We start from the raw sequence: 267385 nt of genomic DNA, 5'->3' as shown, positions 1-267385 counted from the left end.
AAGGGTATCAAAACCACCCTTTCCCTTGGGAAAGGGTATTTCCTTTGCGAAAGGGTATTAAAACTATCCTTTCCCCTGGGAAAGGATATTAAAACAATTCTTTCCCCTGGGAAAGGGTATTAAAACTACCCTTTCCCTTGGAAAAGGGTATTAAAACTACCCTTTCCCCTGGAAAAGGGTATTAAAACTACCCTTTCCCTTCAAATTTTTATAACATTTTTCCTAAAAATTAAATTTTGACCGATTTTCCTATAGGAATGAAATTTTGACAAAATTTCTTCTAAAAATGCAATTTTGATAAAGTTTCCCCCAGAAATGGATTTTTTACAAAATTTCCCCCAAAAGTCAAATTTTTACAAAATTTTCCCTAAAATTAAATTTCGACAACATTTCCTAAAGCAATGAAATTTTGATAAAATTTCCTATAGAAACGAAATTTTGACAAAGTTCCCCACAGTAATGAAAATTTGCCAAAATTTCCTACAGAAATGGAATTTTGACAAGATGTCTTTTCATTTTAGTCAAAATTTCATTCATTTGTTACAACGATGACTGTGGGGGTCAGGTACTTGGCACTCTTCAAACTTAGTTCATTCATTTGTTATGTTGGGTGATGGCGATAAGGTATAACGGCATGCTGTATGCGGTGTGACCGATTATTTATGGGATCAGTCCTTCCTGCTCATCTCTCGGGGCACTCCTGCTTGCTCCAGAGATCACCACCGTCCAATACTGATAACTTGTCGATAATCCTGCGGAGGGCACAGTTATCCAGAGCCCGACACCACTCTAGACATCCTTGGTTGAAAATCAGTCGATCCACTGGCGTAAACATTAACTGTAACCCCAACACCTTGCTATCGAATTGGGACAGTAGTAGAGCTATTTTACACACCTTTTTAACCCTTTCCTCAAAGTTCCTGCACCAGTCTTGTCTCTGGTATTGAGAGTGGAGGTTCTGTTCCCTGCAAACACCCATTTATCGAGCCCAGGTGAAAGCTATCACATCAACCTTCTGGGGTTTATGCGAAACCCGTCGGACCTCGCCCATCCAGATAACGTCCTCTGCCTACGCCCTACTTTGCTATTGTCTGGAACATTTTTTTACCGCTCAGATCAACAGATAAATAGTTGTGGACTTATTTCCCATTTTTTCGCCGTTTGGTCCACAATGCGGCGTCATTAACACAATCGACCTGTTCGCTGAAAAACTTACAGAAGGTACGTTTTCCCAACCTTGAAAGAGACAGCCTAGCTCACGTAGTGCGCCATGCCTTTAGTCTTAGCCAAACTTGTCACGGAGAATTGATCAATGCCAACTCCCACTTTTCTGCGACCAATCCTTGGTTTTGATTTTTCAAGAATCCCGACATGCGTTCCGTCGCAAAATTACTGCCCCATCCCCCGATGAAGACCGTCGTCTTTGTGAACTGGGGGATGGTCGTCTTTCTCACCATGTTCGTTGGGCGGTATTGAGACACCTGCCACTACACGGCCTGATGTCTCAATATCAGGATTTTTGCCTATTCTAGTCTTCCCAACCTTGAAAGAGACAGCCTAGCTCACGTAGTGCACCATGCCTTTAGTCTAGCCAAACTTGTCACGGAGACTTGAACAATGTCAACCACAAGAAAAGTTCCTTCCTCATTTTCCTTCATTTTAAAGACCTCCTATTTCTCTGCGACCAAACCTTGGTTTTGATTTTTCAAGAATCCCGACATGCGTTCCATCGCAAATTTACTGCCCCATCCCCCGATGAAGATCGTCGCCTTTGTGAACTGGGGGATGTTCGTCTTTCTCATCATGTCGAGCTTTGCGCCCTCGCAGGGAACGTGAATACCTCTGACGAGCTGTTTGACGGTATCAATACATTCCGTCAAAGCAAAACGCAGCGTAAAGATGACCCCTCTACATTACTGCCCCATCCCCCGATGAAGACCGTCGCCTTTGTGAACTGGATGATGTTCGTCTTTCTCACCAGGTCGAGCTTTGCGCCCTCACAGGGAGCATGAATACCTCCGACGAGCTGTTTCGATATTCAGCCGACGCAAAACGCAGCGTAAAGATGTCCCCTCTATACTCGCAGCTCATCATTTGTATGGGTAGACCCTCTACAGAGTTCCACACATGTTCGAAAATACGCTCGTTAACCAGATCCTCTACTTGGGATCGATGATCTGATGGAATCCTACCGGATGCACTACCGATATTCATGAATGCATAAGTCAGCTCATCTCTGTTGTGCTTCCTTGCCACTCTGACGTAAGAAGGCGGCTCCTTACCATTTCCGGCAATCATCTTCCCCTTCGGTGATGGCTGTGGCCTCAGTTTGGAAGTCACAGTCCTCCATGAAGACTCAGGGGCCGTGCGCGCTTACATCGTTCCTGACCCCCTGACTTTGTCTTCCTCCACAGAACACTGTCCGGAGTCTCCATTGCGGGAGGGTTGACTTAGTTTTCCCACAGTATTTGAAAGCGAGAAACTCTTTTTCTTCTTCAGCATTTTAGCAGTGTTATGCTCTTCAGGAGGTCTGATTCTCTATCCAGCTTCCAAGAAGTGCTTTGAATGTCAGTTTCATCCCTTCCAGCTTCCAGTATCCTGCAAATGCAAATTTTTTGCATTTTTGCAGGGGCAAACTTCTCACATGTCAATGAGTGCAGTCCGATTTAAGTTTAAGCTCAATGATAAGGGGCCACCTATAGCCGAGTCCGAACGGCGTGTCGCAGTGCGACACCTCTTTGGGGTGAAGTTTTACATGGCATAGTATCTCACAAATGTTGGCAACATTAGGAGGGGAAACCCGTGGTGATGGATTCCCAAGATTAGGCCCGGCAGATCTTAGCTCGTTCTCTCTCTTTTTTTTTGATCTTTTGTTTTTTTTTTTAAGAAAACACATAAACAAAGCGTTTTTGGTTTTTGTGTGTTGTTTTTGTGAAAGTTTTAACCTTTTTATTATTTTTCCTTTATTTGATCATTTATTGAGTTCTTCTACAAGCAGAGCTTTACAGACTTACTGACTAGTACATAAACAAACTGAATGAAAGTAAAATATGCCGCTTTCTTTTTGTGTTGTTGTTGTTGGGTTTTTTCTCAATATATATTTTTGGTTGCTGGTTTAAGGTTTGGTTGTATTGGTTGGAAAGTTTATCTGTTTTTTTTTTAAGTTCTGCTATGTTGTTATGTTTGTGTGTTGTGGAATGGTAACTTCCGGCTGTGTCCGCCTGCTTTTGTATGGTTTTTTGTTATTGTGTGATAAACTTAATAAACAGTTACAAGAGAAAAGCTTTCGTTAAGTTTTTGTTTATGTTTTGTAGTATTTAGTTGTAGTAGAGGAATTTTGGTGTAGATTTTTTTATTTTTTTTTTTTTTTTTGTTTGATAAAAACTTAATGTCATTTGTTTATTGTTTGTAATTTGTTTTTAACCAAAAATAAAACTTTTTTTTGGTTTAGCAGTGTTTTGTTTTATTTTATTTTTTTTTCGGGAAGGTATTTTTGAAATAATCACTTATGCCAAGGATGTCTTTGGGTTTGTGTTATGGTTTTGATTATTGCATTTTGTTTTTGTCGATGATGATGATTTTCGTTCTCTTTTCTTTTTTGACCAAAAATTTTCTTTTAAGCAAAGCTCATGATATGGTTTTACGCATTATGTTTTGTTGTTGTTTTTGTTTATTAGTGGGAGAGCGAGAGAACTCTCTCTCTCTCTCTCTCCATAGTGTTTCTTTGCGTTAAACATTATGCGTAAATACTGGTTTTTTGAATGTTTTGACATTTGGGGCGGAGTGGGTGAAATGATTCAAGCGTGTTCAGTTACACGTAAATATTGAATTTTTAAAATGATTTTTGTTTCTTTTTGGTAATTTAATTTAATATTCTCTTTTGTTTTTAACTCATTGCTGTTAATAATAAGTTTTTGTTTTGGGGGGGAGGAGGGGTTTTTATATTATCTAGTTTGAATTTTTTTATATCGATCTGTTTTATTATTTTTTTAGTATTATTTATTAGTTTATTCGATTTATTAAAGAACATTTTTGTTTTTCTTGTCTATCGATTTAACTTTAATTTTTTGTTTTCTTCTTACTTAAATTTATAAATATGAGATTTTTCTTTTTTTTTTGGTTTCTTTATTTGTTAATTTCGGCTAGTGTTTAAATTTTTTTATGTTTGTTTTTTTATTTTTAACATAATTTATTTTGTTCTCTTTAATGTTTGTTTTAATTTTATTTACTAAAAATTAAATAGATTATCTACAATTTAATGAAGTTGTTGTTGTTATACATATTTAAATTTCGCCATTGTTTGACATCCCCTTCGATTTATTTATTGATTTATTAAATCTTTTTTTATATTTGTTCTAAATTTGTAATAGTTTTCTTTGTTTTGTTTTTGCTTGTTTATTGTGTGTCATTTAAAATATGTATGTATGTATGTTATTTGTGTATCAGTGTTATTTACTTGTAAGACAGGCCATTAACAAACAATACATATTTTCCCAATGAGTATTAAATTTTGTGGGTATTTCTTATATACTCGGATATTTTTATATGTGGCAAGTGTGTTGTTTTTTTAGGTTTGCTTTTTACTTTTTTTTTCTTCTTGTATTCTTAGTTTTTAGCTAGCGAAAATAATAATATAGCATTTCTTGTCAATGGCAGCAATGTTAATAAACTAAACGAACATAAAAAACCCAATTTTTTTAAATAAATTGGACTCTGTTATAACATGGAACAGCAAGAAATTAAAAAAAGAAATCACATTGTGTAAAGGGACTTTTATGTTACGGTCATATGGCAAACCAAATACCGTTATAACAAATAAAAGTCCAAAAAAGACAAGATCGCCTTGCACGTTATATGATACGGCATTACCACACTACACAACAACTAAAACCAATTACCGTTATAAACGATTATAGTATTTGTAGTCATGTGCCATGTGTAGCCATATGGCAAGACTCTCGAAAAGAGATAACCAATTACAGTTATAATCGATAACTATGTAAAAAACAACAAGATCGGTATACACCAATTGGTTTTAATGATAAAGCTTTATCGCAATAACTAAAACCAACTTCCCTTATAGTCAATAAATATTTAAAAAAAAATTTAGCTTTACACGTTAAGATTTTTATAATAAATCTTTTAAATATGGCACTTATTAGGAAAACTTTGGGAAAAAGAAAACGAATCACCATTATAATCGATAAATGTCTACACAAGATCGCTTAACACGTTATGCTTTTAATGATAAGCCTTTATAGCAACTACGAAATTCATATGCTACAAAAGGACTTTCATTTTTTTTTTTTTTGCATTGAGTTATTTAAGCGCCATGTGGGAAACCTTTGAAAAAGAAAACAAAATACCGTTATTATCGACAAATGTATAAAATACATGGCCGCTTTACACGTTAAGTTTTCGGTTACCAAACTAGCACGCTACATAAACACAAGATCGCTTAACACGTTATGCTTATAATGATAAGCCTTTACAGCAACTAATAAATTCATAAGATAGAAAAAAGGACTTTCATTTTGTTTGCTTTGAGTTATTTAAGCGCCATGTGGAAAACCTTTGAAAAAGAAAATAAAATACAGTTATTATCGACAAATGTATAAAATACATGGCCGCCTAACACGTTAAGTTTTCGATAACAAAACTAGCACGCTAGATGGAAACATATATGTCTATTGCAGCAGCTTTTAAATATGACACTAATTATTCATGCAAATATCTAAAACACAAGATCGCTTAACACGATAAAGTTTAAATGATAAGCCTTAAGCGCGCCACACAACAATTAAATTAGTTCATTCATCAAGCACCATATGGCTAGTCTTTTAAAAACGAAAAACCATATACCGTTGTAATTGATAAATATATAAAATATAAGGTCGCTTCACACGATACAGTTTAAATAGAAAAGAGGAAAGTTCAAAGGAAAGCTATGGTGTCGACTAGTAATGTCTCCCTTAAGCACCGTGGGAATGTAGGCAGCTTGGTTCTATCTCATCAAAAGTTCTGTAGCGTAGTGTATTCTTCGTAGGCACACCCAATTAAAGTTAATGCTTTTCTTAATAAATTCACAACTGTTGTGATTTCCCCTACGCCCCGATTTTTCATGCACCCTTCTTATTGTTAGCACATAACACAAAAAGGACACCAGCTAAATCGAGTATAAAAAACTAAACATTTAACCTTTTTTCTGTTTCATGACTAGCACAAAGTAATCGGTCGCCACACGCAAACTTCAAAGACAATTGGTTTGTTTGCTATTTTAGTTTACGTATCCAATGGTGAAAATATCCTAAAAATTTATGTGCTTCGTTATCGTTATTAGCAATGCCAAATACATAATGTTTATTTTTTGTGGATGAAATTTATCCTGGATAAGTTATGAAACACCAATAAAGTTTGAAGAAACTGTAGCCGAAGATTTGTATACAATGCCGCCGAACAAAAATTTAATCAGCTAATTGCTGACCTTCAAAAACTGTCTTAAATACATCTGACTTCCATTCGCTATAGTTATTGTCTTTCAAAAAATAGCTATTGCTTATAATAAAAACAAAAAATATTTGAAAAATCTAACACCGGTATTCACAAAACTTAATGCAGCTCTAAACTAGGTTTATTTGGCAGTTCAATAAAGGAAATCTGACAAATAGACCTACTTTAAGCATTAAGTTTTGTGAATACCGATATAAGTAGATGCAAATTTGTTTTATAAATTTTGCCGATGAACATTCCGCTAATTGCCTTTAACGTTTTCTTGCAACTCACTCTCAGAAACTATTGTGAATTATATTGCAAACATTGTCATAAACTTAACTCTCCGAAACTATTGTGAATTGCATATGGTTATATTGCCTTTAAAGTTTTAATGCTTTTCACTCTCTGAAAGTATTATACATTATATTGACAAAACTATGAATCTTCTGTGATTTATATTGACAACTGCTGTGTTTTATTTTATTACTTTCATTTCGTTAAATTCATTTCAATATTTTCTTATTCAGCTTTATTCATTTCAGCTTCGATATTAATATAACGGTATATAAATGCAAACGATTATGCATACCCATATCTATTGTGATCGACAATTTATAGTTCCAGAAGACATCAATCCATCGTCACTTGGGTTAAATGTTCATTACAAATTATTTATAATTAAAATCATGTATACAAGATATGATTTCTTGTTATTTTTCCAATTGTTAAAATGGTATTCGACCAAATTCTCTTTATTACATAATAGTATTTGTCTTTCCCAGAGACGGCAGTTATGAATTCCTCAAATTACTATACCAAAACATCTGGCTGCATAAGGGGTATGCACATAATAAAAAGCGCTAATGGGATATTTACACTTAAAATGTAAATATTGGAATTTGAGAGTCTAATGACAAATTTATCATGTTTAATGATATATATTGCCACGAGTAACAATTAGCCTCTTCAGTTGAATTAATAATATCACTGATTTCTATATTTTGATCATTTTGTTTGTTTTAAATATCCATAAACTCTTAAAAACCAAAGTTCAAAGTTTATTTTTCTTAAAAATTTATGTATATATCATATATATGGAATGTTTGATGAGGGCAGTGTACGGCGATCACCTTGAAGATGGAAGCTTTAAAATATCTACGTTCAAGTGCCTCAGGTTTTACAGCAAACATATTTTCTTTAAAAAATACATGCAGTATTTGACAAAGGCAGTGTACAGAGATCAGCTGATTTGTGTCATTTGTCATTTAGAATTTTTGAAGTGGAAACTATGAAATATTGTCAACGTTTGTAATATCTGTTGTTTATTCACATGTCGTTTTGAAAATTCATGAAATTTTCAATGTCCTTTAAAAAAGAATTGCTTTACGAAAAGAGGTATATGAGAAAAAGGGCAATGAATAGTGAACCGGGTGTAACGATTAGCTAATTTATAGTATTTTTCTTTGGTAATAGCATGGTTAACACCTTTAATTTTTCATAATCTAAATTATTTCATTGGTAACATTGTTCATAGTGGAAAATTTTTAATTCGAGCTGCATTGAACCATGTTATATTTTTCAGAGTTGCATTTATAATAAATTTATATTTTTTTGTATTTCTTCATTAAATGGCAGAACATTGGTTTTCCTTTGTTTTTTTTGTTACTTTGGGGATAATAATTATAAATATTGAGGAATACTGTTCAATTTTTTGAGAATTATGAAAGTTTTCAATTATACATCTTACATTCTCTTACAATTTCTTTTTTAAATAAAATAAGGAAAGGATTTTTTGTTTAACAACTAACTGAAGGAAAACGCAAAAATTAAATCCTAATGTTAACTTAAATTTAAAAATACTTTTCATATATATAATTGCACTTATAAATTTTCGAGAAAACATTTAACTATATCTTTTTAATTTTTTATTCTCCTTTTTTTATTTTTATATCTCTCTTTCATTCCTTGTTGTTAAGTAGGCATACATATGTAAAATATGAATATGAGTCTATGTTATAATGCATGCATGACAAATACAAGCAAATAATGTGTTAAAAAAAACTGTAATTATTGTTTTTTGTTTTCCTGGCTGATTTAACAAATAAACATATAAACTATGACATTTAACATATTATATATGCATGTATACTTTTGTTGCTGAGTGTTTGTGGTGTGGTATATGCTATCGACGTTATAGGAAGATATTTTATTTTTTTGTATAATTTTTGTTTTTATTGTTGTTGATAATTTTTATATATTTTTGTCTATTTATATAGGTATGTATGTATGTATAAGTTTAAATTTATTTTATATTTCATAGAAATTTGAATGTTATGTAGAGAGAGTACAAGAAATGATTTAGTTTTTCAAATTTATGATTTAGTTTTATACTTCCTTGTCCTTTTTTATACAAAATATTAAGTGAAAGAATTGTTTTATAGTTCTGAAATGATTGATTAATTCCTTTTTATTGAAACTTCTTGCAGGGAATTACAAACATAGTTTATGGAAATTTATGAAAATAATGTTATGGTGTGGATGGTTTCTGTTTAAGTTTACTTTTTTGCTTCTTAGAAAGTTTATACTAAATTTACATTTAGTTTACAATTATGCTTATTTTTTTCATTTCCAGTTGTTCTTTAAGGGGCCATCATCATATATGTACTAAGGGGATATTATTATGCCATCATTTAGTTTTGTTTTTTCCTAATTTTTATATCTTATAAAAATTTCAAATTTTCATAACCTTAGATTTTTTTACCCATACCCACCCTTTTTTTCTATTTATTTAATTAAAGTCCCCCATATTTAGAGTTTATATGGTTTTCGGGGAGTCATTTTTGGAACTTTGGTATGTTTATTATTTTTATTTATTTATGTGGCTTCTTCTAGAGTCATGCTAGAAATATTAGAATGTATGCATGTACGTTATGTATGTATGAGAAAATGCTTAAAAAAGTTTTGTTGGTTAGAGCACAGCAAGAAAAATAAATCCCAAGTTAAAAAAAAATCTTGTTTTGAAAGAAATTGGAAAAAATCTTCAAAAAAATGTCAATACCTCTGGGTATAATACTATTTAATACCAAACGGTATTAAACAAGTAATCATCCGTTTCATCCATAGCATACCGTCAGGATTCACTAATAGAAGAATAACTGACTTGCCAAAACATAAAGTGGACAGGCCCCATGAACATCATTAAGATTGTCAAAATCTGCATATTTTGAATGTTAACAAATGTCAGTAAAAATGTTTTTCTATGACAAAATGCAGCTTATTGCACAGGGCGTATTTAAAAAGGTGGTCTCACGCTAACAGCTGTTAACAGCCGGCCACGTTTGACGGTATTAAGATGACAGATTTTTGTTTACATTCTCTATGTTGTTATTTTCTTTCTCGCATATTCTCTGCTCATGTACGCACACGTACACACACGCACACAAATTTCTTTGTGTGTGTTGGCAAAACGTCGATCAGCTTGATGACAGTTAGCGGATTGCACCATATGATTTGTGGTTGTTGTACAACCTATAATTTTTTTCGCCATGCCAATGTTATTTCTTTTAAAATAAAAAATTGCAAATATGCCCATCAACATTCCATTAAGCAACAGAGGCAAGTAGGGCTTGAAATGCTTCAATTTTGTATATTTTATTAATTCAATTCGAATTTGAATGTGAGCGTGAGCGTGAACAAAAAACAAGGAAGAAAAACGTTAACAACAAAAAGTTTGACAAGCTGGAAATTTAAAAATTGTATATTGGCCGATCGCTTGACGTTACCGTGTGAATAGAATCCTGACATACGGCATTGTTTAAAATCAAAATCTATTCACTATTTATGCCGTATGGCGATAAAAACCCATTTAATAATAATTTTCTTTCGGTGTATCATTTCTCCGGCTTTATATAATAAAGGGTGGTTAAATTTGAAGAGACGATATCGAATGCGAATCGCACCTAAACGTCAAGTTTTGTTTTTGTCATTCCATTTTGGCATTTCTCAACTTCAGACCAACTCAATTTAAACTATTGGAAAATGCATAATCACACAACGCATTTAAGCTATTCAAAATCAATATCGGCATTTAAAATTTAACCACTCTTTATTAAAATCATCCAAAACTTTGTACACTGATAGAAAAAAAAAGAAAAAAGGCGGTATGTCATCAATACCTGTTGGTATTATATTTTTCAATAACTGTCGCTATTATATAATTCAATACCAAATGGTATAATGGATTGCAACATGCATGCGGTGTTGTTTAATTTATTGTTTGTGCCATAAGGTATTGATAAAATCACATTTGGTATTAATTTTTCTTTCGGTGTACCATTTCTCAAACCTTTTAAAATAAATTCGATAAATATCATTAGTTTGATATGTCACCGAAATGATAGATTGTGGGAAGGTCCCATTATCTATTTCAAAGAGATCATATAAAGCCAGAGATGGGACACACTATAGCATATTAGTGTGAATGTACACAAGACGTAAGCCCTCAGTCTTGGGAAGAATTTGTAAATGTGTGTGTAAGCATACGGCCAAAACTGTTTGCTTTTTCCCTGTGCCCCTTATAACCAACATTTGTGAACTTTTATCAAAGTGGCTGTGGATAACACTTTAACAAACTTATTGCTTTAAAATGATTACAAATTTATATGAGGATGTCAATATAGGCTTAAATTGTACAACCACATTTACCACATCTCATAATTTCAATTGAATTTTCTGCCCTCTTTTAACAATCATAACATTGTATAATTTTACTTAATTTAAAACGAAATTATTATTTAATTGTAAATGTAATAAACTGAACAATGGAGAATGCATGTAAGTACATACGATACAAATTAATTAATATTACTTAAGGTGTTTGTTTCATTTAAATTTCAGGCAGTTTTCTATTGTTATTCTTGTTGTTTTTTCATTACTTTTAATGGAAAGAAAACCTTAATGGGTTGTTTAGAACACATACACATACACACTCCCACACACACACGGCTTACACAAATCAACTTGCATAATCGAAACAAAGATAAGCAGAAATGAGAGACTCTCACTGGCAATTTACGGCTGAGTAGAAAGTGTTACGTCTTAAATGACTGACTGACTGACTGACCGACTGAATGTCTGACACTTAATATAAAACTGATAAAAAGAAGAAGAACTAAATATCCCCAGAAAATTAAAATTCTTCAAAATTAACTAATTATTTAATTAATTGTTTTTTTTTTTTTCATTAAAGACCCAAAACTAAAAAAATTTATAGTTCGTTTGTTGTTGTTTGTTAAGAATTTCTTTGTGGTTTGGTTTTATATCCTCTTTCAGATAATCAATATCCTATTATATTCTTATCTTTGGTTTTGCAACTTATTACTTTTCATTTGCTCTTCTTCTTTTTGTCTTTTTCTATCATTGTATGTTTTTTCTTATAATTTTGTTTTATCGTCAAGCGTAAATTTTCTCTTATGGTTTTTTGTTTTTTTTTGTTAGCTGTGTTTTTGGTTTGGTTTTATTTTGGTTTTTGTTTTTATAGATTCGATTTAATGTTTACCTCTTATGCGCCCCTCATTCTTGACTTTCTTTAGCAATGTACTATATATGTAACTCCCTTTCCTTCTAACTGGTTGATTCACACTTCTTCCTTATTTGCTATATATGTAACTGCTTGCAGTGGTGTTGCTGCTTCTGCTGCTGTCCGTGTTTTCTTTCTATATTTATGAGGAGGAGGAGGAGATGAGTTGAAGATTGATACGTTTACATGAGAACATTATGAAGAGGGCAGCTAGTGTATAGGGCATTAAGTGTATCAAATAGTTGTTGTTGTTCAGTGTTGAGGTGGCATGATTACACAAATCTGTAGTGCAGGCACAATAGATAGCCTGTACATCGTGAGTACCCGAACGTTTTAGGCACGTACCATCATCGGTGCTATTATCGCGTATATAACCGCATCCACGTACAATGCGTACCTTGCCATAAACTATAAAAGTACAAAGAAAACGTTTTTTTATAAGAATATTGAAAATCTAAAATTAATCAATGATTAACAGTAGCTTAATATGTTAATAATGTTTGGTTGAGTTGGCACGACATAATTTTTGGCACCTACCCTTCTGTACGGTTTTGCGGCATAAAACTGGCACCTTATCCTTAAGATGTTCACGTGGTTCCTGTTTGCTGCAGTTAACTTCACCTATCGAATAAGGATCGAAGGGATCACCGCAACGGCGATCATATTCACTGTTGCAATCGTAACACATCAAAGCCGTTGAAACTAAAATTGAGAAAAAAATTTAATCAATTTAAGAGAATGGAATAGTTTTTGTAAATACTATCAATGGCAATGAATTAAGTATATACAGAAACAAAAACAAGCAAAGACATTGATTAGCAGCTAAGCAGAGACAAACAAAAAATAATATACAAAAATTAAATGTTCTCTGTATACAGCTTCCCCTTATGGTCCCCTCACTTCTTCTTATATATAAAAATCAATTTGTGTTTGTTTGTAGGTTGGTTTGATTGTTTGTTTGTATGTTCCTTGTAGACTCAGAAACGACTGAACCGTTTTCTTGAAATTTTCATTGACGGTGCATAATCATTCCGTGGTGAAAATGGGGTACTACATTTGATATCTGAAGGGGGAGCGGACCCTCCCTTACCCTAATTTACAGAAACGCCAGATTTCGGAGATGGGTGGTGCGAAATTATGTGTACTCTCTTATAGTAAGCTACGAACAAAAATTTGGTATTCAAATTTTGGATGGGGTACCTAGGGGGGGCGCCCTTGGCGTGCGGCGCCTACGAAATATATATATACACCAATTACGACAATATGTGACTCAAATAAAAGGTATTTCAGATTAGAAAACGTATCTGATATCCTATTATCCGTCCAAGTGTTTGGGGGACCTCCCCAACCCCCAAAACACCCCTAAATCGGACATATTTACCGACCATGGCAATATTTGACTAATGTGTGAAAATATTTGCGAGTAAAATAAGAATCTGATATCCAAATTTGAGACAAAGTTTCTGGGGGTCCACCCCTTTCCCAAAACACCCCCCCAACAGGGCTTATTTACTGACCATGGCAATACAGGGCTTAAATAAAAGGTATTTGAGTGTAGAATACGAATCTGATATCCAAATGTGGGACCAAGTGTTTGGGGGGCCTCACCATCCCCGAGAACATACCCCAAAGAAGACAAAATTTACGACCATAGCAATATGGGACTCAAATGAAAGGTCTTTGGGAGTAAAGCACGAATCTGATATCAATATTCGGGAAAAGTGTCAATGGGGCCACCCCACCCCCGTGACACCACCCAAATAGGAAGCGTTTGCTGACCATTGCAATATGAGGCTCAAATAATAGGTATTTTAGAGTTGAACACGAATCTGATATATATTTTCAAAGCCAAGTCACTGAGTGGCTGCCCATCCCCCAAAACAGCCCCAAACCGATCATGTTTGCCGATAATGGAAAAATGGAGCACAAATGAAGGGTATTTGGGAGTAGACCATGAATCTGATATTAAACTTCTGGACCAACTCTCTAGGGGACGTCCCACCACCATAATAGGACGTATTTGCTCACCAAGACAATTTGGGTCATCAAGACAGTGGAGCTCGATATTCATAGTTTCTAGGGCCCATACCCCAAACCGGACATATTTGCTGGCTTTTTCAATAAGAGGTTTAGATGAATGGTATTCGAGATTAGAGAACGCGTTTGATATCCAATTTTGAGGCCAATGGCAATATGGGGTTCAAATATATGAGAATAGAGCACGTTGCTGATATATTTTCAGGGCTTAGTGTTTGGGGGACCACCCCACTCCCCAAAACACCCCTAAATCGGGCATATTTACCGACCATGTCAATGTGGGGCTTAAATGAAAGGAATTGATATCCACTTTCGGGACCAATTTTCTGGGGGTCTACCCCTTTCCCAAAATACCCCACAAACAGCAATTTTTTACTGACCATCGCAATATGCGGCTCAAATAAAGGTATTTGGGAATAGAATACGAATTTGATATCCAAATGTAGGACCATGTATTTTAGGCACCACGCCTTCCCCAAAACACCCCCCAATGGGTAACAATTTTTCGACCATGCCAATATGTGGCACAAATTAAAGGTATTTGAGATAAGAAAACGAATTTGATAACCAATCTTGGGGTCGTGTTTTTGGGGGACGCTTTATCCTGTAAACTCCCCTCAAAACCAATTGCAATATGGGGTTTAAAAAATGCTATTTGAGAGAAGAGCACGATGCTGATATTGTTTGAGGGCCAAGTGCCTGGGGGACCACCTCAATCCCGAAAAAACCCCTAAATCAGTCATCATGGGAATATCAGGCTAAAATAAAGTATTTTAAGAATGGAGTACACCTTACATCCAAACTTAAATGCGTAGACCAATAAAGATGGGATTCAAATAAAGGCACTTATATTGTTAACCTGTTTGTCGAGCTATATACTATTTTCGTAGCATGGTATTTCACTAGAAGCTCTTTAACTGTCGAAAATAAATATTCCAAGGAAAAATTTTGTTTCATATAAATTAAAAGAGGTCGATGTAGCCATGTCCGCCTGCCTAAAGCACGCTAACATCCGACGGAGTAAAGGTAGGCGCTTGAAATTTTTGGGATTTATTGGTTGCCCAAAAAGTAATTGCGGATTTTTCAGGCCGGCCAAATGAAGTTGATGATGACCAAATCAAAGCATTAATCGAATTGGATCGTCATGTAACTGAGCGTGAGATAGGAGAGAAGTTAAATATACCAAAATCAACCGTTCATTATCACATAAAAAGTCTTGGACTGGCGAAAAAGCTTGATATTTGGGTACCACATGCATTGAAAGAAATTCATTTAGCAAACCGAATCAACGCTTGTGATATGCACCTTAAACGCAATGAATTCGATCCGTTTTTAAAACGAATCATAACTGGAGATGAAAAATGGATTGTTTACAACAACTTTAGTCGAAAACAATCATGGTCCAAGCATGGTGAACCAGCTCAAACCACTTCAAAGGCTGATATCCACTAAAAGAAGGTTATGCTGTCTGTTTGGTGGGATTGGAAGGGTGTGGTATTTTTTCAGCTGCTTCCAAGGAACCAAACGATTAATTCGGATGTTTACTGTCAACAATTGGACAAATTGAATACAGCCATCAAGGAGAAGCGACCAGAATTGGTCAATCGTAAAGGTGTCGTATTCGACCAGGACAACGCTAGACCGCGCACATCTTTGGTCACTCGCCAAAAACTGAGTGAGCTTGGCTTTTGATGCATCCACCATATAGCCCTGACCTTGCACTATCAGACTACCATTTATTTCGATCTTTGCAGAACTCCTTAAATGGTAAAACTTTCGGCAATGATGAGGCTATAAAATCGCACTTGGTTCAGTTTTTTGCAGATAAAGGCCAGAAGTTCTATGAGCGTGGAATACTAAATTTGCCAGGAAGATGGCAAAAGGTTATCGAACAAAATGGCAATTAAATATTTGATTAAAGTTCATTCTAAGTTTTATTAAAAATGCATTTACTTTCTTTTAAAAAATCCGCAATTACTTTTTGAGCAACCCAATAAATGGACCAAATCGGTCCATGTTTTGATATAGCTGCCACATAAACAGATCGTGGGTCTTGAATTCTTGAGCTTCTAGAAGGCGCAATTATTTCCGACTTGGCTAAAATTTTGCACAATTGTGCCAAGTATGGTCTAAATCGGTCCATAACCTGATATAACTGCCACATCATCCGATCGCGGATCTTGACTTCTTCAGTTTCTAGAAGGCGCAATTCTTATTCGATTTGACTGAATAACTGTGCCAAGTATAGTCTAAATCAGTCCATAAACTGATATAGCCGCCATATAAACAGATCTCCCGATAAGACTTCTTGAGCCTCTAGAGGGCGCAATTCCTATGAAATTTTGCATTGTTATAACTTCCAACGACTGTGCTAAGTATGGTTGAAATCGGTTCATAATCTGATATAGCTGCCATATAAACCGATTTTGGGTCTTGATTTCCTGAGTTCTAAAGGGAGCAATTCTTATCCGATTTGGCCGAAATTTTGCGTGAAGAATTTAATGTTGACTTCCAACGACTGTGTCAAGTATGGCCTAATTCAGTCCATATGATATAGCCGCCATATATACCGATCTTCCGATTAGACTTCTTGGGCTTCTAGAGGGCACAACTCTTATCCAATATGGTTGAAATTTTCCATATGTCATTTTGGTATGACTTCCAACAACTGTTCCAAGTATGGTATAGACGTTTCCTTCTCTCCTTTTCTCCCCATACCTCTCATTTATTTGGTGCGTTACTATTGTTTGCTTTTTATATTGCATTCTTGCCTTCAGTAGCATTGCGACACTCTTAGTCGAACCATGGGTTTCTCGGAAGGAGGCTTCTGGTACCTAAGGTCGGATTGCGAGATATTTTCTATGAAGTGGGCAATGGATTGCCATTGCAGCGTTATATCATTAGGACAAGGAGTGCTTTCATCAACGGTTCGATCAGTCGAGTGGAGTTTGTTGTTGTCATCTGTTGCGTTTACAGCTTTTCAATGTCCAGCTTCTATGCAGTGTCAGATCGTACTTTTTTCGCCATGCTCAAACAGGTGCAAACCTCGCCATGCTTAACGCCATGCAAACACGCTGGATGAATACCTTCCATCTGCAAATTTGCAAATTTTGCCCATGAACATTCCACTAAAGAACAGGGGCAAACTTCTCACATATCAATGAGTGCAGTCCGATTCAAGTTTAAGCTCAATGATAAGGGGCCTCCTTTTTATAGCCGAATCCGAACGACGTGCCGAAGTGCGACACCTCTTTGGAGAGAAGTTTTACATGACATAGTAACTCACAAATGTTCCCAGCATTAGGAGGGGAAAACCACCGCTGAAAATTTTTTCTGATGGTCTCGCCAGGATTCGAACCCAGGCGTTCAGCGTCATAGGCGGACATGCTAACCTCTGCGCTACGGTGGCCTCCATACCTTCCATCTACCACAACGTAGTCAAGTTGGTTACTTCCTACATGATCTGCAGACAACCATGTAGTGCTGCTCACTACCATGTATTTAGCCGCGACGAAATCTATAATCCGACCTTATCTCGTAGAGGCAAAATTTTCCGACTGTTGGACCAAAAATATTTTCCTTCCCGAAACAATTTTAATATAATGGTCGCGGCAGCAGTCAAATTCTCTCTCTAGGCGCTCGTATAAAATATCTTTGGTTGGCTCGTCCTTGTCTTCCGTCGGGGCATGGACACAAACAAGGCTGAAATTGAAACATGTGGGTTTTATGCGGATTGTGGCTAACCCCTCTTTCACCGGAGTGAAACTGGAGACAAGGCGTTTCAGTCCACGTCTAACCACAATTCCACAGCCAAATTCATGTCTCATGTCATGGCTAAACTATAGCTAGTTCGTCACCGTTTGCTGCTATTGTGACGCCATGCCCGGTCCATCGCACATCCTTGCTTTTCGATACACATAATCTCTCAAAATGTAAGTATGTGCTATTCAAAATTGAAGGAGCCTGTGATCTAATCAGGTTCTTTACAATTTATATTACCCAAATTGTTTTTGTGTTTTACAGCAATGCCACAGATTTATACCAGCAACACATCACCATACACACAAACTAATTTTCTGGAAAAATATTATGAAACAACAAGGGGATACATTATGAATGCCAACTCGATTTACCAGTAAAACAATCACATTTTATACTTTTAATTAAATAACAAGTTGTTGGACGCTCCGCTTTCCCAAGTTCGTTCTCCTCGTATGCATGTTTTTGATTGCAGTTACTGACTAAAGCAACGTATACGTAATCTTCTCAAATTCAAAACGTTATTCATACGCACCCCTGTGTTGGCAGAGGCTCCATAAGGATTGCTATTGAAAGAGTTCCACACAAAGTGGCTATGACAAGCGGCAAATACACATTCAACCCTAACATATAAGACATTTCAGTGGAACTCATCGCTTTGTTTGATTGGAAGTTTCCTTTTATTCTTTCAGGTGGCTTTATGGAAATCGTTTGATTAGCTGTTTTACCGTTATGCTATCACAACAACTCAAACACACCAACACACGAACACACACATACATATACACAAAAGTCACTGACACACATTTCAAGTGGGTCAATTGAAGTCAATAGAATACAAAAATTTTTCTTCTAAGCGTGTTGTGAGTGTGTGCGGTTTCAAAGGAAACAATAGTCAGATGGCTTCTAACGTGAATGTAAACATAAATTTAGATGCCTTCCCGTTGAACACAATACACATTCAAACAATTGTGTATTTGTATGTAGATATGTGAGTATGCAACATAAATCAATGTGTATATATGTGGACATACAAAATGGAATATATCGATACAACACGTTGTTGGATAACATCATGTCATACAACGTTTCTCATTCTTTTCTCGGTATACTTGAGAAGTGCTCAATACAAGCATTTGTGTTTAATTACAGACATATATATTGAAATGCTACCCATTGCCATAATTCGATTTTAGTTAGCAGCTTGTGTTGCCACGAGAAGAGGATAAACGACTTATAAATGTTTTTTTTTTTTTTTTTTTTTTGTAATATTTTTGGCCGAAATAAATGTCAAAAGTCTAAAATAATAATTGTCTTCTTTTTAGGATTCCATTTTCCCTTAGATACAAACTTGGTGGACGAATTTCTCTTGAAAACTCGGTTTCACTCACTCAAGCTTTTTCATATTGGTGGCGTCGTTAACACTATCGACCTGTTGGCTGAAAAGCTTTCAGGAAACACGTTTTACTTTGGTAGTCTTATTGTATTCCTTGAGCCGTGTGTAATACACGTCCTCTTTCCTAATTTTGCGAATCTCCCCAGTCATCCAGGGTTTTTCTTGGGCTGCTTTCCTTTCTCGAAGAGGACAAATATCTAACTGCAAATTTTGCCCATGAAAATTCCACTAAGGAACAGGGGCAAACTTCTCACATATCAATGAGTGCAATTTAAGCTCACAGATAAGGGGCCTCCTTCTTATAGCTGAGTCCGAACGATGTGCCGAAGTGCGACACCTCTTTGGAGAGAAGTTTTACATGACATAGTAACTCACAAATGTTCCCAGCATTAGGAGGGGAAAACCACCGCTGAAAATTTTTTCTGATGGTCTCGCCAGGATTCGAACCCAGGCGTTCAGCGTCATAGGCGGACATGCTAACCTCTGCGCTACGGTGGCCTCCATACCTTCCATCTACCACAACGTAGTCAAGTTGGTTACTTCCTACATGATCTGCAGACAACCATGTAGTGCTGCTCACTACCATGTATTTAGCCGCGACGAAATCTATAATCCGACCTTATCTCGTAGAGGCAAAATTTTCCGACTGTTGGACCAAAAATATTTTCCTTCCCGAAACAATTTTAATATAATGGTCGCGGCAGCAGTCAAATTCTCTCTCTAGGCGCTCGTATAAAATATCTTTGGTTGGCTCGTCCTTGTCTTCCGTCGGGGCATGGACACAAACAAGGCTGAAATTGAAACATGTGGGTTTTATGCGGATTGTGGCTAACCCCTCTTTCACCGGAGTGAAACTGGAGACAAGGCGTTTCAGTCCACGTCTAACCACAATTCCACAGCCAAATTCATGTCTCATGTCATGGCTAAACTATAGCTAGTTCGTCACCGTTTGCTGCTATTGTGACGCCATGCCCGGTCCATCGCACATCCTTGCTTTTCGATACACATAATCTCTCAAAATGTAAGTATGTGCTATTCAAAATTGAAGGAGCCTGTGATCTAATCAGGTTCTTTACAATTTATATTACCCAAATTGTTTTTGTGTTTTACAGCAATGCCACAGATTTATACCAGCAACACATCACCATACACACAAACTAATTTTCTGGAAAAATATTATGAAACAACAAGGGGATACATTATGAATGCCAACTCGATTTACCAGTAAAACAATCACATTTTATACTTTTAATTAAATAACAAGTTGTTGGACGCTCCGCTTTCCCAAGTTCGTTCTCCTCGTATGCATGTTTTTGATTGCAGTTACTGACTAAAGCAACGTATACGTAATCTTCTCAAATTCAAAACGTTATTCATACGCACCCCTGTGTTGGCAGAGGCTCCATAAGGATTGCTATTGAAAGAGTTCCACACAAAGTGGCTATGACAAGCGGCAAATACACATTCAACCCTAACATATAAGACATTTCAGTGGAACTCATCGCTTTGTTTGATTGGAAGTTTCCTTTTATTCTTTCAGGTGGCTTTATGGAAATCGTTTGATTAGCTGTTTTACCGTTATGCTATCACAACAACTCAAACACACCAACACACGAACACACACATACATATACACAAAAGTCACTGACACACATTTCAAGTGGGTCAATTGAAGTCAATAGAATACAAAAATTTTTCTTCTAAGCGTGTTGTGAGTGTGTGCGGTTTCAAAGGAAACAATAGTCAGATGGCTTCTAACGTGAATGTAAACATAAATTTAGATGCCTTCCCGTTGAACACAATACACATTCAAACAATTGTGTATTTGTATGTAGATATGTGAGTATGCAACATAAATCAATGTGTATATATGTGGACATACAAAATGGAATATATCGATACAACACGTTGTTGGATAACATCATGTCATACAACGTTTCTCATTCTTTTCTCGGTATACTTGAGAAGTGCTCAATACAAGCATTTGTGTTTAATTACAGACATATATATTGAAATGCTACCCATTGCCATAATTCGATTTTAGTTAGCAGCTTGTGTTGCCACGAGAAGAGGATAAACGACTTATAAATGTTTTTTTTTTTTTTTTTTTTTTGTAATATTTTTGGCCGAAATAAATGTCAAAAGTCTAAAATAATAATTGTCTTCTTTTTAGGATTCCATTTTCCCTTAGATACAAACTTGGTGGACGAATTTCTCTTGAAAACTCGGTTTCACTCACTCAAGCTTTTTCATATTGGTGGCGTCGTTAACACTATCGACCTGTTGGCTGAAAAGCTTTCAGGAAACACGTTTTACTTTGGTAGTCTTATTGTATTCCTTGAGCCGTGTGTAATACACGTCCTCTTTCCTAATTTTGCGAATCTCCCCAGTCATCCAGGGTTTTTCTTGGGCTGCTTTCCTTTCTCGAAGAGGACAAATATCTAACTGCAAATTTTGCCCATGAAAATTCCACTAAGGAACAGGGGCAAACTTCTCACATATCAATGAGTGCAATTTAAGCTCACAGATAAGGGGCCTCCTTCTTATAGCTGAGTCCGAACGATGTGCCGCAGTGTGACACCTCTTTGGAGAGAAGTTTTACATGGCATAGTACCTCATAATTGTTGCCAGCATTAGGAGGGGAAAACCACCGCTAAAAATTTTATTCTGATGGTCTCACCAGGATTCGAATCCATGCGTTCAGCGTCATAGGCGGACATGCTAATCTTTGCGCTCCGGTGGCTCACTAGTGCAGTCGCAATCCTTTTGACATTGTCTTCAATGTCTTCTATGCTTGGAAAATCTAAATTATCTTGCCCAAGTCTTTGTCTGAGTAGACTTCCGAATTTTGGTTTATGGAAACTTATCGAATTCGGCACTGGCTGTGCTTTTCTTAACCTAATGTAGCAATGGCCTGAGAAGCAATGCTCCTTGAAGATCCTCCAATCCTGAAACTCATCGATCACCTGTCTGTCGCAAGCACGCTAACTTTCGAAGAAGTAAAGCTTGACGCTTTATATTTTGCATAAAGACCTTCTATTAGCGTAGGTCGGTGGGGATTGTAAATGGGCCAAATCGGTCTTTGTTTTGATATACCTGTCATATAAACCGATCTTGGGTCTTGTTTTCTTAAGCCTCTAGAGGGCGCAATTCTAGTCCGATTTGACTGAAATTTCGCATGTGGTGTTTTGATGGTGTTTCAATAACTGTGGTAAGTATGGTTCAAATCGATCTTGGGTCTTGACTTCTTGAGCTTTTAGAGGGAGCAATTCTTATCCTATTTGGCAATAATTTTGCACGTGATGTTTTGGTATCACTTCCAACAACTGTACTAAGTATGGTTTGAATCGGTCCATGTTTTGATATATTGTAGCTGCCATATAAACCGATCTTGGGTTTTGACTTATTGAGACTCTAGAGGGCGCAATTATCATTCTATTTGGCAGTAACTTGGCACGTGGTGTTTTGGTATCACTTCCAATAACTGTGCGAAGTATGGTCGAAATCGGTCTACAACCTGGTATAGTTGCCATACAAACCGATCTTGGATATTGATTTCTTAAGCCGCTAGAGGGCGCAATTCTTATCTGATTTGGCTGAAATTTTGGGCAAGGTGTTTTGTTATGACTTCCAACAACTGTGCTATGTATGACACAAATCGATACATAACCTGGTATAGCTGCCATATAAACAGATCTGGGAACTTGACTTCTTGAGCCTCTACAGGGCGCAATTCTCATCTGACTTGGCAGAAATTTTGTACCACGGCTTCTCCCATGACATTCAATATACGTATCCAATATGGTCTGAATCTATCGATCAATCGAGCCGTATTGATACGACTCCAATATAAACCGATCTCCCGATTTTGCTTGTTGAGCCCCTACAAGGCGCAATTTTTATCCGAATGGACTGAAATATTACACAATAACTCGTACAATGTTCAGCATTCAATTAATTTATGGTCCGAATCGGATTACAACTTGATATAGCTCCAATAGCATCAAGTTCTTATTAATTATTCTTGATTTGACTTTATTTTGCCTAAAAATTTTGCACAGGTATTTAATATTGATGTAGGTCATTGGGTATAGCAAAATGGGCCATACCGCTTCAGATTTGGTTATAGCTCCCATATAAACCGACCTCCAGATTTGACTTCTTGAGCGCGTGGAAGCCACAATTTTTATCCGATTTGGTTGAAATTGTGTACATGGTGTTCTGTTATGACTTCCAAAAACTGTATTGAGTACGGTCTAAATTGGTGAAAAACCTAATATAGCTCCCATATAAACCGATCTCCTGATTTGACTTCTTGAGCCCTTACAAGCCGCAATTTTCGTCCGATTTGGCTGAAATTTTGCATTTGATATTCCGTTATGACTACCAACAACGGAGCCAGGTATGTTTGAAATCGGTCTATAACCTGATATAGCTCCCATATATACCGAACTCCCGATTTGACTTTTTGAGCCCCTACAAGCGCAGTTTTAGTCCGATTGGGCTGAAATTTTGCATGTGGTATTTTGTCATGACTTTCAACAACTGAGCCAAGTACGGTCTAAATCGGTCTTTAACCTGATGAGTCCAGGGAAGCAACAATTTTTGTCCGATTTGGCTGAGATGTTGTACATGTTGTTCTGTTACTGTGCCAAGTACGGTTGAAATCGGTACGGTTCAAATCGGTTTATAACCTGATGTAGTTCCCATGTAAACCGATATCAAGATTATGCTTCTTGAACACTTTCAAGCTGCAATTTGGTCCGATTGGATTGAAATTTTGCATGAGATGTTTTGTTAAGACTTCCAACAACTGTGCCAAGTACGGTCAAAATCAGTCTATATCCCATATAGCTCCCAAGTATATTGGGCTCTCGATCATGTTCGGTTCATAGAAGCTTTATTTTTTGTTGGTTTGACAGAAGTTTGGTATGTAGAATAAAATTATACCCCACAACTTAATTTATTTTGTATAAATTTTTAGCATGGTGGTGGGTTTCCAAGATTCGACCTGGCTGAACTTAACACTTGTTTTTTGATAAATTTTCCTCTTAAACTTGGCATCTTAATCTAAAAAAATTAAATATTTAAGTACGCTCTTATTTGTAAGGGTACTTTGTGTCTTTAATTACGGTTTACCGTTGTCTTGTCTCATGGTCAATTTCCTTCATTTAAAATGTTTGTCTTTAATAACAAGAGGCAAAGTTAGAGATTTATTTAACTACCATTTAAAATAAAAAAAAATCCTTTATATAAAGGAAATTATTTTTCTCCAAAGGGTATGTTTCCTTAAAGAGTTCGAAAATTGATCATCTTTAAATTGGGTTTGCAAATCTTTGGCTCAAATCTTTAAAATTAGGACAAAATTTTTTTCAGTTTATGGTGAAGGGTATACAAATGCCAGTATGGATGAGCTGCAGGAAACCACTCAACCAAAAGATGGTCATATCGAGCAAAAAATAACGGATTTTGGAAATGTAGGTTACTTCCACACATTTATGTCATTTGAATCGAATAAAAAATATTTTAACACTTTGTGTCAGCCAACCTGCAATAATAATTAAAACTCAGCTTCACAACTAAAGTAAAACTTAAGTGTGCCAATTTAGCTTTTAATTATCACATGATTTCCCCTTGACATCTTCTATGTAATGTATTCAGTTAAATGACTGTTAGTATTTGTATCAGCCCCATGAGACTTAACTCTTTTTCACAGGCCACTGATGTTGTAATCAACACTAATCACAATTCTCCCCATTGTGTTCAACACAAATCAAAAGTGTCCACTTACAAACTAGCAAACATACATACGCAAGTAAATGGTGAATAAGTGTTGGGTTATTTTTAAGTCTTAAGTTATATGTTGAAATTGTAAGAGTACTCACCATGCAGGCATGCCAAGAAGGCAACCAAAAGTAATGTTCTTTCCATAAATGGTGACATTGTTAACTAATTGTTTTGTGGTTTTGTTTTATTTGTTGCTTGGTGTTGTTGTAGTTTTGTTCTTTTTAATTTTTTTTTTGGATTATGCCAAAGGGTAAAATCCACCAAATATCAGCTACTCCACACACTAACAAACGCGAATGACAAATCAATGAACCAGCCAACCGCGAGCAGAGCGAACAATCCAACGGACACAAGCCAACACACTAAGGCTTACGATGTGATTTTTGTGGGGGTGTGGGTATATGTATGTGTGTGTGTGTGTGTTATGTGTTCACCACTTCCCTTTTTTGCTTTGTATATATCCAGATATCTGCAGATGAATGGTGGTCGTTCGTTTCAGCCAACAGCAACAATTAAATCAATATACAACACAAAAACACGCAATGATATCCTTCGTCCCGTTTTGTTTCGTTTCGTCTCGCTTTCGTTTTACTCTTTTATTTCGTTTTGTATTTCGATTGCCACACAAATAACGAACGAAAGAAACCCAAACTGTTAATGTCGAATGTTAAATCAACAACAACATATCGCACAGCCGCTGGTAGATAGAACTGTAAAACCATGCGAGAGAGAGAGAGAGAGTGAGATAAAAAGAGAGAGAAAGAGAAGAGAAAAGGTAACGGTTATTAATGTTGTTATGTGATTGACCAAACTAAGTAAATGTTTCATAACAAAAATTTTTTGGTTGAGAATATAAGCTAGGCAATTCAAAAAAAAAATCAAAAAACTTACAAATATATAAATAACGGTAACTCTTCGTTTGTCAAATTACAAAAAAAAAACTATTGATAACACTCTCAAAAGTTTTTGAAATTAATTTCATTATACTATGCTGCTTTCAGCATTGATGTTGTGTATGCCGGCAGATTTCTATGGTTAACTAAATGTCAAGAGTCCAAATCTTTTCGTAGATATTCTCCAACTAATTAACCCACCTTCTATGTGTATGAACCACAAAAGCAAAATGACAAGCTCAAATAAAGAAATGTAGAATAAGCTAAGGAAACGAAGAAATACCAATTCATTACCCAACGGGTGTGCCTACCAAAATTGTTTGGCCTTGCGAGTATTAATTTGTCAATAAAATTTAATGAGCCTCATTGTCCACTCGGGATATATACACTCTTGCAACGATACTTTTAAACAGACGTATACACTTTTGATATATACAATACATGTATGTGTATATGTAACACCTTAAACAGAATAATATATTCGACATAAGGGTCAATTTTTCACTATTAATTATTTTGTTTTATTTAGGCGTAGTCTAGCAGGATTGGCAATAGCCGAGCCCCAAGTGCCTGGCCAACAATGCCAAATATAGGGATTTATCAGAATTAATAAGCATACCTAATTAAATTTCACTGTATGAATCTTCAATAAAATTTAATTAAACAGAAAACTTCTTGAAATTGTTTATGCATCACGCTAAGCGATAATCTTTGTAAATGAAATTTTACAAATTTTATACTTTTGAATATGGGTAAAAAACTGCAGAGTATTTAATATCTCTACAGGCAGATTGCTTAGCATCATCATGTGCAGAAAAAAAATTTGTGAAAAATTTATTTCTATAGAAAATTTTATGAAACAACAAATTTTTCTAAGCAATTTTTAACTATAAAATATTTTGTGAAAATTTTAACTTTTATTTTTTATAAGTTTTTAATTTAATTTCTTCAAATTAGAAAATTTTAAAATTTTGCCAAATTTTTCTTTCTAACGAAAATTTTGTCAAAATTTTAATTGTATAGAAAATGTTGCAAAATTTAATTTTGTTCCTAAACCTATCAAATCTAAAAGCTATCGAAAATCTTTCTATAAAAATTTAAAAAAATATATATTTCTATAAGTGGGTTCGCTCAGAGACCAGTCCGGCCCATTGTTACTCCCTAGTAAAAACAAGTAAAAGCGTGCTAAGTTTGGCCGGGCCGAATTTTGGGAACCCACCACCATTGATTCTGCTTAAATATGGGAGCTATTCGACTTGGCACAGCTGTTTGGAGTCATAACAGAACACTGTATGCAAAATTTCAGCCAAATCGGATGAAAATTGCAGCTTATAAGGGCTCAAGAAGTCAAATCGGGAGATCGGTTTATATGGAAGCTATTTCTGGTTCTTGACCAATTTGGATCGTACTTGACACAGTTGTTGGAAGTTATAACAAAATATCATGTACAAAATTTTAGCCAAATCGGATGAAAATTGAGGCTTCCAGGGGCCCAAGAAGTCAATTGGGGAGATCGGTTTATATGGGAGCTATATCACGTTCTTGGCCGATTTAAACCGTAATGGACACAGTTGTTGGGAGTCATAACAGAACCCAACGTTCAAAATTTCAGCTAAATCGGATAAAAATTGCGGCTTGTAAGGTCTCACGAAATCAAATCGGGAGATCGGTTTATATGGGAGCTATATCACGTTCTTGACCGATTTAAACCGTAATGGACACAGTTGTTGGGAGTCATAACAGAACCCAACGTTCAAAATTTCAGCTAAATCGGATAACAATTGCGGCTTGAAAGGGCTCAAGAATTCGAATCGGGAGATCGGTTTATATGGGAGCTATATCAGGTTAAAGACCGATTTGTATCGTACTTGACACAGTTGTTGGAAGTTATAACAAACACTACGTACAAAATTTTAGCCAAATCGGATGAAAATCGAGGCTTCCAGGGGCCCAAGAAGTCAATTGGGGAGATCGGTTTATATAGGAGCTATATCAGGATAAAGACCAATTTGGATCATACTTGACACAGTTGTAGGAGTTTATAACAAAACACCACGTTCAAAATTTCTGCCAAATCGGATAAAAATTGCGGCTTGTAAGGACTCAAAAATTCGAATCGGGAGATCAGTTTATATAGGAGCTATATCAGGTTCTTCACCGATTTGGACCGTACTTGGCTCAGTAGTTGGAATACTATGTGCAAAATGCAAATGCAAAAGGCCAAATCGGATGAAAATTGAGGCTTCCAGGGGCTCAAGAAGTCAATTGGGAGATCGGTTTAAATGGAAGCTTTATCAGTTTAAGGACCGATTTATATTGTACTTGGCTCAGTTGTTTGAATTCCTAACAGAACACTATGTGCAAAATTTCAGCCAAATCGGACAAAAATTGCGGCTTCCAGGGACTCAAGACGTCAAATCGGAAGATCTTTTTATATGGGAGGTATAAAGTATCTGTGCAAAATTTCAAGCACCTAGCTCTACGCTTTCGACCGCTAACGTAACTTCGACAGGTGGACGGGCGGACGGACGGACATGGCTAGTTCGACTCAGAATGTCGAGGCGATCAAGAATATATATACTTTATGGGGTCCTAGATCAATATTTCGAGGTGTTACAAACGGAATAACAAGATTATTATACCCCCATCCTATGGTGGTGGGTATAAAAAGAAGAAAAGGAACAAGTAAAACCGCATTAATTTCGGCCGGGCCGAATCTTATATACCCTCCTGCTAGAGCTGATAAACTATCGATAATCGCAACATTCGATATTTTCAATATTTCCAATAAAAAATATCGATAGTATCGTTAATTTCCCATCACCTTTATATCAAAAGAAAATGAGAAGTAACAAGTAAAAGCGTGCTTAGTTCGTTCGGGCCGAATCTTATATACCCTCCACCATGGATCGCATTTGTCAAGTTCTTTGCCCAGTATATCTTTATAGGCAAACAAAGGATAATGGATAAAAATTTTCATGCTATTGGAGCCATTTCAGATTATGAACCGATTCGGAAAATACTTGGTTGGGGACCATAGTAGAAGTCATTGCGCAAAATTTCACCCAAATTGGATAAGAATTGCCCCCTAAACGAGCTCAGGAAGTAAGATCGGTTAATATGAAAGCTATATCAGATTATATGTCGATTCAGATCATATTTGGTATGCATGTTGAAGGTCTTGGGAGAAGTTTTTGCTCAAAATTTCAACCAAATTGGATAAGAACTGCGACCTCTAGAGGCTCAAGAAGTATAATCGGGACATAGGTTTGCATGGGGGCTTTATCATGTAATGAACCGATGTGGACCATACTTGGCATAGTTGTTGGAAGTCAAAGCAAAGGACTTCATGCTAAATTTTAGCCAAATCGGATAATAATTGCGATCTCTAGAGGCTCAGGAAATCAAGATCCGAGATCGGCTATATCAATTTATAAACCGAATTCCACCATACTAGACTCAGATTTTTGGAAGTCATAACAAAACTCCTCATACAAAATTTTAGCCAAATCGGAGAAGAATTGCGCCCTCTATAGGCTCAAGAAGTATAATCGGGAGATCGGTTTATATGGGGGCTATATCAGGTTATGAATCGATTTTTACCATACTTAGCACAGTTATTGGAAGTCATAACAAACTCCCTCATACAAAATTTAAGCTAAATCGGATAAGAATTTCACCGTTTAGAGGCTCAAGAAATCAAGTTCCGTTTTATATTTCAGCTATATCAAAACATGGGCCGATATGGCACATTTACAATCGCAACCGACCTACACTGAAAGGAAGTGTGTGTGCAAAATTTCAAGCGCCTAACTTTACTCCTTCGACAGTTATCGTGCTGTCCACAGACAGACGGACAAACGGAAACACAAGGCTAGATCGACTTAAAATGGCATGGCGATCAAGAATTTATATACATTATGGGGTCTTAGACCAATATTTCGATGTGTTACAAACGGAATGGCAAAGTTAGTAAACCCCCATCCTATGGCAGAGGGTATAAAACTCAGGAGATGGATTTAATGCGCAGACCGAATAAAACCAAATGTAGAAAAGTTAGTTGGATGTCTGAAGAGAAATCATTGCACAAAATTTTATCCCAATCGAATAAAAATAGCGCCCCCTATAGGCGCAATACGCACAAATACTTTTGATTAGTGTAGTTCGGTTGGGATTGTAAATGGGCCAAATCGGTCCATGTTTTGATATAGCTGCCATATAAACCGATTTTGGGTCTTGACTTCTTGAGCCTCTAGAGGGCGCAATTCTAGTCCGATTTGATTAAAATTTTGCACGTGGTGTTTTGGTACGATTTCCAACAACTATGCGAAGTATGGTTCAAATCGGTTTATAACCTGATGTAGCTGCCATACACACCGGTCTTGGATCTTGGCTTCTTGAGCCGATAGAGGGCGCAGTTCTAGTCCAATTTGACAGAAAATTTGCATGAGGTGTTCTAATTTTATGGTTTAAATCGGTTTATAACCTGATATAGCTGCCATATAAACCGATCTTGGGTCTTGACGTCTTCACCTTTTAGAAGGCGCAATTCTTATCCGATTTGGCTGCAATTTTGCATGTGGTGTTTTGGTATTACTTTTTTTGGTATTACAACTATGCTAAGTATGGTTCAAATCGGTTCATAATCTGGTGCCATATAAACCGATCTTAGATCTTGACTTCTTGAGCCGCTGGAGGGCGCAGTTCTCATCCGATTTGGCTGAAATTTTGCATGAGGTGTTTTGCTATGACTTCTAACAACTGCGCTTAGTATGGTTGAAATCGGATCATAACCTGATGTAGCTGCCATATTAACCGATCTTGGGCCTTGATTTCTTGAGACTCTAGATGGCGCAATTTTAGTCCGATTTGGCAATTGGTTGAGTTCAGCCAGGTTGATATGTGGTTTCAACAAGACGGTAACACATGTTACACAGCTCATTAAACAATGGATACATTGAAGAAAGAATTTGGTGATCAGTTTATCTCATGGGATTTGAGCCCTCTTGAATATTTTCCTATTGGAGTTATCTGAAGTCGGTCATAGGTCTATATGGACAAGCCAAACATGATGGAAGCATTTAAGTATAATATTACACGTGTTATTCGTGGACCGAAATGCCCGAAAAAGTGATGCAAAATTGGACCTTACAAATGAACCGTTTGAACCAGAGCCCCGGACAGCTTTTACAGAAATTTATATTGAAAAAGTATATGACAAACACCAATTTGTAATCCAATAAAAATGGTTAAATTTTTGGTTTCATTGTCTTTGAAGTCGAGCTTAATGACCAAGCGAATGCAACATCCAACATCTTGAAGAAAAGAAATTGCCAGTTCCTCAGACAAGGCAGGACACATGTCACCCCACTGGTGGACGCGTTTTGATAATTGGGTTTCATTATCTCATCGGCACCATCGTGAACTATGTCCGTCCGTCTGACCGGCCTACAGTTCACAGCCTGTTGTTCGTAGTACTTATAGTTGAGATCATAAGCACAAATCCTATATGTGGGTATGCCTCTAGCGACTTGCAAGCTAAGTTTTCAGGACCAGGCCCGAAGGACAACGAATGGTAGATGGTCACAAAGAGGGGGTTGTGATCAATCCAAAACTATGTGGCTTCATCTAGACTTGAAAAGGACTACTGCTTTGCCGTCATTGGCTAGAGCAGACGTCTCAGTCATTGTGTCCGTCATGACAGATCACTGTCTAATCGGAAAACATGCTGACAGACTGAAAGTTGCCAGCAACGACTTTTGCAGAAGCTGTGAGGACATCAAAGAAGAAGAGACTATAGAACACCTTCTGTGTGTATGTACCACACTAGCAGTTACAAGGAGTTCCACTTTACGTTCTCATTTCTTTGAGAACCTGTTTGACTTAGCGGATGGGAACATTCGCAAGTTATTGGGCTTTTTAAAGAGATCTAGATGGTTCAACGGTAGGAACTAGAAGGCATCTTCATTTTTCTGTTCCTGTGTTATCACAATATCTAAGTGAGTCTGATGGCAGACTGCCACTGAAACCTAACCTAACCTAACTTATTTTTGTGACACTCTAATGCGCTCTACTCTTTGAGTGCCAACCAGTGGTCCTGCTCGTCTATGCATGCTTGACCGCATGTGCAGGATTTCATCACGTCCCCCGTGAATACCATCCTATCTTATCCAATACAATAGGAAAAATAGAACAAGGTCGTATGCGTATGGGACCTTGCCTGGATAGCGGCAAGTTAGGGTGTTTTCATCCCGAAAACGAGATAAACCACACCCAGCGCAAGGACTACTGTCCAAGTAGTATCTTTTAAACTTTGGCATGCTATATGCGGAGCAAGATTATTTACCAGAGGACTACTTCTTTGTTGGAAGATACGATGTTGTTTTCTTGAGGAGAAATCTCTGGGCTGGTACCCGCATTCCCCTATATATGCAAAATGCAAATTTGTCCAAGATTATTCCAATAAGAATTGGAGGCAAACTTCGGTCCGATTCAAGTTTAAGCTCAATGATAAGGGACCTACTTTTTATAGACGAGTCCGAAGAGAGAAGTTTTTAAATGGCAAAACTCATAAATGTCGCCAGCATTGCGAATTTTGCAAATGGAAATTTGCCCATGAACATTCCATTAAAGAACCAAAGCAAACTTCTCACCTATAAATGAGTGCTGTCCGATTTAAGTTCAAGATCCTTGTGTTAGCAAAGTTTGAACTTCGGGCAGCAGTGCAACACCTTTTTGGGGAAGAGGTTTTTGCATGGCTGCCATACCATTTTCTTTTTCAAATGGCATAGTACCTCACAAATGTCGCCAGCATTAGCAGGGGAATGTTCTCGTCAGGATTAGAACCTATGCGTTCATCGTCATTGGTAGACATGCTAACCTCTGCGCTACAGTGTCGCCAGCAATAGGAGGGGATAACCACCGTTGGAAATTTTTCTGATGTTCACACCAGATTCAAATTTAGGCGTTCAACATCATAGGCGTACATGCTAACCTCTGCGCTACGGTAGCCTCCATCTCCTATATATAGTACATATGGCCTAAATAGCATGGGGCACCGGGACAGTAGTCTACAATGAGTTTTTTCAAATAAGGGACTAATATAAGCTTCTGTAAGGGTGTAGCGCCTATCAGGAGGAGGTCCTTGTAGATTCATTGCAGGGGATTTAGGTTCAGGAGTGACTACTTGATTGGACTGTCACCACATGCGTGGACAGTAGTCAGTTGACACAGATGGCTCCGCCGTCGGGCCATGTGAAGGCGAAACTATTTAGGAAATACAAAGTACTTTGCGGAGTACTGTCAGGCTGTGCTGCTTACCAGACAGTCAAGAGGGGGACGACGGCGGAATCAGACGGCTGTTCAACTAGCTAATAACGAATCGCTAATGAATGCCTATTATGCTACTGAATCATTGAAATATGCGCTGTGCAAGCTTCTTGGTACAGTGTACCCATGGAAAAAGTGCAAATGGGGTGGTTGGCGGGTGCCGTGGGTTGCATGGTGGAGGGTTTCAAGGAATGTAGGTCAATTATCATGGGCCTGAGGAAGCATGACCACGGACTGCTGATAGGAGTCCTCACTGATCAGGCCTTTAACGACGCGTTTAACACAGACAGAGACATCTAGCATGTCGAAAGGTGTTGTAGATGGTTGAGCATCTTTTGTGTTTTCGACTTTTAATTGCAAGGAGAAGGGTCAGGGATATAGATGAACACCCTTTTTCCATGGCCTCATGTCATTCTGAACTACTGTAGAAATTTGAGGTATCTGACTGTGAGAAATTCGCATCTATAAGAGCTCCTCTCTGGTTTGGCTGGTTTCTTTCGCTTTGGTTTTTTGTTCGCTGGTTCCTCCTTTCCTTTCTTTGCTTTTAGTAAAATTTCCTATAGAAGAATATTTTTGATAAAATTTCCCATAAAGGGAAATTTTGATCAAATTTCCCATAAAAGGGAAGTTTTGATTAATTTCATCATAGAAGGGAAATTTTGATCAAATTTCCCATAGAAGAGAAATTTTAATGGAGGCCACCGTAGCGCAGAAGTTAGCATGTCCGCCTGTGACGCTGAACGCCTGGGTTCAAATCCTGGCGAGACCATCAGCAAAAATTTCCAGTAGTGGTTTTCCCCTCCTACAAAAAAAATTCCCATAGCAGGGAAATTTTGATAAAATTTCCCACAGAAGAGAAATTTTAATCAAATTTTCAACGAAGAAAAATGTTGACAAAATTTCCCATAGAAGGGAAATTGTCATAAAATTTCCCATAGACGAGAAATTTTGATAAAATTTCTTATAAAAGGGAAATTTTAATAAAATTTACCTTAGAAACGAAATTTTGACATATTTTCCTGCAGAGGGTGCAATTCTTATTCAATTTATTGACTTTTGTACAACGACTTCCACTAGCACCTTCATTCATAGCCTGATATAGTCCCCATATAAACCCGTCTCCTGATTTTACTACTTGAGCCCTATAACACGCTCTTCTTTTAGGATTTGGCTGAAATTTTGCACCATGATTTTTGCCTCCAACATCCAAACCAAGTATGGACTGAATCGGTCAAGTATGGACTGAATCGGTCACTATAGCTCCAATAGCATATCAATTCATATCCTTTCCCTATAAAAAGATACTGAGCAAGGAACTTGACAAATGCGGTCCATGGTAGAGGGTATATAAGATTCGGCCCGGCTGAACATAGCTCGCTTTTACTTGTTTCTCCTTTATCCTCTTCTAAGGCGTACACCATAAACCTAAGGGTCTCCGAGTGTTGCGGCTAGCAACCGATTATGCAAGTTGCGAACCTAGCATTGGTTAGACTTGTTGCATATCCATGTGTGCTATGCAATTCAAGATGTAGTACAATAATTAAGTGACCTAATTTTAATGGCCTATTCTGAACAGTGTGCCATCTAGCGATACTTCTTTGTCGAGAAGTTTTGAAGCCTGTCGCTAATGCCGGTTGTCACTTGTAAGGTATAAGGCCATGTAAAACATTTTGTTTCAAAAAATAATTAAGTCAATTAAATTTCAATTAAAATTAATTTTTGACAAAATTTTAGAAAAACATTTGACAATATATTTTATCTTTATAAAATGCTGAATAATGATTCTATAGAAATTCAATTTTTACAACATTTTTCTAAAAATATAATTTTTTTATTTTTCTAAAAAAAATTAAATTTTGATAAAATTTTTCTTTAAAAAAAAGTTTTGAGAAAAAATTCCATAGAAAAATATTTTGATACAAATAGCATCAAAACGATCTTAATTCAATTTTCCTTCTTTAATAGTAAGCGGAGGGTGAAAAAGATTGGATTTGGAACAGCTTCTTATGTTTTTCGGAAATAGTGAGGTAATAAACCGGAAGTTCTAAGTATAAAAGTTAACGTCTACATATCCATGACCCCAGCATGAAAAAACGAATATTTAAAATATTCATCACATTCAATTAATGCCAAACAAATAGCTTATTGATAAGTGTGACCCAGTCAAGTTTTTCATTTAAAAACTTGCCATTATACCTTTAAAAAAAACGCCTAAAAGAACACTTTGCATAAAAGTTTTTTGTATACACTACGATTACGTATAGCTTTCGATTGACACTTTCTGACACGCACACACAAACATACACTCCATCAATCAAAAAAGACCTCCAATTGTAATACTCCTTTGTTCTTCGTTACGAGTATCTATGGTCCGATTCAGGAATTGCGTATACCTTTTATCTATATTTTAATAACGTATACGTCACGTATACGGCACCATTAGCTAAGTCAAATTGAATTGTTTCGTTGTCGTATTTCCCGAAACACTGTGCGTGTCCTTATTTTCCGATATCACTTGAAGTTATGCATGATAGAATTTGTATAAGAATTTACATTTACACATGGGAGTGTGTCAGTTTTTATTTCTTTGTTGGCTCTTTCTCTCTCTCTCTCTCTCTCTCGCTGACTCCCTTGCTCTCGGCACCTCTGTTGACGACCTATTGAGTGGTTGGCTTGATTTCTTGCTTTTGTGGTATGATTTACTGGTTAGTTAGTTAATACTTTGTAGTTTTAGGTGTTTGCTTAGCTTTTTGTGCATTTGTGGTGTTTTTTTTTTTTGCTTTTTTTCTGTTATATAGTAAGTTGTCTTTTCCACGAGTGTTTTTTCTGTGCTTTTTTGTGCTGCAGTTGTAGTAGCGACTTTCATCTTACTCGATACCACGATGACGATATAAACGACCTAATTACATGCAACAACAACAACACGAAAAGAAAGAAATAATAGCAACGGCATCGACAGCAAACAGAACGAACGAACAAGACGAATGACAATAACAATAGAAAAGCTACAAGAATGTTGGTTGGTGGCGCAACAAAAAGAAATGGTCTTTAAAAACCATGTGAAATTTTATTGTTAAGAGCATACAACCAGCTCATGTACACACACACACATGTACAAACACGCAGGCCCACTCTCATTCACAAGTGAGTTGGTTGAGAGGGTCTTTTTTGACAGTTATGTCTTGTCAGCAGAATTTCTATATTCTATTCTATAGAGTAGGCGATATGGCACAAGTACTGGCGCTGCTTGGTGCTGGTGGTGATGGTGATGGCCGTAGGAAAAGAACAATTTAATTGGATTGGAATGTTAGCTTTTTAACTACACTTGCCTACTTGGCTAGTGTTTGCCACAAAACACGTATGTGTATTTATGTGTATGTATGCATCTCACATTCTCAGGCACATGTTCAAAACCTCTCAAGGCATGCCAGTTTGTGGGTATGTTGATTGTATTTTCAACTTTCACCTCCTTTCTAATGTCCCCTTGTCAACCTCTTAACTAGGTTGCCTTTATTTTTACATAGCAACGTATATGTGTGTGTGTGTGTATGCGAAAGAGAGAATATATGTTTTTGTGTATCGTAATCACTGGAAAAAGGTATGAAAACATTGATTTTTTTATTTTATTTCATACTTCTTTTTTCTACACCCAAAAACTCGAAGGAAAAATAGCGGCAGCAGCAATGACATAATTGTTGGTTAATATAAATCATAAGTTAATAATGCTCTTTTGCTTTTTTATTTCTAGTTTAGCAAATTTGAGTTATCCTTTTTTTCAATTGTAATGGGGTTCTGGTCATCAATTTTATCTTCATTTCCTGTTTTTAGCAATAAATGCCTTCCGTCTTCAAAATAAAAGCTTTAGTTTTATAATTTTCTCTTTTCCTACTGCAAATTTACTAAAGCTTTATAGGTCTCGCTTACTCTAAAGCTTCTTCATGGGGCTTTCATCACTGGTCATCCTTTTCTCACGAGAAATTTTATGTGAGTACTCATACACAGCACTGGAAAGAAGGACTCCTTTTTTGACATAGCTTCATTTTTTTCATTTTGATGATTTGTTGTTGCTGCTGTTTTATTTAAGCTTTACTCTTCTCCATGGAAATGTAGAAGAGTTGCGGAGAGTGAGGCAGAGAGAGAGAGAGAAAGAGTAGCTGTGTAACGCGGAGCTATCCTGAGTCGAGTTAGGCAGAGTTGCAGTTGTTGTGATTATTGAAAATTCAATAACTGACCTAGTTAAGTCAATTCAAAGAAACATGACTCTGATGTTCCACTTTATCTTCTTTGTTTCTCTTAGCACTCCTTTTGCCAAAAGCAACCAAAGCAAAATTAGTCAAAATTTGCACTCCTTGTTTTGGAATTTCAAGTGAATTTCTGCCGAAAAGAAAATTCTTCTTCAATTTTCATTTTCGTAACCATACATAACACATACACACACATCATACACTCACTCACTACCACTGCTGTGGTTAAATATTTTCTTTCGAAAGAAAAACTTATGTAATCATTAGTCAGTCTTGGATTTTCATTTTCTTACTTCACATATAATATGTTTTTTCTTTCTTCATATCTTGGTTTGCATAACATTTTATTAAGCCTTAGGCTTTTGAAAGGAAATAATTTCCATAAAAAAAACTATTAAGGCCTTTTACAAACTTCTTTGACAATTTTTTCTAGTTCGCTTCTCAGTTTTTTTTGTAGAAAATGTAATTTCTTGTTTCTAGATTTTTATTGTTTTATACATATTTTTTTTTTTATTTTTTATAGATATTTACGTAAGAGCTCTCTATGTATATAAATTCTTATACCCGAACAAGGTTTAAGTAGAAAAAGTTGTAGATCTTTTCTTATTTTCCAGAGATACGATGACAACAGCCTAACGTTAAACACCGTTATTTCTTCTTGTGTCTTTTTTTCGCAATGAATAACAAAACTGTGAAAAACCAGCAAGGACGTCTATAGCTGACTGACTGCTGTTAACACACAAAACAATAAAAGTCTGGCTCACTCGAATTCTCAACGAAGCAACCCTCCCATCTAGTTATCTCTTTCGCACATTGAATCAATAAAAGGAAGAAAACCGTTATATATTTCTGTACTAATTTGTCTTTGCAGAGTTGCTTCGTACTGGTTTTGGTGTGGTAACTCAACGAAAATAGAGTTGCCAGCTGTCTGACAATAATGCAAGAATACTTATGTCCGCTTTACATGGTTAAATTGATTTAAAATGCCAAATCCTAGACCTGGTGTAATGTAATTCAAAAACTGATCAATTGAAAATTATAAAATTAAAAACATCCACAATATTTGCCACTTTTATTTTACTTTGTAGTGCAAAAGTGTAGCTCATAACAGAACACTATGTGCAAAATTTCAGCTAATGCGACAAAAATTACGGCTTCCAGGGGCTCAAGCAGTCAAATTGGTAGATCGGTTTATATGGGAGCTATATTCTTTACCGATTTGGACCGTACTTGGCACAGTTGTTAGGATTCATAACGAAACACAATGTAAAAAATCGGATGAAAATTGAGGCTTACAAGCCCTCAAGAAGTCAAATCGGGAGATCGGTGTATATGGGAGCTACATCAGGTTATGGACCGATTTAGACCGTACTTTAAATTGGTTTATATGGAGTTATTCACAAATCTGAATCGATATAGGTCATTTGCAATCCCCACGACTTACATCAATATAAAGAATCTGTGCAAATTTTCAAGCGTTCGCGCTCAATTCCTATCGTGATTTCGACAGACGGACGGACGGGCGGACATGGCTAGTTCTACTCAGAGTGTTGAGACGATCAAGAATATATATATCTTAATGGGGTCCTAGATCAATATTTCGAGGTGTTACACGCGGAATGACTAGATTAGTATTCCAATGGTTTTGGGCAAAAAATGAAGCGTCAGTCCAGTTAAAATAATTATTTACGCAACTCTGCACTATGCTTTTTTGATATTTGTTTGCAGATTTACATTTTTCAACGCAACGCTCCTGAACTTTCTTCATTTTAATGCGTTCTGAGCGCAAAGCATATGATGCATCTACCGATTATGTCCACCAATACATAACCAAGGACATGCATGAGTACCAATTCGACCACATGTTGTTTAGACGTGTTCTACCCTTTGCTTAGGATCGGAGCGCTATTTACTCGCGATTTGGGTCTAAACCACTGCCTGAATGTAGCCCCCTGCTGGGTCTCACCATAGTTAGCGTGAGAACGAGTTCGCAGAAGCTTCCGAATATCGTAGTACCATATTAAGGACTTCGGTCAGACACTGTCGCCGAAAATACTATAAATTGAACCTCAAGCAGTTCCGGGCTGGTCACCTAGTGGAATGTTCAACTAAACTCCTCGCAGCCGAGAGAAAGAGTTGAAGAAGATAATAAAAAAGCTATATCGAAATAAAAGAATCAATTCCAGCGCTAAATCGGCGGCCACTGTTATGAGCCGTTGGTTTCCAATAAAAGGGCGTGAACAATGTGGCCGGTCAGCTAATGCTACTTTTGCTGTGTTTTACTTCAATTTCATCCAGTGCAAATCAGATTTTCTGGATAAAATTTGAGTGTTAAATTATACTGGTAACAAATTAAAATAGACGAGTAATCGTTATTTTCACTATGCTTCACATTGATTTTCATGTTATGGCCGTATTTTGAATAAGTTTTTGCCTTAAGATGCATAAATGCTTCAGTTCCTTATAGTGTTTTATTTTAGTACTATATAGTAGAGCTGGCAAACTATCGATATTCGCAACATTCGATATTTTTAATAAAAAATATCGATACTATCGTTAATTTGCCATCACCTATATTTCTACCGAAAATGAGAAGAAAAAATCAAGAGATCGATTTATATAGAAGCTATATCAATGCACAGACTGAATAAAACCAAATTTAATAAAGACAGTTCGAAGTCATGGGAGGAAATATTTTACAAAATTTAAGCCCATCGGATGAAAATAGCGCCCTCTATAGACGCAATGTGTCTTATAGGATCAACTCTGTGTCGGATCGCTTATTTTTGTTAAATTTTGCAAAAAATTTAACCTTGCCGATGGTGTCGATATTCAGGCTAAAATTAAATATCGATAGTGACATCGATACCTATAACTTACTGGTACAACTTTGCAACTCAAATAAAAGATATCATATTCGTGATTTGCAGTGTATCATACATTTCCCGATTACTTTTTTCAAACATTGCAAATTCTCAATGATAACATAATCCTTTTATTAAAATGTTATCTTTAGTAATGAGGGAATGGCCTTCTGAATGAAATCAGCAATTTTTATTTTGCTTCAATATCTATTAATCGGGGAAAAAATCGTGACATTCGAACATAGTATGTACCATTGACGCTTACTGCAGAAGCTTTGGTTGGGCATAACTAGAGTTATCAGTCGGTGCGAAAAATCAAAGTCAGAGTTGGTAAAAAGTTTGATTCCAAAATCGATTATTCGATTTTTTTATCCACTGAAAGTTGACTTGGACTTTCTAAACAAAAATCGAAAATCGACTTTTAGATCCTCTTCATTACAAGGTTTCATTCTCAGCAGAAAACAATAACATTTTTATTCTGAATTTTGGTTTTAAACAAGAGAGACTGCTTCTTCACAAACTTTAAACGAACGTTTCGTAAAAACTACTGTGAAATTAATTATTTAAATAAAAGAGAATTGAAATACCACCAAATCGAGGTAAGTGTCTCTTAATTACAATCTCAACAAAGTGCGTCAATTATATTCCAATAACCTGCTGACATACTGCATAAAAAAACAACAAAAGTCATATAACTTGCGCCATTATGGGCTTCTGATGTTTGCGTTTTTTTTTTTTTTGTTCGTTGTTCACTCATCTGAAATTGTTGATTCCTTGTTTGGTCAATAGACTAAGTCTATATATATTTAATAAATAAAATTTAACTTTTATATGCATGGACAAAACAATTTTTCTTAAAATAAATTTCTAACCGTTCATTCCTGGTGTTTTTTTATGCCGTTAGTGTAAGTGTTGCCAAAGAAAAGGATTCTCTTGAGTGCGAGAAAAAGTCGCCAAATTTTAATTATTTTTTTATGCATATTTCAAGTACAGTTGAAATGTAATATTTATTCTTTTTTTTCTGCGCGACATTTGCTTTTGTTTCAAACTCTTTGTGTGTCATTGCGCTGTTTTTTTGTTGTTGTTTTAACAAATTTGTTGTATATGGTAGATAACAAAATGACGATTTTCGATGAAAAATGAACTACGTCGGGAGAGAGAAAAAGAGTGAAAAAAACACGACTGACGAAATAAACAACAAAATTATCATCTGATATTATATTTTTGTATTTTCTGTTGCTTTTTATTCTTTGTTACTGCAAACCTGTTTTTGCGATGCTTTCACTATTTCAATGGATTTTGTTATAATGCTTCTTTTTTGGGTTATTCATTTATATTGCTTTACGGATAAAGCCGGGATTTCTATTTTTCAAAGTTCTTATCATTTTGTAAATAAAAAAATAATAATTAACATAGTCTTGCTACATGACGTATGCATATTATCAATAATGAGCATATACATATGTATAATGCCATAGGTCCAGGTTAATTTCCGTATGTTTTTACATTAGACAAAGCTTATATAGAATATAAATTTTTTTATGTGGATTTGTTTGGTTTATGTGTATTGATTAGCAATGCGGCTCATGACTCCGTTTAACATATTTTGTGTACCAGTCACATAAGGTGGTGGATTTCGCGAAGTGCTCAAGATCAATTTTGGCAAGGTTAGATTAGGTTGTATTATGACAGCCTGCAATCCGACCAGGGTTGCCGTTGACATTTTTTGAAAGAAGTCCAAAAAAAGTATTTTTTTTGAAAATTTTTCACAAAGCGTTTGTTTTTAAAAACGGGTCAAAGCTGTATTTTAGTTTAATCATCTTGTTTGGCCTTTGTATACTGAAGTTGGTGGGGCCACCGCAGTTGAGATGTAAGCATGTCCGCCGTTGTCGCTGAACGCCTGGGCTCAAATCCCAACGAGAACATCAACAAATGCGGTCTTTGTTCCTTCTTAGTGCTGGCGACTCTTGTGAGGTATTTACATTAGTAAATAAGCCATGTTAACTTCTCTACTAAGTGTTGTCATTGATATGAGAAGTATCCTCGCTTTTTCCTAATGGAATGTTCATGGACAAATTCGCATGCTGACATTAGGTTTGCTTACTTTTCCAGCAAAAATTTGCAGCAGAGTAAGAAGAACTTTTAGTCTCTAGCTTTTTATTTGAATTATGAAAACAAGCTGTTCCATGCTGCAAATTTTTACTGGGAAAAAACCTCCAGTAAAAATTTGCAAGCTCTTAATGTCAAATTCAAATTTAGCTTATTCTCACGTACCCTCCCGCTGTCTTCTGCTGGCAAATAAAGTACGCGGACCACTTCTAGTAACAATTTGTGCAAGTTTGCACAAATTATTGTCTACACGAACACATTTATTGATATTCTTTGTAGAAGGGGAAACAGGGAAATTATTTTTACGGGTAATTGCGATATACTTTGCCACGCATAGAAGCCATGTAAAAACTTCTCCCCAAAAATATGTCGCGGTACGCCGTTCGGACTTGTCTTGTCATTGAGCTTAAACTTTATCGAATGGCTTCTCTTCTACCTCCTTTCTATCATTTTTGTTGACACATCAGGACCAGTGCTTGCAGCTAAGAAATTATTTCCTACCAAAATTTAAAAAAAATCTACCAAAGCCGGCAAAAACCTACCATGTTTTACAAGCCAAAAATGCGGTATTGGTTTTTATACCCATCACGGAAGAGTTGGTCTACAGCCCATACTCTACACACTCTACACACACTCTACAGCCCATAATTCAAAGATGGCCTGTATTTTGATATAGCACCCTTTGTTCAGATCTACGGATAAGAAATTTTCAGTAAAAAGTCGTATTTTTGCCCCAATTTCAACAAACAATCGAATCGAGTTTGGATAAAAGGGATCTCCCGACCCTATTTTCAATGATTTGAATGGACCCCTCAATATTAAAACATTATGGATCTAACCATATTTATATACAGCTGTCATTTCCTTTTGAAGGCATTGGACGCACAAAATCCGAAGTTTATACCCAGAATTTACGAAATTTGGAAGAGATCCCTTAACACCCGTATCAGTAACAGTCAAGATCAAAACTTACCTGCTTTTTCCTGAAATTGTAACCAGTGAGACCACTTTGGCCCCTCGACACCCACGGTTTTTTCTGCATTTTTTCAAGATTATACCATAACCACAAGAAGTGTTGTTTTGTTGTTTTGAGTTATACCCGGAAAGTCATTGGAAAAACTTACCAAAATATGAGGGCAGCCTACCAATCTACCAAGAGAAAAAAACCTACCAGTTTTGGTATGAACTTACCAAAAACGCCAGCACTGATCAGGATGACTGGATGCAAATCCAGACTCGAACATAAAAAAAATTTTCAGCGTTGGATATTCCATCACAAATGCTGACGAAATTTGTCCGGTATTTAACCATCTTAAAATTCGAACCGAAGAGGTTTCGCCTAGCGATCATTGAGCTAAAACTTTAATAGGACTCTGTTCATTGGTATGAACGAAGGATTGTTTGGGAGAAAATTAAAAACATTTTTTTATATAAAATGCTCCCCGTGGTAAAAAGCAACAAAAAATTGTGATTTTGATTGAAAAATTCAAATTAAAAAAATTGTAAAATCACTTACTGAGATTGCAAAAATCGTCCAATTAGTGCCTTTTTTCATTTGGCTCTAGGTGATACCTTTTCGTGTTTTGCGTTTTCTAAAAAGTACCATATTTAGTGCGAAAAAAATAAGTTGGCATCCCTAGCAGCAACTCTTCAAAGAGCATGAAATAACAGAAAATTTTGTGCTCTCAAAATTTGACATCAAATGTCAAGCTTTAGGTGTCGGTGATTATTTTTTGTGTCGAACATTCAGCTGCTAAGTAAATTGTAAAAAAGTATGCAATTCAAAAAGAAATGGAAATTTTTATTATTGTACAAATTTGTCCGTTGGCAACGAAACTGAAGTTGGGTTGCTATCCAATATCGAGCCCTTATTTTTTCAAAGAAAAAAGCTCTCCCAAAAAAGTTTGACTGGGCCGAATCTTGGGAACGTGGGTTCCCAAGATTCTGCTAAAATATGGGAGCTATATCTAGTTGTACATCGAATTGGACCGCATTTGGCGCAGTGGTTGAGAGTCATAACAGAACACTATGCAAAATTTCAGCCAAATCGTGTAAAAATCACGGCTTGAATAGGCTCAAGAATTCAAATCGGGAGATCGGTTTATGTGGGAGCTAAATCATGTTCTTGACCGGTTCGGACCATACTTATCACAGTTGTTGGGTGCCATAACAGAACACTACGTGCAAAATTTCAGACAAATCGGATGAAAATTGAGGCTTCCAGAGGCTCAAGAAATCAAATCGGGAGATTGGTTTACATGGAAGCTATATCAGGTTCTTCACCGATTTGAACCGTACTTGGCAAGTTGTTGGGAGTCATAATAGAAAACTATGTGCAAAATTTCAGCCAAATCGGACAACTATTGTGGCTTCCATGGGCTCAAGAAGTCAAATCGGGAGATCGGTTTATATGGGAGCTATATCCAAATCTAAACCGATATGGCCTATTTACAATCCCCAACGACTTACATTAATATTAAGTGTTTGTACAAAATTTCAAGCGGCTAGCTCTACGCGTTCGACCGCTATCGTGATTTCGACAGACGGACGGACATAGCTAGTTCGAATCAGAATTTTAATACGATCAAGTATATGGGGTCCTAGATCAATATTTCGAGGTGTTAGCTAAGACTGTTAAAACCCTTTATGCATATTTAGAAAATGCAAACGATGCTAACGTGTATGCCATTGAGACCAACATTTTGCTTGCGGCATGTTCTTAGATAATTCTTATTTATCTTTATTCACAAGCGCCATTAAATAGTCTAAGTGCGAACTCCAAATTCTTTATCTATATAGAATTTATCTATGTTCCTTTGCAATAAAACAAATATCATGTAGTTTGACAGATATATCACTATAATAACACTCCGTACCAACTACCCTGCATTATATATTCGATAAGTAGCTAACATCTGAATTTTCCCATCTAAAAACGCTGTATAGATGTTGTTTTTTTTTTTAATATTGAAATTTGACACCCCTTTGTTTAAATGTAGGGCGTATTTGATAAACATTTGGAATTAGAAACAATATTTGTAAACGGGTGGCTGCTCATATGAGAGAGAAAGGAAAGTTATTTCTATTGTCCAACTGGAATTTATGGTGTTTATAAAAATATGTACTGAAAAAATACGAGATAACGGCCCTTAGTGTGTCTAATCCAATCTCGTCTTTACTCTTGATCATCAATAAACAAAATAGGAAATATGGCGATCGGTTAACGATTATCTCCTTCGACCCATCATACAAAGTTGGATTTTAGATTTTGATACAAAATTCGTAAATAAAATTTACATTTATAAGGGTTTTATGGTAAAAATATGTACTCTATCCTGCGCCACTACAGTGGCTATGATGCAGCGACCGGTTTGACTTAGAAATTCTTTCTAATTCGGTTTACCCATGTCCGTCTGTCCGGTTATCCTATTTGTCTGAATTTTTTTATAGTCGAGATCTCATCTGTTACTCAATAATCACGAATTTTCCACATATTAATTTTTTAACCCAAAAACTTAGCCGTTCAAGAATAGAACTGTAGCAGAAAAATTCAAGCTTGAGTAAGGAAAGTTGTAACACAACTGGTCGAAAGTCAGTAAATTTTTAAAGCTCAAAAATTCAACAAAAAAATTTCTGAAAATTCTAGGAAGTGTGATTTCTGGAAACCGTTCAAGAGTCTTGTTGCATTTGATGGTTTCTATATTAATAATATTTTCTTTTTGTGATGAAACTGCTGCTTTTGCCGCCAAAATTTGGGACAGTGAGTTGTGTTAGGCCCTTCGGCATCCTCCTTCTCTTTGGCCCAGATCGCACCAAATTTAGATATATTGTAGCCCCATAAAAACGATCTCTCGATTTTAAGTTTTGGGCCAATAAAATGGGCATTTATTGTCCGATGTCTTCGAAATTTGGGACAATGAGTTTAGTTAGGCCCCTCGATATCTTTCTTCAATATGGCCCAGATCAGTTCAGATTTGGATGTAGCTACCATATAGACCTATCTCTCGATTTAAGGTCTTGGGCCCATTAAAGTCGTTGTCCGATTTCGTGATTTGTGCTAAGCACTTCAACATTATTCTTCAATTTGGCTCAGATCGGTCCAGATTTGCATATAGCTGTCATATAGACCGATCTCTTGATATAAGGTTTTTGGCCCATGAACGGCGCATTTATTGTCTGATTTCTTCGAAATTTGGGACAGTGAGTTGTGTTAGGCTCTTCGGCAACTTTCTGCATTTTGGCCCAGATCGGTCCAGATTTGGATATAGCTGTCATATATTGGGTTGCCCAAAAAGTAATTGCGGATTTTTTAAAAGAAAGTAAATGCATTTTTAATAAAACTTAGAATGAACTTTAATCAAATATACTTTTTTTACACTTTTTTTCTAAAGCAAGCTAAAAGTAACAGCTGATAACTGACAGAAGAAAGAATGCAATTACAGAGTCACAAGGTGTGAAAAAATTTGTCAGCGCCGACTATATGAAAAATCCACAATTACTTTTTGGGTAACCCAATAGACCGATATCTCGATTTAAGGTTTTGGGTTCTTAAAAGGGACATTTTTTTCCGATTGCGTTGAAATTTGGGACATGGAGTTGTGTTAGGGCCTTCGATTTGGCTCAGATCGGTTCAGATTTGGATATAGCTGCCATATAGACCAATTTCTCGATTTAAAGTCTTGGCCCCATAAAAGGCACTTTTATAATCCGATTTCGTTCAAATTTGACACAGTGACTTATGTTGGGCTTTTCGACATCTTTATATGGTTCAGATCGGTCTATATTTCGATATGGCTACCAAACAGACCAATATATTGTTCTGCGAAATTGAACAATGACTTGTACTTATTAGACCACTCAATATCCGTGTCGAATTTGGTCCCAATCGGACCCTATTTCGATAAAGCTGCTATGGGGGCATAAATTATGATGTTTTACCAATATACCCGAGGCGGCCCGGCCGAACTTAACTCCTTTTTACTTGTTTTTTTTTTTTTTTTTTTGTTTGCTGGAGCCTAAAAATACATGAAAATAAGAAAGTATTTGCAAATAATGAAAAGTTCTTTTTAGGAGATAAAGTGTTTTTGCATGGCAAAATCACTTGTTCAAATTTATCGCAAATCATGAGACTAATGTTTAGTTTTAACATACATTATTTATTACTCCACCCAATATAAACATGACTCACAAAGTAAAGTACAGTGAACTGCATGGCTGAAGCAGACTGCATAACATGATAAGGAAAAGTCAGTAAAAAAGGAAATCGAACAAAACCATCTGAGGGCTTCTATCTAGAAATGCAATAAAGCGGTTAACAGTGAAAGAGATTTTTTTACCTATCCGAATAATTGGCTCTTACTTTACTCTAGGCTTTATAGGCAAAGATAAGCAATTGGTAAGACTCCAAGTATTGGGTGGGGTATATATACCCAAACTCTGCAATTAAAAACATAAAGAGAAAATTTAAACGTTTTTATTGGGTTGCCCAAAAAGTAATTGCGGATTTTTCATATAGTCGGCGTTGACAAATTTTTTCACAGCTTGTGACTCTGTAATTGCATTCTTTCTTCTGTCAGTTATCAGCTGTTACTTTTACCTTGCTTTAGAAAAAAAGTGTAAAAAATGTATATTTGATTAAAGCTCATTCTAAGTTTTATTAAAAATGCATTTACTTTCTTTTAAAAGATCTGCAATTACTTTTTGGGCAACCCAATACATTGAAAAATAGGCGCCCCGGTAGCCGAGTTGGTAGCGTGCTCGTATTGCCATTGCGGGGTCGTGGGTTCGATTCCCACCAGAGGCCTAGGTCTGTCGCTACTGTGGTATCACAATGAACTTAAAATTGTCTAAGTGAGTCTGTAAAGGATTGCCAATCTAACCTAACTTAACCTATATCGAAATATATAATAATAACTTTTGCTTTTAATTTGCTCTTTTCAGCTATAATTTCTTCAACACTTTCCCAAAATGCATTCTGTGCTAGCCTTATTGGCGTTGGTGGCTTTTGCTCAAGCCATATCATTTTCCGATATCATTAAAGAAGAATGGGTTGCTTTTAAGGTAAGTTTGTTCAATTAAATTATTTATTTATGTTATATTAAATTAATGATAATTGAAAATGAATGGCGGTAAAATTTTTCTATATATGAGATGTTAGTGCTGTATTGGCAACTATTATTATTTTTTTTTTTGAAAATTTATGTTTGATTCGGAAGGGGGCGGACCCTCCCCCTTACCCCAAATGTACCACCCAAAAATAAAAGTGTACCGATCGGGACAATATGGGATTCAAATGAAAGGTATTCAGAAGTAGCGTACGAATTTCATATTAAAAAATTGGTCTAAATAACTGGGGGCCCAACACCAAAACCCCCTAAAATAGGTTTATTGGACGAGCATGACAAAATGGGACTCAAATTAAAGGTATTCGGGAATAGATAATGAATATTGTCAGGAAGAAGGAATATGCTTTATAATTTGTTGATATCGGATGGTGGCGGTCCCTCTCCCGTTACCTCAAAAACGCCAACCAAATCCAAAAGTCGAGCGCTGGGCACAATATGGATATCAAATGAAAGGTATTGCAGACGAATATCGTTTTAAAATTTGGGTAAATTTGGGTCCAAATAGTCATCGGGCCGCCCCAACCCCAAATCTTCTCTAAACACCTCATGGAATTGTATGGCACACGGTCCTGCTGTTTTTAACACAGCAGTGTCTCAGCAGGAGAGAGGAGATCCTCATTTCCACAAAAGTCATGCATAGACTCTAATTTTACATTTTAAAATCCCTTCTACTCCCACCTACACCGTATGGAGCATTCCACTATCTGCAACCTGTAGAAAGGCACGGTAGCTCCCACCAAAGCTTTGCGTGTTAACCACGAACTCCACAAGGATTGGAGCTAAAAGTTCCAGCCTGTGTGATGCTCATAGTTATCTCGGGCCGTGTAAGTATGTTGGTTTCTCTCGACCCTTCCAGCATATTGAAGCGAAATACTAAAATATTTATTGGCCTGTAGTCCCTGGGCGGGCAAAGTATAAAACCATTAACATTTAGTATAAAAACCACACTAACCTCCCGCCATCTAGTCGGTATGTAGTCTAGCTAAACGCAGCTCCTAAAAATCAGCTCAAGTAGTCATTTTGCACACGGTCCAGCCTTATGTTTTTGTTGTTGTTGTAGCAGTGTGTTGTATACTGAGGCGGTAGTCCTTGCCATTGAAGGAATCCAATCCGGTACGTACAACAGGCTGCCATGGGATTGGGCCTTTTGTAACATAGCAGACAGTATGCCATTCGATCTAAGGCCCATTGCCTTGTAGGGTTTAAACGCATTCACCGCCCAGATTATCTTTACCTCCACTATCATGTTCTCAACCACCGCCAGTGACTCAGCACTGTGTGTTAAATCCAAGAGAAGTCGATACAGTCCTGGGTCATCGACCTTAGCTGGTTATGTCTCAGCAACCAAAGAAGTGCGTTGCAGACTGTTGTACGATTGTGATTGTAGACGACAACTTTAACCCTTTAACGTCTGACCATTTTAACCCATTAATGCCTGTCCGATTTTGATGAAATTTCATATATTCATTGTTTTAGTGAATTGATATTGACACTGAATTTTTTAACAATTTTTTTTTTTAAATTTGTCAAAAATTTTAATAAAAATTAAAAAATCTTTTTTTCCTGAGCCACATTTAGCGAATGTTAAAATATAGCGAAGAAAAGTGGTTTTAATGACTTTAACATAGCAGGCTTATCGCAATAACTATTGTTATACGATACATCACCACTGTGGTACAGGGTATTAAAGGTTTGTGCATTTGTTTGCAACGCTAAGAAGGAGAAGATCTAGACCCATCGATTAAGTATATCGATCGGCTTAGAATCACTTCCTGATTCGATTATGCAATGTCCGTCTCTCTGTCCATGTATTCTTGTGATCAAGTTACAGGTCGCATTTATTGTCCGATTGTCATGAAATTTTGCGCGGGTTTCGTTTTTGGCCCAAGGACAAACGCTATTGATTTTAAATAAAATCAGTTCAGATTTAGATATAGCTCCCGTATATATCTTTCATCCGATATGGCCTTTTAAGGCTGTAGAAGCCACAATTTTGGTCCAACCTTAACAAAATTTGCATATATGAACGTCCTCATATATGTGCAAAATTTCGTCAAAATCGGCCCAGATCTAGATATAGCTCCCATATATTAACTTTCATCCGATTTGGAATTTTATGGCTATAGCAGCCACAATTTTTACAAAATGTTGCACGAAGTGTTTTCTTTAAAGTTTCACTGCAAAATTTCATAAAAATCGGATCAGATTTAGATATACCCCCCTTATATATCTTTCATTCGATTTGGACTTTAAAGGCTGTAGTAGGCACAATTTTGGCCCGATTTCTACAAAATTTAGCGTGAATGGTTTTATTAAGTCCCAATCCAAGTGCAATGTTTCATATAAATCGGTCTAGATTAAGACATAGCTCCCATATAAATCTTCTGTCCGATATGGTCTTTTAAAGCTGTAGAAGCCTCCATTTTAGTCCGATCTTTACAAGATGTTGTACGAGGTGTTTTATTTGACTCTTAATACGTGTGCAAAATGAAATTCGGTTTAGATGTAGGTCCCCGATTTATCTTTCATCCGAAATAGACTTTAGCCTGTAGAAACCACAATTTTCGTAGGATTTAGCATGAGACGTTTTATTTGACGTTCCAATACGTGCGCAAAATTTTATTAAAATCGGCGCTAATTTAGATATAGCTCCAATGTATATATATATCTTCCGATATGAATTTTTAAGGCAGTAAGACTCACAATTTTGGTCACATGTTTACAATATAGGGCGTGAGATGTTCTATTTGTCGTCCCAGTGTGTGCCATCAAAATTGGCACAGATTTCGATATAACTCCCATATAAACTTTTATCCGATATGGCCTTTTAAGGATATGGAAATTCAAATTTGTTGTCCTATCGTAGGAAAATCTAACAAGGTTCTATTTCATATTTCAATAGATATCCAAATTAAAGTCTGAGTAGATTTCGAGATAAGTTCTACATATAAAAAGTACTACGTACACCAGGTGATGTAGGGTATTATATAGTGGGCTCCGCCCGACTTTTGCCTTTTCTTACTGGTCACCTGTTTAACTGCCCGGCCAGACCCACATCCCTGTGGACGCACCCCATCTTAGTCGCAGAGTTCCTGGGTCTTGACACTCAACAGAATCAAGCAGACGAAAGATAGAACACAATAAACTGCTACAACAACAACCGACTTTCGAAATCCAATTTTTCCACAGAACATGATTTTAGACGGGAATTTTTTTAAACTTTTCCGCTTTACGCAAATCCAAATTTTATTAGGATACCTCTTTCCTAATTCGCGCTAGAATTTTTCGAAGATAGCTCTATTCTTGAGTATTCTTCTACCCGTCCGCTTAACCGCTTATCAATATAAGACCCCCTTCATAGTGTTTGCTTTTATATACTTGTTTATTTTATTTTTTGTCTTTTTATTATAAATATTTGTTTTATCCATTCAATAAAATTATTCTACTGAATAATGCTTCCATTTTTATTTTGCAAAACTGTTTTGTTATCATATTTGCAGAGTGTTTGTTTAGGGTATTCATTGTTTTTGTTTAGTAATTAGTCATATTGGAGGGTTTCGAATTGCTATCCATATCGTACTAATCAAAGTCTGAGCAATTAAAAAGAACTTCAATGTATAATAAAAGCAAATAAACAAAACAGATACTGAGAGAGAGAGAGAGAGATAACTTCAATATAATGGCAATAAATTATTCACAGTTTCAATCTCTCCCAGAATTCTAAACCTAAATATTATGATAAATAATTAACAGGTTTCTGGTTACCGAAATCATTGTCCCGAATTCATGAACACTTACATATACATACATACATATTTATGCACTTACATATCTGCAATATGAATCCTATTATTATTAATATATTGAAGCATTTGACTGTGTGGCATCAATTGTCTGTCATTGTCATAAACCCCACATAACAATCACATGTAAATATCACGTGTTATGACTTACCGAACTACTTACATACATATAAACAACGCACAATAATACAAAGCATTATCTAAAATTTTTTCCCCAACAAAACAGAGTTGCAAGATTCCATTGCAATGTGTAAAGCAACAGTATTTTATTAACAAAAGATTACATTGCTTCGCTTGTAAAGTGAGGAATGTATGGGCATTCTAATTTCTTATATTTCATACATATTGAAGTCTTTGTTTCATTTCCGATAAGAGTATACTACATGAATGCTTGGTCTTTCTTGTTCCTTAGGGTTCATATGTCCATTTTGGATTAATAACATTTCAAAAGAGATATAGTTGGGTTGAATGGCTGGCTTTATATGAGTGTCATGTTTTCATTGCTTTGTTTTTCAAATTTCATCATAAAATATTTGCAGTTTATATGCGACTTGTTTTTCCTCTCTTTTATTTCCTTTTCCCTCATGTTTCTGTTATTATCACAAATATTGCGCGTTTTAAATTCTTATTATTGTATATTATTAACTACATGCATACATATGCATATGTGTTTCCAAACAATTTGTTTTCCAATCTTAAGCGTAAAATGGGTCAATCTACTTGTTCTTCTCCCCTTTGATAATTTTTGCACTTCTTATCTGTTATTGCCTGTTTTAGGTATACTCGTGTAGCATACTTTAAGGCGTTATTATAATTTGCAAATGGTGAAATGCGATATTATTCTAAACGAGTTATTAAAAATAAAATGAAAGAAAAGGCAAATGTAGAGTTAAGTCAACTTTGGTTTTAAACCCTTCTTATTTCGGTATGTTCGCCCCAGAAGAGAATAAAATAGTAATATAGTTAGATAACCATCTAAGCACTGCAAGCAAGTATAACGAAAAGAACAATGTAAATTTGCCCATGAACATTTCATTAGAAAAAAGGGGCAAATTTCTCACATATCAATGAGTACTGTCCGAATCAAGTTTAAGCTCAATGATAATGGGTCTACTTTTTATAGCCGAGTCGGAACATCGTGCAGCAGTGCGACACCTCTTTGGGGAGAATTTTTTTTACCTACCTACCATGTAGGTAGTGCCTTACAAATGTCACCAGCATTAGGGTGGGGGACCCTACCGTTGATTTTTTCTGTGCTACGGTGCGCATCTCCCAGGGCAGGGCATTGACGCAAAAGATGCTCGAACGTCGCCAACTCCTCCTCAGAGTTCACCTATACTCCTACGTCTTCTCCTAACAATTGCAGTAGATATACGGAGCTCGACTTTCACCACAAACCTTACAGAAGTCTGCCTCCTACAGTGTCCAGAACTCCCATTAGCAGTTTAAAGTAATGCTACGTGAAATACTCGGCCACAGGGTCATCAAGAGTCCTATTTGTCGGTTTAACGTAGAAAGCAGATATAATTTTAGGCAGCGGTCTCGAGTGTAGGGTTTCTGTGAGAGGTTGGGTGGCATGGGATCTTGCTTAAAAACTTGGTGCCTTTGTTGCTCAACGCGAGTTATTTGCGCTTTTAAAAACTAAAGGCTATCACGTTTCCGCGGCGATCGGTTTGGAGATGGAAGAGAACGAGCTATAGATGCTTGACGATGATAGCTCCCCCCGCTTGCAAATGTGGCTACAACAACAACTAAATTATGCCAGTTTTTTTATTGGTTTTTATTATTCATTTTATATTTTATTATTTATTCTATTTTTTATTATTTTATTTCTTATTGTTTTATTTTTTATTATTTTATTTTTTATTATTTCATTATTTATTTTTTATTATTTATTTTATTTTTTATTATTTATTTTATTTTTTATTATTTATTTTATTTTTTATTATTTATTTTATTTTTTATTATTTGTTTTATTTTTTATTATTTATTTTATTTTTTATTACTTATTTTATTTTTTATTATTTATTTTATTTTTTATTATTTATTTTATTTTTTATTATTTATTTTATTTTTTATTATTTGTTTTATTTTTTATTATTTATTTTATTTTTTATTATTTATTTTATTTTTTATTATTTATTTTATTATTTATTATTTATTATTTATTTTTTTTTATTATTTATTATTTATTTTATTTTTTATTATTTATTTTCTTTTTTATTATTTTTTTATTTTTTATTATTTATTTTATTTTTTATTATTTATTTTATTTTTTATTATTTATTTTATTTTCTATTTCTTATTATTTGTTATATTTTTGATTATTTATTATACTTTATATTTTTTATTATGTCTTTTATTTATTATAATTTTTTTAGTTTTTATTATTTATTTATTTTTATTTTTTACTTTTTGTTTTTTATTGTTTTTATTTATTTGTTATTTTTTTATTTATTTGTTATTTTTTTATTTATTTGTTATTTTTTTATTTATTTGTTATTTTTTTATTTATTTATTATTTTTTATTTATTTGTTATTTTTTTATTTATTTGTTATTTTTTTATTTATTTGTTATTTTTTTATTTATTTGTTATTTATTTATTTATTTTTTTTTTTCATCTAGTTTCTTTTTTTTGATATAATTTTTTAATGTTTTTTCATTTAGTTTTTATATAATTTTTTTAATGTTTTTGCATTTAGCTTTTTTTATATTTTTTTTTCATTTAGTTATATTTTATTATTTATTTTTATTTGGTTATATTTAAACGTCTATTTTTTCAGTTATTTTGATTCTTAAGAGCAAGTAATGGCAACTCTAGCCATGAACTTAAGTGGGTTAGGCTAATCCGTTCTCATTTAATATTGCATATTTTTAGGTCGCACATAAAAATTATAGCCAAGTTGGAAGCGGGGGTCGTGGGTTCAATTCCCATCAGAGGACCAGTCTGTCGCTACTGTGGTATCACAATGCACTAATGTCAACTAAGTGAGTCGGTTTGAAAAATATAGAATGCCACTCTACGATTTCGTCATTAAGGGAATTGCCTCAATTTTCTACTGCAATCATTTTGCGGTTCAATTTTTGTACATTTTTTATGCCTTTGCCAACTTGTTTCTTCCCTTGAAGACAAAATTACGGATTTGCAATAGCTGACTTTAAGATTCAATTATATAAAGAAGTTTTTCCAATACATATTTAAATTTTCTGTTAACCTTCGTTAATAATAGTAGTGAGTTGATGTACGATATTGATTAAGGACAAAAAGAAAATTTGATCGCTAATCTGAAGGATGTTTACTTATGTGGCAGGTAAAATTCAACTTAAATTACCCTTATCAGGTAATATTATTGTAAGGAAATCTCTAGCTATAAAATATTTAAAATTTTAAGCATACAGACGCTTGTTTTTGTCAATAGCAATAAAAATATGTGTAAACATCTGTTCATTTTTCTGCTACGTGTTTTCTGCCTAATTTGTTATCTTGAAATGCAGTTCGAATGCTTTGGAATACAAACAATGATTTTATTTTTATGGCGAAAAAATGAGTTTATGGTGGTGTTATGGCGAAACATAACACCACCGCGCTTATAAATAACGCGCAACATTCGTATTATCATAATAATAAATATAATAAGCAAGCGTTACATCATAGCACGTTCTACGAACTGTATGGGCTCACTAAATTCTGAAGTGTTTCATTGATTTCCAGGCCCAGATGTTATTAGCTATTAAATATTTGTAAAGGGTGATTTTTTTGAGGTTAGGATTTTCATGCATTAGTATTTGACAGATCACGTGGGATTTCAGACATGGTGTCAAAGAGAAAGATGCTCAGTATGCTTTGACATTTCATCATGAATAGACTTACTAACGAGCAACGCTTGCAAATCATTGAATTTTATTACCAAAATCAGTGTTCGGTTCGAAATGTGTTCATTCACCGTAACGTTGCGTCCAACAGCATCTTTGAAAAAATACGGTCCAATGATTCCACCAGCGTACAAACCACACCAAACAGTGCATTTTTCGGGATGCATGGGCAGTTCTTGAACGGCTTCTAGTTGCTCTTCACTCCAAATGCGGCAATTTTGCTTATTTACGTAGCCATTCAACCAGAAATGAGCCTCATCGCTGAACAAAATTTGTCAAAATTTGAACACATTTCGAACCGAACACTGATTCTGGTAATAAAATTCAATGATTTGCAAGCGTTGCTCGTTAGTAAGTCTATTCATGATGAAATGTCAAAGCATACTGAGCATCTTTCTCTTTGACACCATGTCTGAAATCCCACGCGATCTGTCAAATACTAATGCATGAAAATCCTAACCTCAAAAAAATCACCCTTTATTAATATATTTTAAAAATCACTCAATTCGCATTATGCTGGTCTATTCTTTTTTGCATAAGTATACTGTCTGCTATAAGTAAAACAATAATGATTCTTGTTAGAAAATAAAACCATATATACAGCGGTCAAAAAAAGTATTCATCATTCAATGTTTTTTTTTTAATAAGTCTACAAAAGACAATTGGAATAAAAACATATTAAACTAATGATGCAGTAGTGCTTGTGTGATATATATGTACACAATTTCATTGTTTTTAAAGAAAAAAATAGTATTTATTGGAACAAAAAGGGCCATTTTACAGCTGAACACAAAAAATTAAACAAAAAAAGTATTCATCATTGCAAAAAAACAAAAAAATAAATAACATAATTTAAAAAAATTAATACTTTGTTATTCGACCACCGCGTCTTATAACTTCTTCTAAACGGTTTGACATCGATTGGACTAATTTAGCGGTTATATTTTGGTCTATATTAGTCCATTCCTCCATTATCACCTGTTGCATTTGACTCTTGCTCGAAAAATTGCGCGTTCTCAATTTGCGTTCGAGATGTTCCCAAAGATGTTCAATTGGGTTCAAGTCGGGACTTTGAGGAGGAGTTTTAATGACTTTGGGGCAGTTATACAACATCCACATCTTGGTATTTAAAGCAGAATGTTTGGGGTCATTATCTTGATAATATTGAAAGTTATTACCAAGCCCAAGTTTTACAGCACTATCTTTTAAATTCCTCTTTAAAATGTCAATGTAATACTTATGATCCATTACTCCATTAATAATTTCAAGATTTCCCGCTCCTGAAGCCGCCATACACCCCCAAACCATTAAACCACCTCCACCATGTTTTACAGTAGCAACTGTGTTTCGTTCTTCAAGCTCTGTATTTGGTTTTCTGTACACTATGACCTTTCCATCGCACCCAAAAAGATTAAACTTGCTCTCGTCTGCAAAAATAACTGTTTTCCAAAATGATTCCGGCTGTTTTACATACATTTTTGCGAAGTTTAGCCTTTTCACTCGGTTTATTTTATTTATAAAGGGCTTCTTACGTGCAGTTCTTCCTCTGTAACTATGCCTTTTGAGTGTATTTCGAATTGTTTGTGTAGTAACTTCCTTCCCTAAATATTCCATAGTGTTTTTACGAAGAATGGTCGCATTTGTCTTCGGAGTTTTCTGAACTTGCCGCACTAGCCAACGCACATCTCCAACTGAAAGTGCTTTTGGTCGACCAGATCTTGGTTTATTGTCAACAGTTTTCGTTTCTGTCCACTTTCTGATGATGGATTGTATAGTAGATCGTGGTCTATTTAATATTCCACTGATAGTTTTTTGAGTTAAACCATTCCTGTGGTGTTTTATTATCAAAACTTTTACCTCATCAGAAACCTCGTTTTGCTTACGACCCATTTTGACAAAAACTATATTTTCAATGAAATTAAATATTTGCTGTCAAGGGCAAAGCCTCCTTTACTAAATAAAACAGAAAAGGGGGATTCCCAAATAATATTTGAATTTGACTTTGATGATAGCACATCAATGATGAATACTTTTTTTGTTCTGTTTTTGGTGTTATTATATAAAATTGCATTTTTTGCGCTAATTAAATTTATTTTTTGAATTTATTTTAAAACATATTACGAAAAATAAACTATTGCATAAAACTGCATTATTTGTTTACTTTAAATTTTCTTCAATTACCCAAAATAAGTGAATTTATTATCAATTTTGCTAATGATGAATACTTTTTTTGACCGCTGTATATGTATATAGAAAAGGATGAATTTGAGCAAACCGGCATCGCTTGCCCACAGATTTATTCGTTCGCCAGCACCATAACGTAATGCTAAATTATTACTTACTGCTCCTTTATGTGCACAATTCTTTAGAATTTATGCTCCGAAACTCATATTTTGTTTGATGTGGAGCGAGAGCAACAATGACGGCAATTTCAACAGCGTATACACCACGCGCATAACATTCGGACATACATATACATATACTTAAGCTTGGTAAAAGAAGAAATACAAAAAAAAAAAACACCGGCGGAAATTGCAAGGAAGTATGGTCGTATGGTATGGACGTACATAAAATGTCTCCTTTCTGAAGATTAATGATTATATGCAAAACTTAATGCAGCTTTAAGGTTGGTTTATTTGACATTTCTACAAAGGAAATCTGTCAAATAAACCTACTTTAAAGTTGCACCAGGTTTTATAAATATGAGCATAATAATTTTATTAATGTATATGTCCTTTATTTACAATCGAAGTATATTAAATATATTACAAAAAAAAAGACTAATAGAAAAAAGTTTAGTGTGAATACAGGCATCAACAAGTTCTCTCCATCGTTGGCCAAAGCCATGGTTTAATGCCACGATATATGGGTTGATTCCAACTCTTTTCACAAAGCGGTCCCATGTGTTTCGCGGGCGTCCTCTCCTTCGCTGTCTTTGCGGATTTCAGTTTAGGACATTTTTCGCTATATCATCGCGCTGTCGGCGTAGGATATGATCCAACCAAGTCCATTTTTTCTTCCGGATTTCTACATCAACAAGGGTAGTGTTTGTTCTTATTTGCAATTCTTCAGAGTATTTGTTCAGAAGTATTTGTCGTAGGCAGGGATTTATAGCGATATATGTACCTATATATTAAAAAAAATAAATTAAACCATTTTCTTTATCGTTAAAGTTGATTAACACATGGGAGAATGTCCGAGCTAATAACCTCAAGAATATTATTAGAAAGTAAAGATTGTTTTTAAAACCCTTCATATAAATAAAAAAATAAGCTTAAAATAATGTAAGATTCACTGAAAAAACAAGCTGGCAATGAAATTATAATTGGAACAGCAAAAGAAACTAGATTTTACAGCTTAGTTAAGAATAATAAAAAGAAAATTAAGAAAATAACAATAACAAAATAACAAAACAGAAAATAAAAAAAAATAATAAAAAAAATAAATAAATAAAAAAAAAGAATTAAAAAAAATAAAAAATAGGAAAAAAATTAAAAAAAATAAAGTAAAAAATAAAATAAAAAAAGAGAAAAAAAAGAGAAAAATTAAAAAATAAAAAAAGAGAAAAAAAAGAGAAAAATTAAAAAATAAAAAAATAAAGAAAAAAAATAATATAACAAACAAATAATAGAAAAAACAAATAAATGAAAAGAAAAACAAAAAATAAATAAATATATAATATATAAAACAAAAAACAATTAATAAAAAGATAGAAAAAAATAAAAATATATTAAAAACGTAATAAATAATATATATATAAAAAATTAAATAAATATAAAAAAATATAAAAGAAATAAGTAAAATAAATAAATATGAAAAAAGACATATAAAATAATTAAAAAAAAAATAATATAATATCTTTATATTACATTATTTTTAATAATAATGTATGTATGTAAATATGTATGTAAAATTAAAAATATATTAAATAAAGAAAATTATATTAAAAACGTAACAAATAATATAATTTTAAAAAAATTATATAAATATAAAAAAATAAAATAAATATAAAAAATAAAATAATAAAATAAATAAATATATGTGAAAAACAAGACAAATAAAATAATAAAAAAATAATATATATTTATTTTGTATTATTTATAATAATAATGTATAAATATAAAATATAATGTAAAAAATTAGAAAAATATAAAAAAGTAACATGAAACAAAAAAAATATATATAAAAAACAAAACAAAAAATAACAAAGAAAACAAAAAAATGATGAAATTGATTAATGGAAAAAAAAGTAAAAAAACGCAGAAAATTAAAAAAAAAACAATAAAATAATAGTAAATAAAACAAAAAGTATATACAAAATAAATTCAAAATAGATATATATTATAGAATAAAAATATGTAAAAAAAAATAATATAAAAAAAATATAATATAAAAAAATAAAAATAAACAAATAAAAAATCAATAAAATAAATAAATGTATAAAAAATAAATATATAGGGGCAATAAAATTAATAAGATAATAAAAAAATAATATAAAACAAAAAAAAAAAAAACAAAAAAATAAAAACCAAAAAAAATAACAAAAATAAAACAAAATAAAAAAATAATAGAAAAACTAAAAAACCAATTATAAATAAAAAAAAAAATAAAATATTAAACAACAAATAACTACACAATTAAAAAGAATAAATATATATTAAAGAATAATTAAAAATGTAACAAATTAAAATATTTGTATAAAAATACATAAAAAATTAATATATGTAAAATTTTTTTTTAAGTTTTTTGCCAGTTAGGGCGATATCATTAATTTTTTCAATTTTTGTTTGTTTCTCTTTCGAGACGAACTCAATAATCGGAGATGCAAATGGAAAAAGAAAAAAATATGTAAAAAATAATATATAAAAAAACAAAAATATATAAAGAAATCAATAAAATATGAGTATAAGAAATATATTTATAAAATTATATAAAAATATACAAAAAATAAAATAAAAATAAGTTTAAAAAACCAAATAGAATAAATATGTATAAAAATAGAATAAATATTAAAAAAAAAAACAAAAAATAAAAGAAAAACAAAAATTAATAGAAAAACAAAAACTTAAACAAAAAAACCCATAACAGATAAAAAAAAATAACTACAAAATTAAAAAGAATAAAAATATAAAATAGAATAATTAAAAAAAAAGTTTAAATATTTGTATAATAATATATAAAAAAATAAAAGTATGTAAATAATAATAATATATAAGAAACTAAAATGTATAAAAAAATCAATAAAATAAAAATATATTTAAAATTATATATAAAAATATATAAAAAAATTTAATAAAATAATACTAAAAGTAAATAAAAAATAACAAAGAATAAATCACCAAAATAAAAAAATATAACAGAAGAACAAAAACTAAAAAATTTAACAAAAATTTAGAAGAATAAAAATATTTATATTGGAGAATAATTAAATAATAAATTAAAATATTTGTATAATAATACATAAAAAATAAAATATATTTAAAAAAAAATTAATAAAATAAAAATATATTAAAAGTAAATAAAAAAATAAATTGATTAAAAATATATAAAAAATAAAAATATGTAAAATATAAATAAAAATTATAAAAAATAAGTAGAATAAAAATATATATAAAAACAAAAAATTAAAAAATAACAAATAAAAAATTAAACAAAATAAAATGAAACAAAAGATAAAAAACAATAGAAAAACAATAATGGTAAAAATAAATAAATAAATAAAAAATTAAACAAAATTTAAATATTTGTATAAAAATATATAAAAAAAATAAAAATATGTAAAACATAATAAAATATGAAAAATTTAAAAAAAAAAAAAACAAAAACATATAGAAAAACAAAAATATATAAAAAATAACAATATATATAAAAAAAATCAATAAAATATAAAAAAAAAATATTTATAAAATTATATGAAAATATATATGAAAAGAAAAACAAACAAAAATAAAAATATATAAAAAAATAACAAATAAAAAACAACAATATAATAAAATAATAGAAAAACAAAATCTAGAAAAAAAACAATTACGGGTAAAAAACAAGATCTAAAAAAAAACAATTACGGGTAAAAAACAAAAAAATTAAAAAAAAAAATAAAAATATATTAAAAACATATTAAAGATTAATTAAAAATGAAAAAAATTAAAATATTTGTAAAAGTATATATATAAAATAAAAATAATACAAAAAAATAATTAAACAAAAATCTATAAAAAAATCAATAAAATAAAAATATAAAAAATATATTGGGTTGCCCAAAAAGTAATTGCGGATTTTTCATATAGTCGGCGTTGACAAATTTTTTCACAGCTTGTGACTCAGTAATTGCTTTCTTTCTTCTGTCAGTTATCAGCTGTTAATTTTAGCTTGCTTTAGAAAAAAAGTGTAAAAAAAGTATATTTGATTAAAGTTCATTCTAAGTTTTATTAAAAATGCATTTACTTTCTTTTAAAAAATCCGCAATTACTTTTTGGGCAACCCAATATAACAAATAAAAATATAAAAAATGTATATTAAAATATATAACAAATAAAAATATATAAAAAATAAGTAGAATAAAAATATAAAATAAAAAACAAAAAATAAAAAAATATAAAAAATTAAAAAATAAGTAAACAAATATAAAAATAATTGAAATGTGAAATAAAATTGACTCCGAATGATAAGTAAATGTTTAGGGGGATGTCATAACAAGACCCCTGTGTGTTTGGCGCATTTTCGTAATTATTAGTCTAAGTATATATAAAAAAAATGGAAAAATTTTTTTACATAAAAAAAAAAATTAAGGTAACTGTAAACTGATTATTAAAAAGGGAAGTTTAATTTTGTTTAACTTTTTTTATAGGAAAATTAGACAATTTTTTGATTTTTTTTGTAATCCCATAAAAAAATTATGTTTTAATAGAAAATTTTGTCAAAATTTTATTTCTATAGAAAGTTTGGTCAAAATTCCAAATTTCTTACGAAATGTTAACACAAAATGTTTAATTTAATCGATATATAATTAAAAAAAATTTGCTACTTTTTTTCCAAAAAATTCCCACCAGACCCTATTTCTTTGTTTGTCCTTTTTCTCAACTCCTGCTGTTCTTATTCTTATTCTTTCCACTGTTGTGCTGGTTGTGTTGTTTTTGTTAATGGTTCTCTGTTTTGTTTTTAGTTTTGTGTATTGTTTCTTTCGTTGTTGAGCATGGTTCTCTGCTTGGCCTCTCGTTGTATTTATATGCCTTCTGCCGCTAGCATGCGAGAGCTGAATATTCTGCCTGGCTGGTTGTTAGTATTTATGATAATACAACCTACCCTCAGTAGTATTGTAGACACATACAAGTTTGGTTGGTCGTTACGCGTTGTTTCGTTTTTAATTTTTGGAAAAATCGGGAGAAGCAGTAGCAGGCACCACAACATAAAGAAATGAATGACTAAAAGAACGTAAAAGAAAATCAAACCAACAACAAAACTAAAAGCAAACATAAAATTTTTGTGGACAAAACGAAAAAAAAAATATTGCAAAAATCGTCTAACCACCGAAAACGTGAAGAAAGTTCGAATTAGAAGTAAACCAACCACCCTATTTCCAAAGAAAAAGCCATGCCTAAACAAATAGAACCCCTTGATATGGTGACGGATGTTTATGTGCCAGCCGCTATAGTTGCTTTACTATTTGCTATTAACGGAATCATACTATTTTTTATATTCCAAAAACGAAAATACGTTGTCTACGAGGACATAAACGATGATATAGTCAACAATGGGCAACAACAAGCCGAAGATACCAATACCATAGAACTGGGATCGCTCTGAGACCAAATCAAATCCTGTCCCCATTGCTGCTGTTGCTGTTGTGGGACAGGAGGAGCAGGAGTCATTGCCTTCTTTAATAAAATTAGATGTAGTTTGACTAGGCATTTTCATTTGTATTAAACTTCATTTTCGACGAGTACGCCCAGAAAGTTGTTCTCCAACAGAATTCCCCACTGTTTTAGTATGGTAATTTTAAGCTTTGACTATGAATAAATGCTAATTTTGATTATCATTTTTTTTTCAACAAATATGGCTGTTATAGTCAATAATAATGCAAAACAAAGAGTTTTTATGTGTGAGATTCAAAAATAACAATTAAATAAATAATAATACAAAAAAAAAAAGATAAAATAAAATGTGTCATATGTTTTTAAAGCAGAAGTATTTTTTTTGATTTTTTTTTCCAATGGTGTGAGTGGGCGAGAGAAAGAAAATGGAAAAATCAATACTTGTTCTTGTTTGTGAAGACTTGTTATTCCATGGGCAAACACGATAAACAGATATCGATAGACTATGTGTGTTGTCGTTTGTTGATCAATAACTGCCCATAAAATATGACTTTTGCATGCCTTTTTCCATAATAGTTGCCCATAATTAATAGTTTCCTTTTGAAAAGTGTAATAAGCATTTTGCTATGCATGGGGTGTTTTTTGGCTTGAAATGATTGACAATAGGATGAGGGGAGCCCCTAGTGGTGTACACTACACTTGACACTTGTCTGACAACTTGCTTGTATGTCGCGTTTTGTGCAGTTGTAGTCTCAATTGACCCCCCAAAGCAATTTCGTTGTTTAGCACATGTTTTTGCATTTTTGCTTTTGCAGGCATTCATTGAAACGGGTTTCCTTTTCTTATTTTGGGTTCTCTTTTTTAGTTTCTCATTTCCTGTTGGAAATCACATCAACCACATCGATGGCTGTTGCCGATGGCAGCAGGCGAACCATCTATCCTACGAATTCTTAGATTATGCCTCTTAAAAAACGCATGCGGTTTTATTTATATATATTTCCTATATAATTCAAAAAATTTTTTGTTTTTTTATAGCCACCACCGTAGGATAGGGGGTATAGTCATTTAGTCATTCAGTTTGCAACACATCGTAATATCAATTTCCGACCCTACAAAGTATATATATTTCGGATCGTCGTAAAATTCTAAGACGATTTAACGATGTCCGAGTCTGCCGTCTGTTGCTATCACTCTACAGCCTTCAAAAATTGAGATATTGAGCTGAAATTTGTTACAGATACTTCTTTTTGATGCACGCTGGTTAAGTTCTTGAACGGGTCAAATCGGATCATATTTGGATATAGCTGCCATATAGACCGATCTCCCGATTAAGGGTCTGAAACCCATAAAAGCTTTATTTTTTAACCGACTTCGTTGAAATTTGAAACAGTAAGTAGTTTTCGGCCTCCTAACATAGGACCCAAATATGCTTTAGATCGGACTATTTTTAGGTATAGCTGCCATATAGACCGATCTCCTGATTAATGGTCTAATGCGAATAAAAGCTTTTTTTATTACCCGATTTCGCTGAAATTTGAAACAGCGAGTAGTTTTATGCTTCCTAACATAGGACCCAAATATGCTTCTGATCGGACTATACTTAGGTATAGCTACCATATAGATCGATCTCCCGATTAAGGGTCTGAAGCCCATAACAGCTTTATTTTTTAACCGATTTCGCTAAAATTTGAAACAGTGAGTAGTTTTACGCCTCTTAACATAGGACCCAAGTATGGTTAAGATCGCAATATATTTAGATATAGCTGTCATATTGACCGATATCCCGATAAAGGGTCTGAAGCCCATAAGAGCTTTATTTTTTACCCGATTTCGCTAAACTTTGAAACAGTGGGTAGTTTTAGTTCTCCCGACATACGTCCCAAATATGGTTCGAATCGGACTATATTTAGATATAGCTGTCATATAGACCGATCTGCCGATAAGGGGACTGAAGCGCATAAAATATTTATTTATTACCCTATTTTGCTAAAATTTGAAACGGTGGTTAATTTTAGTTCTCCCGACATACGTCCCAAATAAGGTTCGAATCGGACTATATTTAGATATAGCTGTCATATAGACCTATGTGCCGATTTTGATTACCTGATTTTGTTGAAATTTGAAATAGAAATTTCAACAGTGACATATATATTAGACCACTCAATATCCGTTTTGAATTTGGGTGCATAAGTTATCCAATTTTCACCGGATTGTGATGAAAGGGGGTTTTCATATATATACCCGAGGTGGTGGGTATCCAAAGTTCGGCCCGGCCGAACTTAATGCCTTTTTACTTGTTTTTTTTTTTCACTAGCACGGCTGCCTTGCCAAGAGCTTTGATGTTTTTTTTATTTTTGTCATTTACTTGGCGATGCCACTGATTTGTCCATCCTCACCTGCCTGTTGTCACACCCATCCATCCATACCATGGCTAGCGGACAATATAACAGCCCACTGAAATTTTCTTGGGTTAAAGGTGCCAATGTAGTGTAAGAAAACAACAACAACAAAAAAAAACATTCCAAGAAAATTTCTTAAAACGAAATTTTTAAAATTTATAAAATTGCTCCACTGGCAGCTGGATAGGTGTTATAATTTAAAATCAAACATTTTAAATGGATTTGGGTCACATTAGTTTTAAGGGGAAATGTTTTTAGGTTATTAAAATTATAGAAATCAAATCAAAAAGATCTGGCAAAGATCCAATAAAAGAGAAGCGAAAAACAATAACTCTTTGACATAATCTTCAAAATATTAAAATTAAAAATCTACCAGATGGGAACGTCTCGGGAGCCTATCACAAAGACCACGATAGACTTGGTGCTTCCGCTAGATACTTTGACATTTCCTACAAAAATGAAATTTTGGCAAAATTACTATAGAAATGAAATTTTGCCAAAAAATTTCCTATAGAAATTAAATTTTGCCAAAAATTTCCTATAGAAATGAAATTTTGACAAAATTTCCTAAAGAAATGAAATTTTGACAAAATTTCCTATAGAAATGAAATTTTGTCAAAATTTCCTATAGATATGAAATTTTGACAAAATTTCCTATAGCTAAAGAAATTTTGACAAAATTTCCTATAGAAATGAAATTTTGCCAAAAATTTCCCATAGAAATGAAATTTTGCCAAAAATTTCCCATAGAAATGAAATTTTGACAAAATTTCCTATAGAAATGAAATTTTGACAAAATTTCCTATAGAAATGAAATTTTGACAAAATTTCCTATAGAAATGGAATTTTGACAAAATTTCCTATAGAAATGGAATTTTGACAAAATTTCCTATAGAAATGAAATTTTGACAAAATTCCTATAGAAATGAAATTTTGACAAAATTTCCTATAGAAATGAAATTTTGACAAAATTTCCTATAGAAATGAAATTTTGACAAAATTTCCTATAGAAATGGAATTTTGCCAAAAATTTCCTATAGAAATGGAATTTTGCCAAAAATTTCCTATAGAAATGGAATTTTGCCAAAAATTTCCTATAGAAATGGAATTTTGCCAAAAATTTCCTATTGAAATGAAATTTTGACCGAATTTTCTATAGAAATAAAATTTTGACAAAATTTCCTATAGTTAAAGAAATTTTGACAAAATTTCCTATAGAAATAGCAAATTTTGACAATATTTTACAGACCCTAATAAACAAAAAATGAATAGAATCATTAATTCCCAATAATCAATGTAAGACAGACGTAGCCCATTCTTTAATAAATCAAATTAATATCGAAAATAAAGTTGATTGTTTAATGGTTTCTGAAGTTTGTTGACAGTTTTTTGGTTACACAATCCTTTATGCAAGCAAGGACATTGTCGTATGTCCACATTATTAGGGTGGTATCGAAGTCAACACGTTTTTATTTGTTCGTGAACATGCAATTATCCCATTGAAACAAATTAATAGAATTGCTATTAACATTTCTTTAACCTCCTGGCCGTCAAAGTGTCAATCGACCGAACATCAGAACCAGACTAGTATATTGACAAACAAAAATTACATTAATTTAGCGAAAAATGTGTTATGGGCAGGGGTCTTCTGTTTATTTATTTCTGGTGGGTATGCATGGGTGTGAATCCATGGGAACAAAAATCAGTCATAGATACATGCTGGCTGGTGTGAGTGCGTATGAATTTTATGACGGCAGAGGCTTTGTGAATTACTTTAATTAAAATCAATTGACAAAAAGATAATTTTCAAAAAAAATGCACAAAATTTGTGCATCTGTTACATATCTGCCGCATTTCATTTCACATGTGTGCACGTTTGTCTGTCTTAAATAGTTTTGTGGAAGAAACGAGGGTTGCTACGAAAAAAGTTCAATGTACGAACTTCTGTCGCGTTTGTTATTTATAGAGATTGTATTCTTCTTCTTTTTCTTGACGAAAAGTAAATTTGTCTTCCATATATTTGTGTTCTAAATGATGCACAGAGAAATCGATTTAATCTAATAAGACTTAATTGGCTTTATGGGATATTTTGGGCAACATGTTAGTTGGCCAAGCACGCAATGAAAAAGAATTCAATTCTATTTCTCGAACCTACACAAATATCCCACAATCTATTGTAAACGATACGGGAGTCAAGTAACCAAAAATAGAATTTATTTTTTAATTGAAACAAGTAAAAGCAAAGAGAATTTAAGACGTATTTCTATATTAAAATTTAATTATTTTTCTTATAAATTTTTTCTTTAAAAATTTATTTCAATGGAAAATTTTATCAAAATTTCATTTCTATAGAAAATTTTATCAAAATATCATTTCTATAGGAAATTTTGTCAAAATTTTATTTCTATAGGAAATTTTGTCAAGTTTCATTTCTATAGGAAATTTTGTCAAAATTTCATTTCTACAGGAAATTTTGTTAAAATTTCATTTCTATAAGAAATTTTGTCAAAATTTAATTTCTACAGAAAATTTTGTCAAAATATCATTTCTCTAGGAAATTTTTGGCAAAATTTCATTTCTATAGAAAATTTTCGGCAAAATTTCATTTCTATAAGAAATTTTTGGCAAGATTTCATTTCTATAGGAAATTTTGTCAAAATTTCATTTCTATAGGAAATTTTGTCAAAATTTCATTTCTATAGGAAATTTTGTCAAAATTTCATTTCTATAGGAAATTTTGTTAAAATTTCATTTCTATAGGAAATTTTGTTAAAATTTCATTTCTATAGGAAATTTTGTTAAAATTTCATTTCTATAGGAAATTTTGTCAAAATTTCTATAGGAAATTTGTCAAATTTTCATTTCTATAGGAAATTTTGTCAATTTTCTTTCTATTGGAAATTTTGTCAAAATTTCATTTCTATAGGAAATTTTGTCAAAATTTCATTTCTATATAAAATTTTGTCAAAATTTCATTTCTATATAAAATTTTGTCAAAATTTCATTTCTATAGGAAATTTTGTCAACATTTCATTTCTATAGGAAATTTTTGGCAAATTTCATTTTATTTAATAGAATATTTTCATTTTCTACAAACCAAACTGTTGTTCATCCTGAACAAGGAGGATGATCGAGAGACCGGTTTACATGGGAGCTATATTAGGCACAAAGAACACCACATGCAAAATTTCAGCCAAATCGTACAAAAATTGCTGCTTCCAGGGGCTCAAGAATTCAAATCGCGAAAACGGCTTATATGGGAGCTATATCTAAATCTGAACCGATATGGCCCCTTTGCCCAATGCCCAACGACCAACATTGATATTAAGTATCTGTGCAAAATTTCAACTGGCTAGCATTAGAAGTTCGACCGCTATCGTGATTTCGACAGACGGACGGACGGACTTGGCTAGATCGACTCAGAATGTCAAGACGATCCAGAATATATATACTTTATGGGGTCGCAGATCAATATTTCGAGGTGTTACAAACGGAATGACTAGATTAGCATACCCTCATCCTATGGTGCTGGGTATAAAAACATCAGAGCAACCACAAAAAGGTGCTTGCCGAAAACTCCCATTTTTATACCCTCCACCTTAGGATAGGGGTATGCTAATTTCGTCATTCAGTTCGTAACTCCTCGAAATATTCGTCTAAGACCCCATAAAGTACATATATTCTTAATCGTCATGACATTTTAAGTCGATCTAGCAAGGGAGTAAAGCTAGCCACTTGAAATTTCGCACAAATACTTCTTATTAGTGTAGGACGATTGGGATTGTAAATGGGCTGTAAATACCTGACATATAAACCGATCTAGAATCTTGATTTCTTGAGCCTCTAGAGGGCGCAATTCTTTTCCGATTTGACTTAAATTTTGCATGATGTGTCTTGTTATGACTGTGCCAAGTAGTACTAGTAGTAGTAGTAGTAGAGGGCGTAATTCTTATATGATTTGGCTGAAATTTTGTACAACGGCTTCTCCCTGTAATATACGTGTCAAATATGATCTGAATCGGTCTAAAGCCTGATACAGCTCCCACATAAACCGATCTCCGGATTTTCCTTCGGAAGCCCCTAAAGGCCGCAATTCTTATCCGATTTTGTTGAAATTTTGCATGAGGTGTTTTGTTATGATTTCCAATAACTGTATAGTTCAAATCGGTTCATAATCTGACATAGCTGCCATATAAACCGATGTGGGATCTTGAATTCTTGAGCCTCTAGATGGCGCATTTTTTATTCGATTTGGCTGAAATTTTGCATGACGTGTTTTTCAAGACTTCCAACTACTGTTCCCAATACGGTTCAAATCTGTCCACAACCTGATATAGCTGCCATATAAACCGATTTGGGATCTTGAATTCTTGAGCCTCTAGAGGGCGCAATTATTATCTGATTTGGCTGAAATTTTATAAAACGGCTTCTCCCTGTAACATACATGTCAAATATGATCTGAATCTGTCTATAGCCTGATACAGATACCATATAAACCGACTCCCGATTTTATTTTTTATACCCCTGAAATTTTGCATGACGTGTTTTGTTATGATTTCCAATAATTGTGCCAAGTATGGTTTAAATCAGTCTATAATCTGATATAGCTTCCATATAAACCGAATTGGGATCTTGACTTCTTGAGCCACTAGAGGGCGCAATTAGTTGAAAATTTACATGACGTGTTTTGTTATGACTTTCAACAATTGTTCAAAGTATGGTTCAAATCAGTCTAACACCTGATATAGCTTCCATATAAACCGATTTGGGATCTTGACTTCTTGGGCCTCTAGAGTGCACAATTATTATCCGATTTGGCTGAAATTTTGTACCACAGCTTCTCCTATGACTTCCAAAATACGTGCAAAGTATGGCCTGAATCGATCTATAAGCTGATACAGCTCCCACATAAACAGAACTCCCGATTTTACTTCTTAAGCCCCTAAAGGGAGCAATTCTTATTCGAATTGGCTGAAATTTTACACAATGACTTTTTCTATGGTCTCCAACATTCAATTCAATTATGGTCGAAATCGGGCCATAACTCCAATAGCATAGCAATTACTTTCTTTTATGCCTAAAAAGATATACCGGGAAAAAACTCGGCAAATGGGATCCATGTCGGAGGGTATATAAGATTCGGCCAGGCCAAACTTAGCACGCTTTTACTTGTTAGTAAATGGCTTTAGCAACTTCAGTTGAAAGCTGCCATCCGTAATCGTAATGTAAATTTGTCAACTGACAGCGCAATTGAACTAATAAGGGGTCATATACTGCACACATTTATCATTAGCAATATTAATACTGCTAAATAGCGTCGATCACATTGTTTGCAATTCTTTACACTAGAACTCTAAACATTTACCTATTGTACGTATTTCTTTTTCAACTATGTGAAATATTTTGGTTGCATGATAGCAAAGAGACAAAACGAATTATTACTCGACTACTCCGTGAAATCGAAAATTGCATTCATGTGTGCGTTCACTTTTTATTGATAAGAGCCCTCCAAACATTTTCTATCGTGCGAGTCACTAAATCTGCACTCAAGGAAGTTGAAAACAATCTCAGGCGATATCATTTTTTACTCTAATTAGTGTCTCGGTACGGGAGAAAACGTGCCACTTGGCGATATATACCCATGAGTGACTAAATAGGCACTAAAAAAAGTGTAAAATTCGATTACCAACGTCATTTATAAAAATAAATTTTTATTTGCCAAATGTTTTTTTTTTACCTTTTAGAGTGAGGCTTATTTTTATTTCTCTTTCAAATTTATTTCTTTTCCAAATCAGGATTAATAATCGAAGATTTTATTTGCAATGATTTTCCCTGACTGGGATTTGAACAGCCAACCTTACGATTGTGAGGCGTATACTATCCCTCTGTGCTACCGGCCTTTCTTCATTACAGAAGGCTAAGTTAACATACATTCTCTTGTTTGGGATTTTTTGAGTTAGCGTCCAAAACAACAACAAAAAATCTATTTTTAAATTTGCAGCAATAACAGTTGATTATGAGAAACTAATTAGCGAAACATGAATGATAGAATTCCGACACTAATGTATTTTGTTGTTGTAAACCTTGAAATCTCTACAAACTATCATCCAAAAGGACCTAAGAAGTGACTATTCTGGGAGGGAGTGAGAAAGTCACTTCCAAATGTTTGGAGGGAGAATTAAAAGTTCTTCAGTTTTGTCACATTTCTTTGTATTCTTATCACCGATATGTTTTGTTTGTTGTGTGTGTGTGCGTGTGTGTGTGTGTCTGTGAACAAGTAGGGCCAGCAGTTCAAACTGAAAGTGAAATTTTCAATATTGTCTTTTTTAGCTGCCATTCTACACAATGTGATGATACGAAATGTATCAGCCTTAGGCACAATAATCTTTAAAATAAATATAAAAAACCTGAGTATAGTGCTTTAGATTGGCCTACACAGGAAAAATGTATTTCTAATAAATATTTAAAACTACTGAGAAATTCAATTTTCCTTTTGCCCTAAATTTGAGTCGTAATTATTGACAAATGTGGATTTAATTGAGTAGAAAATAATTTAAATTTTGTCATGTTCATAGAGCATGAAATTTTAAACAATGATGAAATAAAAAAGTGTGGATTGATTAAATGACTAAATAAATAAATAAAAGAAATTTAGAGTACATTTGTTAAGGCAGTTTGTTAATGGCTTACGCACCAATTAAACCATCTGATATGTCATATATATTTTCAAAAATAGCAACTCTGAAAGTTGTGTGATACGTACGAAAATTTTAATCAGACAAATGGATTTTGGAATAAATATGCAACATTTTTGATTAGGTTAGGTTAGGTTGAAAAGAGGCTGCAGATATTAATCTGCCCCATGCCACTATGGACATATACCTAAGCCAGTAATCGGCTTGTTGTGCGCTCTAAAAACTATAAAGTAACCTCTAAAAAGAAAAATTTAAGTAAGGAATTCCGTGCTACTTTCAAAATCCTTAATTGTTTTCTAGCCACTCCCCTAAGTTGGTTCATGTCTGATATTGTGTCTCCACCTAAGTACCGGTATCTGTTGGACGCGAAAGCCGGGCAATGACAAAGGAAATGTTCCAACATCTCATCATCTTCCCCGCATGCCCTACACATGCACTTGCCGCACCGATTTTACATAAGTGAGCTCGTAGTCCTATGTGTCCCGTTATAATACCAATAGCTATATTGACCTCCTTCTTGCTTCGTTTCAGTAATAGCCTCGTCTTATCATGATCTGGTTCCCCCCATAGGATTTTCGCCGTCCTACCGACCGTTTCGCTTTTCCACAATGTTGCATGCGCATTCGTCGCCCACTCCCTTAACTCGGACTGCGTCGACACGAAAGGCTTCGGGTTAACCAGGTTTATTGACGGCAGTCCTCTGGCCTTCACTGCTTCCGGTTCGTACAACCGGCTGCCATGGGATTGGTTGCCTGCAGGACGGTATTATGGTTAGGCGGTCTAAAGCAGATCTCAGTCCCTGGGTTCTTAATGTAAACCCCCAGGCCCATTCTGTCCTCTAGCTTTGATCCATCCGTGCAACATGATCTTCCAGATGGCAATACTAGGGTTAGCACCACACCACTTCACGCATTCCGTGATCGCCCGGATCCCCGCCTGCAGGACCGTTTTATGGTCAGGCAGTCTAAAACAGATCTCAGTCCCTGGATTCTCAATGTAAACCTCCAGGCCCACTCTGTCCTCTAGCTTTGATCCATCCGTGCAACATGATCTTCCAGATGGCAATACTAAATATCCGTCAATCCAAGACTGTGCCGATGGCAGCAGTGCCTCGCACTCGACTTCAAGGTTCATCTCAGGTAACCGATCGGAAACCTCTTCCGTTCCTACCAGGTTTCCTATCGTCGCCTCGATTATACCGCGATGGTATGACCTGCTCCTATCCTCAATCCATGTTCCCATCTCCTTAAGTCTCATAGCCGCAGTGACTGCCTCACACTTAATCTGTATGTCAATGGGTCGGATATCTAGAATAATCCCCAGTGCCCTAGTGGGCGTGGTCCTCATCGCTCCGCCTATGACAAGACAAAATGTTCTATGAACCTGAGTCGTGTATGGTCCTTATGTTGCACTTTTTCTCCATAGAAGTCCACCAAACTACTGAGGCGTAATTTTTGGTTACATTTTTATTTATTTTATTAATATTTATTTGATTTTTTGATTAATCGAGCTTTTATTTCATCGAACACACATGTAAATACATGTATAAAAACAAGTTAAAGAGTGCTAAGTTCGACCAGGCCGCATCTTGGGAACCCACCACCTTGAATTTTTCTAAAATATGGGAGCTATATCAGATTATATACCTATTCAGACCGTTGTTCCAAGTCATAATGTACCACTATGTGCAAAATTTCAGCCAAATGGGTAGAAAATTGAGGCTTCCAGGGGCTCAAGAAGTTAAATCGGGAGATCGGTTTATATGGAAGCTATATCAGCATATACACAGATTTGGACCGTACTTGGCACAGTTGTTGAAAGTCATAGCAGAACACTATGTACAAAATTTCAGCCGAATCGGATGAAGATTGAGGCTTTCAGGGGCTCAGGAAGTCAAATCGGGAGATGGATTTATATGGCAGCTATATCAGGTTATAGACGGATTTGGGCCGTACTTGACACAGTAGTTGGAAGTCATAGTAGAACACTATGTGCAAAATTTCAGCCAAATCGGATGAAAATTGAGGCTTTCAGGATCTCAAGAATTCAAATTGGGAGATCAGTTTATATGGGAGCTATATCAGGATATAGACCGATTTATACCATACTTGGCACAGTTTTTAGAAGTGATAATAAAACACCATGTTCAAAATTTCAGCCAAATCGGACAAAACTTGCTGCTTCCAAGGGCTCAGGAAATCAAATCGGGAAATCGGTTTATATGGGAGCTATATCTTAATCTGAACCGATATGGCCCATTTGCAATCCCCAACGCTATACATTAATATTAAGTATCTGTGCAAAATTTAAAGCGGCTAGCTTTACGCGTTCGGCCGCTATCGTGATTTCGACATGGCTTGTATATATAATTTATGGGGTCCTAAATCAATATTTCGAAGTGTTACAAACGGTGGGTATAAAAAATACAATACACATGAGAATACATGCCGAATAGACGAGCTCTATTCGTTTTCGACATACATAAGACAAGTCTTATGAATACAGAAAGTGACAGCTCATATGACATGTCTTATCGTCTAATGGCAGCTTAAACCTTCTGTAGTCAATTAAGGCATGCAGCACAGAGGGACAGCATACGCTTGGCAAACGTGAGGTTGGCTGTTCAAATCCCAGTCGAGGAGTATCATTTCAAACTTTCAATCATTAAGCTCGACTAGAAAGAGAAGAAAGCAAGAAAGAGAAATAAAAATAATGACGTACATTATGTATTCTCTCGTGGAGATATATCGCCAAGGGGCACGTTTTCTCCCAGCTCTATAAATCAATCCTCCAAAATCGAATTCTCTTAATCTGTTTCATTCTGCTAATGGTTAATGCTATTTGATTTGTTTTTGGACAAACTGTCGAATAAATGTGTCTACTGACAACTTTTCGGGAATCAACTTTCATACCACACATACATACTCGTATCTAACTGATATTATAAATAAAAGAACTGCAGTAAGATGAATGGATTTAAATTAGTTCAAAGTGTTAATAAAAAAATTCTTATTCATTGCTATATGTGGGGGTTTTACCCGCTCAATCACTTTAATCGTGTCAACATCTAAGAAATGTGGTTTATAATACAACATAAATCTAAGAGGTATCTTAATCTCAAGAGAAAAATGTGTGACCATTATCAAAAAGCCCATAATAATGTGGCATGGCAAATGTTGTTGCTACAACTTCAATCCAATCAATATCCTCGAAAGAATGATTGAGTATAACAGAGAGCAACAAAAACACTTGCATGGGTGTTTAAATGATTAGTAAGAAAAAAAAAAACGATAAGCGACATGTTTTTTTTTTAACTTCGTTCTCTTTTATATCAACATTGAAATGGGTACAAGTACTCACCAGGCATTGCATATATGTATGTATGTTTGTATATTATGCATATATGTATGTATGTTTGTATATTATGCATATATGTTTGTGTGTATGTATACACAAACATATGTTTCTATAGGGCCCTTGCCCAGACACAACCACTTGAAACCAAAAAATCATCGGTAACCAAGTTAGTTTGTTTTATTATTTGCTTAGATTGCAACTTGTTTGAAAATAGAGAATAGAGCTGAGGCTGTATATAAAGAAATAATCATAAAATATATTGGTCATAAATCTATGTTATTTATCGACAATAACAAGGGTTCTTTTTGTACAAACAAAGCGAAGGCTAAAGCAATGAAGTTTCAAAAATTTTTCGAAATAAAATTTTGACGGTTTTCCAAGGAAATAAAATAATTTCTTAAAGTGAATAGTACGGATGGCAGGAGGTTAGAGAGGTTTTCATTTTTAACAAGTAAAGCCTAGTACTGCCTTCGAGATTTCGTCTGAACAACTGTCAAAAGGACCTATGAAAAAACTTTTGCCAAATGACTACGAAATTTGTTCAAATAAGTTGTACTAAATTCTTTTACGAAATGATTTCAACATGTTGCATGTATGTATATTTATTCCAGCGAACAATGACAATCAGCTGTTTACAAATTTCTTAATTTCGAACGTTGTCTTTTTAATTTGTTTTGTTATTTTTTTTGTGTTGAGATAATATGAGTAATGAAAGACACTGCACCCGTCCAGAATTCTATGTGACTCCATAAACTCTAAAAATTGAACAAAAACCTCTGCTCCAGTGCCCCCTATTCAACTTTGACCTATCCATGCAAATAGAGGGACCGGAGAAGTTTGGGTCACTCCCAGCCTAAAGCTCTCTGTTCGGGAAGACAAACTCCAAGTCGCTATCGAAGAAAGATCCGCACGGCATACAGTCCTTCGCATCGCCAAAGCCACGTTATCGTTCCACTCCAGCGGTCTTTCGCAGAACAGCCTCACTCAGCCTCCGTTTAACTCTCTCCTCAACGTTCATTCGCCAGTTATATTTATGGTCAAAAATTATGCCCAGTAACTTAGCCCCCCGAGAGAGCTGCAGCTCACTCCTTCCACGATGGGTCCACTGAATTCGCCCTACTTCCTCCTTCTGTGTTCTATGCCAAACCCATTGGCCATCGCCGTTGTAGGCAGGAGGTCCATCCTTGTTGACGATGGGGATGTGGGGATTTTCCCGAAAAAGGAACTTGGAGATAGAGGTATCTCGTATTCCCCATGAGCTTCTGTATTCCGTTAAACTAGGAATCATATAGGCTTTTGGACATGTGGTATTGAAAACAATTAAGGATTTTGTAAGTTGCACGGAATTCCTAACTTAAAATTTTCTTTTTAAAGTTTTGAGAGCGCACAACAAGCCGATAACTGACTTAGGTTTATGTCCATAGTGGCATGGGGCAGATAAATATCTGCACCCTCTTTTCAACCTAACCTAGCCTTCTCACCATTCTGGACACCTGTTGAAGCCTTCAGCAGCTATAAGATACTCTATCCGCATTCTTCGTTCTATTTTTTCTCTCCCAGAGCGAACACAATTGACCTCCGATCTGCGAGTGAAGCCCCCACTCGCGTGCCCCCAACTCAACCTACCCTCTAACCTTCTATAGATATAAAATGTTGAAAATTTTCCCGTTTTTTACTCTTCTGCTTGTAGACTCTTGAATTTTTCAAACTAATGATCATTATTTTGTTGTTCTTACTTCCAGTTGCAACACAAAAAAAACTATGCCGGCGAAATTGAGGAACGTTTCCGCATGAAAATATTTGGAGAAAATCGCCATAAAATTGCCAGACATAATCAAAAATATGCTGCTGGTCAGGTATCGTTCAAAATGGGTTTGAACAAATATGCCGATATGTTGCCCCAAGAGTTCAAGGAAACCCTTAATGGCTACAATTATACATTGCAAAAGAACTTGCGGTTAGTATTTCATATGACTTACTTCATTCGATAATTAAGAGACAAAGCTTCTTAAAACGAATCCCCCTTTAGGCAACTCATTAATTGTGTTTTCTCCTTTCTTTAGTAAACAAAGTTCCCAGGGAGCCATTACCTATATTCCACCGGCACATGTTACTGTACCCAAAACCGTTGATTGGCGTCAAAAGGGTGCTGTCACACCAGTAAAGGACCAAGGTCATTGCGGTTCCTGTTGGTCGTTCTCGGCTACAGGTGCCTTGGAGGGACAACATTTCCGCAAAACAGGTGTTTTGGTATCATTGAGTGAACAGAACTTGGTCGACTGCTCTACTAAATATGGCAATAATGGTTGCAATGGTGGTTTAATGGATAACGCTTTCCGTTACATTAAAGACAATGGCGGCATTGATACCGAAAAGTCCTATCCCTATGAGGGTATTGATGATTCCTGTCACTTTGATAAGGCCAGTATTGGAGCCACCGATACAGGATTTGTGGACATTCCCCAAGGCAATGAAGAAATGCTAATGAAGGCAGTCGCTACCATGGGCCCTGTGTCCGTGGCCATTGATGCTTCACAAGAATCCTTCCAATTCTACAGGGAAGGTGTATACATTGAGCCCAATTGCAACGCGGAAAATTTGGATCATGGTGTTTTGGTTGTTGGCTATGGCACCGATAAAAATGGTCAAGACTACTGGCTGGTGAAGAACTCTTGGGGCACCACATGGGGAGATAATGGCTACATTAAAATGGCACGCAATCAACAAAATCAATGTGGCATTGCCACCGCCTCCAGCTATCCAACAGTTTAAAATGATTTTTATTTTCTTATTCTCTATACTATGCCAGTTATAATCTTTTCCACACATATTCTTCTCTTTTATTCACATTCTTCTAATATTTAATTTTACGTTTGTAAAAGTACGACCATTGGTATATGCATATGTGTATTATTTTCGTTATTCAGCATTTTTTTTTAATTTAATTTCTATATACTATGGTGAAACTCAAGTTAACTTAGGGAAAGCTTTAAATTTCATTAACAAATTGGTTTACCTCGAGCCTTGGTTTTTTTTTAGAAAAAATAAAGCGATTGTCGACTGTGTCGTCGTCTCTTCACAGGCAGTGCAGTGGAGTTTCAAATAAATATTGTCACAGATACATGCCATGTCATTTTTAATGTAATTTAATTAAAATGTACATATATACATAATTAAAAAATAAAACCGAATGTTTGATTTTAGAAATAGGCTAGGTTTTTATTTTCAGAGATAAGAATGGTCTATAAGAAACTGCCCAAATGGAGCTGAACAAAGTGTACATATATACCGCCGATTGGTAGTTGTCATACATGTGACATATGACTAAGAAACTAATGCGCATCAGCACTTATGGCCTTCTCTTGTCGCAACTCAATAGAATGGTGTTGGGGCTTAGGTTACGTTACGTTGAAAAGAGGGTGCAGATATTAATCCACCCCATGCCACTATGGACATACACCTAAGCCAGTAATCGGCTTGTTGTGCGCTCTAAAATCTATAAAGTAACCTCTAAAAAGAAAATTTTAAGTTAGAAATTCCGTGCTACTTACAAAATCCTAAATTGTTTTCAATACCACTCCCCTAAGTTGGTTCATGTCTGGCATTGTGTCTCCACCTAAGTGCCGGTATCTGTTAGACGCGAAATCCGAGCAATGACAAAGGAAATGCTGCAACGTCTCATCACCTTACATAAGTGAGCTCGTAGTCCTATGTGTCCCGTTATGACACCAATAGCTATACTGACCTTCTTCTTGCTTACTTTCAGTAAGAGCCTCGTCTTCTCACGATCTGGATCCCCCCAAAGGATTTCCGCCGTCCGACCGGACGTCTCGCTGTTCCACAATGTTGCCTGCGCATTCGTCGCCCACTCCCTTAACAAGGACTGCGTCGACCCGAAAGGCTTCGGGTTAACCAAGTTTATTGGTCTATACAGCCAAATCGTCTGCCCTTTCATTCCCCTAACTCCCTTATGGCCCGGCACCCAAACGTTGTTGTAACCACATTTGTATGTGGAGGTAGCAATCCTAGTAAAGTTTTTATGGGTTAGCAAGCTCGTGCCGGTCCATAGGAACGGTCGCGCGGAAGCGTGATAGCCATTGGTTATTTAAAGGGCGCCAATAACTCGTCTTGTCATACCCAACATCTTAGGCACTTAGTATTTAAGCAAGGGCCGGTGCCGCCCGGCCTCTTACTGAGACTCTCCGCTCGTTACCGCTGATTGTCTGCGACTGCAATTGCATTTACTCCGTATTGAGCATTCCACTATCCGCAACCTGTGAACGCACCCGGTAAATCCTAGCTAAGTTTATTGTGATAACGATGAACACCACACAGATCGCAGCTCAAAGTTCTGTGCCGGTCTGTTGATAGAATTCCTTACAGGTCATTGCAAGGCTAAGTCCACAGGTTAGGTAAGAGTCCTTTACAGACTCACATAGACAATTTTAAGTCCTTTGTGATACCACAATAGCAACAGACCAAGGCTTCTGGCGGGAAACGAACCCTGCACTGGTAATCCAAGCACGCTACCAACTCGGCTACCGGGGCGCTCTAAAATTTGACACAGCATTCTGCTGTATGTGCAATCACGGGGTGGAGCTGGAGACAGTCTAGCATCTTTTGTGACGTTGTCCCGCAATCGCAAAGGAAAGGTACAAAATAATGAATGAATGGATTCCCTCCAGGCATTTTAAGATCACGACTACAGTTGCAGCTACTCCGTATGGAGCATTTCACTACCCAAAACCTGTGAACACGACAGTAGCTTCCATTTAAACTTCTCGCTATAAAGATGAACACCACAGAGATCGAATCTCAAAGTCAACCACAATCCGGCAGATGCAGCCGCCTCAACTTCAAGGATGTGCCGATTGTAACCAGAGACCGCACGATACACATCACCTGTATAAATGCCCAGCCAGACCCACTCTACTCAGACCCAGATCCCTGTGGACGCACCCCATTTTAGTCACAGAGTTCCTGGGTCTTGACACTCGAACAGAATCAAGCAGACGAAAGATAGAACACAACAATCTGCTACAAAAACAACGACTTTCAAGGACTGTACCCATTACAGTCCAAATTGGTATTTAACCTGATTTAGCTCCCATATAATGAGATCTCTCGATTCGTAGCAGCTTTCATTTTTACCCGGTTTGGCAGAAATTAGATGCGTATAGTAAAGTTGTGCCTTTCAACTAAATTTATTTTGTGTGAATTTTTAGCAGACTTCAAGGTTGTGGGTTTCCAAGGTTCGGCCCAGCCGAACTTTGCACGTTTTTGCTTGTTCTCTTCAACCTTCTTCGAGGGCGAAGACAATGGACCTCAAGTGCAGAGGCAAGTTACCGCAACCATTAAATCCGGCACGGGATAGTTCTCAGCACCACACAGGCCGTAACATTGATGTCCGATCTGTGTGGTGTTCGTTGCTATCACGAGAAGCTTAGCTGCGAGCTACCGGGCGCGTCCATAGGTTGCGCATAGTGGAATGCTCCATGTAGCTGCAACAGTCGCAGACAATCAGCCGTTATAGAGCGGAGAGTCTCAGTGAGAGGTCGCGCAGCACTGGATCTTGCCCAAATACTAAGTGCCTTTGATGCTCGATATGACAAGTCGAGTTATTGGCGACTTTAAATAACCAATGACCAATCACCCTGTTCCCGCGGCGATCGGTCCTTTGGGCCAGAACGGGCTTCCTCACCTACAGAAGTTTGACGAGGATCGCCATCTCCACATGAATATGTGGCTACAACAACAAGTATGGCCTGGAACACATGTTAACTTTTTTTGTGGTTTTAGGTAATGCCTAGATCTAATTACCAATACTCGATAGAATATCGAGTATTGCACTCATTGGCATAAGCATTTCTCCGGCAATAATGTACACAGAAGCTAAAGCACATGCTCTTTATCAGTTTTACAAACTATCTGAAATAGCTCAACAGCTAAACAACCTCAAGTTCTATTTGTTTTCAGTTGGTATATAAATATTTTACCCTATTATCGGAAGTATACACTTAGTAACGTTTTCATGCACGGGCTCTGAGTTATCTTTGACGTCACTACTCCACTTCAAAGCTTCAAAGATAGCAAGCAATGTTTAAATTGTATGCTTTCAAATCATATTAAATATAACAAATATATATTATTGTACTCAAAAACCAGTAAGGAAAGGCAAGTCGGGCGTTGCCGACTGTATAATACCCTAGACCTACCCTATAGGTTTTCACAAAGTTATCGGGCTATATCGAATTCTGAACAAATATTGGCGGATGTTTTCAGATGGGATGGCCAAATATGTTCAAACTGTAATAACTACGGTTGATAAATGACAACATATCGCAAATTACCCAAAATCTGACGAACATATATCTATATATGGGAGCCAGGATTCACCAAATAAGGTTAAGCCTAGCGATTAGCCGACATATTGGGTTGCCCAAAAAGTAATTGCGGATTTTTCATATAGTCGGCGTTGACAAATTTTTTCACAGCTTGTGACTCTGTAATTGCATTCTTTCTTCTGTCAGTTATCAGCTGTTACTTTTAGCTTGATTTAGAAAAAAAGTGTAAAAAAAAGTATATTTGATTAAAGTTCATTCTAAGTTCTATTAAAAATGCATTTACTTTCTTTTAAAAAATCCGCAATTACTTTTTGGGCAACCCAATTCCATTTTTTTTTTTTAATTTTTGGCAGTACTTGGCATTGAAGATGTCAACTTGTTCTCTTTTTACATTCATTCTTTGTTTATTGTATTTGATGGCGTTTTCAATCGGCAGATTTGACATCCTTAAATGTCCACGGGACCTATCCACTTTTCGCAAGTGACCTAACCTTCTATTAGGGAATCCTGTATGGGAGCTACATCTAAATCTGTACCGATTTCGACCAAACTTCTTAGTTATTGCGGTATTGTCGTCTAGGAAAGCGTTGTGCAAAATTTTGACAAAGTTTGTGAACAAATGCGGGCGATATACATGTATGGCAGCTATATCTAAATCTGAACCGATACCAATGAAATTCTCCAGTAATATTAAAAGTCATAAAAAAATCCGTCCTGCCAAATTTCGAGGGAATCGGATAACAAATGAGCACATTATTGCAACATTACTCTAAATCAGACGAACATATATATGGGAGCTATATCTAAATCTGAACCGATTTCGACGAAACTTCATAGATATTGTGGTAGTCTTATTTGTAATATTTCTAATAATCGAAGGAACATATATACGGGAGCTAAATCTAAATCTGAACCGATTTTGAGCAAACATCTTAGATATGTTTGGTGGTCATCGAGGAAAGCGTTGTACAAAGTTTTGGCAAGACATTATTGCAATATTACTTCAAACCGGACGAACAAATCTGAACCGTTTTTTTTTCAATAGGATTTGTCTCAAAGCCAAAAAAAAGTACATATGTGCCAAATTTGAAGACGATGGGATGAAAATTGCGACCTGTAGTTTGTACTCAAATTAACATGGACAGACGGACCTAGCTAAAATTATTACATGCTTTGCTTATGCCGCTTTTGAACTACGGTATTGGAATCCACTGTGGGGATCCCGCTATACAATATATTGGGTTGCCCAAAAAGTTATTGCGGATTTTTCATATAGTCGGCGTTGACAAATTTTTTCACAGCTTGTGACTCTGTAATTGCATTCTTTCTTCTGTTAGTTATCAGCTGTTACTTTTAGCTTGCTTTAGAAAAAAAGTGTAAAAAAAGTATATTTGATTAAAGTTCATTCTAAGTTTTATTAAAAATGCATTTACTTTCTTTTAAAAAATCCGCAATTACTTTTTGGGCAACCCAATAGATAGAATCGCAAGTATTGTCAGAAAAATTTTTCGTTTTATTTATGAATTTAAAAAAAAAAAACAAGTAAAAGCGTGCTATGTTCGTTCGGGCCGAATCTTATATACCCTCCACCATAGATCGCATTTATCAAGTTCTTTTGCCGGTATCTCTTTCTAGGCAAACAAAGGAAAGGAAAGGATAAAAGAAAAGAATTGCTATGCTATTTGAGTTATATCAAGTTATGTTCCGATTCGGACCGTAATGGAATGAATGTTGGAGACCACAGAAGAAGTCATTGTGTAAAATGTCAGCCAAATCGAATAAGGATTTCGCCCTTTAGGGACTCAAATGTAAAATAGGGAGATCGTTTTATAGGAGATCTGAATTAGGTTATAGACCGATTCAGATCATATTTGAAACGTATGTTGAAGGTCATGGGAAAAGCCGTTGTACAAAATTGCATTTAAATCAGATTATAATTGCGCCCTCTAGAGGCTCAAGAAGTCAAGATCCAAGATCGGTTTATATGATAGCTATATCAGGTTATGGACCGATTTGAAACATACTCTGCACAGTTGTTGAAAATCATAAAAAAACCACCTTATGCAAAATTTCAGACAAATCGAATAAAAATAGCGCCCTCTAGAGGCTCAAGAAGTCCAGATCCAAGATCGGTTTATATGGCAGCTATATCAAAACATAGACCGATATGGTCTATTTACAATCCCAACCGACCTACACCTATAAGAAGTATTTGTGCAAAATTTCAATTGGCTAGCTTTACTCCTTCGAAAGTTAGCGTGCTTTCGACAGACTGATGGACGGACACGGCTAGATCGAATTAAAATGGGGTCGTAGACGCATATTTCGAGGTGTTACAAACAGAATGAAGAAATTAGTATACCCCCATCCTATGGTGGAGGATATAAAAACGAACATGACTGTGACACTGGCAATACCATGGCAGCCGGTTGTACGTACCGGGTTGACCCGATGGTGTACTTCATCGGCAAGGGCTTCCGCCTCAGTGTACAATACACTGTTACAACAACAACAACTGGCAATACCGTTGAGTTTCTAGGATGTTATTTTCCTAGTTATCTATCCTTGCGAAGTGTACTTCAGTACTACAAAGTTATGAAAACGGGAAAACCAAAAATCCTACACGTAACATACAAATTGATGCTCCTTTAAAACAATCTACTAAATGTGAACAATCTTTTTTAGTAAGTGTACATCGTTTTTGGTATCGATTACCGAATTTACTCAAAATTTTTTCCCACTCCTATCATTCTTACAAAAAACAAATTTTCGATGAAGTTTTAATTTAATTTCACTTTTCATGTTTTCGTGGCTACAGGATTTTGAATTCATATTTGTGGGATACTCGTATGGCTGGGGAGCCATTCTAGCTATTACCTTTAATTTCTAAGTAGAATTGTTGTAGAAGTTTTGATATATTGGGTTACCCAAAAAGTAATTGCGGATTTTTTAAAAGAAAGTAAATGCATTTTTAATAAACCTTAGAATGAACTTTAATCAAATATACTTTTTTTACACTTTTTTTCTAAAGCAAGCTAAAAGTAACAGCTGATAATAAAAATTTGTCAACGCCGACTATATGAAAAATCCGCAATTACTTTTTGGGCAACCCAATAACTTGCATAGTTGGTTTTTTCTGACGATACATGTCGATTGGTCTTTACGGACTTCCTATGCATTGATGTTAAATGAAAATAACTCGAATCAGAAAGTGATTCTGAGTCGATCGGTATACTTATCAATGGGTCTATCTGTATTCCTTCTGGGTATTACATACAAATGCACCAAGTTATAATAACCTGTACCACAGTGTTTAGCATAAAGTTTTGATTGTACACCATTATTATATGGTATTCCACATCCATCCAACTGTAGCGCTAAGGCACAATGAGCAATGCTGAGATATATGATATTTCTCTAACTTAAAACTGTCATCGTTGCTAAATAAAAAGAAAACCCAAAGCCTTTAATAGTTTGTCTTTCTTTGGAAATTTTATTTACATACAATGGCAATTTTGTACACGCAAGAATATTAATGGTCTCATTTACATTCAAAGTAAATGTACACGTTAATAATCAAGAAAAAAAAAAATAAATGTAAATGTGTATATAAAAAAAAGAATATTACATCTAGTTAAATTTTAAATAAAGCTAAAAACATAGCACTTCATTCAGAGGATCTATAAAATGGGCGAGCAGAGATTTCTGATTAGGAAAACTAAAAAAAAAAATACATTTAACAGTCTTTTTTAATGTATAAACCAATTCATCAATCAATCGATCAAATAACAATGTTGTTTTTAATGAATATAATTTGGTAGGAATTAGACATCTCTTTGTGTTTGCTCGTTGCTGCAAACACATTGACGGGGTATCACAAACTAGCGGCTGCAACTGTTTACGTCCAGGGCAAATTGTTGCTGAACATGGTGGTGCCTACCAGCACATAAGAGGCAAACCATAGAAATATCAAGCCCGCCTTGGAGCGTAATTGCAATTTGTCCAAAGACTTGGGCATATGATCCGAGGCAAACCAATACACACATGGTGTGGCCGAGCACAACAAACGCGTGGATATTTGTATGTGCACAAAGAATATGCAAAACACTGTCAAGGCCAGAGCATGCAGTATGAAGGGCAATGTTTTGTATTCCTTCAGCAAATGCAGCAATGGATATTTGGGTAATAGATTCTTTTGGAAATCGCGCAGATACTTAACACAATGCCAAAAGAGAAATATTAGAATGGGCAAAGCTAATAAAAAATTTGGTATCTGCTTGAGCTCGTAATATCTAAGGAATCCCACTTTCCAGTAGTGCGACTGTATATATGAATAGGGGAATGGAAAACGCTCATCACACCATGGCGATTGTTCAGCATAACGGTAGCCGGATAATACATAATTCTTTTGCCGGCCATAATTTAGTATGGCCTCTGTGTGATTTGTTGCCTTGTCGGACACACAAAACAATTGAAAGGCATAGAAATTGAAAAATGTCAATGGTATCAAAGAGAAGAGCAAACACAAAGCCATTTTTAGCAAGGACGACAAAAGGGAGGAACGTTTCAGTATGAATTTACGCACTATGAAGTAAAAGGGAAATCCCATGTTAACCAAACCATTTGAACGGGCTGCAATATTTAAAGCCAAAGCAAACGTTGAACGTACCGCCCGTATTTGCGTTGAGCATTCCAACATAACATACAACGATAACAAACAAAATAAAGTCTCTGAATAGGCGGCCGTAAAGAATATGGAGGCGGGATTGAAGCAAAACAGCAAAGCAACATTCCAACTTTTGTTTAGGTCATTGAAAATACGTTGAGTCAGCGCATACAGAATGTTAGCAGCCTTACAAAATAGTGCCACATTTAAAACCACACCCACCAAAAGACAGCATGATCGCATGTTCATAAAGTCCGCCAACATAGTGTGGAGTAAGTGGGCTCCCGACTTGACCACCATCGGATACAGCGGATAGAACGCCAAGGTATTCTCATATGTATAACCATGCTCGGCAATATGAAGAAAATATTCGGCATCCCAATGACGAAATCCATTCAAGCAGAAATTGATTGTCTTGTCCAACCATGTGACTTTATTGGCTGGGTTAAAGGGTGCCCGAAAAACATCTGTCTGATGATCGGGAAGAAGTTTATTGGCAAGTAATTGCAGTATCAGCACTATGATACGGCTAGCCAAAGCCAATTTGGTAACTTTTTCGGCCATGCCTTTGCACCGATGTTCAAATGTCGCCTCTAAAATTACAAAATTCACATACATTGGCACATGAATTACATCATATCACACTACCCCACTTACCTTTGCTTTGTTAATTTTTATGATTTCCTCGTACAACAAGAAGAAAAGGCGACAGAACTTTATTCGTTGTCAAAAGTAAAAATTTGTTGCCGGTGCCAGAGCAATTAACATAACAAGAAAACAAAAAATGACATAAATGTTGCCATAGCGAAATGGAATCAAAAGCGAAATGGGTTGCCACATTGTAGCACCAAACTAAAAAGAAAAAATAAACAAAATCCCCACTTAAAAACGTGGAAAAATAATAATAAGGAAACTAAAAAATTAATCCGATATGTACATTCTCTTTCTCCTCCACAGGTTGCGGATACAATACAATATACAATGCTTGGTATACGGAGTAGCTGCAATTGCAGTTGCGGACAATCAGCGATATCAAGTGAAGAGTCTCAGGAGATGCCGGGCTGCAACGGTTCTTGCTTAAATACTTAAGGCTGGTGCTGTATTCTTTTTCACAGATGAAAACACATTTTTTTTCACGGATACTTTTTTGAAACACTACAAAAATCTCAATCATAACATAATACTTTAATGAAAAGAATGTCATACTGAATGGAATCAGCAAGCTTTTTTGCTTCAAAATCTATTATCTAAAAAGTAATCGTGAAAAAATGTTGCTAAAAGCGCATATAGTACCACTCTTTTACCGCCGTGTTCTTAGTCTCTGGGTTCTCAATGTAGATTCCTAGACCCACTCTGTCGTCTAGCTTTGGTCCATCCGTATAACATGATCTTCCAGATGGCAATACTAGGGTTCCGTCAATCCAAGACTGTGCCGATGGCAGCAGTGCCTCGCACTCGACTTCAAGGTTCATCTCAGGTGTCCGATCAGAAACCTCTTCCCTTCCTTCCAGGTTTCTTATCGTCGCTTCGATTATTCCGCGATGGTATGAGCTGCACCCAATCCATTCTCCCATCGCCTTAAGTCTCATAGCCACAGTGGCTGCCTCACACTTAATCTGTATGTCAATGGCCCCAGTGCCCCAGAGGGCGTGGTCCTCATCGCTCCGACTATGCCGAGACAACATGTTCTCTGAACCTGTTGTATGGTCCTTATATTGCACTTTTTCTCCATAGCAGTCCACCAAACCACTGGGGCGTAAATAAGTATTGGTCTAATCATGCTCCTGTAGAGCCAGTGGACTATTCTCGGATTCAGGCCCCATTTCGAGCCTACGGCCCTTCTAAATAGTGCCCAATATCTGTGAGCCTTCTCAGTACGCTCCTGAATGTGACACTTCCAATTCAGTTTCCCATCCAAGATAACACCGGGTCCACCCAGTACTGGTCTAAGGATTGGATCATTGTTAAAAGCCCCTTCGATGTCAATGCATACCGCCAATGCTGTTTGTATTTGAGCAATTCGCTGGATGTCCTAGTCTTTATCGTGGTGTCCACAATATGTTCCATGGTTTTGAGTAGAAAGGACGTAGGACTTATGGATCTGTAGGCGTTTGGTGCCTTGCCGGGCTTGGGTATAAACCCCATCCTTGCCTCCTGTCAGGTTGTTACGATGCTACAACAACAATAAGATTATTGACGCCTTTAAATGGGCAATGGCCAACATGGAACGAAGCGAGCTTGCTGATCTAGCCCGGCACTGGTTGCCCTGAGCACTGCACGGTCTATATCTTTGAGCTCCGATCTATATGGTGTTCATCGGTATAACAAGAATCTTATCTGGGAGCTACCGGGCGCGTCCATAGGTTGCGGATAGTGGAATACTGCATATGGTGTAACTGTAATTGAAGTCGCGACAATTTGCTATATCGAGTGGAGAGTCTCGGTGAGCAGCAAAGGCGGCACCAGCACTTGCTTAAATACTGAGTGCCTACGATGCTCGATATGGCAAGACGAGTTATTGGCGCCTTTAAATAATCAATAACCATCACGATCCCGCGGCGATCGATTTTATGGCCCGGAACGAGTTTGCTTACCTATAGGAGCTAGGATGTGGCTTAACCAAACTACAACGTCCTATCAGTCCTATGTATCAACAGGAATTTGCGCACCTTTGGAGCTTGAATGAGAATCGCTACTTCTACATACAAATGTGGCTACAACATCACGTAATGAAAAAAGGGAAAATTAATTCCTTGTGGTAAAAAATCTCTGGTTTTTTAATGAAAATGTATTTTGAAGCTTCATTCTAAAGATAATACAATTTGTTTCAAGGGGTAGAAGGGAAATTTGCCTCATTATGTCCAACACCCACACGCGGTTAAATAAATCTCCTATCCATCACCTTTTTCCCGTATGCTTTGGAATTTATTTGTAAAATATATTGACAATAAATAAATAAGCAAAGTTTAATAAACAACATTATCACATACATAGATAAATTCCGACTCACCAAGGTCCGAGGTACAGAATGTGACAAAGTTTAGGCAAAAGGTTGAATTGTTTTTATTCCTAAAATATATTCCCCATTTTATGGGTTTAAATGGGCAGCCCTAAATACTTGTTTCTGTTTACGTTTTAGTTTTTGTAGGTGTGGCAAGGCTCTTGCTGCATAACTGAAATCAGCTGTTACAATTTCCTTTTGTGTTTTGGTTGTATAAAAGTTAAGTTTGTGATTATGCTCATAACTTTGAAAGTTTTTGCACAGCCAAGATTATTAAATGGCATTTCCAAGAAAAACTATCTTAGATACAGTGTTCTAGAAGCCACAAACGCAAGATGTTTTAGTTCAACGAATTACAGACGGGCAACAAACACAAATGCCGCCGAGCAAAATCGTTTGGAAATAAATGGTTCCTCTTTTGTGGCCGACAATTGGACAAATGTTACGCCAAAAATCTTGTCCTACCTGGGTATGAATAAACACTTACAAAGCAATCATCCTCTGTCGATTTTAAGGCAACGTATTGTCAACTACTTTTACAAGACTTACAAAACATCGCGGGGAAATCCTTTGTTTTCTGTCTACGATAAATTGAATCCTGTGGTAACGGTTCAACAGAATTTTGACAATTTGCTAATACCGTTGGATCATGTAAGTCGGAACAAGTCCGACTGTTATTACATCAATCAACACTATTTGCTGAGAGCCCACACAACAGCTCACCAAGTGGATTTAATCTCAAGTGGTTTGGACAATTTCCTTGTGGTTGGTGAGGTATATAGACGAGACGAAATTGATAGTACCCACTATCCGGTATTTCATCAACTCGATGCAGTGCGTTTAGTGACGAAGGATAAACTGTTTGCAAGGAACCCCGATTTGGAGATATTCGAACAGGACTGGCGTGAAAGCCAAGGCAATAAGTCACAGGTCATTCATTCTTCATCGAAGTGTTTGGATCAATCTAAACAACCATGTCACACATTGGAAGCTGTAAAACTAGTGGAACATGAGCTGAAAAATGTTCTTTTGGGTTTGGCAAAAGACCTATTTGGCCCAAAGATACAATACAGATGGGTTGATACATATTTCCCGTTTACTCAACCCAGTTGGGAATTGGAAATTTTCTACAAAGACAATTGGTTGGAAGTTTTGGGTTGCGGTGTTATGAGGCATGAAATTCTGCAACAGTCAGGAGCCAACAACTCCATTGGTTATGCTTTTGGTTTAGGTTTGGAACGCTTGGCCATGGTTTTGTTTGACATACCCGATATACGTCTATTTTGGTCAAACGATACAGGATTTTTGTCGCAATTCAGCGAAAAGGATTTATATAAATTGGCAAAATATAAACCTGTATCCATATATCCCCAATGTACAAATGACTTGTCGTTCTGGTTGCCCTCTGGAGTAGATGTGAATGCAGGTTTTGTAGCCAATGATTTTTACGACTTGGTTCGTTCGCAAGCCGGTGATGTGGTTGAACAGGTAAATATTGTAAACCCACCTACACTGGCATATTAAAATTCGAACTAAATGTTTTCTTATATTTCAGATCAGCTTGGTTGATAAATTTAAACATCCCAAAAAGGGGCTAACCAGTGTCTGCTTCCGAATTGTTTATCGTCATATGGAACGTACCTTGACACAGGCCGAAGTCAATGATATTCACAAACGCATAGCTGATGCTTGTGTAAGAAACTTTAATGTAGAAATACGTTAATAATTAGCTACTTTTTCACCAGTTATAAATAGTTGTAGACAAAAAAATTAATATCTGTTGTTAATTAAAGTTTTACCAAATGTGCTGTATGAAACGACAATTCCGAGCGAAGGTTTCGTTTTCCAATATTTTGAGCCAATATTATATGTTGAAGAAAAAATAACTCAATGATGGCTCTATTTTAGTAAAATTGATAACCGAATACAGGGTGTACGGCATTTAAAGGAAATAGAAACTCAATTATTTGATTCTACTGAACTCCAATCCGCTTCAGCTGAACCATACGAGTACGAATGCTGTAGGACGAAACCAAAACAGAGTAAACGATATCTATAAGTGCCCGGCACGGGAAAGTTGTGAGCACCACACAGGTTGGAATCATTGAGGTCAGATCGGGATGGTGTTCATTTCTGTCACGAGAAGCTTAGCTGCGAGCTAGTGGAATGCTCCATCCAGTGTAGCTGTAACTGCAGTCGCGGACAATCAGCGGTATCGAGCGGAGAGACTCAGTGAGAGGTCGGATGGCACCAGCTCTTGCACAAATACTGAGTCCCTACGATGCTCGATATTACAAGGCGAGTTTTTGGCGACTTTAAATAACCAATAGCCACCCTGTTCCCGCGTCGATCGGTCCTTTGAACCGGAACGAGCTTGCTCACCTACAGGAGCTGGACGAGGATCGCCACCTCCACACGAAAATGTGGTTACAACAACAACCAACCACAACCACATGTAAACCACCTTTCGTCATAATCCGGTAAAAAATGCTCAATTTATGCTCTCATTGCAGCTATATCCAAATATAGTCTGATTTTGACCAATTGAGTGGTCTAATAAATACAAGTCACTGTTCAATTTTGCAGATTATAATATTGGTCTTTTTGGCAGCTATATCCAAATATAGACCGATCTGGACCATAAAGGACACTTATGTCCAAAAGGCTAACATAAATCATTGCGTCAAATTTCAGCAAAGTCGAATAATAAATGCTTCATTTATGGGGCCAATACTTTAAAACGAGAGATCGGTCTATATGGCAGCTATATCCAAATCTGGACCGATCTGGGCCAAATTAAAAAAGGATGTTGAAGAGCTTAGCACATTTCAATGTCCCAAATTTTAGCGAAATAGCATAATAAATGCGCCATTTATGGGCCTTAACCTTCAATGGACTGATCGGTGTATATTCTATATCCAAATCTGAACCAAATCGAATAATGATGTCGAAGGGCCTAACACAAATCACTGTCCCAAATTTCGGCGAAATCGGATAATAAATGCTCCTTTTATGGTTCCAATACTTTAAATCGAGAGATCGGATTACAGCTATATTCAAATCTGGAACGATCTGGGCCAAATTGAAGAAGGATGTCCCAGGGCCTATTACAACTCATTGGCCCAAATTTCGGTGACATTGGACAATAAATGCTCCTTTTGTGGTCCCAAGACATTAGATCGAGAGATCGGTCTATATGGGAGCTATATCCAAATCTGGGCCAAAAGAAGGATATCCCAGGGCATATAACAACTCATTGGCCCAAATTTCGGTGACATTGGACAATAAATGAGCCTTTTGTGGTCCCAAGACATTAGATCGAGAGATCGGTCTATATGGGAGCTATATCCAAATCTGGGCCAAATTGAAGAAGGATGTCGAGTGACCTAACACAACTCACTGTCCCAAATTTCAGCAAAATCAGGTAATAAATATGGCTTTTATAGGACTAGGGCCTTAAAGCGGCGATCAGTCTATATGGGGGCTACATCAAGATATAGTCCGATATAACCTATCTTCGAACTTAACCTGCCTATGGACAAAAGAAAAGATGTATATATAGCACCCGTTCAAATTGACATATATGTATATCAAACACAGCTGAAAGAGTTGAGTACAACCGATGGAACGAAACTGAAAATTAAATTAAAAGAGACAAGGAACTATGGAACTATAAGAGTGAAAGAGATGGAACTAGTACCGATCGTTTCATTTAGGGAGTCGTTCATTGGCACTAGTTCGGTCCGGAACGGCACAAGACTTATAAAAATCTGACATCTTAATAAGTGTGTTTGTGTACTCAGAAATTTGTGCAAATTTGCACAAATTGTAGTTAATTTTCTAGCAAAAGAGAGCGGGAGAATGCCGAAGAGCGAGCAAAATTTCGCGATTTTGGTAATTGAGAGCTTGCAAATTTCTACCAGAGCTCTTTACCAGCAGAAATTCGCAGTATCGAACGGCTGTTTTATGAAAACCAGCTGTTTAATTCAAATAAATAGCCAAATAGAGTAAATTCTGAGCATGGCGAAACAAGAGATCTGTGTGCGTTTGTATACGTGTGCGTAAATGAGCAGAGAATATGCGAGAGAGAAGATAACAACAAAGAGAATGCAAACAAAAATCCGTCATCTTAGTACCTTCAAACCTGGTCGGCTGTTAACAGCTGTTCGCGTGAGACCACCTTTTTAAATCCGCCTTAGGGTAAAGTCTGCTTACTCTCCTGGAAATTTTTACTGGAAAAGTACGCGAACAGACCTAGTACCGTTAAATCTGGCCGTTTGTTTAACAGCTGTTCGCGTGAGACAACCTTTAAATAATTCAGCCATGGCTACTAACTAGTCTTGCATTGACAGTTTTGTTTTGACACTTGATTGTCAATAGAATAATTGACAATTGCATTTTATGCGATTGGATTTGCATTCATTATTGGTGGAGTGAGTACGGTATTAACAGCATATTTTGCGGAGACGAGAGGGATTAAAGGAAACAGAAAACGGAAGAAACATAAATTAATAAGCTATATAATAAAAAAAATCTAATTAAATTCTAAAAGCGGCTGCTCTTCTGGGCGTTGATTGTAAACGTAAAACTCAATTAGCAACAAAGACACGTAAGTGTAACAGAGTCAGAATGTTCCATATATACATATATGTATATATATTTTTTCGATTTTTCAAACCCATTTAGCAAAAACTAAAAGCAATATTATTAATCTATTTTTATGTATTTAAGTGTATGGTGTTGTGTTTTTCTTTATCTGCAGACATATGCAAAAAAAAAATAAATGCGCGTGGAGACTTGATTTTATTCCGTCCGTAGTTACATAGTTTTCTTGATTGTATAGCTTTATCCTCCTCATCCCAATCCTCTCCGCACTCGAGATCCCAAAAAGACCTATAGGTGGTAGCTACAATCATCGAATCAATTTGTAGTAGGGTACAAAGTCTCTTATGTTTGGATGGATAGCGGATAGAATACGAAATATACATTTGTAAAAGAAAATCGGTATGTGTAAATATTTAAATATAGAATACCAGACTACCAGTTAGTTGTATGTATGTACATTCTGTGCCCATGTAAATGTGGTGTGTTGTAGTGCGCTATTGCTATTGTGGTATTTAAGTTTTAATTCTTTATGCGTGAATGAAGAATGGCTGTGGCTGATGTCAAATGCTATCATCCAACAAGACAACAATTATATCCAATTATGTGTGTCTACAAAGGTATAAAAGCTAATTTTGTGGCAGTGGGAAGACTATCATATGGCCATATGTAGATAATGCTTGCCGGGAAATAACACAATGTTTAACAGTCCCTTTTATTAACACAAAATGCCCTCTACCCTTTGTTTAGGTACTTAAGTTTTTTTTTCTTGCTATTTCGATATGTTTATGAGCTTTTGTGCAATTCACACTCACAAACATGGCAATATATAATTTTTGTTTCAAATATGAGCTAATTTTCTTACGTTTTCAGCTAAATGATGGCTGCCATATCCCGTTTTGCCCTGAATTCTTCACCCCTTCGTTTGAGTTTTGTTAGGGCAGCTTCATCAAGTGCATTTTCCACTTCGATAGGCATTAACACCAACATCCAGGCATATGATACGGCCCTAAAAAGCCAGCTTCTTACTACAACTTTAACGGGTAAATTGAATTTACCATAATTGAAATACTATATCGATGATTTGAGAGATTTCTGGTAAATTACAAAAAAAATGTTTTGTAATAATTGACTTTTGAAAGATTTGTTGTTATAGAAAACAAAAAAAAAAAAAACATCAAAATTTTATTTTGACTCTCGCAAATGAACGATATTTAAATTATTGCGCAAAATAATAATAATATACATATGTATGTAAGAGTGTGTGACGTGGATGCGCAGGGGAGACATTTGATTTTTATTCATGCCTAAAATTGTAGTTTATAAAAAAAAATATTAAGGTACATTACGCAACAAAATTGAAAAAAAAATACAAATCCATTAACAATAATTCCTAACGTTATGAAGCATCATGATTTTGTCCTTAGAGCTCCTGTATTTTTCTAAAATCTGCTTGTTTATAATTTGTCGGCGGTTTGTAACCCTTGTATGCAGAAAATCTTCGGTGGAACAGAAATAAGAAAAAATAAACTCCAATTTTACCAACATCAGCTCAACTACGGATCCTTGACTTGAATATTGTGTTCTATGCAAAAGTTAAGTCAAGCTACTACCTTCATGACTTTTTTGAAGACTTAACACATGGTGGCTACAAAATTTAGCCAAATAACACCTGGCCATGATCAAGTAACAAGCATTTAGAGAATATTGATCCAGTGTATTGGAAGTACAATCTCTCTGGAGTGCCATTTTTGACAATAATAGTAATGCATGTGAAATGTACCAACATCAGCTCAACTAATGATCCTTGATTTCAATATTGTGCTGAGTTTTCCATGCAAAATTTAAGTCAAGCTACTGCCTTCATGACTTTTTTTGAGGACTAAACACAAGGTGGCTACAAAATTTAGCCAAATAACACCTGGCACATGATCAAGCAACAAGCATTTAGAGAATATTGATCCAGTGCAATCCCATGGCAGCCGTTTGTACGTACCGGATTGACCCGATGGAGTACTTCCTCGACAAGGGCTACCGCCTCAGTTTATAACGAACTGCTACAACAACAACAACATTGAAAGTACAATCTCTCTGGGGTATCACTTTTGACAATATAAGTGAAAATGTATGTGAAATTTGGGATACGACACATCGCTTTGCATTATACTACTTGAAAAAAGTACTAATTGTTGGAAATTTATTGGTGCACAATGGCCAAGCTTTGGTAAGCCCTGTTCCAGCCCATTGCGTAGTACAAAAGATAAGAAGACGATGCCCGAAACAAAGTTCAATTTTATCAAAAATCATTTAAAAAACATTTTTAAATGATGACAAATGCAAACGTGTTCAAAACATGGGAAAACCTTTTTCCCAACTGCAGTAAAGGTGACGAAAGAATCCTAGAATCAATAATCGCTGATGAAGATATTGTATGTATACCGTCTAGACTGTATGGTATCATCATACAACAGTGAGCCGTGCGAACAATTCTAACAACTCAGCAGTAGTCCAAGCGAAACGCTGATAAAGCTTATTCATCATACATATTGTTTGTATAGTATGGCTAGAAAATCACCTACCCATAATTTCAAACGTTAATGGCATTGCCTGAACATACAAATGTCTGCGAGATAATTAGGACATATCATTGTGTGCCGATGAATCCTCCAGCGATTTAAAACTGCAAGTCAGAGATCCCACCAACCAGATATCATTAAATTTAAAAATCTTTCGACAGTTGTATACGTTCTAATAAGATTTGTAGTTGTCGAAGAGTTTCTATCATCTTAAAAGAAGCAGTACATGGAAATCTATCACAACAAGCATTCAAGCAGACACTGTAGCAGAAGCGGTGAACGCTGTCCTTGTAGATCGACCGCCACCCATTGCATCTGAGGAAGTTGGCCTCCATCATCTCGTGGCAGCCGGATGTATTTAACGCCGCCGCCTCAGTGTACAACCAATTCCATGGCAGCCGGTTGTACGTAACGGATTGACTCGATGGAGTTCTTCATCGGCAAGAGCTGCCGCCGTAGAGCACACAGCTAAAACAACAACAACAGTCCCATGGCAGCCGGTTGTACGCGTTGGATTGACCCGATGGAGTTCTTCATCGGCAAGGGCTACCGCCTCCGTGTATAACACACTGCTACAACAACAACAACAATCCCATGGCAGCCGGTTATAGCTAGCTCTCTCTCCAAGTGTTTGATTGGTATTCTTGACTGTATATTACAAAGAGCTCTTGCAACTTGAAAATTTTCCCACGAACATTCCAGTAAGGAAAGGCGTTCAAACTTCTCACATATCCAGGAATGCTGTCCAATTCAAGTTTTAACTCAATGGTAATTTACTAAATTTCCCATAAACATTCAATTAAGGTACAAGTGATACTTCTCTGTCATATGTCATATGAGTGCAGCCCGACTAAAGTTTAAGCACAATGGTAAGGGGCTTCCTTTTTTATGACGAGTCCGAACGGCGTGCCGTATAGCGACACCACTTAGTTATGAAGTTTTAACATGGCAGCATACCTCACAATCCCATGGCAACCCGTTGTAAGTACCGGATTGACCCGATGGAGCCCTTCATCAACAAGAATTGCCGCCTCAGTGTACAACACACTGCTACAACAACATCCTCACAAACGTAGCCGGCGTAAGTAAGGAGATAACCTCCGCTAAAAATTTTTCCTATGTTCACGCCGGGATTTGAACTTAGCTATTCGGTGTCATAGGCGGATATGCAAACCTCTGCGCTTCAATGGACAACAGCTTGCCGCAGTGCGACACTTCCTTGGGGAGATGTTTTTACATGGCTACCCTACCATTCTTTCAAATGGCACAGTAATTCACAAATGTTGCTGTCATTATGAGAGGGTGGGATAACCACCTCAGAAAATGTTGTTCGATGTTCTCGCTTGGATTCGAACCCAGGCATTCACTGTACGCTACGGGGATCTTCTCTTGCCACTGCCAGGACTAAATATCGTATAAATGTTGTAAGCCCAAATCCAGCCAAATATTGGCATCGGAAAACTTAACAATGATTGTTTTGGGACGGAGTGAACCCAGATCTAAAATTGCTGCAGCCATTTATGAACTGCTGTTTAGGATGATACGGAGGAGCGTAGCTACATGATAAGGGGGCACGTCCACAGGTTGCGGATAGTGGAATGCTCCGGATATGGAGTAGCTGCGACGGCAGTCGCGGACATTCAGCGGTATCGAGGGGAGAATCTTAGTGAGAGGCTGGGCGGCACCGGCTCTTGCACAAATACTGAGGGCCTATGATGCTCGATACGACAAGCTGAGTTATTGGCGCCTTTAAATAACCATAGGGCACTCTGTTCCCTCGGCGATAGGTCCGTTGGACCGTAACCAGCTTGCTCATCTACAGGAGCATGACGAGGAGCGCCACCTCCACAAATGCAAATGTGGTTACAACAACATACGGTTCTTTTTGGAATGCTACGCTTAGAAAATTAGTTGGAGATCCTAAAAGGTCATGCACACAAAAGCCACCAAATAAATGACATCCTTAAATACCATTCGCTTTCCCACTGCATCAGAATAAGTTACCCTCGTACAACAAATCAATGTATTCGTGGCTCAACTATGATTTGGCATTTGCTGCTGTTCTAATTTTTAAATGCAAAATCCTGGGACTAAACACTCCATCCCTACCTTAGTTGCAAAGATTCTTACCTCTGGATGAAAAAACAGTCAATGGATGGTAAGACAAATAAAGATTTCCATTGCCCGATCCGTAGTAAACAATGCAGCGCCAGTGGGGCCAGTGCTGTTATGAAAAACTGTGACAAAAGCCAGCCCAGACAACTTTCATGCAGATGCGGTAAATAGCTACCGGTTCAATGTAGTCCTTGGAAAACGACCGACTCCCATTGCACCTGAAGAAATCGATCTCCCCCCGCAATCGGCTGATTCAATTACGATCCCGCAGATGCAGCCACCTCCAGAGCAAGGATAGATGTCGACCTAGGATAGAGCAAGGATAGATGCCGACCTGCAAAATGTATGTCCCTATTGTGATCAGGGACCACAAGACACGCATCACCAGTTCAACTGACCAGCCAGACCCACTCGACTCAGATCCTGAGATTTCCTGGACCCACCCCATCTTAGTCGCAGAGTTCTTGGATCTGGACACTCAACAGAATCAAGCAGACGGAAGATGGAACACAATAAACTGCTACAACAACTACAACACAAAAGAAGCCAGACCGCTAGTTTTCATTGTGATCACATCTATCCGAAGGCATAAGACAGATACTTAACGAAATAAGACATATTTATAAGCGGTACAAATAGTTTTAACAGGGCTGCGGAGTCAAGCTTTTTTGGCTGGAGACGGACTATTGAGCCAGAGTCGGAATTTGGCTTGCCGCGACCCCGAACCACTCTCCGACTCCGCCTTAACACACCGACTTCGACCAGGGTTCGGAGACGAGTATTAGACTCCGCAGCCCTGGTTTAACAGCTGTTATCGCATCAATCAATCCAGAAAATTCAGGTTTGATCTTTATAATCTAGAGTAAGAGGTTCAGCTCTACAAAAGGCAGCGCTGCCTTCCCCCACCAAACTAAACATGATGGCAATATGCTAGATATATCTTTCTCGTAACCAGGAACCACAAGACCCTCGTCATCTATTCATCTGGTCAGTCAATCCTACTTGACTAACTACCAAATCACTCCGGATCCATCCTATCCAAGTTGCAAAATTATCATGGCGAAACAATTAAAGGTGGTCTCATTTTTACAACAACCACAAATCATATGGTGCAATCTGCCATCATGTCATCAAGCTGATCGTACTTTTGCCAACACACGCAAAGAAATTTGTGTGCGTGTGCGTACATGAGCAGAAAATATGCGAGAAAGAAGTTAACAACAAAGAGAACGCAAACAAAAATCTGTTATCTTAATACCCTCAGACCTGATCAGCTGTTAACGGCTGTTCGGGTGAGACCACCTTTTTAAATCCGCCTTGCAAAATCACTAACAGAATGCAGTAAAGAAATTAAACTTTAAGACCCAACATACCGTTTTAACAAACTAATAATGGAACGTTTTTCAATGTAGCTAACGCATAAAATGTAGGCATAAGTTGCTCGACAACATTATCGGCAAGGGCTGCCGTCTCAGTGTAGAACTCACTGCTTCAACAACAACAACCTTGATTGGCACAGGGCAAATGTCATATTGGTTTTAAGATTTCAATATGTTTAACAATAAGAAATAACTTTAAAATTTTGGAAAACAATCATAGATGTGTTAACCTCTAACTTCTATGGACATACACTGTAACGCATTATAATGTCAATAACAAACCAATTTAAAAAATTTTCAAAATAGGGTTGATTTAAGGTATTCATGGTAAATGAAATACAAAAGTAAAGTATTGGGTTGCCCTAAAAGTAATTGCGGATTTTTTATATAGTCGGCGTTGACAAATTTTTTCACAGCTTGTGACTCTGTAATTGCATTCTTTCTTGTCAGTTATCAGCTGTTACTTTTAGCTTGCTTTAGAAAAAAAGTGTAAAAAAAGTATATTTGATTAAAGTTCATTCTAAGTTTTATTAAAAATGCATTTACTTTCTTTTAAAAAATCCGCAATTACTTTTTGGGCAACCCAATATAATCGACTGTTAGCAAATGTATCTTAATATACTATTAAAAATCATTTTTGAATATATTTATGTAAAAAAATAAATTTTAATATAAAATCCATAGAATAACATTTTTTTCCAAAAAAAAAAAAAAAAAAAAAAAAAACATTGTTTAATATGTGTTTTACAATTATGGTAGTTTTGCGTTAAAGAAAAAAGAAATGCTTTAATTATAGTTTAAAGAAAATGGTTGAGGGATTTGAGCCTGCAAAAAAATGTTAAGACCATAGGTATATTGTTTAAGAAAACATAAGAAATTGTATTCATTTTGCTTTGTTCATATTCTATGTGTATCACCATAATTCAATATAATCATTTATCTCCTGCCACGCATATCACACACACACACACATTCTCTCTTTTGCCCACATTATATGTATGTATGTTAATACACCATCTTTTTTTATAACTGTTATATTTTTTGTTTTCTTTGTTACACAAGGTCCTACAAACTCGAAGCTGCTTCTGTCAACGTTTAAGCACCCAAGGCAACAAATTCGCAATTTCTCATGTTTAAACAAACCCTTGCAGGCCCAGCATTCGAATCTAGAAAACCATGTAAGCAAACCAAAGACATTTGAATTTTTTTTTATTTAATTACTACAGTTCAATTGATAGCCCGCCCAGCTTAGTTCAGTCCGCCTCATGCAACAATTTGCATTTATTATAAAGGTCTTTACAATATGTATCTACAACAATCAATAGTCATGGGAGATAGCAAATTAGACCTTAGTTTTTTTTTTGTTGTATCTGTTCTTTAATACGTTTTTAAAGGTGGGATAAAGTTTGTGTTAGTAGTGAACTAATTTATATATATTTTCTTTAAAAATTGGATCTGTTTGCTAAGTGCCTATTATTTATTAAACAACGGTACCTTTATCGAAACAAGTTTTGTCAAAGTACTTTAGACAAACAAAGTTCATGCTATTGTTGTGGTGTGAAAAAACACGAGATGACGACTTAAGGAAGCTGCATGGTATTTTGAATTTAATTATACCAAATGATCACAAAGCAAATGATAGAAGAAACTAGTTGTTTGGTTTATCTATTAAATGGCAACAATGTTTATAAGTGTCAACGGCACCTCAATATCATATGAATACATATATTGTATTTGAAAACAATGCAAAATTGTATTCTAGAGCACCAAATCAGGCAATATGGTAAGCCAAATAATGCTATTGAAGATTAGATAAAGAAAATGCCAAAAAGGGAACCCATGAAGGGCTTTATATTATACCTACGTATGTATGTAAAAGTCAAATTGTTGTGCTTTGTTTGTTTGCTTTTTATAGACTCAAAAACGATTTGGTTGAAATTCTCATAAAATGTAGGGCACACTATGGAAATAGTTTTTATATTTTTTTTGGCAGGGGGCCACCGTAGCGCAGACCCGATCTCCCGCCATAGGGTATTGAAGCCATGAAAGATCCATTTATTACCCGAATTCGATTAAAATTGGTACAGTGTGTTCTGGTAGACCCCTACCCTATTTGTAAAATTATAAATACCAAGCCTTTGAGTATAAATACCGGGTATTTACCCAATTTACCGGGTAAATACGTTTTGGGTTTTTACTCATCACCCATCTCTAGTCATTGCCCATTTAAATGCAAGTACATTTTTATTTCCGCCCTTATAGTAATCCAAAAACACGAATCTGATATAATGATTTGGGGTTAAGTAATGGAAAGAAACCGCACATCCCCGAAAACCCCAAAACTGAAATCTGACATGATCCCGACAATATGAGTGCCAGTCAAATGAAAGGCGATAAATAATTGTATATACCTACTAGCCGAACCGGGCCCGCTCCGCTGCGCCTCCTTTAACTCTCTAATATCATTTAAGTGTGGGGACACTTCGCCCTAGAGTGGATATCGAATTCGTGCCACTGTAGTCTATGTCCGTCTATGACGCTGAACGCCTGCGTTCGAATCCTGGCGAGGACATCGGACAAAATTTAAAGCAGTGGTTGTCCCCTCTGAATGCTGGCGACATTTGCGAGGTATCATGCCATGCATAGTCATGTTAAAAAAATTCTTAAAAGAGGTTTCGCACTGTGGCACATTTTTATGCGATATATGAATAAAACTTTTTAATGGCATTAAACTTCTCGTCTAGCTCCTATAGGTGAGCAAGCTCGTTCCGGTCCAAACGAACGATTGGCACGGGAACAGGAGGCCATTGGTTTTTTAAAGGCGCCAATAACCCGCCTTGTCCCCCGCCCGACCTCTCACTGAGACTGGGCGGGGGACAGCTACGCTTCTCGTGACAGCATGAACACCACACAGATCGGACCTCAAGTTGCAGCCTGTGTGGAGCTCACAGTTAACCCGTGCCGGGATTTTATATCCATGTCCTTTGACTACTTTATGCAGAGTGTCCAACTCATTCTTTTCGGTTTTTGTTATTCTATTATTTATTGAAAATATATATGTATATAAATAAAAATATAATCTCATTTCTATGTAACATTCCCGTGGCCATTAAAACTCGACTCCCTTAATGGGTGATCAACGCAAAAAATACAATTGTATGAGTTTTTTATTCTAATCAAAACTCAATACAATGAATGCATGGTTGCCATTTAATTGCCATTTAAATGTGTGGTTCATAGCAACCACGATATTTGTGCCTACTCAGTTTAAAAAGTAAAAAGTTCCGATGATATCGATTACAAAAGTTAATGATAAGCCAAAAACAAAATTTGCATTTTGACTATCGTCGATTGCCTGCTTAAGTGTTCCTTTTATACGTCATTTTTGATTGCTTGCGTTAAATATTCTCCACCATATTCTTTCTTAGACACTTGAGAAGTCCAATTATATGGGAGCTATATCAGATTATGGATCGATTTGGCCCTTTTTATTATCTCAGCCAAGCCACACTAAAAATAAACAAGTAAAAGCGTGCTTAGTTCGACCGGGCCGAACTAAGCATCTTTGGAGCACACCACCATTAATTCTGCTAAAAGTTTATGCAAACTAAATTTAGTTGAAGGGCTTAATTTTATTTTACATACCAAACTTCTGTCAAACTAGCAAAATTAAAGCTTCTAGAAACCGAACAAGGATGATCGGTTTATATTGGAGCTTTATCAGGTTATACTCCGATTTGAACTTGGCACAGTTGTTGAAAGTCATAACAAAACATTATGTGTAAAATTGTAGCTAAATTGGAAAAAAATTGCGGGTTGTAAGGGCTCAAAAAGTGAAATCTGAAGATGGGTTTATATGGGAGCTATATCAGGTTATAGACTGATTTGAAGCGTACTTGATACAATTGCTGGAAGTCATCGGAGAACATTATGTGCAGAATTTCAGCTAAATCGGAAGAAATTTGAGGCTTCCAGGGGCTCAAGAAGTCAAATCGGGGAAATATATCAGGTCGTAGACTGATTTAGACCGTACACGAAACTGTTGTTGGAGGTCACAACAGAGCACTATGTGCAAAATTTCAGCCAAATCGGATAAAAATTGCCGCTTCCAGGTGCTCAAGAATTCTAATCGGAAAATCCGTTTATGTGGGAACTATATCAGGTCATAGACCGATTTGGAACGCACTTGGTATAGTTGTTGAAAGTCATAACGGAACACCACATACAAAGTTTTAGCGATATCGGATGAAAATTGCGGCTTTCAGGGGCTCAAGAAATGTAATCGGGAGATCGGTTTATATGGGAGCTATATCCAAATCTGAACCGATATGGCCCATTTGCAATCCTCAACGACCTACACCAATATTATGTGACTATGCAAAATTTCAAGCGGCTACCTAGATCGAATCAGAATGTCGGGACAGTCCAGAATATATATACTTTATGGGGTCGCAGATCAATATTTCGAGGTGTTACAAACGGAATGACTCGGTTAGTATAACCCTATCCTATGGTGGTGGGTATAAAAATAAGCGTGAAGACATGATTAAATCGCCTTGAAATACCAAGAATACGATGGTTTAGATCATGGGCACACTAAGCCATTTGAAAATACTAAATAGTGTTTGTGTGAGAAACAGTAAAAAACGAAATAAAACCCAAATAAGGGGAATAATTCCAAAGGCAAAAATTAAGTATGTTCCAAGTTTTAGGACTTATTTTTTATTTTAATCCCAACTAGCAAAGCGTGCTAAGTTCGGCCGGGCCGAATCTTATATACCGAATCTTATGGACTGATTCGGACCATACATGGTTAGGATGTTGGAGACCTGGTAGAAGTAACTGTGCATTGTGGTGCAAATTTCGGCTAAATCGGAAAAGTATTGCGTTCTATAAGATCTCAAGAAGTAATATCGGGAAATAGGTTTATATGAAAGCAAACTAAATTAAATAAGCAATAAAACCAAAAAAAATATGCCGGCAAAGGTAGTCATAATGGTTTCGGGGATTGCTTATACACTTTTTTATGTCATTTTCCTCATTTTAAGAAGAGTACTACTTTTTCGCCAGTTTTTTCCCAATTTTCGCTGACGTTTGGCAAACAAAAAAAAAATATTATTCGCTTCGTGAATACTATTTTTCTCGTGACCGTGCGTGAGCCTGAGTGAAAAATCACTCACGTGCACATCTCTAATGTGTACTCTATTTACAGTCATATCCAGTGCTGGCGTTTGTGGTAGGTTCCTACTAAAATTGGTAGGTTTTTATTCTCTAAGTAGGTTGACCTCAATTCTTGGTAGATTTTTTCAACATATAAATACAAAGTTAATTACTGAAAAAATCGCAGGGGATAAATCAAAATTAATTCACTTCTTATTGCTTCTATGTATTCGTTACCAGTGCAGAACAAAAACCACGGATGTCGAGAGACAAAACACTGTTACAAGGGGTCTCACTGTTTTAAATTTCGGTTTACAGTCTGATATTGACTGTAACAGCTACGTGTATTAGGGGTTCTCTTTCAAATTCCGTAAATTCTGGGTAAGAAATGCGGATTTGAACCTTCAATCTGTAACGGTGCAAATTGGTAGTTGGAAATTGAGGCAAACATACGGGTAAAAAGGGTGCTATAAAAAGCTATAGGCCATCATTGAAGGCTATATAGTGATTTCTGCAAACAGACGGACGGATATGGCAAGATCCTTTATGAATAACGACGGTACTATTTAGATCATTTGTAGCGTTGAAAATTTATTATTTGATGTGTTTAAAAAGGAATGGTAAAATAGCCTAGTCTCCGGTGGTTGTTCTAAAAACATATACCGCATTTTTGGCTTGTAGAACATTTGGTAGGTTTTGGTCGAGTTTGGTAGGATTTTTCTTGAATTTTAGTAGGAAATAATTTTCTTGGCTGGCAGTACTGGTCATATCGCCATAGCATGCTCACTAATTTTGTGAACTTTGCGAGATTTGCAACAGGAATGTCTCATATCTAAAAATTTCTATTTTTTTAAATATTTTGGCTGGCTTATTAAGATTTCCGATTTTTTTAAGTTATGGTCAGAATTTTTTTCTTTCTAGAAACACTCTGCTTCCAGTTCTGTTAAAGCACTCCATTTAAGAGCTATGTCTTTATAAGAAAAAAAGGATGATATATATGTATACATTAGCTGAATCGGGCCCGCTCCGCTGCGCCCTCTTTTACTTTATATGGAACAGAATTATCCTTTGAATATCTATTTTTGACAATTAAAGAGCTTTGAGTGAAATCCCGAGCTACGAAAATAGTATATGCATATCGCTTGACTAACAGAATGACAATATAAGTGCCTTTATCTGAATCCCATACGATCTTTATAGGACCACGAATTTGCTCGGAAGGTTTAATGCCATTCTAAAAAGCTTTTATTTCCGCCTGATGTTCTCATGATGTCCGATTAAGGAGTGTTTTCGGAGGAGAAATGGCCCCTAAACACTTGGTCCTGAAAAAAAATTAGCATCGTGCTCTTGTCTCAAATACCATTTATTTAAACCTAATATTGCCATTGGTTTAATTAGAGTTTACAGGATGAGGCGTCCCCTAAACACTTGGTCGCAAAATTGGTTATCAAATAAGTGTTCTAATCTCAAATAGTATTCATATGAGCCACATATTGGCATGGTCGGCAAATTTTTATCCTTTGGGGGTTTTTGGGGAATAAATACATGGTCCCAGATTTGGATATTCGTATTGTACTCTCAAATACCTTTTTTGTGTCCCATATTGCAATGTGCAGTAAATAATTGCTGTTTGTGGTCTATTTTGGGAAAGGGGTAGACCCCCAGAATATGAGTCCCGAAAGTGGGTATCAATTCTTGCTCTTCTTCCCAATATCTTTCATATGTGCCCCACATTTACATGGTCGCTAAATATGCCCGATTTAGGGGTGTTTTGGGGAGTGGGGTGGTCCCCTAAACACTAAGCACTAAAAATATATCAGCATCGTGCTCTATTCTCATGTATTTATATATCATTTATTTGAACCCCGTATTGGCATTGGCCTCGAAATTAGATATCAAATTCATTTTCTAATCTCAAATACCTTTCATTTGTACCCCTTATTGCAAAAGTCAGCAAATATGTCCGGTTTGGGGTGTGGGCCCCAAAAACTATCAATATCGAGCTCCACTGTCTTGAAGACCCAAATTGTCTTAATGTACAAATACGTCCTATTTGGGGGTTGTTATGGTGATGGAACGTCCTCTAGACAGTTGGTCCCAAATACCTTTCATTTGAACACCATATTTCCATAGTCGGCAAACATGATCGGTTTGGGGGTGCTTTGGGCAAATACCTTTAATTTGAGCCCCATATTGCCATGGTCAGTAAATAAGTCCTGTTTTGGGGGGTGTTTTGGGAAAGGGGTGGACCCCAGAGACTTGGTCCCACATTTGGATTTTAAATTCGTATTCTACTCGCAAATACCTTTCAGTTGAGTCCCATATTGCCATGTCGGTAAATATGTCCGATTAAAAGGTGTTTTGGGGGTTGGGGTGGTCTCCCAAACACTTGGTCCGAATGATATGTTTTTTAATCTTAAATACCTTTCATTTGAGTTCCATATTGATGTTATTGGTCTATATATATATTTGGTAGGATTTGGGGTGGGACGTCCCCCCTATGTACCCCATCCGGAATTTGGATACCAAAATTTTGTTTTTATGTTACTATAAGAGAACACACAAAATTTCGTTTAAATCGCATCACCCATCTCCAAGATCTGTCGTTTCTGAAAATTAAGGTTAGGGGGAGGGTCAGCCGTTTTTGAGTCTATACGGAACAAACAAACACAAATTATTTATATATAAAAATGAGAGCTATATCTAAATCTTTACCTATTTCTATTTATATGTGTCAAATTTAAGAAAGATTGCTTGACAGTTCACTGCGCTATTGCAAAATGTACCGGTATCTTTCAATTTCAAGTTTTCGTTGCCATAAGAAATGCATTGACATATCCTAAGCCAAATATTCGGTTTGCTTTGTGTTACAGGGTGACATTAAAAGCATGGGATATAGTTTTTGCTTTTCATTCATTGATGAATCAAAAAATATCCAATTCCTTCAATGTCACCTTGTAACACAAAGCAAACCGAAAATGCCGCTTAGTGTTACCAACAAATCCCATGAGTTATAATGTGTATAAAAAAACTCATAACGCATCTCACACTATACATAGCGCAATATCTATGTAAATCCATATGTACATGCATATGTATATATAAGTATTACCTTCCTACGCTCATGCAATACATGTGTTCTCTCTTAAAAGCCCAAGAGTATTCATTCTAAGTCACGTTTTGTTGAAATAAACGGATCAATCATGGTATCACGTTTAGACTCACAACGTCAAATGACTTTTGCAAGCACAACTTATATGCTTTGTTTCTCTTTCTCCAATTTGAGTTAGAAAAAATTAAAAAAAAAACGGTGATTGTCTTTAGGGGCACAATGAGGGTTAAAGGGTAGGTGGTTGTTAAAAAATATCAATTTACTGCCCTCAGTTAGTTGAGTTGGATATTTAGAAAGAAAACAAAAAAAAAAAAACGGGCAGATACACTGAAAGCGAATAAATGATTTTTTAAATAAAAATATTTATACATACGAGTACCTATAGTGAAGCAACTCAAAAACTCATATATATTAAAATGTGGGCATTTATGTATGAAATATTTCATGACTATTTAGACAGGCTTTTCTGCGTGTTCCTCGAACTGTGCTAGTAAATTGGGCCTTACCTGGAAATTTTACCACAAACATTTAATTAAGGAGAAGTGTAAAGACTTGTCTCATATCAAAGACTGCATTAAGTTTTTACTCAATGATAAGGAACTTCCTTTCCAAAGCTGAGACCGAACAACGTGGCTTTAAGCAAATTACTTAACCTAAGGGTGATTTTTTTATTGTCATTGGTGAAAGTGAAAAGTTTTCTGTATACTTTGCCATTTCATCATTGAGAAACTCACAAACGTGCCGTGACTACAAATCTTTGAAACGATTACGAAAATACGTGCTCTGTGACAAATGACCAAATGCACTAACTAAAGGGTGATTTTTTTTATCGTCATTGGTGAAAGTGAAAAGTGTTCAGTATACTTTGCCATTGCAAAATGCTGCAAATCTTTGAAACGATTATCAAAATACTTGCTCTTTGACAAATGACCAATTCCACTGTTTCGAAAAATTGTGCACAGCGATGATATGGTTGAATAGGTTACCAAGCAAAACTGTCGTATCTTGGATAAACAAAAGCCACATTCAGTACAAGAGTACCGATGTCTTAAAAGATACAAAATTGGGGAAATCGAATAAGAATTGTTTCCATGTTCTTCGAAGTCGCTAGAACTATTTACATAGGAGCTATTTCAGGCTAAAGATCAATTAAGACGTGGAAAATATATTTTAACATATGCCCATTGGCAGTGACAATCAATCTGCATATTTTTTTAAATGAAACTTAGAAAGATTGTTTCATTTGTTCGGAAGATAAACGAGGAACGGACGAATTGACAGGCAGAAATCGCTAGATCGGCTTGCAACACTATGGCTATCAATAATACATAAGCTCCATAAGGTCTAAGTACAATACTTGAAGGTGTTAAGGCCAAAAAAGGATGTTGAGCGTTTAGTTTTGGTTTTAAGCGTCACGTTGCAAAAATGCAACACTACACAAATTCCAAAAAAGCAACGGGGAAAAGTTGAACAATTTTCAACTTTGCCGCTTGAAAGAGAGCGTCATTCTGTGTTGCCACACTTGAAGTAGCAAAATGCAACTCTGCACACAAATTCCACAAAAGCAACGTTGACCTTTACGTCTGTTCAAAGTTGCAAATTTCTGCTGGCAAAAAGTCCCAGTAGAAATTTGCAGGTTCTCTAATTTCTAACTGTCAACATTTGCTCTCTCTCGCGCTCTCTTCTGCTGGCATATAAAGTACGCAAACGACTTTCAGTAAAAATTTTTGCAAATTTGCACAAATTTTTGAGTTCCCGAACTATTGCGAGTTACTTTTTTAACATTTGTTTGCAGAGTAACATTTTTCAATGCGACGCTTCTTCTGTTTAGGACTTTAGATAGGAAAACAAATAAGTTGGTATACAAAAATCATATGTTAGAGAGTAGAACAACTGGATGGATGGCGCCAAAAAATAATAAAATTTACAAAATTATTCTATTCTTTGTAATTATTATTCTGAAAATGTTTGCAACAGGTGTTTGCTATGGGGTAGCCATAAAAGCAAATTATGATCCACTACACACACACACATATATATATAACATATATGTGTGTGTATGGCTTTCAATTGGTTTGAGCTCTTTTTTTTTGGGAGAGGGGCAGTGTTTTTTCACTTTTCTATTCAATGTCAGTCGCCTATACACAGTAACACAATTGTTATGATAATTCCTTTTGATGACAAACTGAAAAAAAAAACTATTTTATTGAGTCAAATGTAGACATGACCGCCCACCGCTTTCTTCCCCCTCCTCTTTTATGCCAATGATCTGAGTTTTCAAAAATTATTATTTTTTTTTTGTGTCATCTCAGAGTATGACGACAAAGTGAATATACTTCTGCTCATGTAGATCTTATTTCGCGCTATGTGTAGATATGTACAAAGAAAGTAACCCTAGAGTGGACAATTTGTCAGTTGTGGCCATCACCATAAGGCTTTGTTACTTGGATTCTAGTTTTCCTAGCGTATAGATGCATTCGGTCTGGTAGTTTTTGTGAACTTGAATACTTAGCAACTGCAATTCGTTTCTAATTAAAAGGGAAATTTCAAAATAATAAAAAAAAAATCAACGGGAAAAATGAAAGAATTTATCTATTTGTGTATATTATTAGTAATTGTCTATAAGTTATATCAATTAATTAGTGCATCTTTTTATGTGAGTACTACTATTTATTATGTGGTAATTGATTGACCTTTGACATCATTAGAAATATTATTGCCTATCACCAACCAATATTTTCATGGCTGAATGGATAATCATCCTGATAAGCTAACACAAAAAAAAAGAGTAAAAGTTTTTTTTCTTTTATAATCTTCTGTTCGGGAAGTACTTCAAGTTTTTTTATTTTTTACTATCAGTTTTTATCAGTAAAAATACAATAAATGAATACAACCTCTGCTGGCAACAGCAGTGGAACACCTGGAAAATGAACAATGTGTTTATTTATTAATCAAAATTTTAGTAGCAATAGCACAACAAAAGCTGATGCTTGCGGCGGTAGTTGAAGTTTTTATTTTTCTTTTTAAATATTCGGCAGTTGGGCACTGATTTGTTTGTTAGTTGAACATATTCTACATGTTAAATTTATTTATCTGATTTATTTCATTAATGACTTTTTGTTTTCTTTTAGAATTCAATGGCGCCTTTAAAAAATCGTCGTTTCATTTCTTCCAAAGAAATAACGAAGAACATGACCTTATACACAAATGGGCCTTTTAAAAGTGAGGTGGACAGTAATACTTTAGAGTAAGCTAAATGTTCGGAAGAATAAATGTTTAGATTATATATAAAATAATATTTCTTAAACTTGTAGATTTAAACAGCCCACCGGCAATCCTTTAGTATTAATGATGGCCTGGCTTATGGCCAAACAGAAGCATCTTAAAAAATATGCTGAGATCTATACAGATCTGGGTTTCGATGTTATGGTAGTCCATATAACACCCTGGCAGTTGTTGTGGCCCACCAAAGGTTCTCAAGTGGTTGCGGCCGAAACCTTAAAGTTTTTGGAGAACAATAAATCCTATGCCCCAATTGTGGTGCATGGTTTCTCCGTAGGAGCCTATGAAATGGGTGAAATAATGCTAATAATGTCCCGCGATATGCAACGTTATTCGCAAATACTTGATCGTGTGGTCTGCCAGGTTTGGGATAGTGCTGCTGATATTACCGAAATACCTGTGGGTGTACCAAAGTCCATATTTCCCAAAAATCCCACTATGCAAAATGCATTAAGAAACTATACTCTGTAAGTATTCTATCGCTAAGCATAAGCTAAATCATCAAAACACATCAAACGTTCACTTTAGCATCGCAATAATTAAAATTTAAAATCAAATCATTAGAATCAGCCAATCTCTAGCAACAATGTAAGGTGAAAATTGAAAACTTTATGCCAAAGGCGTCAAAAATATATCCGAACGCCATCTTTCGACGCTTTTTTTCAACTTGTATGTGTTGGAGGCCGCCGTGGGTCAGAGGTTGGCAAATGCCAATGGCGAGGAGAGCCATTCGCCGTATTCGTAGTCTCCGAGCCAATGAACAGCCATCACAATTTATCGTGGGCAAAGTTACGAATGTCATCTGTGGCGCCAAATCATCTAAAGCGTTGGGCCCCGACGGAACCTCTACATTGATGTTGAAGAATCTGGATTCACCTGGAGTTGAGTATCTTACTACTGTCCTCAACCTGTCTTTGAACATTCTAATAGTTCCCGATGTCTGGAAAATAAGCAGAGTGATCCCGCTACTGAAGCCTGGAAAGGACTCGAGTTAAGGGGAGACGAGTTCTCTCACCCGTGGCAAAGACGCTTGAGGCATTACTCCTCCCGAGCCTCCTAGGAGAATTTGCATTCGCCGAGCATCAACGTGGATTTCGAAGACTGCATAGCACAACAACAGCTTTGCATGCCATTACCGCACACATTTGCCGTGGCTTCAATGAGCCCAGGCCATGTGATAGGACGGTCCTCGTGGCACTGGACCTATCGAATGCAATCGGCACGGATATGTTGTCACTTAGACAATTTTAGGTCTATTGTGATACCACAGCAGCGACAGACCAAGGCTTTTGGCGGGAATCGAACCCACGACTCCTGCACTGGTGATCCAAGCACGTTACCAACTCGGCTACCGGGGCGCCCTATTCGACACGGTCAGCCATGCCAAATTATTTGAGGACATCGCCAACATGTCCCTCCACCCATGCCTGAAACGCTGGTTCGCGAATTAACTGTGTGGTCGCCAGTCATTTGTGGAATTCAGTAATAAGAAGTCGAAGCACCCTAGAGTGAAACAGGGAGTGATATCTCCGGCACTATTTAACCTCTACCTATCCTCCATTCCACCCCCTTCAGGCAGCATAGAGATCGTATCATATGCGGACGATTGTTCGATCATGGCATCAGGCCCCCACTCATTGTTGACAACTGCGATAGGTTGATCGTCTATCAGAAGATATCTGCCACCAAATCTTCAGCCACATTGTTCACTGCTAATAAGCTTGAGGTGAATACTGAGCTGACTGTGATGGTCGATGGAGAAATGATTCCGACCATCAAGTGTCCCAAAATACTTGGCGTCATATTTGACAGCTCTTGCGCATTCTCTCCACATGCCACAGACAGCAATTTGCGATAAAGTCAAAAGTAGAAACAAAGTCCTCAAGTCACTAGCTGGCAGCACTTGGTGTGCAGACAAAGAAACCTTGTTGACCACGTACAAAGCAATTGGTCGGTCTGTGGTAAGTTATGCAGCGCCAGTGTGGGCTCGTCAGCTTTGTGACACACAGTGGAATAATATTCAGATCTGTCAGAATGCCGCCCTCCGAACTGCGGCGGGCTGTCTCCTCAGTTCTCATGTGGACCATCTCCATCAGGAGACAAATATCCTACCAGTGCGAAGGCATAACTACATGCTGTCTAAGCAATACCTTTGGGGTTGCTATCGCAAATCATAATCTTGTGGATAGATACCCACCGCCCAGAAGCCTTAATATATCATATCATATCAGCATATCAAGTAGGTCTAAACAACAGTCATGCAGACACGGTAGCAGATGCGGTAAATGGCTACTGGGTGACTGTAGTCCTTGGAGAACGACCGCCTCCCATTGCACCTGAAGCAATTGACCATCCCCAGCAAACCAGAGCAGTTCTGGCTCAATTACATTTCGGCAGATTCAGCCGCCTCAACTTCTACAGAGCAAGGATTGATGCCGACGTGCAAGATATGTGCCCCGATTGTGATAAGGGACCGCATGATACACGTCACCTGTTTAACTGCCCAGGCAGACCCAGATCCCTGCCGACGCACCCTATCTTAGTCGCAGAGTTCCTGAGTCTTAACACTCAACAGAAGCAAGCAGACGAAAGATAGAACACAACAAACTGCTACAACGACAACAACCCATTGCCTTTAAATAACCAATGGCCACACTGTTCCCACTGCGATCTTTCCTTTACACCGGAACGAGCTTGCTCACCTACAAGAACTTGACGAGGATCGCCACCTCCACATGAAAATGTGGCTACAACAACCTGCAGGCCACCATTTCCATGGAGGCAGGTTGTACGTACCGGATTGACCCGATGAAGTCCTTCATCGGCGAGGGCTGCCCCCACACTGTACAACAACAAACTGCTGGCGACATTTTTGCGTCATTAAGTAGTGTAAAACTTTTCTACCAACTGTTTCCGCTCTATGGAACGCTTATCAGACTCGTCAATAAAAAGGAGGTTTCTTATCATTGAGCTTAAAACTTAAAATCGCCCAGCAATCTTTGATATGTTCCACTGAATCCACATTATGCCTGTATCTTTCTTTCGGATTTTTTTGCCAGGCCCCTTGAACAATACCCCACGGCTTATTATTGTTTCTTTTTGATTTGGCTATGGTTATCTCATTTTTCATATCGCACCATAAATTTTATATTGGATTAAGACCGATGTCTGTGCAATCATTCATTGGGTCGTTATTTCTTTGTTGAAACAACCTTATTGTTAAAAGCCTGGTATACTTCAGGTTATTATCTTTAATTTAAATGATAATACTTTATCAGTAGGTAATTTTATATACTCTACTCCACTATTGTAGTACAGGGCCTTAAGGTAGATCTGCATGATCTAGGTTCAGCGACAACCTTGATGCAGGCACGGTAGCAAATGCGGTAAATAAGCTACCGGGTGAATGTAGTCCCAGGAGAACGACCGCCTCCCATTGCACCAAAAGAAATTGACCTCCCCCGGCAAGCCAGAGAAGTTCTAGCTCAATTACTATACGGCAGATACAGCCGCCTCAACTCCTATAGAGAAAGCATTGATGCCGACGTGCAAGATGTATGTCCCGATTGTAGCCAGGGTCCACACGACACACGCCACCTATTTAACTGCCCAGCCGTAATCAGACCCTGATCCCTCTGGACGCTCCCCATGCGACGCTTAGTCGCAGAGTTCCTGGATCTGGACACTCAAAAGACAACACAACAAATTGCCACAACAACAACTATAGGGTTTTATAACTTAGTGCATTTGTTTGTAACACCCAGAAGGGAGAGAGATCGTTATACTTATCCATATCTGATAATTATACCGATCGACTCAGTATCACTTTCTGATTTAATTTCGCTATGTCCGTCCGTCCGTCTGCCCGCCTGTTCATGTTAAATTGTAATCAAAGAACAGATCGCAATTTCCATCCGATTATGTTGAAAATTTGCATTCGTCCGATTGTAAGTAATATACGGTTCGGATACGAACCTAGGCGTCATAGGCAGACTTACTAACCTCTGCGCTACAGTGGCCTCCATTAAGTTTTATTACAAACAAATGTACCGGATTGACCCGATGAATTCCTTCATCGGCAAGGGCTGCCGCCTCAGTGTACCACACACTGCTACTACTACAACAACAACAAACAAATAACAAATTTAGCCCATGAACATTCCACTAAGGAACAGGAGTAAACTTCTCACATATCAATGAGTGCAGTCCGATTTAAGGTCAATGATAAGGGGCCTCCTTTTTATAGCCGAGTCCGAACGGGGTGCGGCAGTGCGACACCTCTTTGGAGAGAAATTTTACATGGCATAGTACCTCACAAATGTTGCCAGCATTAGGAGGGGAAAACCACTGCTGAAAATTTTTTCTGATGGTCTCGCCTGGATTCGAAACCAGGCGTTCAGCGTCATAGGCGGATATGCTAATCTCTGCGCTACGGTAGTTTTATTATAAATTAAAAATAACACACGAGGTGCTTTCTTACCGTTTAAATTCTACTCCGATTGAAAATGTAGCGATTTTAACGATATTTTTTCTTCACTACTACTACAATATTTTGACAGCCTTTATATGCGACTTTCTTAAAACAAGCATAATAAATATAAATGCGGTATTACACGGTATACATTCTCATGTGGTTTTTCAAATGTGGCAACTCTGTAAGTTGTACACATCGTGTGATACGTGCCTAATAAAAACATGTTTTTTTATTAGGATTATTACTTTATTGCAACAAAGTACGTATCTCCTTAAGCTTGGAGAGTAAGATAGGATTTGACAATGCACGAAAGCTTGACGTCCAAAAGCCGCATACGTAACAGATTCCAACATTGACGGAAAAAATCAGCGTTGTATCAAAGTATAATGACTACGTTACCTGGGTCATGCTATCTCAAGTCAAAATGGGAGATGGGTTTTTATGGGGTTCTATCGAAGAGAGGATCTGTGTGTAGCGTAGCTGCAGATACATATGTAGGATAGTCTAATATACCTGACTAGTGCATCAAAGGTGAAAAATACGCGCGCCTTTAAAACGACCAAGACGGTTGATCGATTTCAATTACAGATATAGAAGAGATTCATATAAATGTTCTCGAAATCAGATGGAAAATACACGCTTTACTCCCCAAGTAGTCAAATATGGAAAAGTGTACCTACATTTGAGGACGGTAACACACAAGGCCTAATAGTGACCAAGTTCTGAAACCTAGGTTAGGTTAAATGGGTTGCCCACCAAAGATGAGTTCACTCGGAGGCCAGTTTGGAGAGAGAAAGGGAAAAGAAAGAAGGAAAATATGAGACCTCGGACTAGAGGTTATATACGAAGGAGGACAGGAGGAGCGGAGAACCCAAGCGGAAGGTGAAGAACCACCCGTCCCTACGCCAGCATGGATCTACCTACGCCGGAGCCTGTGGCACCCCCCGTCGGAACCATCCTGTTCCCTCGACAAACCTCAGAAGACATACCAAAGCTACGTTCGCAAGTTCACCACATCACAGAAGAAGCGGCTCCCTAGAAAGGAGAGGCTACGTCTCTGCAGACCTGGACAAGAATACAGCAAGTGCTCAAAAGTCTCCTCATCATCCTCATCGAGACAACTCCTACAGAAATCATTGTGCGGTATCCACATGCGCGCCGCCATGCGGCATATGGCACAGTGTCCGGTTATGATCCTGTCAAGATACCCATCGGCCTCTTATCGAACGCCACCAACTCCCTCCCTTGTCCTCCTCTGGTTGATGACTCGCCATAGCGCCTTCGCAGTCCGGCAACCATCTACCGAGTCCTACCTCGCCACCGACATCGCCCTGGCCATCCCATCTACTGTGTTCAGTAGCTCGACAAATGGCACGTAGGCAAGACCGATGATTGGCCCGCCCGGCGCAGACGAACCCCTCTTGAATTATTTCCTGGAATTCCCTCATACCCAGGACCACATGTCAGCGTCACATCTGAGACCTAACTACACTTAGAACTTGTTACAACATTACAAGCCTAGGCAAAGTTGCAAAACCGCTGGTTAGCTACCCAAAATATCTAAACATGAAAAGCACCAAGCCTTGTATTACTTTATAAGTGGGATATGAAGTCAGTAGCTTATTTTCTATAAATATATTTTGGTGTAGGATGCGCAAGATTTTTCATACTTTTAGAAATAGTTTGATTTCATTAAATTTAACTAAAATTATTGCCAAAATAACAATTAATTTATTTTGTTTTTAATCTTTTTTTTCAGTTATCACTTGAAAACATTCCACAATCAAGCAACTATCCATTACATGCGTTCCAGTCAAATGTTCCATTCGACTATCTTAAAACAACCTGCCTTATTCTTTGTGTCCGACAACGATCTTATCGGCCCTCCATCATCAAATCAAGCGGTGCGTGAAAATTGGGAACGCGCCAATGTCAAATGTATTTGGAAGTGTTGGAAAAAATCCATGCATGCTGGCCATTTCTTAAAGCATCGTGAAGAATACTTGGATTTATTGTACAAACATTTGGAAGACACCGGAGTATTAGGGGCTATAGGCGTTAAGACAAGGGCGAAACTGTAAAGCAATTCACAATTGCATACATCGATGTCCAGCAACGGTGTGTGTGTGTGTGCGTGTACGTGTGTTTTGTGCGTATGTTTAATTCATACAAAAAGGCGAATTTTTTAACTGTTATTTTTTTTTGAATTTGAAATAATTTTTTTAGAAATGATTTTTTTGTGTATTTCTGTTAGTTTTCTTTTTAATTTTTTTTTTCTGTGGTATTTATTCGGTATGTTACCCCTTAGGGAAAATTGTATAATAAGATTGCATCTAAGACATTTGCCTGTTAAGTTTATGAATGATGTCTCATGCTCCTTCTACTACCCTCATATTTGAGAAATATATTGAAGAATTTAATTTGTATGTAAAACTTGTCTTTTATTTTACATTTTTGATATTGAATTTTAAAAAAAAATAGTATACCTAGTTCATAATACTTCATTGATACATGTTGTTATAGTTCCCAAGCAACGATACTTGCAAAAGTAGACGAGATAAGGCGCTATTGCCATCTGGAGGATCATGTTACACGGATGGATCAAAGTTAGAGGACAGAGTGGGCCTGAGATCTGTTTTAGACTGCCTGACCATAATACGGTCCTGCAGGCGGAGATCGGGGCGATCACGGAATGCGTGAAGTGGTGTGGTGCTTTACCGACAGTTAAAATTTTATTAATTCATTTTATTTTATTTTATTTCATGCAATGCGAAGCCATCAGGCCTATAAACAATATGCATAAGACGTAATTTTCTAACATTAGAACAGTAAGGTCACGAACAGTCTTGCAGTGTAAGAAGGAGAATAACGTCTTGTCTGAGGATGGCAAAATCCGCATCGTTTGGGTCCGAGCCAAAACGGAGTAAGGGGAAATTAAAGGGCAGACGATTTGGCAGTGAAGGCCAAAGGACTGCCGGCAATAAATTTGGTTAACCCAAAGTCTTTCGGGTCGACGCAGTCCGAGTTAAGGGATTGGGCGACGAATGCGCATACAACATTGTGGAACAGCGAAACGGTCGGTAGTACGGCGAAAAGCCTATGGGGGGATCCAGATCGTGAAAAGACGAGACTATTACGGAAAGGAAGCAAGAAGGCAGTCAGTATAGCTTTTCTTTTTTAGAGGTTAGGTTAGGATAGGTTATGTTTAAGTGACAATCTGCCATCAGAATCACATAGACGTTTTCGTTCATTGTGATACCACAGGAACAGAAGAAGGAAGATGCCTTCTAGTTACTACCGTCCGCTAAATCAAACAGGTTCTCAAAGGAATGAGAACCTAAAGTGCTTCTAACTGCTAGTGCGGGACACACACATGGAAGTTGTTCTATAGTCTCTTCTTCTTCGATGTCCTCACAGCTTCTGCAAAAGTCGTTGCTGGCAACCTTCAGTCTGTCAGCATGTTTTCCGATTAGACAGTGACCTATCATGACGGACACAATGATAGAGAAGTCTGTTCTAGCCAATGACAGCAAAGCAGTAGACCTCTTCAAGTCTAGATGAGGTCACATAGTATTGGAATGCTCACAGCCCCCTCTTTGTGACCCTCTGTCTTTCGTTGTCCTTCGGGCCTGGTCCTGTAAACTTAGCTTACATGTCGCTAGAGGCATACCCACAGATTCCAGTATCCCTGGAATGTGTAGGGTAGTTCATAGTCTCGCAAGCTCATCAGTGAAGAAGACAAAAAAATGTTAATATATAAGGAGAAGACAAAAACTCGGTGTCTTATTAACGAAGAGCTGTATAAACTGTAGCGAAGACGTTGGCATAGCCAAATGTATCAAATAAAACGTTTACTTTGGCTATTTTATGTTATCGGAGAGAATAAAGAAGCATCACTTAGGAAGACTAAACATGTTACGTAGAAGGGGAAGACAAAAACTCTGATCTATAGACCACGTGGAGAAAGACATCTCGAACTAGGTGTTAAGTATTTGAGAAGGAGCGTCGCAGAGGATTCCAAGCTTCTCGATTCTATTGAGTTTGGCTACTGAAACAAATGTCTTGTGATAACCCACTAAGTGAATACGTTTGGGCAGTCATGTTATAAATTGGAGGAGCGCAGAAGATCGAGGCGCTTGGAAAACTATTCGGAGTTTGTTGTTGTTGTAGCAGTGTGTTGTACACTGAGACGGCAGCCCTTGCCAATGAAGGACTTCATCGGGTCAACCCGGTATTTACAACCGGCTGCCAAGGGATTGATTCGGAGTTTGTCAATAGATCAGAAGTTCCTGTGACCGCCAACTAAGTAGGTTATGCCAACCAGTGTTGCTGTTTTTGGTAGTTTCCTACCAAATTTGGTAGGATTTTATTCGCTTGGTTGGTTGGTATGCTGACCTCAATTCCAACATATAAGTGCCAAGTTAATTACTGAAAAATCACTGGGGATAACTAAAAATTATTTCACTTCTTGTCGTTTTTGTGTATTCCTTAAGAATTGCAGAATAAAACCATGGTTGTTGAGGAGCCAAATACTGTTAAAAGGCGTCTAACTGCTTCAAATTTCAGCAAAAAGAGCTTAAGTTCTGATATTGACTGTAACTGGTACTTGTGTTAAAGGATCTCTTCCAAATTTGGTTAATTCTGGGTAAGAAATTCGGCTTTTGTAGGTTCAATACCTTCAATCGAAAAACGGGGCATCTGCAGCTGCATACAAATATGGCCAGATCGCGGCAAAAATTGGTAGTGAGCGCTCATTTCTGGTCTTTCAAACTTTTAAATTGGCCTTATCCAAACTCGGTACATTTGTTCTTTGAAATCAGGGCAAAAATACGACTTTTCTATCGGGATAAAGGATGCTATATCAAACCCATAGACCATTTTTGAGCTTTATGCTGTAGACTGATTTCAACAACCAGACGTATAAACATGTCTAGATCGTATGTGACTATAACGGCAATTTAATATGTATACTTTGTAGGTCGAAAATGTATTATTTGATGATGATGAAAATGGTAAACACTTCGGTGATGGGTATAAAAACCACATTTTTGGCTTGTAGAACATTTGGTAAGTTTTGGTCGGGTTTAGTAGGAATTTTCTTAAATTTTGGTAGGAAATAATTTTCTGAGTGGCAACACTGATGTCAACAATATCGTATAAGGCGTCCACTCTACTTAGAAACAAGAGAGACGGCGGCCTAGCCCAGAGATCCCTAATCCTTTTCTGAGAAAACTATGTCCTAAACGTCAACAAGAAAGAAATCCCCGCATCTCTATCTGCCAACAGTACAGGCGAGTGCTAAAAAAAAGCCCAGAGATTCCTATACCTCTTCTGAGAAAACTGTGTCCTTAACGTCAACAAGAAAAAAATCCCCTGGTGAATATAAAATTCCTCCAGGCAGATAGCAGATAGAGATGCGTATCTGCCGGCAGAACAGGCGAGTGCTAAAAGTTAGGGAGCTCCAGGTTCCTGACTCCCTCAGTTTGAGGGCAATCTTCGTTGTCAAACATCCAACATACAGATGAAAAGGTTAAAATTTGTATGACTTTCAGTGCATCTCTCGGGGCACTACTACTTGCCACTGAGATAACCACCGCCACGGTACTTTGAACTTTCTGAATCATCATGGCGAGGACATCCATAGGTGGGTCGAACAACTGCCGTAAATATCCAGTGTACCGTCCTTGACCTAAGATCCCAACTGTTTCCCTTCGAATTGCAAAAGAAGTAAAGCGCATTCAGTCCCCTTGTGACCTTTTCCTCGTTGTTCTGTTCCCTTTGTTGAAGACCTTTGTTGTTTTGCAAATAAAAGAAAGTTTTATTATTGGTCCTTCGACTTGACTTCTTGAGCCCCTAGAAGCCGCAATTGTTACCCGATTATGCTGAAATTTGTGACGTTATTCGGCGACGTCCAACAAACGTGCCAAGTGTTGTCCAAATCGGCCTATAACCTGAAATGGATTCCATATAAGCCTCCCGTTTGGATATCTTGAGGCCCGGAAGCCTTGCAAATCTTGTCAATTTTTAGCTGAATCCATGTTGGTGGGTTCCCAAGACCAAAGCTTTTTTCCACAAAAAAAAAAAAAAAAAAACGATTTCAAAAAAACATGAAATGATTTCTTTTGCTTAAATTTGTAGATTATTCATATCAAACAACAAGTTAGGTTTAACTTATATATCTGACGACGTTTTGGCTGCATGGCTGTTTGGGGAATACGGATATTTAGCCTAACTCTTTTGGGATGAAACATACCGGCATGCAAATGCAAGGCAAAACCGGTTTGAATATTAAAAAGTAAAAACAAGTAACCGTATTAAAAACTTTTTAATTTTTAAATAGTACATGAATTATTCTGGTTTTTTGAATTGTTATTCAGGTTAGGGGTGACTTGTGTGTTAGGAATGACTTGTCGTTCATTAAAACAACGAATTTCACTAAAGTAATTAAAGAACTGGTAACAATGGAGCAATGCATGAACTAGTGTCGAATATTGGCGATAGTATAAATCAAACAAGAACTACTTTTTCAATGGCGCGCGTCGAATGTCCCAGTCTAAACGCATTTTTAAGAAAATTAATGTGAAACCACAAACGTTTTCTTGAATTTTCTAAAACCTGAATGTAATGCAAATCAATTGCAGGAGTCAATTTAAAAATACAAATGGCATTTGTTTATCTACCAATTTTTTAGTCTTTTACTAACGTCTGAAACGTTTAAAACCAAAATCAAATCAAAATGGATCCTTCAAATAATCACAGTTGCATTTATACCAAAGATATAACAAAGAATATCACCTTGTATACAAATGGTCCATTTAAAGGCGAAATTGATGCCAACACTTTGGAGTAAGTTTGCCCACACTTCACGTAAGGCCAAAAGTTCATATGAAGATAAAAAAACGTTTTCATATCATTTAGATTTCGAGAGCCGCGCTGCAAACCTTTGGTCCTATTGATGGCCTGGTTGACGGCCAAGCCAAAGCATAAGAAAAAATATGCCCAAGTATATATAAATTTGGGTTTTGATGTTGTTGTAGTACAGATTACCCTTTGGCAAGGACTATGGCCCACCATAGGCTCCCATGTCATAGCTGGCGAAACCATAAACTTTTTGGAACATAACAAATCCTATACCCCTATTGTGGTACATGGCTTCTCCGCGGGGGCCTATCAAATGGGTGAAATAATGGTACAAATGTCCAAGGACTTGACACGTTATGCACATATCATTGAGCGCATATACTGTCAAATATGGGATAGTGCTGCTGATGTTACAGAAATACCAGAGGGTTTGGCAAAAACGATATTTCCGAAAAATCCAAGCATGCAAAATTTCTTGAGAAAGCACACCAGGTAAGAGAACAAAGTGTGGAACACTCATGGGGAATGAGGTTTCTATAAAAAAGATAATCAAAATCTAATAAAACATTGCATAATAATGTTTTCTATAGGAAATCTTTTTTGTTTACTATAGGAAAACTTTTTTTTGTTTTCTATAGGAAAACTTTAATTCAGCCTGGCTGAATAAGGTTTTCTATAGGAAAACTTTAATTCAGCCTGGCTGAATAAGGTTTTCTATAGGAAAACTTTAATTCAGCCTGGCTGAATAAGGTTTTCTATAGGAAAACTTTAATTCAGCCTGGCTGAATAAGGTTTTCTATAGGAAAACTTTAATTCAGCCTGGCTGAATAAGGTTTTCTATAGGAAAACTTTAATTCAGCCTGGCTGAATAAGGTTTTCTATAGGAAAACTTTAATTCAGCCTGGCTGAATAAGGTTTTCTATAGGAAAACTTTAATTCAGCCTGGCTGAATAAGGTTTTCTATAGGAAAACTTTAATTCAGCCTGGCTGAATAAGGTTTTCTATAGGAAAACTTTAATTCAGCCTGGCTGAATAAGGTTTTCTATAGGAAAACTTTAATTTAGCCTGGCTGAATAAGGTTTTCTATAGGAAAACTTTAATTCAGCCTGGCTGAATAAGGTTTTCTATAGGAAAACTTTAATTCAGCCTGGCTGAATAAGGTTTTCTATAGGAAAACTTTAATTCAGCCTGGCTGAATAAGGTTTTCTATAGGAAAACTTTAATTCAGCCTGGCTGAATAAGGTTTTCTATAGGAAAACTTTAATTCAGCCTGGCTGAATAAGGTTTTCTATAGGAAAACTTTAATTCAGCCTGGCTGAATAAGGTTTTCTATAGGAAAACTTTAATTCAGCCTGGCTGAATAAGGTTTTCTATAGGAAAACTTTAATTCAGCCTGGCTGAATAAGGTTTTCTATAGGAAAACTTTAATTCAGCCTGGCTGAATAAGGTTTTCTATAGGAAAACTTTAATTCAGCCTGGCTGAATAAGGTTTTCTATAGGAAAACTTTAATTCAGCCTGGCTGAATAAGGTTTTCTATAGGAAAACTTTAATTCAGCCTGGCTGAATAAGGTTTTCTATAGGAAAACTTTAATTCAGCCTGGCTGAATAAGGTTTTCTATAGGAAAACTTTAATTCAGCCTGGCTGAATAAGGTTTTCTATAGGAAAACTTTAATTCAGCCTGGCTGAATAAGGTTTTCTATAGGAAAACTTTAATTCAGCCTGGCTGAATAAGGTTTTCTATAGGAAAACTTTAATTCAGCCTGACTGAATAAGGTTTTCTATAGGAAAACTTTAATTCAGCCTGGCTGAATAAGGTTTTCTATAGGAAAACTTTAATTCAGCCTGGCTGAATAAGGTTTTCTATAGGAAAACTTTAATTCAGCCTGGCTGAATAAGGTTTTCTATAGGAAAACTTTAATTCAGCCTGGCTGAATAAGGTTTTCTATAGGAAAACTTTAATTCAGCCTGGCTGAATAAGGTTTTCTATAGGAAAACTTTAATTCAGCCTGGCTGAATAAGGTTTTCTATAGGAAAACTTTAATTCAGCCTGGCTGAATAAGGTTTTCTATAGGAAAACTTTAATTCAGCCTGGCTGAATAAGGGTTTCTATAGGAAAACTTTAATTCAGCCTGGCTGAATAAGGTTTTCTATAGAAAAACTTTAATTCAGCCTGGCTGAATAAGGTTTTCTATAGGAAAACTTTAATTCAGCCTGGCTGAATAAGGTTTTCTATAGGAAAACTTTAATTCAGCCTGGCTGAATAAGGTTTTCTATAGGAAAACTTTAATTAAGCCTGGCTGAATAAGGTTTTCTATAGGAAAACTTTAATTAAGCCTGGCTGAATAAGGTTTTCTATAGGAAAACTTTAATTCAACCTGGCTGAATAAGGTTTTCTATAGGAAAACTTTAATTCAGCCTGGCTGAATAAGGTTTTCTATAGGAAAGTAATAATTAGAAAGTAATAACTAATGGTTACTCTATTTTTTACTCAATAAAAAAAGCAAAAGTCGATAGTTCAATTTACAGATTAATCGCACTTTCTTTTTAGCTCTTATTTAAGAACATTCTACAATGAGGCAACTATCCATTATGAGCGCTCCAGTGAAATGTTTCACAACACTCTATTAAAGAAACCCGCACTTGTCTTTGTTTCTGAAAACGACCTCATTGGTCCACCCTCTTCAAGTCTGGCGGTGCGTAAGAAATGGGAACGAGCCAATATTAAAGTTACCATAAAAATTTGGAAAAATTCTTTACATGCTGGCCATATACTTAAACATCGGGAGGAATATTTGCATATGCTTTTTCAACATTTAAAAGATTCTGGAGTTTTAGATATTTCGGCGGATGGAGTTCATTCAAAATTGTGATAGCCTAGAGGATATCAGTGTACAAAACATTATTTATTTTCATTTAGTTATACATATACAATAATTTAAGTTACATATATAATTTATTATTAGAAAAATCAATAATACGTACCAATAATTTCTAATGAAATATCTATACATTTTTCAAATGAATGCTATTAGATGAATAGGATTTCCAATGGAGATAATAAATCAGAAGGCCTATAGAAAGTTTTTCTATATTTTTCAGCAAGGCTGCATGAACGTTATCCTAAATGTACAAGAGTACTCTTATAGGTTACTGTTAGGAGACAGAGATTCTATTGCAATCATTAGATAAACTTCTTTATTGTTGTTGAGAATTTCCTTAGAAAAGTTTTTATATAAATTTTATATTGATACCTTAAATAACAGAGAACTGAATAATATAAACTTTAATAAACATTAAAAGTCTTGTATAAATTAAATTTATAAAAAAAAACTACTCGCTGCGGACAGGATTCGAACCTGTGCGGGTAGAACCCAATGGATTTCAAGTCCATCTCCTTAACCACTCGGACACCGCAGCCATACTTCACCGGCTGTCTATTTTTGCATTTAAGACAGCTGTTGTGCATAGATTGTAGAGATTATATGAATAACGACTACCCAAGTAACGGTTTAATTTCGGGTGCAGGGAAATTGCCAGCAGTAGATTGGGAATTTTCAAACAGCTGTTCAAATCATACATGGGCTTTGATACAAGAAGACTAGTCTTAATACGATTTATAGTTTAAAATGCAAATCTCAATTAGAAAAAGAAACAAATCCGCTTTCCGCACGTGTCTTGTTTAGTGAGCGAAACTAATGCTAGTATAACACGATGTATTTATGTATGTGTTCGGATTCCCTGAATAAGGTTAAGCCAAGCGATCAGCCGATATCATTTTTTGGCAGTACTTGGCATTGAGGGATGTCAATTTGTTCTCTTCTTACTCTCATTGTTTGTTTACGTTTTCTCCTATTTGATGACATTTTCAATCGGCAGATTTGACATCCCTACTGATGTTTTTAGGGTCTATTCACTTTGTTTTCGCAAGTGACTTAACCTTCTATTCCTGTGAATCCTGTGTATTTTTTTGAGTCTTCTTTTATTCTATTTTCGTTCATATATGAATGCTATTATCGATAACTTTATAATGGACTTGGAGCTATTGTAGTCTCATTCTAAAGCCTAGTACTGACTTCATGCACAGCGAAAATGCCTATTAAATTATTGCAAAATCTGACGAACTCTTTTATTTGTCAGAACACAAACAAAAGTCAAACTTCAACACATTACAAAGACAACAGTTGAATCAGAGTCTATTCGGCCCATTTTGTGAGCATTTAATTACATTTGCTATTAAAATTGTGCAAAATTTATCCTGATGCAGCGACATATCGCTACTATTTTGCTCATAAAAGGTGGTCTCATGCGAACAGCTGTTAGCAGCCGGCCAGGTTTTACGGTATTAATATGTCAGATTTTTCTTTGCATTCTCTTTGTTGTTATCTTCTTTCTCGCATAAACTCTGCTCATGTACGCATACGTAAGCACACACGCACACAAATTTCGTTGTGTGCATTGGCAAAACGTTGATCAGCTTGATGACAAGATGGCGGATTGCACCATATGATTTGTAGTTGTTGTACAAATGAGACTACATTTAATTGTTTCGCTATGCTGCTTGCCAAGAGACGATAAATCAACTTTGCAGTCTTTTTTCAAAATGTTGTGACTGTGGAGCCAAAGGTTATAGTTACTTTTATTGTTTTTTTTTATTAAGGTTTAGATTCAGCTACGTCTTAAAAATTACCCAAGTTATGTTATCGATGTAATATATTTGTGGGCCTTATAAGCTTCATATTACAAAGAATGGTTAGTAATAATATTAAGTGCACTATCTGTCAAAATCAGTGGTTAGTGCAACTCTGATCTTGTGTATGTTACTAGTTCCTTCCATTTTTCGTTGTTTGTGTGTGTTGTGGTTTTTAACTATAATACACACACAACCAAAACTCGTTGACAGATAGTGAACTTCGCGAGAAAAATTTGTGCTCAGCTGTTGACGGTACACTACCTGTTAAAAATTTTATGATGATAGCATATACTTTTAAGGAAATTGTTTCATAAGTTATGAGGGAATGTCCTACTCAATGCTTTGCATTAAAATCTATTATCGAAAAAAGTAATCCGCGAAAAAAATCGCTAAAAGCATTTCAGCAACAAAACAGTGATTTAATTTAGGCAAATTTATACAGGAAGTACTTAGCCCAACAACAACGAAATCAACTATACAACCCTGTGGCGATGGTGGCACATATTACCACTAGGCTGTCAAATTTCTTGACACTTTCTAATTGACATTCTAGTTTTTATTTGCAATATCATGTGTAGCATCCACAATATCAAAATATTTATGATTTAAAACATGTAAATTATAAATTGAAACATAGAAAGTGTGGAAAAAGCAACAAAATGTGATAAACTTTTAAAATCCAAACAAAGTATTTGACGTTTAAGTGGGATTTGGATACAACTCTGAAATTGGAAAAATCCATCAGCTGGGCTATTGACTTTACCTTGTATAAATTTGCCTAGGTTGTATTGATGCAAATACAAATATAAAACACATTTGAAGAAAATAAGTTGTAAAACAAAGGCATTTGCCAATCAAGGTAGTTTCGTTGGGGGTAGATTTTTGTTGTTGTTCTACCTTTTAATTGTACTATGCCGTCCTCATAACGTTGTACGACAAAATTTTAGTATATTAGTATTTAATATATTAACGCCCATGAAAAAAATTAGTGTGGCAACACCATTACATCATATGTTTTGGTTAGGTGCCCAAAAAATAAGCGTGCCTCAATAATAAAAAAATAATAGAAAAAATATTGTAAAAACGCAAAAAAATACTTAAACGAAAATGGCTGTTCTACCTCCCGATCCTGTATTTACGCTTCGATGTGCTGAAATGGGACCCGTGAATTCATTATGCTTCCATCAAAATGAACGTCTATTGGCCGGCACAACCAAAGGAAAAATTTTCTTATGGGATCTACAAACAAACCGGTCGAGCCTGCATTTTGAAATTGGCCAAGAGCCTATTACAGCGCTGCATCACACCGACGATATATTGATATCCCAGGAGAAGGGGGGCACCATTACACTATGGAGTATGACGAACACAGGCTATAAACGTGAAGTTGTCATACCGGCAAATTATGTGGGCTATTGCCGTTCGGTTCTTTATAGCAATGCAAGTAGCAACGACGACCACATGTTATTCTATCCCTGCGATGAAAATTCCATTGGGGTATTACACACCAATGATGCTGAAAATTCCGCACAAATGCTAATTCCCGATGATGCCCAGTTACCCAAATTAGGGACTGTAAACTGTTTTAAACCTTTTGAACATGCCTCACAACTATTTTGCCTAGCGGGCTATGAAAGTGGTCATTTTGTGACCTGGGATCTTAGTTCGGGCATGATAGTTGACATTGCACAAGTTGAGGCAGATCCCATGGCAGTGGATTATGATGCCTTGACAAATAGAGGAGTTATTGGTGGACCGGGTAAGCTATAGGAGCAATATACATAGTTTTTTTATACATATATTTTTCTTTAAAGGCGATAAAGTAACAACATTCTCCTTTCAAAGGCAATCAATGAGATTTCAGCGATCATCAGATATAGCCCTTAAGAATTCCGGACTCAATTGTATACGAATACGTAATGATCAAAAAGTTTTTTGTTCCGGAGGTTGGGATGGTAGAGTGCGAATATTTTCCTGGAAAAGTCTGCGACCATTGGCTGTTCTAACGGAACACAAATCGGGTGCCATAATGGATATTGCCTATTCAACGGGGCCAGTGTTGCAATGGAAAGCACCCATAATGGCAGTGGCTGGAATGGACAGCCAGATTTCCTTATGGAATCTATACAATTGAAAAGCCGCCACCACTTGTTTTTTTATGCACACACTGTAATTATCTATCTAATCTATAGTTTACCTCATTAACATATAATGAAATACATACATATATAATATGGAAGGGCGTTGCAAGGTGGCAGCCGCAGAAGAAAAGAAATATGCACCCAGTTTTTACAGATATCCGCAAATTACGTTACAGTAATGATCTTTTTTTTTTTCTTATATCAATTTCGAATAAGCGAATATTGAGTATTCTGTTTGTTGCAGTGCTACAAAAAATTGTATACAATACATGTTTTTACTTTAATTTTACATATTACTGAAATTATTTTAATAAATATTTTATTTTAAACGTTTATTTTAGAGTTGATTTGCAATTAACTTATAATTTAAAAAAATTGTTTTTAAGAATACCAGGACAAGCCATGCTCGATTAATTTGTCTGGGAAATAGTGAAACATCAAGATTTTCCATTTACAATCAAATTTCAATGGGATTTTGTATAGATAAGTAGTTTGATGATAAAAGCTTCTATCCGATATAAACAATGGAAGTAAAGGCCAGTGGGATTCTCTAAGCCGAGTAAATGCAGGGGATAAGGTATTATTCGAATAAGATTGTTGACTATTTTTGGTTAAGAAGTAAAATTAGGAGATTCGTTTGTTTGCAAACTATATTGGGTTTTGAACGGAATTGGAACATTCTTGGAATGGATGTTAGAGGTCATAATAGAAATCATCGTGCAAAATTTCATTCGAATCGGGTAAGAATTGCGCCCTCTATAGGGTAAAGAAGTAAAACCGGGAAATCGGCTTAAATGGGGCTTTAATGGTCGATTGGCCTACGTAAAATTTTAACAGATCCAAATTAATCAGAAGTACTTGAGCAAAATTTCAAGTGGCTAGTTTTGCTCGTTCGAAAGTTAGCGTGCTTTTAAAAGCCGGCCGCATATGGCTTTCGAGGTTTTACAAACAATAACTTTAGTACACTCCCATCGTATGATGGAGGATATATAAATTAGGGGAGGGGAGGTTAAGCTAAACCAAGACTACTTAGACAAATTCTGTAAGGGTTCTGAAATCATTAGTTTTAACATGAACTCGCTGAATTGAAAATGGATGATTGCATTGTTTTATGTACAGTGAGTGACAAAACAAAGTCTACAAAATCGATTGTTAAGGTTTTATTTCAGCCTTTATTTACTAAATAGGTATATAAATATGCGAAAGTAAAGCAATTACTTTTTGGAACAAAGTTCTGTTTAGTGATTAAAGGGACGTTTGGTCAGAAAACTCCGGTACAAGAATAGCTTTTGTTTACTTTATTTTGTTCATTGTATACAGAAACAAACATGTCAATCCCATGGCAGCCGGTTGTACTTACCGGATTGATACGATGAAGTTCTTTGTCGGCAAAGGCTGACGCTTCAGTGTACAACACGCTGCTACAACAACAACAAAAACCATGCCACTGCCAAACCGCGACACGGTATAACTCGGTCTATCAACGGTACATACATACATGTATGTACGGTATAACTGGACAACGCAAAGATTGGAACTTTCGGCCTATGGAATGAAACGATTTTGGTCATCTATAAGAGCTTGATAAGCATCGCTACCTCCACAAGTGAATATGTTGCTACTTTAACAACTGATCGGTAGATCGCATTATATATGAGCTATATGAGTTAATAGACCGATTTGACCCACACTTACCACGAATGTTGAAGAGCATTATGGAACTCTACCTGCAAAATTTTACAACAATTACAGCTTCCAAAGGCTCAACAACTCTAATGGGAAGAGAGGTTTACATGGGAGGTATATCAGGTTATATACCGATTTGGAACCTATTTAGCAGCCAAATTGGATAACAATTGCGGCTTCCATGGGCTCAAGATGTAAAATCAGGAGATTGGATTATATGGGAGCTATATCAGGTTATAGACATTTTTTGACCATACCTACCACGGATGTTAGAAGTCATGAAGAAACACTACATGCAAAGTTTTAGCCATATCTTATAATAATAATTGCGTCTTCTAGGGGCCATGAAGTACAATTTTTTTATTGGAGCGATATCTCAATCTGAACCGATAAGGTCCACATGCAGTCACCAACGGTTTACATCAATAACAAAATTTCAAGCGAATATTTTTATCGTTCCACCGCTATCGAGATTCCTACATGGCTAGATCGACAAAGAATGTCAAGACCAACAGGAATTTATATACTTGATGGGAGCGCAGATATATATTTTGAGGTGGAACAAGCGAAATGAGTAGATTAGTATACCTGCATTCTATGATAGAGGGTATACAAATATGTTATTTTCTGGAATAAAGTTCTGCTTAGCTATAAAAATGTGAAGTATTTTTATGAAGTCAGAAAACCACTGTAAAAGTATTTATGTTGACGCTCACTGTATACTAAACATACAATGAGTGGCAGGCATTGCTGACCTACACTAAATACCGGCCCGGGATAGCTGTGAGCGCCACACAGGTTGGGACTTTGAGGTCCGATCTGTGTGGTGTTCATCGCTGTCACGAGGAGCTTAGCTGCATGCTACCGGCCGAATCCACAGGTTGTGAATAGTGGAATGCTCCTTACAGAGTAGCTGCAACGGCACCCGCAGACTTTCAGTTTTAGAAGGCGGAGAGTCTCAGTGAAAGGCCGGCTCTTGCATAAATACTCATTGCTTATGATGCACAATAAGACAAGGCGAGTTAGTGGGGCCTTTAAATAACCAATAACAGGCGATCAGTGCTTTGGACTGTGACGAGCTTGCTCACTTAAGAGTTCGACGAGGATCGTAAACACAACAAACTACCCTAATTAAAACTGGGTATAGTAAATCTACCGTTCCCATAGCAATCGGGTCTTTGCACCGAAATGACCTTTCTCCCAGAAGAGAGCTATCCAAGGAACGCAATACCCACATGCAAGTATGTCGCTACAACTAAAATAACGTAGTAATTCTCCTTTTTCTATAAATAAACCATTCAAATTTCTTACATCTGCCAATCCAGAAGAGAGCTAGTCAAGGAACGCTATCCCCACTTGCAAGTATGTCGCCACAACTACAATAACGTAGTAATTCTACTTTTTCTATACATAAGCTATTTAAATTGCTTACCTCTGCTTATCCATTTCACCTTTGTTTTCCATCCACTTTGGCATTGTCCTTCCAAAAGTTTTTTCACCACTCACTTCTGTGAACACATTTCAGACAATTAAAAGACACAATTCAGTTTTTCCAAAATAACGTCTACACACTTTGGTTTCTCTAAAGTATAATAATTTTCTTTTTTGGCGCGAAAGAAAAGCTTTCTTAACATAACGCACACAAATGAAAGCCGCAGCACAGAGATGTATTTTATAAGGGTGTTACACAATTGTAAGTGCAGTGCATATACCTTATAACAACTCAGGGTACACCAAGCCAAGGTAGGGCTAAGTGTTTTGTTTAACTTTTTATGTACACATATATTTTTTATGCTATTTACACAAATTGGGTTGTTCTATTTATCATTCTCGGATTCGCTAGCTTGTAGATATATAAAACGCTCTTCCCAAATATCAACAAAACAGAAAAATAAGTTAGAGTGAATGGGTAGTCCACCCCGAAAGGTGAGTTCACTCGGAACCCAGTTCTGCTCATTGCGACACAATGGTAGGTTAGGTTGAAAAGAGGTTGCTGATATTAATGCGCCCATACCACTATGGGCATACATTTAAGCCTGGCACGGGATAGCGGTGAGCACCACACAGGCTGGAACATTGAGGTCCGATCTGTGTGGTGTTCATTGCTATTACGAAAGGCTTAGATTTGGGCTATCGGGGGAGTCCACAGGTGGAATGCTCCATACGGAGTAGCTGAAACGGCAGTCGCGACAATCAGCTGAGAACCTCAGTGAGAGGTCGGGCGGCGCCGGCTCTTGGACAAACACTGAGTGCCTATGATGCTCGATATGACAAGGCGAGTTAACGGCGGCTTTAAATAGCCAATGGCTAATCTGTTCCTGCGGCGATCGGTCCTTTGGGCCGGCACGAGCTTGCTCACCTACGGGAGCTTGGCGAAGGGGAGTCAGGGAACAGTATAAGAATGTAATAGGAAGCAAGCGCCTATCCATCACGACAGCACGGGAGTGCTTTCCCGAAATATCGGCCCATACTCACTCAAGTATTCACTCTCCAAGTGCCAAGCAATAATACCCCATGTTTAAGCGTGCATGACCGTGAGCTCAGGATTTTATCTCGTCTCAACAAACCCGTCTTATTCACGTATGTAAGGAGCCTTCACAGAGACACATCTGCAAGATCACAGAAAATCAGCCTCCCTAGGTGGGAAAGCCTATACTTCTGAAGACTCGGGCATAAGCAGAGCAGTTGTTCCATCGTCTCATCCTCATTAATGCAGGGTCCGCGTAATCGCGCGGCCTATTGCACAGTGCCCGGTTGTTACACTTGTAATCGTACTCAGTTACCCTTTATCAAGGGCCGACAATTCTCCCGTCTTCTTTTAGCAGATAGCTGGCCAAGCACCGTAGTCGAAGCACCGCAGAGTGAAACAGGGAGTTCCCCAAGGTGGGGTGATATCTCCGGCACTGTTCAACGGCATAGAGATCGTATCATATGCGGACGATAGGTTGAACATCTACCTCAACAAACTTTCCTCATATTTCGCTACAAGAAATCTGAAGATATCCACCACCAAATCTTCAGCCACATTGTTCACTGCTAATACGCTTGAGGTGAATACTGAGCTGACTGTGATGGTCGATGGAGAAATGATTCCGACCATCAAGTGTCCCAAAATACTTGACGTCACATTTGACAGCTCTTACACATTCTCCCCACATGCCACAGCAATTTGCGATAAAGTCAAAAGTAGAAACAAGATCCTCAAGTCACTTGCTGGCAGCACTTGGGGTGCAGACAAAGAAATCTTGTTGATCACGTACAAAGCAATTGGCCGGTCTGTGGTAAGTTATGCAGCGCCAGTGTGGTCTCGTCAGTTTGGTGACACACAGTGAAATAATATTCAGATCTTTCAGAATGCCGCGCTCCGAACTGCGACGGGTTGTCTCCTCAGTTCTCATGTGGACCACCTCCATCAGTAGACAAAGATCCTACCAGTGCGAAGTCTACCTACATTTTGTCTAGGCAATACCTTTTGGACTGTTATCGCAGAGACCATCCAAATCATCATCTTGTGGATAGATATCCACCGCCCAGAAGCCTTGAGGTAGATCTACAAGATCTAGAGTGTGAGGTTCAGCGTTACAAGAGAGAAACTCTAGATCAAGCAGCATATCAAGCAGGTCTAGACAACATTCATGCAGACACGGTAGCAGATGCGGTAAATGGCTACTGGGTGAATGTAGTCCTTGGAGAACGACCGCCCCCCATTGCACCTGAAGCAATTGACCTCCGCCAGCAAACCAGAGTAGTTCTGGCTCAATTACATTCCGGCATATTCAGCCGCCTCAACTTCTACAGACCAAGGATTGATGCCGACGTGCTACAACAACAAAAACGATGTTCTGGTCGTCGTCCTCTTCCTGGCTGCTTGGAAAATGTGTCGTCACCAGTGGTTGCCCCATCTTCTGATTGTTCTCGATGTGAGGTCCGTCTTCTCTACTCAGAGAGATTGGTGTGCCAGGCTTCTCTGCAGGTCAAACTTATTTTATAAAGCGCAAAATATACTCACCTTCTGAAAGATTTATTTTAGTAATTGTCGATTTCATAACCGAATAATATGTGGATGAAATTTCAAATTTAAGATGCCAGAACTTTCTATATAATTTCAAGGCCGTTAATTTTTTTGGTTTTCAACGAAAATATCTTTATTCGTAGCCTTTTGTATTACTTTTAGAATATTTTTTTTTTTAATCGCACAAAATGAACCAATTAACAAATCAAGATATGAAACTATTTCGCTATAGCTTTTTATACACATCTTTTTTCTTTCAATAGAAATACGTTAGTATCAAAAACATAGTATCAAATAAAATAATAAATAGAAATAATATTATGAAAACTACTATATAATACTAATAATAAAAAGTACAAAACCATCGAATTTAAGAAAATAAAACATAATTACAATGAAAACTAAAAATTGCACACATTTCTTGCTTTGTTTATCATAGCATAATAATAATTAATAACATTAAGTACAGTAAATTCGGGAGCGATAATTTGAAATAGATGAAACTAAATTATGTTTTTCTGGAGGTGTTGTCAAAAGAAGGGGATATTTCACATTTAAGCCAAAACTAAAATCAGATGTTTGCATTAAAATTTAATTTTCTGTCAACTTTTACAAACATATACTTGGCAGAAAAAGTCTGCGTACATGCTAATTATCTAATTTCTTTTGTTAAAAATTAACTTTTATATATAAAATTTTTGAGCTTAATCATAGTAGGCGATTTATTAAAAGTCTATTGCATAATCTCAAAGCATTCAAAGTAATGAAAATCCGGCAACATTATTTCATCATTAAATTTACTAAGAATACTCATTGGGCAGCACAGAAAAAGGCTACGTACAAGAAGCAAGACGGGAATTCAAAGCGTAACAAACAAGCATGGCATAACTACCAGGTAGGGTACCGTAAACAGCTGAGTACAATTTTATTCTCGCTGAGTGCATTATCTTTCAACGCTGTTTTGAGTGTGTGTGTGTGTGTACAGTTAAGAACCATAACACAACAAACAACGAAAAAAGACGCGAACTAGTAACATACACCAAATCATAGTTGCACTTATCACTGTTTTTGACAGATAGTGCACTCAATATTTTGTTGTTGGGCAACTGACACTGCCTGCAAATGAATATTACCAAGTATAAAAGTGTCGCAAAGTTATAGTTTAACTTGTGTTTTAAAAGTTTTTTTGTTGTTTTCAGTTATTCAGCAAACAATGTCGTCAAAAGGCAAAGAAATAACCCCCTCTTAAAGGAAAATAATTGTTAAACTCTTTGAGGAAGGTAAAACCCACCGTGAAATCGGTCGGATTGTTGGAAGAACACAATCTTCCATACAAAGAGTGGTTAAAAATTGCAAAGATACCGGCGTTTTGGTATCCCGGCCTCGTCCAGTGCGGCCAAAATTCTGCCAGAACGTAAAACTCGATGCGTATCGCAAAGTGTGAAGCAAAACCCCCGACTTACAGCATCCAAAATTGCTGAAAATTTAAAGAAAGTTTTAAAAGACCCTCTGCACTGACACAGTTCTTAAAATTAAAAAAAAATCTGGGTATTATGGTAGTGTTGCGCGCAAGAAGCGTATTGCTTTCGCAAAAGGATTTTCAACAGGATAATGACCCGAAACATACAGCGTACATACTTAAGCTTTGGTTGCTCTACAACGTGCCCAATCAGCTTTGAACACCACCGCAATCACCAGATTTCAATCCTATAGAGCACCAATGGCATTCACTTTAAAGAAAAATCCGCCAACGCAGTACTACCTGTACTGTACTGCAAGAGGAATGGGCCCAAATCTCTTCAACAGAAACCTCAAAGCTTGTTGATTCCATGCCTAAACCTCTAGCGGCAGTTTTAAAACGTAGGGGATACCCAACTTCCTATTAAACTGTAAGGTGGTTTCGAAATAAGAATATGTTTGGTCGACTTATACATCCTGTACGCAGACTTTTTCTAATGAATTTTTATAGTCGTCTGTATGTTTTGTTTAAACGTTATTTTTGGAAAGTACATCTTTTTTTTATAATCGGCAAATTAAATATTCTTTAATAAATATAAAATAAATTAGATTTTATGAAAAGTATATAGAAGCATTTTTTAATAAGTTGTTTTGGTTAGTATGTTGTACGCAGACCTTTTCTACCATGTGTATGCATGATTTAACTACCAGGTAGTATCAATTTCAACTAATGAGTTTTAAAATTCAATTGAAGTTTTCCAGCATGTGAGAATTAACCTTCAATTGTACTGTATACAATGTATACAGTCCATGCAAAAAAACTTTCTGTCTAAAGGACCCATTACACATGATACAATCTTATGGGCCCTTTCCACATTAATATAAGGTTTGTCAATCACATTCCGTGTGGGTCGTACACGCATTAAGGTACTAGGTTCTATCAAACAGGAAATGTAATACCAAAAATATGTGGCAAAAGTTGACATACTCATGATTTATAAACATATGTTTACAAACATATGTATGTATATGCATATTTTATAGCAAAATTTTTTATTTTTTCAACTAATGAGTTTTAAAATTCAATTAAAGTTTATGCGTCTACATTTTCCAGCATGTGAGAATTAACCTTCAATTGTACTGTATACAATGTATACAGTCCATACAAAAAAACTTCCTGTCTAAAGGACCCATTACACATTACACAATCTTATGGGCCCTTTCCACATTAATATAAGGTTTGCCAATCACATTCCGTGTGAAAAATGTGTGGTAAAAGTTGACGTACTCATGATTCTAAGCAAAAAAACAAAAAAAACCTAATCTAAGGATTTGGGATAAAACAAAATTATAATGCTGAAAAAACTCACAAATTTTTCGCTTTCGTTTTCTATCGCATGTACTTTTCCTCCTTTTGTCTGTAATAACGGTAATACTATTTCTGTTTTTAAGCACTTAGTGCTTCTTATTCTGATGTTAGAATTAAAATTAAGCAATATTTTAAACTACTAACTTTATTTGTTATTATTTTGGCCCTTGTTGTTTAATTCCATTTCAGTCGTTCGATGCTGTTGCTGCTGCTGCTGCTGTTCGACAACATCCATTTCGTCATCGTTCATGTCTGCTTTGCTGTTGACGGAGATTTTTTGAAAATCGCAGTCGATAATGCGTTTACGCTTTCGCAAAGGCCTTGAGCATTCGGATTCTTTGGTTTGTATTAAACGTTTGGTTTGCAGTCGTGTAATCTTCAATTTGGGTAACCGTTGGTTACACTCCTCGTTCGATTCGTCATTCATATCGTGGCAACTTGCCGTTATGCTATCATTGTTATGGCTATTTAAGCTTTCTTCGTTGACGCCGCCATTATCCTTATCCTCTGCAGGCATTGTTGGCGATGCCTGCTCGTTGGTGCTACTAATGACACAATGCAACACATTGGGCGTCGTTGGAGTCTCATTTGCAGGTGAATTGGACGAATTCGTTTGCGAGATTTCCATTTCTTCCTCTTTTGCTATGAAATGCTCTTCGTTGGCGGGACTTTCAGCCACATCATTTGCTCTACACTCATCCTGTTGCCCTTTGGTTTTGGTGAAATCCAGCGGTTCTTCAGCAGCAGCTGTACTTTGGGAGGGGATTTCCGTTTCTTTTTTGATATTCCTAGATTCTTCAAACTTTTTACGTTCTTCTGGACTTAAGTGGGCCTTGTAAAATTCTATCACTGGCAGGGGCACTGGTATGGGAATGGGCAAAGGTATAATCACAGGATAGGGCACCATTACTGTCACTGGTGGCGGTGTTCCAATCAGAGCATTAAAACCTGTAAAGTCTGGTGGCATCATAGACGCACTGGGAGGCTGTGGCAACCCTGCAAAATTTCCCAAAAATCTTGGCCATAATCCTGGCGGCGGTGCTGATGGTGGATTGTGCATAAATGGCGGCCGTGGCGGAAACCCGGCCCCAGTTTGCACTGTTGGCGGTGGGGCAGTTTGTGCGTTAACTGCAATGTTTGGGGGTGTGGCAAAGAATGCTGGTGGTATGCTTGTACCACAGCGTCCCGTATTCGAAGGTGGTGGTAAACTGTGAGGCGTGGTTGGCTGCGAGGCAGGGCTTTCCAGCATGGGTGACAGTGGCGGCACACTCATGTGCAAATCTTGCACGCAGGATGCAGCAAATTGTGTCAAGGAAGGGGTGCTTGCTTGGGTCAGACTGGGTCTATTTGCTTCACTCATCAAAGTCGTCTTCGTTTTGGCATTTGACTGGCCCCCTAGCGGACAATTTGTTTTTCCCTCATGCCTGGTGTTAGTAATCTCTGTAGTAGCACATGATTTCAGGGGTCGCTTTTTACGATTGTGTTTGGGCGATTGGCGAGATGGCATTATTCCCGGACTTTTCGACATTAGCTTTGAGACAGGAGCCACTGAGATTATGGGCTTATAAGAGGATGCATTTGCAGGGTTTTGGGAATTATTATTTATTGGTGCTGGCGCTGTTGCCGCAGAGCCCCCTATTTTTGGTGGACTTAGCGGTGTATTTGACCTCACCGATGATCTTTCACTGACATTGGTTGCGGCACAATTTGGTCCCGGCGAGGTGGATATAGTTGAAGCCGGTGATGCGGATCTGCTGCGGCAGTTCTTCAACCACAAGTCGGGAGTTATCAAATTAGCCCCATTATTTGCCGCCTCCAAGCCCTGCTCCTTCAGATGCGGATTCATGTCCAAATGGGCTTGAGTTTCTTTACAAAATATTTGCATTTTGTACTGATTGAGACATTTATCCGAACAAAATTGCAGCTGTGAGGCTCCATCGTGAAAATCCACATAGCTGACGGCATGGCGTATATGTTTGCACCAGTCGCAAGTTTTCGCTTTTTTAAATGAAGCCCTACGGCTTTGGGTAAAACATGACTCCGAACAATAACGTGGTCCATCGGTGGTGGTCAGAAATTCTGGAGCATTTTCCGGTACGGGTCGTCGGCACCAACAGCAGTTTTGTAAGTCTAGAAGGAATAGAGAGAAAGAACGGTGTGGAAAATGAGAAAACGCCTGTAGGTTTAGGTAAGAGAAAGTTAAAAGGAGGGTATGGGATTTAATGTTATAGTTTCCTCATTTTTGAGGTCCTCACAGGTTCTCCAGTAATCGTAACTCACAAGATTTTGTTTATCAGCATGTTTTCCTATCAGATAGTGACGGACGCGATGAGTGAGACTTCTAGCCAACAGTATCAAAGTGGTACATCTCTTCAAGGGCGAAAAGGAGAACCAGTTGCCGCACCCGTATTGTTCGAGCCAATGAACAAACATCCCAACGCCAAGGCGCTGGGCAATATCTTTGCATTTATAATGAAAACTGAGCAGAGCGATCCCGCTATTGAAGTCTGTAAAGGACTCGAGCAAAGAGAAATTAAATGTCGGATCACCACCAAAGCACAGTGTTTAGCATGTCCGCCTTTGGAGGAAACACTCAACCAAAAAACAAGTAAAAGCGTGCTAAGTTTGGCCGGACTGAATCTTATATACCCTCCACCATGGATCGCATTTGTCGAGTTCTTTTCTCGGCATCTCTTTTTAAGCATCTCTTCTGGTGCGGACCAGAATTGAACTGAATGTTGAAGACCATAGTAGAAGTTTTTGTGTAAAATTTCAGCCAATTCGAATAAAAATTGCGACCTTTAGGGGGTCAAGAAGTAAAATAGGGAGATCGGTTTATATGGGAGCTGTATCAGGCGATTCAGACCATAATTGACACGTTGAATGCCATGAGAGACGTCGTTGTACAAAATTTCAGCAAAATCGGATAATAATTGCGACCTCTAGAGGCTCAAGAAGTCAAGATCCAAGATCGGTTTATATGACAGCTATATCAGGTTATGAACCGATTTGAACCATACTCTGCACAGTTGTTGAAAGTCGTAACGAAACATGTCAAGCTAAATTTCAGCGAAATCTGATAGGACTTGCGCCCTCTAATGGCTCAAGAAGTCAAGACCCCCGAAAGACGCAAAAAGCGCAAAAGTACAATGCCAGACATTAAAATTAAGAAGATTAGGAGCCAACATGCATTAAAAAACGGCCAGGAGGTCTGGAGGGAGCTTCTCCAATATGCAATTTAAAGTTACAGTAGTCAAGAATGGCGAATGCGTATAAGAATTGCGCCCTTTGGGGGCTCAAGAAATAAAATAGAGAGATCGATTTATATGGGAGCTGTATCGGGCTATAGACCGATTCAGAACACGTATATTGATGGTCATGAGAGAATCCGTCGTACAAAATTTCAGGCAAATCGGATAATAATTGCGACCTCTAGAGGCTCAAGAAGTCAAAATCCCAGATCGGTTTATATGACAGTTATATCAGGTTATGAATCGATTTGAACCATACTTGGCACAGTTGTGGGGTATCATAACAAAATACTTCGTGCAAAAATTCACTCAAATCGGATAAGAATTGCGCATTCTAGGGGCTCAAGAAGTCAAGACCCAAGATCGGTTTATGTGGCAGCTATATCAGGTCATGGACCGATTTGAACCATACTTGGCACACTTTTGGATATCATAACAAAACACGTCGTGCAAAATTTCATTCCAATCGGATAAGAATTGCGCACTCTAGAGGCTCAAGAAATCAAGACCCAAGATGGGTGTATATGACAGCTATATCAAAACATGGACCGATATGGCCCATTTACAATACCAACCGACCTACACTATTAAGAAGTATTTGTGCAAAATTTCAAGCAGCTAGCTTTACTCCTTCGGAAGTTAGCGCGCTTTCGACAGACAGACGGACGGACGGACGGACATGGCTAGATCGACATAAAATGTCGCGACGATCAAGAATATATATACCTTATGGGGTCTCAGACGAATATTTCGAGTAGTTACAAACAGAATGGCGAAATTAGTATACCCCCCCCGTCCTATGGTGGAGGGAGGTTAGCGTGCTTTCGACAGACGGACGGACATGGCTAGATCGACATAAAATGTCGCGACAATCAAGAATATATATACTTTATGGGGTCTCAGACGAATATTTCGAATAGTTACAAACAGAATGACGAAATTAGTATACCCCCCATCCTATGGTGGAGGGTATAAAAAGGGGTACACAACCCCTCCTTGTGGCGAGTGAGCTCTAATTACAATCTTCCTATTTGGTCCATTTGTTAGCATTCACTTATTAGCTATCTACGGCTACAATAACCTTATGAAAACTATTTAAATCTGGCATTTTGGTGGTTTTGTGGGTTGTTGTAGCTACATTTTCATGTGAAGGTGACGATCCTTGTCAGGCTCCTGTAGGTGATCAAGCTTGTTCCGGTCCAAAGGACCAATCGCTGCGGGAGCAGTTTGGCCTTTGGTTATTTAAAGGCGCCAATAACCCGCCTTGTCATATCGAGCATCATAGGCACTCAGTATTTATGCAGTATTTATGGTGCCGCCCGGCCTCTCACTGAGACTCTCCGCTCGATGCCGCTGATTGTCCACGACTGCCGTTTCAGCTACTCTGTATAGAGCATTCCACTATCCGCAGTCAGTGGACGCGCCCGGTAGCTCGCAGCTCAGCTTTTCGTGACAGCAATGAACACCACACAGATTGGACCTCAATGTTTCAGCCAGTTTTGTGGGTAAAGCCTCTGGAGCTAATGGTTTTTTCAACATTTTTAAATATGTGTTTTCTTGACACCAAAAATTAATAAACTTCATTCTTATTGCTCTGATTAGTCGAAACAAATTTTCCGAAAAATTTAAATGTCAGGGCGAATTGAATTTTCTTCGCCCTGTTTACAAATTTTGACCGATGCGGCCACCTTTTTAAATACGGCTTGAGGCGAACCTTCTTCTAACCTATGCACCAGGGTGGCCATAGTCATAAATTTACGAAAGTTTAAATTAGTTGTACGATTTTCTTATTATTTTTTAACTTTGTCGAAAACTATTTTGTTGGCAAGGTTTACGACGATTTCTATGTATTATACGTAGAAAATGTATGTCATATACGTCAGAGTTTCCGACAGACCATCTCTGCGTCCACTCGACTCACACCCAGATCCCTATGGACGCACCCCCCTTAGTCGCATATTTCTTGGATCTTGGTAGAAACAAGCAGACGAAAGAACACAACCCACTGCTACAACAAGAACAACAACGACAGTAACAACTATTCTGAAGGCTGACTACTACTACTACTACTGTATGCACTTAAGTCTTCTCTTTCTTATTTTTACAGGTTTCAACAAGACTACAAACATTATTTTTACAATACATTGTTTTTTGTTGTAATTTAAGCACTTAAGTAATCAATACATGTTTTTTTGTAAATTTGTTAATCCCCATAAAAATGTTCATTATAGAGGAAATCTCTGTACCTTGGCCAAATCATGGTATCATAATATATGCAACATCATCTAATGAGTGTTATTTGAGATGGCATGAAAACAAAAACTTACACGAACTTTTTCCCTCTCTCTCTCTCTTCGCTCTGGCCTTCACACATGGCCACACACAAACACACACACAAGTATTATTCAGAATTTTTGGATTGTCAGTGTAAGCAAAATACTACTCAATATTGTGATATGCTTACGGAGTACAGCGTTATGTATTATTTACGGAAGAAAGGTTTCTCAAACTTTATCTGATGCAAGCTTTACATGATAGTAGACCATAGGATGTTCAGACAAATTATTCTGTCGGGTCATAACTACCTTCTTTGCCTTCTTTGCTGTTGTAGCAGATTATGTATCGTTGGCATCAATTTTGCCACCAACAAGTCATGATGCAATAGCTAAGGATACATTTTCCCAAGCATATTATCCACATTCAAAGTTTATAGTCAAGTTTTATGGATACGATAAGCAGCATGTATGCACGTACATATGTACATACATATATGGATTGCACATACAACAACAACATTATTCATTATACATTTTCAAAGGTTTTGACGTTTGTGGTATTCATTTCAATTTTTTTGGGATATATGCAAAGGATTTCATTGTCTGGGCACCACTCACTGCTTATTGGATTTGTAAGTAAAAGGAAAACTAAAGAGAAATTGCTTCAATAACATTATTATCATTATAATCAAAGTTAATAAAGAAACGCAACACGAAAAACAAAACCGATTACATTTAAATTCGTTAAATATTAGTTGTCATAAAACTTCTGTTGCTGAGAAACATAAACAACAATTCGATTTTTAAGAGAAAATTTGTATAATATTTCTAGCCGAACCGGGCCCGCTCCGCTGCGCTTTATTCAACTCTCTAATATATTTTTAGGTTAAGGACACTTGGTCCTGAATGTGAATATCGAATTCGTGCCACTGTAATCCATGTCCGCCTATGACGCTGAATGCCTGCGTTCGAGTCCTGGCGAAAACATCGGACAAAATTTAAGGCGGTGGTTATCCCCTCCACCGCTATCCACCTTAGCGCAGAGGTTAGCATGTCCGCCTATGAAGCTAAACGCCAGGGTTCGAATCCTGGCGAGACCATCAGAAACAATTTTAAGCGGTGGTTTTCCCCTCCTAATGCTGGCAACATTTGTGAGGTACTATGTCATGTAAAACTTTTTTCCAAAGAGGCGTCGCACTGCGGCACGCGGTTCGGACTCGGCTATAAAAAGGAGGCCCCTTATCATTGAGCTTAAACTTGAATCGGACTGCACTCATTGATATGAGAGAAGTTTGCCCCTGTTCCTTAGTGGAATGTTCTTGGACAAAATTTGCAATTTTGGTTATCCCCTCTTAATGCGGGTGACATTTGCAAGGTACCATGCCATGCATGGTGATAAAAAAAATTTTCCCCAAAAAGGTATCACACTGCGACACTCCGTTCGGACTCGGCTATAAAAAAGGTCCCTTATGAGTTTAAACTTAAATCGGAAAGCTCTCGTTGATGTGTGAGTAAGTTTTTCCAGTTCGGTTCCTGGGCAAATTTTTACTCTACTCCCAAATGCCTGTTTTTAGTCCTTTACAAACGTACTGGTAAATATTTCCGGTTAAGGGAGTTTGGCCATTAAAATAAATATAAGATGCTCTACTTTCAAGAACATTTCATATGAGCCCCTTAATGGCATGATCGGTAAATAAATTGTGTTTGAGGGTGGGGTGAACCCCAGGGTCTTGGTCCCGAAAATGGATATCAATTTCCCGAAAATCAATCAATTTTCACCCCAAATAGCTTTTATATAATAGAGAGGTATTTTGGGGTGGGGTGGCTCCCCAAACATATGGCTTGTCGTGATTGCTTTATATATCCATTTGGCGGGTTTTGGGCGACCCTTGCGGCACCCGATCCCAACAATAGAAACCATGTTTTTGTACACCACTACTGTAGAACAGGGTATTACAATTTAGTGCATTTGTTTGTAATATCCAGAAGGATATTAGGATGTGTACAAAGTACACGCCGCAGTTTTCGTTCGTCCGATCGTCTTAAAATTTGGTACAGGCATGGTTTTCGGCTTAGAGACGAAGCCTATTGAAATTGAAAACAAGTAAAAGCGTGCTAAGTTCGGCCGGGCTGAATCTTATATACCCTCCACCATGGATCGCATTTGTCGAGTTCTTTTTACGGTATCTCTTTTTAGGCAAACAAAGGATAAAAGAAAAGGATAGCTATTTTATTGGAACAATATCATGTTATGGTTCATTTCGGGCCATAATTGAATTGAATATTGGAGTCCATACTAGAAGTCATTGCGCCCTTTAGGGGCTGAAGAAGTAAAAAAAGGAGATCGGTTTATAGGGGAGCTGTATTAGGCTATAAACCGAATCAGACCTTATTCGATACGGGAGAAGCTGTTATACAAAATTTCAGCCAAATCTGATGAGAATTGCGTCCTTTAGTGGCTCTAGAAGTCAAGATTCCAGATCGTTTATATGTCAGCTATATCAGGTTATGCTTCGATTTGAACCATTTTTAACACAGTTGTTGGAAGTCATCACAAAACACGTCATGCTAAATTTCAGCCAAATCGGATAAGAATTGCATCATCTAGTGGCTCAAGAGGCCAAGATCCAAGATCGGTTTGTATGGCGGCTATATCGAAACATGGACCTATATGGCCCATTTGCAATCCCAACCGACCTATGCTAATAAGAAGTATTTGTGCAAAATCTGAAGCGGCTAGCCTTACCCCTTCGCCTCTTGGCAAGGATTTTAAGTTGGTCACCTCGATATTTGGAAAAATTGTTTGGGCTGTCAAATCTTCGTTTGTGGTCCGGTTTGGACAGTACTTCTCTTGAATCTCTGAAGAAGATATTTTTGAATTTAAAAAACGCATTCGACTGATCTTCTAAACAAAAAGCATAGTACCCCACAGATATCGCCAGCATTAGGAGGGGATAACCACCGCTGAAAATTTTTTCTGATATTCTTGTTCAGCGTCATAGGCGGATATACTAAACTCTGCGCTATAGTGACCTCCGATGTGCTCTAGCGACACGAAACCAATTCTTCGAGATAAGGCCCAATGGGTAACCGATGACAGATGGTCACAAATTAGGGCAAGCAGAAGGAGTTACAATTTAGATTGGTGTTTTGTGGGAGGCAGGTTGACTCCTTGTGATTTGAATACAAATTTATTTATTTATTTATTTTATTTATTTATTAACAAAAGTAATACCAAAGCCTTCGCGGCCAAAAACGTATTACCAAGATTACATTCCCAAATAGAAAAACTTATATATACATACTTAATTAACAAACTCGATAATCTACAACGATTATTTGCAATAATTCAATTGGCTCCCCAGCCATTACTATGTACTTAATTAAAAATTAATAAGTTAAAAGTTAAAACATGTCCTTGTTATGTTAGCAGCGAAAGAAAAAAAAACAAGAATAATATACCCAAAGCAAACAATTATGTGGAATCAGAAGCGAAAAAGGCAATAAGTTTAAGGCGAAAAACATTATTAGAATGTGAAAAAATCCGTAACTCAGCCGGTAATAAATTCCAACATCTAGCCACACGGACTGTAAATGATCTCTCAAATATAGACCGGAATATACGGGGCAAAATGATATGCGTGCTTCTACTCGAGCGTGAAAAATTGAAATATCCGCATAAGGGCACGGGCACTCCACTTTTAACAACCTTGTAAAAAAAAATGGTATTACGTAGATCAACATAACGGCGAAAAGATGTTCCCAAAAAGTCTCTGACAAACCTCGAAATATGATCACGAACACGAACATTGTACACGAATCTCACCACAGTATTCATAATCCTATTCAGTTTCTGGAGATTGTAGTCAAATGTTCCTGACACAACTTCTAACCCGTATAAAATCTGTGGCATTAAAAGGGCATGAGCAAGCCTGGCTTTAACTCTTAATGGAAGATAAATACCTGCAGAATACAACCTCCGTAAAATACCATAAACGCGAGAATGAACAATGTCTATATGGATACCAAAATTCAAGTCCCTGTCAATAGTAACTCCCAAGCATCTAAGCCTATCAACAAAGGCCAGCCGCGAATTCTGAACAAAAATTTCAAACCCAGATTGCACCTGTGAACCGAACAGAATAGCTTTAGTTTTCGAGGGATTTATGGAAAGCGAGTTGAGACTAGACCACAATAAGATCCGATTAATGCAAGTATTAATGTTAGACTCTAAAAGACTGCCAGAATCGCGATCTGCACTAAAAAGAAGATATATATCATCAGCAAAAAGAAAAGTGTTACACAGGCTAGGTCCAAGGAACTCAGAAAAGTCATTAATGTATAGTATAAAAAGTAGAGGCCCCAAAACCGAGCCCTGAGGCACACCGGAAGATAGAGAAATAACTTCAGATCTAATCCCGTTTAAATCAACAAATTGAGTCCTCCCAAACATGTACGACATCACAAGTTTGCAAGCAGACCTTGAAAACCCGAAATTACGTCTCAACTTGTCTATCATAGTCCCAAAACAAATAGAATTAAAAGCCTTCGTCAAGTCAAGAGACAGAAGAGCACTCACTTTACCATTATTAATATCATTCCTTATCGATTCAGTTAGGTGAAGCAGCAAGGAAGTGGTATTATGACCTGAACGGAACGCATACTGAGAGTCAAATATCTTGCGCCTGGTACTCATCATTAACTGCTCCTTAAGAACATGTTCGAAAACCTTAGAAAGAACCGGAAGAATCGAGATAGGCCTTAAGTCCTCTGGACTATGAATAACAGAAGTTTTAGGTATAGGAACCACACGCGCAGTCTTCCATGAAGAAGGAAACTCAGAAGTCATTAAAATAGAATTAAATAAATGTTGAATTATATCGGATGTATAGGGAAACAGAAGCTTTAAAAATTTGATAGGAATACCATCAACACCAACCGACCTTGCCGTAATCCTTGCTAAAGCCGCCGAAATATCGTCCACATGAACACATCTAAATGAAAATGAATTTTCAAAATCTTGAAATGATTGAAAATCAACATTAAAACCCTGGCCAGATTGAACACTGGTAGCAAAAAAATTGTTAAGTGTGTTCACATCACCATCATAATTAAAGGTATCATCATTAAAGCATCCCGAGCCCTTAATAAAACGCCAAAAACCCTTAGCATCTAAATTTCCAAAATGCTTTGAATAATGCTTTCGCCTTTCCCTACGTATGATGGATTTAGCCTTATTCCTATATCTACAAAATATTCTCCAGTTCTCAGGTGTATTTTCTTGGCGGAATGCTGTGAAAGACAAGTCCCTCAGGAACTGAGCATCTAAAACATCTCTAGATTTCATCCATTCCTCACCATACCTACGAATCCTTCTCCTGACGACAGGTACAAAAGTGAAAAGACTTCCAAAGAGCAAAGCAACACGCTCACTCAAATCATTGGCATCAGAACTATAGAAAAAGGATGCACTGTCAAATACAGATAGGCATTGTAACAAACCATCCCAGTCAATATTCTCATAATCACGAAACTCTATCATCTCTTCACACGAAGCAAAATCAAAATCAAATGAACAAAAAATTAGCGCATGATGAGAGATAGATGGACATTGTACCTGATTGGAGTGATAAGTCATAGAATTCTCACCCACCAGCATGAAATCAATCAGAGATGTCGTCCTATGACCAACACTGTAATGGGTGGGCCTGGAATTGTGCACAATAGACAGGTTAAGTCTGGTACATAAGGAACGCAATAAGGCAGATCTTGATAAATTGAACAAATCACAATTGAAATCACCAACAATAATAACTTTTGTATAATTCAAAAGCAAGTTGTAGTGCAGTTCCTCAAAGGACTCAGGATCTCCAACTGGAGGCAAATAAACTACTCCAAATAGAAGCTTTGTACTCCCTGAACACAACTCAAGGAAAAGAGATTCGCATTTACCCAAAGCAAAAGCACGAAAAATAACCTTATGTCTGATCGTATTAGATACATAAACTCCTACTCCACCGCCCCTCATATTCTCGCGGTCATTTCGATAAAATTTGTAGCCAGGGATACTGACAGCCTTACTGGAAACAACTGGTTTAAGCCACGTTTCAGATATAGCAAAAATATCAAATCGGGAACCGGATAATATCGATTTCAGTTCATCAAACTTTACGGAATTGGGGGAAGGTCTAATACTCTGACAGTTAAGGTGGCCGACATAAAATTTACCAACAGACGCGCCCAAAAAAGAGTTAATATTTGCGTGACTGCTAACTACAGGACCCATGTTTATATCAAAAGACATCAAAAATTATAAAAGTTAATGCAAACAAGGTGGGGAACCAAACAGGAAAAATTAAAAATCTAAAAAAATTTAATATGAAGCTAAAAATCATACTAAAAACCACTCATACAATCAGCTAATCATTATTATTATTATGAGATCATATATAATACTTTAGTTATAAGAAAATTAATTATGAAATTGCAGGAAGAAAATCAAATGAAAACAATGAAGAGAACCAAGATTTAACGAAATGCATAAATAAATAAAAAAAATGGGTAACGTAGATATTTTAGTTAAAAAAAAAATCTGTTAAATCGAGGTTTACAAAAATAAATCTTTAGAAGTAAAAAAAAAAATAAAATACTATTAATATACTGAGGTCCCATTTTGAAGGAGCGAAGAACATTCGTTTAGGTCACGGATAACTTCAGTACCATCCAAAAGCCACAACTTAGCTTTGAGTTTGTCACCATTTTGCACTCTGTATTTCGTGATCAACTTCTTACGCATTAGGTTCCTACATACGGCATTAAGTTGAGAAGCAGCAGGAGTATAATGGTCATTTAGATACACTCTGCTGTTTATATTACCACTTTCCTCACCATTTACGTCACTAACTTTGAGACTTCGAGTCGCAAAATATTCCCTCATAATTGAATCTCGAAGTTGCACAGAGTTAAATTTAACAAGTATCAGCTTACGATTGTGCATGTAGCAAACATTGTTAATATCATTACTCGTTATAGGTATCTTAAAGAATGTTCCCAATGCAATCACAACAGCATACAAATCTTTTAAGTTTGTAGGTAGACCATCAATAACTATGTCCGTGCGATTAATACGCCGATGCAAAATATTCATTCCAACCTCCAAAGCCGCAATTTTAGTTGAACAAGACGAAGCAACATCATCGATACGTTTATTGCATGTGTCAATGTCAGATTTTATCCCTTTCAAGCAGGAAGACATCTCTGTCTTTATTTCACCCAGAACAGTCTTTATGGAATTCAGTTCATCCCGATTGCCAGCTAAAAAATCATCGAATTTTTCATTGAGCGCACGAATATCACCAGCAATGCTACCACCATCATTGCTACAGCCACTAGAACCAATTTTACCTTCGCAGGTGGTGCAAATAAAAGCAGACACCTTAATTGCCTTAAGTGCAATGAGATCTTTCTCGGAAAGCTTTGCACAAGATGCATGAAGCCAGCCAGAACAAATACGGCATCTTATGCTTCCATTTTTAGCAATAGTTTCATTGCAAGCAACACAAATCACCTTAGCAGCACCCGGCATCTTTATTGTCAACAAAACAACCGCAGCAACAACAACAAGAAGATGGTGAAAAATTAACTCAGCTTAGATTGAGTAGAAAGACAGCGCAAAAGAGATGGCAAAAACGACACAGTTAAAGATGAATTCAGCAACAGTTTTGTTTTTATAATTTCGCCAACAATTTAATTATGCAATGCAAAACAACACGAAAAAGATATGTGTTTTTTTAACACTTTACGGCAGTTATTTCAATTAATTTCATTCACTCCAAGTAAATTTATCTTCAGATTTTCAGAGCAATCATAATTTAAGTTCGTAAACAAAGTTAAGCCGGAGAAAAATAATAAAAATGATCAGCTGCTGAAGGTTAGATTCGTATTGTATGTTTATTTGATGACCATATTGTAATAATTGATGTTTTATATTGTTCTGCTTGCGATCCCCGCGTTTTCTACTTTTAATATCCTTCATTAAGTCGCATACTGTTATAATCTGAACATATTGGTCAGCCCACAGCACTTTATATGAAATATTTCGACTTTAAAGGAAATTTCATAGAATTATTCATTTACCTAGATTTTTTATAGTTTTCTATTATTTCTTCATATTACATATTTTTCCATAAAAATTACTTATGCCCACTGTCTGACTTACCTAATTTCTCATCAATGACATTTGCACTTGTCGGGGTTGCCAATATGCTTGTTGAATTGGGACTTTTCGAATCATCGTCACGGGAACTACGTGTATCATGATCGGAGGCTGTGCTGTCATTGCCGCGATAATTATTTCGAGTACTCTTGCTGCAGTTATTATTGGTGTTATTATTGCTGCTGCTGTTGAGAATACTGTTATTGTTGTTGTTGCTGCTATAATTACTACTGCTGCTATTGTTGTTGAGTGATGCACGCAGATGTTCATTTTGTTGTTGATGCATTTGCATAAGTGCGTTTGCTCTGCTACTGCGATGGCGCCTTTGCTGTTGTTGTTGCTGTTGCTGCTGCTGCTGGTGGTGGTGCTGATGTTGCTGTGAATTGAGTAGACCAGCTGTTTGTAAAAGTTTTGATGTTTTGGCTGAAATATCCAAACGATCAACACTATCAAAACCATACCAACCCAGCAGTTCATTCATGGTACTCTCAGCAAATTCCTGCAATTAAAAAAAAATGCAAAATGATATTTTATTAACGAAATCATAAATCATAACAACAAAACTAGTTTCTATTTTGTGAATTAAATTACAAATTCAATTGGTTGCCCTATTTTTTATACATACTTCTTAAGTTGAAATTCTTCAACAATTTAAATTATTTTTATATGTACCTAAGGGGTTTGCTGTTGTTACTTTCCCAGTTGCAGTTTTTGGTACCAGCCTTCAAGTAAGCGTGCCTCGTCTGTTTCATTTGCAGATCCGATTCGAACTTAGCTACACTGCCCCTGACTCAAAGACTTTGCTTGCTGACGAGACTCTTGCTGGATTAATTCATTACCAACAACAACGATAACTACAATTTGAAGTCTTTAATCATGCGCTTCATTCACTTGCCCACCACTCACTCTAGTGAACCAGAGAGCAAGCTGAAGATGACACTGACAAACAAAATGATATCATATGAAAAGTTTTATATGAAATGAATATGATACGAGCTTTATGCCCTTTTAGGTTCCTGTTCTTTCGTCCGGACTCGAGTGCCAACTGAGATGGAGACTAGTGTGAATTCACACACCATAATACAATATAAGTACGTATGTACATACATACATGCATACATAGGTGTGTATGTGCATTGGGGAACATGCATGCATGCCAAGGGTATAATGATTTCAATACACCGAAAGAAATACCACCAAAAATCTTTTGTTTTGGCATCAATTAAGTATGTTAGTTAAGGTTACCTTTTGAAGGTAATTATAACACTTCTATATCCCTATTAATATCCACATATAGTCCAATTTTAATCATATTTGGTTCAGGTGCCGAGAGGCTCTATACAAGTAACAGTTCGAAATTTCTGCGAAATCGGGTAATAAATGCGCCGTTCATCTGATAAGGCCCTAATTCGGATGATCCATCTATATGAAAGCTATATCTAAATATGGTCCATTTTTGGGTTGGATGTCGGAAGTCTCAAAGCAGCTCACTGTTTCAAATTTCTGCAAAATCGAAGAATAAATGCGACTTATAAGACCCAAAATCGGCAGATCGGTCTATATGACAGCAGATCGGTCTGATATGACAGCTATAGCTCCCATATAAACCGACCTCCCGATTATAATTCCTGAACCACTAGAGGGCGCAATTCTTATTCGATTTGACTGAAATTTTTAAGTATGGTCCGAATCGGTTCAAAATTTAATATAGCTCCCATATAAATCATTCTCCCGATTATGTTTCTTGAACCTCTGGAGGGTATACTTCTTATTCGATTAGGCTGAAATTTTTTGCAATGACTTCTCCTATGACCTCCAACATAAACGCCAAGTACGGCCAGAATCGGCCTAAAACCTCATATAGCTCCCATATAACCGATCTCCCAATTACCCTTCTTGACCCTCTGAAGGGAACCTCTGGATAAAAAAGCTGGTTTGGCTGAAATTTTGTATCGGGTTGCCCAAAAAGCAATTGCGGACTTTTCATATAGTCGGCGTTGACAAATTTTTTCAACGGCTTGTGACTCTGTAATTACATTCTTTCTTTTGTAAGTTATCAGCTGTTACTTTTAGCTTGCTTTAGAAAAAAAGTGCGCGAAATTTTGTTTACATTTGTTTGATTGCCGTCAATTTTAATACGGAGCCCACAAAGGAGAATTTTCGTCATATTTTACTTTATTATTTCCGTAAAGGAAAAAACGGGGAGCAGGTTGCTAAAAAGTTACGAGATGTGTATGGTGATAAAGCCTTAAAAGGAAGACAGTGTCAAAATTGGTTTCACAGATTCCGTTCTGGAGATTTTGTACTTAAAGATGAGCCACGTTCAGGTCGGCCAAATGAAGTTGATGATGACCAAATCAAAGCATTAATCGAATTGGATCGTCATGTAACTGAGCGTGAGATAGGAGAGAAGTTAAATATACCAAAATCAACCGTTCATTATCACATAAAAAGTCTTGGACTGGTGAAAAAGCTTGATATTTGGGTACCACATGTATTGAAAGAAATTCATTTAACAAATCGAATCAACGCTTGTGATATGTACCTTAAACGCAATTAATTCGATCCGTTTTTAAAACGAATCATAACTGGAGATGAAAAATGGATTGTTTACAACAACGTTAGTCGAAAACGATCATGGTCCAAGCATGGTCAACCAGCTCAAACCACTTCAAAGGCTGATATCCATCAAAAGAAGGTTATGCTGTTTGGTGGCATTGGAAGGGTGTGGTATATTTTGAGCTGATTCCAAGGAACCAAACGATTAATTCAGATGTTTACTGTCAACAATTGGACAAATTGAATACAGCCATCAAGGAGAAGCGACCAGAATGGGTCAATCGTAAAGTTGTCATATTCCACCAGGACAACGCTAGACCGCACACATTTTTGGTCACTCGCCAAAAACTGAGTGAGCTTGGCTGGGAACTTTTGATGCATCCACCATATAGCCCTGACCTTGCACCATCAGACTACCATTTATTTCGATCTTTGCAGAACTCTTTAAATGGTAAAACTTTCGGCAATGATGAGGCTATAAAATCGCACTTGGTTCAGTTTTTTGCAGATAAAGGCCAGAAGTTCTATGAGCGTGGAATACTAAATTTGCCAGGGAGATGGCAAAAGGATATCGAACAAAATGGCAATTATATATTTGATTAAAGTTCATTCTAATATTTATTAAAAATGCATTTACTATCTTTTAAAAAAATCCGCAATTACTTTTTGGGCAACCCAATACAACTTCTCCTATGACCTCCAACATAAGTGCCAAGTACGGCCAAAATCGATCTATAACCTGATATAGATCCCGTATTAACCGATTTCCCGATTATATTTTTTGAGCCTCTGGAGGACGCAGTTCTTATCCGATTTGGCTAAAATTTTGCGCAACGACTTTTCTTATGTTCTTCAACATACTTTTCAAATATGGTCTGAATCGATCCATAACCTGATATAGCTCCCGTATAAACCGAACTCCTCATTTTACTTCTTGAGCCCCAAATAGGGGACAATTATAATATGATTTAGCCGACTTCTACTATGGTTTCCAAAATCCAAACTAAATATGGCCCGAATCGGTTCATAACCTGATATACTACTGCCTTTGTTTGTCTATAAAGAGATACCGGGCAAATAACTTGACAATTACGATCCATGATGGATGGTATAAAAGATTCGGCCCAGTCGATCTTAGCACGCTTCTACTTGTTTTTAGTTACAAACTGCATTGTTTCAAAAAATTTCATTTTTTTTTTTCAGTGTACCAATCACGTAACATTGCTTCTACCAACTTACACACGCACATATAAACAAACTACCACACCACATGGGCACAAAATTATATCACAACTTGTCACATAGAGCTGAAGATGGACTACTTTGAACGTACGAACTGCATGGAACAAGTTTTATATGTCACACTGACACAGCCTGCCTGCCTTACTCAATGTGGCGCGGATTGATATTTTTCGGAAATATGAACTGCTATAATTTTGCCCACTGCAGTTATCTTTGGCATGTACGCCTTCTTCGAACACATTGTCTCGTTCATACTCAGGCAAACATGAAATTGTTATTTTGTTAAAGATATCAAATGACATTAAAAGGTTCTTTTTACACTTTTCGAACGTTGGTCATATTAATGTGCGTAGTGCGCTACAAACGAACACCTGGGAATAAAAATTTAAAATCACCTTTTCGATTTTATTTTGCATATATAGATGTTGTAAAGAAAAATTGTGACGAAATTTTCAAAGGCAAAGATTTTTTTACAATATTTTCTTTAGGTGAAAAAATTAGAAAAAAATTCTAAACAAAAGATAATTTGAAAAAAAAATACTAAAGCTTAGAAATTTTGACAAAATTTTTAGAAAATATTTATAGTGGTACTACAAAACATTATTACAATATTTTTTATTCGTCGACTGCACTGATTGAAATTTTGCACGACAGTTGGTCTTGGGTCATAGGCATGAGATAAGTCTGGTTTTGATGTATTCGTACGTTAAGGTACTGAAAAGTACCAAAAATTTCGAAATGGTACATATTTGCCTACCGCAATTGGTACTTTTTTTTACAGATGGAGCTAGAGGTCTGAAATAGGGCATGTAGGTGCAACTAAGAAATATATGATATAGGTGACTAAATCATTTATTCAAAATTCGTACATTTTGGTACCATTTGGTACTTTCTTTACAGATGGAGCTAGAGGTCTGAAATATGGCATCTAGGTACAACTAAGAAATATATGATAGGTGACTACATGATTTATTAAAAATTGGTACATTTTGGTACCAAAATTTCTACCATTTGGTACTTTCTCTTCAGATGGAGCTTAAGGTCTGAAATTTGGCACGTAGGTACAACTAAGAAATATATTACAAATCGTACATTTTGGTACCAAAATTGGTACCATTTGGTACTTTCTTTGCTAATGGAGCTAGACGTCTGAAATTTAGCATGTAAGTACTAGAAACAATACATCATGGGTGACTAAATGACATGTTCAAAATTCGAACATTTTGGTACCAAAGATCAATTTTGATTTCGGCGGTAATTTTGATGTGGTTTTGGGCTTGGGACGGCTGCCTTGGTACTTGAACCCAATTTTTGAAGTCGGTGGTGTAGGGTATTATATAGTCGGCTACGCCCGTCTTTTGTCTTTCCTTACTGATTGTTATGGTATTCGTACTCTACTCCCGAATACCTTTCGATTAAGTCCCATATTGTTCCGAACGATTCAATTTAATTTTCGGCGGTACTTTTGGTGCGGTTTTGGTCTTGGGACGGCATTAACATAATATTCATACTCTGTTTCCGAATATCTGTAATTGGAGTCCCATCCATATTGTCCCGATCGGTCCACTTTTGATTTTCGGCGCAACTTTTTGGGCGGTTTTATGCCTGCGGCGGCCTTTAGGTCCTTGGACCCAATTTTTAATATCATATTTGTATTCTACACTCAAATACTTTTCATTTGAGTCCTATATTTTCACGATCGGTTCACTATTGATTCTCGGTGCAACTTTTCGGGCAGTTTTGTGCCTGCGGCGGCCTATAGGTACTTGGACCTAATTTTTAATATCATATTCGTATTCTACTGCAAATACCTTTCATTTGAGTCCTATATTGTCCCGATCGGTTCACTTTTGATTTTTTGCGGTGCTGTTGGGGTAAGGGGAGGATCCACCCCGCTTCAGATATTAAAAAATTAGATAGCCTATGAAAATGTCAAGAAAATCGGTTAGCCGTTTTCGAGTCTATACGGAACAAATAAACAAACACAGATTCATTTTTATACACATCCATAGATAGATGCCCTGCCAAACAATCACCCGCGAACCTTCTAGAAAAAGGTAACGCCCGCGGACGATCTCGTCTAAGAGTCGTACATGATTCCCCAGTCATAAGGAGTTATGTCCTCAAGACAAATCTTCTGGAAAAGTGTTCCGCGGATCTTCCGCATGAGTAAATAAAGAGTAAATCAGAAGGGTGTTAGAAGATCCTAGAATGGCGCAAGGATCGTGTGGACGAGTAACAAATGAGTGTTTTGGAAGATTTATAACATACTCTTTGGAAGATTTATAAAATACTCTTCCGCACACGCAATGGATTATCCAATGAATGTTTGAAAGTTGAATGAATGAAGAATGTTTCACGACTCATACGGACGATTATAACCCAATGGGTTGTAAGAGAATCGTGGCGAAAAGTTGCTAAAACGTCCACACATGCAATAGATTGTCCATTGACATCGTAAAAGAGTGTTTTGCGACTCATACCGAAGAAGAACATTGCGTAAAAATCTTCCACAAGATTTTTTTTTTATCGAGAAGACGAACGCTCTTCCAATATGATGAAAAATGTTTGTGGGGGGTGTGTAGATATCATGGACATACACATACACCTTCAGAGATAGTGAAACTGTATAAATGTGAGTGAGAGCTATAACAAAATATCAATGACAGCATTCACTGCAGTGCTCTGCATAAATATGACAATTGGTTGCTATTTTTGGCAATGCCAAAAAGTTTGACATTTCATACCAGCTGAGAGAAAAGGGATTTAAGTCCAAAATTAAGTAAGGAGAAGGTCTCATTTAAATGCAAATCTTTAAATTAAACATTAAATTTCCATAAAATTCCCTTTCCCCATAACTTGTAAGGACGGGAGGGAGATAGGCAATTTTACAAGATGTAAATGTTGTTTCTTCAAATACCAAACGTAACATGTCACCTTATTTCACGTACATTCAACTACTCTTGCTGGCAGTCATACCCAATTTGTTTTATAAATATCTAAAAACACTCGGTGACTTAAGATTTTTATGTTTTTTTTTACAAAAAAAATCATTTGAAATTAAATACTACAGTTATTCATTTGCCAAACCATGAACATTTGGCATTTTTCTCCCAAAAAAAAAAAAATATCACAAAATAATATCAAATTATTTTAAACTAAAAATAAATCCATAAATAATATCATACGAGCACAAAATAAAAAAACGTACGTTTGAAATTTAAACCGTAAGTATGCACGAGAAAAAAAAATAAATCAATTAATTACAGAAAAATATATATAAGTGAAATGATACATTTGGGGAAATACAAAACTCTTGCAACTATACAACGTTTAAGTGCAGCAGCAAAAAACTGCAACAAGAAAAAAATTCCCATGACATCAGGTAAGGCTAAGCAGTGGATAAATGTTATGCACTAGGCTGTATGTACATAGGAGGTAGCTGACACGAAGTGTTACCAAGTTCACACAGATCTATCTGTCAAACTAGAAATGTCAGCTACAAGATATTTGTTTTATTGATAGCTCATAACATTGCTTAAAAGCCACCAAAAGCATTTTCTTTTGAGTTTATTCAAAAACAAAGTTATTCGTGATGGTGATCAAGCCTTATATATACCTGGAAAATCACAACCGACTATTGTTGGCGAACTCAAACGTCTCAAAGTGAACAAACGTTTGGGTATCGCACCATAAATCGTTATAATGAAGCTGGTGGTCCAAAAAAACTACAACAACACCTGTAGAAACATCTCGTAAGAGCTGTTTCTAAGCTCGTAACAGACCTATACTAAAAATCTAACAGAAAAGATCCAAAAATAAGTAAAAGCATACTAAGTTCGAGCGGACCGAATATTGGGAACCCACCACCATGAATTCGGCTAAAATATGGGCACTATATCAGCTTATAGACCGAGTTGGACCGCACTTGGCACAGTTTTTGGAAGTTATAACAGAACACTATGTGCAAAATTTCAGCCAAATCGGATGAAAATTGAGGCTTCCAGGGGCTTAAGAAATCAAATCGGGAGATCGGTTTATATGGGAGCTATATTCAAATATGAACCGATATAACCTATTTGTAATCTCCAACGATCTACATTAATATTAAGTATCTGTGCAAAATTTCAAGCGGCTAGCTTTACGCGTTCGACCACTATCGTGATTTCGACAGACAGACGGACGGACATTGCTAGTTCGACTCAGATTGTCGAGACTATCAAGAATATATAACTTTATGGGGTCCTAGATCAAAATTTCGAGGTGTTACAAACGGAATGACTTTATTAGTATAAAATGATGGAAAAAATAACAAACACAACAAAAAGGTTACTAAATTGACCACAAACAATTAAAAAAAAAAAAAAAAAACAAGTAATAACGTAATAAATGCATAACGGAGCGACCTACAACACTAAAAACTTTAAAAGTTGGGGTTAAAAAACTGGCGGGGGATGTGGGGTTCCCACTTATAGTGGTGCTCACAATCTTAATCTAAAAGCAAAAAATTCAAAAAGATAACAGTATTTGAGATATTCGACAATTAAAGTTAGATTAGATTAGGTTAGGTTGAGAAGAGGGTGCGGATATTAATCCGCCCCATGCCACTATAGACATATACATCTAAGCCATTAATCGGCTTGTTGTGCGCTCTAAATACTAAAAAGTAACCTCGAAGAAAATTCAAGTCAGGATTTCCGTGCTGCTTACAAATTTCCTAATTGTTCTCCATACCACGCCCCTTTGTTGGTTTATGTCTCATATAGTGTTCCTATATGAGCCGGTGTCTGTTAGCCGCGATAGCCGGGCAATGACATAGAAAATTATCCAACGTCATATCATCTTCCCCGCATGCCCTACACATGCAATCACCTAACGCACCGATTTGGCATAACTGAGCTCATAGTCCTATGTGTGCTACACTGAGCCCCTGCTTGCTTCCTTTCAGTAATAGCCTCGTATTCTCACGATCTGGAACTCGCCATAGGATTTTCGCCGTCCTACCGAACGTTTCGCTGTTCCACAGAGTTACATGCGCGTCCGTAGCCCACGCCCTCAGTCCTTGGGTTATCAATGTAGACCCCCAGTCCCACTCCGTCTTTTAGCTTTGATCCATCTGTATAGCATGATATCCCAGCATTTTAAATTAAAGTTGGAGTATACAGAAAAACCTAGTGTGCAAAAACTAAGAGGGATACGGGATACCCACTTATAGTGAAGGAAGCTTTATAGCGTTGGTAAGTGAATGGGTTTGTGTCTCTGCCAGTTAAAGATAACTTTAGCTTCACGGATAGTAGTAAATTTCCCAAATAATAGAAGTGTAGTTTTATTACCCTTTCCCTGGGGGAAGGCTAGTTTTATTTCCCTTTTCCCTGGGGGAAGGGTAGTTTTGTTTCCCTTTTCCCTGGGGAAGGGTAGTTTTATTGCCATTTCACTTAGGGAAGGGTAATAAAGCTACCCTTTCCGTTGGGGAAAGCTAGTTTTATTATTATCCTTTCCATGGGGGAAGGATAGTTTTATTACCCTTTCCCTTGGGGAAGTGTGGTTTTAAGGGTAAAAAACAATCCTTCCCCCAGGGAAGGGGTAGTTTTAGTACCCCACCCTGGCGGAATTGTAGTTTTGTTACCCTTTCCCTGGGGAAGGGTAGTTTTGGTACCCTTTCGCTGGGGGTAGAGTAGTTTTATTTCCCTTTCCTTTGAGGAAGTGCCGTTTTATTACTTTTTTCTTGGGGAAAGGTATTTTTATTACCCTTTCCTTTGGGGAAGGGTAGTTTTATTACCCTTTCCCTTGGGGAAGGATAGTTTTATTACCTTTTTAACTAGGGGAAGGATAGTTTTATTACCATTTTAACTGGGGGAAGGGTAGATTTTTTATTCCTTCCCTGGAGAAGGGCAGTTTTAGTATCCCTTTCCATCTGGGGAGGAAAGTTTTTACCCTTTCCCTTGGGGAAGGGTAGTTTTATTACCCTTTACTTTGGGGAAGGGTAGTTTTATTACCCTTTACTTTGGGAAAGTATAGTTTAATTACCCCTTCCCTTGGAGAAGTGTAGTTTTATTACCCTCTCCCTTGGGAAGGGTAGTTTTATTACCCCTTTTCCTTGGCAAAATGTTGTTTTATTACCCTTTCTCTTGGGGAAGGGTAGTTTTTTGCACTTTCTGTGCGGGTTGTTTTAATTCCCTTTGCTATGGGGAAGGCCAGTTTTCTTATCCTTTCCCTTGTGGAAGGCTAGCTTTATTACCCTTTCCCTTGGGTAAGGTTAGTTTTATTAGCCTTTCCCTTGCGGAAGGCTTGTTTTACTACACTTTCCCTTGGGAAAGGGTAGTTTTATTACCCTTTCCCTTGGGAAACGATAGTTTTATTACCCTTTCCCTAAGGGAAGGCTAGTTTTATTACCCTTTCCCTTGGGGAAGGGTAGTTTTATTACCCTTTCCCTTAGGGAAACTTAGTTTTATTAGAAGGTGGTTTGAATTGGTAACACTTCGTGTCAGTTTCCCTGTATAAAGTGTAAATTCCAATTAAGCTCATATGTTATTTCATTATGATAGAGCATAAACTAACATACAATCTTTTGCTTAAACCCATGCTGAATAAGAAAGCAGTAAAATAGTTTTCCCCTATCTCTAACCACACCTTCAACTTCATTTCACCTATAGTATTCGTATTCAAAGTCAATACATCCTTTCATAATCTACAAAAAGAGATAGACTATGTTTAAAACATGAATTTAAGGCTGCACACACATATGGCTAACCTTCCACATTTGAAAAAACTAACTGGGTGTAAAAAACAACAACTAAACAAACAACAAAAAAGTGCCGTAACTAACTATGAGTATGAGTATTTTTTTTTTTAGATTTATGACCAGAGTAATATAATCTTTGTAAAGCTTAAATTTAACGTAAACTTGATTTACAATGTATGTACATACATACTATGTATGTAGGCAAGTAAAAGTGTATTAGTGAGAGGGTAGGATGGGGAGAGTGAGAACATTTTGGGTTTTTGGAATTACTTAGCGAAGAGATTTGATAAGGAGAGATGAAGTAATAGAAGCGATAATTTTTGTGTAAATGATAAAACAGTTTTAGCAATTACTGTGGGAGAGAGAGAAAGAGCGAGAGAGAGAGAAAACTAATTTAATTATGGGAGTAATATGGCATGTTTAATGACCTAACTGTAGCTTACAGTCGCTTTATTTAATTGATAATGCAACAAATGAATTTTAGTTGAATAATTTAAATTAAATTTTATATTTCGGTCACTAAGGGAGCTCATAGCAAGATCTAGTCCGATAAAGGCCATCTTCCAACTTATCGGCTTAGGAGTAGAAAACTGTTTTTACCCAATTTTTATTGCGAGCTTTCATTTCAAAATCGATAAAATGTTGATAGCAGTCAGGCGAACAAAACCACACATGGCTGACATTTATAAATCGTTTAAGATTTTCTTAGCGATCAGGAATACATATAGATTTATATTTTTTAGGGTCTATACACTGTTCCTCTATCCTTATTTAAGAAAAAATATCAATTAAAAAATAAATTTTAAATGAGAATTTTTTTAGGAATACAAAGGCATTGAGAGAAGGACAGAGAAAGTAAGAATTGTGTAGCAGCAACTGCTGGACTCAATGTAACTTACAAAAAATATGTATGCTGTCACATTGCTTTTGGCCATTGTAAATGTAGTGACATAACACAATTAAGACAAAATAAGATGCTGATGTTGCCACCATTGATTGTAGGTATTCATCGTCATTTTGACTTAGTCTATGTATGGGTGTGTGGGGATGTGTGCACAGCGCTATGTTTAAGTTACAAATGACACATAAAACATTTGTTGACGTCCAAGTGGCGTCCAATATACCAAAAGTCACTTTGATTTTTCATCATATACTCTACACCCTGCAAACACATTCATCACTTGCACATACACACACACTCACACAAGTTAGCACTTGCATGCAGCACACACAGAGTAAAAAATTAAAATAATTTTTTTACGAAATCTCATGTTACTCAAAGTGTATCAAATTCTTATTATAATGAATTGAATAAAATGAACTACTACAATAACAACATCGGCAGCAGCTAAAACCAAGAGAACACAAACATACATCATACTCTGAGTGTTAAGGAATGCAAAAAATCAAGCAGGAGCAGCAGCAGCAGCAACAAGAAGCATATCTCAACAATGATATTGATGACGACGACGACGACGCTGCACTAAAAGAGTTTTTTTTTTTTTATTTTCGAATGCGAGGAAATAAAATGACAGAAGGGAGAATTTCAGAAATATTTATTCGGTACGATGAGTGGTGTCTTGTCGAATACAATGTGTCCAAATGAATAAGCATGCACGTACGTATGTGCAAGTAATACTTATGTTTGATTTCACTCACACAGAAAAATTGATATGCCAAAGTAAGTCCGTACGAGGGGTAGTGACGTAATGGAGTGCTGGTGGCCTCAATAAAGTTGCCACAGTGCACAATACTAGCAAACGGGGATACTAAAATACTGTCCTTGCCCAAAGAAAGGAACACTATAACTACCCAAAAAGGAAAGGCCCTAAAAAATATTACCAAATGAAAAGGGTTCTAAAACAACAATCCTTTTCAAATGGAAGTTGTACTAAAACTACTCTATTTAAATGGTGGGTGGTTTCGAAAGGGTACTAAAACTAGCTTTTCCAAATGGAAGGGGTACTAAAACTAGCTTTTCCAAATGGAAAGGGTACAAAAACTACCCTTTTCAAATGGAAAGAGTTCTAAAACTACGCCTGGAAAGGGTACTTAATGGAATGGAAAGGGCACTTTAACTGCGCTTGGAAAGGGTACTTTAACTAACCTTGGAAAGGGTACTACAACTACCCTTTCCAAATGGAAAGGGTACTAAAACTACCTTTTCTAAATGGAAAGGATACTAACACTATCCTTTCTAAATGGAAAGGGTACTAAACTACTCTTTCCAAATGGAAAGGGTACTAGTATCTATTTGTAAAGGGTAATTTTAGTACCCTTTCTATTTGGAAAAGGTAATTTTAGTACCCTTTCCATTTGTAAAGTTTACTTTTAGTATCCTTTTCATTTGGAAAGGGAAGTTGGGGTACCCTTGCTGTTTGGAATGGGTAGATTTAGAACACACTGTTTGGGTAGTTTTAGTACACATTCCATTTGGAAAGGGTAGTTTGAGTTCCCCTTCCGTTTGGAAAGGACAGTGTTAGTACCCTTTCCGTTTGGAAACGGAACGGAACTAACCTTGGAAAGGGTACTAAAACTACCCTTTCCAAATGGAAAGGGTACTAAAACTACCTTTTCTAAATGGAAAGGATACTAACACTATCCTTTCTAAATGGAAAGGGTACTAAACTACTCTTTCCAAATGGAAAGGGTACTAGTATCTATTTGTAAAGGGTAATTTTAGTACACTTTCTATTTGGAAAAGGTAATTTTAGTACCATTTCCATTTGGAAAGGGTAGTTTCAGTACTATTAGTTAAAGGTAGTTTTAGTACCCTTAGTTTAGGGTAGTTTTAATACCCTTAGTTTTGGGCAGTTTTAGTACCCTTTCCATTTGTAAAGGGTACTTTTAGTATCCTTTTCATTTGGAAAGGGAAGTTGGGGTACCCTTGCTGTTTGGAATGGGTAGATTTAGAACACACTGTTTGGGTAGTTTTAGTACACATTCCATTTGGAAAGGGTAGTTTGAGTTCCCCTTCCGTTTGGAAAGGACAGTGTTAGTACCCTTTCCGTTTGGAAACGGAACGGAACTAACCTTGGAAAGGGTACTAAAACTACCCTTTCCAAATGGAAAGGGTACTAAAACTACCTTTTCTAAATGGAAAGGATACTAACACTATCCTTTCTAAATGGAAAGGGTACTAAACTACTCTTTCCAAATGGAAAGGGTACTAGTATCTATTTGTAAAGGGTAATTTTAGTACACTTTCTATTTGGAAAAGGTAATTTTAGTACCCTTTCCATTTGGAAAGGGTAGTTTCAGTACTATTAGTTAAGGGTAGTTTTAGTACCCTTAGTTTAGGGTAGTTTTAATACCCTTAGTTTTGGGTAGTTTTAGTACCCTTTCCATTTGTAAAGGGTACTTTTAGTATCCTTTTCATTTGGAAAGGGAAGTTGGGGTACCCTTGCTGTTTGGAATGGGTAGATTTAGAACACACTGTTTGGGTAGTTTTAGTACACATTCCATTTGGAAAGGGTAGTTTGAGTTCCCCTTCCGTTTGGAAAGGACAGTGTTAGTACCCTTTCCGTTTGGAAATGGTATTTTTAGTAGCCATTCCATTGGGAAAGGATAGTTTTAGTACCCTTTCCAAATGGAAAAGGTGTTTTAGTACTCTTTCCGTTTGGAAATGGTAGTTTTAGTCCCCTTTCCATTTTCAAGGGGTAGTTTTTGTACCCTTTCCACTTAGAAAGGGTAGTTTTAGTACACTTTCCATTCCGATAGGGTTGTTTTAGTACCCTTTCCATTCCGGAAGGGTATTTTAGTACCCTTTCTATTGCGAAAGGATATTTTTAGTACTCTTTCAATTTAGAGAGATAAGTTTTAGTACCCTTTCCATTTTGAAAGGATATTTTTATTTTTCCATTTGGAAAGTGTACTGGACGCAGCGGATGAATAAAGGCAGGAATCTGGACGCAATTACAAAAGATGTAGCTTTACATATCGGGTCCACCTTGTAACAAAACGTAAGCGACAGTGTACAGTGTATTTTTGGCTAGTAATGACGATACCAATAGAACTTGCGGTTTGCGGGGAAATAAATACTCATCACCTGTCCCAAAAAAAAATTTTTTCATTTCAAGTATGGTCCAAATGGTTAAACATCTGCAGCTTTCAATTTGACTTCCTAAGTACGCAACGTATACCAAGCGCATCCCATGTGGCTTTTATTTTCCCCATTTTTGATATTTACCAATTATGTAAATGGGCCCCTTAACTTCAGAACCTTAACATGCAAATGGTACGTAAACAAATTTGAGATATCTTTGAATGAATAACCAAAACGGTCGACCGACCCACCATGCCAACAAACCAGCCAACAACCAAAAAAAAAAAGATTTCGAAAACAAAACTTGAAACAGAATTTAAAGGAATGCATATGGTGGAAATATGATCTGCACGACACGATTATTTAAAACCAAAAGGAAATTCATAGTATTTTTGTTGTTGTTTGCTACTTTTTTGTGATATTTTCGAAAAACTTATTGGCAAACCAAAAGGAAAATGAAACGACACAGAAAACAACAACAAAAATATCGAAATGAACAGCACACACAAAACATCGTCTAAATTTACCACTTGGAGTCGGGTTCACATTCACTATTGTGCAAATATTTATGTATGTTCATATGTCTTCCATCACCACCATCAGCAGTACACACAGCTCTGGCCCCAACACCACTCATACTCCTTTTCATGGCAGCCGAGTGTCAAAGGAATGATACTTTGGCATGGAACACCTGAATTTTATTTATTTTTTTTCCTTTAATGTTCAACCACAGCATCAAATATCCCATGCCGATGATACCATTTAGTTTGCACTGAAGCTAAGGAATTTTTAATTAATTCCTATATCAAAGCAGAAGTTTAACTTTTGATTTTAGTTGTTTTTTTTTTTTAGTTTTGCATATTCCTATAATCATTACAAAAAGGGAATAGCAGCAGCTGAGGTATATTTTAACTCGTAGATTGTAGTCAATTTTCGGCATGAGTGCTGTTTTAACAAAACAAGGGCTGCTGTTTTAGCAAACATTTCCGTTTGCTGTTTTAAATACAAAATTCTGCTAAAATATTGAAGATACAGTACTCCAAAACTGACAACCAAAAGGTTGCGCTTAATTTTATGATTTTATTTATGTTTGCCTATTATGGCCGGTCATGTATTTTGATTACTTTAATCAGACGAGATAATGACCATGAGACGATGAGAAGATTTTATTTTGTGGAATATTACAGTAAAGGAACTACCTAATCAACAGATCCTTGTATACATACAAATCACAGCCATTGGTATACAATTTGAAATACGGCTAAACTCTTTCGTCAATTTTATTTCTCGTCTTATGTATACATGACTGCCATGGCCGTCAGCGTTGTAGCTAATTTCTGTGGTATTTATATCACATATTATTTTATTTTTGGTCTATGTGCCCAATGTATTGACTGCAACATCCACTGGGATGATATATGTGTACTTTTTGCCTTCTGGTCAATATACTATTTAGAAAACTTCCTCCAAACTGTCTGTGCCAACATGTATTTTATTTGTGGACTACCTATGTACAATGCATTGACTGCAACGACACCATTTGTCTCTTGCTTACCATCCATATACTGCTGATAATAAGCATAACAACAACAGCATCACATTACTTGTGTGCAATGCATTGACTGGAACGACACCATTTGTCCCTTGCTTTCTTTCCACTGCTAGAGGATGTGGTTGTTTGTTCTTTGAAAACTACATCCCAATTAAATCCGGTGAAAATGCAAAATGAACAAATTCGGCAGAGCCCGGCTGAGATTCGAACCTGGACACACGGCGAGAAACGCTGCTGCTATCTAACGTTCGAAGCCATCAATACAACTTTCAACAGATGCACAGAATCAAGTGTATACCAGGGAGTAGTGTAATTAAGTAGACTAAAAATCTGCCATTACACAAAAACACATGCATTGGGGAAAAAATGCAGCTTATAAACAGGGTGGTTAATGTGGTGAAGTGTTTTCGCAATAAATTCGGTATACGTACAACATACCAACCTACGGCCCTTGAAGCCTTCACACCTACCATGGCTGATGAGTTATTATAACCAAATTACGAAACGCCTCCCATAGTGGTCAATGTCAATGATGATGGTATAGAATGTTTACCTCCTCGTCAGAATGAGGTCCAGGTAGCAGTTACCCGACTTAAGAACAACAAGGCAGCAGGAGCAGACGGGTTACCCACTAAACTATTTAAGACCGGAGGCGACACACTGATAAGGCGTATGCATCAGCTTATCTGCGCAATCTGGCTAGAAGAATGCATATCCGATGTTTGGAACCTCTGCATACTATGTCTCGTACACAAGACGGAATGTGCCAACTACAAAGGAATAAGTCTTCTCCCCATCGCATACAAGGTACTCTCGTGCGTACTGTGTGAGAGATTAAAACCTAAAGTCAATGAGATAATTGGACCCTATCAATACGGCTTTAGACCTAGTAAATCCACCCTAGACCAGATATTCACACTGCGTCAAATCCTGGAAAAGACCTGAGAATGACAAATCAACACCTACCACCTCTTTGTTGACTACAAAGCCGCCTTCGATGCTCCTTTACGTTCAAAGGTATTTCAAGCCATGTCTGATTTTGGTTTCCCTGGAAAATTAATAAGACTCTGCTGGATGACACTTGCTGATACGCGTTTCTCAGTAAGAATAGGAAAGAATCTCTCCGAACCATTGATTACCAAACGTAGTTTCAGACAAGGAGCCAGCCTATCGCGTGATCTCTTTAATATTCAGCTGGAGAAGATTATACGAGATGCAGATGTGAATAGGTATGGCACACTAATCACAAGAGAACACATGCTACTAGACTATGCCTACGACACGGACGGTAATTTTGTCAATTTTTTTCTCGTGATTTTTTAAACATATTCATCTCGAGATTCCATTCAATGCTTTCTATTCAAAGAATAGCAGAACAAAGAGCTTACAAAAGATAGGCAAATGTGTGCTGATTTCAAAATACTTTGACTGGCATGGTGGATCGCGATTTCTGATACGCTATGTATCTGCAACAACACCTTTGTCAAATTGATTATGGTGCTTTACACACCCAACCAATATTGAGTACGGTGTAGAGCACGCTTTGAAATTTTGCACAGATACTTCTCATTGATGTAGGTCGTTGGGAATTGCAAATGGGCCATCATACAGGTTCAGATTTGGATATATCCCCCGTATAAACCGATCCCCAGATTTGAATTCTTGAGCCTCTACAAGCTCCGATTTGGCTGAAATTTCGCACGTAGTGTTTTATTAAGACTGGCAACAAACGTGCCAAGTACAAATCAAATCGGTCAATAACCAACTATAGCTCCCATATAAACCGACCTTTCGATTTAATTTTTTGAGCATCTGAAAGCCGTAACCTATAACTTGATATAGCTACCATAGAAACCGATTTCACGATTTTCTTGAGCCCCTGGAAGCGGTAATAGTTAACTGAGTTGGCTGAGTGTTTTATTTTAATTTCCAACAGCCATACCAAATACGGTACCAATTGGTCTATAACCTGATATAGCTCCGATATAAACCAATCTAATGAAAAGTCTTCTATGACCCCTAGTAAATGCAAATTCAAATTGCAAATTTGCCCATAAACATTCCATTAAGGAACAAATTTAAGCTCAATGATAAGGGGCCTCCTTTTTATAGCCGATTCCGAACGGTGTGCCGCAGTGAGACACCTCTTTGGGGAGAAGTTTTAAATGGCTGCCATACAATTTTTATTCCCACCACCGAAGGATGGGGGTATATTAATTTTTTCAATTCGTTTGTAACACTTTGAAATATCCATTTCCGATCCTATAAAGTTTATATATTCTTGATCGTCGTAAAACGATCTAGCCATGTCCGTCCGTCTGTCAGACCATCTGTCTGTTGAAATCATGCTACACTCTTTAAAAATGACAATATTAAGCTGAAACGTTGTACAGATTCTTTATTTTGTTCATAGACAGATTAAGTTTGAAGATGGGCTATATCGGACTATATCTTGATAAAGCCCTCCTATAGACCGATCTACTGATTTAAGGTCTTAGGCCCATACAAGCCACCTTTATTATCCGATTTTGCTGAAATTTCAGATAGTGAGTTGTGTTAGGCCGCTTGGTATCCTTCTTCAGTTTGGCCCAAATTTGGATATAGCTGAGCCCATAAAAGGCGTATTTACTGTCCGATTTCGGTGAAATTTAAAACTGTGAGTTGTGTTAGGCCTATCGATATCCAACACGAAGATGGTCCAGATCGGTCCAATTTGGAATATAGCTGCCATATAGACCGATCTCTCGATTTAAGGGGTTGGCCCCATAAAAGCGTATTTGTATCCAATTTCCTTGAAATTTCACACATTGACTTATGTTAGGCTTTATGACATTCACAGTGACTTGTATTTATTAGACCACTCAATATCCGTGCCGAATTTGGTTCAAATCGGACCATATTGCGATATAGTTGCTATGGCTGCATAAATAATGCATTTTCACCGAATTATGATGAAAGGTGGTTTACATATATACTCGAGGTGGAGGATATCCAAATTTCGGCCCTGCCGAATTTAATACAATTTTTCTTTTTTTTTTTGTTTCTAACTAGAATAGAAAGCCAAATAAAAACCTTTTTTAAAAAGTTTTAAGCAAAATGTGTTTTTTTTTCTATAGATAATTTCCTAAAAGTGTTTGTCTAATGTCCAGCTTTAGTAGGGACGTACTATTGTGCGTATGATTAACGGAAACACTTTCAACAACAAGTATACGCAGGGAAGAACATATGTGCAAAATTACTTTAAAGAAATTCTGTTGAAATTAAAAATGTCGACTTTATGGCTTGATAAATGCTGTTATCATAACAATAAAATGTATTGATACACCATTCAAAGTATGTATGACACTACCCTTTCCCATCTTTCTGATAGCATATGGATATCGCTCAAAAAGAACTACTCCGGTTTTGAAGTAAAGAGTGAATCAAGTTAATTTCTGATACGCTAGCCCAAAATGCAGCGTATTCTAGTATGCCCATTTAGGCATCATTCGAAACAAACGGTAGTCAGAGGAATAAGGTTCAGGTTATAGAGCGATTGTGCCAAAACTTCCCCAGCACTGTTTTACAAATTGTTTTTGAACGGTCTTGCAAACTGTGGCCGAGCGTTATCAGGATGGATGATAAAGGCCTCGTGTCTGATAAAATGTTCCGCTACTTTTTCGTCGATTGTTCTCTTTTTAACGAATCACCTGTAATTGTTTGGTCTTCGACGGCTTAAGACACAAAACACTAACAAATACTAACAAATAGAGAGCATATCTTGGCGGCACGGGTATTAGGTTTCGGCGTTGATGTGGCCTACAAAAGATATTTTGCGGGAAAGTCTGATAACCTTCTTTCATTTGAAGGAAGCAGCTGCTAAAATTTATCGATTACGATAACTCCAATCGCAAAAAGTCAAACGTCAAGCCCGACCGACTTTTTACGATTTCGGTTATCGAAATCGATAACTTTTATCAGCTTCTTTCAAATGAAAGAAGGTTATCAGACTTTCCAGCAAAATATCTTTAAACCACACCAAACTGTAACCTCTTGTAAATTGTAGACCAAACTGAAGATGTTTGACAGTGAAACAAACACAAAACCATTGTTTAAACCATTGTTGCCAGAAAGAAAATTACTAAAAAATCACCCTTTATAAGATTTTGATATAGCTCCCATATAAACCAATCTCCCGTTTTCACATTTTGAGTCCCAGGAAGCTTCAATTGTATTTTGAAATCGGTCTATAACTTGATATAGCTCCCATATAAACCGATCTCCCGATTTGACATCTTGAACCCTAGAAGACGCAATTTTTATGCGATTGGGCTGAAATTGAGCATGCAGTGTTTTTCTATGACTTCCAACAAGTGTGTCAAGTACGGTCCAAATCGGGCAATAATTTGATATAGCTCCCATATAAACCGATCTCCCGATTTGTCGTTTTGAGCACCTGGAAGCCTCAATTGTTATCTGATTGGGATGAAATTTCGCACGGAGTGTTTTGTTATGACATCCAGCAAGTTTGCCAAGTACGGTCCAAATCGGTCTATAACCTGATATAGCTCCCATGCAAACCGATCTTCCGATTAGTCTTCTGCGACACCTATGAGCGAATTTAACATCTATTACCCTATTTCACATCTTGAGCTTATTGAAAGCTTACTTTTCATCCGACAACGACGAAACTCTGTGTATTTGTAACAGTAAAAATTACACACTTTCTATTGAATTGAGGAACAGCGGGGATACTTCCCTCATATCAATGAGTGCTGTCCTCAACAAATTTAAGCTCAATGATTATGTACCTCTTTTTTATTCCCGAGTCCGAATGGCTTGACTCAGAGCGACACCACTTATTAGAGAAGTTTACACGGCTGATTACCTAAAGTGAATACCTCACAAGTGTCGCCAGCACTAGGGGGGACTACCACTTAAACTACCACGATCCCATGGCAGCCGGTTGTACGCACCGGATTGACCCGATGGAACCCTCATCGGCAAGGGCTGCCACCCCAGTGTACGTGTTCGTATTTTTTCGTCATAGGAGAGGCACATCCCGGAGTGCCTTTTTCGCACGTTTCTAGTCCGTTCCGGGAATGAAAAGAACACCCCGGACCCTGGTTCTATTTGGTTTGTCAGAACCGCCTCCATCATCGGTCGGTGTCGGCGAGGTGTAATCGGTGCATGGAGTGGGTACATTTCCGATCTTGCTCTGGCCTCACTTCACTACGGGGGTATGCGACATCTGGGATAGGTTGAACGTCTACCTCAACAAACTTGCCTCATATTTCGCTGCAAGAAATCTGAAGATATCCGCCACCAAATCTTCAGCCACATTGTTCACTACAAATACGCGTGAGATGAATACTGAGCTGACTGCTGTGATGGTCGATGGAGAAACGATTCCGACCATCAAGTGTCCCAAAATTCTTGGCGTCACATTTAACAGCTCTTACACATTCTCCCCACATGCCACAGCAATTTGCGATAAAGTCAAAAGTCAAAACAAGGTCCTCAAGCCACTTGCTGGCAGCACTTGGGGTGCAGACAGAGAAACCTTGTTGACCACGTACAAAGCAATTGGCCGATCTGTGGGAAGTTATGCAGCGCCAGTGTGGTCTCGTCAACTTTGTGACATGCAGTGAAATAATATTCAGATTTGTCAGAATGCCGCTCTCCGAACTGCGACGGGTTGTCTCCTCAGTTCTCATGTGGCCCACCTCCATCGGGAGACAAAGATTCTACCAGTGCGAAGACATAACTACATGATGTTTAAGCAATACCTTTTGGGCTGTTATCACAGAGACCATACAAATCATCATCTAGTGGATAGATATCCACCGCCCAGAAGCCTTAAGGTAGATCTGCATGATCTAGAGCGTGAGGTTCAGCGCTACAAGTGAGAAACTTTTGATCAAGCGGCGTATCAAGCAGGTCTAGACAACATTCATGCAGACACGGTAGCAGATGCGGCAAATGGCTACCGGGTGAATGTAGTCCTTGGAAAACGACCGCCTCCCATTGCACCTGAAGAAATTGACCTCCCACGGCAAAACAGAGTAGTTCTTGCTCAATTACGTTCTGGCAGTTGCAGCCGCCTCAACTCCTACAGAGCAAGGATTGATGCCGACGTGCAAGATGTATGTCCCGATTGTAACCAGGGACCGCACGATACACATCACCTGTTTAACTGCCCAGCCAGACCCACTCGACTCAGACCCAGATCCCTGTGGAAGCACCCCATATTAGTCGCAGAGTTCCTGGGTCTTGACAATCAATAGAATCAAGCAGACGAAAGATAGAACACAATAAACAACTACAAAAACAACAACCATTTGACACTTTTCTGAGGTTTTTGCAGGAATTTTAACCCAGTGGTGAAAAGCGTTAAAGTCGGACATGCTAACCTCTGAGCTATGGTGGTCCACACCCTCATTAAAACCCAGCCCCTGAGGATCGCGGGGATTCATGATGGTGGATCTACTTTGTTTTTGAACGTTTTCTGGTAAATGAGCGTTGTCTAGCGTTCGAAGCCATCAATACAACTTTCCTTTTCCAATTTGCATCTACGATCATTCAGCTCGCCTCGAAAGAGAAACAAACAAAAATTGTAAAATTTAATGATCTCGCCCTAACAGGCGAACAAATTGAAAAATTAAAAATTCGGCAGAGCCCGGCCAGGATTCGAACCTGTGCACATGAAGAACAGCGAGAGCCATTGCCGATGTCTTAGCGTTTGAAGTCATCAATACAACTTCCAACAGATGCACAGGATCATATGTACCACGGAAGTCGTGTAATTGTCGCAGAAAAAAAGTCTGTCATTGGGAAAAAGTACAGCTAATAGACAGGGTTGTCAAGCGTGTTTAATGTGGTTAATGTATCATAGAGGCGTTTTCGCAATTACAACATACCAACGCACAGCCCTTGTAGCCATCACACCTAATGTGGTTGAAAAATCTTCTAACCAAAGACAAAACGCGTCCCATAGTGGTTGGTGTGTGTTCCTATCTTTGGCTTTCCTTTTCCATTTGCATCTCCGATTATTCAGCTCGCCTCGAAAGAGAAACAAACAAAAATTGTAAAATTTAATGATCTCGCCCTAACAGGCAAAAAACTTGAAAAATTAAAAATTCGGCAGAGCCCGGCCAGGATTCGAACCTGTGCACACGGAGAACAGCGAGAGCCATTGCCGTTGTCTTAGCGTTCGAAGCCATCAATACAACTTCCAACAGATGAACAAAATTATGTGTACCAAGGAAGTCGTGTAATTGTCGCAGAAAAAAAGGCTGTCATTACACAAAAACACATGCATTGGGAAAAAGTACAGCTAATAGACAGGGTTGTCGAGCGTGTTTAATGTAGTAATTGTATTATGAAGGCGTTTTCGCAATTAATATGATTCAAATACAACATACCAACACACGGCCCTTGAAGTGGCCATCACACCTAATATGGTTGAAAAGTCTTCTAACCAAAGACGAAACGCGTCCCATAGTGGTTGGTGTGTGTTACTATCTTTGGCTTTCCTTTTACATTTGCAAAGAAAATCTCTGAGCTCGTCGTTAAATTTAATGATCTTCGGCAAAAAACTTGAAAAGAATTTTCTTTTAATTCATATTCTAAAAGAATGCCAATGTGTTTGTGTTGTTATTAGGATTACAAAATATTACTAAATTTATATTACAACAACAACAAAACTAATCAAAATATATTTATATACGAATTTTATGCATGAAGTGCATTACTTTCTACTTTATTTTCGTTATGCCTTCAAATTCTCATGAGAACATAAAACAACAAAAAAAAAGAAAGAAGTAGAAAAACGAAAGACAACAATAACAAATGGTTTTAAGTGGGCGGTATATTCACCTTTTGATGTTTGTAAACAAAACACTAAATGATGCCAAAAGAAGGCCTGCATACACACACACACTCACACATAAACACACAATATCTATCTGGCAGCTACATGTGTACAATAGGATACTTTTGCTCTATAAAAGCTATGAGTAACGCTCACATAATTATATACACACATGCATACATACATATGTAGTAGTATATACCATATAAACGACATGTCCCCCTTGTGTGACTATAGCGGCTACAGCTGTATGATTACATGCACAGATTGTAGCATATAAATGCAATTTAGCCTTTTTTTTAATTTGCATTATCAAAACTAGATGGTCCATTGAAAATCCAACATCCAGTGTCAAATTAAATAGAAATAAAAAAACAAATAGGGGCGATATGTTAAAAAAATAACTAAACAAAACAAAAACAATCGAAGAGCATGAAAATAATTTTGCTCTACAAAATAGTACAAATTCTGTATAAACAACCAAACGTATGCCTTAATTACATTGCCATACTAATTCATTGCGGTGTATGTACGGTTGGGTATGAATGACTGCCTGTCTTATATGTAGAATTTAACCTTGCCGCCAAAAATGATTTTGAATATTTTTGAGTTTTTTTTTCTTTTCAAATTTAGCAAATGACTTAATTCACATGTTTTGATGTTTTTACATTACATCAATAATTGGTGCAAACTTTGCAACTAATGGGGAGACACAATATGAGACTTAGACCAACATGGGGGCGTGGAATGTAGAACAATTAGGGATTTTGCGAACAGTTATCTTTCACCATATATATCATTCTTCAAAAGTTTGAATATCAGCCAGCTTCAAATTCAGCTACCTACACGCAAAATAAATAAAAAACAAGTAAAACCGTGCTAAATTCGGCCGGGTCGAATCTTATATACCCTCCAGCATGGATCGCATCTGTCTAGTTCTTTTCCCGGTATCTCTTTTTAGGCAAGCATATGATAAAAGAAAAAAAATGCTGATATTAGAGCTATATCAACTTATGGTCCGATGGTCCGGACCATAATTAAACTGAATGTAGAAGTCGTTGTGTAAAATTTCAGCCAATTCGAATAAAAATTGCGACCTTTAGGGGCTCAAGGAGTAAAATAGAGAGATCGGTTCATATGGGAGCTGTATCAGGCTTTAGACCGATTCAGACCATAATTAGCACGTATATTGAAGGTCAAGAGAGAAGTCGTTGTACGAAATTTCAGCCAAATCGGATTATAATTGCGACCTCTAGAGGCTCCAGAAGTCAAGATCCCACATCAGTTTATATGGCAGCTATGTCAGGTTATGAACCAATTAAAACCATATTTGGCACAACTGTTGGAAGTCTTAACAAAACACTTCTTGTAAAATTTCAGCCAAATTGGATGGGAATTGCGCCCTCTGGAGGCTCAAGAAGTCAAGATCCCAGATTGGTTTATGTGGCAGCTATATCAGGTTATGAACCAATTAAAACCATATGTGGTACAACTGTTCGAAGTCATAACGAAACACTTCTTGCAAACTTTCAGCCAAATCGGATAAGAATTGCGCTCTCCAGTGGCGCAAGAAGTCAAGATCCCAGATCGGTTTATGTGGCAGCTATATCAGGTTATGGACATATTTAAACTATAATTAGCACAGTTATTGGAATATGAGAGCCATATCTGGATATATACAGATTTGAACCGAAATTGGCACAGTTATTGGAAGTCCTAACAGAACATTATCTGCAAAATTTTGACCAAATCGGACAAAACTGTGGCTTCCAGGGGCTCAGAAGTCAAATCGGGAGATCGGTTTATATGGGAGCTATATCAGGTTAAAGACCGCTTTAGACTGTACTTGGCACAGTCGTTGGAAGTCATAACAGAACACTATCTGCAAAATTTTAGCCAAATCGGACAACAATTGTGGCTTGCAGAGGATCAAGAAGTCAAATCGGGAGATCGGTTTATGTAGGAGCTATATCAGGTTACAGATCGATTTGGACCGAACGTGGCAAAATTGCAAAATCTGCAAAATTTTAGCCAAATCGGACAAAAAATTGTGGCTTCCAGGGGCTTAAGAAGTCAAATTGGGTGATCAGTTTATATGGGAGCTATAACAGGTTATAGACGGATTTGGACCGTTGATGACACAGTTGTTGGAGGTCAATGCTATGTCCAAAATTCCATCCAAATCGGATGAAAATTGCAGCTTTAAGGGGCTCAAGAAGTTAAATCGGGAGATCGGTTTATATGGGAGCTATATCTAAATCTGAACCAATATGGTCCATTTGCCATCCCAACGACATTAATATTAGGTATCTGTTCAAATTTAAAGTGTGTAGCTTTACACGTTCGACCGCTATCGTGATTTCGACAGATAGACGGACGGACATGACTAGATCGAATCAGAATGTCTAGACGATCCAGAATATACATACTTTATGGGGTCGCAGATCAATATTTCGAGGTGTTACAAACAGAACACCCCTATCCTATGGTGGTAGGTACAATGATATATGAAGACCGATCTGTATGGAATAGGACAGCAATAAAAGGTCTTTGGTAGTAGAGTACACTTTTTGCCCGCAAATTGGGATAGACACAGGAAGGACTTGAGGATCTTTAAAAATGTGCTATTCCAAGTGGTCGCTTTGAAATATGATTTTTAAAGTAGATAACCAATACAAAAAAAAAAATAATTAAAAAAATATTGAGACTCGTAGCGCTGAATGTCTTGATCACCAACTTAAATATGCTTAAAGAAAAATCCACTTTCAAAAAGCCATTTTATGGTGTAGCAGAGCGCACGGGACCAGCTAGTTTAAAATAAAAATCCTTAATATGAAGGAAAATATTTTTCACCATAGTTTCCTTAAAAAGTTGGAAAATTAAAAAAAAAAAAATAAATTTGCTAATCTTTGGCTCGAATCTTTCAAGTTAGAGGAAAAATACCGGAAGCCTCAGTTTTCATCCGGATTATTGGACTTTCAATGTCAGTGCCGAGCATGATCCGAATCGGTCTATAAACTGATATAGCCCCCCTGCAAACCGATCCCCAGATTTGATTTCTTGAGCTCCTAGAAGCCTCAGATTTCATCTAGGTTTGGTTGAAAAGAGGGTGCAGATATTATTCTGCTCCATTACACTATAGACATACACCTAAGCCAGTAATCGGCTTGTTTTGCGTTCTAAAAACCTCGAAAAAGAAAATTGTAAGTCAGGAATGCCGTGCTATTGACACAATTCCATGCCACTCCCCTAAGTTGGTTTATGTTTGGTATCGTGTCCCCATCTAAGTACCGGTATCTTTTAGCCGCGAAAGCCGGACAATGACATAGGAAATGCTCTAACGTCTTATCATCTTCCCCACATGCCATCACTTGCCGCACCGATTCTGCATAAGTGAGCTCGTAGTCCTATGTGCTAACATACCAAAAACCTATACTGACCTCCTTCTTCCTTCCTTTTAGTAATAGCCTCGTCCTCTCACGATCCGGATCCGGACTATCGTCGTCCTACCGACTGTTTCGCTGTTCCACAGTGTTTCATCTAATATGACTAAAATTTGTCTGACATCAATGCAAACCAATCCCCGGATGTGACTTCTTGACACTTCGGGTGTCAGTTTTCATCAGATTTGAAATTGGGCACAAGGACTTCTGTTCTGACTTCCAATATCATTGCAAAGTACGATCCGAATCGGTCAATGAACTGGTATGCCACCCACCCCCCATATAAAATGATTCCCCGATTTGACTTCTTAGGTCCCTAGAAGTCTCAATTTTCATCTAATTTGGCACTAAGACTTCTGCTATGATTCCCAACATCCATGCCAAGAATGATCCGAATCGGTCTACATACTGATATGCAAATTGCAAAAATTTTCTCATGAACATTCCACTAAGAAGCAAAGGCAAACTTCTCACATATCTAGGAGTGCAGTCCGATTCAAGTTTTAAGCTCAATGATAATGGACCTCCTTTTTATAGCCAAGTCCAAACGGCGTGCCACAGTGCGACACCTCTTGGGAAAGAAGTTTTTACATGGCATAGTTCCTCACAAATGTTGCCAGCATTTGAAGGGGAAAACCACCGCTGAACATTTTTTCTGGTATAGGCCCCTTTAATACCCATACCCCGAAATGACTTTTTGAGGCCATAGCAGCCGCAACCAATTCCCGATTTGGTTGTTGTAAAATAATTCAAATACAAACTGAGTTAAAAAAAGGTACATTTTTAGCGGAATTCATGGTGGTGGGTACCCAAGATTCGGCCAGTTTTTACTTGTTTGTTGTCAATTGAGAAGCTTTTATTGCAAAATAAAACTACACCCCTTGCAAACTGGCACGCATAAAAGCAAAGGAAAACCATGAGGAGATGTGAATTAATATCGTAGCATGATGGCTTGGTGCTCACCTGAATGTTTACACCAAAAAGCCATTCATTCTCATCCTCATACACTCACACACACACACACACACACACACACACAGGGGACATATACACTCGTGCGAATGTTTATAATACATTTCGACGAGTTTATCTGATCGGATATACGATATTTTTCTTATTTGGGAGTATGTCATTCATTATAAAATACTCTACTCGTAGCTACTCCTCCTCTCTCTCATGCTCTCTCTCTCTCTCTCGACAAGCTTCAAGTCTTTGGTGTTGTTGACTGTTGTATTCTTGATTGTATTCACTTTATATTGCTGGCTAACTCAGTAATGTTGACTGTTGTTGTTGTTGTGTCGTTGCTATTTCCAGTTTTGTTTTTTTTTCAATATTTTCGTTCGTTTCGTGGTATTCAATTACCTTTAAGGAATCAAATTTCATTTGATAAAAAATACAGCAACGACAACAACAAGCAATACTTAAACCATGGCTGGTTTGTATGTTTGTTATAAAATTAATTTCTTCTCATTTGTCGCAATCAGTTCTGCTGCTGTGGTACGGTGTGGTCGTCTGCCTGTTCTTTGGTGTTGTGTGACTGAGTTTTCATTTGAATTTAGTTTCCCGCCAATAACACAATGACAGCAATAATGATTATGATTGTCATTATCTTCATCATTGCTGCTTTTAAAGGCTTGTAAATTTGTGTTTTTCGTTTTCATTTGAGCTTAATTATCTACCCACTCATTCCCTTTAAAACTTTTAACTGAAAGCTCTTGTTTCAATCGCTCTCTATGTTTGTGTGTGTGTTGTGCTTAATTGCATTTATTTTGAAATATTTTTTTTTATAATTGCGATTTTATTACACACTTCGATGTGTTTAAAGGGGCATTATTTTTCACACCTCACCAACATCAGTAATAGGATAATATTTTGAAAATTATAACTCACATTACATAGAAGAACAAGCGCTCTCGAGCAACAACAGCAACAGCATTAGCCCATAGTTCTATGAAAGTGTTATGCAAATGAGACCAAATCTGGCCCTCATTGTTCATCATCACTACGAGTATTGCTTGTTTGAATTTGCATTGAAATTATATGTATGGGGAGTTTAGAGCAGATCAAAGATTAGCTTCTGCTGAAAGCGCGGTTTATCCTAAAAATTGACTCGCTCCACCAATGAACTTGCCATTTTGCATGTGTACACAGAAAAAAATAGCTCTGAAAAAAATTGAATGTGAAACAGTTAATTCTCAACGAATTTTAGCATTGACAAGACTTTGAAGTGGGTTTGTAGGGACTTGAGAGACAAAACAAGTAAAAGTGTGCTAAGTTCGGCCGGGCCGAATCTTGAGAGCTATATCAGGTTATAGACCGATTTGAACCGTACTTAGCACAGTTGTTGGAAGTCGTAACAAAACTCTATGTGCAAAATTGTAGCTAAATTGGACAAAAATTGCGGGTTGTAAGGGCTCAAGAAGTCAAATCGGAAGATCGGTTTCTATGGGAGCCATATCGGGTTTTATACCGATTTGAACCGTACTTTGCATAGTTGTAGGAAGCCATAACAAAACACTATGTGCAAAATTATAGCTAAATTGGACATAAATTGCGGATTGTAAGGGCTCCAGAAATCAAATCGGGAGATCAGTTTAACTGGGAACTTTATCAGGTTATAGATCGATTTGGATCGTACTAAACACAGTTGTTGGAAGCCATAAGATAAAACTATGTGCAAAATTTCAGCCAAACCGGACGAAATTTGTGGCTTCCAGGGGCTCAAGAAGTCAAATCGGGAGAGCAGTTTATATGGGAGCTATATCAGGTTATAGATCGATTTGGGCCGTACCTAGCACAGCTATTGGAAGTCATAACAGAAAACTACGTACATAATTTCAGCCAAATCAAATAAAAATTGCGGCTTTCAGGGGCTCAAAAAGTCAAATCGTGAGATCGGTTTTTATGGGGTATCGGTTATTTGAACCGATATGGCTCACTTGCAATCCCCAGCGACCTACGTCAATATCTGTGTAAAATTTCATGTGGCTAGCTTTACGCGTTCGACCGCTATCGTGATTTTGACAGACGGACGGACATGGCTAGATCGAATCAGAATGTCGAGACGATCCAGGGTATTTATACTTTATAGGTTCGCAGATCAATATTTCGAGGTGTTACAAACAGAATGACTAGGTTAGTATACCCCATCATTTAGGGGTGGGTATAATAATTGAAACTTTGGGGATTGTAAATGGGCCAAGTCGGTCCTTGTTTTGATATAGCTGCCATATAAACCGGTCTTGGGTCTTGACTTCTTAAGCCTCTAGAGAACGCAATTATCGTCCGATTTGACTGTAATTTCGCACGTGGTGTTTTGGTATCACTTCCAACAACTGTGGTTAGTATGGTCCAAATCGGTCTATAACCTGATATAGCTGTCATATAACCCGATCTGGGGTCTTGACTTCGTGAGACTCTAGAGGGCGCAATTCTCATCCGATTTGGCAGAAATTTTGTGCAATGGCTTCTCCCATGATCTTCAATATACGTGTCCAACATGGTATGAATCGATCTATAGCTTGATACGGCTCTCATATAAACCGATCGCCCGATTTTGCTTCTTGAGCCCCTACAAGGCACAATTCTTATCCGAATGGATTAAAATATTACACAATGACCTCTAGAATGTTCTGCATTCAATTCATTTATGGTCCGAATCGGACTACAACTTGATATATCTTCAATAGCAAAACAGTTCTTATTCATTATTCTTTGTTTGCCTAAAAAGAGATACCGCGCAAAGAACATGTTAATGCGATCCTTGGTGGAGCGTATATAAAATTCGGTCAAATCGAAGATTATTTGCACCGAATTTGAATAATATTTTTGGTTTTTCCCAAAATCACCAAGAGAATAAAAATAAGAGTCGGAACAGCAGAACTCAAAGCGCTAATAAAGTTTAAGGTTTTTTTTTTTTGTAAAATTTTAAGGTTCTTTGTTTTTGCTGGTGAAATATAACTGATACCTAAGACAGTTCTCTACCGATTTATAATGAACTTTTAACCTTCGAATGATATCAATATTGTTGTGCTCATTTGCTTTGCAGTAGAGAAAATATGACACCAAATGTTTGTCATTATTTTTCATGAAAAAAAAAACGCTACCCCCTAATGACATTGACCATTGGGCTAACTAAACCATATCACCATAATATCTACTCTCATGCTCTGCATTTCGATATAAGTGAGTATGGGTGCGCTGATGTTGATGTAACTAACCTTCGTCTTTTGAGAAATTTTATAACGTTGATAAAGCCATGTTAAGTTTGTATTGAAAGAAGACAACTAACTAATACACAAGCAAAGAACGACAGACATTTAATAGCTAGAATACAACAACGAAAATTTACTTCATTATATACATGCACATACACTCACACACATGCATTGCAGAGGATATTACAATCACGCTTCTAGTCCGTTCAAAGAGACACACGGCAACACTAAACGTGTATGTTGTATGTATGCAAGAATGTTCACAAAAATATTAAATTGCACAAATATCTCTGCAAACACACTGGGCAGCAACATGCTCAAACTCACACTCAAAGACAGACAGACAGACAGACCGGCTGTAACTAAAACAGGAGAGGAAATGTGTTGATGAGGCCATGCTGGAGAAAAACGAGCAACAACAATATAACAACAACAGCACTAAGAACTAACTAACGTCATATAAGAAATGTAAAGAAGGACGATATTCAATCCTAAGCTATCGATATTCGATTACATTCTATGTCAGCAGTAACAAGGCAACGAACGCACCGCACCACACAACAGCTCCAATCCATGCCACATTAAGCAGCAGCATCGAGTACTGAGAGCGTACTCTATATGAGTATGAATTCTAAACATTATGCTGTCTGCAATATGTTTGGGTTCGAGTAAGTGCGCCAGTAAGTGTGTGTGTGTGTGCGTGTGTTTGATTACAAACAAAAACACTGCTTTGCTAGTATTGCGTATACGTACCACATTCCCACACTTGTAGTCATCACATGCTTAGAAAGATTTTCAACTTCCATTCCCGGCTGAAACACACACGTTTCGAACAGTGTTGCCACTGAGTTGAACACGATTGAAACCAAAATTCTTAGATGAAGATTGGTTTACATGTAAGATTGGGATCGTATAGGGATATTCGAAGTAGTTGAAAGACGTCATGGGGCAAAAGTTGAACCAAAGCTTGGTTTATATGGGAGCTATATCAGGTTATGGAAAGTTTCGGACCTTACTTAGCATGGATGTCATTACAGAAGTCATTTTACAAAATTTACCACATCGCTTTAGAATTGCACCCTCTAGAGGCTGAAGTATTCAAATCGCTAGATGGTCTTAGACCTTAATTCCGAAGTGTTACAAATTAAATGTGGAGGCCACCGTGACTCAAATTATAGACCGATCTCCCGATATGGAGTATTGTATGTAGAGTATCTGGTACACATTCCCTATATGGCCCAATCAGGGCGATATTCAACAAAAAGGTTTAGAGGGATGAAAAATTCTCCTTTGATGGGCTCAATACTTTATATCGGGAGATCGGTCTATATAGTAGCTATATCAAAATATGGTCCGATCTGGACGATATTCCTCAAAAATGTTTAGAGGGGTACCAGAACTCGCTGTGCCAAATTTTATCGAAATCGGGTGAAAAATTACTAATTTATTGCCTCAATACTTTAAGTCTGGTTTTATGAGTCCGATTTTATGAGATCAGAAGGTCAGGTTTATTGAAAAGAATACGAAATCATCACAAATTGTTTGGAAAATGTGTTCATTCCCAAGAAATCTGCCAAATTATAAATACCTAACATTTGGGTATAAATGGGTAAATACCAGGGTATTTACCCAAATTACCGGGTAAATGCCTTTTGGGTGTTTACCCATCGCCCATCTCTACCCATATCGGATCATATTTCCATATAGCTGCCATATAGCTTAGTCTTAAGCCCGTAACAGGCGCATTTATTATCCGATATCGTTTAAATTAGAAACGGTCAGTTGTTTTAGGACTCCCGATATCCAATGAAAATATGGTTCAGATCGGACTATATTTACATATAGCTGTCATATAGACCGATCTGCTGATTTAGGGTCTTAAACCCATAAAAGCCGCAACTATTATCTAATTTCGCTGGAATTTCAAACAGTGAATTGATTTAAGGCTCCCGATATCCAATTAAAATATGGTTCAGATCCGTCTATATTCATATATACATGCCATATAGACCGTTCTGCCGATTTGGGGTCCTGAGCCCATAAAACCCCAATTTTTATCCGATTTCACTGAAATTTTTAAAAGTGAGTGGAAGCCTTCCGGAATCCCACTCAAATATGGTTCAGATCAGACTTTATTTGAATATAGCTGCCATATAGACCAATCTGCCGATTACGGATCTTAAGCCCATAAAAGCTGAATTAATTACCCGATTTCGCTGTAATTTGGCAAATGTGACTTGTATTAAGACTTCGGTCATCCGACCAGCAAAAGGTTTAATCAGACTATATTTAGATCTGACCTTCCAATTTAGGGTCTTAACGCCGTAAAAAGTGCATTTGTTGCCCGATTTCGATTTTTGAACCCGTGACTTGTATAAGAGTTCTCGGGAACTGAATTAAATATGATTCAGACCAGCCCCCATTTGCATATTACTATGAATGTGGTAGTGGAGTTGTTATAAAAGAGTATGGTTAATTAATGCATGGTCCTGGGCACCCAAGAATCGGCCCGGCCGAACTTAGTACCCTTTTACTTTTTATAACCTCCACCATAGGATGGGGTATACTAATTTTGTCACACCTCGAAATATGCGTCTAAGACCCCATAAAGTATATATATTTCTTAATCGTTGACCAAAATTTTGCATGACGTGTTTTGCTATGCTAAGCATGGTTCAAATCGGTTCATAACCTCATATAGCTGCCATATAAACCCATCTTGGGTCTTGACTTCTAGAGCTCTAAAAGGCGCAGTTTTTATCCGATTTGGTCGAAATTTTGCATAAAGTGTTCTATTTTCACTTCCAATAACTGTGTAAAATTTGGTCTAAATCAGTCAATATCCTGATATAGCCGCCATATAAACCGATCGCCCAATTAGACTTGTTGGGCTTCTAGAGGGCGCAATTCTTATCCAATATGGTTGAAAGTAAGCATATGTCGTATGAATGGTATGACTTTCAACCACTGTTTCAAGTATGGCCTAAATCGGTATATAACATGATATAGCTGCCATATAAACCGATCTCCCAGTTTGACTTTTTGAGCCTATAGAGCCTATATACTCGATTTGCCTGTAATTTTGGAAGTGGTGTTTTTCTATGACAAGTGTTTTCTATTTGAAAAAGCCATTCAAAGAACTTGTTACTTCTCAATTTTTGTTTGAAATACTGGTGATTTTTATTTTTTAGAAATATTTTTTTTATTTTTAGAAATATCAATAGTTTGCCAGCTTGATGCTGAATACCTGGGTTCCTGACAAGAATATCAAACATGTATTCAGCGGTAGTTATCCCCTGCTAATACTGGTGGCATTTGTAAGATACTATGCCATGTAAATGACATAGCAGCCATGTAAAAACTTCTCCCCAAAGAGGTATCGGCCTGCAGCACATCGATCGGGATCGGCTATAAAAAGGAAGTACCTTATCATTAACCTTAAACTTGAATCCTACACCACTCATTGATATGTGGGACGTTTGCTCTCTGTCCTTAATGAAATGTGCGTGGGCAAATATGCATTTGCAAGATACGGACCATCAAAATCTTCTCTTTCATAATATACTTGGTTTTTCTACATATTTATTATACCCACCACCATAGAATGGGGGGTATACTAATCTAGTCATTCCATTTGTAACACCTCGAAATATTGATCTAAGACCTCATAATGTATATACATTCTTGATCATCTGGACATTTTGAGTCGATCTAGCCATGTCCGTCTGTCTGTAGAAATCATGATAGCGGTCGTACGCGTAAAGCTAGCAGCTTGAAATTTTGCACAGATACTTAAAATTGATGTAAGTCGTTAGGGATTGCAAATGGGCCATATCGCTTCAGATTAAGATATAGCTCCCATATAAACCGATCTCCCGATTTGACTATTTGATCCCTTACAAGCCGTAATTTTTGTCCGATTTGGCTAAAATTTAGCATGCGGTGTTCTATTCTTCCAACAACTTTGACAAGTACGGTCCAAATCGGTCCATAACCTGATAAACCGATCTCCCGATTTGACTTCTTGAGCCTCTGGAATCTAAATTTATGTCCGATTTAGCTGAAATTTTACACATAATATTCTGTTATACCTTCCAATAAGTTTGTAAAGTACGGTTCAAATCGGTTAATAATCTGATATAGCTCCCATATAACAAAAATTTGGGTTTATAATGGCTCCATCGGGACCAATCTCCCGATCTGACTTCTTGAGCCATTATAAGCCGCAATTTTTGTCCGACTTGGTTGAAATTTTGCACAATGTGTTCTGTTATGACTTCCAACAACTGTGCTAAGTACAGTCCAAATCGGTCTATAACCTGATATAGCTCCCATATAAACCGATCTCCCGATTTGACATTTTTTTTTTGTTTCTCTTACTGCTTGCAAGCAATGCCAAACCCTTCCTCATTAAAAAGACAATTTTTGGAAAATCAAATTAATGGCAACCCTGGTTGTTAACACGCTTTGTCATAAGTATTGCTTTTTTGGCTAGAAAATCTATACGACACACTTTGTGGGAGGTTCATGGCAGCTAAGCAGCAGGTCATGCCCGCCGGCAGTCACCAGGCTGTTAGTCGTCACAGCAGTGAGTAGAAGATCTTGGCGTTTTGTTATGGTGTTCCATAGCGTTGCGTTGCTGTTTTGGTCGTTGTGTATTAGAAAAGAGGATTTAGTTACACTTTGTGTTCTCATATTAGGTTCAGGGTGAATTCTATAAAATGCATTCAATAACAGCAGCAGCAGCAACAACAACAACGAAACGAAAAAGTTTTTCCAGTAGATTTTAGTTACATTTTTGTATTCGATTTCATTTAAAATTTGTAGCTTATGATCTAATTTTTTTAAGGCCCACTAAATGAAAACCATTAAAAATGTTAGGCAAATTATATAAATTTTGTAAAATTTTTCTAAAGATTCCATTACAGGATATTGCTCGTCTATAGACCATATCGTTCAAAGCTTTCTATTTAAAGAATAGCACAGCAAAAAACTTTCAAAAGTAAGGCAAAGTATGTGATGTTGCTTAAAAGCATTTCTAAAGAAATAAAATTTTGACAAAATTTTCTATAGATTAAATTTTGGCATTTAATTTTTTCTTACTACGCTCTAAGCAAAAGTTAACCAACATGACCCAACGCACAGTGGGAGAAAATCGAAAAAAGCATTAAAAGATATGCCGTGTGAAAACGGGTAGAGATATCTCTTTGAAATTTGAAATGGTTAGAGCTGAGGTGTTAGCGAGATTGTGTTTCAAGGCCCTAGGCCTATGACGCCGAAGGACTGGGTTCAAATTCTGGCGTGAACATCAACAAAAATTGTCAGCGATGGTTATCCCCTTACTAATGCTGGCTAGATTTGTGAGGTATCCAGCCATGATTAAACATTTCTGACAAGTGGTGTCGCTATGCGGAACGCCGTTTGGACTCGGCATAAAAATAAAGCCCCTTATCATTGAGCTTAAACCTTAATTGGACTGCTCTCATCGATATGAGAGAAATATCTCCTGTTCCTTAAGGGAGTGTTCATGGGAAATTTAGTATTAAGCAGGTCGTCCGGGCGCCTTTTGGCAGACTCCTAAAGTTGGTCACCTCGATATTAAATTGCAAATTTTGCCCATGAATATTTAACTAAGGAACAGGGGCAAACTTCTCACCTATCAATGAGTGCAGACCGATTCAAGCTAAAGCTCAATGATAAGGGGCCTCCTTTTTATAGCCGAGTCCGAACGGCGTGCCGCAGTGCGACACCTCTTTGGAGAGAAGTTTTACATGACATAGTACCTCACAAATGTTAAGAGGGGAAAACCACCGCTGAATATTTTTTCTGATGGTCCCGCCAGGATTCGAACCCAGGCGTTTAGCGTCATAGGCGGACATAATAACCTCTGAGCTACGGTGACCTCCAATATTTCTAGCATCCACATCAAATTTACTAAAAAATTCCGATTTTGAAACCATCTTTGCCCGAAAGGGGTATTTTGGGAATTTTTGCAAACAAAATTCGGGCAGAATTTATTTTTGGTTTTTAAGGACACTTATGTCTGCAAAAAAAATGTTGAGCTATCCTTATTCGTTTTTTTAGAATTTTTGTCAAGCATTCAAATCATCCATAAAAATAAAAATCGTACCATAAATGCTTTCGTAACTTGCAAAATACAAAGAAGGTCTCCGTCAAAATTGCAAAAAAAAAAAAGTCGAATATCCCCGAAACCAGTGGAGATATCGTGAACCAAAAGCTGACCTTTTTTGTAGGGATTTTTGAGCACTATTTAGCATAAAATTTTGGAAATCGGACCACAAAGAAGGTTTGGTAGTCCACAAAATTTCGAAATACCGAGGTGATTAATTTTAGGGAATTGCCAAAAGGCGCCCGGGCAACCAAGGACCTCGAAATTTTGAACACGATATCAGCTCTAATCATACCATTTCTCATATCAAAACGATACCTCTACTCGTTCTCACATGGCATATTTTCTACAAGTTTTATTCCATTTCCTCCCACTGTGCAACGTTACACTGGAAAGGCATGCTTTTACCACTGCACTTAGTAAATAGGTTGACGTAAATATTTTTATTGCAAAGTTGTCGGAAGAGGCTCCTGGTAAGTCCGAAATCGCTATCACCATACCTTACACAATGCATTTAGCGGCACTACATTTTGCCTAAACTTTTAAAAGGGGTTTTTTTAGCTTTTTTATACCCTCCACCATAAGAAAGGGGGTATATAATTTTCATCATTCCGTTTGTAACACATCGGAATATTGATTTGGGATCAACAAAATGTGTATATGATTGATCCTCTTGACATTCCAAGTCGATTTAGTCATGTCCGTCTGTCTGTCCGTCCCTCTGTGGAAAGAAATCTAACTTTCGAAGGAATAAATCTAGGCTCTTGAAGTTTTGCACAAATGCTTCCTATCAATGTAGGCCGGTTGAAATTGTGATTGAAAATGGGCCATATCGGTCCATGTTTTGATATAGCTGCCTTATAAGCCGATCTCGGATCTTGACTTCTTGAGCCCCCAAAGGGCGCAATTCTTGTCCGATTTGGCTGAATTTCTGTATGAGATGTTTTGTTGTAACTTCTAATAACTGTCCTAAATATGATTCAAATCGAATCATAACTTGATATAGCTGCCATATAAACCGATCTCGAATCTTGACCCCTTGCACCTAGAGGGCGCAATTCTTATCTGAAGTGGCTGAACTTTTGCTCAAGGTGTTTAGTTGTGATTTGCAACAGCTGTCTCAAGTATGGTCTAGATCAATTCGTAACCTGATATGGCTGCCATATAAACCAATCTCGGATCTTCACTTCTTGAGCCTCTAGAAGGCACAATTACTACATTTACTACATTTTTTGATATCTGAAGGGGGAGCGGACCCTCCCCCTTACCCTAATTTTCAGAAACGCCATATCTTGGAGATGAGTGGGGACGATTTAAGCGAAATTTAAAAAATCTAAAATCTAAAAACAAAAATTTAATATCCAAATTTCGGATGGGACGCTTGGGGAGCCGACCCACCCTCAAAACCTACAAAATATATATATATAGACCAATTAAGACAATATGGGACCCAAATGAAAGGTATTTAGAAAACGTAACTGATATCCAATTGTCGGACCACCCCTTCCCCAAAACATGACTTATTTACTGACCACGGCAATATGGGGCTTAAATAAAAGCTATTTGAGTGTAGAATACGAATCTGATATCCAAATGTGGAACCAAGTATTTGGGGTGTTGCCCCTCTCCAAAGAGGACAAATTAACGACCATAGCAATATGGGGCTCAAATGAAAGGTCTTTGGGAGTAAAGCACGAATCTAATGTCAATATCCGAGAAAAAGTGTTTATGGGGCCATCCCACCCCCATAACACCACCCAAATAGGACGTATTTGCTGACCATTGCAATATGGGGCTCTAATAACAGGTATTTTGGAGCAGAACACGAATCTGACATTTATTTTCAGGGCCAAGTCACTGAATGGCCGTGCCATCCCCCAAACCGGACATGGTTGCCCACTATGGAAATATGGGGCTCAAATGAAAGGTCTGATAACAACATTCGGGACCAACTGTCTAGGGGACGTCCCACCCCCATAATAATCCCCAAATAGGACGTATTTGCCTACCATGACAATTTGGTTCTTAAAGAGATTAAAATTGCAAATTTTTCCCATGCTCATTCTTCTCACATATCAATGAGTGCAGTCTGATTCAAGTTTAAGCTCAATGATAAGGGGCCTCCTTTTTATCGAGTCCGAACGGCGTGCCACAGTGCGACACCTCTTTGAAGAGAAGTTTTACATAACATGGAACCTCACAATTGTTGCCAGCATTAGGAGGGGAAAACACCCGCTGAAAATTCTTTTCTGATGGTCTCACCAGGATTTGAGCCCGGCCGTTCAGCGTCATAGGCGGACATGCTAACCTCTGCGCTACGGTGGCCTTAAAGATAGTGGAGCTCGATATTGGGAGTTATTAGAGCGCATACCCCAAACCGGACATATTTGCAGGGGTTTATATGAAAGGTATTTGAGATTAGAAAACGAATTTGGTATCCAATGGCAATATGTGGTTCAAATAAATGATATTTGAGAGTACGGGACTAACCCACTCCCCAAAACACCCCTAAATCGGACATATTTACCGACCATGTGAATATGGGGTTGAAATGAAAGGTATTGGGGAGTAGAGCACAAAATTGATACCCACTTCCGGCACCAATTTTCTGGTAGTCTACCCCAAACACCCCACAAACAGCAAATATTTATCGCCCCCATCGCAATATGGGGCTTAAATAAATATAAAGGGAGAAGAATACGAAGCTGATATCCAAATGTTGGACCATGTATTTGGGCCACCGCCCCTTCCCTAAAACACCCCCCAAAGAGTCCAAATTTACCGACCATGGCAATATGTGGCTCAAATGGAAGGTATTTGAGATTAAAAACAAAATTGATATCCGATTTGGGGGCCAAGTGTTTGGGGGACGCCTCATCCCATAAACTCCCCTTAAACCCCCATAAAAACCCCTTAAACAATATGGGGTTAAAATAAATTATATTTGAGATTAGAGCACGATGCTGATATTTTTTCAGGGCTAGGTGTCTGGGGGACCAACTCACCCCAGAAAACATCCTTAAATCGGGCATACATATTTACCGATCATGGCAATATGGGGCTCAAATGGAAGGTATTTGGGAGTAGAATACAAAATTCATACCCACCACCTTTCTAAGTGGCTCACACCTGCCCCTAGACCCACCAATTACCAACCCTGGGGGCCTTCCCACTCCCAAAATACCCATGAGAATATAGGGCTCAAATAAAGTCATTTAAGTATGGAGTATATCTAACATCCAAACATAAATGACCCTTTAACCTTCAAGCGAATTCATAGACCAATAAAGATCATATGGGATTCAGATAAAGCATTTATATTGTTATACTGTAAGTCAAGCGAATACATATAAAATTTTCGTAGCATGGTATTTCACTAAAAGCTCTTTAATTGTCGAAAATAAATATTCAAAGGATAATTTTGTTCCATATAAAGTAAAAAAGGAGCAGAGGAGCGGGCCCGGTTCAGCCAGCTTTCTATATAAAATAAAATTTTGTCAATATTTTAATGAAAGTAAAACTTTCAATGAAAAAAAAATTTTTTAAATTTTCTATAGAAATAATTTTTACCAAAAATTGTGTCTGTGTAATAAACTCCAAATTTAACTTTGGTTTAATTTTTTACTATCGATAACATTGTTTAATCAGTTCTATATTGAAAACTATGCCACCATCATCTTTTGGAGCGTCTTTGCCTAACATTGCCTTTAGTATTGAATTTCTTCCTATTTTTTATTGATATTTATTTATATCTAATTTCTGAAATATCAAACCATTTAATATTGCTCAGAGACGTAATATGGCATAAATGACTGTGCATGGGTTGTACACACAGGTACAGCACACCCATATACACACATACATACATACATTGTTATTGGTTATCGTCTTATTATTTGTTGTTGTCTTCTTAAGTTTTCTATTTCGCAATAATCTAATGACGCCTTTGGCAACAAAAACGTGCAACAAAAGCCCGCCCCGAGTAGCAGTCTGTTGCTGCTGCTGATACCCCCGCCGCTCCGGCAGCATTATTCTATACAGGTGCTGGTGCTAGGCATTGCTACCCACACCCCCAAAGCCTCTGACGCCGCAGCCTGTGTTGCTCTCTTACTCTGACCATATTACAATGTACTCTACAATTACTCAAATGAATGTTATTTGATAGCCGATTGTAAGTTTAGACTTGATTCCAAAGTTAATAGCAGCATGGATGTACGACAGGCCAAAATGAGAATACAGAGCGTATTCTCAATGCTGCCGGGGGCTGTTATAGAAATACGACAAAAAATTAAAAAAACAAAATAGAACAGTCTTATATATGCAAAGGTGTATGTTTACATCGTCACTTGAGACGTTGCAGGGCAGGCATACTGGCCGGTTTTTGTTCAAAAAGGGCGGGGTGGTCCAATAGCATTGTGGTTGGTTTTAAATAACTAACAATTTCAAAATACCATGTTAGGGATATGGAAATTTTTGAAGAGTTATTGTGAACAATTTTTTTCTCAAGAATATATTTTTGAAGAAAAATTAAAAAAAAAAACTTTTTTGCCTGTTAAAGCGAAGATTATTTTAATTTTACAAATTTTCGTTTGTTTCTCTTTTGAGACGAGCTCAATGATTGGAGATGTTTTTACAATGTAAAATGATAGTCTGATATCACCACACACACCAACCACTATGGGACGCGTTTCGTCATTTGGTTCGAATAACTCATCGATCATATTAGGTGGCTTCAAGGTAGAGGTGTGCACGTGAGTAGTCGTGTCACGGGTGAGTCACTTTGTCAAGTTACATACAGATTTGAGCCGTACTCCGCACAGTTGTTGAGAGTCATAACAGAACACTATGTGCAAAATTTCAGCCAAATCGGATAAAAATTTAGGTTTCCAGGGGCTCAAGAGGTCAAATCGGGAGATCGGTTTATATGGGAGCTATATCAGGTTATACACCGATTTGAACCGTACTTGGCACAGTTATTGGAAGTCGTAACGGAGCACTACATGCAACATTTCAGACAAATCGGACAAAAATGTTGGCTTCTAAGGGCTGAAAAAGTCAAATCGGGAGATCGGTTTATATGGGAGCTAAATCAGGTTATACACCGATTTGAACCGTACTTGGCACAGTTGTTGGAAGTCATAACGGAATACTATATGCAAAATTGTAGCCAAAAATTGTGGCTTCCAGGCATGAAGAAGTCAATTCGGGGGATCGGTTTATATGGGAGCTATATCAGGTTATACACCGATTCGGACCGTAGTTGACACAGTTGTTGGAAGTCATAACGGAATACCACATGCAAAATTTTAGCCAAATCGGACAAAAATTGCGGCTTCAAGACTTCAGCAAGTCAAATCGGGATATCGGTTTATATGGGAGCTATATCGGGTTCTTGATCGATTTGAACCGTACTTAGCACAGTTGTTGGAAGTTACAACAAATCACTATGTGCAAAATTTTCAGCCAAATCGGACAAAAATTGAGGCTTCCAGGGGCTTAAGAAGTCAAATTGAGAGATCGGTATATATGGGAGGTATATCTAAATCTGAACCGATATGACCCATTTGCAATCCCCAAAGACCTAAATCAATATTAAGTATCTGTGCAAATTTTCAAGCGGCTAGCTTTAGGCGTTCGACTGCTATCGTGATTTCGACACACGGACGGGCGGACATGGCTAGATCGACTCAGGACGTCGAGAAGATCAAGAAGATCTGGTCGTATTTCTTGTCCAATCGTCATGAAATTTTGCAAATGTCACTTTTTTTGGCTCAAGGACGAACGCTATTTTGGTAAAAATCGGCTCAGATTTAGATATAGCTCCCTTATATATGTATCGCATAACTACAATTTTTAACCGATCTGCACAAAATTTGGCATGGATTGTTTTCTTACTGATATTAAAATATCTGCAAGATTTTATCAAAATCGGTTCAGATTTAGATATAGCTCCCATATATATGTATCGCCTGATTTGCACTTAAATGGCCGTCGACACTACAATTTTGAACCGATCTGCACAAAATTTTTTATGGCTTTATTTTGTAATTGTAGGTGTAGGGTATTATATTGCCGGCTCTGCCCGACTTTTGCCTTTCCTTACTGGTTTTTTATGCGATTTCCCTCTCCATAAGAAAAGTACTACTTTTTCTTCTATTTTTCTCCTACTTTTCGCCGACGTTTGCAGGAAAAATTAATATTCACTTCATGGAAAAATATTTTTTCAACAGTGATTCGCAAGTTTTTCGTCAGTTGTGATTTTTCTCATGAGTCGTGATTTTTTCGTGAGTCGTGACTTTTTCGCGTGCGTGATTGTAATTTTTGTCTCGTGAGCGTGCTCGAACGTGAGTCGATATAAAAAAAGTTGTGCGTGAGAGTGCCTGAATAATTTTTTTTTGTCTCTTGAGTGTGAGTGCAAAATCACGCACGTGTACATCTCTACTTCTAGGGCCGTACGTTTTTATGTTATACTTATATCGTGTTTATTGCGACCACGCTCGAAAACTCTGTCTACTACCTGTACCTTTCCCAATCCATGTGATTATGTAATGGCAGATTTTTTGTCTACACAATTACACTATTGCCATGACATACAGATGATTCTGTGCGTCTATATGACAGCTATATATTCGAATCTGGACCGATCAAGCCTCAGTTCAATATCACTATTTTTAAAGACTGTGATGTAATTTCAACAGAAAGTTGCCTTCAAGTTGCCAGCCAGATCACTTTAATAGCCTAAAAGTCTTAGAGTTCCTGAACCGGGATATTTAACAGATGCTGGCAAAAGTATTGAAGATGAAGACACAAAATACTGCTACAACAACTACAAGAGTTCCATTGCTGTATTTTCAATGATAAATTCATTCATCTTATTAAGGCAATGTTCCATAATATTATCTCTGTCGTCATCTTCTCATCAACAGCATCATCAACATTGTCCTTATTGAGATTGTCATTCGGCACGTTAAAGGCGGCATAAAATTACTTAAATAATATCCTTTTACAACATGAAAGTAGTAATGGAAGAATCGTTATAGCAGGCAGTCAGCAGCCAACAGACTATCCACACTACTTGGCCAACGTCATTATCACCATCATCGTTGTTCTACTACCATTGCTCGGCTGAAAAAAATGAGAGAGCCCATTGCCGTTACAGTAGTTATCAGATGAAGGTAATAATAGCCATTATAATAGGGCTTTGTTGTTTGTGTTTTATTTCATCCTTTTCCTCGCTATGTCCCTCCACAGTCCAAGAAAATGCCAAGCAAATCAGTCATTCTCCATTTTCGAAGTTCATCACAAAGAGTTAAGTTTACAATGACATCAGCAGCTACAGCACATAGTGAATGAACCAGCGGTAAAGATACAAAGAAGAGAGTTTCAAGGCTCTTAGACCCCTTCGGAAGCTGTTAGTATTGGTCTGCATAATATTAAAATGGTTTCATGTTACCCCTCCATAACAAAGCTACCATGTCCACACAGAAAACCTTGGAAATTATACACCATCTATGAGAATTGGGCAATTATTTTGAATCCAAAATGGTGGGAAATTATAACATAATATAAGATTGAATATAATCAATTTATAAATTATTTTAAATTTTGTTAAATTTTTTGAAAACGATGACAAAGTTATCAGTAATGATCATTTCGTAAAGAAAAGTCATAGAAGATGATGTTTTCTATGAAGAGCCACCAACGATGATTCATACAGTGAAGACATAAATGATTATCTGTTCATAAAAAAAGTCCTCAACGAAGATCTTTTCGTAGAGAAAAGACATCAACGATGATCATTTCGTATAGAAAAGTCATCAACGATGATCTTTTCGTATAGAAAAGTCATCAACGATGTTCTTTTCATATAGAAAAGTCATCAACGATGTTCTTTTCGTATAGAAAAGTCATCAACGATGATCTTTTCGTATAGAAAAGTCATCAACGATGATAGAAAAGTCATCAACGATGATCTTTTCGTATAGAAAAGTCATCAACGATGATCTTTTCGTATAGAAAAGTCATCAACGATGATCTTTTCGTATAGAAAAGTCATCAACGATGATCTTTTCGTATAGAAAAGTCATCAACGATGATCTTTTCGTATAGAAAAGTCATCAACGATGATCTTTTCGTATAGAAAAGTCATCAACGATGATCTTTTCGTATAGAAAAGTCATCAACGATGATCTTTTCGTATAGAAAAGACATCAACGATGATCTTTTCGTATAGAAAAGTCATCAACGATGATCTTTTCGTATAGAAAAGTCATCAACGATGATCTTTTCGTATAGAAAAGTCATCAACGATGATCTTTTCGTATAGAAAAGTCATCAACGATGATCTTTTCGTATAGAAAAGTCATCAACGATGATCTTTTCGTATAGAAAAGTCATCAACGATGATCTTTTCGTACAGAAAAGTCATCAACGATGATCTTTTCGTATAGAAAAGTCATCAACGATGATCTTTTCGTATAGAAAAGTCATCAACGATGATCTTTTCGTATAGAAAAGTCATCAACGATGATCTTTTCGTATAGAAAAGTCATCAACGATGATCTTTTCGTATAGAAAAGTCATCAACGATGATCTTTTTGTATAGAAAAGTCATCAACGATGATCTTTTTGTATAGAAAAGTCATCAACGATGATCTTTTCGTATAGAAAAGTCATCAACGATGATCTTTTCGTATAGAAAAGTCATCAACGATGATCTTTTCGTATAGAAAAGTCATCAACGATGATCTTTTCGTATAGAAAAGTCATCAACGATGATCTTTTCGTATAGAAAAGTCATCAACGATGATCTTTTCGTATAGAAAAGTCATCAACGATGATCTTTTCGTATAGAAAAGTCATCAACGATGATCTTTTCGTATAGAAAAGTCATCAACGATGATCTTTTCGTATAGAAAAGTCATCAACGATGATCTTTTCGTATAGAAAAGTCATCAACGATGATCTTTTCGTATAGAAAAGTCATCAACGATGATCTTTTCGTATAAAAAGTCATCAACGATGATCTTTTCGTATAGAAAAGTCATCAACGATGATCTTTTCGTATAGAAAAGTCATCAACGATGATCTTTTCGTATAGAAAAGTCATTAACGATGATCTTTTCGTATAGAAAAGTCATCAACGATGATATTTTCGTATAGAAAAGTCATCAACGATGATCTTTTCGTATAGAAAAGTCATCAACGATGATCTTTTCGTATAGAAAAGTCATCAACGATGATCTTTTCGTATAGAAAAGTCATCAACGATGATCTTTTCGTATAGAAAAGTCATCAACGATGATCTTTTCGTATAGAAAAGTCATCAACGATGATCTTTTCGTATAGAAAAGTCATCAACGATGATCTTTTCGTATAGAAAAGTCATCAACGATGATCTTTTCGTATAGAAAAGTTATCAACGATGATCTTTTCGTATAGAAAAGTCATCAACGATGATCTTTTCGTATAGAAAAGTCATCAACGATGATCTTTTCGTATAGAAAAGTCATCAACGATGATCTTTTCGTATAGAAAAGTCATCAACGATGATCTTTTCGTATAGAAAAGTCATCAACGATGATCTTTTCGTATAGAAAAGTCATCAACGATGATCTTTTCGTATAGAAAAGTCATCAACGATGATCTTTTCGTATAGAAAAGTCATCAACGATGATCTTGAGCCGGTGGTGCCCGGAAAGTCATCAACGATGATCTTTTCGTATAGAAAAGTCATCAACGATGATATTTTCGTATAGAAAAGTCATCAACGATGATCTTTTCGTATAGAAAAGTCATCAACGATGATCTTTTCGTATAGAAAAGTCATCGGTGATGATCTTTTCGTATAGAAAAGTCATCGGTGATGATCTTTTCGTATAGAAAAGTCATCGGTAATGATCTTTTCGTATAGAAAAGTCATCGGTGATGATCTTTTCGTATAGAAAAGTCATCGGTGATGATCTTTTCGTATAGAAAAGTCATCAACGATGATCTTTTCGTATAGAAAAGTCATCAACGATGATCTTTTCGTATAGAAAAGTCATCATTGATGATCTTTTCGTATAGAAAAGTCATCATTGATGATCTTTTCGTATAGAAAAGTCATCAATGATGATCTTTTCGTATAGAAAAGTCATCAATGATGATCTTTTCGTATAGAAAAGTCATCAATGATGATCTTTTCGTATAGAAAAGTCATCAATGATGATCTTTTCATATAGAAAAGTCATCAATGATGATCTTTTCGTATTGAAAAGTCATCAACGATGATCTATTCGTATAGAAAAGTCATCAATGATGATCTTTTCGTATTGAAAAGTCATCAACGATGATCTATTCGTATAGAAAAGTCATCGCTGATGATGTTTTCGTATAGAAAAGTCATCGGTGATGATCTTTTCGTATAGAAAAGTCATCAACGATGATCTTTTCGTATAGAAAAGTCATCGGTGATGATCTTTTCGTATAGAAAAGTCATCGGTGATGATCTTTTCGTATAGAAAAGTCATCGGTGATGATCTTTTCGTATAGAAAAGTCATCGGTGATGATCTTTTCCTATAGAAAAGTCATCGGTGATGATCTTTTCCTATAGAAAAGTCATCGGTAATGATCTTTTCGTATAGAAAAGTCATCGGTGATGATCTTTTCGTATAGAAAAGTCATCGGTGATGATCTTTTCGTATAGAAAAGTCATCGGTGATGATCTTTTCGTATAGAAAAGTCATCGGTGATGATCTTTTCGTATAGAAAAGTCATCGGTGATGATCTTTTCGTATAGAAAAGTCATCGGTGATGATCTTTTCGTATAGAAAAGTCATCGGTGATGATCTTTTCGTATAGAAAAGTCATCGGTGATGATCTTTTCGTATAGAAAATTCACCGGTGATGATCTTTTCGTTTAGAAATGGCATCGGTGATTATCTTCTCGTATAGAAAACTCATCGGTGATGATCTTTTCGTAAAGAAAAGTCATCGGTGATGGTCTTTTCGTATAGAAAAGTCACGGGTGATGATCTTTTCGTATAGAAAAGTCACGGGTGATGATCTTTTCGTATAGAAAAGTCGTCGGTGACACCAATTTTCCTGTAGACTGCACAGCTCAGATAATTTCCATTGAGATTTTTATTTTACTTACCTTGATTTCATCACTGGGTAATTCTTTTTTGATTTTCACTACGGTTGGTGTGGCATTGGCCGGAGGCATTGAAGAGGAATTCATTGCACTAGTGGGCGAATTATTAGCACTGGTATTTAGTGAGGACATTTTTGTAGACATTTTTGTATTGTCTGAGAAATTACGCTAAATTCCCGTTCCTCTAACACTTGGGTCAATTATATACACAAATCCAAACACGCACATACAATTTCCCCTTGCAACTAACTTGCAATTATGTTGTGTTACTTTGCGGCACTGTTTGGTTTTTGTTGTTGTATGACACGCCGGTGCTGCGAACGTAGTGGTTCGTTTCGGATATCGCCTCACCAAAAACAAATTTCACTTTTATCTTGCATTTATTGTTGTTGTTGGCGTCGTTGTCGCTGTCGTACACAAACTGAAATAGAAAATATGGATATGAGAAAATGTTTAAATGAAGAAGAATTTGAATGTAAAAGCAAAAGAATTGAAATGCAGGCAACAGAATGTGTGTTAAAGATGTTACACGAAGGGGAAAAATGTGATGTTGACTTTATTTATAAACAAAGAAGGCAAGAGATCAATCACAAAAGTCACAAGTTCTAAACAGGCAACTCTGGCATCCCCACTTGACCATACACACATGCACAAAACATGTATGTGTATGTTACAAATGTGCTTTCTTCATTCGCCTTGTTGGTGTTTATTTCGTCATTCGGCATTGAGTCTTCGAGTGTAGGAAAGCCAATCAAAAAAGAGAAAAAAGCACGAGAATGCCAACTGTAACAAGTAGGCAGCAATAACAACTATCGGTAAATGTGACAAAGTAGGGGGTGTTGCATTTAGTAGCACTATAAACAATTATTTTAGTTTATTTTTAAGCTTTACCACCATTTCGATCTCACAGTCTTATGGCCACACATGTAAACCCTAATAACCAGCCGGTGCCCTAATCAATGTGTGATATGCCAGCAACGGTACTCTATTTTACAGAGCTACAACAAATGATGAGGGTTTAACACACTTTCAATTACCCTGACTAAGAATTAGTCTGAGGAAAATGAGCAATGACACAGCGAAAGAAGGCAAATAGATTATATTGAATATCTAATTCACTTTCCGTTTGGATTGGTACTATGGTATATGTATAAACATACGCACATACGTGTATATACACTAGGGTGATGACTTTTTTACAACCTCATATCCCTGTATCATATTTTGATGAGTTTTTGTTTAAGATTATATAAAATCTTAAATTGAAGGTGATTTGATAAAAAAAAAACCTCACGCACAAAATAATTTAAAATGTATCCAAGCTTCTGTAGGTGAGCAAGCACGTCAGGGTCCAAAGGACCGATTGCCCGCCATGTCATATACAAAAGACCGATCGCCCGCCTTGTCATATTGAACACCATAGGCACTCAGTATTTGTGCAAGAGCCGGTGGTGCCCGGATCTCACTGAGACTATCCGCTCGATACCGCTGATTGTCCGCGTGCCGGGATAGCGGTGTATTGTATTGTATTTCAGCATTTAAGGGCAATTGTTTGAAGTCACTAAAAGCTGTTATAAAGGGTGATTTTTTAAGAGCTATAGGAAAGTTTTTCAAAAGAAAAAACACATAAAATTCAGAATAATGCTTGAAATCTTTATTGGAACCGATAGTACGGTCCATATAATTTAATGTTTCATTTAATTTAATTATATCATGCAAGCGTTGACCGTGACAGCGCCTCAAACAGTCCAGTCCAAAAGTCGCTTAGTCCACTTGTGGCATACTCTCGGCCGATATATCACAAATAAATGGTTCAATGTTGTCTTCCAATTCGTCAATTGAAGCGGGCTTGTCTGTATAGTTTGTCATAAGTTTGAACATAGCCCCACAAAATATAGTCTAAAGGCATGTCATGTCATGCAAGTCAAGCTCTTGCATTTTGGGTAAAAAAAAGCTGGATATCATCTCACGGTAGCGCTCACCATTCACAGTTACGTTACAATTCGCATCATCTTTGAAGAAGTACGGTCCAATGATGCCACTAGCCCATAAACCACACCAAACTGACTTTTTCTGAATGCATTGGTAGCTCTAACAATGCTTCCGGATGATCTTCACTTCAAAATCGATAATTCTGCTTAATATCTCATTTTGTTCATAGGTAATATGGCTTTTCGTGAAGGTTTTAGGACTTGATATTTTGGATTTGTATGATTTAAGAAAAGAAAAAAAAAATTTTGCCAATATATATATTTCAAAGTCGTTGCGCGTGACCTTTTTAAATATTTAAATGGAATAAACATTATTTTAGTCATTAAGAAGCAAAAGTTCATTCATTCGTGCAACAGGAAATAAGTTTATAAAAAGGTAAAAAGTCATCACCCTAATATACACACATATGGGACGCTCCGTGCTACATAAATTAGCCTTATAATCTTTTAAAAGAATTAAAAAGGTATAAATCATCGATGTTGATCTTTTCGTATGGAAAAGTCATCGGTGATGATCGATTCGTATAGGAAAGTCATCGTTGATTATATTTTCGCATTGAAAAGACATCGGTGATGATCATTTCGTATAAAAAATCATCGGTGCTATTTATTTCGCATAGAAAAGACATCGGTGGTGATCATTTCGTATAAAAATCCATCGGTGCTATTCTTTTCGCATAGAAAAGTCATCGGTGATGATCATTTCGCATAGAAAAGTCATCGCTGATGATCATTTCGTATAGAAATGTCATCGATGATGATCTTGTCGTATAGAAAAATCATCGGTGATGATCTTTTCGTATAGAAATGTCATCGGTGATGATCTTTTCTTATAGAAATGTCATCGGTGATGATCTTTTCGTATAGAAATGTCATCGGTGATGATCTTTTCGTATAGAGATGTCATCGGTGATGATCTTTTCGTATAGAAATGTCATCGGTGATGTTCTTTTCGTATAGAAATGTCATCGGTGATGGTCTTAGTTTGGTTTCCTCGCAAAATTAATAAGACTCTGCAGAACGAAGGTTGATGATCCACTTTCCTCAGAAAGAATAGGTTATACTCTCCGAGCCATTAAATACGAAACAAGGTTTCAGACAACTTATTGCGTGATCTCTTTAATATCCTGTTGAAGAAGATTATACTATACTACTATGCTACTCGCCTATGCCGACGTCATCGATATCATGGGTCGGTCACCGGACGGTGAAAGTTGGTCTGGCAGTGTATAAAGATAAGATAAAATGTATGCTACCAACCAGTTTTGAAATTAAGCGAAGAATAATATTGGCAAACAGATGCTACTTTGGATTAAGCAAGTAGTTTAGAAACAAGACCATCTCTCAAAAGAAATTACACTATGCACTGATACTACACGGCAGCACTTGGGGTTCTGACAAAGAAACCTTGTTGACCACGTACAAAGCAATTGGCCAATCTGTGGAAAGTTATGCATAACCAATTTTGTCTCATGCAGACACTGTAGCAGATGCGGTGAATAACTACCGGATGACTGTAGTCCTTGGAGAAAAACCGCCTCCCATTGCACCTGAAGAAATTAACCTTCCCGGCAAACCAGAGTAGTTCTGGCCCAATTACGATCCGGCGGATGCAGCCGTCTCCGTGCAGGATGTATGTCCCGAATGTGACCAGGGACCACATGACACACGTCATCTGCCTAACTGCCCAGTTAGACCCACTCGTCTCAGACCCAGATCCCTCTGGACGCAACCCATCTTAGTCGCAGAGTTCCTGGATCTGGATACTCAACAAATCAAGCAGACGAAAGATAGAACACGAGCTACCGGCCGCGTCCACAGGTTGCGGATAGTGGAATGCTCCATACGGAGTAGCGGCAATGGGAGTCGCGGACAATCAGCGTTATCGAGCGGAGAGTCGCAGTAAGAGGCCGGGCGACACCGGCTCTTGCACAAATACTGAGTGCCTATGATGATCGATATGACAAGGCGAGTTATTGACGCCTTTAAATAACCAATGGCCACCTTGCTCCCGCGGCGATCGGTCCTTTGGACCGAAACGAACTTGCTCACACAGGAGCTTGACGAGGATCGCCACCTCCACATGAAAGTGTGGCTACAACAACAACTACACGTGTTGGTCATGGGTACTTGTGATTGGAGTGTATGAGAGAAGATCATCGAGGATGATAATCTTATACAACATATAAAATTCAATTTGTGATTGTTTGTTTGTCGGTTTGTTTGTTTGTTCCTTATAGACCCAAAAACGGCTGAACCGATTACCTTGAAATTTTCAAAAATTGTGTAGGTTGGTCTGAAAGGAAACATATCGGGAGGGGAGTGGACCCTCCCCCTAACCCCAAAAGTACAACCCAAAAATAAAAGTGGACCGATCGGAACAATATGGAATTCACATGAAAGGTATGCAAGAGTAGAGTACGAATTTCATAATAAAAGTTGGGTCCAAGTACCTGGGGCCCGCCCCAGTCCCAAAACCCCTTAAAATAGGCTTATTTGACGATCATGACAATATGGGACTCAAATGAAAGGTATTCGGGAGTAGATTACGAATATGGTCAGTAAGTAGGAAAAGGCTTTATATTTTACAGACCCTCCACCGTAACCCCAAAAACACCACCCAAAATCAAAAGTGGACCGATAAGGACAATATGGGTATCAAATGAAAAATATACGGGAGTAGATAACGAATCTGGCATACAAATTGATGTCAAAGTATAGGTCAAATGGGCACATTTGCCAATCACGGATATATGGGACTCGGTTTGTTTATTCCATATAGACTGAAAAACGGCAGAACCGATTTTCTCGAAATTTTCGCATAATGTGTAGATTGGTCTGGAAGGAAACATAGGCTATATAATTTTTCGGTACCGGAAGGAGGACGGGCCCTCCTCCTTATGCCAAAACACAACCCAAAATCAAAAGTGGACCGATCGGGACAATAAAAATCAAATTTCAAATGAAAGGTATTGGAGAGTAGAATATGAATATGGTATTGAAATTTGAGTCTAATTACCCATCGGGCCGCCCCAACCCCAAAACTCCATCAAACAGACATACTGGACGTTCGTTTCAATATGGGGCTTAAATGAAAGATATTCGGGAGTAGATTTCGAATCTGGAATACAAAATCAGATCGAAGTATAGGGGGTCACGCCACCCCTCAAAAACACCATAAGACCCATTATGACTATATGATACTTGGCTGAACCGATTTTCTTAAAATTTTCATGGATTGTGTACGTTTGTCTGGAAGGAAACATAGGCTATATAATTTTTAGATGTCAGGTGGAGGCGGACCCACCCCTTTACCGCAAAAACGCCACCCATATTCGAAAGTGGTCCGATGGGCACAATAAGGGTATCAAATGAAAGGTATTGGAGACCAGAATACGAATATGACATTAAAATTTGCGTTCAAGTCTAGGTGGCCCTTTCCCTCCTAAAGGTACGTCAAATGGGTTATTTGACCCATTATGACAATATGGGACTCAAATGAAAGGTATTTGAGAGTAGAAAACTAATTTGATATCCAATTTTGAAGCCAAGTGTTTTGGGGTACGCCCTAAACTGAACTTCATTTCTGTTGGAAATAAAGAACGAATTTGACATCTATTTTCAGTGTAAAGTGCCGGTGGCCGCGCCAGCCCCAAACACCGTGCAAACGGTTCATATTTACCGGCCATGGCAATGTGGGGCTCAAATAAAAGGGATTTTGAAGTGCATCACGAATTTGATATCCATATTTGAGTCGGTGCCATCCCTCCCCCAATGAGAACATTACCCTAAGGAAGAACATTACCTCCAGGAACCGAGAAGAGACAAGTTCTCACATATCAATAAGTGCTTTCCGATTCAAGTTTAAACTCAATGATTTCGGACCTTTTTTCATAGCCGAGTCCGAACGGCATCCCACGGCAGTGCGACACCTCTTTGGGGAAATTTTTTCAATGACCGTGCATGGCATTGTACCTCGCAAATGTCGCCAACATTAAGAGGGGATAAACATTGCTTTGTCCGATGTTCTCGCCAGAATTCAAACGCGTTTAATGGCATCGGCTACAATGGCATTCTGGGCGAAGTGCCCCACCCTTAAAAGATATTAGAGAGCTAAAGAGGGCGCAGCTGAGCGGGCCCGGTTTGGCTAGTTTCGTATAAAAAGTCATCGGTGATGGTGTCTTCGTATGAAAAAGTCATGAATGTCATCGATGTCATCGCCAAAGTCATCGATGATAATCTTTTTGAATAACAAGTCATTAACAATTAGAATTTAGCACTGAAAAATTATAGTTAAATTTGTTCTGACATAAAAAAAATATCAAGTACTTCAACGATAATCACTAGCGATGATACTTTCATTTAGAGCAGCCATCAACAATGGTCTTTTTGTATTGAAAAGCCTTTAACGGCCATATTTCTATATTAAATTCATCATCGTTTGGCAATTAGAGCCCACTGTGGAAGTTAAAGGCATTTGTGAGTGAGCGGCGGCATGTGTGTGAGATGTCTCATGCTGAGTGAGTGCTGCAACAACACCAACACCAGCCATCGAGAGTAGAATAGTATCATTTTTGTTTTGCTATGGCAGACAAGTCATTCTACGTTCGATTGCTTGTTTGGCTGTCAGCCTGGCCGCGTGAATCAATGCATGGATGTGTGTGTGTGTGTGCGTGTGTTTGTACGCCTGAGTATGGGTATTCCTTTGGAGTTAACTTGGGGAAGAAACGCGCGTTGTAACTTAATACTTTTTTTTTTGAAAACGAATAATCTTGGCATATCAAATGACCATTGGGATAAAACTGGAACCTTAGCATTAATTTTTTCTTCGTTATACGATCTGGAATTTGGGTTTTGTTTTTGTTATTCATTTTTTGTTCTCCATTTACTATGTATTTTTTTATTTTTAATTTTTGCTCTTTAAGCCAAATTAAACAATTTTATATGTAAGCTAGTTTCGTATAATTGCTATAGGCATATATTTTTTGCTTTTCTTGTTAATATTTATTTATTACACACCTTTTTATATGTTCCACTATGCAATAATTCTCTTTCTTTTAACAACGAAAAAGTTTATTTCATTAGTATTTAAAAATAGAATTCTTTTCATTTTCCTTCATATTGGATGAGACACAAGAAACACAGATATTTTGTTCTCTTTATAGGTATTCTTGGTTGGTTTTAAATATCGAAATTTTTATTTCGTCCAAATTCGTTTGGAATCGATTAAGAATACTATTATCAATTTTTTTTTTTGTTTGATATTTTTTGAACTAGGAATTTTTTCTCATTTTAATCTTATTAAGAAAACTTGATATAGCACGGCACAAAGATTTTTTTTGACTTTAGTGCTTATTTTTAAAACTTTTAAATTTATCCATTGGTGATTAAAAAAAACGGCGGCAAGATTGATGTTACTCAAAATATTTCGAAAATTCACCTTTTATAACGGCAGCGGCGAGGGGCGACGATATAACGAATAGATGCGTCTTTACGCAACAAACTCTCGCAAACGAATGACAGCCGTTCTTATTTCACTCTTTTGAAAATATACACAAACAGTAGGCGAAGAATAACGAGAGACCAACAACATGCAACCCATGTTGTTGTGTTTCTGTTGATTGTGCTCGGTCATATACAGGGTTGCCAGTTGGCAGAATATATTAAGAGAAATTGAATGTTAAGCAAATCCCTGAAAGAATGATACTATGAAAATTATGAATGTATTTTATTTTAGTCCCATCTAGAGGTGGAGAACTATCGATAGCACTATCGGCACTATCGCTACAATCGATAGCGGCCAAGACACTATCGATAGTGCCCATCGAGTTAAATTTGCGCGTTAATTTGCGGCTCCTGAAAAAATATATTAAAAGAGTTATGCAAAGAAAAAAGAGTTATATAGAGAAATGGATCGCTTTCATCAAAAAGTTATAATGTGTACTTTTAAAGTAGTTATGACGCATTTTGCCTATGTGTGGAATTTATGTTAAACGTAGAAGCTCCATCACACTCAGTGTGGCGAGCGCTGAAAGGCAGGCATGCCATTACAGCATCCAGGCGAACACAAAAAAAAGAAAAGTAAAATATCACAAGTATGGAAATTCTTTAAAAGGTCAGATGAAAAAAATTTGCAAAATGCATTAACTGCAGAAAGGAGAACAGAACCAGCGGAAATACTTTTCAAACTTACACGATCATTTGAAAAGATACCACTCTGGCTTGGAAATGTATGTGCCTGATTCCCGCACTCCTGCTATTTCGGCAGATACTAAGAACATCGCATCGACAAGCAGCAGTTGTAGATCGTGTATGCATTCTGTAGCTTTTTACTTTAAAAAAGCCGTTTTGAATGACACAAACTCAAAGCGAAAGAATTACATTGACAAGGCTTTGGCGGAAATTATTGCCAAGGATGTGTAGCCTTATAACATAGTTGAAAACAAAGGTTTTGTAAACTACTGTATTGGATCCCTGATATAAGCTCCCAAGCAAGACACACCTTAGAGATGTGCTGATGCTTAATATTTTCAAGGAAACTTCTGATATATATCTCACATTTCTGATATAAAACAGCGTCATTAGCCTCAAGGAAACTGCTGAATACAACTTACCAGTCAGCTCAAAATATTGAAGACACTTTGAAAGATATTTTAAACCATTGGAATGTGCTCAACAAAACCGTTTGTATTGTTACGGATAATACCAGCTCAATGCTGAAAGCATTACGGAGTAAAGCTAGGCGCTTGAAATTTTGCACAAATACTTCCTACTAGTGTAGGTCGATTGGGATTGTAAATGGATCATATCGGTCCATATTTTGATATAGCTCTAATTTTTACCGACCTCCAGATTATACTTCTTGAGCCTCTAGAACAGGCTCCTGGAAATGATTGTTCCTCCTCCAAGTATGGAAAGAGTCGAGACAGTGGACAGTGTCTGCCGACTCAGCAGAAGTATGCCTCCTGGCATGAATGTTACGACTAGAGAGCTGTAAAACTTCATTCGCCCGTCTACACTGTGTAGACGGGCCGTAGGCTCGAAATGGGGCCTGAATCCGAGGATAGTCCACTGGCTCTATAGGAGCGTGATTATACCAATACTTACTTACGCCTCAATAGTTTGGTGGACTGCTATGGAGAAAAAGTGCAACATAAGGACCATACAACAGGTATAGAGAACATGTTGTCTTGGCATATGCGGAACGATGAGGACCACGCCCACTAGGGCACTGGAGACTTTTCTAGATATCCGACTCATTGACATACAGATTAAGTGTGAGGCAGCCAGCGGCTATGAGACTTAAGACGATGGGTGAATGGATTGAGGATGGGAGCAGCTCATACCATCGCGGTATAATCGAGGCGACGAAAGGAAACCTGGAAAAAAGGGAAAAGGTTTCCGATCGGATACCTGAGATGAACCTTGAAGTCGAGTGCGAGGCACTACTGCCATCGGTACAATCTTGGATTGACGGAACCCTAGTATTGCCATCTGGAAGATCATGTTATATGGATGGATCAAAGCTAGAGGACAGAGTGGGCCTGGGGTTTACATTGAGAACCCAGGGACTGAGATCTGTTTTAGACTGTCTGACCATAATACGGTCCTGCAGGCGGAGATCCGGGCAATCACGGAATGTGTGAAGTGATGTGGTGCTATTGTGAACATCTTTACCGACAGTAAAACTACCATAAGGGCAATAACAACCAGGACGGTAAGGTCACGAACAGTCTTGCAGTGTATTAAGGAGATTAACGACTTCCCTGAGGATGGCAAAATCCGCATCGTTTGGATGCGAGGCCATTACGGAGTAAGGGAAAATGAAAGGGCAGACGATTTGGCGTTGAAGGCCAGAGGACTGCCGTCAATAAACTTGGTTAACCCGAAGCCTTTCGGATCGACGCAGTTCGAGTTAAGGGAGTGGGCGACTAATGCGCATGCAACATTGTGGAACAGCGAAATCATCGGTAGGACGGCGAAAATCCTATGGGGCGATCCAGATCGTGAGAAGACGAGGCTATTACTGAAAGGAAGCAAGAAGGAGGTCAGTATAGCTATTGGTATCATAACGGGACACCTAGGACTAAGAGCTCACTTATGTAAAATCGGTGCGGCAAGTGATAGCATGTGTAGGGCATGCGGGGAAGATGATGAGACGTTGGAGCATTTCCTTTCTCATTGCCCGGCACTTAGGTGGAGACATGGTGTCAGACATGAACCAACTTAAGGAAATGGTATTAAAAACAATTAAGGTTTTTGTAAGTAGCACGGAATTCCTAACTAAAAATTTTCTTTTTAAGAGGTTACTTTATAGTTTTTAAAGCGCATTAAAAACCGATTACTGGCTCAGGTGTATGTCCATAGTGGCATGGGGTGGATAAAAATCTGCACCTTCTTTGCAATCTAACCTAAACTAACATATTCAAAGAAAGAAAAATTAGCATGTTTTTACTTGTTTTTTTTTTTATTTCCAAGCAACTTCTGAAATCTTTAAATCCAACACTACCAAACGAAAAAGTCCAATACGGCAACCCTGCTATTTATCGTTGGCTATTGACTCGTGATTAAGCAGTGTTTCGTATGTTATGTTGTTTTTTTTACTCGTGTCTCCCCACAAGTGTTGTTTGTTTGGGTCGGTGAGGTAGGTGGTGAGGTGGTAAGAAGGTGAGTTCACATATCATTGATTCTTTCGTTAATATGTTCCTCTTTATTTTGCTATGTGTTGTGTAGTTTTCTATAAATTAGAAATTAATATGATAACAATCTTGACATTTCGTTAGCATGGATAAGTAGCATGTTCACATGATGTTCTTACTACTTACTCACATTAAAGAGAATATAGCAAAGCGAGTCCTTTAGCATTTAAAATTGAAACGGAAGTGTGGCTGGATAACTTAACCCACACAGTGTGGCATAGGAACATTGTGAAAAAATTAGAAACTATCAGTCTATATCCATGGCATATAAACTATTTATAGATAATAGGAGGTATAATAATTTTATTATTAAATTTGTAAGGTATTATTTTTTTAAATATACCTATTAGCCCATGCTAAATGAGTGTTTGTTGTTGTTACCTTCTTACAATTGCTAGGTGATGTAAAAAATATTAATTAGTTCATATTAAACAGAAACAGCACTCATTCGAATATAGCACCTAGCCAACTAATTGCCTCTAATGTCTTTATCTGCAAACAGTTCTATTTAAAAATGTGTTCTTTTTACATTTGGTTTGCTCTGGTTTGGTTGATACTAAGAAAATAAACCAACCATCCAACCATTTGCAATGATCGAGATGGTAAGACTATCCCCTTACTTTTGCAGCGCACACATATGGCGATCAAAAGTCTATGGTCTTTGTTAAATTGTCATACAAAGAATCATTTGACGAGGGGACAATTAAGCATCACATTTGGTAATGAGTATGATTCAATTGTAGCGATAAAAAAGATTTAAATGTGGCCAAATAAAAACTGGCTAAAGACGGCGGGCCGAACTTTGGCTACCCATCACCGAATATACCAACGTTCTACAATAAGATCGGGAAACAGATTTTAGATATAACGCTTGTGAAGAACAGTGAATCTGTTGTTATTCTAAAACTGGAACTTCACCCTTTTTCGGGCCACTACAAAATAAGTTGCCAGGAAAATCAGCTGTGAAGAGTTCAGGAAGCATATGCAAAAGCTGGGGTCCCATGGGAGGCAAGGCAACTGGAATCCGCACCGGATTTTGCCTGAACGAAGCCTTTCCGAAAGCAAGTGGGATTCGTTGACCAACAGAACTGAAGGTACTCAGAAGAAAGAGGAGGGGTCTTCCAATAGACCCACGGCGAAACAATTAAAGATGATCTCATTTGTACAACAACCACAACCTTCCGCCATCTTGCCATCAAACTGATCGACGTTTTGCCAACACACACAAAGAAATATGTGTGCGTGTGTTTATATGTGTGTGTACATGAGCAGAGAATATGCGAGAAAGAAGATAACAACAAAGAGAATGCAAACAAAAGTCTGACATCTTAATACCGTTAAACCTGGCCGGCTGTTAACAGCTGTTCGCATGAGACCACCTTTTTAAATCCGCTTTGCAATAGGTCGAAGAAAGAAAAAAAGAATGAGAAGGCACCAGTAAGGCACCTAGGTGTGCAAAGTACTCTCTAAGGCTATCAGGAGACGCTTGAATCACAGATCGAGACACATTTTCTAGGCAGCCAAGATGAAATTGGCGGTCGAGATATCGAAATACTCTCAAAAGCGGCCTCTACGAATGACGAAATACTCTCAGAAGCGGACTCTACGAATGACCTCATCGGTGACATTCCTGACGAGGAGAAGAAAGTCTGGGCTTTGCAGATATTCAGATATTTGAATTGACTGGATCGAAAGTAATTATCCCGCACTCCTGTAGGAATCCGCAGGAATCACTCTGCCAAGGCTGAGTCCGAATTGCAGCACAAGCCTAGCTTGGTCCTACATACCAGCAGAATGGGACTGGAAAAAAATAACCCACAGTATGACAAAGTATTGGACTAATTATTATGCCATTGTAATTGCAAGTTTTTGCAAATTTTGCCCATGAACATTCCACTAAGGAACAGGGCAAACTTCTCACATGTCAATGAGAGCAGTTCGATTCAAATTTAAGCTCAATGAAAAGGGGCCTTTTTTTATAGCCGAGTCCGAACAACGTAACGCAGTGCGACACCTCTTTGGAGAGAAGTTTTACATGGCATAGTACCTCACAAATGTTGCCAGCATTAGAAGGGGAAAACCACCGATGAAAATTTTTTCTGATGCTCTCGCCAGGATTCGAACCTACCTAAGCTTCTCGTGGCAGCAGTGAACTCCACACAGATCGGATCTCAATGTTCCAGCCTGTGTGGTTCTCACAGCTATTCGGTGCCGGGATAGCTGGTAAATGTGTATTCGGCCGCGAGAAAAGAATCTATGCATGAAGGCCGTAAGATGGCGTCAGAGTTACCGGCTTTCGACAAGAGGTCACTGGACATTTTAAGCGTAATTCAAATAAATGGCAAAAGAGAGTAAAGTCTGTTCTTACTCTCCTGCAAATTTTTACTGGAAAGTACGCGAACGGATCAAATATCAGGTGCAATTGTGCACAGTAAATAAGACCATATGCGACTACTGCAGAAGCTTTCTTGATGAACGTATCTCTGGTAAATCTCCTAAAATAAATAGATAAAACCGGATGGTTCCCATAGAGACGCTATGAGATCCTAGACGTACGGATGTGCGTAAACGGAAGGACCCCTGGCCAACACACACCGTGTAGATTCTGAATCCTTCGGGAATATGTTTACTTTTTTGTGCGCATATCGGATAGGCTTTTGACTGTTCTTGAAAGTATTGTAAAAATTTTATTTAATTTGCTTATTTATTATTCAAGTCGTTAGACCATATGGAGGTCACCGCAGCGCAGAGGTTAGCACGTCCGCCTATGACGCTGAACGAACGAATAAATGCGTCATTGTTTTCTTCCAAGGCGTCAATTGATGTGGACTTGCCTGTATAGACATGTGCTTTAAGATAGACCCCCCCAAAAAAAAATAGTCTAAAGGCGTTAAATCGCACGATCTATGTGGCCACTTGACCGGTCCCGAACGTGAAATAAAATGTTAATCAAAAAGTCCGTTGTTACGCGTGCTGTGTGGCATGTGGCACCGTCTTGCTGAAACCACATGCCATGCAAGTCAAGTTGGATATCATCTCACGATAGCGCCCGCCATTAACAGTTACGTTACGATACGCATTCTTTGAAGAAGCACGGTCCAATGATGAAACCAGCCCATAAACCTCAGCAAACTGTGACTTTTTCTGGATGCATTGGTAGCTCTTACAATGTGTCTGGCTGATCTTCACCCCGAAATCGACAATATACGTACCCATTAAGCCAAAAATAGCTTTGTCCATAAAATGAAAGAAGCGCGCGATGAACTTTCTTAGCAGAGCACTCATTTTGATAATAAAATTCAATCATTTGCAAGCGTTGTTCGTTTGTAAGACGATTCATGGTTAAATTATAGACCAAACTGAAAATGTTTGATTGTGAAACACAACACGAAACGTGCGTGAGCTGTTTAAACCGGTGTTGCCAAAATGACGATAGCTAAAAAATCACCCTTTAAAAATAAATCGCAAATGAAACACTACTCAAAATACGTTTTATGGAAAATTATGTAAAAATCATATTTCTATAGAAAAGTTTGTTAAAATTTTATTTAAAACCCCTTTTACACTGCTCATTAAATCCGGATAAAGACGGTCAGCTGATTTTATAAAGTGAAAACACATGATCGAGCTATTAAATCCGGATTTAAAGAGCAGTGTAAAAAGGGTTTTAAGAAAAAATTGTTAGTTTTATTTCTTTAGAAAAACATTTCGATTCTATTTCTTTAAATTTTTAATTTTTTTTACCAATATTCAATTTAACGATATTTATTTCAAGCAAACCGTTGGCGTAACTGTGAAAGGCATGCCCTCTTACGCTCAACGCTTAATTCATTTAAGTATGGTAGTTTGCTGCGTATAACAGTAAACAGCTGTTATACTTCGGCAACAGCTGTTTGAGAAATTTGTAAACAATCCTCCATTTGATCAAGAAGAGGATTATAAAAAAATATTAATAATCATAACAAATAAGATGTCTAAATTAACCCAAAAAACTTTGAGTTTAAAACAGGTGAGCCAACAAATATTGCAAAGTTATTGTCATAGGAGTTGGTGTTTAAAACAAATCCCTTATTGCAGTTCATGTTACGTCAAGAAGTTTTAAAGCTATATCGTGATATATTCCGCACCATAAAACTAGTTCCCGATGCCAATAGCCAGCATGAATTGAGAACGTGGGCCAGACACGATTTTCGGGCCAATAAGCAACAAAACGATGAAGTTGCCATAAAAATGCTCATCAACTACGGCAGACGCAGTCTCACCGAGCTGAAGACAAGCCTAAGTTTAAGTGGAGCCGCGCCAGATGAGAAAATTAAATAAATGGCCCCTTTTCCTGCAATCAAGGCAATCAAAACAAAACTACTACAACTGTTACAAATTATTATGTTAACTTTATTTGCAACATTTTCCATATTTGGTTATGTCAAATATTTAAACGTATGTTTGTTCCTGCTTTTTTGTTCTGAATTGCATCTACTAAAGCGTAGGTGTATTATACAAGATATTGCTATTTGATAGACGATTCAAATTCGTATAATTTAAAAATGAAATAGTGGAACTAATTTTAAAATAAATATCGTAATAAACTTAGCCACAGCACCTTGGTCACAGCTAAGATAAACAATAGAGAGCCTATGGCTGTCACAATCAAGGATATAAAATCTCTTTTGGCCTTCTCGGCTACGCGATTAACTAAAAAGCTATTCACAATTGTGTTGGCGATGTGGTTGCCATCGAAGCCAAAACAGGGAATAGCATTAATAAGGGCTAGACCTAAACTGAAAACAATGTTATATTTAAGGAACAATTGGTACGCATCACACCATTTGGGACTGACATACGAGTGCTTGGGTACAAATGGTGAGATGCGAACACTTCGGGCCACATCCAACGGATGGCCCATATAGATGACGTTTTTCAAAGCTGATCCCTGCTGTGGCTCCACAGGCTGAGCCTGTCTTCTAAATATCATTATGGTAGTGGTATTTTTCAACAGGGGTCGCAAACAAAAACCTCGCTCACATACCCCTGCCGGCGAACAGTAGCCATAGGAGTCGTCCATTGTTCTACGAACATCCAGACAAACATGTTGAGGTATTTCTACGGGCGCATCGTTGCTAAAATCATCGATGTATTCGAAACAGCATAGTTTGGCATTTTTGTCATCGCAACACTGCAGTGTACCATCCGAGCTGTGGTGTGATATTTCTATGCTTTCATCATTTAAGCGTATAAAATCCGAGGATACACAAAATCCCGGTTTTGAGCGTAAAGCTTTCAGCAAACAATTATACCAAGAGTCTTCGTTGACAACATCACAATCGTTGATTTGGGTGATAACATTCCCCTCCACCAGGCCTCGGTCACCTTTTGCCCGTAACGGAGATTGTATTGTAACCTCAGTTACTATCACATTTTTATTGAGCGAATATAGGGGAGCAGCCATAAAGCCCAAAGTAGAAAGCAGAAGATAACAAAAGCCGGCAAAAACAAAATTATGCCAAATACCGGCACACAGTATGCGTAGCTTTTTAAACCATTTAAGGGCATTCAAATGGTCTGTAGAGATTTCGGTATAGGCTACGGGTAGGCAAAAATATAGCTGTAACATTCAAAATTACTACAAGCTTAGGAAGATTCAATTTTAAAACAACCACAACTTACATGGAAACCAAACCCTGTTACAGGAATGTCCTCCATTACAGCGGCCAGGGCGTGACCTAATTCATGTACTGCCGTCGATATCAGCAAAGTAGTGACATAATAGCCAATTTCCTCCAAAGGCAGATTTACACCAGGCAACAATATTTCAACGTTCAGTGATTGACTTCTGGTTTCTACGGTACCACCCAAACTGTTGCCACCTTCATGCTGTTGGTTGCCACCACCAAATATTGTTATAAACAACAAAATTATGCCCACTGGAACCAGAGACAAAGCTATTAAAACACCAACTGTAAATGATTTTGTGCACCAGCTTCGACAACAGCTTCCCCCACTGTTTCCCAGACGCAAAATCCAACGGTTAAAGGCCGTCGTATGCCATCGAATACCCAAAAAGGTGATTGATAAACCGCTATTTGTTAGAAAACTCTCATAGGGGTAGTGCATACAGCTCTATAACAAAATAATACTAAATTAACCGGAAATTGCAATTTATGACATGATCTATGTACAATACGCATACCTTAAAAAACCGATCAAAGAAGAACAAAACACCATATATAGCAAGTAGTACTTCAAAAAAAATTAAAGGATCCATGATTTCATGTTCTTCAACAGTCAGCAGACTATGCGTGCTTTTATATGGCTTTATAAATTATACATCTTTTATATGTTTAAATTTTTAATTGTGCGTGAAGGGGTTAAACTGACGAAAGAATTATTTTTTTTTTTTTTATTTTAGAATGATATTAAACATTCGTTCTGCTATCACTAATCTGAGAACCCATATGTTTTTGTTTATATGATATATTGAAATATTGCAAGACGTACTGTAGACTTTAACGTTACGGCGTATCATTTCAGATGATCTTATAGGACGATGACATCTTGAGATGGTAAGTCTTGATTAAAAATTTTCACAAATTGCTAATGGAAGTCGTACGCGTACTTTGCCAGCAAAAGTGAGCGGGAGAATGCATGAGAGCAAGCACGGTTTGAAGAGTTTGATAAATTTCCACTGGAAGTTTTTTTATTTGCAGCATCGAACAGCTGTTTTTGGAAACCACCTGTTTTGTACAAATAAGTAGCAAAAGACATTAGCTGTGTTCGGGAACTCAAAAATTTGTGCAAATTTGTCTTATGACATGTCACTTTTTATGTATCATTGGTATTTCATTATGTGTTTTGAACTTGCCAATTCACATACGGTTCATCATTTTTGGTATCACACTAGTATGTTTTTTTAAGACAACCTAAATATGTGAGAAAAATTTCATGTCTATAAAGTTGTGGGAACGTTTTTAAATCATAAAGTTTTAAAAACAATTTAATTTGGGGTTACTTTCATTCAACCGACAACAAAAACAGCTGATTTCATTATGTTTTTGTCAGAAGGAATAGCGCACCGCTCTAATCGAAAAAAATAACAGAGTTACTTTGAAAAGTGATTTTCATGAGTTAGTTTCATTCGTGTGCAACTTCAACAAAGCAAAATTTTACATTTCATAAGATAAGAACATGTAGTGTGATGACACCTTTAATAGACAATTTTCGTACGAATGACCTTTTTTTACATCCATAAAATCTGAGCAGAGAACACAGTTGAGAATCCTTATGTTCAAAGGACCCATTATGTTTTGGCAATGTTTAGATTAGGCTATCCCAATGACCGGCCGAATAAAGTGAAACAATTTATTAATACGGCAACCCCTCACGAAAACAGCTGTATACTGCTGTATTGCTGTATAAACGTTGAGGATATACAACGCGAAAAAGACCCATTAATAAATAAAATTAAAATTAATTGCATATTCATCGACAGAATAGTAGGGATAAATAGCAGAAGCTAGATATATTGAGCATACGCATCGATCGCATTGAAGGTAATTATGAAAAGAGGTCCCATTTTCATTCTCTAACGCAGTTTTCTTTTCTTGGGCACAGAAAATGGACTGCAAGCATTGAGGTCTGGACTTGCAAAAATATTTTCGATAATGTCATAAAGTCTTTCTTTCCATAAGCTTATAACTTGACGCAGATAAAAATCACACACACAAGAGCCTGATCGCAACAATGGACGAATTACAGAAATTAGAACACTTATCACTGGTGTCCAAATTGTGCACCGAATTGGACAATCATTTGGGCATCAACGACAAAGATTTGGCAGAGTTCATAATAGATCTACAATCAAAAAATCCCACATTTGAGACTTTTCGTAAGGCTTTGATTGATAATGGCGCTGAATTTCCCGACTCCTTAATAACCAATCTTGAGAGAATCATCAAATTGATGAAACCCACAAGTAATGGGGGCAATGCAGACAAAACCACGTTCGAGGGCAAATCTTCAGACTCTAATTCGAAAACAGAAAAGCTAGCTCTAATGTTTCCGGGTTTGGCAATGGCCAATGATAAATTCAGCAAAACTGATGCTCTAGAAGGAAATTCGGAGAGTGACAGTGAAGCTGATGAGAAAAGGGAGAAAAAGGATATTAAAAAGAAGATTAAAAATGACGAATTAAAGGCAGTGGATGATGCCATGTTGGAATTGGAAGCCTTGGCTCCCGAATTTGCTGCAAAAACATCAAAAGTAGAATCAAAGGATATAAAAAAGAAATCGGAGAAGAGATCAAGATCTCGCTCGAGGTCAAGAGAAAGGCATCGTGACCGTGACCGTGACCGAAAGAGAGATAGAAGTCGAGAAAGGCATAGAGAATCGGAGAGTGTTAGAAGTAGAGACAAGGAACGTCACCGGGAAAGAAATAGACGTTCTAGATCAAAATCGCGCAATCGTAGTGACCGCAGAAGATCTCGTTCCAGATCTAGGGAAAGCAGCAGAAAGCATAGACGTTCCAGAAGCCGTTCCCGTGATCGTAGTGAACGCAAAAGGCGTTCAAAATCGCGATCTAAGGAACGCTCAAAACACTCCAGAAGATCTAGATCACGTGAAAGCAAACGTGACAAAATGCCTCCGCCAGCACCGATGGCCGATGATCCGGAACCCGGCAAGATATACAGCGGCAAAGTGGCAAATATTGTACCTTTTGGCTGCTTTGTTCAACTTTTCGGTTTAAGAAAACGTTGGGAAGGTTTAGTGCACATCTCACAACTACGCTCCGAAGGTCGCGTTACTGATGTTACAGAGGTGGTAAACAGAAATTCAACAGTAAAAGTTAAGGTTATGTCAGTTACGGGCCAAAAGGTTTCTTTGTCAATGAAAGAAGTCGACCAAGAGACAGGTCAGGATTTAAATCCTTTGTCACATGCACCTCCGCCAGAGAACGAACTAAGAGATCGTAATCCTGATAGGCCATTTGGGGGTGGTACCTCGCTGCTCAATTTACAAGGCGGCGCCGACAATGATGAAAGCGATTCCCGCAAAAGAGTTACCCGCATCTCAAGCCCCGAACGCTGGGAAATCAAGCAAATGATAAGTTCTGGAGTATTGGATCGCAGTGAGTTACCCGATTTTGATGAGGAGACTGGTCTGGTACATAAGGATGAGGACGACGAAGAAGACATAGAAATAGAAATTGTTGAAGAAGAGCCTCCTTTCTTATCCGGTCATGGCAGGGCCTTACATGACCTATCCCCTGTGCGAATAGTGAAAAACCCCGATGGGTCTCTGGCGCAAGCGGCTATGATGCAGTCAGCTCTCTCCAAGGAACGCAGAGAACAAAAAATGTTGCAAAGAGAACAAGATATGGATGCTGTTCCCACGGGTCTAAGCAAAAATTGGATTGATCCCTTGCCAGATGAAGATTCTAGTCGCACCTTGGCCGCCAATGTCAGGGGAATGGGCTCGGCTCCCATGGAAGTGCCTGAATGGAAGAAACATGTTATTGGTGGCAAAAAGTCTTCGTTTGGCAAGAAAACAGATATGTCGCTGGTGGAGCAAAGAAAGTCCCTGCCCATTTACAAGCTACGTGATGATTTAATCAAAGCTGTGACCGATAATCAAATTTTAATTGTCATCGGTGAGACTGGTTCGGGAAAAACTACACAAATCACCCAATATTTGGCAGAGTGTGGTTTCACAAATCGTGGAAAGATTGGTTGCACACAGCCTAGGCGTGTGGCCGCAATGTCTGTGGCAAAAAGAGTGGCAGAAGAGTTTGGTTGTCGTTTGGGACAAGAAGTGGGCTACACCATTCGTTTCGAGGACTGCACCAGCCCCGAGACTGTTATCAAATACATGACAGATGGTATGTTGCTGCGTGAATGCCTCATAGAGGCAGAGTTAAAGTCCTACTCTGTCATTATGTTGGATGAAGCCCATGAACGTACCATTCACACCGATGTACTCTTTGGTCTTTTAAAAACCGCTGTACAAAAACGACCAGAATTGAAGTTGATAGTAACCTCGGCCACATTGGATGCTGTAAAATTTTCCCAGTACTTCTTTGAGGCTCCCATCTTCACCATACCTGGTCGCACATTCCCGGTGGAGGTGTTGTACACCAAAGAGCCAGAGACTGATTATTTAGATGCCTCTTTGATAACGGTAATGCAGATACATTTAAGAGAACCACCGGGTGACATTCTACTCTTTTTGACTGGCCAAGAGGAAATCGATACCGCCTGTGAGATTTTATATGAAAGAATGAAGAGTTTGGGTCCAGATGTACCAGAACTAATTATTCTACCGGTATATTCCGCCCTGCCATCTGAAATGCAAACCAGAATTTTTGATCCGGCACCGCCGGGCAGTCGTAAAGTGGTAATTGCCACAAATATTGCCGAAACATCGTTGACCATAGATGGTATTTTCTATGTGGTGGATCCGGGGTTTGTTAAACAAAAGGTTTACAACTCGAAAACGGGAATGGATTCTTTGGTGGTTACTCCAATATCTCAGGTAAGTTATAAAAGAATGGATATCCTTTCTTACACAAGTAGACATCAATCAAACAATATCGATATTCATTCTCTTTTATTTTAGGCTGCTGCTAAACAAAGAGCTGGTCGCGCTGGTCGTACAGGTCCTGGAAAATGCTATCGTTTGTATACCGAACGGGCTTATCGAGACGAAATGTTGCCCACACCCGTTCCAGAAATTCAACGCACAAATTTGGCTACCACTGTTTTGCAATTGAAGACTATGGGCATCAATGATTTGTTGCATTTTGATTTCATGGATGCCCCACCTGTTGAATCTCTGGTTATGGCTTTGGAGCAATTGCATTCACTATCGGCTTTGGATGATGAGGGCCTACTGACGCGACTTGGCAGAAGGATGGCTGAATTCCCTCTAGAGCCAAATCTTTCGAAAATGCTCATTATGTCGGTGGCCCTACAGTGCTCCGATGAAATTCTGACCATTGTCTCAATGTTGAGCGTTCAGAATGTCTTCTACAGGCCAAAAGACAAACAGGCCTTGGCCGATCAGAAAAAGGCGAAATTTAATCAAATCGAAGGCGACCATTTGACCTTGCTGGCAGTGTACAACAGTTGGAAAAATAATAAGTTTTCCAATGCCTGGTGTTATGAGAATTTCGTGCAGATACGAACGCTCAAACGGTCACAGGATGTACGCAAACAATTGCTGGGTATCATGGATAGACACAAACTGGATGTGGTGTCGGCCGGTAAAAATTCTGTGCGCATACAAAAGGCCATTTGTTCTGGTTTCTTTCGCAATGCCGCCAAAAAAGATCCCCAAGAAGGTTATCGTACTTTGGTAGATTCTCAAGTAGTTTATATACATCCGTCGAGTGCCCTGTTCAATCGTCAGCCAGAATGGGTGATATACCATGAATTGGTACAAACCACTAAGGAGTACATGAGAGAAGTAACAACCATTGATCCCAAATGGTTGGTAGAATTCGCCCCATCATTCTTCCGTTTCTCCGATCCAACGAAATTGAGTAAATTCAAGAAGAATCAAAGACTGGAGCCCTTGTATAATAAATATGAAGAGCCAAATGCATGGCGTATTTCCAGAGTGCGCAGGCGAAGAAATTAAGAATGCAAATGCAATCGTTACAATTACATATGTATGTGGTTACACTTTAAGAAAATATAGTTTAATGTGCATTTTATTTTCAATAAAATGTAAAATTTTATAAAACATTTCGTAGTTGTGATACTAATTGCCGATTCCGTAAAGAGGCACATTCGCCATTATGATGCAATGCCAAAACGATTTGACGATGTCTGTGTGTCTGTCTTTTTGCTGGCCGTTTGTTGTAGTCAAAAAAGAAAGAATCAGCAGTAGATATATGGGAACAGCAGTAGCAATAGTTTTCTTAGGAGAAGAGAAAGTTGAGTAAAAGTATACACCTGTAAGGCGACTGTTGTTGCCGATGAAGGACCCCATCGGGTTAGTCCGGTACGTACAACCGACTTTGTTGTAGTCTAGTGAATGGGACATTAAAATTCCACAAAAACAACCATATGCCTGGTAAAAGAAGCTACCTTGATTTCTCTATGGATGGTTCTTGACTAAATAACCATGTGGACTTTTGGGGTATGCAATGACTGCTTCTATCAAAGAGGTTACTTGATCACTTTTGTGTGTATAAAGCTGAGAGCCTTGCTGTTAAAGAAGTGGTGAAGTGTGTAATAACGTAAACCAATTCTTCGAGATAAGACCCAAGGCCAATGGTGGACAGATGACTACAAATTGGGAGTCGAGTAGTCCAATCTATATCATTTTCAAGTGTAATTCGGAGAATAACAATTGAGATTCAGTATTCTATTTGTAATTCGGAAATCCTATTTGAAATTCAGATATTTATTTAAAATTCAGAAATTCCAAGTTGTTGTTGTTGTTACCACATTTGTATTTGGAGGTGACGATCCTTTTCAAGATCCATAGCCGAGTAAGCTCGTTTCAGTCATTAAGAAAAACTCAGCTGGGAGCTACTTTGCGCGTGGACAGGTTGCGGATGGTGGGATGCTCCATATACGGAGTAGCTGCAAATGCAGCCGCGGCAATCAGCGGTTTCGAGTGGATAGTCTCAGAAAAGGCCGGGCGACACCGGATTTGTTTAAACATTGAGAGCCTGTGATACTCAATATGACAAGGCAAATGATTGGCCCTTTCGGAATAAGCCATGGCAATGCAGTACCGCCAGTTATCGATCTTATGGACCGGAATGAGTTTTCTAAACTATTGGAACTTGATGAGGAGTGCTACATACACAATGGTAGGGATACTCATCCTCGGTGTGTAGTAGACATGCAAATATGTGGTTACAATAACAACAACAACAGTTTGGTGTTCTTGGTAGAAACATTTTACAATTTGCTTACGCGGATGAATATATCAAAATGCTTGTGTATAATGGTTTGATCTGATCTTTTTCTATTGTTACAGTTTATTTCAACAAAGCCGTTTGTTCACTGATTCTGCCAAGCTAAAAACTTATTGAAATAATCCAAAAATATAAACAACTCATGGAATGTAGATAACGGGATTTTCATTTCCATTTTATTACAAAACAAGGTAGATTTAAAAAGGTAGTTATGAAATTTAGTAATTTCAGGGTTGTATTCAACTGCCACTACGACATAAAGGCTGGTGCTATAGCTGTGTTTTATTTTAGTACTATACAAAGCAGTGCAGTGCAATTTGTATGAAAATGACATCTATCCAGAACAAAGAAGTTCTGGATAAATTACTAGTGCAGGCTTATGTACATTGTCACGAACCCTTTTTTTAATCGAGGACGGAATGGCACGGTGTTCTCTGCTGCGGCTTAGCTCGCCGGATGGGGGAATTCTTTGTCCTCTGTGGGTTGACACTTTAAATTTATATGATGTGCCATAAGATTACAACGGCCAAAAATAAGACTGAAATCAAAACAAAACGGAAACGGATATACAACGACATTGCCTTTGATCTTGGTCCAAATAGGTTCGAATCCTAAGGAACATGGTGTTGTTGTTCCTCACGGCTACCCACCCCGTATGACTTCTTAGTCATCCATGGTATTTTCTTAGCCGGTTACTTCACGAAAATACCCCTGAATTGTTTAAGCCGCCATTTCAAATTTTACGACCGTTACATTTCCAGCCTGATATCAATAACTAACACATTTTGTTTTTCTTATTTAGCTACATAATAGGCAATAGATTTATTATAAACAAAAGGTAATTAGTTATAAATTTACATTTGTTTTAATTAATTAAATATTTTAATTAGGCTTAAGGAAATAGTTTACAAGTTATGTTTATTATAATATATATAAATTTATATAATTTTGGCTCTGGTAGATCTAGCAGTATGTTTATAAGTAGGTTTTTCTTTCTTTTTTTTTTAATATATGCATATATTGATTGTTGTTTCTATTTATATTTTTTTATGTGTATATTTACATAGTTATAATAGCATATTTAATTAATTAATTATAACCAAAAAAAAAATAGTAATTATGATCTTTTTAATTTTTTTTTTTCTTTTTCTTTCTCTCCAACTTGCAACGAATTTTCAAATTTAAATATTAAATCAAATTTAATTACATTTCTTTCCTTTTCTACTATTCTATATTTCTATTTTTTTTTTATTTATATATATTAATATGCGCATATATTTATGAATATATATATGTATAATGTACATATATATAGTGCACACACAAACATACATACACACATACAAATATATAATAAATTATGTTTTTTTATTTATTTTTCTGTGCGTTAATTAATATATTTAGTCTTCTTCTAATTACTCTTTTTTTTTAAATACTACAAGTTCAGTTTTTTTGTATATATATATATATATATTTTTATATTTGTAAATTAATTCCGGAGCCAAATTTGGTAAAGAAATGGTATTAGTGTTGAATACCACTCCTGAAGCAAATTTGGTTTGAGTTCTATTTACTTTACTTATGTTTTCTCTTTTCCTTTCTTGGACTTTATTCCTTCAACTTTTTAAACTTAGTCTATTTAACTACAATCAATGTCTTGTACGAATTTTCTTCACATAGTTAGTTAAGTTATTTAGGACAACACACAGGGATAAGCGATATTAGCACATTCATATAAGGAGATATACGTATACTTTTCTTTCTTACTGTTTCAGCTAGATTTCGTTTACAAAATACAACCTCCAGCTCTGGACTCAATGAATGCGACCTACAATAGCAGCTGGTCGCACTAGCTATGTAGCAACTTGGTGTCACTGGCTGACCGGGTCGTACTGTACCGACCAGAGAAAAACACGTGCGTCGGCCAAAATGGAGAGGGCGCACCTAAGTTATCCCTGTGCCAATTGAAAAACATAGATATAAAAAAAAACTACAAATCCTTAAAGGCTGGTACCAATTCTAATGACCATGGTCATGGTGTCTCAAAAAAAAAAGATACCATGCCTTACTCCGCGTTACACGTGAACAGTCATTTACATTGAAATGAAGTTGGAATATTCATATTGCTACTTTATTGTAAAAATATATTACACAATTTAATGAACGTTATTTTTCGTGTAGATAACGACATAAATAATAATATTTTTCTTTTTTTTTTTTTTTATTGCTTATAACTAGCAATTATTTAAACATTCTTATAAAATTTACAACAATTTGTTTTTGCACATGGCCATTTGAATTGTAATCCTTAAATTAGACACGATAACTAGCACGGTGAACTTTCTTACCTTTCTAAACTCCAAATACCAAGACAAATTATCTCCAAAATTAGTTAATATAAAAAAAATTATTAACTTTTTTAGCACACTTAGCTAATTCAATATTTTCCTTCTAACTTCTTGTTTAAACACTCCAATGTCGGTGGAGCTAAATGGTGTGAGTTGTGTCAGAGTCCAAAAGAAAAAGAAAATGGGCACGCTTACGTTCCCTCAAAGAAGTCACCTATCAGTAAAAAAAAGGGCAGAAAACATTTCTCTCTCGAAAAATCCCAAATTCTGACTCTCTCATGGCAACCCCTCTCTTGAAAGTGATAGTTTGCCAGACCCTGGCCGTTCACAAACAACCCTGTTCTACCTTTCTGATATGGCATCCCTACATCAACTGTTACAAAACAAGAAGCGGCACTGGTATTTTCATAAATAGAAATGAAAATATCAAGCTAAAAAAAATTAAAAATAAAAGCAAATCAAATTGCCAAACAAAAAAAAACTGCCATTACAAAGCCAGCAAATTTGACGTAGCCTGTGGAGTACAAAATTGTTGGGCAAAGGAAAATATACTGATATACTGGCCTGCATTTCTTGTGTGTACCTATGTCCGTGCCATTGGCAAAAAAAGAAAACATTCACAAGCGTAAGTAAACAAAACAATGTCTCAGGCAATACATTCAATAATGGTCTTCTTTTTCCACCGTTCATCCTGCGTCCACGTCCAAAATAATAATGTCAATGAATCGCCAACGACTTGGTGTAAAACCGCACCTTTTCCTGCACTGATGTCCTGGATAAAAAAATGTTGTGGGACAAATGCTCTTAGTGGACAACAAATACTTGGTAATAACACCAATGGCCAAACAAAAATAGTCATTGTTTCAGCACATATGTCTGGCTGTGTGCAATGTATATTGATTGCAATTCCTATTGGATGCCGCTGTTGGCCATTTATTGCCTGCCAAATGCAAAAAAAATGGATAGCATATTTTGTATACGAATATATCTCAAACGAAAACGGACAGACATTGCAAAAAAAAAACAGGTAGGTTGTGAAATATAATTACCATCCTATTTCCTTAAATAAGTAGCATTCTATTCGTTTCTCCGGTAGATTCCATAAAAATCAAGATATGAGCCAATCCCTTGCGTGTGTGCGAACAGAAGTGGCATGCAACATTCACAAAAAAAAATATTCCTGGCCATGTACCTATGCGTGATGTGGGTTCTTGTGTGCCATAAAAGTGTGGCTGGACGTATGTGTGTCATTTGGGTATTCCTGCTGACTGTGATAATTGTTCGTGATGATGCCAACAGAGCACAACGCACAAGATAAGTTCGCATTTGGAATTTTCAGTCTCGAACAAACTACTAACAATTTTTTTCTCTCCCCATAGGTATTTTATTTTCTTTTTTCTAAAGTTCTTATTGTTTATTTTTCAGGTACTACTGGAATTTATAAGGTCCTTTTATTTGATGTCGACTGCAGCAATAATTGTGTGGGCTTTAAGGGTTTTATGGTGAGAATTTATATGTAAGTTTAGTTTTATGACAATAGAGTGTCACTGTTTTAGGTGTTGTGCGTGAATAACTCCAATTAGATTTCCTTTAAGATTTTCCACCTCATATTGGCTGTTTCCTATTGCTTTTCTTATCCGACATTTTAACCAGGGTTTGCATAATTTGGCATTTATGCCTTTAGCGAAATTGCTTTGAGTAAAATTCTTTCGATAAACTTCCTGTCCGGGTTTGAATAAGACAATTCGGCTTCGCTTATTGTACGACTTAGCATTTCTTAAATAGGCTTCATGCATTTTGTCACTTATTTGTTTGTGCAATAATTGCATTTGTGGTGCTTTAGATAATATATTTGTTTCACCGTCTTCCAACGCTCCAAGCTTTTTAAGAATTTTATATTCATCGGCATGAGTTATCATGTTGTATCCTATTAAAGCAAAATAGGGCGTTGTTCCAGTTGAAGAGTGAATTGTTGACCTCAGTGAGCATTCGATCTTTGAAAGATTTTCATCCCATCTAGATTGGTCTGTCTTTATGAAACTTCTTATGGCACAAAGAATTGACTGGTTCACTCGTTCGCTTGCATTTGCCTGTGGCGAGTGAATGGCGGTCTTGATGTGTCGAATCCCAAATATTTTAAGCATGTTTTCAAATGCCTCAGAGGTAAATTGTTTTCCGTTGTCTGAGTGCAACACCTCTGGCACTCCAAATTTATGGAATATTTCTTCTACCAAGAATTTGTTGACAAGTTTTGTTGTTGCTTTATGCATAGCCTTGAGAAGGACAAATTTGGTCTTATGGTCTAGTACAATAAATACAAATGTCTTGCCAGACTTGGTGCGAGGGTATGGCCCTAAAAAATCTACGTAAATTTTTTGAAATGGCCTGTTCGTTATGACCTCATGTCCCATTGGTGGCCTAAGTGTCTGTTTTGGGTGTTTGGTTTCTTTGCAGGTAGTGCAATTTTTAACAAAATCTTTTATTTGTGTGGCCATTGATGGCCAATAAAAATATTCTCTAATGTTGTATAGGGTTTTCGCCACACCACCGTGTAGTGTGTTACACTCATGCGATTTTTTTATTACCTCATTCGTCAAACCATCAGGTAGCCAAATTCTCCAACAAGCTGCTTCACTATCAACATCCTCACGATTGAATTTTACCCTTCGATACACAATGCCGTCACATATTTTCAAATCTGGTAGTATATTTTTGTTTTGTTGTATGGTATCGATTAAATCCATATACTTTTGTGCTTTAAATTCCTCAGAGTTAAAATTCAAGATACCTGTGTTGTCAATAGATATTTCTTCCATGTCCAATCTGGACAACATGTCCGGTACTACGTTTTTAGACCCTTTTCGATGTTCGATTTTGAATGTGTATCCTTGTAACTTTAAACTCCATCTTGCGAGACGTCCATTCAGGTCGTTTTGCCTCATTAACCATTGAAGGCTAGAGTGATCGGTTATCACTGTAAAATCCATTAATTCGATGTATTGTCGAAATCTTTCTATGGCAAGGATTACAGCTAAGCACTCTTTTTCTGTTGTCGAATAATTTCGCTGGGCTGAATTTAGTTTTTTAGAAAAATATTCGATGGGGTGCTCTTCATCATTACTATCTTTTTGAAAAAGCACAGCACCAACTCCGACATTTGAAGCATCGCATTGAACGAAGAAAGGTTTCGAAAAGTCCGGGCTAATGAGCACTGGGCTTGAGACTAGACGATGTTTCAGTGTTTCAAACGCTTCTATTGCTGCTGGGGGCATAAAAAATTTGGTAGATTTTTTTAGAGTATCAGTTAGTGGAGCTGTTAGTGTGGAAAATTCATGGATAAAACGTCGGTACCATCCTACGGTACCTAGGAATTTTCTCACATCTTTCGCACATTTGGGTGGTTTAATATTCAAAATCGCCTCTATCTTAGCCGTGTCAGGCATTAATTTTCCACCGCCGACAATATAACCAAGGTATTTTAGTTCGGTGTAGCAAAATTTTGATTTCTCTATATTGATGGTCAATCCTGCACCAGTTAATCTCTGTCCAACGGTTTTAAGTAGATCCATATGAACGTCGAATGTCGATGACACCACAAGTAGATCATCCAGATACACGAAGACTCGCTCCTTCAACTCTGGAGGAATCACTTTGTCCATCAAGCGGCACATACGTTGAGCAGCATTGCACAGTCCAAAGGGCATTACCTTAAATTGGTAATGTGGCCTTCCTTGGACTGTGAATGCTGTCAATGGCCTGCTTGACTCCTCCAGAGGAATCTGCCAGAATGCGTCTTTCAGATCTATTGCGGAGATAAAGTGGGTATCGCCTAATCGAGCCAATAAACCATCGATGTTCGGGAGAGGGTAGGCGTCTTTCCTTGTAACCTTATTTAATTCCCTCGCATCCAAACATAATCGGTTTTTATTGGGCTTTATAACCAAGGTAACTCGATTATTCCACTCGGCATTTGAAGCTATCTCTATAACATCTAGTCCGAGCATTCTGTCCAGTTCTGCGTACATTAGATTTTGTACAGCTGGGCTTACGGGATAATATCGCATTTTCTTCGGTGTTGCATTTCCCACATCAATGACGTGTTTTTCCAAATTTGTCTTACCCAAACCAAATTTTGTATAGCAATGGAAGGATTGTTTTACCTGCTCCAAAATGTCTCTTTGTTTTGGCGATAAAACATGTTGCTTTGGGTCTATCGTTTCAATCTCTTCTATACCGTTAGTCATACAAATTTGAATACCTAGTTTCGGCCAGCAATCATATCCAAGGATCAGATTCTGTTTTAGGTTTGGAACCAGGTAAAATGTAACATTTTTTACATTTGAACCGCATTTGACATCTAATTTTACCTTACCTACAATTGAATGCATTTTGCCGTCGGCTGTATTTATGGCTGATTTAAAACTCCTCACATGGGCATTCATTTTAGAAACGTTTTCAAGGCAGTCTTTTCCCAGGCAACTTATGGATGCACCACTGTCCAACAAACCTTTAAATTGCATACCATTCAAGGTGACATTCATGTATGGTCTCATATCGTTGTCTGCCTGTAGGAATGCTGAAGCGATTTCATTTCGTTCGTTTTTTCGACGAATATAACTCTTTCTAGCCTTCAGGACTTTCTTGCTAAAGCCAGGTAAAATTTCTTTAAAAATTTCCTCCCTTTTTCTCTCATATTCCTTGAGTCTTTGCTCATATGGGATTATTTCTTTCAGAAATGTTTGCTTGGTTGGTTTTGAGTTAGACTTAAAAATTTGAGTGGGGTTTTCCTTTTTGTATACATTTTTCATTATCTGATAGGATTTTTCTTTCATATGGTCATTTCTGGGTATTTGTGAATAAATAGTAGTCTGCTCGTTTTTGGTGTCAGAATTATTCTGGTTCAATTCATTCTTGCCGTATCCGTTTTTTTCATTGTTGTGGCTAGGAAAATTATCGGTCTTGTCTTTTAGGTTTGAATTTGGCGTTTCTACTGGGCTGTCTCTATTTGTGAACATGTTGGCCCAGGTTTCACCATGTTCCTTGTAGGGTTTCCCAAACATTTCGGACATTGCGGAGACGTAACTCCATCGAACCCACACCTAAAGCAAAAAATGTTCCTTTGCTCAAGTGGGCAGTCCATGAAAGTATGTCCTGTCTTCTTACAGTTCCAACAGACAACTGGTCTGTTTGGAAACTGATTATATTTTAGCTCCTCGACCTCAATGTTGCCTTCATTGACCTCTGGGTCATTGTATTCCAATTCATTTACCCTTCTATAGTTCTGAAGTTGTTGTTGCTGGCGATGTGAACTTCTTTTGGCAATATTTCGTTCAGCTCTTCTACACTCTTCCAATAAGACGTCTATAGTCTCAATCTCTTTTGGGTAGACTAGCTGAACTAAACCATCTTTTAAATTATCTTTGATCATTCTTACTATCTCATGTTCAGGGATTTGAATGCGCATTTGATTCTTTAGCTTTACAATATCTGAAATATACGAGTCAGCCGATTCCGATTGCAATTGACGTCTTTCCATAATTCGTCTTTGTATCTCGAAATCGCTTTCGAAGCTGCGGAATTTCTTTTTAAAATGATATTTTAAATGATCCCACTGGCAGTAGGGATTTTGCTGACGAAATTCCCAAATCCAATCGTAGGCTCTACCTGTGAGAAGGTGGTGAAATCCTTTCACAAACACATCCCAAGGGCAGTTGTAGTCAAGTCTTAGGGATTCCGCTCGAAATACAAATTCTTCTACACTTACTGACTTAGATGACCCATCATATTTCAAACCCCATTTTTGTAGTTGAAGTGGTGTGATGGGTTTATATCCCAATGCCAGATTCTGGTTTACATACTGTGTCTGTGGACCATGATAAAAATCAGAGTGGTATTGTTGCGGTGGTTGCTGGTAATGAGGCTCAAATCGTCTATTTCGAGATGATTGTTGGTTTGTGTGGGCTTGTTGTCCTTGTTGTTGTGTATGGTTCGTATGGACTTGTGGATTTGTGTCATTTTGGCCTGTTCTCATATGACCACTTTGATGACTATGTTCAAACGAGCTTTGTCTTTGGGAGTCAATCGAATTTCTTATTGCTTCTGGAATCATGACAGCCAAGTCTTCTTGTAGGCTTCGCATGATGCTTACCTGTACAGCACCTACAGAAGCATCAATATAATTACGTATATGCTCTCTTTCTTCATTCGGATTGAATTGATTCATTGTGTCGTAGTTTTCAGGCAAAGTAGGCAATCTTGGATTCTGTCTTGACATTCTAGAAAATTCTCTGTGAATCTCACGTGCTGTCAAACTACTATACTCAGGAGTAGTTATTGAATTGTTTGTTTCGGGTGACGAAGTTGTCTGTGGCCCTAAATCTCGAGATAAATTCAAAGACATTAACGGCCTTATACCGCTGTTAGAAATCACAGTTTGATTTGCAGTGGACGTGGCAGAAGTATTCGATGCTGTTGTGGCGTTATGTACCTCACTTTCGTTTCTACCTGTATTGGTCGTGTGTGTGTCAAAGTTCAAAGTTGGTGGACAAGAATTGCTATTCTTAGCCGCTATTCGTTTCGACGATCTAGTTGGAAGTGATCTATGAGGCATTTCGAATAGAAAAATTTCCCAAATATTCCTATTTCATCCTATTCTACCTAGATGCCTAACCTTAAATCGTTCCCTCCAAAAATTCAAAAATAAGTCCAACGAAAATTTCGCCCTAATGCCCTTTAGAATATAGGTTAAACGATATGGTTTAATGTATATGTGTAGGTAACAAATACAAATTGGTTCAATAGAAAATAACACAAAAAATATAATCTCCAATCAGATGTAAATGCCCTGATTCAAAATGTATTAATTTCGTATTTTAATTAATTTTTTTGTCAATTAACTATTGTCTTTCCTTTTCTTTTTAGTATTGTAATTCAAATGTATGGGGGTTAAATATAAAACATGCAAGTTAGTACATAAATTAATAATATATAATTTCTCTATCTTTTCAGATTTCAAAATTCAAACTAAATTCGGCTGTTTTTTTGTAACGGACTAAATCGAAATGGCTTTATGTGGACTCGAAATGAAATTCTAAATAGAAAGCTTCTTTATAATTAAGAATTATTTTTAATGTGTATTAAAAAAAAAATTAATTATATTGAATTAGAACTCATAATATTCTTCAATCAGATTTTAGTAATAAAATTTTTTGAAAATCAGTTGGACGAAAGTCGTGTTCTTATTTCCAAAGGCAATCTCAATGTTTTGACTCTAAGAATCGCAAATTGGTTATGTCTAAAACTTTCTAACACATACTTTCTGTGAATTTTAAACAAAAACTAATGATTTTCTAGCTCTATAGCCTAATGTATCATGATTTCTGGTAAAATTACAAATTGTATAAAAATAAAGTTTGTCTGGTTGACCTTAAATCTCGATAATACATCCTACATCGTTGCTACACTGGCATGGCATTCTTCTGCCTTCCGGGACACCGTGTAAGCGATAATCTTGAATTAAGTCATGGGCTATTTATACTAAATTTCAAATTGCCCCACGTTGGGCGCCAAAAATGTCACGAACCCTTTTTTTAATCGAGGACGGAATGGCACGGTGTTCTCTGCTGCGGCTTAGCTCGCCGGATGGGGGAATTCTTTGTCCTCTGTGGGTTGACACTTTAAATTTATATGATGTGCCATAAGATTACAACGGCCAAAAATAAGACTGAAATCAAAACAAAACGGAAACGGATATACAACGACATTGCCTTTGATCTTGGTCCAAATAGGTTCGAATCCTAAGGAACATGGTGTTGTTGTTCCTCACGGCTACCCACCCCGTATGACTTCTTAGTCATCCATGGTATTTTCTTAGCCGGTTACTTCACGAAAATACCCCTGAATTGTTTAAGCCGCCATTTCAAATTTTACGACCGTTACATTTCCAGCCTGATATCAATAACTAACACATTTTGTTTTTCTTATTTAGCTACATAATAGGCAATAGATTTATTATAAACAAAAGGTAATTAGTTATAAATTTACATTTGTTTTAATTAATTAAATATTTTAATTAGGCTTAAGGAAATAGTTTACAAGTTATGTTTATTATAATATATATAAATTTATATAATTTTGGCTCTGGTAGATCTAGCAGTATGTTTATAAGTAGGTTTTTCTTTCTTTTTTTTTTAATATATGCATATATTGATTGTTGTTTCTATTTATATTTTTTTATGTGTATATTTACATAGTTATAATAGCATATTTAATTAATTAATTATAACCAAAAAAAAAATAGTAATTATGATCTTTTTAATTTTTTTTTTTTTTTTCTTTCTCTCCAACTTGCAACGAATTTTCAAATTTAAATATTAAATCAAATTTAATTACATTTCTTTCCTTTTCTACTATTCTATATTTCTATTTTTTTTTTATTTATATATATTAATATGCGCATATATTTATGAATATATATATGTATAATGTACATATATATAGTGCACACACAAACATACATACACACATACAAATATATAATAAATTATGTTTTTTTATTTATTTTTCTGTGCGTTAATTAATATATTTAGTCTTCTTCTAATTACTCTTTTTTTTTAAATACTACAAGTTCAGTTTTTTTGTATATATATATATATATATTTTTATATTTGTAAATTAATTCCGGAGCCAAATTTGGTAAAGAAATGGTATTAGTGTTGAATACCACTCCTGAAGCAAATTTGGTTTGAGTTCTATTTACTTTACTTATGTTTTCTCTTTTCCTTTCTTGGACTTTATTCCTTCAACTTTTTAAACTTAGTCTATTTAACTACAATCAATGTCTTGTACGAATTTTCTTCACATAGTTAGTTAAGTTATTTAGGACAACACACAGGGATAAGCGATATTAGCACATTCATATAAGGAGATATACGTATACTTTTCTTTCTTACTGTTTCAGCTAGATTTCGTTTACAAAATACAACCTCCAGCTCTGGACTCAATGAATGCGACCTACAATAGCAGCTGGTCGCACTAGCTATGTAGCAACTTGGTGTCACTGGCTGACCGGGTCGTACTGTACCGACCAGAGAAAAACACGTGCGTCGGCCAAAATGGAGAGGGCGCACCTAAGTTATCCCTGTGCCAATTGAAAAACATAGATATAAAAAAAAACTACAAATCCTTAAAGGCTGGTACAAATTCTAATGACCATGGTCATGGTGTCTCAAAAAAAAAAGATACCATGCCTTACTCCGCGTTACACGTGAACAGTCATTTACATTGAAATGAAGTTGGAATATTCATATTGCTACTTTATTGTAAAAATATATTACACAATTTAATGAACGTTATTTTTCGTGTAGATAACGACATAAATAATAATATTTTTCTTTTTTTTTTTTTTTATTGCTTATAACTAGCAATTATTTAAACATTCTTATAAAATTTACAACAATTTGTTTTTGCACATGGCCATTTGAATTGTAATCCTTAAATTAGACACGATAACTAGCACGGTGAACTTTCTTACCTTTCTAAACTCCAAATACCAAGACAAATTATCTCCAAAATTAGTTAATATAAAAAAAATTATTAACTTTTTTAGCACACTTAGCTAATTCAATATTTTCCTTCTAACTTCTTGTTTAAACACTCCAATGTCGGTGGAGCTAAATGGTGTGAGTTGTGTCAGAGTCCAAAAGAAAAAGAAAATGGGCACGCTTACGTTCCCTCAAAGAAGTCACCTATCAGTAAAAAAAAGGGCAGAAAACATTTCTCTCTCGAAAAATCCCAAATTCTGACTCTCTCATGGCAACCCCTCTCTTGAAAGTGATAGTTTGCCAGACCCTGGCCGTTCACAAACAACCCTGTTCTACCTTTCTGATATGGCATCCCTACATCAACTGTTACAAAACAAGAAGCGGCACTGGTATTTTCATAAATAGAAATGAAAATATCAAGCTAAAAAAAATTAAAAATAAAAGCAAATCAAATTGCCAAACAAAAAAAAACTGCCATTACAACATGGCGAAACAATTAAAGGTGGTCTCATGTGTACAACAACCACAAATCATATAAAAACCGCTGTTTTGCCATAAAGCTGAACGAGAGTTTGCCAACACACACAAAGAAATTTGTGTGTGTTGAAAGCGGATGCAGTACTAGCTTTTAGACAGCAACGTCAAGGCCAAAAACAGAATGACCGCGTTGTGCTTTGTTTTTAAATATCGCGTGGGAAATTCAACTCTGTAAACATGTCCCACAAAAGCAACGCGCAAAAGTAAAGCAATTTTTAACTTTGATGCCATAAAACACTACTTCAACACAGAATGACACTCGATTTCAGTCGTCAAAGTTGAAAATTCGTTAACTTTTACGCGTTGCTTTTGTGGCATTTGTTTGCAGGGCTGCAGGCTGCGACGATAAAATAGCACAAAGCGCTTATTCTGTTTTAGCCTTGAGTGTTGCGTTGAAAAATGCAACTCTGCAAGCAAATCCTACAAAACCAACGTTGTATTTGTTCTTGCAGTGTGTTGCGTTCTTTCTTTTATTTACAGGTAGTGTCAGTTGCCTAACAACAAAATATTGAGTGCAATATCTGTTAAAATCAGTGATTAGTGCAACTCTGATTTTGAGTGTGTTGCTAGTTCGCGCCATTTTTCGTTGTGTGTGTGTGTTATGGTTCTTAATATTGTTACACACACACAACCAAAACTCGTTGACAGATAGTGCATTTCGCGAGAAAAAATTGTGCTCAGCTGTTTGCGGTACACTACCTGGTAATTGTAATGATTTGTTGTTGGGCAACTGACACTACCTGTAAATGTATATACCTTGATTCTATAGTCGATTTCATTGTTGTTGGGCTAGTGACTTTACCTTCTTTATTCTACCAAGATAAAGTACTAAAATAAAACAGTAATGGTAAAATGTACTAAATTATTCGTAATAGTACTAGGGTACTTTTATGATTGAGAACCCATCAAAAATAAGTACCCAAGTATCTAATGCACCATCCCTGATATAAAGCAAGAACGACGACTCGGTCGGTCATTATTATACATAAGGAAAATTCTAAAACTCAAGTAGTAGTATCTTTAAATAAAACTTTAGTGTATTATTAATTACTCTGTTTTAATATTTTTAAAATCGAAAACAAAACAAAAAATCATCATAAAATGCAAACAAATGTGATAAAAGTGTTAAAGAATAATACAATCTGAGAGTGGAAAATGGAAAAAAGTAAAATTACAAGCCACCGCACCAAGCGGCAGCAGCATTAAATTTGAGTAGCACCAAAAATTAAAATTCCTCTGTAAAAAGAGTGTGAGAGGAAGACGAAGGAGGTGTAGGAGAGTCTGTCATTGGAAGCGAGGTAATTATTCCTGGCCTATAAGAGGAATTTTTTTTATAAATCTATAGCCTTATTGTCCCTAGTTTTCCTTTCATTCATATTTACTGAACAATTCCTTGCCTTAAAAAAGCATAAAAATTGAAAAAGTATTAATTGCTGAAGATGTAAACTTACAAAATAATCGAATCGATGGTAAAGCGAGTAATCGACTTTGATTCTAACAGAACCAAAAGCAAAGTAATTAGTAATTGGAAATACAAGTATGGAAGTATTGTATTAAAAAAATAAAAAAGAATTACTATATATATTTCGAAAAATATACCACCAGCAGACTTTGTTGCTTATGAAGAAGCCACAGTGTTTGCAAAAAAAAAAAACGAAGGTTTCAAATAAAATAAGACGAAGGTGAGAAAAATGTGAATTGATTTCCAATACAGTTTCGGATAAGGGACCAAAGCAGCATATAGATAGCCTGGAAAAGCCCAGAAATTTGTGATAAATTTGCTTTTTTATATTCTGATGAGTGATGCTGAGATGGGACATTTGCATCTTGACTTTTGAATTGTATTCCAATAACGGGGCATGTATCCAGTTGGATATGTACAACACAAGTAAGAATCTATATGAATACCAATTACTTCACCTAATTTAAAGGGGCATTAAAATTTTTAGCGGGGATATAGGAAACAGAACATGAGAACATTGAAAGGGCACAGAAAATGTATAAAACAGTGAATTTTTGGCCACAGCAAATGAAGTCAATGAGACCAACGACTTAAATAAACCTTAGCTTTGTTTTGTAGCACTGTGTTGTACACTGTGGCGGCAGCCCTTGCCGCTGAAGGACTCCATAGGTTCAATCCGGTACGTACAACCGGATGCCATGGGATTGAAACCTTCGCTTATGTTATTGTTCTAGAGACATAATTGCGTGTGGAGTTAGCGAATCTAAGGTGGCGATCCTGTAGGTTAGCAAGCTCGTTCCGGTCTAGAGTACTGATCGACGCGGGAACGGGGTGACCATCGGATATGTAAAGGCCCCAATAATCCGCCTTGTCATATCGAGCATCATAGGCACTCAGTATTTGTGCAAAAACCGGTGCCGCCCGGCCTCTCAAGGCGACTCTCCGCTCGTTATTACTGTTTGTCCGCTACTACCGTTGCCGCTACTTCGTAAGAAGCATTCTGTTGCGGGACACCCTAGTATACCACGTGCCAGAGGAAAAAAAAAATTGGCGTGGATGTCCCCTATAAAGAGGCCTTTACGTCTGCGTGGCGGCCGACTTCCACGTCACACTCCCCACTCCTAGTGCCTTCCTGCGACAGGAGGAGTTGGGATTAACTTGGGCACACCGTTCGGCAGACCAGCGACAGCAATGTGAACGTGTGGTCTGCCATGCGCAAGTTTTTTTTTGTTTTCAGTTGTTCTTATTGTCCCTCGTTGGAATGGTCAATTACTGGATCCCATTCTTACAGGCTGGGGGAAGCGGTGTTTATTTCACGGCGGCTTCCCCGGGCAAACGTTGGAGAACTGGGGCTGCCTTTTTTATATGTGGCCCGATGGCTAACCCCAGCTCTGCGAGGGGGAACCTGCCGAGAGATTGCAGACCTGATGCAAGTGATTGTCAGGATTTATGAAATACATCCCTACCCAAGAGGATGGGTTTCATAAACCTGCAATCACGGCATCAGGCAGGCCACCGTAGCATGTTTCCCGGTACCTGAAAATAGAGGAAGAAAGGAATATTAATAAATAATTGCGGAGAAATGATGGAACGATATTACCTTATGGCCTTCTACCAAGAGCCACGAAGTAAACAGATGGGTTTCGCCCAGCTGACGCGTAGAGTTGCCATTGCGTATGTTATTTGCCATTGCATATGGCGAATTACTACACTGGGTGAGATTGTTGTTGGGCGGCTATACGACGATAAAGCGGTTTTCATTCATATAAAGTAGCCGCTCCAAACGAAAAGATTTAAGAGAATTTAAATGTTAGCTATTGGGTTACAAATGTTCTAAAACCGGAGTTAATGCATAAAATCAATATGGCTATTAACTCAAGATGGCTAATTTTTATGATTGAGTGAGAACAAAGTAATAAAAGAGGGTTAATTAGGCATTTTGGCGTCAGTTGAAAAGAAAAGTGCATGACATTATATCTGAGAGATGTGTATTTAAATTTGAATTGCAAAGTAATAATAAGGAAGAGGTTAGTGTTTTGTTAAGTTAACAAAATCTTGGGCAGCGGTCATTAAGGAGACGTTTTTTTTGTTTAGAAAATTCCAGTGGGTGTTTTGTGTGTCGACATAAGTCGTTTTGCTGTTTTAATCGAGACTGTGAGAAATAAATAAAGATACCAAATAAGATAAAATAAAGCCTCCTGGACGAGAGGAGGCGAAATTTTTGTTGGTGCAAGTGGCTGGGTTAAGGCTAAAGTGAATTCCCCCCGATTCAGAAACACACATTGAACGGTGATTACCGCAAACGCCACCGTTTCATCTGGTGGTTATAAAGGTAGGCCGCTTTTTAGTTTATTGTGCCCAAAAGAGGGCGAGAGAGGAAATTCCGTCCGTTGTTGTCCAGACCGAGAGGTTTGGTTGGATGAAAAATCGGTGGTCAACGTTAATCCAGAGGTGCACAATTGTTGCCATCAGGCTATCCAAATTAGGGGAACTATCCCAGTTATCTCTGGAAAGCGGAATCTTTGCTTGTATTCGGCCGTACACTTTTGTTTTGGTGATGGCAAAAGGTACCATCAGTTGAACACCTCCAACGACTTTGAATTTGAAATTATATGAAGTCACGCACACATACTAACCTTTACTTTGAAAAGGCGAATTCGACTGATGACGAAACGTTTATTTCTCCTCCCGAAATAGATGATACCGAAAGATTAAAACCTTGGGGTTATAATGCAATAGTAATCAAACTTTTCATTACCTTTTTTTTATGTATGTGGATATTGACATGATTATTATATTTTGATTTTTTTAACTACCTTCTACTTTATTTTTACCATCATATTTATTTCTTACATTATTATTTATTGACCATTTTTTTTTATATTTTTTTCATATATCCTAAGTTTTAGCTTACGTTTTTTTTTACTTGTTTTTATGTGATAGAATTTGCAAAACGTTCATGAGTACGCGTTTGTAGGGTGTCTATTCCCAACAGTGTGTCCCTTCTAAGAGAGCTCCCTTAGGTAGGCCAGGCTTAACCGTTTTTATTTATATTAATTTGATTATCCTTCTTTGCAAGTTCTAGTGTTCAGTGTTCGTTTCATGTAACCAGAAAGTTAAAAAATTAGAAGATTAAGTTAATTGATTTAATGCTATAATTTAGTTAAAACTCAGTACTGTCAGTTTATTGTTGATGATTTTGATAAAAGAAAGACAGGAATCTTAATACGAATTGCGTTAGTTTTAGGCCTTTATATTTTAAATAAAATTTATGATGTTGTGACGTGTTTAAAAAAAAGAAATATGTTGTGCTAAATTGTGGATATAAGGGGGGTGTCAACGTGAGGTAGGTGTGGTGGCTTGAGCGGGATACAGGGATCATGTTTGAAGAAGGGGATGTCCACATGACCATGGTAGGGCAGGGCGACTGGAGGTTTCCATCTACCTCCCACTTAGGAAGAAATCTGTGCTTGTGTGTTAGTGTTGTCTAGTTTGTTAGAACATTTTTATTTATTGATACGACCCCGGGGCGAAAGATGATGGGATGGGACCTCCCCTGATAAGGCGACGAAATCTAGCCGGTGCCCAAATCATTTTTGGCCGCAAATAGGGGCCTCGTAACAATATGGCGCCCAATGGAAGATTTTCAACATTTTTGTCAAATGTTGTGTTAATTATGTTTGTGTAGGTCACCAAAGCACAAAGTAATAGCCCATTTCAATTAAAGAAATAGACCAACACTGAACCCTGATTGGAAAGTGGAGAGGTTCGAAAGCTTCGTAACCGTTTTGGAAATTTCAAAAGTCCGTTGTACGAAGAGCCGATACTTCAAAACTGGAAATGAAGGAGGACGTGAATAATCCAACAACAGGAGGATTTAGTGGCATACTTTTTTATGTGAAAATGTATTTTGCACTAAGCATACTGTGTCGTTATTTTTGTGTAGTGTTAGTTACAGTTTAATGTGTGTCCAGATCTATGTTAGACCTGATAGCCGCTCTAGATAGGATTTAGAGGTCCGTTGTATCAGGCAAATAGGTATGAAATTGGCATCATTTGCAAGATATTGGTGTCGAAAGCACGAAAAAAAAAAAAAAATTTTTTGTTTTGTTTTAATTTTGATTTCCCAGATTTCAGACTGGTGCTCGAAAGAGAGTCAATAATATAACCCGTACCCACCACTACTCACGTAAAACCCCCGAATATAATATATGTGTTCTAGATAAGAGAAAAATAAATACTCTAAATAAACTAATAATTTAATATAGGCGTTAAAATTATTGTCCAATTAGAGAAAGGTTATGAGCATTCAGACTCGATCCCAGGCGAAAAAGAGAAAAATTCCTGAAAGTTTTGATGCAAATAATTCATTTATAGAAAGTGAAGAGAAAAGAAGTAGATACGTTACCGATATGTCTGTTGGAAACCAGGCTAGTACAAGCCAAATCACCGATTTGTCTGGGACAATAAGATCGGGGACAGGCAACAACAATACATCGGGTCCATCAGCTGGTGGGACACCGATTGGAGGGGCCAGGTCTGAACCGCCAGGAAATGGTAATGTAGAGGTCCTTAGGCAACAAAGAGCCCTCGAAAACAATGTTTGTATGATCCAGAATGAATTAGGTGGTTTGAAGAATACAATAGGACAGTTATCAGAGGCTGTAAAAAGGTTAACTGAACTTACCTTGAATCGGAATGTACCCAGTTCACCGGCATCTAATTCTGGCTTAGGGGGCTTGGACAATTTGTCTGCACCAGAAACAGGAAATAATGGCAACCGCCCAACCAATGGCAATTCTGTGGCAGGTTCAGTATGTAGTCATTTTCCGAATGATACACTGAGGGAAAATAAGCGTGTGCGAATAGACAAGTTGGGACTAAGGTTTGATGGCATTTCAGGGGGTATTTCCGTTGAAGAGTTCGTGTATCGTCTTGAATACTTTCAGGGACAGTACCATATTCCATGGGCAGAGATATTAAGGGATTTTTCTTTAATAGTATCCGGTCCAGCCGAGTCATGGTATTGGCTATCCCTGAAAACGAATAAGTTTTCGGATTGGCCCAGTTTGAAGCATAGTTTGTTAAGCCAATATCAATCCACCAGATCCAATTTTGAAATAGTGACAGAATTAGCTCAGCGTAAACAACAACCAAATGAGTCTATTGATACATTTTTCCATATTATGGGCCAGATTAGGGCTAAGTTAGTCCAACCTATATCCGAATATGATATGATGAAGATATTAAAGAAAAATGTTAAAGAGAGTGTAGCGAGAATTATTTACCCCATTCAAGTTTCGTCCGTTGAACAGCTGAGAATAGAGTGCAATGAAGCGGAGAAGAATTTTCCAAGAAGGGAAATAAGACCTGTACTTCCATCTCGTCCAATTCGTCAGGTCAGCGAAATATACGCGGAAGGTTCATCCGAATGTGACCACGAATCTTCTAAATGTGAGGAAGTATCCGCCATACAGTTCATCCGAAAAACGAAACCAACTTTATTATGTTGGAATTGCCAGAAACAAGGCCACACTTTCAGAAACTGCGACTCCACAGAAAGAAATTTGTTTTGCTACCGTTGTGGAAAACCTGGGACTATTTCTCCCAAATGCCCGTCCTGTAAACAGGGAAACCTGAATCAGGGCGTGGAGTATGCCGGGGGGCCACGTCCAATCCTGAATTCCCCCAGATCAGAGAAATAGCATCATCATCTAAAAATAGAAATAAGAATGAAATAATAAATAACATTTTTAAAGCAAATGAATTAAATTTTAAACCTGAATTAAGACATTATATACCACTAGAAACTCGAGAGAAAAATTATAACGAGATTAGATCACGCATATTTGAATTGGATTCTGTAACTGCGAATAAAAGAAACCCGCCTAAAGTGCGCGTAAAATTTGAGAAAAAAAGAAAGATTTTCAAGAATGTATTAGAGTCAATCAAACATGTAAGTCAAAATATGGACCCCAGACCTTACGCAGAGGTGGAGGTTCAAGGCATTAAACTTAAAGGCCTTTTAGATTCCGGCGCCTCAGTCAGTGTATTAGGGAAGGGTTGCCGAGAGTTCATAGAGAAATTAAGCTTGGACATAAAGAAATTGTTTTCGAATGTTCGAACTGCCGGTGGAAAAGAGTACAGAGTACTAGGAAAGATTAAATTAGAAATCCTATATAAAGAGGAAAAACATGAACTTGAACTTTATCTATGCCCAGATTTGGATCAGGAGTTATATCTCGGAATTGATTTCTGGAAACTATTTCGGCTGGCTCCGGATATTATTAAAGTCGCTCATATCGACATCGATAAGGTCCAAAGGGATTTGATAGAGGAGGGAGAGGTGTATAAACTGAATCCCCATGTATTGAGTGATGATCAGAACGAACGATTGAAGGAGGTAGTAGCTAAGTTCGATACCTTTGAGGAAAAGGGCCTTGGTCAGACCAGCCTGGAAAAACATTCAATTCAATTGATTGAGGGTGCTGCACCATTTAAGGATAGATATTATCCCATGTCTCCAGCGGTACAGGCTCTTGTTTATGATGAGGTAGATACTATGCTCCGTCTGAAGGTTATTGAGGAGAGCAACAGTCCTTGGAGCAACAGGACCACTATTGTAAGGAAACCTGGAAAAAATCGATTTTGCTTAGACGCCCGGAAATTAAATAAATTAACTGTGAAGGACGCATATCCCCTTCAAAATATTGATGGCATTCTAAGCCGAATCGATGAGACATATTATATAAGCAGTGTGGATCTAAAGTATGCCTTTTGGCAAATTGAACTTGACGAGGAAAGTAAGCCATACACAGCGTTTACGGTGCCTGGACGTCCTCTATACCAGTTCAGAGTGATGCCATTCGGTTTATGTAACGCGGCCCAACGCTTGTGTAGGCTTATGGACCGAGTTATTCCACAGCGCCTCAAGGAAAATGTTTTTATATACTTGGACGATTTATTGATAATTTCTAGCGATTTCAATGAGCATTTAAGACTGTTGGAGGAAGTAGCTATGTGTCTTAAAGAGGCTAATTTAACAATTGGGTTAAAAAAGTCTCAATTCTGTTTCCAGGAGCTCAAGTATCTAGGTTTTATAATTGGAAATGGCATGCTTAAGACGAACCCCGATAAGGTACAAGCGATTCGGATGATCAAGATACCGAGAAGCCCCAGGGAAGTCAGGAGCTTTTTGGGTACGGCGGGCTGGTACAGACGGTTTATTAAGGACTTTGCTTCAATATCAGCACCGTTAACCGACACTCTCAAGAAGGCAAAGAAGTTTGAAATGACTGGAAAGGCCATTGAGGCATTTGAGAGTTTAAAGAAGGCTTTGACGTCTGCACCAGTTTTGCGCCACCCTGACTTTTCGAAAAGATTTTTTATACAATGCGATGCATCGGAGTATGGTATCGGCGCCGTTCTCTATCAATTGAATGACCAGAAGGAGGAGCACCCTATAGCGTTCTATTCGCAGAAATTGAACGCATGCCAACGGAATTATAGCGTAACGGAGAAGGAGTGCCTAGCGGCGGTGATGGCTATCAAGAAATTTAGACCCTATGTGGAGATGATGCCATTCACCGTCATAACTGACCACGCCAGTCTTAAATGGTTGATGACCCTAAAGGATCTTAGTGGTCGACTGGCGCGCTGGTCACTCCAACTCCAACCATTTGATTTTGAGATCGAACATAGAAAGGGTTCAGATAATGTTGTTGCGGATATGTTGTCCAGGGCGCCCCAAGATATCATGATTGAAGAGATATCAGAAGAACTTCTTGATTTTGAGACAACAGAATTCGAAAGCGAGGAATACCTCGACCTCATAAAGACCATAACCGAAAACAAGGATAAACTTCCAGATTTGAAAATTGATGATGGATACGTTTATAAGAGAACCATTTTTGACCAGGAACTGGAACAGGAATGTAAGTGGAAGTTATGGATCCCGTCCGGTATTGCCCATGCTATTATTGAAAAAGCCCATAATACTCTAACAACCGCTCATGGTGGAGTCACGAAGACGCTAGAAAGAGTCAGAAGGTTTTTCTATTGGCCACATATGGCGAGCCAAGTTAAACGATTTGTCAAGAATTGTCAGGTCTGTAAGGAGACGAAGCCCTGTAATCAGAATTTGAGACCCAGTATTGGACAAGAAGTGATTACGGATAGGCCATTTCAAAAGCTTTATATTGATTTCTTGGGGAAGTACCCGCGATCTAAGAATGGTAATGCGTACATCTTTATCGTTGTGGATCACTTCACCAAATTCACTTTCTTGAAGGCTATGCGTGATGCTACTGCTGCCAATGTTATTCGATTTTTAATAAGTGAAATTTTTCATAAATTTGGTGTACCGGAGGTGATCCACAGCGATAATGGTGCTCAATTCATATCCAAAAGTTTTCAAGATATGATATCTGCTTATAAAATAACGCATATGAGAACCGCAGTGTACTCACCCCAATCCAATGCTTCCGAACGTGTAAATCAGTCTGTCATATCGGCCATAAGGACATATTTGAATGAAGACCATCGAGATTGGGATCTCTACTTATCGGAGATCGAGTGCGCTCTTAGAACATCAGTCCATTCGGCAACTGGAGTAACCCCTTTCTTTTCATTATTCGGTTACGAGATGTATTCTAATGGCACGGACTATAAGTTGGCACGGAAATTGCTATCCATGTCCGATCATGAGATATCTGATTTACAGCGACCGGATAAATTGGAAATGATCAGAGAGAAGGTGAAAAGGAAAATGCATGAGGCATATGAAAGAAGTTCTGAGAGGTATAATAAACGAGCACGCGTCGTTAGATTCCTACCCGGTCAAGAAGTATATCGCCGTAATACTGTTTCGTCTGATTTTGCTAAAGATCGTAATGCCAAATTTTGTAAGAAGTTTTTGAAGTGTCGAATCGTTAGACCTGTCGGCAATAACATGTATGAACTTGAAACATTACAAGGCAAGACGTTAGGTACGTATCATGTTAAAGATATTCAAATATAGTGCAATATAGGTTTAGTATTGATGACTACAAACTGTGATATTAGGTTAAGAATACAAATAGCTTTAAAGATTGACAAATTTTGATTTTATGTTGTATTCGTCCTAATATTACTTTTATATAAACCTATAGTGCAATATTAAAAGATATCTGTGTACATAAATTGAGTACCTGATTATTCTAGTCGATTATTTCTTCCTTTATACGTTTGTTTTGTCCGACTTTTACAAATTTTCGTGATTATACAATTCGTTTTTAATTATACACCTTTTTTCCGTAATTATACATTTTTTGTAATTATACAACTACGTTAGTAATTATACCCCGATTTGTTTTCGCGATCCTAATTCAATTCATTGACTTTAATTTTTTTATGCCAATCCTTACCCCAAACTTTCCGAACTTCTTATCATATGCAAATGTAGTGCTAGGATCAGCCAAAACCTATAACGAGATACTAGAGGGTAAAGTGACCTTGGGACAAGTGAGCGACTTCGGTACTTCCCTGACTTTATTCATGATACCCGGCTTTGATTCAGGGTGTGGGAGTTCCCCACGTTGCACTATAACTCTTCGATACCACTTCTGATTTTCCCGCACACCAGCCCTGCCGGCGAATCTCTTGTCAGGCCAGGAGTTTTGTTGCGGGACACCCTAGTATACCACGTGCCAGAGGAAAAAAAAAATTGGCGTGGATGTCCCCTATAAAGAGGCCTTTACGTCTGCGTGGCGGCCGACTTCCACGTCACACTCCCCACTCCTAGTGCCTTCCTGCGACAGGAGGAGTTGGGATTAACTTGGGCACACCGTTCGGCAGACCAGCGACAGCAATGTGAACGTGTGGTCTGCCATGCGCAAGTTTTTTTTTGTTTTCAGTTGTTCTTATTGTCCCTCGTTGGAATGGTCAATTACTGGATCCCATTCTTACAGGCTGGGGGAAGCGGTGTTTATTTCACGGCGGCTTCCCCGGGCAAACGTTGGAGAACTGGGGCTGCCTTTTTTATATGTGGCCCGATGGCTAACCCCAGCTCTGCGAGGGGGAACCTGCCGAGAGATTGCAGACCTGATGCAAGTGATTGTCAGGATTTATGAAATACATCCATACCCAAGAGGATGGGTTTCATAAACCTGCAATCACGGCATCAGGCAGGCCACCGTAGCATGTTTCCCGGTACCTGAAAATAGAGGAAGAAAGGAATATTAATAAATAATTGCGGAGAAATGATGGAACGATATTACCTTATGGCCTTCTACCAAGAGCCACGAAGTAAACAGATGGGTTTCGCCCAGCTGACGCGTAGAGTTGCCATTGCGTATGTTATTTGCCATTGCATATGGCGAATTACTACACTGGGTGAGATTGTTGTTGGGCGGCTATACGACGATAAAGCGGTTTTCATTCATATAAAGTAGCCGCTCCAAACGAAAAGATTTAAGAGAATTTAAATGTTAGCTATTGGGTTACAAATGTTCTAAAACCGGAGTTAATGCATAAAATCAATATGGCTATTAACTCAAGATGGCTAATTTTTATGATTGAGTGAGAACAAAGTAATAAAAGAGGGTTAATTAGGCATTTTGGCGTCAGTTGAAAAGAAAAGTGCATGACATTATATCTGAGAGATGTGTATTTAAATTTGAATTGCAAAGTAATAATAAGGAAGAGGTTAGTGTTTTGTTAAGTTAACAAAATCTTGGGCAGCGGTCATTAAGGAGACGTTTTTTTTGTTTAGAAAATTCCAGTGGGTGTTTTGTGTGTCGACATAAGTCGTTTTGCTGTTTTAATCGAGACTGTGAGAAATAAATAAAGATACCAAATAAGATAAAATAAAGCCTCCTGGACGAGAGGAGGCGAAATTTTTGTTGGTGCAAGTGGCTGGGTTAAGGCTAAAGTGAATTCCCCCCGATTCAGAAACACACATTGAACGGTGATTACCGCAAACGCCACCGTTTCATCTGGTGGTTATAAAGGTAGGCCGCTTTTTAGTTTATTGTGCCCAAAAGAGGGCGAGAGAGGAAATTCCGTCCGTTGTTGTCCAGACCGAGAGGTTTGGTTGGATGAAAAATCGGTGGTCAACGTTAATCCAGAGGTGCACAATTGTTGCCATCAGGCTATCCAAATTAGGGGAACTATCCCAGTTATCTCTGGAAAGCGGAATCTTTGCTTGTATTCGGCCGTACACTTTTGTTTTGGTGATGGCAAAAGGTACCATCAGTTGAACACCTCCAACGACTTTGAATTTGAAATTATATGAAGTCACGCACACATACTAACCTTTACTTTGAAAAGGCGAATTCGACTGATGACGAAACGTTTATTTCTCCTCCCGAAATAGATGATACCGAAAGATTAAAACCTTGGGGTTATAATGCAATAGTAATCAAACTTTTCATTACCTTTTTTTTATGTATGTGGATATTGACATGATTATTATATTTTGATTTTTTTAACTACCTTCTACTTTATTTTTACCATCATATTTATTTCTTACATTATTATTTATTGACCATTTTTTTTTATATTTTTTTCATATATCCTAAGTTTTAGCTTACGTTTTTTTTTACTTGTTTTTATGTGATAGAATTTGCAAAACGTTCATGAGTACGCGTTTGTAGGGTGTCTATTCCCAACAGTGTGTCCCTTCTAAGAGAGCTCCCTTAGGTAGGCCAGGCTTAACCGTTTTTATTTATATTAATTTGATTATCCTTCTTTGCAAGTTCTAGTGTTCAGTGTTCGTTTCATGTAACCAGAAAGTTAAAAAATTAGAAGATTAAGTTAATTGATTTAATGCTATAATTTAGTTAAAACTCAGTACTGTCAGTTTATTGTTGATGATTTTGATAAAAGAAAGACAGGAATCTTAATACGAATTGCGTTAGTTTTAGGCCTTTATATTTTAAATAAAATTTATGATGTTGTGACGTGTTTAAAAAAAAGAAATATGTTGTGCTAAATTGTGGATATAAGGGGGGTGTCAACGTGAGGTAGGTGTGGTGGCTTGAGCGGGATACAGGGATCATGTTTGAAGAAGGGGATGTCCACATGACCATGGTAGGGCAGGGCGACTGGAGGTTTCCATCTACCTCCCACTTAGGAAGAAATCTGTGCTTGTGTGTTAGTGTTGTCTAGTTTGTTAGAACATTTTTATTTATTGATACGACCCCGGGGCGAAAGATGATGGGATGGGACCTCCCCTGATAAGGCGACGAAATCTAGCCGGTGCCCAAATCATTTTTGGCCGCAAATAGGGGCCTCGTAACAATTCCACTATCCGCAACCTGTGGATGCGGCCGGTATTTCGTAGCTCAGCTTCTCATGACAGCAATGAACACCTCACAGATCGGACCTCAATGTTCCAGCCTTTGTGGTACTGGTTGTCCGCGACTACCGTTACCACTACTTCGCATGGAGCATTCCACTATCCGCAACCTGTGAACGCGCCCGGTAGTTCGTAGCTCAGCTTCTCATGACAGCAATGAACACTGATCGGACGTCAATGTTCCAGCCTGTGTGGTGCTCACAGCTATTCCGTGCCGTCTTCAAAAACGTAAAACCTAAAGGTATTCTACTGCTTGCTGGTGCAGGAAACGAATACAGAGCCGTTCTCGCAGCTTCTGCAAAAGTTGGTAACATTTTGTCTATCAGCAGGTTTTGTTATTGTTGTAGCCACATGTTTATATGTAGAGGTGGCGATCCTCGTCTAGCTCATATAGGTGAGCAGGTGCGTTCCGGTCCAAAGGACCCATCACCGCGTGAACATGATGGCCATTGGTTTTTTTAAGACGGCAATATCTCGCCTTTTCTTATCGCGGTGCACCCCGGCCTTTCACTGAGGATCTCCGCTCGATACCGCTGATTGTCCGCGACTGCAATTGCTCTTACTCCGTATGGAGCATTCCACTATCCGCAAACTATGGACCCAGTAGCTTGCAGCTAAGATTCTCGTGATAACAATGAACGCCGCACAGATAGGAGCTCAAAGTTCCAAACTTTGCGGTACTCATAGTTATCATGTGCAGGTTAACCCGATCAGACGGTGACCTGTGATGACGGTGAGTGAATGAGACTTCAGATCTAGCTAATGTTTCTTATGTTTGGAGTGCCACAAAATATTGAAGCGTTTACAAACCCCAATTTGTCACCATCGGTCTTTATTCCCATCGCGTCTTATATCGAAGAATTAGCTTACACGTTGGCATAACAACAGATTTCAGTTCCCCTCGGATGTGGAAGGTAGTTCCTAGTCTTTCAAGCTTGTCTGTTCCAAAATTTAATGGCTGCGTGGCTCTATGAGACGGCATACGTCGCTACGGATTGGACTTCCGCTCCGCGGGACTTTCTGTATATATGGATGCATCTTTATTAGATGGGAGCAAAGGGGCAGGAGTCTTGATTGAGGTCATTGAAGCCAGGGAGTCAAATAGGCTTCTGGTCAGGCGAATGCATCTTTCTGGTCGAAGTCTTCTCCGTTCTGAAAACACTGGAGTTGATTTCGATGCGCGAGCGGTTGCCCAATCGGGCTGTCACAATGAACGTGGACAGTTAGGCGGCGAAGTCGAGACCGATTAATATGTAAGAAGCTTGTTCGAACCGGCGGGAAGTTGGTCAAGCACTACTGGGCCCGGGCAATTAAAGAGTGGCGGGGAACGAGAAGGTTAACAAGATGGTTAGGAATAGACGGTTGCCAAGCGCAGTTTATTCTACGTAATCATTGAACGCTTCCCTGTGCGATCTCCTTGGCAGTGTGGACGCTTTTCACGATGACTGAGCGAATGAGGCGAATGATTGTTGTTGTTGTAGCAGTGTGTTGTGTTCTATCTTTTGTCTGCTTTATAGTGTCGAGTATCCAGATCCAGGAATTCTGCGACTAAGGTAGGCTGCGTTCAGAGGGAAGCGAGTGGGTCTGGCTGGGCAGCTAAACAGGTGACGTGTGTCGTATGGTTCCAGGTCACAATATGGATAAATATCCTGCACGTTGGCATCAATTCTTGCTCTGTAGGAGGCAGCTGCATCTACCGGACCGTAAATGAGCCAGAACTACTCTGGTTTGCAGGGGGAGGTCCATTTCTTCAGATTCATGCGATGAAGAAAACACAGATTGGAGCTATAATATCCAACTTTTGCGGGTTTCTTGTTGTTGTTGTTGATCCTTGTCAAGCTCTTAAAAAAGAGCAAGCTCGTTCCCGTCCATACGAATAACCAGCCTTGTCATATCGAGCATTATAGGCACTCAGTATTTAAGCAAGGCCCGCTTCGACCGCCCTAGCACTGAGACTCCCCACTCGATGCCGCTGGTTGCCCGCGACTGACGTTGCGGCTACTCCGTTATTAAGAGTCGGAAGTTGCCATCTTTAATGTAAATTTGGCAGCTGAGTTAGCAATTTTACTGAGGTTGCCATTCATAACCGGCCAATTGGCTTTTGTTGTTGCCAAATTTGCGTGAGGAGGTGACGATCCTCATCAAGCTCTTGTTTTTTCTCAGTATTTAAGCAAAAACCAATGCCACCTTAGCGCAGAGGTCAGCATGTCCGCCTATGACGCTGAACGCTTGGGTTCGAATCCTGGCGAGACCATCAGAAAAAAATTTTCAACGGGGGTTTTCCCCTCCTAGTGCTGACAACATTCTTCTCTCCGAAGAGGTGTCGCACTGCGGCACACCGTTCGGACTATTTAAGCAAAAACCAATGCCACCTTAGCGCAGAGGTCAGCATGTCCGCCTATGACGCTGAACGCCTGGGTTCGAATACTGGCGAGACCATCAGAAAAAAATTTTCAACGGGGGTTTTCCCCTCCTAATGCTGACAACATTCTTCTCTCCGAAGAGGTGTCGCACTGCGGCACACCTCTCGATAGCGGTGACTGTCCGCGACTGCAGTTACAACTCCGTATAGAGGATTCCACTATCCACAAACTATGGGCGCGCCCGTTATCTCCCAGCTAAGCTTCTCCTAATAACGAAGGATACTACACATCCTGTGGGATGCTCATACTTTGGATTGGCTTTTGTACTTTTTGTTATTTTTAATTTAATGAATTTTTTCCTCTTTGCAACCATTTTTAAAAATTATCAACAACTTTTTTTTTATTTGTTTTTCATTTCAGCTTTTATATACGGCAGCGGTGGCGGCAATATTTTAAAGGATACTTTATAACATAAAAGTTCCCAAAAAAATATATAACGGCTTTATTTTTGTATGTCTCACGAATATTTCGTATAAAAATACGTCCATAAATCATGGTCTCTACGCGACAAATGTCAACCAGCAGTGGTGCCATGTCATCCTCTATGGAGGAAAGCAATTATCTGCGTCCAGTAGTCACCCGACAATCGAGTACCACAGCTAATGTTAGTACTACCATGCCTTCGACGACGATATCGCCAGCATCAGCATCGTCATCTGCAACAGTTGCAACGGCTGCAATAGGAATAACGAATAGCACAACAACAGCATCAACATCAACATCCACCAGCACAAGTAGTGCTCGACAAACGCAGGCGTTTAGGTCCTATTCCAATACAACAACTGGTGGTGGTTCAAATGCCACACTGGTGGCATTACCTACAAATCATCGCCAGTCGCAATTGCAACTGCAACAAGTGCATCATGCTGCTGCTGCTGCTGCTGGTGGAGTTGGTGGTCGAGGAGATCATCAACAAATAGCAACGATAAACCTTTTAGATCTCCCCGAAGAAGTTTTGTATGCCATACTATCGTATGTTGGCTTCAAGAAAATCGGACAATTACGTGTGGTGAGTAAACTAAAGAAAAAGAGTACCCAGGACATGGACAACAAGACGCCATCAACTTGCCCACAGAAATAACAAAATTACACAACCCTATGTGCCTTTCATATAACGGAACATAAAACACTTAAAACATACACTTTGTTTAGAACACTTTGTCATCATTCAACAAACTCGTTTTGTTGTCATGTGGCATCTTATGACGATGCTGATGATGATGATGATGCTGATGATGATGGTATACAGATTTCTCCCTATACATAATACATACATACATACTATTTACGTTAGTTACTGCATTATGTTCTGTGTCGGCATTTTATTTTCGTATGTTCCCTCATCTAACCATATGGAAAATTTTGAAACTAAATTTGATATTTGGTGTCTTGTAATCCAATATCAAACAGTTTGCAATGGTCATAAACATACAAGCGCAGCGCAGTGTATAACAAATTCGAAAACAAATTATAAGTACATACACATGCTTTCATTTATCATCATCTCATCAGTTGACCATAGGGCATCTTTAGTACAATAGGATGACAATAATGCTAATTTAGCTGGGATGTTTTACTAGTTTTTGTTGTTGTTGTTTTGTTTTAGCAAACGTATTCATATTATTTTTAATGTTTTCCAGACTAAAGGGATCTTACTTTACTTTAATTGGCTGTGACAGAATATTTCTTCCACTAGCCGAACGTAGAATAGCGTTCCAAGCGCCAAGTTTCGAGGTGTCTCCCACAACTTGATCTTTCCATCGCGCTTTTGGTCTTTCCGGTTTGCGTGTACCACCGTGTTTGCCTTCAAAAGACTTCTTTGCTGGAGCTTCTTCATCCATTCTGACAACATGACCTAGCCAACGCAGCCGTTGTATTTTGATGCGTGTAACTATGCTATCGTCGTCATACAACTCATACAGCTCGTGGTTCATGCGTCGCCTATATTCTCCGTTAACGCAAACTGGTCCATATATTTTACGAAGAATCTTTCTCTCAAATACCCCAAGCACTGCCTCATCTGCTTTCACAAGTACCCATGCTTCAGGAGCATATAACAGCACGGGTAGTATCAGTGTCCTGTAAAGTGTAGTCTTCGTCTGTCGAGAGATGGCCTTGTTTCTAAACTGCTTACTTAGTCCAAAGTAGCATCTGTTTGCCAGTATTATTCTTCCCTTTATCTCAAAACTGGTGTCATTCGTTTCGGTTACGGCGGTGCCGAGGTATATAAAGTTACTGACTATCTCAAAGTTGTGGTTCCCAACTTTCTCCATTTTCTTTATCTGCTCGGTTGTGCAAGGCTTTTTGGGAGTTGAAACCATCCATTTCGTCTTATCTCCATTTACTGCCAGACCCATTTTCACTGACTCTTTTTTGATTTTTTCAAAGGCTGCAGTTACTACTTCCGGTGACCGACCTATGGTATCGATGTCGTCGGCATAGGCGAGTAGCATGTGCTCTCTTGTGATTAGTGTGCCATTTCTATTCACATCTGCATCTCGTATAATCTTCTCCAGCTGTCTCCTTGTCTGAAACCTCGTTTGGTATTAAATGGTTCGGAGAGTTTCTTTCCTATTCTTACTGAGGAACGCGTATCAGCAAGTGTCATCCTGCAGAGTCTTATTAATTTTGCAGGGATACCAAACTCAGACATGGCTTGAAATACCTTTGAACGTAAAGGAGTATCGAAGGCGGCTTTGTAGTCAACAAAGAGGTGATAGGTGTTGATTTGTCCTTCTCGGGTCTTTTCCAGGATTTGGCGCAGTGTGAATATCTGGTCTAGGGTAGATTTACCTGGTCTAAAGCCGCATTGATAGGGCCCAATTATCTCATTGACTTTAGGTTTTAATCTTTCACACAGTACGCTCGAGAGTATCTTGTATGCGATGGGGAGGAGACTTATTCCTCTGTAGTTGGCACATTCCGTCTTGTCTCTTTTCTTGTGTACGGGACATAGTATGCTGAGGTTCCAATCATCGGGTATGCGTTCTTCTAGCCAGATTGCGCAGATAAGCTGATGCATACGCCTTTTTTCTTTCTTCGGAATAGACGTTTCTCCTCTCCCCTTTTCTCCCGATACCTCTTCTTCATCTGGCTCGTTGCTACTGATTGCAGGGTTGCTCTTTATGCCGCATTCTTGGCTTCAGTAGCATCTCGACACTCTTGGTCGTACCATGGGTTTTTTGGAGGAGGCTTCCGGTACCCAAGTACGGATTTCGGGGCATTTTCCATGGAGTGGGCAATTGTTTGCCACTGCGCCATTATATCATCGGAACAAGGAGTGCTTTCATCAAGCAGTTGGGTCAGTCGAGTGGAGTATGCCGCTGCCATTTGTTGTGTCTGCAGCTTTTCAATGTCCAGCTTCCGTGCAGTGTCAGATCGTACTTTCCTTGCCATGTTCAAACGGGTGTAAACCTTTGCTGCAACAAGGTAACGATCCGAATCTATATTCGCTCCACGGATCGATCGTACAATCCAGATCGCCATAAAACAGCCCAAACAACCTGCGAATGTTCACATCCGCTAAATCCGACAGGTTCTCAAATAAATGAGAACCTAAAGAGGGAACTCCTTCTAACTGCTAGTGCGGGATACACACACACAGAAGGTGTTCTATAGTCTCTTCGTTGCTGGCAACCTTCAGTCTGCATGTTTTCCGATTAGACAGTGACCTGTCATGACAGACCCAATGACTGAGACATCTGTTCTAGCCAATGATAGCAAAGCAGCAGACCTCTTCAAGTCTAGATTAGACCACATAGTTTTGGAATGCTTACAGCCCCCTCTTTGTGGCCATCTATCATTCGTTGCCCTTCGGGCCTGGTCCTGAAAATTTAGCTTACCTGCCGCTAGAGGCATACCCACAGATTCCAGTATCCCTGGTATGTGTAAGGTAAATCTTAGTCTCGCAAGCTCGTCTGCTTTAGAATTCCCTGGGATATCTCTGTGGCCCGGCACCCAGAACAGGTGAATTTTGAACTGGTCGGCCATCTCGTTGAGAGATCTTTTTTTGTTCAGAAACACGTTCTCCAGGGATTTAATGGCTCAGACAGCCAGTCTGAGAAGATATTTATGCCAATCGTCGTAATGACATAATATCTTAGCCATTCCCCCACTTCCTTAATTGCAAGGATCTCTGCTTGATACACACTGCAGTGGTCGGGTAACCTTTTCGATATGGCCAGTTCTAGATCTTTAGATCTAGCCCACCTGGTCGTTTAGTTTGGAACCATCCGTATAGAAGTTTATGTAACTTCTGCTACCAGGGATATCGTAGTTTCAATCGGTTCTATCAGGAATAGTGATGTAAATTTTGCCCATGAACATTCCACTAAGGAACAGGGCAAAACTTCTCACATATCAATGAGTGCAGTTCGATTCAAGTTTAAGCTCAATGATAAGGGCCCTCCTTTTTATAGCCGAGTCTGAACGGCGTACCGCAGTGCGACACCTCTTTGGAGAAAAGTTTTACATGGCATAGTACCTCACAAATGTTGCCAGCATTAGAAGGGGAAAACCACCGCTGAAAATTTTTTCTGATGGTCTCGCCAGGATTCGAACCCAAGCGTTCAGCGTCATAGGCGGACATGCTAACCTCTGCGCTACGGTGGCCTCCATTATCAGGAATAGCGGTACAGTAATTTTTATCAAAAAGCGGCTGCCTGGAACATTGGATATTGTATCAAGGATAACGCAGTGTCCGTAGCCGCGACATGAACAATAAGAAAGTTCCCTTAACCTTACGGCAGTGGTCGCTGCAATTTGGGTAGCCACAATGTCCAGAGGCATAAGTGCGGCTGTGATGCACAAACAAGCCATCCTTTGGATCCGGTTGGTGGATTTTTGGTCGATTGTCTCTTGAGCTGGGGAAGCGTGACCTTGGATTATTGGTGACAGTCCTAAACAGCCACTGCGATGCCAGTTCGCAGACACAGCGATGGGCTCGGGACGATGAGAATTTCTGCAGTATCTGTGGGGATGAGGAGAAGGAGAAAAGGGGGTTTGGATCATGGATGAACATCTCTTCTCCTCACTGAGCTCTACAGTCTTTCGACCCCCGAGTCATTCTGTAGAGCCTGGGGTGGCTGACAGCAATTGGAGTTGGCGGACGCTTGTCCTTTAACCTAACCTATCGTCATGGTTGTTATAATCCTGTTGACCAGTTTACTGGCGGTAAAGATATTCACAGTCGGGTCATCTGTGTAGCATGAATTTCCAGATGGCAATACCAGAGTTCCCCAAATCCAAGATTGTGCCGCAGGCAGCTGTGCCTGGTACTCAATCTCAAATGTTGTCCCATGTGTCCGATCCGAGACCTCTTTTTCCATTCAGGTTTCCTATCGTCGCCTCGATTACAACGCGATTGTATGAACTGCTCCCTCTCTCAATCCATCCATTCTCCTATAGCCAAAGGTATCAAACAGCTTTTCATTCAGGATCCGTGATAGGTGTTTCGCCCTTTGGAGAGTGTGTCCTATGGTGAGTTATGTCCCACTTTCTCCCTTATCTTTAAGTCATGCGGTTAACAATGTATCCACCACATGCTAGGTTTATCCAGTCCCTAAGGACTCAATAAATCCGTTGTCTAACGGTTGGATCATTGTATGGGTCCTCAATTTGTTAAAAGTTCCAATGATGTCAATGTATACCACCAACCTGTACGTTTTGGCATTGAGAAGGATTATGTTGTTTTGTGCACAACCTCGTGCAGGTTGCGGATGGTGGAATGGCTTCATACGGAGTAACTGTAATTGTAGTCGCGGACAATCAGCGGTATGGTGTGGAAAGTATCAGTGTGAGGCTGGGTGGCACCTTCTATTGCTTAAATACTGAGTGGCTATTATGCCCAATATTACAAGTCGAGTAATTGACGCCTTCAAATATGCAATGGCCATAAAGTTCCCGCGGTGATCGGTTCTATGGAGTTTGCTACCCCATGAGAGCTTGACGAGTATCGCTACCTCCACATGTAAATGTGGTTATATAGGTCTATGATGTCGCATAATTTGCCTTGCCGGGTTTGGGTATATAAATACCAGCCTTGCCTACTGTCAGACTTGTCGGAGCATGTATATTAGGTATACCCTTGGCACGCTATGGATATAGCGGCCAGATTGAGCGTTATAGTTATCTACCTACCTCCTTAAAATTGTCTAAAATTTTAATTTATATACGGATTTTTTTCTTTCTCTCTACATCATCTACAGGTATCTCACAAAATGAATGACGTTTGCATGCATATGTTGAACTCCACCTTCTCAAAGTTGATTACGAAGACCTACAATCGTTTTCAAGCTATCAAAGCAAATATGCCACGCAGAGAATCGGCTAGACGTAATCATCCACTTGCATGTGAGTGCGATATTATAGAGACATGCTACATGCGTTTATCGCTATTACAAATGACATTTGGTAAACATATCGAACGTGGCCATTGTTGTTTCTTTCCAGGAGCAGTAAGTTCTTATATGTCCCATTTTATGCATATAGTTTGAAAATAATCTTCCATTATGCTTTTATTTCAGATACTGGACGAAGTGTACACAATTTTAAATTATATTAAGAATACACCATGTTTAGAAAGACCATTTCGTGTCACCGATGAGCTCTTTGATCTATCAACAATGGCCATGGAATACTTTAGGGATCGCATTGAGCCAACATTGCCCGGTATAGCGTACTTCAATAAAGAGTTTTTTAAATTGCCCACAACAACGAAACGACGTAAGTAAAAAACTTAACAAAATGTTTGAGATGTCCATATGGGATTTTGGGAAATGAAACAGTGAGATGAAGGTTAAGCTGAGCTCAAGAAAAAATTTATTGGCTGTGGATAGTTATGATGAACCTCGCTATCGACTAATTGAAGTTAATTGAAGGGTTTCATTATACAAAAGATTGCCAATATTAGTTAGATCACTACGAAGCTTACCATCCCATGGCAGCTGGTTTTACGTACCGTATTGATCCGATGGAGTCCTTTACCGGCAAGCGCTGCCGCCTCAGTGTGCGTGTTTGTCCTTTTTTTGTTTATTTTCCGCACGCTTCTGGTCCGTGTAGGTATTGAAAAGAACGCCGTACAATGCTTCTGTTCGGTTTGCCAGAAGTAACCGGTGCATGGAGTGGGTGCATTTCCGATCTTGCTTATTGAATATGTTGCAAGATGTTGTGTGAACGTAGACAGAAGTGGGTCACAAGCGTCGTCGTCCTCGTCTTCGAACTATGTGACCCCTCCGTGTTCTTCGCAATATACACAACAGCAGCCCAGCTCCAATATTGTCGGGACAGTACTGGAATGTGTATCATTCTTGCATTGTCTCCGAGGCAAGATCGACGAGAAATTAGATTTTGTGAGTCGAAAGAACATATTGGTTGCAGCGATCCAAGAGGCAAAACTGACCAACATCTGCAGTAATTCGTTCTTTTTTCGTCATGGGAGAGGCACATCCCCGAGTGCCTTCTCCGCACGCTTCTGTTTCGTGCTGGGATTGAAAAGACCACGGGACCTTGGTTATGTTCGGTTTGCCAGAACCGCCTCCATCATCGGTCGGTGTCGGTGAGGTGTAGTCGGTGCATGGAGTGGGTACGATCTTGCTCTGGCCTTACATCACTACGGGAGTATAGTCATACTGAATATGTCACAAGGTGCTGTGCGAACAAAAACAGCAGTGTGTCACAAGCGTCGTCGTTGTCGCCTTCTGCGTCCTCGTCGTCAGACTATGTGATCCCCCCCCGTCATTTCCCGTGCAGCAATATACGCTACAGCAGCATCCCAGCCACAATATTGACAGGCCAGGGCCGGGAAGTGTATAATTTTTGCAATTAAATTTCAATGGCCTCCTTGGCAAGATCGACGAGAATGTGGATTTTATTGGTCGGATGAACATATTGGTCGCAGCGATCCAGGAGACAAAGCTAACCAACACCTGCAGCCTGCACAGTTGTCACGAATACACAATGTGGTTGTTGTTGTTGTAACCACATTTTCATGTGGACAATCCCCACCTAAATTTCTTAGGCTATCCTTGCTTACCACATTGTGGCAAGGCACGGGATAGCTGTGTTCACCACACTAGCTGGAACTTTGAGGTTCAATTTTTGTGGTGTTCTTTGCTCGAGATGCTTAGCTGCGAGCTACCAGGCGCCTCCACAGGTTGCGGATAGTAGAATGCTCCATACGGAGTAGCTGCAACGGCAGTCGCGGACAATCAACGGCATCGAGCGGAGAGTCTCAGCGAGAGGACCGGCTGTTGCACAAATACTGAGTGCTTGTGATTCTAGATAGGACTAGGCGAGTTATTGGCACCTATGAATAACCATGGCCACCCTATTTCCGCGGCGATCGGTCCTTTGGGCCGGAACAATTTTGCTCACCTACAGGAGCTTGAAGATAATCGCAATCTCCACATCAAAATGTGCCTACGACAACAACAACAACAAAGATTTACGAGAAAATACCATGGCAGCCGGTTGTACGTACCAGATTGACCCGATGGAGTTCTTCAGTGTATAGCACACTGCTTCAAAACACACACACACGAGAAAAATCTCTTACGAGATACTCAGAAGTCACGAGACACTCAGGACACACGAATCACGAGACGATCACGACCCACGAGAAAATCACAACTAACCGTGTCGTGAGCAGGATTTTACTCGCTCACGCACGATCACGTGATTGGATTTAGATCTCGCTCACGAAGAACGCGTCAACTCACGGACACATCTCTAGTAGAGATCGTATCATATGCGGACGATCGTACGATCATGGCATCAAGCCCCCCACCCTTTGTTGACTTCAGCGATAGGTCTACCTCAACGATTTTTTCACTGCAAGAGATCTTAAGATATCTGCCACCAAATATTCAACCATATTGTTCATTATGTACACGCATGACGTGGGCAAGGAGTTGAAAATTATTGTCGTCGAAGTGCCAATGGCGAACACCAAGTGTCTCAAAATACTGGGTGTCACATTTGACAACTCTAACAAATTTACATCACATGCCACTGCAATTTGTGATAAGGTCAGGAGTAGAAACAAGGTCCTCAAGTCACTTGCGGGCAGCTTTTGGCGTGTTTACAAAGAAACCTTGTTGATAACATAAGCCGGTAAGGGAAAGTTTTGTATCGCCAGTTTGGTCTCATCAGTTATGTGACATGCAGTGGAATACTATTCGGATCTGTCACAATATCGCTCTTTGAACTTTGACGGGCTATCTCCTCAGTTCTCAAGTGAACCACCTTCACGAGGAGATAAACATCCTACCCGTGCGAAGACAAAGCCGCAGGCTGTCTAAGCAATACCTTATCGCAGGCACCATACAAATAATCATCTTGGGGATAGGTTTCCACCGTCCAGAAGCCTTAAGTTAGATCTACATTATCTAGAGCGAAGGGTTTAGCGCTACAAGAGAGAACCTCTAGATCAAGCAGCGTATTAAGCAGGTCTAGTCAACAGTCATGCAGACACAGTAGCAGATGCAGTGAATAGCTACCGGGTAAATGTGGTCCTTGGAGATGCATCGCCCCCATTGCACCTTAAGAAATTGACCTACGCCCGCAAACCAGAGTAGTTCTGGCTCAATTACCATCCGGCAGATGCAGCGTGGAGGCCACCATAGCGCACAGGTTAGCATGACGCTGAACGCCTGGGTTCGAAAATTCAGCGGTGGTTTCCCCCTCCTAATGGTGGCAAGATTTTTGAGGTACTATGAAAACTTCTCTCCAAAGAGTTGTCGCTTTGCGGCACGCCGTTCGGACTCGGCTATAAAAAGTAGGCCCGTTATCATTGAGCTTAAACTTGAATCGGACTGCACTCATTGATATGTGAGAAGTTTGCCCCTGTTCCTTAGTGTAATGTTCATGGGCAAAATTTGCAGCGACCTTAGCTCCTGCAGTGCAAGAATTTATGCCAATGTGCAGGATGTGTGTTCCGATTGTGACCTGGGACCACATAACACAATTCAGACCAACTCGACCCAGAACCAAATCCCTCTGGACACACCTTACCTAAGTCGCAGAGTTTCTGGATTTTCAACAGAACCAAGCAGACGAAAGATAGAACAAAAAACGCAAAAACTGCTTTCCTCCTAAATACCTTCAAAAATTTAACTTTCTGGCACTGGCACGACAATATTGGAATTAATGTCGGAGGGGTCACATATGTGGAAGGCCAAAGTATGCTACCCACTCGATGTTAGGCCAGAGCACATACGAAAGCACATGTCCTTGCTACATCATTAATAGCTCACGCCAAATAGACTCCGATTTGTCATACAAACCATGCACAACCAAAGTCTAGGTTCTCTTCTATTATAACGGTACGGACTAATAGCGTATGGGACAGGCACATTGGTATTGCGTCCCTCAGGTCGATAACAAGGTGAAAAAGATACTTAAAAGCAGCAGCAGGTCAATCCGACGCACAAAATCTGCTGCCTTGGCTTGCTTCATATACCTGTTTATTTTCCACTAGCCCTTTATGGATAATCCCCTTTGTCAAATTGCTCTTACCTTCCATTTTCTTTCAGCTTTAGTTATAGCTTCAGATTTGTCTGATAATTCCACCAGTTTACCTTCCCCACCGCAAAGTAATATGGTATTGCGAAAGGGCATTAGAAAGATCAAGCAAGGCATGAAAATCTACAACAATCAATTGTCGGTCTTGCGCACAGAGTTGCGTACTTGTAAGCGTAAATCTGCAGAGCAGGGAAAACAAATAGCCGAACAACAAAAGCTTATGGCAGAGCAACGAAAACAGACTTTAGAATATGCCAATCGATTGGATGAGAATGATAAGAAAAATGAAGAAATGGCACGTAAATTTTCCACATTATTGCAGGTAAGATGAGAACTATAGCCTAGCTCTGCATCAACTTCATCATGTGTCTCCCCTTTGTCTAGGAATTAAACAAGTGTAAGACAGAATTGCAATATTGGCGCTCCAAGAGTCCCGCCATACCCACATGTGTGTCGTGCGGTCAAAAAGTGACACCTGTTTTGCCTGCCGAGGATTATCAGGCTCTCATCAATCAGGGCGTCAAACCCGAGGACATAATACTTAATCTGAACGATGATTGCGATGCGGAGAGTGATGTTAGCATGAACGACAGTGGCTGTAATAATACGTTATCATTAAGCAATGAATTTGTGTTTCCGGACGAAACTACCACGGCGAAACTCTTGGCCGTCAATACGGCTTCGAAAAATCTTAAACGTCAGCATCATCATATGACGAACAACACGAACATAAATTCTTTAACAGAGTTTATTGATTGCAATGAGGCTTCCACCAGTTCGAGTGCTTTTATTGCAGCCGCTGGTTATTCGACGCGTTTGTTTTATGGACCTCCCTCCTCCTCCTCCGCTTCTTCATCTTCCCCCTCAATACCTCCATTGCCGGCATTGGCACAGCATAAAAGTGTGATAGTGTCACCACAATCTCAGCGTCTTGTAAATATGGATACTTCAAAAATTGTTGAGAGTAAACTTCTCCAGGGCAATGGCATTGCGGAGGTGCCTGCATCAGGTATTGCAGCAACAGCAGCAGCAGCAGGAGCCGGAGCAGTTGGTAATGGCGGTGGTGTAGTTGCTGCCGCCGAACATGCTGCAGCAACTGAGGATGTCAACAGCCTGGTGGCCATTTCATCCCATGAAACCAAGAAAGCACGTAGAGTACAAAAAACTGCTAGGTGTTTAACAAGCTCTAGTAGTGGTAAACGTAAATAATAACAATATTTGTTAACATATTGCAACACAACAACAACAACAAATCAATTCAATTTTCAAAATCAATAAATTTTTAAGAATGCTCTAATTTTAGACCACAATATAATATTAAATAATATATATAGATATATATATATATACAACAAACAAACACACACACCCATATATATATATTTAGAGATATGCAATTAAAACAAAAACAAAACAAAAAACAAATTGTAAGAACATTTGATAATTTCTATTTTTAAAACTAACAAAACACACCAGACAATTACCCCACACACATATAGAGGTATGGACGTAAATGCATTATGCCCTTTTTTTTGAAGAGTTCAACATTTTCGGATGTTCCACCTTAGCTTCAAAAAAGTATTCTGTATTGTTTTCAATTTTGTTTTTTTTTTCCTAAAACAATTTAACAGGCACACGCAATAGTTTGTCTTTAAGGGCAAAATGTTGGGATTTTTTAAAAATTCGTTTATCTTCCAACTCAACACACCGAGACAACACCAATGGGCATCTTTGCCTCCAATATTTGTAGATTTTTGTTTGTTTTTAAAATACTTTTCTTTTTTTTTAACAAACACCCAAATATACCCAACTCCCAAGAAACAATAACAACCACTCACCCAGCACATCTTTAATGCCATCACAATAAAGATGTACAATAACAAAAAAACAAAAAATAGAAAACACTAAAACGAATATTTTTAATTTCCAACAAATATGTTTATTTCTATTTTTTCTATAATAGGAATTACATGCAAAAAAGGTAAAATAAAACAAAAAAAAAATAAACCTTTAAAAACACAGAATTTTACTCAAACCCAGGCAGACAGGGGGCAACCAGGGCTGTGGAGCAGAGTTTTTGAGGCCGAAGTCGGACTATAGAACCGGTTCGGTCTGGTTCGGAGTTGGCACACTTGCCCCGACGCCGGCTTAATTCGAATTCTTTTGCCATAGATGCGGCACTAAGGGGTACAGGTCTGGAAGATCACGTCCAGACGTTAAAGGTAAATGTGACTAAGGCAACACTTTAGAGGGGTCTAATAAAGCCACTGCTCTGAAGGCTTTAGGTGGACGGTCTTCTTAATAGATTGGAGCTATGGGGACTTTTCTACCGGGGATATTGCAATCTGTGGGTATGCCTCTAGCGACATGTAAGCTAAGTTTGTAGGACCAGGCCCACTGCGTGTCACAGAGCTGACGAGACCACAATGGAGCTGCATAACTTACAACAGACCGGCCAA

The 267385-nt window shown here is 37.5% G+C and overlaps 12 protein-coding genes, 1 long non-coding RNA gene and 1 other non-coding gene across 25 annotated transcripts; 9 read left to right on the top strand and 5 right to left on the bottom strand.

The window, feature by feature from the left end:
- Nucleotides 1–10367: 10367 nt before the first annotated feature.
- Nucleotides 10368–38266, bottom strand: LOC106082165 (uncharacterized). 4 transcript variants are annotated; one of them, XM_013244518.2, is made up of 4 exons: nucleotides 38047–38266; nucleotides 25148–25759; nucleotides 12608–12772; nucleotides 10368–12478 (listed from the first exon to the last, which is right to left on the bottom strand). In XM_013244518.2, the coding sequence occupies exons 2-4, from the start codon at nucleotides 25203–25205 to the stop codon at nucleotides 12213–12215; spliced, it is 489 nt and encodes a 162-aa protein (XP_013099972.1). In that variant the 5' UTR covers nucleotides 25206–25759; nucleotides 38047–38266; the 3' UTR covers nucleotides 10368–12212. The 4 variants fall into 4 exon arrangements, with proteins under 4 accessions (XP_013099972.1, XP_013099971.1, XP_013099973.1 ...); XM_013244517.2 differs by having other exon boundaries at nucleotides 38080–38266; XM_013244519.2 differs by lacking the exon at nucleotides 38047–38266 and adding an exon at nucleotides 36143–36327.
- Nucleotides 38267–40836: 2570 nt separating this feature from the next.
- On the top strand, nucleotides 40837–79759 carry LOC106082168 (cathepsin L). Its single transcript, XM_059368597.1, has 4 exons — nucleotides 40837–40978; nucleotides 48429–48548; nucleotides 78295–78509; nucleotides 78616–79759. Exons 2-4 carry the CDS (start codon nucleotides 48456–48458, stop codon nucleotides 79322–79324), a joined length of 1017 nt encoding a protein of 338 aa, XP_059224580.1. The 5' UTR covers nucleotides 40837–40978; nucleotides 48429–48455; the 3' UTR covers nucleotides 79325–79759.
- A 6602-nt stretch (nucleotides 79760–86361) lies between these two features.
- LOC106082155 (GPI mannosyltransferase 2) lies at nucleotides 86362–88359 on the bottom strand. The gene is made up of 2 exons (XM_013244501.2): nucleotides 88220–88359; nucleotides 86362–88155 (listed from the first exon to the last, which is right to left on the bottom strand). The coding sequence occupies exon 2, from the start codon at nucleotides 88124–88126 to the stop codon at nucleotides 86795–86797; it is 1332 nt and encodes a 443-aa protein (XP_013099955.2). The 5' UTR covers nucleotides 88127–88155; nucleotides 88220–88359; the 3' UTR covers nucleotides 86362–86794.
- A 2379-nt stretch (nucleotides 88360–90738) lies between these two features.
- LOC106082154 (probable phenylalanine--tRNA ligase, mitochondrial) lies at nucleotides 90739–92386 on the top strand. Its single transcript, XM_013244500.2, has 2 exons — nucleotides 90739–92051; nucleotides 92119–92386. The coding sequence occupies exons 1-2, from the start codon at nucleotides 90798–90800 to the stop codon at nucleotides 92284–92286; spliced, it is 1422 nt and encodes a 473-aa protein (XP_013099954.1). The 5' UTR covers nucleotides 90739–90797; the 3' UTR covers nucleotides 92287–92386.
- A 2588-nt stretch (nucleotides 92387–94974) lies between these two features.
- Nucleotides 94975–119696, top strand: LOC106082156 (uncharacterized). Of its 7 annotated transcripts, none has more exons than XM_013244503.2 (7): nucleotides 94976–95172; nucleotides 95326–95567; nucleotides 96039–96208; nucleotides 102298–102413; nucleotides 112639–112754; nucleotides 112822–113256; nucleotides 119023–119696. In XM_013244503.2, the coding sequence occupies exons 3-7, from the start codon at nucleotides 96043–96045 to the stop codon at nucleotides 119342–119344; spliced, it is 1155 nt and encodes a 384-aa protein (XP_013099957.2). In that variant the 5' UTR covers nucleotides 94976–95172; nucleotides 95326–95567; nucleotides 96039–96042; the 3' UTR covers nucleotides 119345–119696. The 7 variants fall into 7 exon arrangements, with proteins under 7 accessions (XP_013099962.1, XP_013099957.2, XP_013099958.2 ...); XM_013244504.2 differs by having other exon boundaries at nucleotides 95295–95567; XM_013244502.2 differs by lacking the exon at nucleotides 95326–95567.
- A 3775-nt stretch (nucleotides 119697–123471) lies between these two features.
- Nucleotides 123472–127090, top strand: LOC106095401 (uncharacterized). Its single transcript, XM_059370137.1, has 5 exons — nucleotides 123472–123558; nucleotides 123641–123884; nucleotides 123955–124109; nucleotides 124182–124616; nucleotides 126675–127090. The coding sequence occupies exons 3-5, from the start codon at nucleotides 124000–124002 to the stop codon at nucleotides 126994–126996; spliced, it is 867 nt and encodes a 288-aa protein (XP_059226120.1). The 5' UTR covers nucleotides 123472–123558; nucleotides 123641–123884; nucleotides 123955–123999; the 3' UTR covers nucleotides 126997–127090.
- Nucleotides 127091–127461: 371 nt separating this feature from the next.
- Nucleotides 127462–127543, bottom strand: Trnas-uga (transfer RNA serine (anticodon UGA)). Its single transcript has one exon. It is a non-coding gene; the product is annotated as a tRNA-Ser (tRNA).
- A 2263-nt stretch (nucleotides 127544–129806) lies between these two features.
- LOC106082158 (guanine nucleotide-binding protein subunit beta-like protein 1) lies at nucleotides 129807–131290 on the top strand. The gene is made up of 2 exons (XM_013244509.2): nucleotides 129807–130575; nucleotides 130631–131290. The coding sequence occupies exons 1-2, from the start codon at nucleotides 129924–129926 to the stop codon at nucleotides 130948–130950; spliced, it is 972 nt and encodes a 323-aa protein (XP_013099963.2). The 5' UTR covers nucleotides 129807–129923; the 3' UTR covers nucleotides 130951–131290.
- Nucleotides 131291–137036: 5746 nt separating this feature from the next.
- Nucleotides 137037–209653, bottom strand: LOC106082164 (sine oculis-binding protein homolog). Of its 3 annotated transcripts, none has more exons than XM_013244516.2 (4): nucleotides 209573–209653; nucleotides 202145–202562; nucleotides 153228–153723; nucleotides 137037–141612 (listed from the first exon to the last, which is right to left on the bottom strand). In XM_013244516.2, the coding sequence occupies exons 2-4, from the start codon at nucleotides 202283–202285 to the stop codon at nucleotides 139628–139630; spliced, it is 2622 nt and encodes an 873-aa protein (XP_013099970.2). In that variant the 5' UTR covers nucleotides 202286–202562; nucleotides 209573–209653; the 3' UTR covers nucleotides 137037–139627. The 3 variants fall into 3 exon arrangements, with proteins under 3 accessions (XP_013099970.2, XP_013099969.2, XP_059225121.1); XM_013244515.2 differs by lacking the exon at nucleotides 209573–209653 and adding an exon at nucleotides 209152–209566; XM_059369138.1 differs by lacking the exons at nucleotides 202145–202562; nucleotides 209573–209653 and adding an exon at nucleotides 153897–154103.
- A 7064-nt stretch (nucleotides 209654–216717) lies between these two features.
- LOC106082141 (LYR motif-containing protein 2) lies at nucleotides 216718–217421 on the top strand. The gene is made up of 2 exons (XM_013244483.2): nucleotides 216718–216840; nucleotides 216909–217421. The coding sequence occupies exons 1-2, from the start codon at nucleotides 216802–216804 to the stop codon at nucleotides 217149–217151; spliced, it is 282 nt and encodes a 93-aa protein (XP_013099937.1). The 5' UTR covers nucleotides 216718–216801; the 3' UTR covers nucleotides 217152–217421.
- LOC106082140 (membrane-bound transcription factor site-2 protease) lies at nucleotides 217203–219243 on the bottom strand. The gene is made up of 3 exons (XM_013244482.2): nucleotides 219019–219243; nucleotides 218496–218948; nucleotides 217203–218433 (listed from the first exon to the last, which is right to left on the bottom strand). The coding sequence occupies exons 1-3, from the start codon at nucleotides 219091–219093 to the stop codon at nucleotides 217396–217398; spliced, it is 1566 nt and encodes a 521-aa protein (XP_013099936.2). The 5' UTR covers nucleotides 219094–219243; the 3' UTR covers nucleotides 217203–217395.
- A 984-nt stretch (nucleotides 219244–220227) lies between these two features.
- LOC106082173 (ATP-dependent RNA helicase DHX8) lies at nucleotides 220228–224569 on the top strand. Its single transcript, XM_013244529.2, has 3 exons — nucleotides 220228–220378; nucleotides 220440–223355; nucleotides 223440–224569. Exons 2-3 carry the CDS (start codon nucleotides 220569–220571, stop codon nucleotides 224460–224462), a joined length of 3810 nt encoding a protein of 1269 aa, XP_013099983.2. The 5' UTR covers nucleotides 220228–220378; nucleotides 220440–220568; the 3' UTR covers nucleotides 224463–224569.
- Nucleotides 224570–236013: 11444 nt separating this feature from the next.
- Nucleotides 236014–237453, top strand: LOC131998031 (uncharacterized). The gene is made up of 2 exons (XR_009398494.1): nucleotides 236014–236127; nucleotides 237064–237453. It is a non-coding gene; the product is annotated as an uncharacterized LOC131998031 (long non-coding RNA).
- A 1682-nt stretch (nucleotides 237454–239135) lies between these two features.
- LOC106082174 (uncharacterized) lies at nucleotides 239136–266926 on the top strand. Its single transcript, XM_013244530.2, has 6 exons — nucleotides 239136–239481; nucleotides 254766–255414; nucleotides 260612–260860; nucleotides 260930–261128; nucleotides 264938–265248; nucleotides 265311–266926. The coding sequence occupies exons 2-6, from the start codon at nucleotides 254899–254901 to the stop codon at nucleotides 266133–266135; spliced, it is 2100 nt and encodes a 699-aa protein (XP_013099984.2). The 5' UTR covers nucleotides 239136–239481; nucleotides 254766–254898; the 3' UTR covers nucleotides 266136–266926.
- The last annotated feature ends 459 nt before the right edge of the window (nucleotides 266927–267385 follow it).

This window comes from Stomoxys calcitrans, chromosome 5 (genome assembly GCF_963082655.1).
Source record: "Stomoxys calcitrans chromosome 5, idStoCalc2.1, whole genome shotgun sequence".
Lineage (NCBI taxonomy): Eukaryota > Metazoa > Arthropoda > Insecta > Diptera > Muscidae > Stomoxys > Stomoxys calcitrans.
Note: the sequence above shows the minus strand (reverse complement) of the source record. Positions and strands in the feature narration are given on the sequence as shown.

Coding starts and splice junctions, on each gene's coding strand:
- LOC106082165 (XM_013244518.2), bottom strand. CDS start 25,205: ATGTCACCATTTATGGAAAGAACATTACTTTTGGTTGCCTTCTTGGCA. Junction 12,773..25,147: donor CTTCTTGGCATGCCTGCATG/GTGAGTACTCTT, acceptor TCTCAATTTTAG/TTTCAACGGCTTTGATGTGT. Junction 12,479..12,607: donor CCGCAAAACCGTACAGAAGG/GTAGGTGCCAAA, acceptor GTACTTTTATAG/TTTATGGCAAGGTACGCATT.
- LOC106082168 (XM_059368597.1), top strand. CDS start 48,456: ATGCATTCTGTGCTAGCCTTATTGGCGTTGGTGGCTTTTGCTCAAGCC. Junction 48,549..78,294: donor AAGAATGGGTTGCTTTTAAG/GTAAGTTTGTTC, acceptor TCTTACTTCCAG/TTGCAACACAAAAAAAACTA. Junction 78,510..78,615: donor ACATTGCAAAAGAACTTGCG/GTTAGTATTTCA, acceptor TCCTTTCTTTAG/TAAACAAAGTTCCCAGGGAG.
- LOC106082155 (XM_013244501.2), bottom strand. CDS start 88,126: ATGGCCGAAAAAGTTACCAAATTGGCTTTGGCTAGCCGTATCATAGTG.
- LOC106082154 (XM_013244500.2), top strand. CDS start 90,798: ATGCTCATAACTTTGAAAGTTTTTGCACAGCCAAGATTATTAAATGGC. Junction 92,052..92,118: donor CCGGTGATGTGGTTGAACAG/GTAAATATTGTA, acceptor CTTATATTTCAG/ATCAGCTTGGTTGATAAATT.
- LOC106082156 (XM_013244502.2), top strand. CDS start 96,043: ATGATGGCTGCCATATCCCGTTTTGCCCTGAATTCTTCACCCCTTCGT. Junction 102,414..112,638: donor ATTCGAATCTAGAAAACCAT/GTAAGCAAACCA, acceptor GTTTTCTTTTAG/AATTCAATGGCGCCTTTAAA. Junction 113,257..119,022: donor GCATTAAGAAACTATACTCT/GTAAGTATTCTA, acceptor CTTTTTTTTCAG/TTATCACTTGAAAACATTCC.
- LOC106095401 (XM_059370137.1), top strand. CDS start 124,000: ATGGATCCTTCAAATAATCACAGTTGCATTTATACCAAAGATATAACA. Junction 124,110..124,181: donor ATTGATGCCAACACTTTGGA/GTAAGTTTGCCC, acceptor CATATCATTTAG/ATTTCGAGAGCCGCGCTGCA. Junction 124,617..126,674: donor TTCTTGAGAAAGCACACCAG/GTAAGAGAACAA, acceptor CTTTCTTTTTAG/CTCTTATTTAAGAACATTCT.
- LOC106082158 (XM_013244509.2), top strand. CDS start 129,924: ATGGCTGTTCTACCTCCCGATCCTGTATTTACGCTTCGATGTGCTGAA. Junction 130,576..130,630: donor AGGAGTTATTGGTGGACCGG/GTAAGCTATAGG, acceptor TTTTCTTTAAAG/GCGATAAAGTAACAACATTC.
- LOC106082164 (XM_013244516.2), bottom strand. CDS start 202,285: ATGTCTACAAAAATGTCCTCACTAAATACCAGTGCTAATAATTCGCCC. Junction 153,724..202,144: donor TACCCAGTGATGAAATCAAG/GTAAGTAAAATA, acceptor TTTTAATTGCAG/GAATTTGCTGAGAGTACCAT. Junction 141,613..153,227: donor TGTCATTGATGAGAAATTAG/GTAAGTCAGACA, acceptor TATTCCTTCTAG/ACTTACAAAACTGCTGTTGG.
- LOC106082141 (XM_013244483.2), top strand. CDS start 216,802: ATGTCTAAATTAACCCAAAAAACTTTGAGTTTAAAACAG. Junction 216,841..216,908: donor AAACTTTGAGTTTAAAACAG/GTGAGCCAACAA, acceptor CCCTTATTGCAG/TTCATGTTACGTCAAGAAGT.
- LOC106082140 (XM_013244482.2), bottom strand. CDS start 219,093: ATGGATCCTTTAATTTTTTTTGAAGTACTACTTGCTATATATGGTGTT. Junction 218,949..219,018: donor TCTTTGATCGGTTTTTTAAG/GTATGCGTATTG, acceptor ATTTTGTTATAG/AGCTGTATGCACTACCCCTA. Junction 218,434..218,495: donor TAACAGGGTTTGGTTTCCAT/GTAAGTTGTGGT, acceptor TGAATGTTACAG/CTATATTTTTGCCTACCCGT.
- LOC106082173 (XM_013244529.2), top strand. CDS start 220,569: ATGGACGAATTACAGAAATTAGAACACTTATCACTGGTGTCCAAATTG. Junction 223,356..223,439: donor TGGTTACTCCAATATCTCAG/GTAAGTTATAAA, acceptor CTTTTATTTTAG/GCTGCTGCTAAACAAAGAGC.
- LOC106082174 (XM_013244530.2), top strand. CDS start 254,899: ATGGTCTCTACGCGACAAATGTCAACCAGCAGTGGTGCCATGTCATCC. Junction 255,415..260,611: donor AAATCGGACAATTACGTGTG/GTGAGTAAACTA, acceptor CATCATCTACAG/GTATCTCACAAAATGAATGA. Junction 260,861..260,929: donor GTTGTTTCTTTCCAGGAGCA/GTAAGTTCTTAT, acceptor CTTTTATTTCAG/ATACTGGACGAAGTGTACAC.